General features: G+C 51.9%; 3 protein-coding genes across 6 annotated transcripts; 1 reads left to right on the top strand and 2 right to left on the bottom strand.

The window, feature by feature from the left end:
- The first annotated feature begins 36,819 nt into the window (after positions 1–36,819).
- Positions 36,820–89,607, top strand: Dennd3 (DENN domain containing 3). Of its 2 annotated transcripts, XM_006989200.4 has the most exons (23): positions 36,820–37,107; positions 45,937–46,213; positions 47,045–47,160; positions 47,747–47,880; positions 51,205–51,316; positions 52,500–52,619; positions 52,980–53,198; positions 57,152–57,267; positions 60,765–60,920; positions 62,487–62,583; positions 64,104–64,207; positions 64,704–64,903; positions 66,387–66,908; positions 74,616–74,875; positions 76,656–76,826; positions 77,805–77,934; positions 81,159–81,266; positions 82,117–82,256; positions 82,814–82,971; positions 84,913–85,046; positions 86,326–86,441; positions 86,528–86,665; positions 88,092–89,607. In XM_006989200.4, exons 1-23 carry the CDS (start codon positions 37,006–37,008, stop codon positions 88,290–88,292), a joined length of 3,831 nt encoding a protein of 1,276 aa, XP_006989262.1. In that variant the 5' UTR covers positions 36,820–37,005; the 3' UTR covers positions 88,293–89,607. The 2 variants fall into 2 exon arrangements, 1 of the variants encoding a protein (XP_006989262.1); XR_006066149.2 differs by lacking the exons at positions 86,528–86,665; positions 88,092–89,607 and adding an exon at positions 85,906–86,041 and having other exon boundaries at positions 36,869–37,107.
- A 5,951-nt stretch (positions 89,608–95,558) lies between these two features.
- Slc45a4 (solute carrier family 45 member 4) lies at positions 95,559–170,293 on the bottom strand. 2 transcript variants are annotated; one of them, XM_006989201.4, is made up of 8 exons: positions 169,684–170,293; positions 127,356–127,989; positions 110,763–110,951; positions 108,675–108,854; positions 107,152–108,221; positions 106,359–106,458; positions 105,105–105,316; positions 95,559–100,372 (listed from the first exon to the last, which is right to left on the bottom strand). In XM_006989201.4, the coding sequence occupies exons 2-8, from the start codon at positions 127,597–127,599 to the stop codon at positions 100,007–100,009; spliced, it is 2,361 nt and encodes a 786-aa protein (XP_006989263.1). In that variant the 5' UTR covers positions 127,600–127,989; positions 169,684–170,293; the 3' UTR covers positions 95,559–100,006. The 2 variants fall into 2 exon arrangements, with proteins under 2 accessions (XP_006989263.1, XP_042120854.1); XM_042264920.2 differs by lacking the exon at positions 169,684–170,293 and adding an exon at positions 140,158–141,834.
- Positions 170,294–216,669: 46,376 nt separating this feature from the next.
- Gpr20 (G protein-coupled receptor 20) lies at positions 216,670–228,687 on the bottom strand. Of its 2 annotated transcripts, none has more exons than XM_076556059.1 (2): positions 228,610–228,687; positions 216,670–219,571 (listed from the first exon to the last, which is right to left on the bottom strand). In XM_076556059.1, the coding sequence occupies exon 2, from the start codon at positions 219,542–219,544 to the stop codon at positions 218,468–218,470; it is 1,077 nt and encodes a 358-aa protein (XP_076412174.1). In that variant the 5' UTR covers positions 219,545–219,571; positions 228,610–228,687; the 3' UTR covers positions 216,670–218,467. The 2 variants fall into 2 exon arrangements, with proteins under 2 accessions (XP_076412174.1, XP_076412175.1); XM_076556060.1 differs by lacking the exon at positions 228,610–228,687 and adding an exon at positions 220,041–221,493.
- Between the last annotated feature and the right edge of the window lie 15,864 nt (positions 228,688–244,551).

Here is a 244,551-nt window from a genome sequence, read left to right on the forward strand (position 1 = left end):
TTATAAGAGCTGCTGTGGTCATGGTGTCTCTTCACAGCAACAGAAACCCTAACCAAGACACCAGCATTGGTGCAGCTCTTGGCTGTTCCCACCTGTTCCCTGAACGGGCTCCGGCTGCCATAACAATATACTTGGGCTGCATGGCTTAAATGACAAGCATTTATTCTTCACAATTCTGGAGGCTGTAAGCCTGAGGTCAAGGTCCTACTGTTTTGGTTTCTGGTGAGACCTTCTTCCTAGCTCATGGATGGTGGCCTTGTCACTGCATCCTCACATGGTGGAGAGGCTAAACTGTCTATCATCTCTCCTCGGAAGGATATTCATCCTCTGGGATCAGAGTCTCATCCTCAAGACTTCATCTAACCCAGTCACTGCCTCCTGGCTGGGACTAAGCCTGCAGTATCAATATGGTGAGGTATGGGGGTGCACAGTGTGCCTCAAAGAACTATTTTCCACCTCTCCTTTTTCCTTCATCGAGGAACCTACCCATGCATTCTATTCATACCATTAAGCACCTACTGTATGCAAGCACCAACTGGGTGGCAATACAGGCTGCCTCCACAGAGCCCCAGCTGCCTTTAAAGCCCAGGTTAGGGGCTGTGCACACACCTGGCCTGCCTTCTTTCTCCCCCAAGCCTGGGACTTAGTTCTCCAAGGTCTCAACTTCAGGAGAGCTGCTGTGCACATGCTGAAGCAGCAATCCCTTAAAGGAAAAATAGCCCCTAGGTGACACCTGAGATGACAGCCTCCCGGGACTCCCCTGTTGACTGCCTGGGCGACCCTGGGTGGCCTTTCTTTCTGGGATGCTGCCTCCTTTGTTGGCTCTCAGACCTGCCAACAACCCCTTAGCCAAAGTCCTTCCATGCCATCTGTTTCCTGCTGTGATGGTGACAGACACAATTTGGAAAGTAGCCAAGGGGAGCAAGGGCCTGGTCCCTAGGCCTCAGCTGTCCCTTCCAGTGAGTGGAGAGAATGATGAAGAGGCAGACTTAGGGCCAAGGACCAGAAAGGTCTGGGGCACGTGGGACCCGACCTTCACCCCTCACCCTGTGTCCCTGTCCTTCTCACAAAGGACTCAGGCTATCAGGGCCGGGTCAGCATCCCTGGTCCTAGCAAGGGGATGTGACCTTATCCTCACATCTGGGCATCCACTCTGTCCCTCCTCACTTTCCGGTCTGTGACCTTGGTGAGGGTCTTGCTGGATCGGGGCGGAGCCTGCTGTGGGGATGCTGCCTTCTCTCGCTAGTTGTTTGTGGCTTGATGACAAAGTGCCTTCTGCATCCTTTGTCTGGCTCCTTCCTGCCCACCCTTCCCCACACTTTTTTTTTTTCCCACCTTGAAAAGAAAATTGATTGAAGCCTTCCAACCAGCTTCCTGCAGTCACTCCCAGAAGCCTCCCACCCCAGCTGTGACTTCCCTGGCTGCTCTGCCCGATACCAGCAGCCTCCCTCGGAGCCTGCTGAACTCGGTTAGACCACCCCTCAACTGACTGCAGCCCTGTGCCCTTCTGCCAGCCAGCCTGGCAGGAAGATCACACGGTGGGTGGGCTGACAGGGGTGTGTGTGTGTGTGTGTGTGTGTGTGTGTGTGTATGCATGCATGTGCATGGTGTGTGGATTGTGTGCTGACAACTCCCTTTCCATCCCTGTGTGTGTGTTCCTGCAGCCACATGACTCATTTGGGGAGATCATAGGTGAGACAAAGCCAGGTAAGATGTGCTAGGCACATCGGGGGCCGGGTGAGAGGTTCTTTGTGTTATCTTGTAGGGTTCCACTCAGGTCTTAGGCCTAGACTCTAAAACCCAACGCTCTCCATACAGGCGAGGAAGCTGTTGACGGTCTAGGTCAGGCTGGGGCAGGGTGGCTGCCCAGGTCAGCAGGTTGTAGGACCGGGAAAGAAGTCCTCCACTCCATGCAGCCGGCTGTGGCCAGAGAGCAGTCTGAGGCCTTGCATAATTGGAGCCGTCGTCCCCTTGCCCTTCAGTGTGGGGACACCCTTGGGGAAGTGGGACTTCCTGAAAAGCAAGAAGCAGGTCCTGGAAAGGAAGTGAGTTCGCGGCATCACATCCCTTAGGAGAGGAGAGCAGGAAGGCAGGCACCCCAAGTGGGCAGCGCGGCCTGTGTGTGACCCTGGGCGATGGCTCATGGACGGTGATTCCCATCTGAGATGGTCCCCGGGGACCGTCTGCTCTGCGCGCCACAACCAACCCTGCCCAGCCCCTTCCTGGGGGCTCTGTGGGGATGGACTTGGACCTAGTTTTCCCAGGCAGCTATATGGTGCCCCCTGCTGGTCAGTGCTGTCATTGCCAGGGAGAAGGTGGAAGGTTGGAAGCCAGGGTGGGGGACCGGGGTAGGGATTCCGGCGGGGAGGGGGGGGGGTTGGGGAGGGACTGGGAGGGCTGGGGGTGGGGGGTGGAAAGCTTGTCATGTAGCCATGCCTCTTGAGTGAAAAGTAGCAGAGCCACCAGGACTTGGAGTCAGCTGCAGCTCCCCAACAGCGTGCTTGGCCGCACAGCTGGCTGGCCCCATTGTCACTGACGCGGGAGGGGTACATCCGCTCTCCTCTTCCTCCTGGAAGTCCCCCTCCAAAGCCACTAACACTTAGAGGAACCTTGGCTCACAGACCTCTGTGGAGCATGAACTCAGGCTGAGACTGGGCCAGGGCCACCAGGATCGAGGAGTGAGATAGAGATAAATAGGGTATGCTCCCCACGGGGACCGCATTCTGGTGACCAAGGAAGAGCAAAACGTTGTTCACCATACAGGTGATGAATGAACACCACGTTCGGGCTAAGAAAAAAAGCCTAAAGTTCTTCATGGAGATCACCTGGCACATTTCACTTCAGAACAGAGCACAGTGCATCTTAGCTATTTATTTATTTGTTTGTTTTTATCGTGTGTGTGTGTGTGTGTGTGTGTGTGTGTGTGTGTGTGTGTGTGTGTGTAGGCATGTGCACAGATCCCTTGGGGCTGGAGTTACAAGATACTGTGAGCTGTCAACATGGGTGCTGGGAACTGAACTTGGGTCCTCTGTAAGAGGAGTACGAACTATTCTTAACCCCTGAGCCATCTCTCCAGCCGGAAACACTCTTAATCGTGAAGCCCTCTTTCCAGCCCCTCTCTCAATTTTAATGGGACTTTTTGTTGGTGGTAAATTACGTATACAAAAGAGTGGGTTTCACAGGCTAGTTTGTGCGTGTGCACTGTCCATGTCCCCATCACCCTCCCTTGTTCCCCCTCTGTTTATTTACATTTCATTTCTCGTCCTGTAAAGCGCCTTCTACATCCATGGTGTTGTGGTTGTTTTTAACCTAGAGTCCACTATGAGGAGATGTTCAATGTCTTCTGTGTCTGGCTTAACAGTCGTCTCTGGTTCCATCCATATTCTCGCAAAAGATGGGATTTTATCTTGATGCCCAAAGACCTTATTTCCTTTCTTCATTTAAAAAAAAAATTAGCTCAGTGATGGTGGTGCACGCCTTCAATCTCAGCACTTGGGAGGCAGAGGCAGGCAGATACCTATGAGTTCAAGGCCAACCTGGTCTACACAGAGAAACCCTGTTTCAAAAAACCAATTACACACACACACACACACACACACACACACGTCTGTGTGTGTGTATATATATATTGTTTATTTTAAAGATTTATTTATTTTATGTGTATGAGCATTTGCCTGTATGTATGTATGTGCACTGCATGTGTGTCTGGTGCCCCAGGAGGTCAGAAGAGGTCACTGATCTGGAACTGGGTTTGCAGATGGTTGTGAGCCCTGATGTGGATGCTAGGAACTGAACCTGGATCCTTTGTGAGAGCAGCAAGTGCTCAGCATCTGCCACCACCACAGTGCTCTCAGAGATGTCCTTATTGAGAGCTTGGTGGCCTCTGGGGCTCAAAGATTTGTTTTTTTCTTTATGTATATTTGTGTGTGCCTGTGTGAGTTCATAGGCACCACATGCTCTAAGGAGCACTCAGAGGCCAGAAGGGGGCATTAGACCCCTTGGAGCTGACGCATAGGCAGTTATGGGCTGCCACGTTAGGTTCTGGGAATCAAACCCAGGTCCTCTGCAAGAGCAGCCAGTGGTCCTAACCACTGAGCCATCTCTCCAGCCCCATCCATGGCTCCCTTCTGAGGCTGTTTGTAGTTTCATGACTGCTGAATGAACTCTCATAGTTTCTTGGGGTGATGGCAATGGCGAAGATAGGCCTTTGGGCGGCATCAGCCTTAGTCATGACTGCAGTTCCCTGGCTTCACCACAGTACAAAAGTAGACCACCTCTCCCTCCCTCCCTCCTCCAGCCCCTCCCTCCCTTCTACCCTCTTCCTTCCATTCTTTCCCATTCTTCAGACAGGGTCTCACCATGTCGTTCTGTCCTAGAACTTGCTATGTAGACCAGGCTGGCCTTGAACTCGTAGAGATCCACCTGCCTCTGCCTCCCAGGTGCTGGGATTGAAGATACGCGCCATCATATTTGGCTTTTTGTTTTGTTTTGGACTACTAAGCCAGGGGTAGGAGGCGGGAGAACCTACTCTTTCTGTATTTGGCTTGGGGACACGTTCTCTCACAGCCTTAGCTTATTTGTGCTTGCAGAGCTGTAGGTGATGCTGGGAACCGTGACTGTCTTAGGACGCAGGACTTGTCTCTGTGACCACGGATACCTGTTTGTCCTGCGGGCTGAACTTTCCAATGCATTCCAGTTGAGGTAAAGGGTATAGAGATCAACCACTCTGGAGACAGTTTTAGGGAACAGGGTCTGCTTTACTGTGCGTGAAGAACCACTTATCGAGGAAAAGCTTATCAACGTGATTGGTTAGCACATTCCCTCTGATTGAGCAGTGGGTGCTCCGACCACCCCAGTGTCTCTTTGTGGAAGAAGCACTTTAAAGGAGACGTGGACAGCACAGCCTTGTCCGCTACTGGACAGCGACCAGCTACTCACGCTACTTCAGAATTCAGTGTTCTGACTTCCGGGGCATGGTGTGCCATACTTCTTATTTAGAAGAGCAGTGTGCCAGGTAGGCTGGCCGCCACGTCATGCCTGAATTTTCTCTTACAGTGGTGTGTGACAGGGGACTGAGTAGCTAGTTCCTGGAGCCCTGGAGGTCAGAACTCCAGCCAGAAAGCTCCTGTGTGTTGGGATTGAAGGTGTGTGCCACGCCCAATTTAGAATTCTATTCCATCCATCCATTTCTTTACCGCTCAGTCTATGCAGTAGCTTTGTAGTAATTTCTTCTTTATCACTGGGTCTCTCTCTGTGAATGTGTGTGGAGGCCGGAGGTGGGCATCAGATGTCTTGCTTTGTCATGCTCCCCTTTATTTTTGAGGTGCAATCCCTCACCGAACCTGGGACTCACTGATGGCTCTAGACTGGCTGGCCAGTGCACACCGGGGTCTGCCTGTGTCCTTCCTGCCCCAGTGTTGAGGTTACGGTTGTGTCCCACCACACTGCAGTTTCTCACACGGGTGCTGGGGAACTGAACTCACGTCCTCTTGCTGATTCAGCAGGTGGTTTTAGAGACTGAGCCATCCCCCAGCCCTGCCGTCAGTTTACAGATGAGGAAGTGTGAAATCCACAATTTTTAACATTTTTCAAAAAAAACTTTAAAAAATATTTTATATGTATGTGTATGTGTGATGTAGGTACATGCATTACCTGTGTACAGGAGCTGGCTGAGATCAGTCGGGTGTCAGATGTCAGATCCCCTGGAACTGGAGTTACAGGTGGCTGTCATGTTGGGTGCTGGGAATAGAACCCAGGTCTTCTGCAAGAGCAGTCAGTGCTCTTAACCACAGAGCCCTCTCTCCAGCCCTGAATTCCCCCAATTTCTTTTTCTTCTTCTCTTCGGGGGTTTTCTGGTTCCTATGAACTTCAGTCACTGTCAGCGTCTGCAAGAGAAGTCACCAGAATTTGGAGCGGCTTCACTGTAGCCACAGAGCAACCAAATCGCACAGCTGTGTGCTCTGCACCACACACACCATTACCAGTTCACTGGTAGCACATCGGTAGCATAGAACAGCCATTGCTTGTGTGGTGGCACACACTGTGAATGTGTGTGTGAGAGTGTGTGTGTGTAGGGGGTGCGGGGTGCGGGGGCGGGGTGTCATCTCTGATGTGCTGTTACCGTCCAGGGTTGGAGCTCTTACTTGAAGAATCAGCCGGGGCTCCTGGGTTGTTCTTTGGGTAGTCTGAGGCCTGGGAGCAACTGGCTGTTTCCCAGCAGCTCAGAGCTGGAGCCTGTACAGCAGGGAGCGGGCAGCCCTCCTTCCAGGCCGGCACTCACCTTAGGGTCAGACATGCGCGCGCGCGCGCGCGCGCACATGCGCACGCGCACACGCACACGCCATCCTCACAGGAGCACTCCTCTTTGCACGCTGCTGACCCCCGCCTAACACAGCAACTTGGCGTGGTTTGCTTCAGCTCAGAAAGGAATCGTTCCCAAGTCAGGCGCTGTGGAACAACCTGTGGAGCCTCAGCTCCTCTGCAGGCTGAGACGAAGGACTGATGGCGCCCTAAGCTTAAAGCCAGCCAAGCATGAAACAACACTGAACCCTTGCTCACCTTTGGTGACTGCCCGTGTCCACTATGTACATGGTCTTTTTTGTTTTCTTTTTGAGACACGGTCTCATACAGCCCAGGCTGCTTCCAACTCGCTATGTAACTAAGATAGATAACCTTGAACTCTGGATCCCTCTGCCTCCATCTCTCAAGTGCTGGATTCCATGCACCCATCACCATACCTGGTTTAAAAGTTATCGTTTTGTTGCTGTTTAATTTTTAATTAATAACTTTAATGTAATTAATTAATTAAAAAAAAAAAAACAGGGTCTCACTACATAGACCTGGCTGACCTGGGACTCACTATATAGACCAGGCTAGCCTCCAGCTGTCAGCGATCCACCTGCCTCTGCCTCCTGATCTGAGTTTTAAAGTCACATTTATTTGTTTGTTTATTTGGAGGGGGGACCATGCCACTGCGCTTGCATGGAGGTCAGAGAACAACTTGCAAGAATCGGCGCGCTTTTCCCGCCACATGAGTCCCGGGGACTGAACTCGGATCTTTACAACTGGCCACAAGCGCTGTTACCCCTGAGCCTTTTCTCTGGAACCTGTTGTTGTTTGGAGACAGGATCTCCCTGTGGAGCCCTGTCTAGCCTGTTAGTCACTATGTAGACCAGGCTAGCCTGGAACTTTCTTCTCTCCTGACTCCTTTGCCTCCCCAATTCTGCGGTTTGTTTTACTCAGTGGCAGCCTTCTCTCCCCCAGCTACATGACCGCACACGCGCTGTCCGGTAGCCAAGCAAGAGGCTTAGTTATCCCAGGGCCTCATGTCCTACATAATCCATGCGCGTCGTGAGCATGCAATCTATGCACATGCGTGGTGTAGCTATGTAAGCAAATATGCGCATGTGCCTATAAAAAAACGGGTTCCACATATCCCTCCTCTCTCTTCCGGCACGACCTTTCCATAGGCCTTAGCACGCCCTTCTCTTCCCTTAATAAACTCTTATAGTGGGTTTTGTTGTACCTAGTGGCTTTTCTTGCACGGTAAACAGCGCTGCTTAATGAATAACATTGCGCCACTTAATGAATAACACCCACTCTGCTGTTTCCTACATGTGTTCGCACTGCCTATGTGTGTGGTATTCCCCTGGGGGCAAAGTGCAGTGAGTGCCCAGATATCACTGCATGGCCTTCAGAGACTTCACCAGTGACGCTCCCATCAGCCCCTGGGACAACACAAACTTTTTCTTCAAGGCGAAACAAGGCAGGGGCCTAGCGCTGCCATTTCCCCGAAGTCCTCTAGGGGGCAGGATACCATCGCCTAGCCCCGCCATTTCCCTGAAGTCCTCTAGGGGGCCTGGTACCATCTCCTGTCGAAGGACAAGAGATCTCCTGGGCAAGGTGAGGGGAGCTCGGAGATTCCAGGATGCAATTGGTTTTCTCTCGGGTCTCAGCTGAGGAGACTGAGGCACGAGGAGGGAAAGGGATTTGCTGTTTGTTTTGCTGTCCTTGCTAAAGACAGGGAGCTCCTACCAGGGCATTTGTGACCCAGGCCCTGTCCCTCTTCCTCACTGTCTTGCTGTGGCCCGGCCGGCAACATCCTTGGCCTTATTCGTGACTTGTCCCAGGGCCTGCTAACGGTGGGATGTCTGTGATTCTGAGTGAATGGCTGGATGAACCAGTGAGTGTGGAAAAGGAATGACCGAAGATACCAGCACTGGTCTGTTATGTGTGGACAAAGGTTGATGGTCAAACACCAGGAAGACTCCTGGGGTGCCTGAGAGCAGGGCCTGGAGGATCAGACAGGCCTTGTCTCGTCCTGTTTTCTTGACCTGTCATAGTGAGTCTTTTTAGCTTACGTGTGTGTGTGTGTGTGTGTGTGTGTGTGTGTGTGTGTGTGTGTGTGTTATTGCTACTTGTTTTGTTTTGTTTTAAGACAGGGTCTCATGTAGCTTAGGCTGGCCTTGAACTTGCTCTTCTCGTGCCCTCATAATCTTGAGTTCTGGGATTACAGGTGCATGCCATCATGTCTGACGTCACGCTTTTATTCTTATCTCACGTCATGTCAAATCATTCGCACGGAGTCTATCTCTGCAGGTCCGTGATGACAGTTTCATTGGTTGACTGCCTGACTGAATGACACAACGCCTCATTGTTATTATTCCTGACACCCTCTTAGCCGCTGCTGGAGTCACATGACTGCGCATGCGCTGTCATCAGCCAGGCAAAATACTTAGTCACTCCAGGGCCTTATGTCCGGCGTAATCTGTGCACAGTGTGGTCACGTAATCTATACGCAGGCGTGGCGTAGCTATGTAGGCCCCTATACACAGGCTCGAGGTGACCCTTAAAAACAGACTCCACCCCTTCCCCCCGCCACTCTCTCTGGTAGGCCTACCCACGCCCATCTTTCTCCCTTCCCTGATAAACTCTCAAATGGGTTTTGTTGTGCCTCATGGTTCGTTCCTCATGCCCCATAAATGACATCAGTAAATAACTTTCATATGTCGCAGGCTGGACTTGAACTCAATATGTAGCTTAGGAAGACCTTTGACCTTTGTTCTTGAGATATGGTCTCTCTACACAGCCCTAACTGTCCTGGAACTCACTCTGTAGACCAGGCTGGCCTTGTTGTTGTTGTTTTTTTTTTTGCTTGTTGTTGTTTTTTGAGACAGGGTTTCTCTGTGTAGTTTTGGTGCCTGTCCTGGATCTCCCTCTATAGACCAGATCTGACTGGCTCTGCCTCTAGAGTGCTGGGATTAAAGGCATGCGCCACCGCTGCCCAGGAGACCAGGCTGGCCTTGAACCCACAGAGATCCACCTGCCTCTGTCTCCCGAGTGCTGTCATTAAAAGTGTATGTTACCATTGTTAATATTCTGATCTGCCCCCTTGGTGACGTCCTGCATCCTGACATAAAAGCCTCTTTTTAAGGACAAACTCTGCTTCTTCTTCTTCTTCTCTCTTCTGCTTTCCTCTCATGAGCAAATGTCTTTCCCATCTCAGAAGAACAATGGAGGAGCTGTGTAAATCTCACTCTTCCATATTGGTGTCGTTCATGACATCTTTCTAGATCCCAGGGGTCTGCTGGGGTTCTATGCTCACGAGGTATAGTGAACACCACGAGGGCCGGACACAAGCTAACGGATCACACCGCTGTCCCATCAAGACTTCGAAAACACGAGTTTAAAGAGGAAGCCATTGGTCCTGACGGCAGCAGGGGCTCTGCCCATGTGGAGTTCTCCTGTGTCGAAGATGTCTGCGCTGCATAGCCACGGAACAGGCCCCACAGGAGGGTCCAGGAGAAATACCTGTGGAAGCTGCTGAGGCACGTGAAAGGATGGGGACAGGGCACAAGTGTGGGGGTCGTGGGCATGTACATCAATGAAAGGCAGCCAGCCATGCTGTGCGGTATGGGTGGAGGAAGAAGGCACAGGACCCCCTCCCCGCCATCTTCCAGACAAGCAGGAAGGGTTTGGACTTCGAACAGAACTCTTGCCAGCTCTGCATCCAACCTCAGCTTTCACATCCACTTACTCACTGTGGTGGTTTGAATGAGAACGCCCCCACAGGCTCATAGAGTTGAATACTTGGTCTCCAGTTGGCGGAACTGTTTGGGAAGGACTAGGAGGTGTGGCCTTGTTGGAGGAGGTGTGTCACTGGGGGTGGGTTTTAAAAGCCGGTGCCATTCCCAGTCAACTATCTCTGCCTAATTCTTGTGGATATCGATGTGAGCTCGTAGCTACTGCTCCAGCACCATGCCTGTCTGCCTGCTGCCATGCTCCCTGCCGTGATGGCCATGGACTTTAGCCCTCTGGAACCACGAGCCCCAAGTTAAATGCTTTCTTTTATAAGTTGCCTTGGTTGTGATTTTCTTCTTCTTCTTCTTCATATTATTATTATTGATTATAGCAACTGAAAAGAAACTAAGACACTCACCTGCCCCTTCATTCACCTATTCACCATCCCCATCTATCCGACTGTCTATGCATATGCCACCATCCTCGTGGACCCACACAGTCATCTGAGTGTCCTCCTACCCATCTTTCTGTCTGTCCATCTGCAAGGGCTGATCTCGATTGTCAATTTGATGGGAACAGGAATCAACTAAGAAATGTACCTCTAGCCAGGCATGGTGGCACATGCCTTTAATCTCAGGGAGATACTTAGGAGACAGCGTCAGGCAGATCTCTTTGAGTTTGAGGATAGCCTGGTCTACAAAGCAAGTTCTAGGACAGCCAAGCAGACAGGGCTGTTACACAGAGAAACTCTCTCTCAAAAAAAAAAAAAAAAAAAAAAAAAAAAGAGGAAGAAGAAGAAGAAGTGTGCCTGCAGGTGAATCCAAAATGGATTCACTGAAAGGGGACAGCTCTCGTTCAGTACGGGGACATGCTCCTGTGGAGGGCCAGATAGAAAGCATCCAAAGAAAATGCAGCAGTACCCTCCTGTCTGCCCCCTCCAGTCTGCCCACCTCCTCCTGCCTGTCTGCCTCTTCCTGCCTGTCTGTCCACCTCTTTGTGCCTGTCCATCTCTTCCTTCCTGTCCACCCTCTTTTGCCTGTCCCCTTGCCGCAGTTTGAAGGGTCAATCCGCTGCCGCCGCTGCCGTCTCTGCCGCCATCCTCTGCTAACATCAGACTCCAGCCACTTCCTTTCACCTCCCAACATGGACTGGAGGCCGGCAGCTCTCCAGGAACAGTCTAGACCTTCAGTGCGAGATTGGGCCTGCGGTGGCATCTGGCTTTGTGGACTGAGTGGCTGCTGGGTCCTCATTCTCTCAGCGTGCGGTAGCAATGGTTGGGCTCCCCAGCTCCCCAACCCCTGTTGGTTCCAGTCCTTTAGGGAACCCTGCCTAAAATACCGTGCCCCACCTACCCACCTATCTAACACGGATTTCTTTTTTTTAAAGGTTCTTTAAAAAAAAAAAAAAAGATTTATTTATTATATACAGTATCCTGCCTGCATGTATCCCTGCAGGCCAGAAGAGGGCACCATATCTCATTACAGATGGTTGTGAGCCACCATGTGGTTGCTGGGAATTGAACTCAGGACCTTTGGAAGAGCAAGCAGTGCTCTTAACCTCTGAGCCATCTCTCCAGCCCTAACATGAGTTTCTTAATGTCTACCAAGAGGGAGATGCTGGTGAGCATTGGTTAATGTGGCTTCTGTCCCTGGGGTCCTCTCAATGAGATGATGATACTGTATAAAGACACTTTAGCCAGGACAGAGCTGCTGCAAGGTGCTGGTCCCAGACATACACGGGGAGCATCTCCATGTTGGCATGATGCCAATTCTCTCGCCAGGGTACCCTTTTACAACAGTGACTCAGCACCTTTGGTCTTGGATTTATTTACTCTATTCATTTTTATTTCATTTTTTTGAAAACGTTTTTCTTATCCCTCTCCATGTGTGCTGTGGTACTGGGGTGGAGGGGCAGAGGACAGCCTGAGGGATCCGGTTCTCTTGTTCTGTCCTGTAGGTTCAGGAAGTTGAACTCAGGCTATCAGGCGTGGTGGTAATTGCTCGCTCTTTCCCACGGAGCCATTACCCCAGCCTGGATTTGGCTTTAAGCGTGAACTACAGAGGCAAGGCTTTGTTTGGGGCCAGCTCGGGGTTGGTCAGGAGGGCCAAGGGAGGGGGGGGGCAGAGCCCAGGAAGGGCAGTAAGAAGGGAGGACTCCAGCAGTGAGATGCACCATGATAAAGCTGGAGACCAGGCACCTCTGCGTGAACGGCAGAGCTGTGATAGAGACCTCTGGGGACGGTCTCCCCTGGGAATAACAAGTCCTCTGAGGAACCGGGAGGGATGAGCACTCCTGTGGCCATGTCAGAGAGACGAGATGGCTGCTGCTGAGCATCAGGATTTGGATGGGGCCGGGGTGGAGGGAATACGTCCAGCGCTGGCTGGAGAGCCTTGGTTGGTCTCTTCACTTTCCCCCATGTCTCGCTGGTATCAAGGATGCAGGAGCTTCCTCGATCCAGGCACCAGCTGCTGTAGCCCGAGATCCTGCAGACAGTTACAGGATTGCTTAAGTCTTAGTTCACACTGTGAGCAGAGGGCAGGAAAAGGGGAAGGAAGTGAGGCCCCAGACAAATACTAGGGTGCTCAGCCTGTGGCTGGCACAGACTCCTCTCTGCAGCCGGAGCTTAGGTGGGGAAACTGAGGCAGGAAGTGGCAGGAATTGCTGGAACTCTGATCCCTCCGATCCCTACGTACTAATGACGATACGTGAGATCTCTCCTCGGTAGGCCCCTGCTCTTTCCTCCTTCCTGAACCAGGCGGAGGCCACATCCACACCTCAGCCAGGTGACTGCTGCCCCTGGAGGAGGCCCCGGGCTGCTTGGGACTAAAAGCCCCTTCAGGGCCTGATGGCCACACCAGTTCTCTAGTGATGAGGTTGTGAAATGACTGGTTTCCTCACATAGGAAGTGACATACAAACCTCGCCAGAGTCTTTTTCAAAGAAAAAAAAAAAAAAGAAGTCATGTGTGACTCTGCCATGGGAGTGTGCCCAGGTGAGCCACCTCCATGTCTGGATACAGTGAGCCTGGTCACGTTGCTTCCTCGTCCCCTGCCCCGCAGCCGTGAAGACTTCCAGGACCAGGGGTGGGCTGAGCTAGCCTGTCACAGGGGGTTGTCCCCCAAATGCTCCTGTTTGTCACTGCCATGACCGTGCTCCATGCTCCCTCCCACCTCAGACGAAGCCTGAGAGGGCCATGATCCAGGAACTGGGGAGACTGGGGCAAGACAGTCTGAGAGGCACGGAGCGGCAGCGGCTGCATGGGTAGCCGCAGCACCCAGATAAGACTCCTCGGGAGCCTCTGCTTCCAGTTGTGGGGCCAACCTCCCAGAAGGGGGACAACCAAGTCTCCCCAACGCTCACATGTGCACCCACACACAGAGAAGTGCTTACACAGGCACACACACGTACACACACATGTGCACAGGAACACAAAATGGTGCTGACACAGGTACACAGGCATGTAGGCACATAGCGTGTAGAGACACATATGTATGTACACACATGTGGGCACACAAAAATGCAGACAGACAGGCACACACACACATACCCATATAGTCTACACACACACAAGCACACATGTGCAAACACGCCCATTCATGCATGCATGCAGATATACACACAGAGAGGCTAGCACAGTGTATGTAACACAGATGTGTCTGTACACACACACCCCTTACCCCTTAGAAGCACATCCTCCTCTCCTGCTGAGTCCTGCCCTCTTTTTTTTTTTTCAGGGCTGAGGACGGAACCCAGGGCCTTGCGCTTGCTAGGCAAGTGCTCTACCACTGAGCTAAATCCCCAACCCTGCCCTGCCCTCTTTCTATGTGCTCCTCACTGTCATCAGACCCACACTGTGCAGATTGGTTGTGGATTCCAGGTTCGGATCTCTTGGGTTTACAGCCTGGTGTGGCAGCAGCAATATCCCTCTCTGCCTTCATCCCCCTCATCTGCAGACTGAGGCTGACACGGCACCCGTGTCTCGGTGCTTGGACAAGAGTAACTTGTGGTGAACACTCAGACAGCAGCTGGCAGCACAGCTGTTTTCGGGGCCCTGTCTCACCTGGTGTCTGACTCCAGCTGGCAAGGCGCTCTTAGCTCCACCTCAGCCGTAGCCACACCAAGGACAGCCACCGACACACGGCAGGCGCTGGACCCGGTGAGTGAGTGGCACCCGGCAGCCTCCTAGGGTTTGAATTTAGAGTATCCAAAGTAGCAGGGTATAAACCCTGGCCAAGGGAGCGGGCCAGCTCCTGGGGAGCCCATTTAGATGTTTCTCGTTGACTAGGTTTGGGGGTGGGGACAGCAGAGTGGCATGTGCTGAAGGAGTACCTCCTTTCCTCTTGAAACCCCTGAAAACAAAACCACGTGGCCCTCACCCACATGTAGCTCTTACCCTGGCTTCTAAGGTGGCTCCATGCCTCCTGGGGCTAGGTGCCCCCAGGGATTAGCCAGCGTCTTGTTTTGGCTTGCTTGTTAACCACATCCAGACCAGCCAAGAGCCAGGGTGGGGCAGCATGGCGGGCGAGGCTTCTGAGGAGGGAAGTGATGGGCTGGACTTCAGGCTCGGAGAAATGTTGGTTGAGACCCCAGCGTCTTCTGGCTCTGGCTGTTCCCCACTGGGAACCCATCCTGCTCATACTGGCCGAGATCCCAATACTGTAAATGTCTCTGTGATAAGGATGTCAAAACCAAAATTGACTGGTAGCAAATCATGAGCTGGGGAAAACACACACTTTTAGAGAAAGAAAAGGAAGAATAAAACGAGAGCATCCTTGAGGGATTAGGAGAAAAAGGACAGGGACTTAAGCAGCCAGAAGATGGAAAATCCCATTAAAAATGCATGAGAGGCCAGGCAGTGGTGGCACACGCCTTAAATCCCAGCACTTGGGAGGCAGAGGCAGGCAGATCTGTGAGTTCAAGGCCAGCCAGGTCTACAGAGCAAGTTTCAGGACAGCCAGGGCTACACAGAGAAACCCTGTCTCGAAAAAACAAAACCAAAAACAAACAAACAAAACCATGAGAGAATTTGGGCTGAAGACACCTGGACATTGATGGTACACGGCATGTCCCAGAGGACTTGGGAAATACAGTTCCTGGCCAGAGGGCCTCAGGATTCTACCAGAGGAAGACACCTTGAGGCACCCAGGAGTCACACAAGACAGTGTGAGCCATGGGGCTGAGGCTGGATGAGACTGAAGAGTCGAGTTGATGCTATACATCTGACCTAGTGCTACAGAAGGAGACAGAGGCTAGGGCTGTCATCACTAGCCATCATCCTGGGATGCCAGAGTCAATCTCATTATCAGTAGTGGTACCATGAGAGGGCACCATGGAACAGAGCTATGAGGAACTGTGGGAGCCTGGAAGTCACTACTCCCATATCCCGAGGACCAGAACACTAAGTGTGCAGGATGTTAGAAAGAGACGCCAGGTCCTGCCATGCCATTCAGAGGCTCAACTGACAACGGCCTTAGCTCCAGATGGCCTCATCGGAAGTGGCTCAGAGTTCCAAAGGAGGAGGACACCTGTAAACTTGCCGTGGCCTTAGACCTGAGCCTGATGGAGCCCCCTCGGCCTGCTGCCAGTTCACAGGCATGCAGAAGACAGAGGAGGTATCAGATCAGATTACTAATACAGATCAGTGTGCAGAAAGCAAGGCACACGGAGGGCAGAGTGGAAAGGCAGGGGTGAGCCGGCATGGTAAGGCACACCTTTAACACTCTGGAGTCAGAGGCACTAGGGTCTCTGTGAGTTCCAGGACAGCCAGGGGATAGAGAGAGATCCTGTCTCAAAAATAAAAGTAAAAGGCAGGGTGGGGGGAAAGCCCTTGGGAGGAGGATGCCTCCCCAGTAAGTCCTAAATACTTTCAGAGGACACCATTAAGCTGTACTGTCTAGGCTAATTGGGCGACAAAACTATGAAGCAAAATCTACAGTAAGATGGTTCCTGCAAAAGTTAAGACCATGGTTATCTCAGGGTGGGCAGGGGCACATTGGGAAGCTTCTGGGATAAGGGTCCCATGTTGATCTGGAATATGGTTAAAGGGTGATGGCTGTATGATAATTTACTAGCCGTGTGTGTGTGTGTGTGTGTGTGTGTGTGTGTGTGTGTGTGTGTGTGTGTGTGTGTGTGTAATTATTTTTGAGTCAGGGCTTTTCAATGGTAGTCCTGCCTAGGCAAAATAAAGGTTGTCACGCTGGCCTTAAACTTCTCATGGTCATGTGCCTCTCTGCCTCTGTAGCCGTGTTTTATTTTTTTCCCAACACAAATGAGAACACTTGAATGATTTGCAAGATGGGCTCTGTTACTTTCCTGCCTGACACAGGGTTGTTGCTGTGACTACTCCCAAGAGCATCAGAGGACCCCAACAGGGACCAGAGGGGCCATCGGTGGACGGTGAACTTGGTGCTTCCTGGAGCAGGTGGAATTATAGCAGGTTCTTCAGAGAGGCAGGGTTCGGCGTGGATCAGGGCTGACAACTGACATTTAGGACTGAGTCAGTCATTCTCCATTCTGGAGGCTGTCCTGTGTGCTTTGGGATATTCAGCACCCCACTCCACCCCCCGGCACTGGCCATAGATGCTAATGTGCCACTTGATGCTGTGGGATATTCAGCATCATCCCTGGCCCTGGCCATAGATGCTAATGTACCACCTGATGCTGTGGGATATTCAGCATCATCCCTGGCCCTGGCCATAGATGCTAATGTGCCACTTGATGCTGTGGGGTATTCAGCATCATCCCTGGCCCTGGCCATAGATGCTAATGTACCACCTGATGCTGTGGGGTATTCAGCACCATCCCTGGCCCTGGCCATAGATGCTAATGTACCACCTGATGCTGTGGGATATACAGCATCTTCCCTGGCCCTGGCCATAGATGCTAATGTACCACCTGATGCTGTGGGGTATTCAGCACTATCCCTGGCCTTGGCCATAGATGTTAATGTACCACTTGGGGCAATAACCCAAAAATGGTTCTGGTAACTACAAAATGTCCTAGGGACAACCTTCTTTGGGACAGGGAGCCCCAGGTTCAGAGAAGCACACACAGGTAGGACACAAAGAGGCAGCCTCACTCTTAGGGAGGATCTCTGCTGCAGGCACCCTTCTTGTCTTTAGGTTTCAGGCCCATGAGAAACTAGTGCAGCTGTGTGACCTCAGCTGTGACCTCAAGTTCCCACCAACTATGTTTCTGGCCCAGTATCTCCCCTGATCCTGACCTTCCCATGGGCCTGGCTGCAGTCTGGCTGAGAGCTCACCATCATGCTTGACCCAGGCTTTATCCAGAGTCCGGACATGAGACACAGACTATTTAGGGTCAGAACATGTGAGCCACCCTCTGCAAGAGGAGGTGCAGAGGCCAGGAGGGAAGTACCCTGCCCACAGACACAGCGTGGTGGAAGCTGCATCACTTGGCCACCAACCGCCGTGGGACCTGGCTTGTAGTCAGCAGCATTGGAGTTAGAGTGAGCCCAGTAGGGCCTCTCTTCCATTGTGGGAAATCTGAGACCCCAGGGACAGTCCTGGCTGGTGACAGACAAAGCCTGAGCAGGATGTCCAGACAGATGTCCATACTCCTCAGGGAGATGGCATTTTGTTCGAAGAAGTCATTATTTTATTATTATTATTATTATTATTATTATTATTACTATTACTATTATTATTTTGGTTTTTCGAGACAGGGTTTCTCTGTGTAGCTTTGGAGCCTGTCCTGGATCTTGCTCTGTAGACCAGGCTGGCCTCGAACTCACAGAGATCCACCTGCCTCTGCCTCCCAAGTGCTGGGCTTAAAGGCATTTGCCACCACTGCTGGGCTTCAGAGAAGTCATTATTAAGCACCTACTGTATCCTAAGAAGCTTCTGTTTTGTTTTCTGAGGATGGCCTTGTATGTTGTGCCGCCATGCCTGGACAGATCTTTTCTGTATGGTTTTTGAACTCCCACAGATGGAATCAAGGCAGGGCAGAGAGACGGGTGACCAGTCAGCCTATGGTCAAGGGTGCCAGGGACAGAGTACAAACCAGAGGCGAGGCATTAGGGTAGATGTAGTGCTAGACAGCTGAGGACCCTGACACTGTCACTGGGACCCGGGACCAACAGCCATTATTACAGGAGGAAGTAAGGGGATCCCACGTGGTCCAGACCAGGACAACTGTGTGCTTTGGGGCCTCGTCTTCCTCTGCAGTCTGAGGAGCTGCCACAGCAGGAGGCGGGCAGGGAAAGGCCAGGTTCCCAGGTCCACTTGGTCTTGCTGAGGCTTACTTTGAAATCGAGGGTTCCACTGTTTAGCAACAAGTTCTCAAAACCATTGGGGGGGGGGGCTCACCTGGGCTATCTGCAGGGCTTCACAGCCCTGTCCATTCACCTGCACCAAGGAGGGGCATGTAGGATGTTAAAGTAGCATGGAAGATCTTAGCGGAGCAAGGGTGATAGGTACCCTTCCCAAATGCAGCAGGCTGCTTCAGAGAACAGAGAACCCCTTTTAAAAGGCCTGCTAGGTACACATACCTCCACCTCATACTTCCAGGGCAAGCTCTTCACTGTCCTGGAGCCACAGCTGGACCAGCCTGGCATTCCCAGGGGAGGGGTGGCCCCAGCCTGCAGTTTCTGTACAAAGCAAGGAAGCGTGATCTCACCAGAGGTAAACTGAAGGACACTTCCTCTTTTACTGGCTGCGCCACCTCCAGAAGGTTCTCAAAGCTACAGAAACGAAATGCGTCCTGTCGAGCCTGGATAGGGGTGCGGGCAGCTGTTCTGGGCGTACGCCACTTGTGAGGAGGAAAGAACTGAAAACAGCGTGATGGGTGGTTCAGATTGGGAGGAGAAGGCAGGAAGATGAGGAGTTCAGGGTCATTCTGGACTATAAGCAAGTTCAAGGTCAGTCTGGGGTTAATGAGATCCCGTCTCCAAACCTCTCTAAACAACAACAAAACCAAGCAAGCAAGCAAACAAACAAACAAACAAAAAAAGAAAGGTCTGTAAATCGGGTGAACCAGGTGACAGGATGGGTCTGGAGGTCCAGAAGTGGCTGATGCCAGCCCCACTCTGCCAATGCGCAGGGGAGGGAGCTGAGTGACAGAGGGCTGAAATGACTCGGGAGCCAAAGGCTCATCGCTAACAGTGGACAGCCTGGGCTGCTCCCTGCTGAGACACTGTGTGACTCTCCAGCTAACAGACTTCCAGATAGGAGGGGGTTCTCACCTGGGGGAGTTTACATCAAAGGGGGTATTGATGGGCGCACATCCTGCTCCCCATCCCCTTCCAGGCCTCCTCCCTAGACATCAGAGGGCCTGCCTACAGATTCCTGTTGTGAAACCACTCCCCCAGCCTCAGAAAAGTATGAGCCTCCAGCGTCTGCCGCAAGAGCCCTGATTCTTTTCTTCTCCCTGCGTGCTGTCTGTCCGTGTGTCGGGGACCTGAACTCTCCTGAGTACACCTGCCATGCTGGCATCTCTATGTCTGCCTGTGGCATTCGTAACGTTTCTAGTACTAACCTGGTTATTACCCACAACAACTTGTCTTAGTGTGCCTTTTGAACAACGAGACCTTTCTCTGTCTCTTCTGTCACATGTCTGGGTGGGAAGGACAACATTTAACATCAAGAAACATCCGCCCTGGCGTGGCTATCTATAGCGCCTGATTGCAGCTTCCTTTCCGGCGAAACACACGGCACCCACCCGTGGGGATGAGGAAGCACTCCCTGGGCTTGCACTCAGCACTCAGTGCAGAACGCCTCGCCTCACCTCTGGCACCCACCTGTGCAGATGATCTCCTCCAGACACAGAAAGCAGGCTGTCCTTGTGCTTCTGAATGACTGGCTGTAAATCAGAGTTCCGACACCCTCCTCATTTCTACTAATTTGCTAATGTAGCTCATGGGACTCAGGACCCTCTGCTTACCCTTTTCTGTTCATTGCAAGGGAGACCACAGGATGCAGATTAATGCAGATGGAAGATGTTCAGGGCAGGGGGTAGAGCTCCCTCCTAAGGGAGCCATTGAAGGCTTCCCAACCTCATCCTTTTGGGGTTTTATGATGGCTCCATTACATGGATATGATTGATCACACTATTAGCAATAGGTTAACTCAATCATCCGCTCTTCTCTGATACCCTGGGGAGGGGAATCTTGGGAAGAGGGTCACCCAGCAAGACACAAATGGAGCAAGTTGCTAGAGAGGCCAGCATGGAGAAGGCATGTGGGGACAGACAGTGGGAAAAAAAAAAACTTCAGTGGCAGAGCATGGATACTTCATTTTGTCACATACCCCGGGGGAATGTCTTAGTTAGGGTTTCTATTGCTGTAATGAAACACCATGACCAAAAAGCAAGATTTGACTTATACTTCCATATCACTGTTCATCATTGAAGAAAGTCTGGACAGGAATTCAAACAGGGCAGGAACCTGGAGGCAAGAACTGATAAAGAGGCCATGGAGGGATGCTGCTTACTGGCTTGCTTCCCATGGCTTGCTCAACCTGGTTTCTTATAGAACCCAGGACCACCAGCCCATGGATGGCACCACCCACAATGGGCTAGGCCATCTCCCACCAATAACAAATTAAGAAAATGTCACTCCAGAGAGTAGCATCTAGTCTGAATCCATCTTTTGTTTAATCAATACCTCTTGTTTCTCTTGTTGCCCTGTGTGAGTCTTGTCTGAGTCTCCCAAGGATACAAAGGCCTATGCAAAACTTGGTTCAGGAAACCTGGAAAACTGTGGTACCTTTTAAATAAATCGAGGAATTTGCACTTGGCATTGTATTTTTGGGAGCTCCTTTCAGGTTGTTTTGAGCATATGGAAATCAATTTGCTAAAGTGTAAATATTGAGAAAAATAAAAATGCCCTGGGTGAAGGGAAATTGCTTCAGTCCATAGAGGCTGTACGCCACCTGCAAAAAAAAAAAAAAAAAAAAAAAGAAAAAGAAAAGAAAGAAAGAAAATGTCTTCCAGGCTTGCCTACAATTCTAAGAAGCATTTTCTCAATTGAGGCTCCTTCCTTAGAGGACTTTAGCTTGTGTCAAATTGACACAAAACCATGCAACCAGAGGTCACTGAGCCTCTGGGAGAAAGCAAATGTAGGGGCCCCCAACTCTCATAGATCACATTTTATGGAATGGAACCAGTGGGATTTCCCCAAGGGATGTGGCCCTGGGAAAGTCAGCCAGTCCTCTTGTTCTGATTGTTCTTGTCCTCTTTGCGTAGTGGCCCCTACTGAGTGTGGACCAGGACGCTCGGACGAGTGGATCAGAAGTACTCTGAGATAATAATGCCAGTCGGAGAATTCTTTACGGCTGGCTCCCACTCTGCCCATCCTCCTCCTCAGGTAGAAAGGGCGAGGAGTGGTTCTACGTTCTTCCTCATGGGAAATGATGGGGCCCTGGGGGGTGGGGTGGGGCAAGGAACAGGAGAAAGATGGGCAGTTGTCAGGCTCTTCTAACGTCCTTCAACTCAGAGTCCCAAGCATGCCCAAATATCAGGGTGTCCAGCTGTGAACCCCAATAACAGTGAAAGTACATAGATGATTCTAAGCTCAGCAAGCAGCACACCACCAACATGCCAGCATCCCTTCATGGATGACCAGCAGAAGCACTCTGCTGAATACCATGGATGCCGAATACTACAGATGCCGAAGAATCCGTGTGGTCCAGTGTGGACCACTTTCTCTTTTCTCCGTGGTGCTTTTTTTCTGATCAGAGTCGTCAAATCAGACCTTGATCAAACCTTTCAAGTACAGTTGAGGCAGAAAGTTTCCAGCAGAACTCGGAAGCAGGAGTTTCGATGTGGAAAATCTGAGTGGAAGAAAATGCCTTTGGGAAAGGCTAAGCTGGCGATCTGACTCCATCCTTTAATTGCTACCAGTGTGGTGAGTGACACAGACAGCCTTCCCGAGGAGCTTGGGGCTAGAATTCTTGTGGACTCATCAGGGCCCAAGATGATCTCGGTCTGTGCAAGGATAGATTATCTTACATAAACAGATTTGGAGAAAGACTTCACAGTAAGGGGAGGGGAAGGACAGAATGGCAGCCCGACTCAGCACTCCATTCACATTTCTTTTCTTTTCTTTTTTTGAGGCAGGGTTTCTCTGTGTAGCCCTGGCTGTCCTGGAACTCGCTCTATAGACCAGGCTGGTCTCGAACTCAGAGATCTTCCTGCCTGGCTGCCGCCGCCGCCACCACCACCACCTGTTCATTCAAAATTCTTTAGGAAGGAACCAGGGTGATGGATGCCTCAACCAGTAATTGTAGCTTGAGTTTTCCTGCCTTGCCCACAGTCAGGACAAACCTCTGTCACCCGCCAGTCCCACAGCCGCTCAGACCCAACCAAGTAAACACAGACACTTATATTGCTTTCAAACCATATGGCCGTGGCAGGCTTCTTGCTAACTGTTCCTTTATCTTAAATTAACCATTTCCTTTTATCTTAAATTAACCATTTCCATAAATCTATTCCTTAAAGTAATCCATTTCTACAAATCTATACCTCGCCACATGGCTGGTGGCTTATCAGCGTCTTCACATGCTGCTGGTCATGGCGGCGGCTGCAGCGTCTCCTTCTGCCTTTCTGTCCTTTTATTTCTCCTCTCTGTTAGTCCCGCCTATCTTTCCTGCCTAGCCACGGCCGATCAGGTTTTATTTATTAACCAATCAGAACAACTTGACATACAGACCATCCCCCAGCACAGCCAAGTGCAGACCATCTCAAACACCTGCACTCAGGCCCATGGTCCTAATCATCCTCTATGCGGACCTGCTGGGTAACACCACAAAGAACCCAAGAAGGGCTCCCACAGGACAAACAGAACATCCCACAGCAAGTAATGCTTGCTGCCAAGACTGACAACCCGAGTGTGACCCCCAGGACCTACAGGGTAGAAGGAGAGAAGCAATTTCTGCAAGATGTCCTCTGAACTGCACATGTACACTGTGGCATGTATTGGCACACACACAGACACAGAGACAAAACACCACACACACACACACACACACACACACACACACACACACACACACACACGTAATAATAATTTAAACAAACAACCCTAAACTGGGGCCTGGAGAGGTGACTCAGCAGTTAAGAGCATTTGGCTCTTGCAGAGGACTCAGGTTCTGTTCCCAGCACCCACATGGCAGCTTTTAACTGTAACAAGTTCTAGGAGCTCTGATGCCTCCTTCTGACTTCTGCTGGCCCCCCGGGTACACATGTGTTACACATACGTACATTCAGGCAAAACAGCCATACATAGCAAAGTTTAAAGATCTTTTAAACAAATTAACAGGAAGGGCCCAACAGTGATAGGCTTAAAAAAGAAAAACATAGTCAATACAAAACCACACAGGCTTTCTTCATAAATCCTTCCCCATCTATGTTTGAGGAGGTGAAATGAAATGGGGTCATGACCCGAGACACTCCTGGGAACCAGCACTGTGTAGGTGCCTCTCACAAGGCTCAGTGTTCCCATCCTGCTTGGGGACACCTTTGACTTGGAGAAGCCTAGTGGTCAAAGATGACCAGCCAGGATTCAGCCTGGAGCAGGGTCCACTCCAGATTCCAGGTCTTCGTCAGTCATGGCAGACCACATATCTTCAAGGAAAGAAAGCCAGCGCCACACTCAGGAAGGCACTGGCACACTTCAGGCAAGCAACTGGGAACTCCCAAGACCTGCATGGGGTTCTGCATTCCCTTGACCTTGAAGTATGGCCATGCGGCTGGTGTGACTCCACGGCCTAGACCCACAGCAGGTGCTCAGTGTTTGTGAGGTGAATAAGTGGATTTGTCTCTGAGATACCGTTGCCATGAAACTCATTGAAATTGGAATACTGTCCAAAAGAAAGGGGATTGAGCAAGAGGACTTTAGGAGCCATTAAAACGAGCAAAAATAAAGTGGGTTAACAGTAATCTTTTTTTTTTTTTTTTTTTTTTTTGGTTTTTCGAGACCGGGTTTCTCTGTGTAGCTTTGTGCCTTTCCTGGAGCTCACTCTGTAGCCCAGGCCAGCCTCGAACCCACAGAGATCCACCTGCCTCTGCCTCCCGAGTGCTGGGATTAAAGGCGTGCGCCACCTCCTGGCTAGACAGTAATCTTAATTGTCCATTTCATTTAGCTCATATACCAAGTAGAATATCAAGTTAATATGTGATCAATGAGACAGCCCATCTTCCTCCTCTATGACAGGTCTGTTAAATCCTGAAGCCAGCGCTCACTGATAGGCTGAGGATGATGAGTAGTGAAGGAACAGATGCACCAGGGCTGTGGGTGCCTGAGTCTCCTGTCCCTCACCGCACCTGCAGGTGGCTGGATTGAATGCTAACCTGGACCAATCCAGCACTGTGGTCCCCTTTCCAAACTCCTGTCACTCTGCCTTCCAGAGTTTGTCCTGGAAGCTGCTCCCACTGAGACTTACACTACAATAACATGGTAACAGCACATTCACTCACTCATTCAATCAACGCCTTTGAGTACAGACCATGTGCTGGGCACCCATCAGAGTTCCTGGGACCCTAAGGAAAAGTATAAAGTCAGTGCATCCACAGGGTTGTTGCTCCCGTAGAGGGCTCTGGCGGAGGAAGCTCCAATAGTCTGTACATTCCTCTTAGCTTGGCTTCTGGCTTAGCTCTCTCTCTCTGTAAATCCAACCCTGCCTTCTTCATAGGGCTTTCTCCCCCTGTATCTCCATGTGTCTCGTTCTTTTATGAGCCACTTGTAGTTGGTTGTTGGTTGTTTTTCACTCTTTGTTCTTCTGGGGGCCTGCCACCTGCCTCCCATATAAATACATAAATGCCCAGCCTTAGCTTGGCTTGTTTCTATCCAGCTTTTCTTAAGTTATCCCATCTACCTTTTGCCTCTGGGCTTTCACCTTTTTGTATTTCTGTATATCTATTCTTCCCTTCTTACTCCATGGCTGGCTGTGTTGCTATGTGGCTGCCCATACCCCGCACCCCAGCCTCCTCTCTGCCTCCTCTCCTCCTTTTCTCACTCTTTCCTCTTTTCTCTCTCTCTCTCTCTCTCTCTCTCTCTCTCTCTCTCTCTTTTAAAGATTTAGTTATTATGTATACAATGTTCTGCCTGCATGTATGCCTGCAGGCCAGAAGAGGGTACCAGATCTCATTATTGATGGTTGTGAGAAACCATGTGGTTGCTGGGAATTGAACTCAGGACCTCTGGAAGAATAGCCAGTGCTCTTAACCTCTGAGCCATCTCTCCAGCCCATTCCTCTTTTCTTTTTTCTCCTTCTATTTATTCTCTCTGCCTGGCAATCTTCACATAGCCCTCTCCTGCCTAGCTATTGGCTGTTCAGCTCTTTATTAGAGCAATCAGGTTTTTGGGGCAGACAAAGTAACAAAGCTTCTCAGAGTTAAACAAATGCAATATAAAAGAATGCAACATGTCTTTGCATCATTAAACAAATATTCCACAGCATAAACGAATGTAACACATCTTCAACTTATATTCCACAGCAGTCGCTGGACTCAGCTGCCCAACTCCCACCTCCCCACCCTCCCCACCCTCACACCCTCCCCACCCTCACTCCCCACCCCCTGACCCCATAATATAGGACGACTCATCTTAGCCAACCTCATCCACAGAAGCTTTATGCTCTAAATTCTTTTTTTTCTTTTTTCTTTCAAATTCTTTTATTACTTACAATTTATATAGTAAGCTCTGACTTAAAGATAGTCTCCCTGTGAATTTCATTTTTAAAAGGCCTATGCCTGTAGTTTCAGCACTGAAGAGGCTGTAGCAGAAGGGTCTCAAGTTCAAGGCCATCCTGGGTTATATAGCCAAACCTTGTATAAGAAGTAAAGTCAAGGCCGGGCAGTGGTAGCGCACGCCTTTAATCCCAGCACTCGGGAGGCAGAGCCAGGTGGATCTCTTTGAGTTCGAGGCTAGCCTGGGCTACCAAGTGAGCTCCAGGAAAGGCGCAAAGCTACGCAGAGAAACCCTGTCTCGAAAAAAAAAAAAAAAAAAAAAAAAAAAAAGAAGTAAAGTCAAGGCCAGGGAGACAGTTCTGTGGGTAAAGCACCTATTTTGCAAGTCTGGGGACCTGAGTTCAAATCCCCAGAACCCAGGTAAAAACCTGGGCATGAATGTACACACCTGTATCCCCAGCACTGTGCTGGGACAGAGACAGGAGCTAATTGCCTGGACTACCTAGTTCTAGGTTCGTGGAGAGACCTTGTCACAAGGGAGTAAGGCAAAGAATGAAGAGCAGGGCACCCACACCTTCCTCTGGTCGCCTCATGCATTCACAGGCGTGCTTGCTGACACAAATGTGTGCAAACACTACATACATATACAATAAAAGTAAAAAACAAGCAAATGCATAAAAACTAAATATTCTGACATAATACACTCCAAAGATCCACTAATTTGATACATGCCAAGGAGTAATAGAGAAAAGAAGAAGACAACATCACTGCCCAGGAGCAACAGAATAAAAATGAAGTTCGCATTTTCCATGATTAAAGCATTCCGTTCCTATAAGAACAGAATTACTTCAGATGTACAATTAAAAGAACCCCACAGTTAATAGCGTGCAATAGTCTTGAATCTGAGCCCAAGTGTTTCAGACAGTCTCGACAGTCATCGTTTGGAGTCACAGCACCCAAGTGTACATGTCCCATATTCAGAACCAAGGCTACAGTGACATCGAGCGATGAACCACGGGCAAGTGTTACTAGAAACATCTCAAATTCACCATGCATTTGATTTTCAAATTGATTTTTGGTCTTTGTGCATTTAGAAACTTTTTACTATTACCAAATATTTTATAGCCCCATATTCAGTTATGTGACCTCATACAGAGTCAAGAAGCTGGGGTGTGGAGTCCCAGGGGCACATTCCATAAGGCAAATAAAGATAGTCCATATTGACGCAGTACTTTTTATATTTTAAGGCCATAGCCTGCTTTGACTTTTAAAGACATCCTCAAGGGAAAGAATGATTATATCCACTTCATTGAGGACAAAACAAACCAGGAGAAATCAAAGGCCTTGTTCAAGGCCACCAAACTAGAATGAACTAGAACTGGTCTTTTTTTTTTTTTTTTTTTTTTTTACAATTTATTTATTTTTTCATCAGTAATTCATGTTGATAGCATGCTGAAATTACAATATCTTGAGTAGCTTAAATTTCACAATTGAGATGACTTTCTCCCCCCCCCCCATCGTTTTTGCTTTTTTTTTTTGGGGGGGGGGGTTGTAGTCTGATTGTTCTTTATTTTATATCTAGAATCCACTTATGAGTGAGTACATACCATGACTGTCTTACTGGGTTTGGGTTACCTCACTCAGGATGATTTTTTCTAATTCCATCCATTTGCCTGCAAATTTCATGCTTTCATTGTTTTTCTCTGCTGAGTAGTACTTCATTGTGTATATATACCACATTTTTTCCATCCATTCTTCCTTTGATATGCTCTAAATTCTGTATGAGCGTGATTCACACTCCCTCAGGCTCTGGGGTAGGGGAGGGGTGTCTCCCAGCACCTCAGCTCTGTCTCCCAGTCATCTAAGTACTTCCTTCTCCACTCTGCTCTTGCCTGCTTGCTCTGTCTTGGCGATTACTCCCCCCGAGGGCCAGCTTACACAGAGAGACCTGGAGTTGTCAGACCTGAGAGTTGGGCCTAGTCTCAGGACAGAAAGGGACAGAAAGACCCAGGTGGGTGGCCAGTGACCAGCAATATTGCCTGCAGAGCTGAGGCAGGCTGGCTAATGGACCAGGACAGGAACAGATGTTGAGTGTGGCTGGGCTGACCCAGTTGTCTTGTTCGGTCAGTTGAGGGTGGAGAGTTATTGTAACTGAAGCAGTGTCTCTGGGGGTGTTAGGAGGAGAGCATGCTGGGAAGAAGTGGGTGGAACTGGTTTTAGGATGCGGAGCCGTGGTTGGTAGGGTCTTCGAGGAGATGCCTGGTATGTCAGGAATCACTTTGGGAGGCTGGTCAGGTGGCTGACATGCCATCTGCTCTCCAGGCCAGGGCAGAGATGTGTCTCCCTGAAGTTATGCTGGGTTGAGGGAGGCATGATATGGAGATGGGTGGCCAGGGCTGGAGGTGATACTGGAGGTGATGCCAGAGGTGATGTTAGAGGTGATGCTGGAGGTGATGTTAGAGGTGATGCTGGAGGTGATGCTGGAGGTGATGCCGGAGGTGATGTTAGAGGTGATGCTGGAGGTGATGCTGGAGGTGATGCCGGAGGTGATGTTAGAGGTGATGCTGGAGGTGATGCTGCCTGGCAGGACTGAGACACAGATCCATGATGCTGAAGAACTCCCGGAGAGAGTGAGCTAGTGGAGAGGACAGGAGCAGGGAGTAAGTGAGGCCCTCACCCACAGTGCTCCCCAGGTGGGGGAAGAGGGCCCAGCCAATTCCAGCAGCCCCACAGTAGAGCTACAAAGAACTTGGTACAAGAATACTACTCCCCGGGGCCTGAGTCCCCAGAGCAGGTGGACACACTCCTGAAACAGCACAGCTGACCTGAACTCTCTCTGGGGCAGGGAGGGGCTGCGTTTCAGGTAGTCAAAATTTCTGGAACCAAACAAAGCCCTGGTGAGTTTTAAAGATACCCATCGCGGGGCCTGGGGAGATGGCTCAGCACTTAACAGGGCTGGATACTCTTCCAGAGGATCTGGGTTCGGTTTCCAAGCACCTGTGTGGCAGCTCACAACTGACTAACTCCAGTCTCGGGGGATCTGACCGAGAACTCTCTTCTGGCCTCTCTGGGCACTGTATGCAGGTGGTGTATAGATATACATGCAGGCGAAACACCCATACACATAACAAAATCATGAAACAAAATAAAAACATTAAAAAAAAAAGAAACCCACTGTGCTGGCTGGTCTATGTCAACTTGACACACAAACTAAGAGATATCTGAAAGGGGTGAACCTCAGTTGAGAAAAGGCCTTCATAAGATCCAGCTGTAAGGCATTTTCTTAATTAGTGATTGATGGGGGACAGCCCAGCCTGTTGTGGGTGGTTCTATCCCTGGGCTGGTGGTCCTAAGTTCTATAAGAAAGCAAGCTGAGTGAGCCATGGAAAGCAAACCAGTAAGCCTCACCCCTCCATGGCCTCCGCATCAGCTTCTGCCTCCAGAATCCTGCCCTGTTTGAGTTCCTGTCCTGGCTTCCTTCAATGCGGAAGTGTAAGCCTAATAAACCCTTTCCCAGCAGCTTGCTTTTGGTCATAGTGTTTCATCACAGCAATAGAAACCCTGAGACACCCACCTTTCATGACTCCTTGCCAGGCCTTTCCAGATCATTTGCTAGGACTCATCTAAGGCAGGCAGGTGTCACCATACCGACTTGTCCCATTTGGCCGAGTCGAGGCCTGGCTCCAACCTCTGCTCCTATTGGTACCTCTTTCCCCTAGTCAGGAAAGAATTCCTAGAGGTCTGGGGAAGTGGGTGTGACCCTTCGTTTCCCTTGGCTCTGCGAGAACCTCCCTGTAGCTCTTGCAAGAACTCAGGAACTATGAACGGACGTCTTAGTGGGTCAGGGGTGAGTGGGGAATTGGGACCTATGACCTGGGCCTAATCTGGGCTTGGGCACCTACAGGGCTCCCAGGCTCCCATTCCTTCACCCCTGGGTCCTGGCCTGGCTCTGGGTGAGAAGAGAAGAGGGACAGAGAGGGGATAGAGTTCATGCATGCTCTGACTTCAGGCAGGCTGACCACCTGGGAGGTTTGGCCCAGACTCCTTGGGCCAGCCTCTCAGCCTCAGTCTTGTTGGGGCCACACTCTCCTCTGCAGGGTAGTGACCGGGATCCAGCCACGGGGAATGTTTGGAGACAATATGCCCTGCCAAGCACTGACCTCCCTGCCCCAGATACTGGGCTGCAAGAGTCCTCAGAGAATAACTGTGCCTTCCTCATAGTGAAACTGTTTACACTGTTCCAGGCTGGCTCACAGTCTAGCCTCCCAGAAATGCCCCTCTAGGTCCCCCAGCTTCTTTATCTCCGCTCCTTCAAACTGGGCATTATTTTCTGCACCTAGTTGAAGGTGTGGGGAGACAGGGAGGCTCAGATCACTCTGGCATCACAACCAGGATCCACCTTGCCCGGGGCCAGCAGAGCAGGCCCACAAAAGGGTTTTACAACCCGCAGAGACGATGACTCAGAGGAAGCCTTTGGTGTTTCACTGAACCTGTTGGGGTTAGAGTTGCCTGAGTTTGGCCAGATGGTCTTACAATAATATTCCACTGAGGGAGGGATTATGACCCTAAGTCAATATTTTAAAACTGCCTGCCTAGGGGCTGACGGGGCTGAGGGAGGCAGGGCCCATTAGATAATGGGGAACACAGCAGGAATCCAATGGACGGCTCTGGCTTCGCCCGAGAAGAGGTCAAGTGTGGCCTGGGCTTTGTAGTGTACACATCTCTGTTCCTAGCACACAGTTGTTGCCCTTGGCTACATAGCTAACCTGGCTGAGCTTTGGGTGACCTGTGAAATGGGGTAGCCGCTTCTCATAGGGTAGTTGAGAGGGGGTCCATACTTATGTGAATCTATGTTTGTCTAAAGCGAGAATATTAAGCAGAGGGGCAAACTGGCGGCCACCCTCACAAATGTCATCATCACCGTGGTCAGCCCCTCACCACAGTGTGCCCTCCCCTGACCTCTCAGAATATGGAGGGAGCAACAGGCAGTTGGAGCTAAGGTGCCCGGGTTCATGGCATCTGGTCCCTGTAGCAGCCACTGGCTGGGACACTCACTAGCCACCAGCCTCTTCTGGCGGTTGTGTGGCCGCCTCCCCAATCTCGCTGCTGGCGAGATGTGTGCATGCTGGAGGGGCTGTGCTGAAACCATGACCTGGGATGGGTCAGTTATTGTGCTAGAAACCCAAGGACAGGAGCAACCCCACCAGTGGCCATAGGCATCAGCAACGTGGTGAGCACCTTGAGAGGCCATGGGGTACCCCAGCCTGGGTGGAGGAAAGAAGGGGTCAGTGCAAGAGGCCCTCCTGGAGGAGGCTGTGTCTGATCCTGTGAAAGGCTGGTCGGAGTGGCACGTGAAGGAGGAAGGGCAAGAATACAAAGTGACCTTGTATAACCCTGGGAAGGTTGGGCTTCCCTCCTGGCCAGGAGTCAGCAGGGTGGGCCCTTCCATCCCCTCCCCATGCACTACCGGCTGTCTGACCCGGGCACCCAGTCTGGGTAGGCTAAGATGGTTCTCACATCTGTGGCCTTCTTCCCTAGCCCAGCCAGACCACAACTTCCTGTCTTTCTCATTCAGAGGATGAGACGGAGTGAGGCCACCCGGCTGTGCAGACTCTGACCCTGGCTTGAAGCTTGTGCCGGGACATTGCCGGTCACAGTTGGCTGCAGCTCTTCTTGGCTTCTAGGTTTCTTTGAGCAAAAACTCTGCCTAAGGACAGTGGATTTCCGAGCAGGCCATTTACTGGGAGGGAGACAGCCCGGCATTCAGGGCCCTCCTGAGTCATCATGCTGTTAGGTCTGACCAAAGAGGGAGTGGCCGCCTTTCCCTTACCGTCCTCAGGGCCATATTTCATTAGCTGATTCCTTTCTAGGTCCTTTCTCGGGGATCAGGGTGTGGGGTAGCTGCCTGGAGGGTGAGGGGAAGCTGCATTGTTTTAAACACAATAGCAGTCCAGAAATAGCCCCAACTCCTGGCTCAGCTTTTTTTTCTGATAAAATAGTTTATATTTACAAAAAACATTTCTAAGATGATGCTGTGAATGCCGTGCCCCACCCACTGATGGGACAGAGTAAGTAGAGACTTCCTCCACCACACTCCCCAGGGCTCTGACACCCTCAACTTGGTGTGACTCCTTGGCCACTTCCTCCTTTCTTTAGCATGCCCTTTCTACTCCTGGATGTGACTAAATGCACCAGAGAGCTTTGTCGTGACTGTTCTTACCCAGGGTGAGGCTTGCGGAGTCCAGGCAGCCAGGACACAGGTGGGGTACATTCAACGGACAGTAGAATTTCACCTTTATTCTCTTATTTGTACCCTACAACGGTGCACCTGCTCTTGTATGCCATTTGGGGTTAGGTGCCACCAGGAACTGACATCGAGAGCTTGAGCCATGGATGGGTGGGTGGGGTCTCATGGCCTGTGGGCACAGTACAGTCACATTGGCACAGGTTGTTTATTTGTTTGTTTTGAGACAGGGTCTCACATAGCCCAGGCTGGGCTTGAACCCAAGCAGGTGTTCTGATTTACCTACCTCCACCTCCCACATGCTGGGATTACAGGAATGTGTCGCTGTGCCTGGCTTATACAGCACTAGGCATCAAACCCAAGGCTGATAAACTCTCTACCAGCTAAGCTACATCTTCATCCTACATCGGTACAGATACATTGTACCTCCTCCCAAGTTCAGCTGCACTACATGCCTGATCTACATTCACTATGTAGCTCTCTCTGGCTGGCCTGGAACTCACAGCAAACTGTCTACCTCTGCCTCTCAAGTACTGGGGTTAAAAGCATGAGCCACCATGCCCAGCCGGAATACATTTTTTTTTTTTTCAAAATTAAAAACAAACCCTTCTAATCAAGGAAGAAACTGTAATAAAGGTTGTATTCCTACATGCATATTGTGTATTCCTTATCCAGAATGCTTCAGTAGAGTGTGGCTCGAGGCTAGACTGTTGGTTTAGCATATGCAGAAGCCCTGGATTCTAGCCCCAGCCCCCTTCTCAAATAAAACGAAAACATTCAGCTTTCAGAGATGTATTATGTTCCCTGAAGAACAGCAGGGTAGAGCAGACTCCCTATCGGGGTCGATCTCTGATGTGTGTCTGTGTCAGAGAAATGTCTGTTTGGGCCCTTGGAATTCTTTATATGTTCTAAAAACATGTGTCCCTTCTCAGATACATGCTTAGCAGTGAGGGAAGAGAGGCACAGCTCCATACTGCTGCCCTCAACAGCCTGAGGAACGCCCCTTAAACTTTGGAGTTAGGCCAAATCAGAGTGTGTGCACTTGTTGACTTATGATGAAATAGAGTAGGGTTTTATTTTATTAAATATTTTTTTATATATTTTTCCTTCCATGTCCCTTAGTAATATTTTAATATTAGGGTTGGATAGATGGCTCAGTGGCTACAAGCATTTGCTATTCTTGCAGAGGACCCAGGTTTGGTACCAGCGCACACACACACACACACTTTAAAACCATGTGTAACTCCAGTCCCAGGGAATCTGGTGTCCTCTTCTGGCCTTCGTGGGCACTTGCACTCATGCAGGGTACCTATATACATGCAAGTAAAACACGCATGCATATAACATAAAAATAAATCTTTAAAACTATTTAAATTTAATTTTTATTATTTTTAGTTATGTGTATGTGTTGCCTGTGTCTGTGTGCAGGTATGTGCCTGTGAGTGCAGGTGCCCACAGAGACCAGAGGAATTGGATCCTCCTGGAGTGGGAGTCATAGGTGCTGTTTGATATAACTGCTGGGGATTGAACTCCTGAACTCTGGAAGAGCAGTATGTGTCCTTAACGGCTGAGCTGTCTCTCTAGCCCCCAAAGTCGTTTTTTGTTGTTTATTTGTTTGTTTGTTTGTTTTGAGATAGGGTCTCACTCTGTAGTTCTGACTGTCCTGGAACTCATGTAGACCAATCTGGCCTTGAAACTCACAGAGATCCACCTGCCTCTTGAATGCTGGGATTAAAGGTGTGCGCCATCACTGCTCGGCTAAAATAAGTAAATCTTAAACAAGGACATTTTAATATAGGCTTAAGCATGAGGGTTATGAGAGAGGAGCTCAGAAAAAAAGATACACCCAAGAGCACTGGGCATGACCTCAAAGAAAGAAGAGTGGAAAGTAAGACACCTGATGTCGATTCAGGCCCCTCAACGAGACTCAGGATTGCTGGCCCTCACTTTGCGTTGGCCACATAGACCAATTCGGTGGCTCTTCGAGTGCCGTCTCAAAAGGTTGCTAGGAGCCCCTCCCTCTCTTGTCCCTCTGTGTCTTCTGAGGACTGAGGTAAGTGGCTCTGTGGGCGCCCGGAATGGAATTACATCTGATAAGTGAAACCAGGAACCACTGGGCTTGCACAGTCTCTTGGCAGCGCTTTTCCTGTAAATTCAGTTTCTGGTGAGATTCCTAGAAAGTTTCAGACTTGCAGCCGGGGAAAGGCGAGCAGCTTTAAGTGGCTGATTGTATTGGGTTCCTGCTTCCCTGTTGGCCTGGGTTCCGGGGTGAGGGGCTCCTTCCCTTTCTCATGCCAATAATTCCTCCTGTGCTTCCATCCTGCCTCAGAATGGCTGCAGATATTTTCTCTCAGTCTAGGAGGAGCCTTTGCACTGTCTTGGTAGTAGTTTTTGACACAGAAAAACTTTCCATTCGGAAAATTGGCTAGTTTCTCTTTTCTGAGATATGTCCCTACGGCTGGCCTGGAACTCACTCCTGAGAACAGAAAGACTCAGGCTCAGAGATCTGCCTGCCTCTGCCTCCTGAGTGCTGGGTTAAAGGTGTGTGCAGGGGGAATCTGTGGTTGGTATGTAAAGTGAATAAAAAATGTCTTTATAAGAAAAAAAAAAAAGGTGTGTGCCATCATGCCTGGCTGTGCTTGGAGATTCTTTTTTGTTTTGTTTTGTTTTGTTTGTTTTTCAAGACAGGGTTTCTCTGTGCAGTCTTGGTGCTTGTCCTGGAGCTTGCTCTGTAAACAAGGTCGGTCTGGAACTCACAGAGATCTATCTGCCTGGCTTTGCCTCCTGAATGCTGGGATCAAAGGCATGCACCACCACTTCCCGGCTACTTGGAGATTCTTAATGCTACTTCTAGGCCATTTTTGAGGACTATTTGTGCACAACGTGACACCATAACCTGTGTGTTCTGAAGTGCCTGGGAACGCAAGGGGACTCTTGTTTTGTAGTGCTGGTACGTGCTAAGCAAGGGCTTTACCACCAAGCCACAAACCTTGTTTTACCACAGAGCCGCAGCTATAGCCCCATGGTAGGTTTCCTGTGGGTACTTGGAAAGTACCTGCAGCATGGGCCATGGGGATTTTTATTTATTTATTTTTTATTTAGGCAGGATCTTGCTGTGTAGCCTAAGTTGGCCTGAAATTCATTTATGATACTCTGCCTCACCTCCAGATTGTTGAGATTACAAAAGCAAACCACTGGTCCCGAGCAGCCATGGGGATTTAATAAAAAAAAAAGCACAGAGCCAGGAGCCCTGGGAGATTTATGTGGCCCGACTGTCTGGTATAGGATGAGGGAGGCCCCCAGAAGAGAAACTGTGGAGCCTAGCCCTGGCCTTTCCACCCAAGTCTGGTGTTCCCCTTCTCAAACCCTTCCAAGCCTTGGAGGAAACAGGACAGAGATCAGATTTGCTCTGCCCTGAGCCTTACAGAGTCCCTGCCAACTGAATCCAGGCCTACCCCCTGGCCAAGTACCTCAAACAGGAAGTAGGAAGCAGAGGCTCAGAGATGCTGGGTCTACCGAACACACACACACACACACACACACACACACACACACACACACACACATCACACAGTAGCAGGGCCCAGACTCCAGCCAGGGCCCTGCAAACAAACTCAAGATTTTGATTGCTTCCAGAGTGGCCCAGGCCCCTTGATGGATCCCTGTGAGGTTTGCTCCTCTCAGGGCTTGTGCCTAATGGAGGTCCTCTGAGATGAGGGCCTGATGCGAACAGTCAAATAAGGAGGAGTAAAACCTGTTCTTTTGACATCGGTGACATTAACAACTTGTTTGGGTTCCTGGACAAGGATGAGAGCCTCAGAAGTCAGGCAGCCTATAGGCTGGTTTGGCTACTTCGATGTCCCGCTGTGGTCACCAGGTCCTGCTCTGCTTGGGACCTAGAATTCCTTGTTCTGCTCCCCTACTGCCAGCCAACTGACCCAGGTTTTGCTCCCAAGACTTGCTCAGTTACTGTTCCTTCACTCAGGCTGACAATAGATTACTAGTAGCATTTCAGTGGTTCTTTTTTTTTTTTTTTTGCGTTCTTTTATAAAAGTCCTGGAAAATTCCCTTGGTCTCTTTTCCCCTTGAGTTTAAACATTCCCATGACAGGGCCCATAGAGGAAGGTCAGCTGGGAGGAAGGGCCAGGACCAAAACCCCCTCCAAAGCCAATGACCAGCACCAACCTGCCCAGGCAGAAAGGCTGTGCTTTGCTCTGAATCCAGTATGAAGCTGGAAGAGGTTCAGGGTCAACAGGGGTCAGAATTAGCCTAGAGCTAGAAGGGGGCCCAACAGGCCTCTGACTCTGCTGCCTCCAGCAGCGTCCACCTCGCCCCGTTTCCTGCTGAATTTAACCCAGGCTACTGCGGCGGCCTGCGGTTAACCGTGCAGTTATTGACCAGGAGTGGATCTTTACACTCTCTTCCCGACAGTTCTTCCAGCTGTCCACGGGGTCCACTCCGCGTCCTGGCACAGGAGAGCTTCCTGGAGGTGGCGGGAGATCAGCCCTTTGTCCCTTACTCGTTGCAGGGTGGGCCTGGATCGCTGGAGAAAAGCCTCGGGGGCTGGATGACGTGGACGGGCACCTGAGGACACCGCCCATTCCTTCCTGTGTTCCGGGGGACAGGAGGAGGGACCGAGCCGGCCCAGGGGCTGCGCACGCGCCGGACCCGCGGGTCTGCTTAGGAAATGACTGCGCCAGAAGCCCAGGCAGAGACGGACCGGCCCTAGAAGAGGCCCCACCCACCCAGGACACGCCCCCAGCGAAGTCCCGCCCCTGCCAAATCACAGGCCAGGCTCACTCCTGCTATACAGGCCCCGCCCCTCTAAGACCCCGCCCACACAGCTCCCACAGACCACGCTCCCTTTCCCCATGGGCCCGCCCCCTTCCCTCTAGGTCCCGCCCCGCTCCGCGGACGCTGCTCGCTGGCAACCAGCCTAAGGGAGGCGCGGAGGCTCGGGCGGGCTTTGGCTCGACCCGACTGCAGAGGCTCTCTGTTGGGGTCTGGGTTGCCGGCGCGGACGCCATCAGAGTCGGGGTCGGGGACGGGCAGCCAAAGGCTCGGAGCGCAGTGCGACGGGCCGGTGGCGGGGAGGTTATGGCGGAGCCCACGGCGCGACACCTGTCGCTGCCCTCGGGGCTGCTGGAGCTGTGCGCGTTGCTGGGCGCCTCTCAGGACAGCCTCCGCGGCTTGGAGCAGGTAAGGGGCGGGAGGGGAAACTGAGGCAGGGTGGAGGTCGGAGCCGCGCCGGCCGGGTGCGTGCGGGGCTGGCTTCGGTGGTGGCTGCGCACTCTTGTGGCGCCGAAGCCTTGGGGTCGAGTCCCAGCTGTAGGGGGTGAGCGCTAGCTCAGGCCGGGGGAAGAGAGGCAACTAGCTATCTTCCCCTCCCTCCGCGCCCACCCGCCTCTCGAGGCGGGGACCAGCCGGATTTGTACCTAGTGTTTGTGGTGGTGCAGACATGCTTCTGTGCACTGAAGCGTTGAAGCGTCCCTTCGCCCTCAGGATGCCACCATCTGGGGCGAGGTGCTGACCCAGAGGGGACCCGAGGAGTTCACGGTCAACTAGACAAGATCCTCTCCGAGTTTCGACTAAACGATTCCCTTCACCGCACAGAGCTTCAATGCCTCCTAAGCAGTGGATTCTGTACTCTACACTGAATAGTGAGGTTTCAGGTGTTAGACTCAACCACCAGCTTTGAATATTCCGCTTTTACTTTGGCTCGTTGCAAAGCTGTTTTCTTCACTTGCTAGGCAGCCCCTCCTCCCTTCCCTCCAGCTGCATCCAGCAGCCAAAGGTAGACTTATCTCCCTGTCTCTGGAAAGGCAGGGCCTTCTGAACACCTCGTGCTCCTTTTTTTTATGTTGTATTTTCTTAATTCTGAAAGCCAGGATGTTTTCTCCCAATCCATGGGTGCCTCTCTTTTCCCTTTGACCCAGCATGATTGTGAACTGTCATTTTCTCCAGAGATTTCCCTAGTGTCCCGTTAAGTGTCAGGATAAATCCTCTGAGTGTTTACACATGACAACATGGAAAAGCATAAAGGCATGCCTATTGATTGACAGTTGTCTATCCAGAGACAATGAATAGTGGCGGCAAAATGGATGTCACCAAGAAAAGTCAAACCTTAGTAAAAGTAGCCAAATGAAAGCCGGGCGGTGGTGGCGCACGCCTTTAATCCCAGCACTCGGGAGGCAGAGCCAGGTGGATCTCTGTGAGTTCGAGGCCAGCCTGGTCTACCAAGTGAGTTCCAGGAAAGGCGCAAAGCTACACAAAGAAACCCTGTCTCGAAAAACCAAAAAAAAAAAAAAGTAGCCAAATGAATGTTAAAGCCTAGACAGTTTCGTCCATAGGCCAGTGTGACCAGTAAGTGGCGTTAATCCACATAAGTGATTTAGAATTCTCACTCCCCCGTCCCTTCTAATGCCAGCTTGTCCTCTGTACAGCGCCATCGTCTTTCCGTCTCTTAATTGACCAGACGGAACTGCCTTCTTTTTCCTAGTACGGAAATTACCTGGTTTCACTTGAGGTCTTCTGGGCATCCTTGTCTTTGCTTCCTGGGTCTTGCAGTGTACTTCTTGCCTATGTAGTGTGAGGCATGCCTTTGAGAACTGGCTGAGTCAGCTCGGGTATTCACAAGGGTACTTTCCTGAATTAGGCAGGTGGTGGCATCCCCCAGGTTAAGTGAGAGGGGGAAGTTTCATTTTACTTTTCCTCACTCTACTGTACTCTTGCTTCTGCTAGGGATTTCAAAGAGAGGAAGACAACAAAACAAAACAAAAAACAGTCCAGGATTGGGGAGGGGGGGAAAGAGAGTTGAGAGGTAGGCTAAACTTTGGGGTAGTTTCATTTTATATCAACATCAGTGTTAACAGTTAGCCAGACAGATTTTATTAGTTTAATTTTTGCAGCAATTCTCTTTTGAATGTCCAAGGCTTTAAATAATTTTTAATTTTGCTTTTTAAGACTGGCATTTAACAGCTGGGTGGTGGGGGCACATGCCTTTAATCCCAGCACTCAGGAGGCAGGGGCAGGAGGATCTCTGAGAGTTCAAGGCCAGCCTGGTCCACAGTGTGAGTTCCAGGACAGCCAGGACTACACAGAGAGACCCTGTCTTGAAAAACAAAACAAAACAACAAAAACAAAACAAAAAAATTGGCACTTTGCTGGGTCTGGTGGCTTGCTCTTGTAATCCTAACGCTTGGGAGACAGAGACAGGAGGATTGCTGTTGAGTTCTAAGTAGTCCAGATTAAGCTATACAGTGAGATCCTGTCTTCAAAAACAAAACAAACAAACAAACAAACAAACAAAAGCCTTTAGGGCCTGCTGGCCCAGGCCTAGCACTTGGAAAGTAGAAGCAGGAGGATCAGGAAGGAGCTCAGGCTAGCCTTGGCTACATAGTAGGTTCAGAAGCTAGCCTGGGCTATGAGAGACCCTGTCTTAGAAAAATAAGTTACTATTTATCTGTAGTCTGGGTATTCGTATTTGGTGATACATGAAGACAGAAGACAAGGGGTATGAGAAATACCCAGTTTAAGGTCAAGAGACATAGTGCCCTGCTTATTTCTTTGAGGGTGCCCTAACTGTTATATTTCTTAGATGGGGGTGAGGACTAGTCATTTTGTTGGAAATCCTGCCAAATATTTCAGAGCTGACCAGTCCCCCCTGTGAATCACTGTGGTTAGTTTTGATTTCCCCCACCCCCGACTCAGGATGGAGCCCTTTATTGGTTGCTGGGATGTGAGAGGATCCTTTGTCAACTCACCCAAGGGTGCTTGATGTGCTCACACTGCCGTCTGCACCATTCCAGTGGAGTGGCTTCCTGTTCTGTGAGCAGCAGTACCGAGGAAAATTCCCGGATGATGACAGTGTCCTCCATCTGCACTGTCCAATATTATAGTCATTGGCCACATGTGGCCACCCAACCCTGGAAGTATGGCCAGTGCACTGAATTTTACATTTAATTTATTTATTTGAATTGTTAAAAAAAAACACTTAAATTTTTCCCTTTATTTCATGTGTATTGGTGTTTTGCTTGCATGTATGTATGTATGTATGTATGTGCATCATACATACATGTATATGTGTACAGTGCCTGCAGAGGCCAGAGAGAACATCAGGTCCCCTGGAACTGGAGTTACAGTTGGTTGTGAGCTGCCGTGTGGGTGCTGGGATTTGAACCTAGGTTCTCGGCAAGAGCAGCCAGTGCTCTTAACTGTGGAGGCATCTGTCCAGCCCACTTTTAACTCCTTTTGACCCCAGTGGACTCCTGCTGTGACTGTGTTGGATAGCCCAGTTCCAGAACATTAAAAAACATCTGTGAGTTTCTCAGATTTCTCTAGTGATAGCCAATCCTCCAGGGAGAAGCAGCAATACTGCTGTGTGACAGGACTTAGGAATAAATCTGTCACTCAGTGAGCAAGGTGGGTCTGGGTTTTGCCTTTTAATTAGCTTTTAAAAAAATGACCGTTGGATAGAGGTTTAATAAATGGGAATGCAGGAAATAACCATCTGTCTGGCTCACTTTGGGCTGGCAGAGGTTAGGCTCAGTTGGCATAGTCTGTGGTACCTGTCTTCTTAGCCTTGCAGCGAGGGCAGCTACAACACATTACCAAAGAGCAGACATACAGTATACGGTTAATGGTTGGGCCTTCCATTTGCAGGAATATAGTCTTGGGTTTTGTTTGTTTGTTTGTTTGTTTGTTTTTGAGACAGGATTTCTCTGTATAGCCCTGACTGTCCTGGAACTCACTCTGCAGACCAGGCTGGCCTCGAACTCAGAGATTCACCTGCCTCTGCCTCCCGAGTGCTGAGATTAAGGGCATGCGCCACTATCGCCTGGCTGTGGAACTTATTCTAACTGAGGAACCAGATGTGTGCAGCTGTTTCAATGACTCTGTCATTTGCCGTCTCCCCTACTCCCAGTACGATGGGATATTTACAATGATCCGGATGTCCTCAGAGGGGCTGGTGGATGCATCATTGGATGCTCACTTGGCTAATGCTATATAACTGTGAAGAAAGCTGACGAGCCCCACCACAAAGTTAAACATCAAGGCAACAGTTTGAATTGGGTAACTGCGTTATGAAAACATGTCCCAAGCCTATGTACGCGTCAAGAATGTAAGGAAGTACCCTAGGCGATGCAGAAAGGCCTGGAGTTACAGAAAAGGCCTTCCTCGTCTAGTGCTTCGGTTTTGAATGGTAAAATGTCTTGTTAATGGGAAAACGTCTTGTCTTTTTAATCACATCAGAAAGACAAAAGTGTTTTCCATGAATAATGACTGCTGAGACAGGATTTAAAAAAAATTTATTTTTATCTTACTTGCTTTGGTGTTTTGCCTGAATGTATATCTGTGCGAAGATGTCAGATCTTAAAGCTACAGACACTTGTGAGCTGCCATGTGGCTCCTGGGAATTGAACCCGGGTCCTTGGAAGAACAGTCAGTGCTCTTAGCCACTGAGCCATCTCTCCAGCCCCCAAGACATTAGGTTGTTTTTTGTTTGTTTGTTTTTGTTTTGTTTTGTTTGTTTTCTTTTGTTTTGAGACAGGGTCTCACCATGTAACTCTAGCTGTCCTGGAACTTGCCACGCAGACCAAGCTGGCCTCAAACTTACAGAGATCCCCCTGCCTCTGCCTCTTGGATCCTGGGATTAAAGGGGTGAGCCACTGTGTTGACTAGTTTAATGTCAACTTGGCACAATCTAAAGTGTTTGGAGAAATGGGAACCTCAATTGAAGAATGCCTCCATAAGATCTGGGTGTAAGCAAGTCTATAGGGCATTTTCTTAATTAGTGATTGATGGAGTGGTTCCAGCCCATTGTAGGTGGTGCCATCCCTGGGCTGGTGGGCCTGGGCTCTATAAGAAAGCAGGTTGAACAAGCCATGAGAGCAGCACCCTCCATAGACCTGCATCAGCTCTTGCCTCCAAGTTCCTGCCCTGTTTGATTTCCTGTCCTGACTTCCTTTGATGATGAGCTGTGATGTGGAAGCATAATCCAAATAGACCCTTTCCTTCCCTTGGACATGGTGTTTCATCACAGCAATAGCACCCCTGACTAAGACAGCAACCATGCCTGGCCGAGCACATTATTAAATGTTTTTTCAGATCTATTCATGTTTACGGGTGTCTTGCCTGCATGCGTGCGTGCGTGCGTGCGTGCGTGCGTGCGTGCGTGCGTGCGTGCGTGCGTGTGTGTGTGTGTGTGTGTGTGTGTACACATTACAGTGTTCAAGGAAGACTGAAGAGGGTGTCAGGTCCCCTGGGACTGGAGTTACAGATGGTTCCGAGCTGCCATGGGGTGCCGGGAATTGAACATGTGACTTTTGGAAGAGCAGCCAGTGTGCTTGACTGCTGAGCCGTCTCTCCCAGACCCTTGAGTACACCATTTTAAAGTGACCGAAGAGAGGTTGACACCAGGCATTGGCTTTGGTGTGAAGACCATCCAGATTGACTGGGGGTGGGGTGGGGTGGGGGAGGGGCTCAGAGTTTATCAGGTGCCGGAAATGCAAACCCAGGAACAGCATCACCACCAGAGAGCTATTTGTGCCGTTAGGAGGAGACAGAACTGTATCACATTCTCCGACTTTCCTACCCTCACAACCTCGATGATGGAGGAACAGCACTGGTGGGACGGAGAAACCCAAAACACCGAGAAGTTGAGGTCTGCAAGGAGATCCTGTGGGAGGTGGTGATCTGGAGGGGGCGGTCTAGGAGGAGAGCCTGTAGGTACTCTGGTGGTACAGGTCTGCCACAGCCCACCCTCTGGCCCCTGTCTGGTAACCGGTGAGTGTGGGGAGGGCTGAAGGTCTTTCCGGTGAGGAGGTGGAGTGGGCAGGATGTTAGAGAGTGCCAGGCCATCGAAGAGCAGCAGAGCCAGTCACAGAGGTGCCGTCCGATTCAAGATGTGAGAGGGTAAGCTGTGCATGACCTTGGGGTATGTCAGCCTGGGGCACAGGCTATCATTTTGCTCACATAATACTGTGACACATGTACACATGTGATATGCACATGGGAAGGGATAAGGATGGTGACTTCAGACACTTGAGTGTGGTTCAGGGACAGAGGTGTGTGCAGGGACTCTGCCTCCCTCCAGGAACCTGGTGTGTTTGTTAGATGGAGTAGCTAGCTCTCTTCCGAAGAGTCTGGATGCTGACACTGGTGGCAGCAGTCTCGTCCCAGGCGGGCGAGGTGTCTTCACTCTTCAGGCAGAGCTGAGAAAGGTTTGCTTGTGGGTCACATGCACCCACTTTGAGACACAGGCTGTCTGGTGCTGGTTTGCAGATGTGACGCCATGGGCGGCAGCGAGCCTTGCGCAGGCCTGTGACAAGGTGGAGTTTGCACGTGGCGAGAGGACGATGCATTATCTACAGGTTGGAGTCTTACGTCCTCAAACCCAGACTCTTCCATCCTCACTAAAGAAATCGGAGGTGGGGCTTCGGCTTTCCTAGGTCCCTCTCTCTGCTTTTCTCGGTGTGTCTTCGCTGGGTTGTTTCTTCATCCCTAATAGAAGCCGTTCTCTCCCCCCCACCCCAGACAGGGTTTCTCTGTTATAGCTTTGCTCCTTTCCTGGAACTCACTCTGTAGCCCAGGCTGGCCTTGAACTCACAAAGATCCGCCTGCCTCTGCCTCCCATGCTGGGATTAAAGGCGTGCGCCACCACCGCCCGGCTAGAAGCTGTTCTTTAACAACTGAGAGAAAAGAAAAATTTTAGGTGGAAGATAGGGGTTTTTTGGAAACCAGAAGTGTAACTTTGAACCTGAAAGGGACCCCTGATCCTCCAGTGGGTGTTCAGGGAGGCAGCTGGAGTGTCTGAGCTGGAGCAAGAGCCTGGGAGCTGTCTGCCTTTGCTGCAGATATATTGTCACATGGAGGGAGCTCCAGGAGTCAGCCTTAGGACTCCAATCTGGGAAGAGAGCCCTGGACTGGGCCAGGCAGGAGCACTGAGCAGAGGAAGGCTGGAGTCAAGGGAGTCCACGGTCTCCCGTGTTACCTGCGGCAAACTTGGTTTGCTCCTGTGACTGTGATTGACAAGGAGATGATTCTTGGTGTAGGGACGCTTCCCTCTGTCCCTGTGGTTCTAAAGGAGGCAGAGGTAGAGCGTGGTGTTTTCAGCTAACGTCAGACCTGTGGGCTCAAGCAGTAGGCTTTCTGCGTCTATGACTGGAGACATAGCTGTTGTGTTTTGGGTCCTTAATCCCACCGGAATTACTGTCACGGTGAAGAGATCCGTGACAGCACGTGACGGCAGTGAGTTCTCTTTGCTGACAGGACATGTTGCTCACGGAACAACTTTGAATGGAAGGAGCTCTCATTCCTTCCTCTGATCCCCGCAGACACACTTTAAAATTCGTGTGTGTGTGTGTGTGTGTGTGTGTGTGTGTGTGCCATGTGTGGGGACATTTTAGTGCCATACCATGTGTGTGGAAGTCAGAAGACAACTTGTAGCAACTTGCTCTCTCCTCCCACCATGTGGGTCTGGTGATGGCGGTCTCTCAGGTCCTCAGGCTTGGTAGCAAATGCCTTTACGTGCTGAGCCATCTTGCCCACCCATCCCACTTTTTTTTAGGCTCAGCTGACCTAAACTCAATATGTTGCTGAGAATGACCTTGAACTCAGGTCCTCCTTGCTTCACCTCTCAGGTTGTTGGGGTCACAGATCACCATGCTCCGGTGATCTTCTGACTTTTACTAAATATTGACTTGTGGTTGTTTTTTTTTTGCTGGTCACGATCTCATTGCTTTTGGGACAGTACCCTCCCTAAGGCATCAGTGATTTCCTGTTCCCCACCCATGCCTGACGTCCTATACCAGCTTTACAGTGCTGGATGGAACTAACTCAAGGCCTTTTGCATATTAAGCAAGTGCTTATCTGCCCAGATTGTCAGGGACTGGATATAATGTGAGCAGTGTCCCAGGGGACCCTGACAAGTATAACACAGATGCAGGTGTTGGTGCCATATGACAGAGTTGAGAACTTCTCAGTGTCTACCCGCTCGCTACTCTGGGTAGGGCACACATGAGTACTCAGGGGGCTTCCCCCTGACTGAGCACTTGACCCCTGTGCTTGCCTGAGTGCTTCCACTCAGCTGGGAGAGGAGAATGCAGATGGAGAGGCTTGCTTCCAGCAGCTCAGGGCAGAGCCAGTGTTTGAACTTGTGCCTGAGTGTCACAGCGCCTGGCTCTGAACTGTGGTGCTTCGTACCAACAGGACAAGTTGCTTCTGAATTCCCAGCCTGTGGGGCACATGTAGGGCCTGGGAAGTTCTGGAAAGAGTCATCTGCTGACCCGAACCTGAAAGGATAGGGTTCCTCTGCTGGAGCCTGTGTGCATGGAGGAGAATCAGAGATGCAAACAGGATGCGCACCTAGAACATGTGTCATGAATGTGGGTGGACACATGCAGTGAGTTTTTCTTTTTGCATTTAGCTATGCTAACATGTGTGTGTGTGTGTGAGTGTGTGTGTGTGTGTGTATGGAGGTCACAGGTTGATATTGGGTATCTTCCTTGATCACTTTTTTCCACTTTAGTTACTGAGGCATCTTGTGGGGAAATCCATGGAGTCTGTTTAAAAGGCAAGGAATTTTTTAGGGGATAAAAACAGGACAGCATGGGAGATTTATCATAGGGTCCTGGAAAGCCGAGCTACGGTCCATGCTGTTTTTCCGCCTGGTCTGTCTCAGCATCCAGAGAGCTATGCCTACATGCATCCCAGGTCTTAAGGGTCCACAAGGCCACTCCCCAGGGGCATATACTTCAAGGTCATAGGTAGATGGAGCAGTTACCTGATGCCTCTAGGGGTGATGCTTCAAGGTCATAGACAGAACAGCTACTCACTATAGAGGCAGGGTTTCTCACTGAAACTGTAGCTCGCCAGTTCATCTAATCTGGCTAGCCAGTTTGCCCTAGGAATCCCCTGTCTCTGCCTCTTGAACTCTGGGATTATGGGTGAGTGCTGGGGATCTAAACTCCCCTTGGTGCCGGCTCCCCAGCCACACATAGGGAGTGACTCTTGTCTTCCTTTTCTTAGATTCCCCAGAAACGAGGAGTGAAGAGCGTCTCTTCTCTTGCCCCTGAAGTTCTGTCTGTCTTCGTACCTCCTTTCACCACAAAAGACGATGGCCAGGTGGCCGGGGCCAGCTGTACCCTCGGCAAAGCCAGGAGGCGGTCCTTCCGGAAGAAGAGAGAAAAACCCAGGATGGAGTCCTGGAAGAGCCACCCTGGAGACTCAAAGGGGCCCAATTCTGAGGATGTCACCATCCCAGGGGATGTAGACCTCCTTGCCCTGCCCCAGCTGTGCTTCCCAGGTATGTTGCCATAGCAACCTGTGGTGTCCTTGGGCTGTATCCTCCCTGAGTGTGCTGCTCCGGAGATCTCCACGCTGGGGACAACAGTGGGTTGGAGAATGGGATTCGGTTTTGTTTTTTGTTTTTTTTTAAGTCATTGTTTTTTTTGAGACAAGATCTTGCTCTGTATTCCAGACTGGCTGAAACTCTCAATCCTCCTGCCTCAGCCTCCCAAATTCTGGGATCACAGATGTGCTCGTGGCACCTGGAAGTCCGTATTTTTGGTCTGGGGAAGTTAAAGCTTGAGAAGCCCGGAGGGTGCCTGCCCCTCCCTCTCTGTCCCCTGCTTCCTGTTTATTAAAAAAACGAGAGGAACAGGTTGCCATTCATCTCTGAGCTCACCAGTGCCAGCCGATGAGAGTGCTTTCTGTGTCTGGACTTCATGTCCCCGATGGCCTTAAGAAACATTAAATGGCTGGTGTGGCATACCCAGCCCAGGGGCTGGATCAGGTTCTGTCTCTGGTTCCCACTCAAGCCTGCTGCCCTTTCCTGGCTGCGGGAGTCATAACCGAGAAGCAGACACAGGTTAATCTACTCTGCCCAGAAGCATGGTGTCCATGCTGCTGTGCTACACTGTGTGTAGTGGAGGGACTGTGAAAAGCTGCAGGTTGGGGAAGTTTGGAAGCAGAGGGCTGGAGAGAACAGGCCTGAGAGCAGAATAGTGCTTGAGCATCAACACTCCTGGTGGTGAAGTGTGCTCTCCACATTGGCTCATGGGTTCCCTAGGCCTTTGGCTGCTGCATACAGCAGACACCTGAACTGGCTTCCCCTTTTTTTCTGATCTGCCTGCAGGGGGCGTGTGTGTGGCTTCAGAACCAAAAGAGGATTACATCCATTTCCTGGTCCTCACGGATGTCTGTGGGAACAGAACCTATGGTGTGGTCGCCCAGTACTACCGACCCCTGCATGTAGGTGGATCTGTTGCTGTCCTCTGGGTTTGGGGTGGGCCTTTTTTGTTGTTGTTGTTGTTTATTGTGGTGTAATAATACACCTGTTACTTTTTCAGCCGTTGGGTGACTCTGCAACATTGTGTTCCCAGTGCATGCAACCTTTCAGAACTTTCCATCTCCCAGCTCATGCTCACTCAGTTCTCACTGCCTGCCTCCCTCCCCCAGCCCAGCAACCACTCAGCTGCTTTCTGTCTCTGGATCTGTCTTCTGCACACTCCAGGATGTGGAACTGCCTAGTGCTGGGCCTTTTGTGACGGACTCTTGTCACCGAGAGCTGTGTTGTGTGTGCCTTTGTGTTCTAGTGGTATGCCTCTGTTCATCCCAAGGCTGGGGTTCTCTGGGGTGGCTCCTTGGTCCTTGCTCTTGAAAATCCAGTGCTGCACAGCGTGACCTTTGCAGGGCCCATCTATATGGACTGGAAGGCCGGAGCGGGTGGAGACCCTTCCTTCCATGTCATTTCGGTATGAGATGCTGACTGTTGGCTGTCTAGGCCTGTATACATGTCAGCACAGGAGGTGACATGTCCTTGCTGCCCTTTGTCCAGGATGAATATTGTTTCTACAATGGCAAGACCCACTGGGAGCCCAGCGTGAGCTCGGCGAGACGCTTTGTACCCTTTGCGGTGTGCGTGGTGTCCCGGTTCCCGTACTACAACTCCCTCAAGGACTGCCTCTCCTGGTAAGCTGGGGGTCAGTGTCGTTATTAAGAGCTAGGTCTGGTGGGCCATGGTCAGCTGGGCCCAGGAGCACTGTGGGAAGCCTGGGGTTTCCACCAACACATGTGGAATCAGGATGGCAGGAGGAAGGCTCCACTAAGGGCTTCAGTTTTATGATTATTGTTTTTTATTTTATTTTTTTTGATTTTTTTCGAGACAGGATTTCTCTGTGTAGCTTTGCGCCTTTCCTGAAACTCACTTGGTAGCCCAGGCTGGCCTTGAACTCACAGAGATCCACCTGTCTCTGCTTCCCGATTATTGTTTTTTAAAAGGGCATAGCTGGGTATGGCAGTGCATGCCTTTCTTTAATCACAGTACTTGGAAGGCTGAGGCAGGAGGATTGCCTTGAGTTTGAGGCCAATCTGCTCCACATAGTAAATTCCAGGCCACCCTGGGCTACAGAGTAGGACCCTGTTTCCACAACAGCAACAATAAAATAATAAATAAAATAAAATAAGAATAAAAAGAGAACTCCATATGAAGAGAACTCTAGACCTCATGACCTAAGAGAATCAGCAGGCTGCCATTTGCTGGATGATTTAGTGACATTCACAGATAGATCGAATCCTGGCGGCATCGATAGTCCTCTCTGCTGCCATTGAGTGGGAGTTCTGAGGACATAAGGCATTTCTGAAAGACCAGGAAGGCATTTGGTGGGACTCAGTGGATGCCTGTCATCAAAGGCTGCCATTGTGAGGTGGGATGGGGTCCCGCCCTAGGCAGGAGCCAGGTTTAGAGCCCCATGCTTTGGAGCTTCAGAAACCACGGTTCAAGGGTTAGGATGTAGCTCAGTTGGTAGATTGTTTACCTAGCATGCACAAAGACCTGGTTGCATCTACATAAACCCAGGCTGGTAGGGCATGCCTGCAGTCCCACCACTGGAGAGGCAGAGGCAGGAAAATCAAATGTAATCCTTAGCTACTTAGAGAGTCTGGGACCAGCCTGGGCCACACTTAAAAAGGTCATGGTCCTGGGATTGACGCTACTATTTGACTAAAGACAGGTGGTGGCAGGCAGCATGATCTCCTTCCCGAGACAGAAGAGCAATTCTCAGAGTCACTGAGTGGCTAAATGGCACTTGGTGTCTTTTAAGGGACACTTGTTTTAGACTCTACACTTAGGTCACAGAGTGAGACAAATGCCTGCTGGCTGAGCAGGAATCTCGGTGTGAATTCCCAGCATTCATATTTGAATTCCAGCGTTATCGTGGTTCACTTTTCAAACAGAGCTGCCTCTTGGGCGCAGTTCAGTCTGGCGTCTGCCATAGACAGTGTCTTTACAGACAGAGGACTTGGTTGGTCTTAGTGAGGGACTGAGATGAGGAAATGCATGTTTAAGGAAAGGTCTGCCAGCTCAGGGAGTGATGAGGGGCCTTAAGACTGGCCCTTCGGGCTGGAGAGATGGCTCAGTGGTTAAGAGCACTGACTGCTCTTCCAGAGGTCCTGAGTTCAATTCCCAGCAACCGCATGGTGGCTCACAACCATCTGTAATGAGACCTGGTGCCCTCTTCTGGCCTGCAGTCATACATAATAAATAAATAAATCTTAAAAAAAAAAAAAAAAGGCTGGTCCCTCTTCACCTCCTCACTGATGCTCTTTATTCTCGGAAATAGACCGCTCTGCTATCTCTCAGGCTCTGTTCTATAGAGCACGTGGTGGTTTTTACCCATTACTAACAGAAGCTCACGGCTTAGGGCAGGTGCTGCCTGGGAAGACAGCGGGAAGGCGTGCTTTCTCATTCTCCCTGGGCCAGTTCCCGGTGCCAATTCAGCGGCTGACTGATCACGTGGTGGCAGTCCCTCCTGCTGGGTGCCAGTGCAGACATGTGACATCAGAAGGTCCACTGTCCTCGTCGTGCTTTGTGAGGTCTCTCCTTCTGTGGCCTCTGCTGCGCTGTCAGAAGTGGAGAGCAGCTGGGGAGGCGCAGCGTGGGGTGTGGTGGATGTGCCCTGCGTGGGGTGTGGTGGCCCCACCCCTGCCGTCCCAGCCCTCCTGGAGGGAGGGTCAGGAGTTCGAGTCATCCTTAACTAACTGGCAAGTTTGAGGCCAGCAGGGGCTACCGGTGACCCTGCCTCAACTAACCAACCAGAGTGACATGTCTCAACAGGCATGATACATGGGACATGTCTCAACAGAACGGATACATTTGTGTTGGAGACAGTAGATTATAGGCAGTTTAACTTTAAAAATTTACCTTGATGTTATTATGTTTTTACAATAAATTCAAATATGGAATATTGGCTTTTTCTATGTCTTGACGTAAGACCTGTGAGTAGTTATTATTTGGTATTTATGTATAAGCAGAAACGCTTTGAACTGTGGTTGTGATCGGTGGGCTGTCTTTCCTGACAAGGAGGGACCCCATGGGTACTCAGCCCTATGGACTCCATATCTTAGCCCTAAGGACACCACACGTCTTCACTGAGCCGTGACCTCCAGGCTCTTGTGTAGTTCCTTAGGCAGGGTCACTTTCTCTCCGGGTCAGATTTCCCTCCTTTGGGCCAACTTGTCACTGACAGGTGACAAGTCTCCTCAGGTACCAACTACACTTTTACATGTAGTTATGACAATCAACTTTTTTGAGGTGCAGTGGGGTATTGGGAAAGTCCTGCCATTTCTTTAGAGTTTTCCCCACTTGTATCCTATGTGACTACTTCGAAGATCTCCTGCCTTTCAATCAGTTCCCATGGGACAGGTCTCTGCCCCCAGGCTGTCACTTACCTATTTTGTTATTTCTTGTTTGACTCAGTATTTGTTTTTTTGAGACAGGATCTCTCTATGTAGCCTAGGCTGGTTCTTCCTGCCCAAGTCTGAGTGCTGGGGTCACAGTCATGTGTACCACACCTGGCCACCCCTTACATTTTAAAGTTTTACTTTAAAAGTCTGATTGCACCAGGTAGGTGTGGTGGCATGCGCACGCCTTTGGTCCCAGCACCCGGGAGGCAGAGGCAGGTGGATCTCTGTGAGATCAAGCCCAGCCTGGGCTACAGAGCGAGCTCCAGGACAACCAAGGCTCTGTTACACAGAGAAACCCTGTCTTGAAAACAAAAATAAAAACAAAAAAAAATACACTTTGGAACCTCCCTCACAGAGTTCAAAGTCTCATGTTTCCAATCTTCTCCACCGAAGCATAGCGTGCATGCAGTCACACACGCACTTTCTAGCTATTATTTTTTTTTCCACAAAAATGATTAGCACCCCAAAACAAAATAGCTGAGGTTGGCAATCTTGGACAGTGACGCTCTGACGGTTGTTTTACTTTGTGACTTTTTTTTTTTTTAATTTCAGTTTATTGACTCACCTGAAGCTCTGTAAGGATTTTGAAGTTGACAATCACATAAAAGATTTTGCTGCGAGACTGTCGTTAATACCCAGCCCACCACCTGGGCCGCTCCACTTGGTAAATGAGACCTGGCACTGTGCTGAGTTTTGGTGTCTTGAAGAGCGCTGAGTCAAAACGTTTTAAGCTGTTTCCGGTGTCACCCATGTTTAACCTGCTCTCCAGACATTGCTCTCCTGGAGTCGAATGGGTTTTGCCTACTCACCTCTACAGGAAAAAAGTCAGCTATTCGGACTGGGGTTTGGCTGAGGGGCCCGTGACCGGCAGAGCTGGCCATGTGTGATGGACCAGTTTAGTATTAACTCACGAGATCATTTCTCACTCTTCAGAAACTACAGGCCCAACTTTCCGTCTAAGGAAGTCCTTTTTATTTATATGAGTTTAAAGCTTTCTTTTCATTTATTTGTCTTGGGTGTTAGGTGCAGGAGTTAACTTTTTGTCTTTTCTTTGGTACATCCCACTGATAAAAGTATCCAGCCTCCTGGCCTCTGTTCTTAGAAGAGCCATTGTACTGTTTAAACAGCAGATAGGTATTTCCCCAGCTGGGTGCCAGCCCAAGAAATTGCTAGTTTCTTGCAGGCTCTCAGGGGCCCCCGGTGAAGCTGGTTAGTATCTCTTCTCATGGCTGGGATAAAATGAAATGAAGCAGCACCACAGGAGAGGGAGGGCTCCAGGGACTGTCCCCATCCCCCCGGGGGGTTGGGAAGGCATGGTGCTTTCCTGCCAGTAAGAGCGTGTGGCAGTGGCTTCTTTCATCTCGGTAGGTCAGGAGGCAGAGGCTCGATTGGAACCAGGCCTGGGCTTTGGTGGCCAGAGGCCTGCCTGCCCATAATTCAGTCAGCCAGCTCTTCTCTCTCTCTCTCTCTCTCTCTCTCTCTCTCTCTTGCTTTCTCTTCCTTTTTCGAGACAGGGTTCCTTTGTGTAGCCTTGGCTTACTGGAACTAGCTCTATAGACTGGCCTTGAACTCACAGAGATCCGCCTGCCTCTGCCTACTGAGTACTGGGATTAAAGGCGTGCGCCACCACCTTCTGGCTTATTTTGTTTTGTTTTGTTTTTGAGACAGGGTTTCTCTTTGTAACTGTCCAGAACTTGCTCTGTAGATCAGGCTCTGCCTCCCAAGTGCTGGGATTAAAGGTGTGCACCCTGGCTCTCACAATGGTTTCTAAGGTGCCCAAATGTGGGGGATTTTGACTGCTGTTGCAGACAGCTCTCTGGATTAACAGTGGCTCTTGGTCCTCATAGATATTTAACATGAAGCCTCTGCAAGTTGTCTTTCCCTCTCGAGCGGACCCCGAGAGCCCCATCATCGACCTGGACCTTCACCTGCCCCTGCTCTGCTTCCGGCCTGAGAAGGTGTTGCAGGTGTGTGGGTGCCAGGAACACTGCTGGCTAGACAGGATTAAAACTGCACTTTCCAGTGCAGGCCATGGCTTCCGTGCAGCATCCAGGGGTGGGGCGCTTGCCTCAAGCTCTCAGTGTGAACCCCAGAACCGCCAAAAAGCATAAAACCAGGAACCCATGCGCTCAAAGTATCTGTGCCCTATGCCTAGAGCGGACACTTGCCGCAGCACACGTGTCTGTAAGCAGCCTTGGCCTTGGTTTTGGTAAACAGAGTGGGGCATGAGACTAAAAGCAACCTCTCGTGGGCGGGGAGGAGCTTCCCATGTCCAGCCCAAAGCAGCCAGAAGCAACCGGAAGCCAACACTGTTCTCGCTCCCCTAGATCCTGACCTGCATCTTGACGGAACAGCGCATCGTGTTCTTCTCCTCAGACTGGGCCCTGCTGACGCTCATCGCCGAGTGCTTCGTGGTCTACCTCCACCCCCTGCAGTGGCAGCACACCTTTGTGCCCATCCTGTCCGGTCAGATGTTGGACTTCGTCATGGCGCCCACATCTTTCCTCATGGGCTGTCACCTGGACCACTTTGAAGAAGTCAGAAAGGTGAGGGAGAGAACTGCGTCTGGGGTGCGGAATAAAGCCACGTGACTCCATGGCGCGGCAGGTGGGAAGCTGCATTTGAAAGCGCTTGCACACTGCAACCTGTGCAGTGAAAAGCCAAGGAAGAAAATGCTCGCGGTGCTGGACCACGTCATCGTTCTGTGTTCAGGGCCCCACGGGGCGCATGCGTACGCGTGCGCAGATGACACACATGTCTCATGCCCCTGGATCATGTGCGCACACCGTGCATTCTCATTTGCTCTCTCTCTTGCTCTCGGGGTGTGTTTGATATCAAGACCCCTGCAATTCAAAGACCAGAGTCTTGTGTTAGCCTCCCAGCCCACTTAGGTTCAGAGCAGGACCCGTGGCTTGCAATAGACAATCTGTGGGGACAGACATTCGGGCACTGGAAGGCTGTGACCTCAAACCTCTGCTGCCAATCAGTCCCATCCTTGGCCTTTTTCCTCATCTGTGAAGGGAGGCAGGGGCATGTCCTTGCGGGCAGGGCTCCAAGCCTGTCACACCACGGCTGGCTTGTAGATGGCCACTCTCCTGTCCCCGCAGCATGCTTTCTGCCTTGTTGTTTTAAATGCATCCACTGCACTTTGCTAACACTTGGCATGTATGTACAGAGGGCTGCTCCCAGTGTTAGCGGCATCTGTGGGTCTGGCTGATCACTCTCTGTGTGGCTTGCGCTTATTGAAATAGCTAACTTCTTCCTCTCTGAGCCATCAAAGGACAGGAAGTTTGCCAATTTTGCTGCTACAGTGAGGACCAAGTGAGACACGGAGTAGAGATGGTGTTTATTTGTTTGTGACAGAGCCTCACGCTGTTGCCCAGGTCGGCCTGGAACTCACTGTAGCTCAGGGCAGTCTTGGCATTCTTCCTGCCTCGGCCCCCCAAGTGCAGGGATGGGGGACCCCAGTGTTTGGCTATGGTACGTGTTTAGATTGTGATCTGCCATGGATCCTGGGTAGATGGACAACTGTTGACTTGGAAACGGTCGACAGATACTGGGATCACTTCCCCTTTGGTTGTGATGGCAGTGCTGCTGAGGACATGGTTGTCCAAAGGTTCTTGTGTGGACGAAGGTCTCCTTTCTCTCGGGGATACAGCCCAGAGCAGAGCCACTGAGTCAGCTCTATGGCTAACCATCTGAGACACTGGCAGCCTCTGCAAGGCAGCTGCTGGACTTGAGAACGCAGCAGGCAGTCCTATCTCCTGCCCTTGGTGACTCTTGTTCCTGTCTCTGATCCTGGTGCTCCAGCGGGTGTGTGCCTGGTAGCTCAGTGCCGCCCGATGGTCATTTATTTCCAGTTACTAATGGCATCCACGTCTTTTCATGTGTGCATTGGTAGTTCCACGGGGCAGGGAGACTAGCGTATTTGTGTGTGTGTGTGTGTGTGTGTGTGTGTGTGTGTGTGCGCGCACGCGCGCGCAGGGTCTTGTTTCTGCTTCTATGTTGTGAATCCAGTGAGCTTCTGTGTGATTCTCTTGTCTTCAGTGCCATCTCACGGTAATCCTCCTGTCTCCACCATCTCACTGTAATCCTTCTGTCTGCATCATCTCACTGGAATCCTCCTGTCTCCATCATCTCACTGTAATCCTCCTGTCTCCACCTCCATCTTACTGTAATCTTCCTGTCTCCATCATCTCACTGTAATCCTCCTGTCTCCATCTCACTATAATCCTCCTGTCTCCATCATCTCACTGTAATCCTCCTGTCTCCATCATCTCACTGTAATCCTCCTGTCTCCACCTCCATCTCACTGTAATCCTCCTGTCTCTATCATCTCACTGTAATCCTCCTGTCTCTGTCATCTCACTGTAATCTTCCTGTCTCCATCATCTCACGGTAATCCTCCTGTCTCCATCATCTCACTGTAATCCTCCTGTCTCCACCTCCATCTCACTGTAATCCTCCTGTCTCCACCTCCATCTCACTGTAATCCTCCTGTCTCCATCCCTATCTTACTGTAGAGTGCTGAGATTAAAGGTCTGCATTACCAGCCAGGCGGTGGTGGTAGCACACACCTTTAATTCCAGCACACAGGAGGCAGAGGCAGGTGGATCTCTGAGTTTGAGGCTAGCCTGGTCTACAGAGCAAGTTCCAGGACAACACAGAGAAACCCTGTCTCGAAATAACAACAACAACAAAAAAGTAAATTACCACATCTGACTTTTAATTTTAAATTGGGGGGAGGGGCTGGAGAGATAGATAGATAGGTAGATAGATAGATAGATAGATAGATAGATAGATAGATAGATAGATAGAAAGAACATCTTAGTTTGAGACACAGGCTTGCTGTATAGCTCAGGGTGGTTCAGAACTCACTGTTGAAGCCCAGGTTGTATACCATGCCCTGCATTTAACTTTTTGTTCTGAGCACTCTATGTGTGGACCGAAGCAGAGAAGGGAATACACTGGACACTGGACACCGAGTTCTTCTCACCCTCCCTGGTGGTCCGCCGTCTGCTGTTTCAGATTCCTTGTCCTCCACACCATTTCCTAGAAGTTCAAAGGAAATCCCCCACCCCCACCCCACCCAGCAGGCTGTCCCATTTCTTCTGTGGCGGACGGGTGGGCAGGCTTGTGCGTTCTTGCCAAAACCAGTGAGTCAGTGTGGAAAAATAGCTTAGGAAAAAGCCGTTCGGACCTCCTCAGGAGAGTTAGGGGCAGAAAACCTCAACCGATGTGCCTCGTGGACCAGAAAAACATTGGCATAATATGAAGTTTAAAATTGTGTTTCTTCTTATGTCACTCATGAAAGGCCATCTTGTCTGGACTCCTTCGGCAGGAAGATTATTTTTTCATACATATTTACTTAGTGATTCCGGTCAGGAATCTTGCAGGAAACTTGCTTGGTGATTTATTTGTTCTGGAAGATTCCAAGAGCAGCATTTTTGGTTTGTTTGGTGTTATGCTTCTCCTGGATGAGATCATCAGAAAAGAGCTGAGCGACCCCCATAGTCTCATAACCAGGCCACGTCTTGTGCACACTTGGCCTTGGCACAGAGGCTAATGGTGTGTGCCTAGCCAGGCACCCATGTCTGCTGAGCCAGACTTTGGTCCAAAACATTCTGTGTTTGCACATGTTTCACATGTCACCCAAGGGTGGAGGGGTCAGGGCCGAGCAGGAGTGGTATCTTCTAAGTGTCCTTGTCTCTTTCTGCAGACTTGAGAGTCTTGGGGTCCAGTGCTACTCATGCCTAGTACCCACCCTCAGAGATAAGACTTGAAGAGTTCCCTGATGTGCTTTTTTTTTTCTCAGAAATTCCATCCCCATATTGAGGTCACTAAGCCTTGTATTCTGGGTTCTGGTGGCAGACCTGACTAGACAGCTGAATGATACACTGGGCATTGAGTGTACTTGTGGAGTTCTGGAATGTTCCTTCAAGGCGCCATGAAGTACTATGTGTAGTATTTGTCCCAGGGGTGATGGAAACTTGACAACCTGTCTTGGCGACATGACTCAGAGAAGGCGTGTGGCCCACCTACATGTGAACTCCGTTTTTCACAAGGAAAGGGGTTCTGACCCCTGGTGCCACCCAGACAATCCTCCAAGGCACTGCTGAGTGACAATGCACACTGAGTGAGCCTGCTCCCATGGGGTCCTTAGAGTGGTCAAATTCATAGAGACCCAAAGCAGAGTGGAGGGTGCCACAGGCCAAAGGGACAGAGTTTCTGTTCGGGGACACGTGCAGTTCGGAGATGGGTAGCAGTGAAGGATGCTGAGTGAACAGAACTGACTCTGTAGTAAAGTACACCCAGCCACAATTAATCAGATTCACCCACCGCCGGAACTCCTGGCATCCTGCACTTCCGAGGAGGTGTTTGCATTGGGCCGGGGGATTGAACACTGGTACTGTCTCAGTGAAAGCAAATACATTTTTTTTTTAAAGGGTTTTAAAGGTGTGTGCAGACTCAGACTCTCACATTGACCTCTGCCTTCCAGGAAGCTGACGGTTTGGTCCTGATAGACATCGACCACGGAAGTATCACTAAGTCCTCTGACGAGGACATAGATATACCCGATGTCCCCCTTGTGCTGGCACAGACCTTCATTCAAAGGTAATGGGAAATGGTTTTTTTTTTTTTTGTTTTGTTTTGTTTTTTTGTTTTTTTTTTTTGAGACAGGGTTTCTCTGTGTAGCTTTGCGCCTTTCCTGGAACTTGCTTTGGAGACCAGGCTGGTGAAATGGTTTATGTTTGAGCACACATATATTCCAATTCTGTGTTTGCCATTTCTCTAGTTTGTTATTGTGATGGGTATTTTTCATACTTAGGATTTGGACATCATTTTTGAATTTTTTTTTTTTTTTGGTTTTTCGAGACAGGGTTTCTCTGTGTAGCTTTGCGCCTTTCCTGGAGCTCACTTGGTAGCCCAGGCTGGCCTCGAACTCACAGAGATCCGCCTGGCTCTGCCTCCCGAGTGCTGGGATTAAAGGCGTGCGCCACCAACGCCCGGCTCATTTTTGAATTTTTATTTGTCTGTTTGTTTATTTATTTTTGGTGTTTTGTTTTTTTTTAAAGATTTATTTATTATTTATTATGTGTACAGAAGAGGGCGCCAGATCTCATTACAGATGGTAGTGAGCCACCATGTGGTTGCTGGGAATTGAACTCAGGACCTCTGGAAGAGCAGTCAGTGCTCTTAACCTCTGAGCCATCTCTCCAGCCCTATTTTTGGTGTTTTGAGATAGTGTCTCACCATATAGCTCTGGCTGGCCTCGAATTCACAGAGATCCGTCTGCCTCTGTCTCCCGAGTGCTGGGATTCAAGTTGTGCGCCACTCTGCCCATTGTAAATATTTTTAAACAATGGTGATTTGTCTTTATTCAGATCTTGTCTAACTGTGAATCATGGCCTTATGGAGTCAGGGCACATTGGAAACCCAGGAAGGTTCCAGGAAGGTTCGTTCCCAAGGCTATGTCCTTTACCCATGGGCCCTGTGCTGTGGTTTTCTAAGCTCAATCATTCATTCATTCATGCATTCGTACATTCACTAGATGCGTGTAGGACATCGTTAAGTGCTTCCTTCCATCCAGCTAGATCGGCACTAATGACAAGACGGTGATGCTCCCTCTGCTGTGACACTCAGGGTGCTCGTCTTGAGGGTGACCTCCTCCATCAGCTCTGCTGGTGTTTTAGCTCCCCGCCCCATTTCTTGACTGTGTGCTGGTTCTTTGGAGTTGGCTCAGTGGACTTTCTCCCCAGAGGGCTAATTCACAGACATTCAGCCCTTTCAGAGCCCTGAGATCTTCTCCACAGTGCAGAGGTTCCGAACCATCCCTTGGGTGGGTGGGGATGCCCCTGCTGGTAAGTCAGGAGGTGGCTGCACTGTGGCATCTGCCTTCCCTGGCCCTGGTCTCAGACTCCAAAGTCTGAGCTGGAGAGATGGCTCAGGGGCTAAGAACACTGGTTGCTCTTCCTTCTAGAGGACCCCGTTCAATTCCCAGCACCCACATGGCAGCTCACACCTGTCTGTAACTTCAGTTCCAGGGGATCCAGCACTTTCACACAGGCATGCATTGCAGGCAAAACACCCATGTGCATAAAACACAAATAAAAACACATTAAAAAATAATGTTTAAAAAGAAAGAAAGGTTCCAAAGTCCAAGTCAGGGGGATATGGGGAGTTTGCCCTTCATGGCTGTGGGAGATAGGGCCATGGCTGTCTTCCTCCAGCCAGCTGGGGGTTTGGGTCAGGCTCCTGAGTGGGTTCTTACATTCCTCTTGATAAGCAGGGCTACTCCCCTGGAGGGGGGCAAGAGTCATTCCAAGCTGGGATTCCTGGCTGTTTGCTTTGGCTGGAGAATCTAGCAGTGTCGGTATGGCTTGCTTTTCTGAATTCAAGTGGTGTGGGGTTGGGTCCCTGCGGTGGCAGCCACCCCTCCCCCCCGAATGAGCCTGTGGGAGGGAGCATCTCACGGGGGTTCAGCACAGGCCACAGGGCAGTGGTCTTTTCTCCCAGATTCCCCTAGAGGTGGTGGGCCATATTGCTCTTGTGATGAGAAGCGTTCTTCACCTTAGGTCAGCGATAAGGGCCACTTTCTCAGTTGTGCGGTGTGTGTGTGTGTGTGAGTGTGTGTGTGTGTGTGAAGGATGAGGTTGTACAGGGAGCGGGCAGCTTCTTACACCCAGCTGTGCCCGAACGGAAGGCACAGCAGACGTCACTGCCGGCAGCACCGTGGTGCGGTCCATGCAGGGCAGTTGCTGACATTCTGTCCCTGCTGTGCCCTGCTGTCTGTTCTGCCTGGCAAAAGTTAGTTTGGTGTCCACATGCAGTTGACACGACTCTGTTAGGAGGAAAGGTCCCGTGAGGCCTCACCAGTCAGGTTAGCCAGGGCTGGGACACCCGCCCCCCCCAGGGCAGCTCCTCAGTACGTTAGGAACGAACCCAGAGCACCACCCCAACCTGCACCAGCCTCTTATGGTCCAGGTTGGGCCCTGCAAGCTTACTGTGCTCATGGAGGGTTGTGGGTACCCAAGAGCCTCTCCTCCACCTCATCCCCAGGGGCTCCCACCACCACATGTCTTTCTTCTCACAAAGCAGGGTCTTGTACAACCGTCTTGTAGGAGCACTGTCCTCGAATAGGCTGACCTTCTCACATTCATGGCTTCGCCCCATGGGATCTCTGCTGGCCCTCTGTCACCTCCTGTTCTGTAGCGGACTTCTCTGCTTTCTGTTTCCCTCTATTCTGTCACAGGCTCCACGGAGTAGGGCCTCTGTCCGGTCCACACTCGGGACTGTGCCTGGCCTCCAGTGGGTACGCGAGGAACATTTGTGGAACAAATGTGTGTTGCTTCTGTCTGTTTAAAATGGCAGGCTGGCTGGGCAGCGGTGGCACACGCCTTTAATCCCAGCACTTGGGAGGCAGAGGCAGGCAGATCTCTGTGAGTTCGAGGCCAGCCTGGTCTACAGAGCGAGATCCAGGACAGGCACCAAAACTACACAGAAAAACCCTGTCTCGAAAAACAAAAACAAACAAAGAAAGAAAGAAACAAAAATGGCAGGCTTGTTTGCTGATGCCTAGAGCCTCCTCTTGGTTAAATTTCATATCCTTGAAATGCTAAGGATGGTGCCCAGGGCTACATCCCTAAGTCCCTCTCAAAACACGGGCTTGAGCGGTGATGGGAAGGCCAGGTCCCAGGCTTGGTGGTGGCTCTGGGCGAGTCCCTTTCTGTGCTTGAGGACCCGCAGATGAGCCATTGACCAACTCCCTTCCGGGCGATGAATGGTGGCGCACTCAGGACATGGAAAGCAGGGCACACAGTGGCTTCTGATCCTACCTGGGCAGGGGATGCTGCCGGGTAGCTGTGGTTGATCCTCCTGGCAGCCCTGAGGCAGGAAGTGCCTTGTGTCCTGGAAGAAGGTCTTCTCTTTTTAGACAGTCCTGGGTCTGAAGCAAGGCCTTCATGTGGTGCTATCTGGAGGTGGATAAAGTTTTCCAGCCCCAAGTTTTGAATGCTCTTCCACGTTGTTGACTGGCATCAGAGCACCTTAAACTACCTGTCTATTTGGCTGCTGCTCACGTCACACTCAGCTTCTGCTCTGCCTTTTTCCAGAGTCCAGAGCCTCCAGCTGCACCCAGATTTGCATCTCGCCCACCTGAGCTCCAGCACAGACTTGAATGAGGGCCTCGCCCGCCGCCGAGCCTGGCAGCAGACTCTCAACTGCAAGATCCAGCATATCGCCCTCCAGCTGCTCGTCGGCATCTTCAGGTATTTTAGAGATCACCACAGCGTCTAGGATCGGCCACTGAGCTCGTTCCCCAGCCTTTCCTCACGACCAGACCAGCCAGTCTCCGCCCTGCCCAGCCCTCTCCCAGCCTTGACCACCTGTCTCTCTCAGTACTGGCCACTCGGATGGCTGTTTCCTGGAAGATGGTGCCTGGAGACCCGGTCAGCGTCTATGTGCTCTGGCTGAGGGCTCAGGGTCAGTCAAGGGAGGGTCTGTTCTAGGAGCTGTGAAGAGAGAGTTAGTTGGTCATTTCCACGGGACTCAGACACCGGATGGTGCAGCATCCAAGGCACTCAGGACAGATGAGTGTGCGGGCTTTACTGCTGGGAGGCTCTTTACCATGGCCCGCTGCCTGGTGTGTGCCGGCGCTACCTAAGCCCTGGACTGGCATCAGCTAGTAGTCAAGTTTGTGTGTGGACTGTGACACCGCACAGAAACCGATCGTCACTTAAGGAATTCTATTACCGCCTGGGGCCTTTTCTTCCTTCCAGCTCTTCTCTTTCTCCAACAGCGTCCTTCCCCCTCTGGCCGCTTGCTCCCTGCATCCGTGGCAAAGGAGGCTGTGATATAGGCTCTGGTCTGTTCTGAAGGGGCGTCTGCTCAAGAGGGGTTAGCACAGAGCTGCGCTGTTCTCAGTGCTCTGATTATTTCCAAACTGAAACTTAAACAGCCTTGTCTTTCCCATGTCTCCACTTACATAAAGCAAATTTATTAGGGAAACTAATGAGGTAGCATGTCGGAGACGGACTGCATTATTTCTTTGCTCAAAGTGTGGTCCTAGGTATATGTTTCTTTCATTCTTTGGAGACAAATCTTTTATGATTGAGGTGGTCAGTTATCTTTATTTATTTATTTTTTAGAACAACAACAAAATACTTTCTAGCCTAGCATAGTGGTGCACATCTGTGACCCCAGAATTTGGGAAGGAGGCAGAGGTAGGAAGTTCGGTACTGCAAGACTGTCCTCTGAGTTGGAGGCCAGTTTGAGCTATATGAGACTATTCCCCCCCAACCCCAAAACCAAGCAACAAGAAAATACGATTCCAGACTGTAAAACTCTGTATCCCTAGATGAATGCATTTTCACTCACAATGGAAGGACGGCACCAGACACATCCACCTCCCTCACTCTGCTGGCCATCGACTGTTTATAGAATGTCACCTTGGCTTGGGGAGATTGTAAACTGAAGTCCCATGAGCTTATCACACGAGACAGGTTATGGAGTGGAGGAGAGGCTTGTCTGGGACAGGCTGGTGGCTGAAGGGTTGGCGGCATGCAACCTCTACCCCCAAAGTGACCAGCCCGATAGCTGATTATTGAGTCTCAATTGGCATCAAGAGCTGAGGCTCCAGGAGGCGCGGCAACACTGTCTCCCAGCTTCTCCCTAGTTGTTGAAGTGATGGCGGCCACATAGTCCATCCTGATGCTGTCTTTCCGGGGATGCAGTAAGTCGTGAGGAACGTATTTCTTGGCATAACTCTGCCGCTAGACAGCGTGTTTTTGCACGTCTGTGGTGGTTCAGCCCACGGCCCACCTTCTCTTGGCTAGGGAAGTGAAGAACCACTTGAATTATGAGCACCGCGTGTTCAACAGCGAGGAGTTTCTCAAGACGCGAGCAGCAGGGGACCAGCAGTTTTATAAGCAGGTGAGTGGGCAGGGCTTGGGTGGCACCACCCGCTTCCTCCTCTTTGTTGAAACATTTCTCGAAGGTGGTTTTTGGGGATCTAGAAATGTCTTATCAATTGAATTTGCTTTTTCAGAAAGTTTGTTTTTGTCTGGCTTTCTTTCCTTGGCTGCCTCATTTTTAAATTAGCTTTGGAGCATAGCGTGTTTTAAACCAGAGACACGAGGTTTAAGCATGTGGGTTTGATGGGCGGTGGCACACGTGCGTGCTTGGGTGTGCATCAGTCCCCTTTCCCTGTCACCGCCCTCCAGCCTAGGCAGCCTCTGCTCTGTCCGTGAGGAGAGCTCGGCCCTTCCTGCCGCTGCCACGCTGCTCTGAGCGCTGCTGGCCCTTTCTGACCTTGGCCGTTCCTCAGTAGCTTCCTTGACATTATCCTAGGCTCGAGGTGGAGCCCACTGTTTCTGCCCATCCCTCAATGACTGGTTTGTCCATCATACAACGCACACAGAGCTTCGATCTGGCGGGCATCCCTGTGGAGCCCCTGGGGGGTTTGTTTTGACCCCTCTGAGGTGGGAAGAGACGCTTGTCTCCAGGGTACAGGTTAACCCATCCACGGAGTAAATGTAATGGTGTGACTTCCACGTGGATCTTGTGTGGATCTCCTTTTCTGCCCTGTGACCCTCCTGGTGTCCTCGGCTCTCTTATAGTGATCCAGGTCAGTTTGTGGTCCTGCCCATCTCGGACAAGGCTATCCATACTAGCTCTGGGTCCTCTAGCTATTCACAGAGTGCTACCTTCGATCTTTACGTGACCTATTTTTTTTCCTGCATCTTCCTTCCTACACTCTTTGCCTTTGGGTTCCTGGCGTGGATCTTTCTGGACCCCCATCCTCCCAGGTAGATCTGGGCACCTTTTACCTCCTTTTTTTTTGCCTACGTTTGGGGTCGCCTGTAGTCCGAGAGCTTCATAACCAGATGGCATACCCACATATCCCGTGGAGTCAAGACCTGGGGGCTGTCTTATTCTTGACCTGGCCAAGGAAGACTTCAAAAGCAGAGAGAGCCAGTCTGAGTGCTGTGGAATGTCCAGAGGCCCCTGGGGCCAGGGGCACACACCATTACAGGTGCCCTGGGCTTCTTAACTTTTAAGTTTTTCCATGTGCAGGTGAGGAGCCGCCTCCGAGTACGTAATAACCAGTTGCAGCCCTGGAGAGATGGCTCAGTGGTTAAGAGTGCATACTGGTCTTTGTGGCTGCAGTCCTCAGCTCCCTCCTTGGGTGACTCACACCACAGTCTCAGAGCCAGGGGGATCTGACCCCCTCTGGCTTCTGCAGGCATCTGCACTCATGTGCACACACCCACAGACACGTGGTTAAGAAAAATAAAGTGTAAAAAGAACTGATTGCGAAACTCCCTGTTTTCACGGGCTCCAGCCCAGAGCCTGTGCAGGAGAGGTCGTCCCTCAGTGGGGCTGCTGTAGGCTCTGGATGGAGGCCAGAGGACCATGAGCACAGCATGACAGACAGCTCTTCTCACATGCAGGTTTTGGATACCTACATGTTCCACTCCTTCCTGAAGGCCCGGCTCAGCGGCAGGATGGACGCCTTTGCTCGGATGGACCTCGACACCCAGTCAGAGGAGGACAGGTGCCTCACTCTGTCCCATGTCCATGGCTTTCTGGGGCCCGAGGGCTCATGGGTCACAGTTTTATTTGGACATACAAATGATCAGTTGGCAGGCTATTGAGCAATTCACCGAGAACCTTCAAATACAGAGCCTCCTCTGTGTGTCCCTGTTTCCCGGGGGCGGCTTTTGTGTGCCTGGCCCGGCATCCTGTCCCACACCCCAGTCTCTGTCCGTCTTCACTTTCTTCCCATGCTCCCCATTCAAGAAGCCTGTTTTTCCCCCTGCCCTTTCCTGGTGCTTTTCCTGATTTTGTGGGTGTATCAGCCCTGTCCGTCTCTGGAATTGTGGGCTCCCCGAGACCCCTCTGTCCTTTCCCCTAGAGCTGCTTGAGGCTGGACCTAGTGACAGGCTCTCACCCTGCACGTGGCTCCGTCACCTTGCTCATTAACCCTGGGTGCGGTGGGTAGTGGAGACTCACACTTTGTGCCCATGAAGTGAACGTTTGCTTCTCCCTAGGATAGACAGGATGCTTATAAGTCCAAGGAGACCTACTGTGGAGAAGATGGCCTCCAGGAAGGTTTCGCCCCTGCACATCACCCACAGGCGCATGGTGGTCAGCATGCCCAACCTGCAGGATATCTCCCTGCCTGAACTGCCACCCAGGAACTCGTCGCTTCGGATCATGGACACCTCCAGCAGTAAAAGCAGCAGTCCAGGCAGGTCCAGCCGCTCCCCTCCTGCGTGTGCTCTCCCAGCACTGAAGCCGACAGATCATAGCCTGGTTCAGGGGCAGGGAATGTGTTTAAGATTTTAAACTATTTTGGCCAGGTGTGGTGGCAAACGCCTGTAACATAGCATCTCGGGAGGCCGGGGCCGGATTGGTGCTTGTGGGTTTGGGGCCAGCCTCCTGGATTTCAGGGAGTGTGATCATTGTGAGACTGAAACCCTGCCTGCGTAAAAATAGAAAAAAAAAAAAAAAAAAAAAGAACTATTTTTTAAAAGATTAGTTTGTGTCCATGCCGCCACTGCCTTGTGTGTGCGTGTGCATGCATGCATGCATGTGTTATGCATATAGCGCATGTCTGTATTTGCGGATGTGTGATGGGATGCTCCTATGTAGATGCAGTCCCTTCCTAAAGGGTGCAGTTAGATTTTTATGAGTCACGTTGCATTTCTGTGTGAACTTCTTAAGGCACGCCCTGTTCTGTGTTACATCATTTACCTGTACTCTGAGCCCCACTGAGTCCTTAATGGGGGGTGGGGGGGGAGAAACCGTTGGGGGCCAGGCCCTTGATGGCTGCTGCCCCTAGCTCAGGCTGCAGGTATCTCCAGGAAGCTGTGAGTCCCCAGAGAGTTTCTGTCTGGCAGAGACAGTATGCACATGAAAATGTCCCAGCGCTCAGAGGTGTGAACCCCTTTGCAGCTGCTTCCTGGCTGTGTGACACACCCCCCCCCCCCAAGCAGACCAGTTCCCTTCCTGGCCCTGCTGTTCCTTCCCAGGCTTGGCAGGCATATGCACACTGACTCTGGGACACAGCCTACCTTTTCTGTCTTCATTTGGGACACGTACCCCCACCCCCACCCCCACCCCCTCCCACCCCTCAGCCATCGCAGGCTCCACCCTCCTCCAGCCTCCATCTGAGGCACCACCCCGGCATTGGTGTGCATGGCCTCATTACTGCCTCTGGTCCCCTGTCCCAAGGGAGCTCCCGGAAGGAAGGAGAGGAACTTCAACTCCTGATTAGTGTCTTTGGATCACACTTTGGAGGGAACTGGTTTAAATCTGCCTGTGGCACGCAGGAGCTCTGGTCCCCTCAGTCCTCACCTTCTGCATCTATGCGGCAGGAGCCCTGTGCTACCACTGCCCAGAGCCACTGTTCAGGTGACAAAGGCTTCCGAAGACTGAGCCCTGCTCGGCAGGGGTAACTTGGCTTCGGTTATTATGAGCTTAATCTGCAGAGCCCATCCCCAGCATTTTCACTTAGGATTCATAGTTTTAAAAGCATAATTGCCCCGTGGAGACTAGTTATTGTTACTCTGGGAACAGAACGGGCTCTTCTTCACCCTTGGGGTATCGGGAATGGCTTGGAAGAGGCACATGGGTTCTTGTCCAAAGCACACCGTGAGGTGATGGGTGCCTCTCCGCCTTTTCCAGGACCATGCTAATTACATGCCTTTTTCCTTTTTTTTTTTTTCCAGTTCTCAAAGTGACCCCTAAGTCAACATATACCTTCAAGATCCCCGAGATCCATTTCCCACTGATGAGCCAGTGTGTTCAGGCCTACTACACAGACCTCACCACTCTCCTGAGCAAGGCCATGGGCCTGCTGGGCCCTGGTGACTCTCTGCTCCTGGCCAGGTACATCTACCTGCGTGGCCTTATCCATGTGATGCAGGGCCAGCTGCTGAGTGCCCTCTTGGATTTCCAGAACCTGTATAAGACTGACCTGGGGATCTTCCCGGCCGATCTTGTGAAGAGCATGGTGGAATCCATGTCGGCCTCCGAGCGGACCCAGGCTGAGCGGACACCTGAGCTTAAGCGGCTCATCACAGAGGTCTTGGACAAGCCGGGCGAGGCCCCCAAAGCAGATGACGCCGTGAAGAACTTCGAACTGCCCAAGAAGCACATGCAGCTGAGTGACTTCGTGAAGCGGGTCCAGGAGTCGGGGATTGTGAAGGACACTGTCATCATCCACCGCCTGTTTGACGCACTGACCGTGGGTAAGAGGACCCCACAGCGGCCCTGGGTACTGATGTGCTCTGGGCCTGCGGGTCTATAGTTACAACTCGACCAACTAAGATTGAAAGTATAAAAAAGAAGCCGGGCGGCGGCGGCGGCGGCGGCAGCGCATGCCTTTAATCCCAGTGCTCGGGAGGCAGAGGCAGGTGGATCTCTGTGAGTTCGAGGCCAGCCTGGGCTACAGAGTGAGTTCCAGGAAAAGGCGCAAAGCTGCACAGAGAAACCCTGTCTCAAAAAAACAAAAAACAAACAAACAAACAAAAACAACAACAACAAAAAAAGAGCTGTGTCTGCACCGTACATAGACAAGCTTTTTTTTTTTTTTTCTTGTCACTGTTGCCTAAGCCAGGGCTTCTTGAACTTGCACTGGTGACCACTTTCACTCAAGAATCTTCCATGAGACCCAGGTGTTTAGGAATATGAATCAAGTGTGCAAAACAAATATTAACTGATAATCATCAAGAAATGCATTTTAATATAATTATGTTGTATACGGTAAAATATTAACACTGATTAAAAAAACAAAAGCAGGGCTGAGATGTGGCTCAGTTGGCAGAGTGCCTGGCTAGCATACTTGAAGCTTGGGATCTACCCCCAGTGCCTAGAATAAACCAGGCACGGTGGCTCATACCTGTAATCCCATGTAATCCCAGCACTAGATCGGGGAGATGGGACAATCAGAGGTTCAAAGTTATGCTTGGATACATAATGAGTTTGAGAACAGCCTGGGGTGAATGAAATCTTTATTAAAAAAAAAAAAAAAGAAAGAAAGCAAATTTCCAGAGTAATAAGATGAATGTACTTGTTAATTTTTACATAGAAAGTTTTTTTGTTTTTGTTTTTGTTTTTTTTTTGTTTGTTAGACAAGGTTTTGCTATATAGCCCTGGCTGTCCTGGAACTCATTATGTAGACCAGGCTGGCCTCGAACTCACAGAGATCCACCTGCCTCTGTCTCCTGAGTGCTGGGATTAAAGGAATGCACCACCGTGCCTGGCCAATAATTAAATCTTGAAGATGAGCATTGTGGCTGGTGCCTGCAATCTTGGCACTTGGGAAACTGAGGTAGGAGGAACTGTGAGTTCAAGGCCAGCCTAGACAACATAGTAAGTTCTAGGTCAACCTGGGCTATAGAGTGAGACCCTGTCTTAAAAGAAAAAAAATTAAATCTTATAAAATCTTAGCTGAAAATTTGATTCTGTAAGGCACAACCCATCTTTGGTGTTTCTGAAAGTTGATATTTTGATTTTGTAATCATCAATGCTTAGAATCCCACTTTGTATAAATATTTAGGAAAAAAAGGTAGACGTACTTTTAGGTTAGTTTCAGAAACTGTTTAAATTTCTGAATCCCAAGTCAAGATTCACTTAATGACTTTCTTTAAATGAAGTTCAAATCAGCAACTCAAGCTTAAAAAAGCAATTTGTAGAGTAAAATATTCTAAGACAATGCAATGCAAAGATATTCGAATTTGCTATTTACCTGCTGAGTAATGACAGTAAGAAGATACTAGAAGTCTCCGTTTCCCATAATTAAGCCAGTGCGTGTCTGTAAGAGCAGAAAACCTTGTGTGCTAAAGACATGATCACTCGGAACATCCAGCAGCTTCAAGTCCGAGTCAGTCACGGTGTTCTGGGCAGCTTTCGCTGGTGTTCTGTGGCATGACGGAATGCACAGCACCAAGTGCACACATGTTCAGACCCAGAGCTGCAGGTGACGTTGCGTGATACAGCATGGCTGAGTTCTCCATGAGGCTGGCTGGCTCTGCAGATGCATCTGACCCAATGACCGCGCATTGGCCGCACAGCTGTGGCTCAGCTGAAGAATTCACACACACACACACACACACACACACACACACACACACACACAGAAGCACAGTGCCAGGTGCCAGGGCAACCCACCTGATTAAAAAGGCCTTGGTACTCTTTTTTGTTTGTTTGTTTGTTTTTGAAGACAGGGTTTCTCTGTGTAGCTTTGCGCCTTTCCTGGATCTCTGTAGCCCAGGCTGGCCTCAAACTCACAGAGATCCGCCTGGCTCTGCCTCCCGAGTGCTGGGATTAAAGGCGTACGCCACCACTGCCCGGCCGGCCTTGGTACTCTTTACCACAGGGCCCTTGTTTCCTGGGTTTGGCTATGCTCTGTGTGTCCAGTGAGGCGCTGTTCCCAACCCCTAGGTACTGCTTTCCGTTCCGCTCAAAATCTCTGATGACGAGCTGTCTCCCGACAGCACCCAGGTGACGTTTCACACTCACGGACTGTGTCCCGCCGTCTGTGGAAGTTTGGGATCTATTTTATTTCTCCCTGATCTGTGTTACCCGGACCGACAGGTTCATCTGTTCTGCCTGTCTGCTGGCCACGTGGGAGGAAGCATTGCTCATCTGCCCCCTGGTAACTGAGAGGCGTCCTATGACTTTGCCTTTCCAGACACTGAAAGGGAGGGTCCTGACACCTGTCCCTAGAGTCTGGGTGGCTTGGTTCCTCCGCTTAGAGCCAGAAGCTTGGTTGGGCCAAGTGTCAGCACCCCAACTGTGTGCTGACCCCCCCCACCCCCCCTAGCAGTAAGCGCCTCGTCACAGCGGTCTTCTTGTCTAATGTGAGCTAGCACTGCCCAGCTGGTGTCCCCAACCATCTGTCCCCATCCTGGCTTCTCTCCGTGAGTCATAATCTCAGCCTTTGCCTGAGTTGTGTGTTGGGACAGCTCTCTCTCCGCTGTTGACTTGTGAGTGGGCTTCCTGTGCTCTGGACATCTTCTCCTTGCCAGGGCGGGCACCCCGGGTGTCCCCCGATAGAGCTCTGAGCATTGCAGAGCATGTGTGGGCTGACCGTGTACTCCTGCAGGAAGGCTTGGACCCGAGTGCGCTTCCTACCTGCCGAGACTCTTGAATTTTGCGTTCACTGGACTCTGCTGGCCAGTCAAGTCCCGTCAGCCCATCCACAGGTTCTGCCTCCACAGACTCCACCAATTGCAGATAGAAAATATTTGGAGAGAAAATATTTAGAGAGTGAGCACGGGCAGATTTTTTTTTTTTTTCTCTGAGACAGGATTTCACTGTGCAGCCATGGCTGTCCTAGAACTCACTCTGTAGCCCAGGCTGGCCTCAGACTCACAGAGATCCACCTTCCTCTGCCTCCCCAGTGCTGGGATTAAAGGCGTGTGCCACCGCCACCCAGCAGGCAGACGTTTTCATCATTTCTCAAGCAGTAAACTCGAACCTCCGTGGTGTTGGGCACGCAACCCTGAAAGGTCTTGGAGCACACGGGAGCGTGTACATGGTGCTAACACCATGTCACTTACAGAAGAGACTTGATACACACAGGCCTGAGGAATGACTGTCTGTGGGGGGAGATGGAGATGGCGGGCCACCTGTCACTAGCCAGGTGCAGCAGGGCTTCTGTGGGGGAGCCTGCACTGCCTGGGAGCTAGAGGCTGCAGATAACTGCAGGTGTGCTAGCGTGTGAAGGGAGACAAGGCATTCACGGGGAGACTCTGAGGGCTCTGTGTACTTTTCCTCTTCCCACTGTGTGACCTCATGAGGATGTGAACGCCCCGTGGGCCCCCTGTGCACTGCGGAGTCCAGTGCACAGTGGCCTGAAACGGAGTGATTCAGATCCATAGGGTTATTCTTCTCACCCGGCAGCAAGCCGGGCATGCCTGGTGGTGCCTCTGTCTCCTTCACAGCCCTGGTCTGGTCTGGTCACCTAGTTACTCAATGGCTGGTGAGGGAAGAGAGCCTGCTTTTTGTTTGTTTGTTTGTTTGTTTGTTTGTTTGTTTGTTTGTTTGTTTTGAGACAAGGTTTCTCTGTGTGAAACCCTGTCTGTCCTGACACTTACTTTGTAGACCAGACTGGCCTCGAATTCACGGAGATCCGCCTGCCTCTGCCTCCCCAGTGCTGGGATTAAAGGTGTGCGCCACCACGGCCAGGCACCTGTCTCTCTTTCTTCTTCCTCTGCAAGTGGTGGCATGTGACATCACCACCTCGCTACCAGAGAGCCTGGGAAGTGAGTAGCAGCTGAGCATCTGTTTTACCCTGGACCCGGCCAGTGAGGAGCTGTCCTGTGGCCTTTACTTATGTGGTTCCTTAGGGAGGGAAGTGTCCCAGGAGGGGGGCAGGACCCTGTTGTCACTGCGGTGACTGTATGTGTATTTCAGTCAAGTGGCTGAGCTGAAAGACAAAATTTTGGCAAAACTGTTCCCATCTTGGAGTGAACTTGTAAGATACAAGAATACACTTGAGGGCTGGGACATAGCTTGATAGAGAGTTTGTCTGGTATGAGTAAGACCCTGGATTCAAAACCCACTGACTTGCTGGGAGGTGGTGGCGCACGCCTTTAATCCCAGCACTCGGGAGGCAGAGGCAGGCGGATCTCTGTGAGTTCGAGGCCAGCCTGGTCTCCAAAGAGAGTTCCAGGAAAGGCGCAAAGCTACACAGAGAAACTCTTGTCTCGAAAAACCAAAAAACAAACAAACAAAAAACCCCACTGACTGACCCCCCCCCCCAAAAAAAAAAGACGACAGTTGAGATTGTATTTAAAATGATCATTCACATTTTCACGTTCGTTCTTGGGAAGTCCGCCGCTGGCAGGAGCACACAGTCTGCCCGGCAGCTCACGGGAGTGCCACCTCAGTGTGTCGCTTCAGCGTGGCGTGTCTGTAGCCAGCTCCGATGGGGACGCGGCCTGCGCGATGCTGGGACGAGCTGGGGCTGGGCTCTCGAGGTTGGTGGGTGACAGGATGGGGGTTCACGGTGGCGCCCTTGGGAGACATCGGAGGCAGGGAATGGGCATTCTGTGGGCATGACTGTCATGCGCCCGAAGACTATCGGGGGGTTGTGAGACAACTGAGCCTGTGGGTGTCCGTGTGTGCACACAGTGGCTGTGGGTGTGTGCACAGCGGGAGGGAGGGCACCATCGCTTGGAGTTGGGTCCTTTGCTGTAGTCCTGGCAGTGGGGTACCCATAGCTCGCTGGGGTGCTGGCTGCAGGCGCAAGAGGTCTGTTTTCCATCTAATGGGGTGTCCTTAGTCTTGCTGTTCCCACTCAGCATGTCCAGAGCATACTAGCCCCTCACCCTCAAGGACGGGCCACTTGTCTATCCGAGGACATTTTGGGGTGCTGGCTGCACGGGCCTTACTGTGTGCGGCTCTGATGACCCGCTGTGGTGTGGGTGCCCAGAGGGTCTGTCCCGAAGGATGTCCACGAAGAGTCCCTGGCTCTTTCGCTCTCTCAAGCAATGGTGTGGCTTGCTGCTCTTGCCCCTACCTCCCCTGTTCCGTTTTCTGGGCGCTTCCTTGCACTCTGTGTGACTGCCAGCCTGTCTTACATGATATCTGATGGATGATCCCAGCTCAGTCAGTCTGAACCCTAACAGGCCGCAGACCTCAGTGTTTGTAAGGTGGAGGACTCTGGGCCACAGTTTTATGGGGGAGGGGATGACTCAAGCTGTTGGTCACCTCACTGAACTCCCTGTCCGGTGCAGGAGCCTGCAGAGGCTTGTCCCGTGCGTGGGGTCACCCCTCCACGTCATACAGATGGGTACCATACCTCCGCCCCTTGTGAAATTATTTTCCACTTCAAGGCTTACATGGAGCTTGGGGTGTAGCACAGTGGAACACTTGCCTGGCATGGGCAAGGCCCTGGGTTCAATCCCAAGCTCTGCAAGAGAAGAGAAAAAAGAATTTAAAATACATGTTATTCAACTACCTTGAAAGAGAAAGCAGGAAAAAAAAATGAAAATGGCGCCACCTGGTGGAGGTCCCCATGAGACTGTCCTGTGCTACCTTACAGCTTGAGGGTAGACCTTCCTGTTGGGCCTCCTTCCTGAGGCCTCAGCTGCCCTTGTTATTTGGAAATTTCCCCTGGAACCTTTCCCATCCTTCACAGCCTGCACATAGTCATTCCCTTACACATGGCTGTGTGCTCACCCACCCCACTGTGGCAGCAAAACAGATGTACCAGACACTTGTCACCGTGACACTGTTACCACCTGGGAATGGTGAGGTGGACCCAGTGGGACTTCGTCCAGCCCAGACCCGGGCCTCTGGAGGCTGGGCACAGGGACACAAGGTTCTGCATAAGCAGGGACCAGCGGCCAGCGGCCAGGGTTCATAATCCCTACTTCAGTTTCCTAGTGTGTACACAGGCCTGGCGAGTGTGGCTGCCACAGGCTGTGGCTATGGGGTGAGCTGGAGTCTCACCTCGGTGTACCGTGGAGGGAGGGTCAGTGTTGGTCCGGGCTGCTGGGTGAATTCACTGGTGCCGAGGGAGGGATGTGCGCAGTTGGTGGGTGTGGGCCAACAGGACCTGTGTTGTTAGGGAAGGCTGTAGGGATGGCTGCATGGGGCTGTCCCCTGCATGGTCAGGGAAGGCTGCATGGGCTGTTCCTGCAGTGTTAGGGAAGGCTGCATGAGCTGTCCCCTGCATGGTCAGGGAAGGCTGCATGGGCTGTCCCCTGCATGGTCAGGGAAGGCTGCATGGGGCTGTCCCCTGCATGGTCAGGGAAGGCTGCATGGGCTGTTCCCTGCATGGTCAGGGAAGGCTGCATGGGCTGTTCCCTGCATGGTTAGGGAAGGCTGCATGAGCTGTTCCCTGCATGGTCAGGGAAGGCTGCATGGGCTGTTCCTGCAGTGTCAGGGACGTCTGCATGGGCTGTTCCCTGCATGGTCAGGGAAGGCTGCATGGGCTGTTCCTGCAGTGTCAGGGAAGGCTGCATGGGCTGTTCCTGCAGTGTCAGGGAAGGCTGCATGGGCTGTTCCTGCAGTGTCAGGGAAGGCTGCATGGGCTGTTCCTGCAGTGTTAGGGAAGGCTGCATGGGCTGTTCCTGCAGTGTTAGGGAAGGCTGCATGGGCTGTTCCTGCAGTGTTAGGGAAGGCAGGCTGCATGGGGCTGTTTTCCTGGGTGTTGAAGGAGGAGGTGGGATGTTCTGGTATGACGGTTAGGATGAGTCGATAGGGAGGCACACAACCGTGGCCTGCTTGGGGGCAGTGCTTGGTATGGCTGGAGTGTGAGCCGTGAAAGGGAAGAGAGGACAGTCTGGGGGAACTCGAGGTCTGGTACGGTTGAACAGTCCGGAGAGGTTTGAGTGAGGAGCAGGAAGGTCCACTTATGCTTGAGGAAAGCAATCGTGAGGCCCGAGAAAAGCAGCCCAGCAGCGGGGTGGTGAGAGCAACAGTGAGGAGCGTGGCCTGTGCAGGATGGAGGGCCTGGACCCATTAGAGGACACAGAGCAACAGACAGGCTCGGGACACATAAGCCAGGCAGGACCAGGCCGAGGTAGACGTGGACAGTGAGAAGCTAGACATGGACCGTGAGGAGGTAGGTCTTAGAAGCGAGTGTGAGCAAGGGCTGTATCCCAGAAGAATGCGCCTTCTATGCGCTTCTAAGTACTGGTGCTCAGTGAGTTCCAGGCCAGCCTCAGAAACATACAACTTTGTCTAAAAAAAAAAAAAAGGTCCCCTTGTGGCAGTTACTGTGACTACCTGTGGTAGGTCAGATGATCATTCCTCTGTGGGCTAGAAGGGACAGATGGCCTCTACCTAAATCTTCTGCCCCACAAGCTGGGCCAGGCAAAGGCCCTCAGCTAAACGGTCCATCCAGAGAGTCCCGGGCACTGGTGCCACCTGCTGTCTGACTTGGGTAGTGCAAGCGTGAGGCATGAGGCCAGATGAACTCTCTCTCTTGTGAAACTCAGGCCATGAGAAACAGATCGACCCCGAAACGTTCCGAGATTTCTACAACTGCTGGAAGGAGACAGAGGCAGAGGCACAGGAGGTCAGCCTGCCTGCCCTGCTGATGGACCATCTGGATAAGAATGAATGTGTGTACAAGCTGTCCAGCTCCGTGAAGACCAATCGTGGAGTTGGCAAGATTGCCATGACCCAGAAACGTCTCTTCCTGCTCCCCGAGGGGCGGCCGGGCTATGTGGAGATCGCCACCTTCAGGAACATAGAGGTGAGACTCAGAAGGCAACCGGTCCCCGAGCTGTTTACCTCAAGTGGCCTTCAGTACCTATGTGCCTCTTCCTCTACCCCAACTTGCTCAGCTCTCAAGTAGGGGTGATGTGGCGCCCCTGGGGCAGTATTCCTCACCCGATTCCACTGCGGTGACCATGTATGGAGGAACTAAGGCTGGCTATGACTTTCTCACCAGAGATGGGAAACTAGCAATGAATTCATCTCAGGGAGATGGCTACATGCTGACCACTGAGCGACTGTGTCCCACAGCAGTGTGTCCCACAGTGTCTACTTGTGTTTCTGGGCACATGCTGTTTATTATTAGTTTTCATATTATATTTTAATTTGCTTTTTTGAGACAGGGTCTTGCTATGTAGCCCAGGGTGGCTTTGAATTTGCAATCTTCCTGCCTCAGCTTCCTGAATATTGGGATTATAGGCATGTGCTACCACACACCTGGCCACTATTTATTTATTTGTTTGTTTGTTTGTTTGTTTAAATTCGAAGCTGAGGACCAAACCCAGGGCCTTGTGCTTGCTAGGCAAGCACTCTACCATTGAGCTAAATCCCCAACCCCTATTTATTTATTTTTAAGATTTATTTCTTTATTACATATACAGTGCTCTGCCTGCATGTGTGCCTGAATACCAGAAGAGGGCACCAGATCTCATTATAGATGGTTGTGAGTCATGTGATTGCCAGGAATTGAACTCAAGACCTCTGGAAGAGCAGTCAGTGCTCTTAACCTCTGAGTCATCTCTCCAGCCTGGTTGGCCAGTTTTTTGAGACAGGGTCTCTCTATGTAATCTTGGCTGTCCTGGAACTGTGCAGTGCCCACAGAGATCCACCTGATTCTGCCTTGGAGTGTTGGGATTAAAGGCGTATACTACCATGCCCAGCCACATTACGTTACTCCAAAGTGAGGAGGTCTGAATCAGGTGTATTGGTTTGTTTCATTAATACCAGCACTCAGGAGGCAGAGGCAGGAGTTCTGCAAGTCTGAGGCCAGTGTGGGCAACATAGTGAGATCCTATCTCTAAAAAAAGAAGGAGGTGGGTGGCGGCGGCAGTGCACACCTTTAATCCCAGCACTTGGGAGGTAGAGGCAGGTAGATCTCTGAGTTCGAGGCCAGCCTGGTCTACAGAGTGAGTTTCAGGACAGCCAGGGCTACACTGAGAAATCCTGCCTCAAAAAACCAAATCACCCCCCCCCCCAAAAAAAGGTCTGAATTGGGACCCTGATGATATTATTATTATTATTTAAAGATTTATTTATTATGTATACAGTGTTCTGCCTACATATATGCCTGCAGGCCAGAAGAGGGCACCAGATCTCATTACAGATGGTTGTGAGCCACCATGTAGTTGGTGGGAATTGGACTCAGGACCTCTGGAAGAGCAGCCAGTGCTCTTAACCCCTGAGCCATCCCTCCAGCCCTGATGATATTATTTTGTGCCTTATATTTACAATTACTGTCTCAAACTTGAGGCCCAGGAGAGGTGAGTTGGGGGTGTCACGGGCTCTCAACTCCTGAGAGGTCACAGCAAGAAGGACCAGGCCCAGTGGCCACTGGGGTGCTCGCAGGGCCTGCAGCTGCAGTCCCTGCCTGCTTGGCTGGGTTGCTGCAGAAGCCCTCTGGGAACAGTGAAAGGTTGTAAGGGGCACGTGTGCCCAGCGTGGCAAAACCTGCCCTCCGCCGTGCCTTCCGGCCACTCCTCCCCTTCCTGCCACCACCCCAGGCTGCTTCCCTGAGCCTTCCTCTCCTCTTCCTCCGGCAGGAAGTCAAAAACACCACAGTGGCGTTTCTCCTCCTGAAGATACCCACCTTAAAGATAAAGACGGCGGCCAAGAAAGAAGTCTTCGAGGCCAACCTGAAGTCTGAATGTGACCTCTGGCACCTGATGGTGAAGGAGATGTGGGCCGGGAAGAAGCTGGCGGACGACCACAAGGTCTGGAATGGGGGTGGTCCCGTGGGCACGGGTGGCACCGGGTCCTGAAGGGGGCACCCAGAGTTTGCAGCTCGGGCCCGGTACCGCTGGGCAGGGGAGTGTTCTACCGTGACCCCACCTCAGGCCATGCGGCCTTTGGGGTTGGTGTGAGGAGGAGCACATGCAGGCTGCGGCCCACACTGACTCAGTTTACCTTTGTGCACCCTCCGCCCTGGTGTCTTCCGAGTGAATGGTGGGTAGGGTTGGGGGACGTGTTCCTGTCATCTAAATGGCGAGGAAGCCATATGTTACGCGAGCCAGGTGTGCTAGCACGGACCCATTGTCTTAGTACTCAAGAGGCTAAGCTAGGAAGGTCAGGAGTTTAAAGCCAGCCTGGGCTATAGAGCAAGACCATGTCTCAAACCATTACATAACCAAACCAAAACAATGGACCAAGGCCACGATCAGAGGACACTCACAAAGGAACTGGTCATAAGGGTATGTAGAGACTTACCGCCTCACCAGTCGCCAGAGAAATATCTTAGAAGGAACAGGCTGGCTGGTGGCAGGGGTCGGGGGAACCGCCACCTGTGATGGGTTACTCCCTGTCGTGGATTGGGAGTGGACTCTGTCCTCTCTGAGGTTTTGTATTCCGTGGTCTCTGTCCTAGCCAGATCTGCTATGCCATGGCGAAAGGCCATGGCGGGGCTCTTCCCACACCTGTCACTGGGTACAGCCACAGCGTGGCTGTCTTAGCGTGGCTGGGCAGGGGTGAGGAGTCATGAGTCCCTGCCTGTCTCATGTAGAGAGGAAAATGTGCTGGCTCCAGGAGTCCAGAATCAGAGTGTATTGTAACTCAGAGCAAAAGACGGTGCGACCCAAACTCCAGACCCCCCAGCGTTCGCTCTTTCTTCGAGAAGTGCTGTTTTCTTCAGTGGAGCCAAATCAGGAGACGTCCAGGATTTGGGCTGGGTTGACACACATCTGCTTCCGCCCTAGGACCCGCAGTACGTCCAGCAAGCACTGACCAACGTTTTGCTGATGGATGCCGTGGTTGGCACGCTGCAGTCACATAATGCCATCGCCGCCGCCTCCAAGCTGGCTTACTTTGACAAGATGAAGAACGAGAGTGAGTTCTGAGAGGCCATTGCCTCTGTCTGCTGTAAGCCTTTGCCTCAAGCTTTTCCTCTGGTTGGCATTTATTGGTTAGAACCCACCAAACCTCTTGCTCTCCTGGGGCGGGGCGGGAGAATAGGGTCTTCCTGTGTAGCCCACTTAAACTCACGGTCCCCTTGCCTCAGTCTCCTGAACACTGGGATTACACACCCGGCTATCATTTGTTGTGTGGTTTGGTTTGGAGTTCTTTCGGTGTTTTTGTCTTTGGTTTTGTTTTTTTGTTTTTTTTGGTGTGTGTGTGTGTGTGTGTGTGTGTGTGTGTGTGTGTGTGTGTGTGTGTGTGTGATGTGTGGGCACATATGCCACATCATGTGTGTGGAGGTCAGAGGACAACTTGATGGAGTCAGCTCTCTCTTCCCTCCACAATGTGGGTCTCCGGGATTGAACTCAGATTGTCAAGCTTGGGGGCAAAGTGTCTAAACACTGAGCAGTCTCGCCCACTGGTCCTAATTTATTCTGGGCATCGCTATTGTTCTCTTGTTTGCTGTTTTGTTATTTGTTTGAGACAGGGGGTTGTTCTAGCATAGGCCACCCTGAAACTCAGTATCTCGCCCAGGCAGAACCTTTTGAGGCCACAGAGAGTGTGTGGCGTTAAAACAATAGGAAGTTCGCTTCGGAACACAGGTTGATGGAGTAGGACTGTCTGCAAACGCCATTCAGGTCCTATTGATACTGAGATGTCCCTCTCATGCTGGACCCCTTTAAGATGTGGCTAAGTTTAAGGTCTCACAGAGGGGTGCCACCCTCCCTGTGACGGCTCTGAGACACGCACACTCTGCAAGAGCAATTCTCAGACCTGCTTAGCGTCACCCCTGTGCTCCCGGTGGCCGTTGGCTCACGATCTCTGTGATCCCCTCTGTCCCGGAGCTTCCCATCCTCGGGAGCCCTCCTGACTCCGTACAGTGTTTCCTCAGTTCCTTCACGGGCCGGCTGGTGCCGCCACTTCAACTCCTTTAAGGAAACGTTACTTCGTATGGTGTGTGTGGTGTGCATATCTATTTGTGAGTGTGTGCGTGTGCGCGTGCGCGCATGTGTGTGTGTGTGTGTGTGTGTGTGTGTGTGTGTGTGTGTGTGTGTGTTACCTATTGCGTGTGTATGGAGGTCGGAGTACAGCCTCAGGTGTCCTTCCACCTTGCTTCAGGTGGGGGGCTGTCTCATTTTTGTTTGCTGCTGTGAACGTTAGGCTAGCTGTCCCCCAAGCTTCCTGGGTGGGGGTGCGTCTCCCATCTTTGCCCTCTGTCTGTCCCCAGGAATACTGGGGTTGCGGAGGCACACCCCTGCACCCAGCTTTCCACGGGTCCTCATTTTTATTCGGCAAGCCCATAACCCACTGAGCCGTCTCCCAGCCCTCCATTTCTTTGGTGGCGACAACACTGTGTCCTTGGCAGTAGTCCATTTTCTACGCCCTTCTTCTGTAGTGGACGTTTAGGTCGGATCTGCCTCCTGACTGGCGAAGGCGGTTGTGAATGCCCGTGCAGATCCGTGTAATCTCTCCTGGGTGTGTCGTCAGGTTTTAAAAACAGCTGTCCAAGAATTAGAGAACAGGCCAGGCTGTGTGCTCACTCACCTCGGCGGCATATCTTCATCTTGCCCTGTGTAACGTCTGTCACTGACTGTGTGGCCCTGACGCTTTCTGGTCATAGAACCCGCTCCTGCCCGAGCTGGGACAGCAGCCAGGAGGCTCAGGTGCCCCCACGTTGCCTGGAGACCCACGGAGCCCTCCCGGAGCTCTAGCTGACCGTCCTGGGTCTCCACAGAACTGCTCTTTTCCTCAGATGGGAGTAAAACCAAATAAACACTGCACTTGAGCTGTTTATATAACTTTAAACGGAAGGCCTTCTCATTGCCAGCAGCTTGTGGACCTGCTTTCTAGCTCCTCCGTAAACAGTTTACAGAGTTGCCACGGTAACACTCAGCACAGGCTCTGTCCTCGTCACCTTGTTCCCTGTGGCACAGGAGGCGCCATCTGAGCTCAGGTCACAGAAGGCTGAGCTCCGAACCCTGATTTAAGAAATCCAGAAATAGCCGGGCGGTGGTGGCGCACGCCTTTAATCCCAGCACTCGGGAGGCAGAGGCAGGCGGATCTTTGTGAGTTCGAGGCCAGCCTGGGCTACCAAGTGAGTTCCAGGAAAGGCGCAAATCTACACAGAGAAACCCTGTCTCGAAAAACCAAAAAAAAAAAAAAAAAGAAATCCAGAAATACCTTCTAGGGCAGGGCTGAACCAAGTGAAGACTCGAGACGGGAGATCCCAAGCTTGACTTGGAAGCGCCGAGGCCGCTTGTGATGGAAGGTCTAAAAATACACAAAATGAAAGGAGCACCCTAGGGAGCAGGGGGAGAGGCAGCGGCAGAGGGTCCCATCATGGTTTCCTGAGCAGTTGGAGCTCGGAACTCTGTTGTTCCAGTCTCTTTTGAGAAACGAGGACAATAGCAATCGTATCAGATGGGAAGCTTAATGAAAAGGGGGAGAGCCACCAGCAAGTCCCTAAGGCATAGTCTCCTCTGCAGGGCAGGTGATCCATGGGGGTGGGAGGCTAGGAGGTAGCCCAGGGGGTTAGTGGACGGATCCCTCAACCCGGCAGGTGGTCCCAGAAACCCCCAGGGAAGGTGGTTTCAGCAACTGCCTGGAATCAAGAGGTGGAGTGTGCAGAAAGAGGCAAGGGTCACCCAGCGTTTATCCTGGCACCATTTGCAGAGACTTTGTCACGGAACTAGACAGGTGAATGGGTCAAGAACTGCGGCCTAGGGCTGGGAAGATGGCTCCCCCTGCACAAAGGCACGCGTTGCCAAGTCTGATGACCTGCGCTCAACCCCTGGGGTCCACGTGGTTGGAGAGAACCTGACTCACATTCATTGTCCACTGACCTCCGCGTGTGTGCTGTGGTGTGCACATCACACACAAAATGCTAAAAAATATATATATTCAAAGAAAAGGTGACCTAGACACAGTGGCGTACTGTTCGACCAGGAAAACATACACGACAGCTGCCTTCTTAGCCCTGCTCCCCATCAGGGATGAGGCCAGAGGGCATCATGGGTGGTACTGTCCCTAACGCTGGTTTCCAAAAGCGCCCCCTTCAGGCCGCATGCGGGGCTTTTTGTTTGTTTGAAGTTGGATGCCGCGGCTGTCCTACCGTCTTTGAGTCTGGTAACCTCACTCATGTGCTTGCGTTTCAGTGCCCATGGCAGTCCCAAAGACAACCTCGGAGACCCTAAAACACAAGATTAACCCTTCGGCCGGGGAGACCGCTCCTCAAGCCGTTGATTTCCTGCTGTATACTCCGGGTAAGGTGACCTCTCACTGCCTTTGGTTGTGATGAACTTAGATTCGGGTTGGAGGTCCACCTGGCAGCGGTGAAGGGACGGCCCCACGCTATAAACAGGGAGGGTGCTTCCTGTCTGTAGGACAGAGTCCTGAGCCACAAGGGCAAAGCTGTCAGGACCACTCTGCCCACTTGGCCTTGTGCCACCCTATACTTGGGCAATAACATACTGGGTCCCCTTGTTGGGGACCCAGAATACTCATTCCCTGCCCTCTGCAGTATGTGACATTTCCGTTGCTGTGTGTCAGCTCTTGGCTTTGGTTGAAGAGGTTGCCCTTGGCCAGTGGTTGTATAGCCATGGATAGTGGGACAGCCTAGCTCCATACGGGCAGCTGGAACCCTACCCACTTCAGTCAGTCACCACACCGGTTCCAAGTGGACTGGGTTCTAGAAGAACCTAAATAAATAAATTGATACCACCCACTAAATGGGGGTGACAACCTGAAGCGAAGTGACCCCGCTCCATAAGCTTCGGGTTAGGTGTGGAAGTTGGGTATGCCATAGTTGGGTTTCCCTGGTTGACCCTCTTCCTCTGATGCCGAGTACTCACCAGCTGACCTCATACTGCTGCTTCCTATCTGTGGATCCTGGTGCAGTCCCGGTGGATCCCCACAGTTCTGTCTGCCCCTTCTAGCTCACAAGAGCCTAGACTCCAGGGAGGGTGGCATTCTGACATCTCCACTCCCCCGGCACTTCGCCCTGCCCTGGTGTTCGGTGGGTACCTGGAAGAGAGCTGAGTGGTAGGAGGCGGCCCTTCCCACCATCACCGATCTGCCAGACTTTAAAAGCCTTGGGGCTCCTTTCCTCTTCAGGGCGCCTGGACCCTGCAGAGAAAGTTGAAGACGCACACCCCAAGCTGTGGTGCGCCCTGAATGAAGGCAAAGTGGTCGTGTTCGATGCCTCCTCTTGGACCATCCACCAGCACCGCTTTAAACTGGGCGCCTCCAAAGTGGTGAGTGCAGCGCTTTGAACCCAGCGTGCTGTTCAAAGAGGTTCAACGGGCAGCCCGTCCCCTAGCATCACCGAGTATTGACTTTGAGACGCCAGAGCCCCTAAGAACACGCTGTTCTGCAGAGGCCCCGACGGCTTGATTGGCCGTTCCTACCATTCATCTTCATTACCGGCAAATCCAGCTACCTGCTGACACGTGTCTTGACCCCCGAGTCAATGCTCACGGTGCCTCCGTTGTGATCCAGACAGTGGGAGTGTCAGGGCCAGTGTGTGTGTTCCTGCTGAGGCAGGGCAACCATGCTGCCACTTGCAGCTCACACTGTGGACCACCATCCTTCCCCCGACTGCATTTTATGCCATGGTTTATACTTCTGTGTACTCCACAAGGCATCCTTAAATGGGAACCCGCGCGCCTTCAACGAGGTTCTGACTGGGCCTTTACCAGACCCTGAGCGGGATCAGTGCTTGTATTTGCAGACTGGGGGCTGGTGGTAGCTGCGCGGACGGTGAACCTGGTCTGCGCGTCTCACCGCACCCTCCCGTCGTGGCTCCCTTTAGAACTGCATGGTGATGGCAGAGCACAGCCAGGTGTGGGTGGGCTCGGAGGACTCCGTCATCTACATCATCAACGTCCACAGCATGTCGTGCAACAAGCAGCTCACGGATCACCGAGCTGCCGTCACTGGCCTGGTGGTGCAGAATGGAAAGAAGCCCAGGTACCAGGGCCCGATGGGGTAGGGCAGGGAGAAGCCTGGCCCCCCCCCAGGGGTGTGGAAGGTAAGGGGTCCTGGGCCTCCTGGGCCTGGCCAGGCAAGAAGTGTCTGGGAGGGGAGTCGACAGAAGACATGGGTGGTCTGGTTCTGCTTGGGGGTAAAGAGAAAGGAGCCTCTCGAGACGACAGAAGCAGCATGGGGACCATTGGCGCTTGGCCTTACAGCCAAGACTTCTTAGACCAGCCCGTGCTTTTGGCAGAAACTGGAAAGGGGTGGCACCCTCCAAGCCAGTGCTGGTAATGGCCGGCTTTCTCGTTTTTCCAGACATCCGAAATCTGGCCTTGTATGAGAGAGCACCTAAGTTCTTGGTGTTGGCTATCTCTAAAATGACATTGTGGGACATCCCTCCCCCAAGCCCCGAATGTCACCAGAAGGCCAGCTGTCTGCAGGCTGATGGGGGGGGGGGGGCGGACTTTCCCCTGCTGAATCTCTAAGCTGGTGTTGTGAGTGTTCCGGGGTGGGTTTGGAGACCCGGTTGCCTTCATTTTCAAACCCATCCAGCTTCCTTTAGGGGGCTCTACCCTCCCTGTCAAAGGCATGCGTGGCAGGCAGCTCTGGGCTGGCTTCACCGGAGGGTAGATAGGCAAGAGTTCTCCTGTCACATGCCAATCTCATTTCACCCATGTGCTCCTGCCTCTATGACCCCCCAGTTCTAAGGCCAAGCCATCATGGGAGAGATTTGACCCATAAAACTCTCAAATTATCCTGGCCAGTGTGAGGGTACAGGGGGCTGCCCAGGACACATGGGAGCTGGGGTGTGGCCCTCAGGCTGGGGCTTCCCCCATCTACTCACCCGGCAGGGGAGCCAGCATCCAGAGGCAGGTTTGGAAAAGCCATGGAGGTCACCCACCTCAAGGCCACCTGCTTCCTGGCTCATTTGTCCTGAGGGACAGCCTCCCCCGTGTATCGGTCTCCCCAAAACCACCTGGATGGAAAGTCACGGCAGTGGGGTGGGGAGCTCCACCCGGCCCCCCCAGATATGCTGGTTGCCTTGGTGTCTCCTGGCTTGTAGGTACATTATTCCACCCTCATCTCACCACAGCCTCCCACAGTGTGTGGCCATCCCCGGGCTCAAGTTTCCCTCTTGTAAAGACATCAATACTATCGGGCCAGGGCCTACTGTAATGATGGTATGTCAACCTGGCCACATCTGCAGAGATCCTGTTTCCAAATGGGGTGCTGGGTTCAAGGATCCCACTGTGTCATTTCTCAGGGACACAGTGCAACCCAGGATACCAGCCTGTGTCACGCTGTCTTTACTTACTCTAAGAATGCCAACTTCCAAGTGAGCTGTTTTATCCACTGTGCCCTGCAGCGAGGTCAGGCCTGACAGAGCAACCCCCAAGGAAGGCTCACGAGCAAGGCCGGGTCCCCCAGCTGTGTGGGGAGCCCCAGTTCTGGCAATGTCTGCCTAGCCTGTCTCCCATGCCGCCCCCTGTCCCTGTTCCCTAAAATGGTGCCAGAGGGGCCTCTCTTCCCCCAGGCCCAGGTCAAGTTGGACATTTTAGTGCTTACCTGAGAATGGCAGGAGCCAGGAAAGTGCAGGAGTCGTAGGCAGCCCTGGCCACTGCCCACCCCAACCTGCTACTGTGGATGACCTCCCCTGGGTGCTGGCGAGCCTGTCCTCCTGGGCCCTCTGAGCTGGACAGCCCTGCTTAGGACTTGGTGCCGTGAACGGTGACCCTGGGGGTTCTGATCTCTGACACCCCATCAAGCTCACAGGGGCTGGAATGGGGAACCGGCCTCCAAGCCCCTATCCTCTTCCTGGTATATCACATTTACTTATCATTGTCCCCATCGTGGACGGTGGCATTGTTACCACCGTTTGGATGCCCGGTGCCACGTGGCCTCTTAAGTGCCTACACATATTTTTTGATCCCTCAGCGAGGTCTACTCCTGTAGCCTGGATGGGACGGTCCTGGCGTGGAATGTCAGCACCTTGCGGGTGACCGGCCGGTTCCAGTTGCAGTGTGGGAACCTCACGTCCATCAGCCTGCACAGTGGCCGCCTGTACTGTTGTAAGTTTTCAGGCCGTCAGCCAGTGAGCATGGCGCCCTTATCCTGCTCTGGGTCAAGCTCCTTTCCCTGCCTTCCTGTGTGTGTTTCCAGCTTTGATTTTTAAATGGTCCCTCCTCTCCCAGCAACCGCGCATGCTGCCCTAGTCGCTTGGCTTGGCACCCTCCAGGCTTCCTCTCCATCCCCTGACAGGCTGGTGGATGGCTACCATCCCGCATGTGCCTGCCGCTCCCCGGCTCCCTTTTGGTAATCTGCTTGGGTGGGGGTGGGGGGTAAGCCTGGCCCGGTGACCCTGGGTTGCCCTCTGCAACCTCTTTTCAGCCCTCTGAGGGTAAGCCTGTCCAGGCTGAGCTGCTGTCGCTGGCGTGTGCCATTCCTGGTCCATCCCGGGAACCCCAGTGTCTAGAGCCAAGTCAGACGGTCTGCCAAGGGGTGACGGGAGGGGCAGGTTCGAGGCTGGCGGCTCTGTTCCCGGGTGTTTCGGCACATCCTGGGGTACAGGAGTTGCCTGCAGTGTGAGGCCTCCCTGCAAGCAGATGTGAGGGCTCTTGAATGCTGCCAGCAACCGGCTTGGGCCTAAGCGCGCCATTTCCGCATGCTCTTCCTTCTTCTCTGTCTCTCCCTCTTCCTCCTCTGTTTCCGTCTCTGTCTGTTTTCCCCAGGTCCCACGGTGACCACCCTGGGCTCATAGGCACTAGGTAGCTGTGGCTCCTCCTCAACTTGTCACCTCCAGTGCTGGATCACAGGGCTTGTCACCACACCCGGACTGCTGGCCTGCTCGCTTGTCCCCCGCCTTGCCTGCCTGCTGCTGTCCTTACTGAGTATCTTAATTCAGCTCCGTCTTCTCCGCTCTCTTTCCAGCCTCCCTTTCTGCTTCCCTTTCGCGTGGGTGCTCTTAAGGGTGGTACTGCGCGGCCTCACCTCACTGGGCAGCCAGCAGCAGTCCGTCAAAGAAATTAAGAAAACTTGCTTTGCCAGGATTGTGTTATCATTCCTGGTGAGTCCTACCACCCAGGTTTCTCCTTGCTTGCTATGCTTTTAAGAGCATCTCCCAGGACTGGGCTTGGGCTCCTGATCACCGGGAAGTGACAGTCGGGGAATGGGGAGTACCCTGTCTGTGTTGGGAGCATCTCATGGGAACTGGGAGACGAGCTTCACGGCGGTCCCCGGGAGAGACCCCGGCTGGGCAGCCAGGACCTTTCTAGGGAGTCCCAGGCAGCAGGGCATCTCCCTGCATCTCCCGGGTGCTCTGCCCATCTCTCTCGGTTCTTCCTCCCCCAGGTACAGGCCACAGCGTCGTGGTGGTGACAACACAAGGCTTTCATCGTCGAGAGCTGAGCATCAACAACTCGAACAGGGCACCTACCCCCTTGCTGGCCTTCCAGCTTCTGCCTGAGGTACTCCAGGCCTGTGTGCTGAAGTCCAGGCTTGGGCTGTCTCGGTCACAGTGCCATTGTCCCACGGTGGGTGCTTTCTATCCCAGAAGGAGCAGCTGTGGGCGGCCTCTGCGGAATGCAGTGAGCTGTATGTCTGGAACCTGAAGGACCTGGACCGGCCTCCTCAGAAGACACACTTGCAAGACTGCACCGAGCTTAGCTGCATGATCCGCGTGAAGAGGCAGGTGAGACGGAGGTGTCCAGCCACCTGGGAACATCCCCTTCGGGTTCCTCTGGCCTCGTCCCCGCGGCTCTGCCTCCTCTTCCAAGGTCCCTTCCCTCCTTAATGGGAAGGGGTAGAATATGAGGCTGGCTGGGGTGCAGATTGGCACGGGCCTCGGGTGTCCTAGCGCCTTACTTCCCACCAGAGCTGGGGGCCCAGTCAGTGCCAATCCCAGGAGTTGGCCGGGTGGCTCCTTCTCAGTGGAGACCGGCCTTTCCACACAGCTTCTGGGGCTGAGGCCACGCCTGACCGTCCTGGTCGTGGATACGCCTCTCTCATCTGGCTTAGTCCTCATGCGGCACCTCTGTGTCTCCTGTGTCCACTGAAGCCTGGCCACATGTCACCTAGGACTCTATTTCCAAGCCACTCCCCATTCTGAAAGGATGATGGGAGTTTCTGGGAGACACTACTCAACCGTTTACAGCTTTCCCACACACAAAGTACAGCCACACCATCCCAGACCCCCAGAGTTCCAGGCCACGCCGTCACTGACTCAAAAGGGTCCAGGCCCTACCTGAGGAGAGCCGATGGACTCGGGTCCTAGTCAGTCTTGTACCTGCAGCCAAGAGCTTGAGAAGGTTTCTGGGGCTGTCCTGGAGTTTGTAGTTCATGGCCATCAGACCCACGGCTTTGGGGCTTATGGTGAGGAGCACTGTGGGTGAGTGCCTGTGGGAGAAAACTGCTCAGGTCCTGGCCAGGAAGCAAACAGCAGGAAGGAACTGGAATCTTCTCTAGGGCACCTTCAACTGACCTCAAAATGACCTCAAACCTCCCACAAAGCCCCACCTCCTACAGGGTTTAGCATGCCCCAGGAGAGCCAAGCTGGGGTCTTGGAGAACACTCATTCCAACTGTAGCAATAAGGCTGTGCACGTGGTCCGTCCTGGGACACCCCCCCCCCTGCCCCCGTGAAATACAGTAAAAGTATTATTGCCAAGAGTAGACAGTCCTGTCCACAAAGGGAGAAATTGGAATGAAAAAAAGAGGTGACAGGTCCCAGCCCTGCCTAACACGTGACGAGGAAGTTCCATAGTGGTGTGGCTCCTGTTTTATGGACCCTTCACTGGTGAGTCAATGTTCTCCAGTGTGTGACCTCGATGGTGTGAGACATTCAGCACACTCAGCACTCACGCTCCGGCAGCAGCCCCCTCTTACACTCAGAATTGAGGTTGGTCTCAGCAGATCTCGAGTTCAGGAGACAGTGTTAGCTATGACCACATTGTCCCCTGGGCTTTCGAGCCTGACACTAGACCTCCGTGACCTGAAGGTCTGTCCTAGGCCCACCAGGCAGCCCAGCCTCTTGGCCAGTGGGAAGGACATGAATTTGGGGGGGGTGCGTTTGTCACAGAGCACCCTGCTTCAGGGAGCGTCTCTGTTTCTTCCCTACAGATCTGGGTGGGTGGCAGGGGGCTGTCGCAGGGGAAACCCAGAGGGAAAATCTTCGTGATGGACGTGGAGAAGATGGCAGTGGAGAAGGAGCTGGTGGCCCACTCTGACACCGTGATGACCCTGTGCTCTGCCGAGGACCGCTATGTGCTGAGCGGAGCCGGCCGCGAGGAAGGCAAGATCGCCATCTGGAAAGTCGAGTGAAAGCTGTGTGCTGGACCACGCACGCTGCCTTGTGAGAGGACGCCCCCCACCATCACCTCGGTGGCCAGTGGGGGCCTGTCGTCCGCTCCCAAGGGTGCCTTCACCTCCCACTGCTCCCTTGGGTGAGCAGTGACATCTTACTGCTGATAACCTCCACTGTGAAGTTACCTCATTAGTACCTAGAAACTTCCAGAATCTACAACTGGGAGCCAACGCCACAGCTGCCGGTTTATCTGTATCGCACGTGACCTGTAGTCCTCACGCCTCTCCTCCTCATTCACTCTTCATTTGTGTACTCTGCAAACCTTTAGGCTTCAGCCGGACGGTAATGGCTGGTATGTGGCAGTCAGCCACAGAGCCTTGCAGGTTTCCCTTGACTTCCGGCTTCCAGAGAGGCTTCTGAATATTTGAGGGTAAACACGGACAGAACCGGCTTGCACTGGCCAGGCTGTCCTCCTTCGGAGCAGGTGACCGAGGCCTGCCCCAGGGAGGGGACAGTACTGCTCAGGTTTCTCTGTGTAGAAACTGGGCCGCTGGGCGGCGCTGTCTTTGCATTAGAGTTTTTAATGGTGAAGAAACAAATGACTGCAGGCAGGCAGCTTGTCCCAGAAGCACACGCATGCGTAACTGCCTCACTGGCTCACAGTGCACCTGCACTTCGTGTGTCTCCTGCATGTGCGCACACAGCTTCTCCACTGAACTGTAGGTTAGCTGTCTGCCCAGAGGCCTCTGCGTGTGTTCACCACACTGCTCCAGTTGCAGTCGGGAAGTGTTCTGTGAGGTGGGTTTCAGTGCGGATGCTGGGCCCAGACAGGATAAGGCCTGTCCCCTGTGTATCCTCCTGTGAGCTCTGCACGGAGCCCTCTGGATCCCCCGCCTCGGGTTTTCAGGACTCCATGCGCACCTTGGCAGAGGCAGTCACTAAGGGGTTGCCAATGGTCTGTGTTGGTCTCTGAGACCCAGGTCGGGGTCCAGAGGTACTTGAGCTGATGCCAGCAAAGATGTGGGTCCAGGCTTGGAGGTTCTGTGCCCCTGACTATTGGTTCCCTTGAGGTGTGGCTCCCACGGACACGGTGCAGAGGAGCCCTCCCAGCCACACCCCTCCCTAGAGTCTGTGCTCCCTGAGGGGTGTTTCACATGTCCACAGAGACAATGTGGCCAGCGTCAAGGGCACAGGCTCAACCTGTCTTTGTAAATACGAGAAGCCTGCTGTAAAAGTCAATCATCAATGGATTCTAAGTTATTTAATGCCAGTCCATGTGGGACCAGGCCTTTACACTGTGTGGATTAATATAATAAATCCTTTTTGTTAAGACATGCTGCTCGCTTTATTTGGCGGCTGTGAACTGGTAGAGAGGTCTTGAGACTGGAAGTCTGTTTTTCTCTTTTCTTTGCAGTGTTTGAGATAGAACCGGGGTCTCTTCCTACCAAACAAGGGTTCTAGCACCGAGCCACACCCTTTCAGCTTGGGAGATGCCTTGAAGGTGATCATTTTCACTTTTGAGACAAGGTCTAACTGTGTAGCCCAGGACGGCCTCAACCTTTAGCTCCAGCCTCAGTCACCTCGGTGCTGGGGTGACAGGTATACCAACCATACCTGGCAGGCATGGTAGACTTCAGTTTCTCTGTCCATTCTAAGCACCAAACTATTCCAACTCAGAATTCATCTATCTCATTTGTGACTTATTATTTCTAAGGCCTCGCACGGGACAACCCACTGGGACCGAGAGCCAGCGTCACTTACATCAGGAAGAGAAGCAGTGAACAGTGGCGGGGACTGGGGTGAGCACACGGCTCTGTATTTGTCTAAGAGCCTTGTGAGGGATGGCTGAGATGAAAAAGTGTGCTTTGGTGCCTTTGGTTTCTTCTGTACCTTGGACACAACTGGGTCTTCCGACCATGCGGCAACTTCATGCTGTGTTGCGTCCCAGGCACGCGTCAGGCTGAGGAAGCCCTGGGTTTGTGTGTTATGAAGAGGGGCAGCGTGGATCATGGGCATGGCTGATGAACCAGGCTGACTCGGGCTTGCTAGGGACCTGGCCAAGAGACCGGAACCTCGTGCAGCCGTACTGGCTCCTTTATGTAGGGCTGGTCATGTTGAAGACACAGGACATGGCTGGGCACCAAGGAACTGCTCAGCAGGTATGTCCATGTCCCCCGCCCCCCCCCCCCCCCCCGGGCTCTCAAGAACATCAAGAAAGAGCAAGTGAAGCTGTGCAAGCTACCTTAGAGGGCTGAATGGTGGCCCTCAAATAGTTCTGTCCATGCCCTAAGCCCTTGGATCCATGCACATGACCCTATATGGAAAGTCTTTGTAGATGTGCTGTTGGGAGTTCTTGAGGTGTGGTCCTTGGCGATGTCCTGAGGCAGGGACGCCTGCACAGGAGTCATGTGAAGATGGAGCAAAGATAGGAAGGTCAGCTGCAGGCCAGGAGATGCTTGGAGCCACCAGAAGTGGCAAGAGGCAGGAAGGTGTCTTCACCAGAGCTGTAGAGGGACCTGCGGCCATGCCGCACCTTAATTCCACACTTATGCAGAGCTACGGGCAAGCAGCTTCTGTTGCCTCAGCCCCTCTGGCTGTGGCCATTTGTGTTACAGTGGCCATGGACACTCACATGGCTGCTGCTTACTGGGCATGCTCTGGCTGATGCTTGTAAGCTGTAGGCACACTCTCGTGTCTGGTCATAACACTTGTGAGACCAGAAGCGCAGCCAAGTGTCCCCCCTTATCCCCAAGATGCAGGGTGTCCTGGCTGCAGTGCTGAACACAGGGAAGGTGACATCCATGATGTGAATGCTCTCCATTTCCAAGAAGTCAGGCAGTTGTCCCAGAGGGGCCCTCAAGGGCTAGCCTTGCTCTTCAGGAGCTGGTTTCTAGGTTTTAACAAGGTGCTGTGAAGGCTGGAGGCTAGCTTGGGCTAAGACATGTGACAGCCAGTGCACTACAGTAAGGGAAGGGTGAACTCATCTTGATGGTGAAGAGCATGTCTCCCTGGCCCTAGATCTTTCCTTGAAGGGAAGATGTGTCCCGGCCGGGCGGTGGTGGCGCATGCCTTTAATCCCAGCCCTCGGGAGGCAGAGGCAGGTGTTCGAGGGATGTTACATCTGCATCTCAAAAGGAATGTGCCTGCTATGGCTCTGAAGGGTGGTCAACCAGAGGCTGGGCAGTTGCCGGCCAGCCAAAAGGAGGTGAGCAGGACAGTGATGTAGTCAACTGAGCATTACTGACATCTCCATGTGGATAGCTACAAAACAAAATGCTTACAAAATGACCTACCAGGCCGGGCAGTGGTGGCGCATGCCTTTAATTCCAGCACTTGGGAGGCAGAGGCAGGCGGATCTTTGTGGGTCTGGGGCCAGCCTGGTCTACAGAGCCAGTTCCAAGACAGCCAGGGATATACAGAGAAACTCTGTTTTGGGGGAGAAAAAAAATCTACCAGGCACAGTGGTGCTTGCTTGTAACACTAAAACTAGAAGCTGAGGCTGGCAGATCGTAAGTTCAAGGGTAGCCTGGGTTCAAAGCCAACCTGACCACTCAGTAGGGGAGCAGGGTGGAGAGGGGATGGGGGTGCAGCTCAGTGATGATACTAGTACTAGTTATGTTTCTTGTTGCTGTGACAAATACCTGCCCCAAACAACTTAAGGACAGGTTCATTTTAGTACAGTTTTGAGGGGACGGTCCATCCAAGTAGGGAAGGTATGGTGGCAGGAGAGGGAGCGAAGTGGTCACATTACAGCCGCAGGCGGGAGCAGAGACCGGCGAATGCTGGTGCTCAGCTGGGGCCCCAACCCATGGGATGGTACCCCTTGAATCACACTAAGCGTACATGGACTATATTCTCTGATTAAAAGGAAGAGACTCCCTGACTGCGTAAGAATGATCCAACCGGGCTGGTGAGATGGATGGTCCAGCCTTGGCTGCCATGCCTGACGACCTGAGTTCACTTCCTGGGGGCCCACCCGGTGGAAGGCGACGATGACTCCTTCCTGAATGTCATCATGGGTTGTCTACCAGAGATGTGGTTTGTAAACACATGGCTGAGGCAAAAGGGCAAAGAATGGTATGAGATAACCCACACACAATGCTCATGAGGCTGTGCTCCTCAGACACGACCAACTTCAGGAAGCAGTGGGCAACTGCTAACTTAGAAACTGAAACTGACTTCCCAGGACTCAGGAAGTGGAGGCAGGGAGCAGGGACTCAAGGTTATCCACAGCCTCAATAAAATAAAATAAAAAATAAAGGGACATAAGTCTTGTGTTTAGTAAGATTAGAGACGCTAATAGAGTAACAAATGGACAAACCCCAGACTGCGGATGGAGACTACAGAATCTTTCTTTCAATGATTAGTGGAGCCCCTGAGGTTACAGAAGATCCAGCAGCAGCAGCAGTGTTGAGGGAAACAGGGAGCTGCAGCAGATGCTGGGCGATAGAGTCAGGAAAGGTCCAAATCCCATAGAACATGCTCTCTGACCACAAAGAGTTAAGCAAGGTTCGAATCCATAGGACGTACTCTCTGACCGCAGAACTGAATTAGAAGCCACTACACCTGGTTTATGTGGTGCCAGAGGTGGAGCCCAGGGCTTCGTCCATGGCAGAAAAGCCCTACAGCAACTGAGCTACACCTCCTCAGCCCTGGTCATGGTGTTCTAAAGTGTGTGCAAGCTTACAGAGGAGGGGCACTTCCTCAGACAGGCAGAGCACCTACTGGGTGCACATAGGAGGAATAATAGTGAAGATGCACTGTCTTCCTCAAGATGAGGGACAGGCAGGACATTTGCTCTCCTCTCCTAGGCAACACTTCATGGAGGCTCAGCTATTGCACTGGGCGAGAACAGAAAGCATACAAAGACTGGACTAGGCGCTGGAGAGATGGCTCAGGGGTTAAGAGCACTGGCTGCTCTTCCAGAGGTCCCGAGTTCAATTCCCAGCAACCACATAGTGGCTCACAACCATCCGTAATGAGATCTGGTGCCCTCTTCTGGCCTGCAGGCATACATGCAGGCAGAACACTGTATGCATAATAAATCTTAAAAAAAAAAAAAAAAAAAAAAAAAGACTAGACTGGTTAGCCGTAGTGGCTCATGCTTATAATCCTAGCATTTGGGAAGCTGAGGCAAGATTGCCAGGAGCTTGAGACCAGCCTGAAGCTATGAGAATCTGCCCCTGCCGCCACCCCCCCCCCAAAAAAAAAGAAAAAGAAAAAAATGGCTGGAGAGATGGCTCAATGGTTAAAAGCACTGGCTGCTCTTCCAGAGGACCTAAGTTCAGTTCCCAGTACCCAGGTGGCAGCTCACAGCCGCTGTAACTCGTTCCAGGGATTTGGTGCCTTCTTCTGGCCTCTTTGAGCACCATGCAGGCATGTGGTGCTCACAGATCCAAGCAGGCAAAACACCCATCCACATAAAATAATAAAAATGATAAACCGCCAATGTCCAAGAAAGACTAGCCTGCAAGAAGCACGGCTGTCTACCTGCAGATATCACTGTCCATGTACACCCGAGGAACATAAACTCAACACAGGAGATGGGTGTGAGATAGGACACAACACTGCAACAGACAACTGCGGACATGTAGGCAGTGTCGAGCAGCATTGGGTGGAAGGGCAACCGATGGAAGAGGCAGAGGGCATCCCCGAGATCTCAGATACACACAAGGTCAGGAGACCAGTGCCCTTGAAAACTCAAGACAGAAGGAAGGTTAAAAGTCTCGAAAGACACATTGTGCTCATGAACCCCAAAGCTAACTTTGGAAAGATGTTCTCTCCTAAGTGACTGTGACTCATGAATTCCCATCCAGCTGGGGATTATACCACAAGAAGAGATGCCAAGAAAAATGTTTCAAAAGTTGAGAGATACAAGGACCACAGGACCTGGTTTTTAAGCATCCCTACAAACGGCAGTGGTTAAGAAAACAAGGATGAGCCAGGCGGCGGTGGTGGCGCACGCCTTTAATCCCAGCACTCGGGAGGCAGAGCCAGGCGGATCTCTGTGAGTTCGAGGCCAGCCTGGGCTACCAAGTGAGTTCCAGGAAAGGCGCAAAGCTACACAGAGAAACCCTGTCTGGAAAAACCAAAAAAAAAAAAAGGAAAAGAAAAAAAAAAAAAAAGAGATGCTTAACATGGTTAGTTTTCAGCCAACTACATCTTAAATCACGCTGAAATGTCATCTGATGACCGAGTATGTGGCTTAGCAGTGAGGCCCCGAGTCCCATCATTCACACAGAAAAACAAAATACCCGAATTCCTTCCTCATCCAGGAGTACTTGTGACACAGGATGTGAAGCCTTATGGGAGTGACAGGAGACTTGGGGCTCTTGTTCCTCGGGAGTCGCTGCACTCACATGGCTTTAGAGATTGTCCGTTAGGGGGCTAGGAGAGGGTCCCAGGTGGTGAGTGTCGGTCACATGTCCTTCACTGTGCCACAGCTGCCGAAGGGGCCTGGGGGGTGCCGATCCTGGCCCCTTTGCAGAAATTCTTTCCCAGTCGCCACCTTGGGACACCCCGAGATTTCAGGTATACAGGGCTAGTGGACAGTAGGGGTGCCTCACCTGGCTTTCTCCAGTGTGTGTGTGGGTCCATCTTGAGTGTGTAAGGAGGTGGGAGCTCAGGGCCCTGGGGGCACTACCAGCAGCACTTCCCGTGAGCCAGAAACCACTGTTCTCCATCCCAGCTGCAGTCTGTGACTGCCTCAAGGGTCCTTTAGGGCCCCGCAGTAGGAGTTTGCAGCTAATAGCAGCAGCGACTGACAGCTGTCCATGGGTGTGTGGACGACTCCAGCTCCATGTTCAGGGAGTGACCCCGGTTGGGAACCCTATCAAGCGTTGTGAATGGCATCGAATTTAGGTCACCAGGAGACTCAGATAACATGTTCTGTCCCAGGAAGGCCTGGGGCACCCACCTCCAGCACCCAAGGCTGTGTGTGTACACATACACAAGTATCAAAAGCTACTCACTGCCTAGGCTGGCCAGCTCCCATCAGGCCCCACTCTCTTGTTGCTTGCTAGGAGACCCACCAGTTTTCCTGCAGCGGGGAGGTCCCCATCCCACCACCAGGAACAGGCCCAACCTCCTCACCTCTGGGCAGGAGTGACTCTGGGTGGCGGGGGACCTGAGCTGCAGGGGCCCATCTTGTGGGCCCTGGGGGAGCTCTGAGGAACTGGGCCATGCTTGCAGGCACTGGCCAGAGCCAGGGGGAGCATTCTGTCTCCTCCTGGACACAACAGGCTCCGGGGGAGCACCCACTGTAAAATGACAGGTCCACACTATCACCTGCAATGATAATGTTTATTGAGTCATAGAGGCAGGGGAGGCACTAGCCTGGCAGGAAGAAGTCAGGCCATACACATTGAACTGTATACAGGGACCAGTGGTCCAGCATGTGACGAAAAAACCAGACAAAGCCCCAGGGCTCTGGACAGAAGCAGACATAAACATCCACCCAATAAAAAACGAAATCATGTGTGATAGTAGTACTCTTATAATCTGTTTCCTCATAAAATATAACGTCATGTGTTTAACACACACTTAACCATTGCTAAAATCAGCAAGAGCTATTACAGTGCTCCAACTTAATTAAGTTGATAACAGTTGTCCTGTTTCCAGTTCACAAAGGAACTAAATAGCTTTGTTCCACGGTGCCTGGGGAGTGCCCCGGTGCCCAGGCCTTTCCAACAACTGTGCGTCCTGTTACTCATCCCAGCACAGGACCTGTGGCAGGCACTGGGGAGGAGGGGGGCGCACAGCTGGGGCTCCCAGAGGATGCTAAGCTCTCCTGGAGGCCCAAGGGTTGCCCTCCAAGGGGCCAGCTCAGGCTTCAGCCATGATAGCGATGCTGGCTTTTCATGAGGTGGCGACAGGGGCTACTGGGTGCATAGCCCCAGCTTGCCGCATGGAAGAGTCAGTTCAACCTGGAGCAAACCCGATGGCATGGCTGCTGTGCAGGGCGGTCTCCGGGCACTCTCGGAAGCACTGCCTTCTAGCTCACACGCACAGGGGGGGTGAGTGAGCCCATCTCTGGTGCTAGCCGTGGGAGGAGCCACCTGTGGTTCCACCTGCACACTCCAGGCGTGGGCTGGTGGCTGAAGACAGAGGCTCAGGTGAAAGCAGAACAGCTGGGGAGTCATGACATCGGGTGCCTGTGAGGTTGAGGAGTGTCCAGTCTCAGGAGATGGCGTTTCACAACACTGACTTGCGGCAAATGTGGCCATGGCTGCTGCACACCGACCACTGGCCGCAGACAAAGGGAACCATCCATTCCACGGGTTGCACAAGCCAGCAGCACCAGGGAGATAAGACAATGGGCACCCTGGCTGCTGCTGCTGCGGCTGCGGCTGCTGCTGCAGCTGCTGGAGGGGCCACAGCACCTTCTATGACATCTTGACCACTCCAGGAAGCTACCAACCAGGTCCTGCCCTCTCCCTCCCAACTTTTCCCAAACCAGCCCTCACGGGGCCCTGAGGATCTCAAGGGTGGGAGTCTGAGGGCTGTAGACCTATCAGTGGGACTAGATGTTCCAGCTATGACCTTAGGCTTAGAACAAACAATGTCCTGTAGTCAGCCTTCCAGATACCAGGGAGTGCCATCATGCCACTCTGTCCCCAGCCAGAAGGCGGCCGTGGACCCCTTCCTACCAGCTCATACTCTTGCACAGGCAAACTTAGGCCACACATCTCTACAGGCATCTCTCAAACAACTGTTGCAGCTGACTTTCACAGGCGACAAAAGCAGGGTTCAGACCATCATCACTCTCTGTTAGTAACCTGCAAGCATGCTTGTGGCCCTGGACCAGTGAAGTCCCACCGATACCCTACAGGGTGTTTGTACAAAATCCAGGCCTCAAGGTGCTACAAAGCTAACTCCATGTTGCATCCTCAGCATCGCTCACAAGTAGGCTCTGCTCGACCCTGCCATTCCCCTAGGTCCCGATGACCAAAGCACCTTTCCTATCACAGAAGAGCTACTCAGGTGTACTCTCGGGGATCTCACTACCCATAGGTGCTAGGTTGACAGCCCAGGTCAGAAAATAGAAATAGCTGGGGTGGGCAACACAGGCTTCGGTGTCACCCGCTTTAACACCAGCCCCCTCCCTTGGCTTCTCTAACACACGGGCAGTGGCCCTGACAGTTGCCCACTGGTGCCATCTCAGATGGGCAGAAGGGTCTGGCTATTGGTCTACCCCAGATGAGACACATCCACCTTGAGGCCCATGGCTCACTCTATCTGCAAGGAAGCCCAGAAACCAACCCTGCTGCTACCCTTGGGTCTCAGCCCAAGGCCCCTCACCCTGACCAGATCCACAACCAGCCTGCTTTTGATGCAAACGTTTAACAGGCTCAGGTCTTTAAAACGACCAGCTATGCAGCCTGATCTGACAGCCACAGCCATGCCTCTGGCTGACTGTTCTTCCAGGGTGTCACTATTTTACCAGCTGCTCTGCCAAGGCCTGTGCCATGACCATGAAGTGTCCTTGTGTTAACTTCAGATCATGGGAAGCGGAGGCTAGCATCTCAAGAGCCGGCACACTGCACATGGTGACTCCGCATCTCTTCCTCCTGTGGGTCTGGTCTCTGCTAGCCCCTGAACCTCCTGACATCCAGCTTCAGTAAGCATGGTCTGCATCCTGAGCCTCTGGGTGGGTGGGGGGAGGTACTGTGAGCATCGTGCGACCTCCTAAGACCCACACTGGGTATGAGGATTCCAGATTCTGGGTTGGGCCATGTTTTGCCTACTTAGTGTTCTCTGCACTCCCTGTCTCCCTCTGTCCTCCTATGGCAAGGTGGGAAGGCAGGATACATGAAAACAGAGACTATGGTTCTTATCCCAGACCAGAAGTCTCAGGAGGGAGGGATACCTTCTTAAAACCACTGAAGGAAGCTAAGTAGCACAGGAGCGACCTGCCAAGGACGCTGACTGAAGAGAGGTGCCCAGAGGGACCGAGCACCCAGCTGATGGGTCTCGGCTGGCTGGAGGGCTCAGTGTGGGGACTGCGCTTGGTAGTCCAGCTGTTCCCATCCAAGCAGGAGATGTGCAATTCTGTTCTCAACTGGCACCACAGGAAGCACTGGAAGGTGCAGCTGCTCCTCTGCAGGCCTCGGCTTGAGGGACGACCCAGGCAGGTGGAAGGTACCCTGAGCACACACCTCTGCTCCCCGACACAAAACACACTACAAACTACAAAGCGCCACCAGTGTGGGAATGTGGCAAGACAGAAGCCTGCCAAGAACGTTTAACACAGCATTCTTTTGAGTACACAGAAAATTCAAGTAATTTATTTAAAAACGGCTTACTTTCATCTTGAAATATATATGTATATATATTTGCTTTAGAATGCTCATATTGCAGCATGATTCTCATGCACTTTAAAGTACTTTATGTAAAAACACCAACCGAGGCAGCAAGAACACGGGTTTGACTTCATCTGGGTACCATCCAGGGAGGACCTCCCCTCTCCTGAGTGCAGACTGACTGTCTCACAAGCCAAGAGACAGGACCGTGGAGTTTTTAACAGAGATCCGTGGTTTGGAAAGGCTTTTCCCACAGCTGCAGCATTTGAGGAGCTTGCTTCCCTGAGGCCCGAGTGTTGCTCATGTGCAGAAATTGGAAACTGCACCGGGTTCTTGGGTCACCAGCCCTCCTGCCCAGGCAGATACTTGCTTCTTTTTGCCTTCATCCCCATTCCAGTGACCATCAGCAGGAGCAGGTGATGAAGTCACAAGATTTCAGTTAGGTTCCAGCGAGGACCAATGTCACCAATGCGGCACGGAGGTAGGCCTCGGCACCCTCCCATGCCCTGTTCCCCACACTCTCGAGGTAGCCTTGCAGCAGGACTCGGGAGCCAGTGCTCACCTGGAGCTCTGTGCCTGGATTCCCAGCCAAAGGTGTAGAGAGAAACCGAAAGGTCACACAGAGCCAACAGCTGCCCTATGGCCACTTCTGGGGAGGACCACGTGGGTAGGGACTGGACAGAGACAAACTCACACACAAGCACGCAGGAGGCACACTGAGAGTTCACATTCAGCACTCCTGATCGGTGCCGTCCCTGGGCAGGATGTCTGGAGGCTGCCCTGGGGAATGGCTGCCGTCTGCTCAAACAGCTCTGGGCGCCTTCCTCAGCTTTGGTGTGTGGTCTCAGGCACTGACAGCTATGCACAGAACGGCAGGCCCGATTTGCTAGAGACGCTGTTCTAAGAAAACCACAGTTGTGAAAAAGAAAATACCGTTTCTGAAATAAACAGAGAAAGCTGCTCTGAGGCACTGCAACGCCAGCCTATGTTGAGGAGCCCTCACGGACACCTGCTGGCCAATCCGGGCACCGCACCGCTGCCTGCTGCCTTCAGATGACCCCTGCCGAGGGGTCGGACTTTCTGCACTTTCGATTACTGTTTCAGAAATGCAGACCCTTACGTTTTCTAAATTGCTTATTGACTATGCTGTGAATGTTTCACAATTTAAAACATGCAGAATGGTATACCTGCAGAATAAAAGACAGCTGAAATTAAGTTTTTTTTCAATAAAAAAAGATTTCAAATGATGTTTTTTTAATTGTGGGAAAGGTAATTAGTGTGATATTTTTGCCTAATAGCTCAAACCTACCCTACACCTAACACCTACTGAACTTGAACTGCGCCCTGGGAAGGAACTCCAGCTCGCACCGTGTCGGCAAGCACAGCCCCCGTCCACCCTGCCCTTCGGTGTGCAATGTGCCAGCTGGGGCTCACACCATGGACTCCGCCTCCACCGGCCCCCGCAGGCCCCCCTTCCGAGACAGCTTCAGCACAGTGGGCTTCTCACTGGCTGCTTCACCCTCGCCTTCACCAGCGGGCCCTGAGGACAGGCCTTTCTGCTCCTCCTTGGCCTCCTCTGACACCTCAGGGTAGATCACCAGGAATGTGGCTGTCAGAAAGCCCAGGAAAGAGCCCACGGAAGCCACCATAGGGATGACACGGACCGTCTGTACAGCGTCGACCACGCTCCCAAGGGCAGATGCAACCAGGATCTGGGAGATGTAGACCTGGCAGGAGAGGATGGCGCAGTCAATGCCAAATCCACGCTTGGAGTTCCCTGGACTGTGGTGGACGTACTGCAAGAGAAGGAACGGAGGTATGAGAGGCGTGGAGAAGGCAGTCTGCGCCTGCTCCTCAGGGCTACAGACACTGACCAACCTGCCTGAGCTTCTAGGCAGCCGCCCAGCTGGGTTCTCCAGAGCCCCAGGTCCTACCTAGCACAGGGCAGGCAGGAGAGGGAGAGGATTCTGGCTCACGGGGAGGAACACAGAAGCAACCTAATCAGGATTCTGATCCCCCAGAACACTGCCTCCAACCCCAAGGAAGAGAAGCAGGGCAGGTACAGGAGTGCCCACCACACCCTCACGATCTCCTTGGAGGGCAGGGAGCTCAAGTCACTCAGGTGCATGTGGGCTCAGGTGACAGAGCAGGGAACACTGGGCAGTTTTGTTTGCTCGTGTTTCTGGAACATGATATCAAGTATGCTGTGCAATGAATGGCTGTGCTCACCCCAAGCCTCCAAAGGAGACGCTGTCTGTGAAGTGTGGAGGCCAATCTACCCAGAAGATAAAAACCACATTCACAGTTTAGACTTGAGGACACTATAGTCAGGGAGATCTTAAACACACCTCCCAGAAACCAGAAAGAGAACAGAAGAGCTCAACGATGAACAAACCCCACCTTACCCAATGGACACAGAGAGGCCACAAGGGCAGAACACGAATTTCACTGTATATAGGACATGCTGGACCACCATGATTTAAGGGCTGAAATCATACCCGTGTGTTCTCTGATTCTGATTATTAGAAACTAGTCTACCATGACCAAGGGCAAAAGTCATAGGGCCAGCACAGCTGTTTGACAAAGATCCAGCAGAGCTGAGCCACATGGTGGCTGCCATGCCACCTTTGGTTTTCATCTCCACCTGTTGCACACTTGGGGCACTTTTAATATTTGTACAATTTGGGGATACTGGATTGATGGGACATTTCATATAAATCATTTATGCCTTCTCCCAGGAATGCTGCTTCTAAGCTTCCCCAGGACAGTCCTGAACATACTTCCCCTTCCACTTTTAGGGAGATGTCCTTATCTACTTGAAGGTATTCCTTATACTTTAGAGGTTGTGACACATAAAGAAGCCAGATGCCAGAGGTCTCTTTACGAGGCTGTGCGAGATTTTTGAAATGTCTGTCTCTGTACTTACTCAGGAACAAGATATTCAAAACAAAGTAAACTTCAAAAGGTCAACAAGATTCAGTGGGCTAGAGGAGTTGTCCACAGATCAGACTGCAAGCCTCTTCCCACTATACACTCAGGCAGCTATGTGGCATATACAGCAACACAGTTAATCAGCTAAAGTTACCTCTGCCCTATACAGAGACTTATACTGTTGGACAAAGAATGATGTAAAAAGATGAAATAAGAATGAGACATCAGGACCTCCCTTACTTAGAAAAGTTAGCACATGCAGAACCACTGTGATGTCATATGACCAAGGAACAGCAGAATGCCAGGATTAGACACATAGACAAATTTTATAAAGATATAAAATATAAACATTGTATTATGCCAGAATTTAAATAGTAACTGCAGCAGCTTTGGCTTGAGGATTTTTCTTGGGCACTCTGACCATTAAGAGTTAATAATACACTGCTTGGGACATGGCAATCTGCCTGGGCTGGCTTGAAGATTTTATTTTGGTCTAGCATCCTTGAAGCCACAAAAGATACTAGCCTGAGAACAGGTTGTCATATGCCTCTAGATTCTTTAAAAAACTGGCTTATGGGGTTAATGAGTAAAAATGGTTATAAAAGATAACTGTTTATCAATGATGATTAAACTTGAGGGGAAATAATTGTGAAAGATAACTATATTCCGTCATGGTTTATCAATGATGACTAAAAGATACACAAAAGGAAGTGAACCCATGTCCAAAACCAAAAATGATATGATCTACGCTTTGGAACAACATGAATGTATCCCTGCTGTCTGAATTCCATACAAATAAAGAAACATTCTGGCTGCTAGTCAGTCAGGCTGCAGAATTCTCCCAACCATCATGCCTGGCTCATCCTTCCCTCACTGGCTCCTTACATCCTCTCTGGGCCTGTCAACTGCTGGGGCTGGTGAACTTTTTGATATTTGGGACATACTTCTGAATAATTCATGGTTTTAAAATAGAAATCAAGACAAAACCATAAAAATCTCTGTGTGAGCCGGGCGGTGGCGACTCATGCCTTTAATTTTAGTACTCAAGAGACAGAGGCAGAGGCAGGTGGATATCTGAGTTCGAGGCCAACCTGGTCTGCAGAGTGAGTTCCAGGACAGCCAGGGATACACAGAAAAACCTTGTCTTGAAAAATCAAAAAGAAAGAGGAAAGAAAGAAAGAAAGAAAGAAAGAAAGAAAGAAAGAAAGAAAGAAAGAAAGAGAGAGAGAGAGAGAGAGAGAGAGGGAGGGAGGGAGGGAGGGAGGGAGGGAGGGAGGGAGGAAGGAAGGAAAGAGAGAAAGAGAGAGAGAGAGAGAGGGAGGGAGGGAGGAAGGAAGGAAGGAAGGAAAGAAGGAAGGAGGAAAGAAAGAAAGAAAGAAAGAAAGAAAGAAAGAAAGAAAGAAAAAGAAAGAAAGAAAGAAAGAAAGAAAGAAAGAAAGAAAGAAAGAAAGAAAGAAAGAAAGAAAGCGCACATACACACACACACACACACACACACACACACACACACACACACACACACACACACACACACACACCCGATGGAGACAGAGGTCACCATCAGGTGTTGTCTTCTGTCACTCTCCACCTCCTTCTCTGAGACAGGGTCTCTCACTCAATGGCTGTCTAGGCTGCAAGCCCCAGGGACCTTCTCTCTGCCCACTTGGCACTGGGTTCTCACTAAAGGTTCATGTTATCACACCCAGGGCCTTACACAGGTCCTGGGGATCTGAATTCTGGTCATTATACTTGGACACCAACTTTATCCACTAAGCTATGTCCCCGGGACCTTAGAAACATCTTTGAAATGACTGGAGGGAGGGAAGGAAAGAGGGAGGGAGGGAAGGAAAGAGGGAGGGAGGGAAGGAAAGAGGGAGGGAGGGAGAGAGGAGGAGCAGGAGGAGGAGGAGGGAGAGGAGGAGGAGGGAGGAGGAGGGAGAGGAGGAGGGGGGGGAGGAGGTGGAGGAGGAGGAGGAGGAGGAGGAGGAGGAGGAGGAGGAGAAGAAGAAGAAGAAGAAGAAGAAGAAGAAGAAGAAGAAGAAGAAGAAGAAGAAGAAGAAGAAGAAGAAGAAGAAGAAGAAAGGGACAGGAGGAGGAAGGGAGGAGAGAGAGAAAAGAGACATTAGCTAGGTGTGGTTATACACATCTTTGATCCCTTTGATCAAGGGGTGGAGGCAGGTGGATCTCTGTGAGTTCCAGGCCAGTCAGGGATACTAGTAAGACCCTGCCTCAAAAACAAGTAGTAGCTTGTTTTTCCAGATATATGTGACAGCTCATGTCTGTAATCATAGCACTCACTAGGGGGAGACAATAGGATTTCTGTGAGTTGGAAGCCAGGCTGGGCTCCATAGCAAATTCTAGACCAGCCTAGGCTACAATGGGACAGCTGGAGTGACCCTGAATGACAGGCTGAGGAGCTCACACTACCTGACATCAAGACTTACTGCAGACCTACTTTAAAGAAGAATGCATAACATCTGTCCAAGGATGCAGAGATCTGGCCAGAAGCACAGCACATGCACCTATGTGGCTACTCAGTGACGATGAAGATAGATAGGATGAGAGGCCCTGGGTTCCAACAACATCCACTTGGGGGAAGAATGTGAGAGTCTAACTCAATGACCTCAAGCCAAACTAGAACCTGCTGAGCAGACAGCATGAGGTGGCACAGAGGCCTGGGACCAGCGGTAAGCCCAGCATGCTACCCAAGCCACACAGAATGAGGTGGAACAGAAAATGCCAGTCTAGCTATAGGAAGGTCAGACACAGGTACAAGTGAGGTCGGGGCAGCAGGAGGAGAAGGGGCTTCTAGACTCTGGTCACCATCTTCCTTGGTCTGGGCGATTCTGTATGACCCACTTCTGAAATGCCAGCAACTAGCCCAGCCTCAACAGTTATGAAGTCTGCAGAGTTCATCTACAAGACACCACCACCATTAGGTTTGATTAGGAGTGGCTGTGGTATATACCTACTGAGCAAACTGATTTTGCTTTAAAGATTCATGGAATTAAAGGTGTGTGCCACTATGTACAGCTACTTGTATTTTTTTGTTGTTGTTGTTTTATTTTTTTAAACCAGGGTCTTAAGTAGCCCAGGCTAGCCCTGAACTTGCGGAGGAGGATCTTGAAGTTCTGACCCTCTGGCCTTCATCTCCTTAGTGCTGGATATGTAACTGTGCTCCACTACGCCTGGTCCCATCTCTCTACACAGAGGCACCAGCAGTGATACCTCAGAGGCAGTGGCTAACAGAGCAGCTCTTCAAATGCTGCAGGAGAGAAGGCTTGCAAGAGCTGGGCCCAACCACACAGTGGACTACTAGTGGGGGACGTGATGGTAAAGGATGTGGGCAGGGCAGCCTCTTGTTCCCAGCTGGGACAAGGTCCAGAACCTGGATGGCCAGAGAAGACCCTGTAGTCAAGGAATAGCTAAGAGTGGAAGCTGTTGCCTTCATCAGAAGGGAAGACAGAGGGACAGCAGGACACTGAGCACAGGCTGTGGACCCCATGGTCTAACGACCAACCTAACGACCTAAGGCCAAGCAGGGTTCCGAGGTGGCCCCAACACCACCTCCACTCAGCACCCTCAGGCTGGCTGTACCTCCTTGATGTCATGGTAGTGCCCTAGGAGGGCATAGGGGCAGTAGGAGATGCTCATAGAGACGATGCCCATGGTGCTGATGGTGACCATGGCCACATAGACGTTGGGAAACATGGCCATCACAGCAGTGCCCACGGAGAAGCCCAGCGTCCCCAACACATAGATGATCCTGATGCTCAGGTCGTAGTTGTCCAGGTACTTCTGTAGCAGGGCTGCAGAGAGGGCCACAAGGATCATGACTTAGCTACTGCCTCCCCACCCCCCTACCCCATCACTGCCTCCCCACCCCCCTACCCCATCACTGCCTCCCCACCCCCCTACCCCATCACTGCCTCCCCACACCCCTACCCCATCACTGCCTCCCCACACCCCTACCCCATCACTGCCTCCCCACCCCCCTACCCCATCACTGCCTCCCCACACCCCTTACCCCATCACTGCCTCCCCACACCCCTACCCCATCACTGCCTCCTCACACCCCTACCCCATCACTGCCTCCACACACCCCTACCCCATCACTGCCTCCCCACACCCCTACCCCATCACTGCCTCCCCACATCCCTACCCCATCACTGCCTCCCCACACCCCTACCCCATCACTGCCTCCACACACCCCTACCCCATCACTGCCTCCACATACCCCTACCCCATCACTGCCTCCCTCTGGTTGAACCTAGGCCTTCAGGCATAAAGACCACACAGCCCCATGTCCGCCTGGGTTCTCCTTGGGGGAAATGCCTGGCCAGCACTCTAGGCCAGCCTCGGGATCCTGCCTTCTGATTGAATCCTCCTAGGCACCACCTCCTCCAGGAGGAATCTCTGTCACCCTGACACTTGGCTGACCTGCCCCTTGCCCTACACTCTTCACCTACAGATCAGACAAAGTCGACTTCCGTTCCAGGTTCAGACTGAGTGTGGGCAGCAAAGGGAGGGGACTCCAATCCTAACTCTTTCAAGTTTAAGGAGGGAGCAAGGCATGCTTCCTTAGGATGACAACCCATCACCCCACCCATCAGGGCTCCTGTCCTTGGCAATATGGACCTGCTCCACCGCCCCTCCGACTGCTGGGCCCCGGGTGGGGTTGGCATGGCAGCGACAACATGCTAACACACAGGTGCTATCCATGTTGGCCGGTGTCATGGAACGGCACATAGGATGGCCTCCAAGCCTCAGAAACACCTGACCCTGGGCCACAGCAGCTGACTTGAACGGCTTTTCCTCTACTTAGGCAGAAGTCAGGGTCCCGACTCTCACCTGAGCAGATAGCACCAGTAGCAGCGTAGATGACCAGGCCCCAGCAGCCCATCTTCACGCCGGCGTTGTAGGCTTGCCAATCAGTGGAGTTGGAGGGGGCCTGTCGCAGAGAGAGAAGGTTGAGGGCATTTGCCACCCTCAGGGCAGAGGAGATTACTCTGCACTCCCATGCAGGTAGATTGAGAGGTGACAGACACTCTAGTGAGGAGGAGGAGGAGGAGGAGAATCAACCCAAGTCCAGGTCAGTATCTGGGAAACCGTTTCCAGGCCCTCCCACTCCACATGCGACTCTGTTTCCCACAATGAGAAGTGGAATCCTGCCTGGGGCCCTGAAATAAGGCTGGTCTGGACCGGCAGAAATGAGTCTGCCTTCTCTGAGATGCCATGCTTGCCCCTAAAAAAGGTGTAACAGACCACTGTGACCACCTACACGGCCATGGGGTAAGCCTAGAACCATTAGCAGGGCCTGGCAAGAATAAAAATAGGCTGCTACTTTGGCAGCTGAATCAACACTCCATTCACGATTTTCAAAGAGGTTCTGGTCCTGTGTGTGAAAGCACCTGGTGTTCACAAATGCTCACCATAGACCCCACTGTCACAACTTGGTCTCAGCTTGCACAACTGACCATGCATTGAGGTGTGCACCGGTCAGCTGCCTGCTGGGCATCCTCCCTAACCCGCATGGGCATGTGGGTGCAAGGGTGGGTGGTGCATGCAGGCTCCCAAGAAGCCCCAGCCTCGGAGACTGCCTGGTTCTGCTGTGCAGTGGAGCTGCTAGCCACAGAGTGCTCACCTGGGGGTCCCCTTTGAAGATAACTCGGCCCATGAAGTCAGTGTAGAAGACAGCCTCTGCGATGACGGAGAACCAAGTGAGGAGGTGGCAGAGGCAGAGCCGGATCAGCTCCTTGGGCATCTTCAGCATGGACAGCCAGAGCAGGCGCACCGTGGTCTCTGCCTCGCCCTCCTCGCTCTCTGTGTCCCCACTGGAGGCAGTGGCTCCACTCTGGTTGCGGTGCCGGGATCGCTGCCGCTGCTGCAGGTCATACAGGTCACTCATGCTCCGAGATGGCTTGATCAGGACCACTGCGTTGGCCCGGCGGTAGCGGTAGCAGTGGGACCCAATCTTGCCATAGTAGGAGAAGGTGCTAGAAGCCTGCCTGTGGAACATGTGCCTACGGCGCCTCATGGAACTAGATGTGGCCGAGGGCTTCAAGTCCACTTTAGAGCGGTGGCTGAGCGAATCCACCGGTGGGGATCCCCTCCCATTTGGGACTTTAGCTTCATTCAAGTGATTATCAAGCAAGGTGTCGTCCTCCTTGGTGGACTCCCTGAGGAACGTAGACAGGCGGGGCAGCTTGGCCCTCAGGAGCTCCTGGCTGGTACTCCGGGGGGTGCTGGGGTAGGAAGCATCATGGAAGATGGAGGGCTCTATGTCATGCAGGAAGAGCAGCTCAGGCTCCATGTCCAGGGTGGCATCAGGCATGTGCAGCACCGAGTCACTCTTGCTGCGCACGATGTCCACATTGAGGTAGTCCAAGGACAGCTCGTGCTCCGACTGCACCTCATCTGGGAAGGGGGTGCCGCCGTCCTGCACACCCCCACCAAGGGAGCTGAGGCGGGTGACGGGGGCTGGAGCGCTAGGCTGGACACTGGTGCCGGGCAGGGCAGCATCCTCAGGACTGCGGTCCTGCTGTGGGCTGTACTGTTCCTCCTCGATGCTGAAGAGATGCAGGGCCACCGACACCGAGAAGATGATGGCAGCGAAGAAGAACAGCACCTGGTTCTGGGTCCGGAACCAGTCACCCAGGAAGGTCTGTGTCCAGTCCAGCCCACCCAGCACGTAGCCGATAGCCCCACCAAGGCCTGGAGGTGGAGAAGTGACAGTGAGCCCCAGGCCCGGCACAGGGCTCTCCCTAACACAGGGGCCTGGGTTATGTGGCAAATGAGTGCAACGGAGAATGAAAGGACAGCTGAGACACGCAACAAAACAACTCATGACGGCACAGATCCAAGACTGGCCTAACATCACTCCCAGTCCGCAATAAAGACAAAAGGAGTCCCAGGCCTGGAAACACCCCCAGCCCACTGTGTGTTCCCCAGGCAGCAGCAGTGTGGGGCCCTCACCACGTCCACCTGGCAGGCATGTCATCCAGGCAGGGCCTTACCCTCTCCTAGCCCTGCTCCTCAGTCCCTTAATGGTGCTGGGTTCATGGGTCAGGAGTGAGGCACCGTGCTTCCCAAGGCCCCATCACTGGTCACTGCCACCAAGGAGCACAGACTCCTCCCTCCCACCTGGGGCCTGGCATGGAGCTTTACCAGCAGAGAAGGCATGTATGTTGAGGGCCATATCTTGCTCCTCGCTGTCTACCACATCCAGTAGGTAGGCACGGATGGGCCCCTCAGTTGCATCGGCACTGAAATCCAGGACCACCACTCCCAGCACCGTGAGGACAATGCCAATGGGTTGTCGGTTGGGAACATCGCCGAGCGCCAGACCTGGACAGAGCATGGGGAAGCAGTCAGACTCTAATGCCAGCTGTCAGGCTCCTGAGGTGAATGCTTTCAGGACAGCAGTAAGCTTCACCCTATTTCTGTGGTTGGTGGGTGTCCCTCTCTGTCCAGCCCCCAGGAGCTCCCTCCTTTAAAAAATATTTATTGTAGCCGGGCGTGGTGGCGCACGCCTTTAATCCCAGCACTCGGGAGGCAGAGCCAGGTGGATCTTTGTGAGTTCGAGGCCAGCCTGGGCTACCAAGTGAGCTCCAGGAAAGGCGCAAAGCTACACAGAGAAACCCTGTCTCGAAAAAACCAAAAAAAAAAAAAAAAAAAAAAAAAAAATATTTATTGTATTATGAGTGTTTTGCCTGCATGTATGGATGTGCACCTTGTGCATGTTTGATGCCTGCAGGGGTCAGAAGAGGGCATCAGATCTTTTGGAACTGGAGTTGCAGATGGCTGTGAGCTACCATGTGGATGCTGGGAATTGAACTTGGGTCTTCTCTAAGAGCAGCAGCGCTTCCCACTAAGCTCTCTCTCCTTCCCGCATAGTTTTTCAAGCAAGAAGGGGAACAGGTTCCTCCTCCTCCTCTGTCCATCAGCAGCAGTGGCCACCAGCTGGTAAGACGCCTGGCATCAACTACAGTGGCTACGCAAGGGCCACCACCACCTCCACCTTTCTGAGGACGCCATCTCTTCCTCTTCCCACCAACCCAAACGCCCCGTGCTGCCTCCTGAGCCGGTCGGCTCGGCCCCAGCATCCAAGCCAGACAACAGGCTTTGAGTGTATAAGGACCTAATTATGAAGGCGTGCAGCTTCGGCAGGCAGTGTGAGCCTCTGAGGAGGCTGCCCTCACACACCAAGCCTCACCTGACTGGGGAGCCTGCCCGGACCCAGAGATCAATCCCTAGTCCTGAGCCTCGGGCTGCTCCCACTGGGGCCAACCTTCAGGACTGGAGGTGGGGCAAAGACAGGTCTGGTCCTCTCACTGCACCTTGACATGCTGGCCCGTGGGTTGCCCAGGAGGCCCCACTGGCAAGAGGAGAGCTTGGGCCGAGGGCTGGTGTCTGCAGGCTGGCTGCATGTGGATCACCCCAGGGATGCTCTCCATACATGCCAGGGCATATGGGGAAGTCAAGGAATGCTCGCAGGTGACATTGATAGGCCCAGGGCCAGAAGGCAAACCCCAGACTTCTAGATGGGAGCCGTTCCTAGCGGAGGAGACTGACTTGTACAGATAGGAATCAGCAAGGAGACACTCCGGCCGGGAGGGGAAGGAAGCAAAGCCGCCACAGACTGTCCCTATCCTGGCTCTGAAGAGCTGTGCCTCCCCACGGAGGCAGTGGTCTTCTGGGGCCTCGCTGCCCACAGCCCTGCCGCCACTGGAGCTCGGGCAGACCTGTGCTTGAGAACCCACACTGCACTCCTCTACCCGCGGAGCCAAAAACACAAGGCTTTGTTTCCATCAGTTCTGAAGAGTGCCCGCAAGGCAGAAAATATTTTCCCACACAGAGTGGCTTTAATTAAAAACAAAACAACACAGAGAGGCAAAACAACACACGAGGCATGAACCAAGAAAACAAACAGCGAACCGGGCTCTGGACATTTTCACCACCACGTCTAAGAAAAGGAGAACAAAAAAAGAAAAGATAATTTCTGAAATCGCTCTGGAAACAGGACGTGGTGTCAGATACGCATTAAAAACAAGCCATCACAACAGGAAGCGTTTCCCTGTGAACAGGTTCCTCCAGCTTTCCCATGTGGGGCCAGCTCCACCACCAGGCTCCCCGCTGCCGTCTCCACCAGGCGGCCCCCAGCAGCCCCAACTGGTCCCTGCACACAGAGGCCCGGTGAAGTCACCAGAGAAGGCCCCCAAAGCGTGCGCTGGTGTGCGGTCAGCAAACACTCACCGATGGCAGAGCCGTTGAGGAAAAGAGCAACACCGATGAGGACCCCCACACACAGCACAAGGATGAAGGGCCGCCGGCGGCCCCAGCTCAGGGTACAGCGGTCGCTTGCAGAGCCAATAAGCGGTGTGAAGATGAGGCCGAGGACGGGGCTCAGGAACCAGGTGAGGCTGTAGTACTGCTCAGGGAGGCCTGCAGGGACACACGGCCTGTCACTCACCACTCATGCACACCCCACATAAACACATACTCTTGCCCCCTCCAGTCTCCTCAGGATAGACCTTTTCCCTGAGGGTCTTCTGGCTCTGAGGATGCTAGACAAAGAGGGGACTCCAGACCTTGGAGCCAGTACTCTGTCTGCAGGGCCACCAAGCTGGACAAGGCTGAGGTGCTGCAAAGTCGTGCAGGGTACCAGGCAGGGGCCCCTCTCTCCATACCATCCTCTGCAAGTGGTGCAGTGGCTACAACTGCAGGAGTAATAAGTCATTTAGTTCTGGACCTCACTGGGGAAAAACTATCACAGAGAGTCTTGCCAAGGCCCTCCCTACACAGCCGCCAAGGCCCTCAGTTAGCGTGGCAGTGGGTGCCCCAAGCACTGGGGTGGCATGAGTCCACATGTATCCAGCTGGAGTATGGTGGCTTGGGATGGAACCTGGGCAGCCTAACATCAGAGTTTATGCCACATCTCTGTCATATAAATTCAAATGTGGTGTTAACAGAGCAGATAAAGGATGATGGCCATGGGCACAGGCCAGAGCACTCCACGGCAACTAGAATGTACTTGCACAGCAACCAGCAGCTCCGATGAGCCTCTCTCTATACCACAGAGATCCTTGCTGATGAGCACATCCCACACCACTCCCTTGAGTGACGTCCCAAGTCTCATAAAGAAATCTGCTACTACAGGTCAGAGTGCTGGTTGTCCTTACAAGGGCAGTGACTGGCTGCTGGGTGAGCAATGGCATACCATAGAATATGTCCTGGATGTGGTTGGGAGGCTCTGAGGATCAGCACAAGATCAGCACAACTCTCCCCATTTCACAACAACCCGTAGTTTGCTTAAAATCTACAGGGCCTGGCACATCACCGCTTCATCAGACAAGCATTTCACACTCTAAGGACACTGAGGAAACAGACTCATGTTGAGCTGGCAAGAAAAATAAACGTTGTGTGGGAGTAGAGCACACTTAAGGGAGGAAGCACCTTGCAGAACCCTTTGCTGTCACACCATTAGGTACCAGGGCACTCAGCCAGGGTCTAAGGTATGTGTTCTGACCTCGGCAGCCACGCCTGGCCACAGGAAGGCTAGATCTGTTCCCATCCCAAGTCAGCAGGACAGACAAACATCAGGGAACTGTGTCTGCCCAGGGAGTTCCACCAGACAAGCCAGGTGGGGCTCTGACAGTATGAGCTCAAACTTCAGCCTTACGAGGCAAGGCACTCAGGGGGCCATGGCTGTTCCCGGCCAGACTACCCTTGCCTGCCTTCAGTAATGCCCGTGTCACGTGCCCTGTGTCTCCGTACAACCCCCCAATCAAAATGACCCAGAACACACAAGGCAGTCTGGGGTTCAGGGGAAGAAGCCACCACCTAAGTAAATACGGACCCAGCTCACTCTTGTGTGCATGGGACATCTTCACGGGTCCTGGCAGCTCCTCAGCAGGCTTGCCCTCTCCTCCTGCCTGGAACAACCATCTTGCTGTCACTGTGCCAACACCTGGGGAATGGGGGAGGGCTATCCACTCAGGAGTTACCACCACCTTCTGCTGCCCACAGTGCCTACCCACCCTGAATACAGGGTTCCATGCTACACAGACCCAGGGGCCCTGGGTTTGTCCCAGTCAGGCTATGACTCCCTGGAAGCATTGAGTCCAACAAGTCCCCTTGTCCCTTTCCAGTCAACAGCCAGACAGGACATACAGAGGCTTGCTGAATCGATCAAGCTGTGAGACAAGGCCCATACAGGCCAGGCCCTCTCTCCACCCCACAGTCCCTCTTTAGAACTGATACTGTGCTGCTGTACAGGCCAACCACCTGTAGCCAGCCTGTCTCTTAGCAAAGACCTTTAACCCAGGTGCTCTCACTGGCCAAAACTCTCCCAGTGAAGTGACAGTAGCAACATCAACGGAGTCTGTGGCCCCACCACACCACATCAGCAGGCCCGGGCATCAGCCCTTAGGAACACAGACCTCAGCAAAGTCACCTTGGTAGGTAGACAGGACTCACAGATGACTGACAGGCACACAGTCTGCAGCATCTAGCAAAGGGGCAGGAAGTACCCCAGACAGTGGGAAAGACAGGCACGGGTCTTCATCTGAGCACACAGATGGGAGAATAGTGTGCTTCCCATCTCTACAGTAGACTACAGATGAGTGGTCTGCTACAGCACTCTACAGACTAGAGGAGAACAAGAGAAGCTCTCACAGAAGATGGATGGACACAGTGCAGGCTCTAGAGCAAGGTGTCCAACTTGCTGACACCCCGACATGACACTGCCATCTATAATATGCTGGGCTACATTCATAGCTATCCTGTGATGCATCCATCTGTGGGCCACAGGATGAACATACATCGGGTAGAACAGGCCTGCTGCACCCAAAGTGGCCTTCGAAGCAGCCAAGAGCTGGCTACTGAGTGAAGTCGTGCACGAACACTTACTTACCGGGGCGGCAAATGAGAGTCGGTGAAAAGTACTGACTCCTCCAGGTGGGCATGGCTAGCAGGAGGCTGCCCAGGAACAGGGACAGAAGCATCCCAAGGAGACCCTGGACCAACTGTCACTACCTCTGCAGGAACTGACAGCTGTAGCCATCACAGGCCAACAGCTATGGCTCCAGAATGGGTGAGCAAACTCTGCGGCCCAAGATCATGTGGCCTTCCGCATACATCTTACAAAAGATGGCTGTAATACTTACTGACATTAAAAAAAAAAAAAAAAACTTATGAAGGGGCTGGAGGGATGGTGCAGTGGTTAAGAGCACTGGATGCTCTTCCAGAGGACCTGGAACCTGTGACAGTTATAACCATCTGTAACTCCAGTCCCAGGGGATCTGACACCTTCTTCTGGCCTCCATGAGCACCCACAATACATGTGGTACAAAGACATATTTGCAGACAAAATACCCATACACGTAAAAATAAATTAACTTAAAAAAAAGGTTATGAAATTCAAGCTTCAGTGTCCATCAGTAAAGTCTTATGCATAGGTAGTCTATCTGCTAGGATCTGGGACTGCTCATTCACTGGCTCCAGGGGCTGTCCATCTCAACTCTAGACCTGTGTCTTCTATTACTCTGGTTACTATCATGATCAAAAACCGATGCAGAAGCCACGGAGGAACGCTGCTTACTGGCTTGCTCAGCCTGCTTTTTTATAGGACTTAGGAGCACCTACCAAGGGGTGACACTACCCACAATGCCTGGGTCATGTCAATCATGAAGCAGGCTACAGGTCAGCCTGATTGAGGCATTTTCTCAATTGAGGTTCCTCTTCCCAGGCGACTCTAGCTTGTGTCAAGCTGACACAAAGATCAACTAGGCCACCCTTGAACAAGTTGAATGGCTGTGCCTCTCAGTACTGTTGGGTCTGTATTCTCTGTTCTCAGTCAACCACCCCAGCCCTGCTGAGGTGGGAATGTTGACTACGATGTTAAGTTCCACATTTTGACCTCTAGTCCTACCAGCTTCTGCTGTGTCCATTAGGAATGTCATGGCTGGCCACTCAGCTGACACTGTCGTGTTCTGCGGTACCTGTGACAGGAGAATGACCATACCAGCACCCCACCCCAAGTTCCTTCCTAGAAGAGGCATGGACCTCAGTGAGACCTCCACATGATGTTAACAGCCACCGGGTGGTGACTGCTGGCTAGTGAGTCTGGTGACAAACCAGGTACTGCACTGTGTGCCGGAGGAACCCAGAATCCTACGGAGTAGGAAACATGGCTAGGCAGTCACGTGCTCAGCTGTGGAAGGCGGAGGGGTGGCAACATTGGCTGTAGACATCAGAGCTATGCAAACCAAAGAGGGGGCCAAGGACACAGACAGCACCAGTGGTGGCATTACAGCTGTTTGGGTTTTGTTGTTGTGTCAATCTACCCAGAAGTCTATTTCAGACTCCAGACCCTGGCTCCACGGAAACTAAACACCTGTCTCAGCTACCTGTATGAAGTCTACCGAGTCATAGTTAGAGCTCCCCACTCCCCACCCAGCACTGGCTCTATCCAGATGACACTGTTCCTTCACACAGGCAAGACAACACCTCCCACCCCATCTCCAGGGCTGCCCAGGATGAGCAAGGGGTGCTGCCACCCCCAACACTCCGCTGCCAGCACCACATCCCTGGGATGCCTCAGCCAGGCGATTCCCAGCAAAGCCCTAAACAAACACAACGCCCGTTCCTAGTAAATAATTTTTGGTTTTTTCCAGGCAAAGGTTGAACAACAATGGTGGGACCCGGAAGGTTCCCTGTTCACAGGAAATACTCACTGTGTCACTATGTGTACATGGGACAGCCCACTGCAACGCTTGGGTCACATGCAGAGGTTTCTATTCACAAGGACATTTTTGATAAACTGGTGTTTTGTGGGGGAGGGAGGCTGGGAAAGTGGCCTATAAATATTTAACAAAACAAAAGGTCCAGGATGGGAATAGGAACTCATTCTTTCTCTCAATGGACAAGCCTGCCAGGCCAGATAGGTTTGTACTCCTGGACAAAACCCCATGATAACATTTGCTGGTGAGAAGAAGTTCTTCGTGGGAAAACTTCAGCATCCTTGAGTGACCTCAGGAATCTCAAACAGCAAGCTCACTGTGAGCCCACTTCAGGGCAGCCTTGCTAAGGCTACAGCGTGGGGAGAATGGGCCCAGGTCATGGGCCAGGTCATGGTCACCTGCTACCATGCCAGAACCAGAGCAAGGTGTGCTGAGACCCTGGGGCCTCCCTGGGCAGGGAAGGAGGGCAGGCAGACACTGGGGGGGGGGGGAGATGCACATCTCCAGCTAAAGGCAGGGCCACAGAGCTTCCAGGACCATTCTAAAGTCCTCAGTGGGAAGACAAGGAAAAAGTGAAACCAGAAGCTGCTCAGGTGGTCTTTCTGAGCTGTTTCACAGGACGGCCACTGAACATGTCACCTCGATGTTTCCGCTACCCACAGCCCACAGAGTGATTCACAGCTCAGTTACACAGCTGGAAGAAAGTGTTCGGAGAAGAAGGCATATGCCTATCATCCTAGTTCTTAGAAGGTGAGTTAAGAGAATCAGGAGTTCTTGGCCATCCTTGGCTACACAGCCAGTTCAAGGCTAGCCTGGGCCACATGAGATCCTGTCTTAAGAGACCTCCTCCTCTAAGTCCCTCTCCAAAGAGAAAGAAAGCAGGGGCTCAGGGAGTCCACTTGCTCTGGGTGAACAGATGCCCAGGAATGCCAACACTGTACTGCAGACACAGCTGTCTGAAGACAATGCACGGGTCCGGTCCCCAGGTCACAGATTCAGACCAGGATGCAGGCTAGGAAAGCTCTGAAGCTCAAGTCACTTAATGGACACATACCCATCACCAAGGCCACTGCCAAGTGCAGAGCGCTCTTCCATGTGGAGTGAGATGCATGGAGGAAACCAATCACCTTCCAGGGTCCACACCAAGGCCAGGTGGTTTCGGAACCAATATGAGCTAAGGGGTCCTTGCACCACCACCCTCACGGCTGTATGAAGGCTGGAAACCCCAGTGCACCTGGCTCCTAAAAGAAAGGGGTCCTGAGCACCTGTAGGAAAAGGCCCTGTGGGTGGGGTCCAGGGGCTGTGGACGGGGCTGTCTGGTGCCCTCCTTCCACTTCAGCCTCAGCAGAGTGCTAAGAATACTGGACCAGGGGACATCAGAGAGCCCTATGTGGGTAACAACGGACAACTTCCTATGAAATCCTGTCTCACATACGCCCAGGTAATTCAATACATCTTCTCCACTTCCTGGAAAAAGCTGACAGGACAGCAATGCATGGAAGAATGTCATACACATAGTGACATCTCCCCAGATAAAACTCAATATGCCCGACAACAGCACCGGGCATGAACAAGCCTCTTCCATGCTGGGGACCTGAAAATGGGTGCTGGAGAGGTCTCCTTGGCCTTGGTAGTAGTGCTGACACCCAACGAGGTGCTCCCGCTGCCTCACCCTCCACTCTGTTTGGAAGATGGGACGAGGTATGCACCTCTGAGGATCTAGGGACACGAGTGGCACAGAGAACTGCCCCCTACGCACACCCATCACCAGCATGAACCACTCCACCCAGCAGGCGCACACTGCCAAGCCTGGCACTGGGACAGCAGAGACAAAGCAGCTCCAGACAGGAGTCCACCTAGGAGCAGGAAGAATGCATTACCAGATGTCAGGGGTAGTAGCACTGAGGACCACGGGGTAGCACTGAGCTGGTCTGAGTCCAAGGAAAAGGTAGACAGTGGAAGTGAGTTGCTCAAGACAAGCTTCCAGAGAGGGAAGAGTCTCAGAGTCTTTAAAGGTATGCTAGTACCCGGGACCTGAGGCAGGAAGTGCAGGTGGCAGGCAGCTGACCCCAAGAAGGAAGCACAGGTGGCAGTGGGGGAGGGGAGGCAGGTCCTCTGGTACCTTTTGGAACACAGTCTGGTTCTGCTGGTGTGTGAGTGTTACTAGGCCGCCCACTCTACACGGGTAGTGTGGTGCAGGGCACATGCCAGACTCAGTGGCATCCTCTGAAGCTGGCAGCTTGTGAGGACTGTCAGGAGGGCAAAGGAAACGCTAGGGCAACACTTCCTTTCACCTAGGTCTGAGCAAAGTCGCCTAGCCTTTGCCTCCATTCCCAGATAACCTTTTCTGCCCTCCGAAGGGACAGCCTTTCCTTCTCCACGTGTACAGCTGAAAGTGCCCAGAGAGGAGAGACTTGACAGGCAGGCCCAGGAGAGTGAGGCAAAGGGCAGAAGCAGCCATGCCCGGAGAGAAGGAATGTTGGAGGGGAGGAGCCATGGAAACCTGCAGGCCAGTCAGGCAGGCAAGGCTCAGGTGCCAGGAGAGCCTCAAAGACTTCTGGTGGGGAGATGTGTGGCACCAGAAGGGTAGGCAAGCTGACTTATGGGGCTCAGAAACACTTGTGTCAAAGGAGCCATCAAGTCCCCCAGGTGATCACAAGGCCATAGAACAAATGAAGCATACCCTGAGTCACTCACTGGGAAGCCTCCGCCCGGCCTGGTGGCCCTGTTGAAGATGAGCTGATTGGAAGGATGCCACCAAGCAGGTGAGCAGCACCACTACCTCAGCACAGGCAAACTGAGGTAGGACTCAAGCTTCCCATGCTGGCATGACCAACCCTCACCGGGTAACCATGTTCCTCTCGTTTGCCCTTCTTGAGCATCAGGTGCATCGGGCACGCCTGGAGATACTCTCAAATTGAGTATCTGCAGCCGGGCGGTGGTGGCACACGCCTTTAATACCAGCACTTGGGAGGCAGAGGCAGGTGGACCTGTGAGTTCGAGGCTAGCCTGGTCTACAGGTGAGTTCCAGAACAGCCAGGGCTACACAGAGAAACTCCGTCTCAAAAAAGAAAAAAAAAGAAAAAAAAAAGCTCGCAAAGTGAAACAGACTCTTCGATGCTAAGCTTGTCACTGCCTCATTTCCCATGCAGGTCAAACACCCTCGCCCAGGGATACAGATGCCTGACACGCAGAAGCCACACTGGGCCTTGTCAGTCAAGTGCTGAGAGGCTTTGGCCTCGTTGCACTGTGGAACGGGTGATGACAAACATCACTGCTCCCGGGACTTCTGCATTCAGGACGAGGTGCACACAGCCCTGTTCACTAGTCACAATTCCTGTTACTGAAGTACACTTCTGACCCAGAACGCTGTGCTGGTATCACCGCTGACCAGGCTCAGCTGTCACAAGGACACAAGTAAGGAAGTCAGGGCGCACCATGTTCTGGACAAAAGGGACAGTAAAGGACAATGAACCCAAAATGGTTCCCTAGGAGCTGCCAGGCCATATGAGGAAGGCCTAACTAAGCTGCTGACAGGGAGGCCAGCCAAGCTGGGCACATAATGGAGAAGTATTACCGGGCTCAGGGTCCTACAAGAGGAAGAGGCAGTGCAACTCCCAACTGCTGCTGGGTCAGAAAAAATTAACTCCTATCCACAGCATTCGCCTTAGTCATACCTTCAGAGGAAAACCCAAACTACAGCTGTGTGGACAGCAAGAGAGTCTTTAAAGTACAGACGATGACTGTTCCTCCAGTCGCCTGCATTTGCCCCCGCCAGCACGCCTGCAGTCTCAGGTATGAGACCCTGGCCCAGGTTCCTCTTCTGCACCCAACTTGGCTTGGCCAGGTGTCGGGGAAAGTCCTACTTGTCCATCCCCTGCCGTCAGTTTCCTCTAGGCTTCTCCTTTTGTGATCTGTCTGCAATGAAACCTGCAGACATGGAGGGTGATGGACAGTCCTTTACTGTGATGTGCCCACGAGATACAAACTGTTAACACCCATCCAGGTCCTCATTTCACTGGGGACGTGGCTCAGTGGCAGGATGCTTGCCTAGCATGTGCAAAGCCCTGGTTCTCCTCTACAGCACTACAAAGTAAAATAAAAAATAAAAAGGGGGAGTAGACAACCCATTTTGCACCAAAGACAAGTCCTATTTGTAACTGTTTAAACAAGCTACATGTGTACACATTCTGTGTAGCTTCCATTTAAAGAGTTGCCTTTTCTACATTAGGGGTGGAATCCAGGGTCTTGCACAAGCCAGGCAGGTGGTGCAGTGGGCACCTTCTATCCTGACTGCTTTTAAGAGTAAAGACAGCATTGGTTTTTAAGATTTCCCAGGAGGCAGGGAGTGGAGGCACACGCCTGTACTTCCAGCACTAGGGAGGTGAAGGCCTGAGGGTCAGGAATTCAGTCATCCACTGCCACAGTCTGAGGCCACCCTGGACTCTGTCTCTCAGAAAGTCCACTTCTCTCATGACATGGGCATGGCCTTCCTAACAGTCACACTCCCTACCTGTACTGTACTAATGTCTGGCACCCAGAGTACCTCTGGGCCTTTTTGGGATCTCTGGGTTGCCGGTATCTTCATCTATCTTTTCAACACATATTTGTGGTATTTTGTTAAAATTTACCTTATTTTTGGCTTTCACCTTGAAGTTTTAATGACCATTTCCTGCAGGAACTGGTAGCTTTTTGCCTTCATTAACCCAGTATGTATGCTCCATGTCCTGTCATCCTGTTCTGAAACACACAGGGACCCTCAAACCATCCCTGCATCAGCACCAGCCTCATACCCACACCAGTCCAGGCGTCTGGAGCAAATCCCTCCCGCGGCACGCAGACTGAATGGTAGCGTCCTCAAGCACTGCTGTCACACGAATTGGAGTGGCCACATGGTGCAGCCTTCACCTTCACTTCCCATCACTCAGCACTCAGAGTGATGCTCAGAGAAACAGCCCTACTCACGGGCTCTCCTCCTGCACTTAGCGAGGGCACCCCCACCTTCTCGCCATCAGCAAATCCCTAATGTTCCCAATTCTGTCTTTGGGAGACAAGAGGGAAGACTCCAGCCAGAGGGGATCCAGGGCAAACCCACAGCCTCTGCTTCAACCTGACTGTGCAGCCACGTTCACTTACAGCTTTTCTTCTCTGCAAAGTAGCAGTTCAGGTGACATGTCCAGGTGTCCAGGCAAGGCCCAGGCTTTGGGCTGCCATGCCACTTCCATGCCAGGCACACTGCCCAGCACCACCAGGCAGGCACTTAGTAAGAGTCTGACAAAAGAATAACAGCGTATGGAATTCCTTGGGAAAAATGACTGCAGTGACTATTTCATTGTTTGTTAAACACAATGATCTGAAAAGCAAGGAAATCTCGACTTCCCTCCCAAACACAGTCCTGAGCACAGGCTGCTTCCCAGTCACCGGGACCACAATTACTTACCCCATTCTCCACATGCATACCATGCGCACGCGCACACATGAAAGTTCCACTTTAACCAATCAGCACTTCCAAGGCGCCCCCATTAAACACTCTCCTCCCTCTCCCTAGCGCCCACTACTCTGCCTTCTGTCTATGCAGTGTGTGTGTCCTTTTGCACCCGGCTTACATCACTGAGTAGAAAGCCCTCAAGGGTCACCCCTCACTGGTCATTTGCCTCCTCAGTACCACCTTCAGCCCACACTGCTGCAGCCTCACCACGGGGCACACAGCACTCTATGGGGAAGGGCCAAGAGACAACACGTAAGGAGCCTCCGAATGTATGTGCTGCTTTCCTTAGGGTTCCCGGGGTGGTGATACAGTACTGCAAACACGCAAGGGATCCCAGGCCACTGGCTGAGGTGTGCTGGCCAGGGAGCCTGGGGAAGTGACCACTGCACCTGTGGCCAAGCGTCCTCACTCCTGCAACACCCATTCTGGCCCACCTGTGCCAGTCAGCACATGCTGCTGTGACAGCAACACCAGGTAGCTAGCTACCCTTGTAAGTGGGACAGGGTGTCCTCAGTTCTTCCTGCCATCAAGAGTGAAAGCTCCAGGACTCTGCTTTTTCTCTGAGATGAACTTCTGTTGAGCTGGGGGGAAGTGGGGGATGGCGGACAACATATGGTACAAGATGGTAAAGTCCTTACCCAACATACTCTAGGTCCTGGCGTCTACCCCATGGCTATACCTTTCAAGATCGGGTGAGATAGGGGGATGAGTCTATTTGCTAGGATGGTTAAAATTCATAGCTCAAATGATCCTTCTACCCAGCTGGTGCCTTTTTTTGGGGAGTGGGGTGGTGGTGGTGGTGGTGGTGGTGGTGGTGGTGGTGGTGGTGGTGGCGGCGGCGGTGGCGGTGTTAAGGGTTCTGACGCTGAACTCAGCACTCAAGCACACTATACCTGTATACTGACACTGGGCTACATCCACAGCCCTGAGTGTGTTCAAGGGGTAACAAGGCAAAGGTGTGCTACCTGCACACGCTCTTGGATGCCAAGGGTCACAACAAGAACTCCTTGAGAGGAATCAGGTGCACCCGAGTGGCAGGAGGGTACCTCTGACAAGGCTCTGGCGCAGACCCTGTAAGGCAGGAACACAGCTGAAGCAAGTGTGAGAAGTCGCAGGACACCTGAAGTGTCTACACAGTGCACGTTTGCAGGCACGTTCTTGTTGAGAGATGCGCTGCACTCAGATGCCTCCTGTGGAATGTGCCTCTCAGTTCTCACCAAAGGCTTGCCATGTTTGAGCACTTCAACATGAAAGTGGCAGCCAGAGACACAGGAAGGCAGCCAGCTTTGGAGGCAGTGTGCTGGGGTCCTTAGAAGGGCTGGGCTCAGGCCACAGCCAGGAAAATGACCACCCTGCTGACAACTCTGTGCCAGGCTGCTGTGATGGGCATATTGGCATCTTGCTCATGCTCACAGCCTCCATGGCTATGCCCTACACAGCCCCTTGTTGGGGAGTGAAGGGCACAGAGGCTGTTTTCATCTTCCAGTGTCTCTGTGTAGATGACTATTAAAGGGCAGGCTTTTCCCACAGAGAGGAGGTGGGCTCAAGCTTCCGCCAACTGAATCCTAGAAACACACCCGTTCCCCGGGAGCTTCCATGGAGTGTACTCACAAAGTGGTGAGCAGCCCTACTCCTGCACGTGGGAGACAGTAAACCAGCTTCCCCCATACATAAACTGCAGACTTCGGTGTCTGTTCTTGGGTGCTGCTCTTCTGAACCTTCACCAGAGTGGAGCAGGTAGACTCTCACGCTAGCCCAGCCGTCATTCATGAGTCAAGTCCATAGACCACAACAAAAGGCACCCTTTTCTCTGTTATCTGATTTTCCTTTTCCCCTGAGTATACTTCCTGAGCCAAGAGGGAAACAATAAACAGTAGCAGGAGACTGGACTCCTTCTCAGGGAAGAATGTAACATGGGAACACAACACAGGAGGACACCCAACAAGGCTAGGCTGGCTCTCTAGAAGTTTCCCATAGACTTCTGAGCAGTGTGCTTCCAACTCTGCCTTTCAAAAGCAGCTGTATGCTCACATCTGGTCCTGAGTTTGAGATATCAGAGTCATGTGACCTATGAATGGCAGGGTACACCACCAGCCATAGTAGGCAGGCAGGGCAGGTGTGTGTGTGCTCTGTAGATCTTTCAGGCCCTGCCTCTGCTCAATCTCTTGGGACTGGCAGCCTGGTAGTCAGCTGGCTTCCCATCACACAGAGGGAGGAGGCTAGGGATGATGGCACATACTTGTAATCCCTGCACTTGAAGGCAGAAGCAGAAGACTACTACAAGTCCAGGACAGATGTAAGTCTTGGCTCCTGGTCCCAATCTGAGAACCAGAGACAGAATTTCCCTGTTAGGTTTACTGGCAGTGGGGACCGCACTACAGGAGGTGGTCGCACTCAGGGAGCTCAGGCTGGGTAGGAAAAGCTCATCTTCTGCTCCAGGACAAGAAAAGGGCAGAGGTGCACCATGTCTGTTGGCCAGGCCTATAATCCCTGTTAGAAGCAGAAAGATCACCAACTCAAGACCTGCCTGGGGTATAGAGGGTGTTCAAGGGCAGCCTGGGAGACTCAGATCTGTCTTAAAACAATCAGGCAAACAAAACAAGAACAAACAAATGACTAGCCAGGTTTGGTGGCACACTTTTAATCCCAGCAGCTGGGAGGCAGAAGCAGGCAGAACTCTGTGAGTTCAAAACCAGTCTGGTCTATATAGCAAGTTCCAGGACAGCTAAAGGTACATAGAGAGACCCTGTCTCAAAAAACAAAAACAAAAGTAAAAAGTGAAAATTGAGCCAAGGCTGTGGCGTGGTAGCACAGCACATGCCAAGCATGCAGCAGGCCCTGGGCTCAATCCCTAACTCCACATACAAAGAAACTGTACTAAGAAGTGGGTGTGGTGCTACGTAGCTGTAATCCCAGCACTTGGGAAGCTTCATGGGGAGGACTGAGAGTTGCAGGCCAGTCTAGTGTGGAGAAGGAAAGCCTGTCTTGAAATGAAAGGTTCTACTGTCAGCTGGGCGGCAGCCCCACACGCCTGCAATCCCAGCACTCGGGAGGCAGAGGCAGGCCGATCTCTGAGTTTGAGGCCAGCCTGGGCTACAGAGCGAGTTCCAGGATAGCCAGGGCTATTACACAGAGAAACCCTATCTTGACTCTCTCCCACCTCCCCCAAAAAAGATTCTAGTATCAACAGTAAGAAGAATGAAGCCCTCCGAACATTCCTGCATGGTGGGAAACTGAGGACACGGGCTGGGATCTCCTGAGGAGAAGCCTGTCATGTCTCAAGCTGTGCAGCATGATGACACCGACCCTGGAGTCCGGTGAGCTCAGTTAACAGCCCTTGTCCTTACTCATTCTATGGGGAGGAGACTTCCAGATGCTCTGCCCCAGGGTTTCACTTTCCTGACAGCTGTGCAAAGCAAAGGTGCCCAAGGCTCTGTGGGAGCCCAGGTGAAGGAGCAGTAGCACTTGGGTCTCACAGTGTGCCAGGCTCATATAAGCATGTCAGACATGTAAACTCAGTGACTGTTTTCAAAAGAGATGTTGGTACAGAAGTAAACGCACAAACACTGGATGAGGGAGAGCCAAGGCTTCCCCAAGGAGTCAGCTTTGGCTGTGGGACACGGTGCCTTCGCACACCACCACCTTACAGGCACAGAAACCACCTACTCCACTTGACCAAACGATGGAAATAACAGAGAACCCAGAAGGGGCCACGCTGCTATCATAAAGGAAAGCACTGATTTATCACAGGGCAGCTGGCTGGCCACACCACTTTCTGTTCAATCCAAGCTTCTGGAGTCTCCCCTATTCCTACCCTCCCCTGGGGGCCAGCATGGACGAAACCCCAATGTGGTCAGGCTCAGAATGACCAAACACTACCATTATCAAGGGCAGAGGACACCGCGGGCAACACCCCAGAGGACACTGGCCTCTCCATGCTAGACAGGGCTTGAGGGTCCCTCCATCAGTCCCAGTCCTGTGTTAACAGTACAAGGAGCTGTACCGTGGTTAAAAGGCACAGGAACGCAGGCTGCAAAACTTGTTGGGACACCAGCAAGACTAGGGAGGCAGCCTGCCACATGGCTGGTGACAACCAGAAGTTGGGAAGAAGCAAGCAGAACCGACTTCCTCTCCATGGGACAGTCAACAGCCTTTCTGCACCCCACACGGGAGCTCACTGATGAGCTTTACAGGAACATTTTAACAGAGACAACTTACTGACTGAGAGGAGTGCACTCACAGGACCACACAGGGCACTGCCTTTGGGATCCGCCAAAAGTCAGCCTTGCACATGCTCGCTTGATTGGCTACTGCTGAACTGAACCCATCTGGTCCACTGACTTCGAAGGGCAGACTCTGAGCTAGCGCTCGGCTCACTAGCTTCTGCTTGCCGCCTTCCAGACAGGAAGTTTTCTAGGGGAAACTGAACATTCGAAAAAAAGAAAGGACAAACTTCCTACCACTAATTGCACAGTTTTTATGAAGGGATATTTGTCAATAAAAACATCTTTCCTTTGAAATCACTTTGAGGGCCAGTGAGATGGCTCAGAAGGTAAAGACAATTGCTGCCAAGCCTGAAGACCTGAGTTCAAGTTCATTCCCAGGCCCCACATGGTGGGAGAGCACTGATTCCTGAAATTTGTTCTCTGAGCAAATGTAAACCCACAAGCCTCAATCAATCAGTCAATCAATCAATGTAACTGAAAAGAATTTAAAGCAGTTTGATACCCTCTTTTAGAAAGATGAATTCATGGGTAATGGGGAAAATACTATGTTCGAAATCACAAAGGGTTTAGAAATAGTGTCACCATAAAGCTTCAAACAGAACACCCAGAGCCCATACATCAGCTACCAACTGCTCTGCGACAAGGCACACATGGAGAACGGCTTACAGCGTTTGTCAGTTCTCGGGGTCAGGGACCTGATGCTCAGCTCAGGAGTACAGCTCAAGGTCTCTCTCTCGGCAGCTGCATTCCAGGTCTTGACCAGGCTGTGGTCACTGCAAAGCTCAGCTGGGGAAAATTCTGTCACTATGCATTGACAAGATTTGGTTTCTCACAAACTCCCAACTCCTAACCTTGGGTCTTGCCTGGCTCTTGGTTGGAGCCTTTCCTGTCATGCAGATCTCTCCAAGAAGCCACAGAGATCTGGTAAAATGGAGTCATTGACGGACTGGTGGTGGTTCAGGCCCATAATCCCAGCTACTTGGGAGGTGTGTACGGTAAAATAATTAATTAATTAAAATGTTAATAGACAACAAACCTCATACAATAAATACTCAAAATAAAAAAATGAAAAGTGTTGAAGGTAACGTGGAATCAGTACAACCCATGAAGTGTGAGGATTCCAGGCAGCTGTGGATCCTGGGTCTCAGCAGCTTGGGAATGTGGATCACATCTCTGTTGCTACAGTGTAAGCAGCAGGCCAACATGGAAGTCCATGCTGGCTCCAGATCTGCTACCAGACCTGGGTGGAAGCCAGTTCTCAGAAGGCAGTTCTCTCTCGAGAGAACAAAACATACACCAAGTAAGCCTGATGCCTCCTTCCCAACTTCTCACTGGACTACGCTGTCTTTGGTGAGCATGGCCTATGTGCCCCAGTGCCTTCATGTGACAGGCCCCCAAGGATGACAAGCAGCATAATGATAGACCAAGAGAACAACCATGTGTGGTCAAGCTACCCTGCTAACCCTCCAGGAGAGTCCCCAGTCCATCTGTTATCTGTGCTATAGGCCGTGTGGCCAACTCCTATGCCTTCTGAGAACTGGCTTCGGAAGAGAATGGAGGAGATTAAGGTCTGATTCCCAAAGAAAAGCACACCAAGATCCAGAGTGGAACTCAAAATGAGACCTATCCCAGGGGTTTACTAACGGGGCCACAGAGCAGGTGTGCATGAGGTCGTGAGCACTGCCAGTATCAGGAAGCCTGCGCCACACAGACCTGCGTGCTCTGAGGCCCAAGCCACATCCCACTGTGATGGAAGAAGTGGTGATGATTTCACAGGGATGACAAATCCACATGTTGAGCTGACTGACCCAGCATAGCAGGGTTAGCTCTTGCCATGCAAGGATGTGGTCATGTTGTGGCAAGAAGTACTGCTAAAAACAACCAAAGCAGACCGGGTTTTAAAATACTAATCCTAATTACATGAAAATCTAGAACAAAACTGATGCCTCCAGATTGCTTCGCCTTTGTCTAGTTCTCTTATGAAACTTCAGAGCTCAAGAATTAAGTTTTTAAAACTGCCCGAGTCTACAGAGAAAACTAAAGATTATGACAAAATTTGGGGGGAAACCCATTCTAGCGGCACCCTGGAAGGGTTGCAGTCACCTTTGGGGTGGGATTGCACTCACCCCCATTCCATAGGCAAGAAACTCGGGAATGACACCAGGATCCCTGTTTTGCAGTGGTGGTACAGCCAGTGGTGGCTTCCACAGCTGGTATGCCCAGCATAGCCATGGCCAGTTATTTTCAAGTGCCCTGCTACAAGGACATGCAATGCCATGTCCAGAGCAGAGGAACCACCCCTGAACCTGGTTCGCAGAGGTCAAGGATCCATGGCAGGGGTCCCCAGGACCGTCACACTCGGCGGCAGCCAGGCCTGCTGCACTGTACTTACCTATCTGTAACAGTATGGGTGTAACCAGTGCTGTCTCCATGGCGTAACAGAATTCCCTGCCAAACATCACTGCCCCGTGCATGACCCATAGGCGTGTGGGGATTCTGTCTATGGACCCCTCACTGATGGTCTCCTCTTGGGTCTCAGCCTCTGTGTCTCTGCGTTTCTGAGGGTCTGGCAGCGGCACAGGCAGCTCTTGTACTTGCATAGATTCCGAGTCGGCATTCTGCGGAGCCATTTTCATTACCACCAAAATATATATATATATATATTTATTCTACCTATATAAATAATACTATCATCTCTCTCCAATGATAAATTAAGACGTCTTCTCGCTCTGCTGCAAGTGTATTCCTCGGCAAGTAACTCTTGTATTCCACTCTGTACCAACAGGCGTCTCAACTTCTCACACGAGCCGTGCAGCAACACAGAAGGGTTTTTGGTCGGACTGTAAACATATGGCTTGCTGGCTCACTGTGAGTTAGAGTTAAAAATCCATAAGGGCCACTCAGTTAATACCAGTTTCATCATCATGACTGTGAAGGCGCTGCAGTCACTTCTCTTGCTACAGAGAGGTAGGGAGCTGACACACACAGGCGGTCTTCTGTGACTCCCCATCGAGCGGCTAGAGGATCTGCAAGAGAGCAGAGACAAGCTCAAGTCAGAGGTGGCCTCTACCCACACCTGCCACCACGGACAACACTCAACATGAGCTCAGGAGGACTCTTCTGGGGCAGCTGAAGAAAGTGGACTCAGGAGAGAAGTGGACAGGGAAAAAAGTGCTCGCTCTTCAGCCAACACTAACACTGTGTCTGTGTCAGGTTTTCCTGTTGCTGGAGTCACCGGTGGCATCCTTCCTGGCCCTCTAGCATCAGGAAAAGAGGGCAGAAAGGAGAGGGCAGCTGGGAGGAGCAGCTGACAGAACCACAGAGGGATTCATGAGACACTCCCTGCAAATGTGCAATGAAAGGCGGAAGAGGCAGGCTAGACAGCCAGGGACACCAGGCCCACTACCTAACAGGCAAATTCAAATCTATCCTGAGGCTGGGTCCTCAGCAGCAGCTTGGGAAGTAGTCCTCGACCTGTCCAGGTTGGAAAACTCAGTGATAATCAAATGACAGTTAAAAGGCCTTTCCACACATGCCAAACCCTGTAACTTCAAGCAGTTCTCAGACACCCTGCCTATGTGTGGCATTACCAGGGGGCTTTGCAACACAAGAGCTTCGTCTTGAAGTCTGCTCCACTCCAGTCTGTGACCAGCTTGTGACTTATCTCTACTTAGACACGCACCACAGTAATATATTGATTCTTGGAGATAACTAGACATGTCCCTTTAGAAAGGATCCCGACATCAGTGCGGTGGTACATAGGTGTGAGCCCAGCAGCAGGAGGCAGAGGTAGGAAGATCTTGAGTTCTAGGCCAGTCTGGACTACACAGCAAGAGCCTGACTCAAACAAATATGTGCATGCACACATGCATGCACATGCCAGCTGCCCCAACAGGAAGAAAGGTGGGGGTGCACAATACCCTGACCTCTTTGGGAGGTAGACCTCTAGACACTAGGTTCCGTCTGAAGGGCTACAAAAAAGGGTCCCTGCATCATGCAGGGGCGCATTCTCATTGGATCTGAAGTTGGGTCTGTAGGCAGATAGCTTACCAAACATTTCTCAATGGTTGCTTTGGATAAAATATTTCTAGTACTCTGTGAGTTCGAGGCCTGAAGAGATGAACGATTGGTTACATCTACAGAGGCCAGCCTGGTCTACAGAGTGAGATCTAAGACAGGCACCAAAACTATACAGAGAAACCCTGTCTCGAAAAACAAACAAACAAAATATATATATATACATATACACATTTTTTTCTAGTAATATCTACTTAGTAAAGATGAGTCCTAAGCCAGGCATAGTGGCACACACCTTTAATCCCAAGACTCAGGAGGCAGAGGCAGGTGAGTTTGAGGCCAGCCTGATCTACATAGTAAGTTCTGGGACAGCCAGTGCTACACAGTGAGATAAACAAACAAACAAACAAACAAACAAACAAACAAACAGATGAGTCCTAACTAGCCCTTCTTCCCCTTCTAGGGTAGGTAGAAAACTTGGGGTGAGCACCGCCTAGTCCCTCCCTCCTCGGTCCTCTCAGGCAGGGCCAAGACAGCCCAAATGGGAAGGTTTCCCAGTGCACTGGCTTTCAGCTCTTCCCACCCACCCCCCACTCACCTTGTTCTTTGGCTACAACTATAATCCACCCCTCAAGCCCACCCTCCCCCGACCCCCGCCATCAGAGATTGGGCAGTCTCAGCTACACACCGGCTCCTCTGTCCCCGTTCTACTGCAACTCCACACTGCAGCCCTCATCTGAAATCTCACCTTCACCTACCTACTCTGCCATATAAACCCCAGTCAAGGGAATGGAGAGAAGGTGGGAGAGACAGCTAAGTGGGTAAGAGCCCTTCCTACTCTTCCAAAGGACCCAAGTTCTGTCCCCAGCACCCATGGTAGGCAACTTACAACTACATGGAACTTCAGGGGATTCAACACCTCTTCTCTCTGAGATTCTGGCAAGCAGGTGCACATCACCCTTTACAGGCACTCAATATACATATGAAAAAGAAACAACAACAAAAATCTAGTTGCCTACTTATACTCCTCTTTCTTATCAGGATCCACTTCTCACACATGGTATAAGCAGTGGGGAAACTGATCCTACCCTCAGCTCCGCTACTCTTGACCTCCACCTTCGCCCAGGGACTGCTGAGAGGAACCACCATGATCTTTATGTCAACCCGCCAGTCTTTTGTCAGACCAGGGCCCATGGTTTAACCTGTTGGCCTGTCCCTGACAAGGACATACTGGGGACATGTACCAATGCAGTTTGTGGAGCTGAAACACATCAGCCGGGTGTTGGGCGGGACAACAGCGATTATTTTGCAAGCGGTCCTAAAAAAAAAACAAACGTGATTACAAACACCAAACCCTTCGGCGCTGCTCGGTGGCCTTTGGCCCACTTCTGCTCTATCCTCAGAGACTTGTGTGCCTGAGATGCAGGGCTAAGGCTTGGCTCCAGAGTCACTGCAGCAACAGCAGAGATGAGGCAGTAACCCTCGACACCAGGCGCGGTGGTGCATGCCTGTGCTCTCAGCTCTTGCAGGGTGGAGGCAGGAAGAAAGGAGTTCAAGGCTGTCCTTGGTTACAGAGCAAGCTTGGGCTCCATAAGACCTTGCCTCAAAAACCAAAACGGAAACGGAAAATGAGACAAAAAATAAATAAATAAACCTCCAATACATGGCGTGCAAATCAGTCTAGGCAGTCCATGCCAGTTAACAGGGTAGCTACTGGCCAGGGACACTCTCAGCACCCTGTTACATTCTGTAGCACCCAACCATCAGCCCCGAGGCTGAGTAAGGCTGACCTAAGGGTTTCTATAAGGTGTCCAAAGCCTGGGCCAGCAAGATGACTCAAAGAGTACAGACTGACATCCTTGGGACCCATAAGGTGTTAGTAGAAAAATAATTTTTCAAGCTGTCCTCTGATTTCTACTCACACCATGACACATGGTGAACACATATGCACTCATACAAAATAAAAAAAAAATTTTTTTAATTTAAGTGTCTGAGCCCTTGATGATCACATCTGAATCAATTCCAGCCCATGTGGCCAGCTTTCTTTCAAAGCCACATAAAGCTTCTGTTGTATATTCTATTTAGTTTTCTTTCTTTCTTTCTTTTTTAAACAACCCCTTAAATGCAAAACCAGCTGACCAGCTCAACAGAACCAGGCCTCCAGGCTGGATCTCACTACCAAGTTGCAGGGTGCTGACCTATGCCCTGGAGACAGGTCAACCATTCTCAGGAATCTCTCAATCGAGTAGGTTCCTTTGTTGCCCCCTCCAAACAGCTTCTGGGTTGTCAGCTCCCACTCGATCTGAGCACAGCACCACTGCCAATATGTTATCCCAGGTTGCACAAACAGAGCTAGGAACCTTATGCCATCGAGTCACATGCTGGCCCTGAAGATGTGGTGTCCTCAGCTAAAGCTAGGCCTCCACAGCAACATTACCCTTCTCAGGCGGTGGGGGTTCGCAGCAGCTTAAGGGGAAGAGAAGTCCAAGTAAGAAGTCCAGCAAACCATAGTGTAGTACAGTGTGCAGCTTCTGGTCACAGCTGGCACCAGGCTCCCTTTAACCTGGGCAGAGCAATGTATGGTGGCACAAGCACCAAGTGAGTGCCAGAAGACACAGACATCAGACTGGGGGGTGGAGTGGAACTCTGGGATGTTTGGGGTCTCCCTACTCAAAGACTCGGAACTGGTGCAAGATCAGGACTCAGTTAGCATAGTGCTCAGGTGTGCACACAGGTGCCAGGCAGCCTCAGCACCATAGTCTCTGAAGAAGCAGGCTGGAGAGCCTGGCACCCAGCTGTAGGGTCTCCCTGGGATGCTGCTGTCATCTTTGAGGGGATGCAGTCCAGTCCAGCTCTGGGAAGAGGGATGCCTACTGTAGCAGCTTGTGCTCCCCGGGGCTCACACCATCCAGTCCTGCTCTGCTTCCTGCCTCTCTGCACCAGCTGAAGACACACCAACCTTTCCAGACTCCTCCCCACTTAGGACAGTGAGCTCTGGTCCTGCCAAGACCATTTCAGCTGCTGGGCTGAATGACATACCATGGCAGCAGTTGATCAGCCCCTCATGATACACCAACATCCTCACCTCCCTAACGTGGGTCCTGCTGTTGCTCACACCAGAACTAGCCACACACCAGGAGTCCAGTGTGGTTCAATGAAAGATGATGTACTACCTGAAAACAGTGACAGGGAGGGCACCTAGTGCCTCCCCTGGCCACACCCACATTCCAGAGTTCTAGAGCAGCCACACCTGGTGAGCCATGAGCAGTAATTAGTCCCCTCATCCTAGGTCGGACCTCTCTGGAATTCTTGTGGATAATGTGTGTGCTAGGTTGGGTACCTGCTGCTCAAGTAGTCTAGGTGAACAGAGAGTGTATTTCACACAGGCAAATGCCACAAGCATCTTCCAGGCAGCCTTAAGGAGCAGTTACTAAGTGCAAGGCCTACTGAACATGCCCCAGTCTGTAAACTCCCAGACACTGCCAACCCATGGCACTCACAACCCTCCAAGAGCCAGGGCAGCTTTCCAAACTGGGATTTTAATAAAGTCACGATAACAGCTAGAATAAAACAGACTCAAGTTGTCATTTCTTGACCAACACACAGGGATTTGACCACCACTGTGGAAAACAATCTGCTCCCCATCAGGGTACCACCTGGCACAGCCAGTAGGCCCAACCTCTTCTTCAAAACTCTAGGAAGTGGTGGTTAGATGAAGGGCCCCACAGAGTAAAGCAGTTTTGAAATCACACTCAGGAGAAAGGGACCCCAGCTGATGGAGGGATACATATAGGTACATAGGAGCTATAGGGTGCGGGGAAGGAAGGACGGACAAAGGATACCATGTCCCAGCAGGGCATCCCTGCTCTGCAAAGGGGGAAGTATTAAGGATGGTGTCCGAGCAGCACAGGAGCATCTCTGCTCCAGAACCACTGTCTAAGGCCAGGGGCCAGGCCTCTAATGGCAGCAGCCTCTCTGAGAGTCAGTTCCTACTCTGTGTTTCCCAGCATTCTCCAAATTACTCCTCCATCCTCATTTCCAAGAACTTTATGAGCATATGGACTTCAAAAGCCGCGTGATAGGATCTGGGGGAAAGTCCTCCTTTTGGAATCTGGACTGGACTCAACTTGTCTTTTGGAGAGCCGCTGTGCTCCACGGCCTTATTTCTGGTTTTCTTTCAAGCCCTACTCTGCACCCTTGAGGAAAGCCCGCGGGGGCTCTTGCACAGCTCTGCACACTTCTCAGGCTCACCCCTAACTCCACCTCTTTGCCTCTGTTGCCAGGATTCGTTCTTCCTTGGTCAGTGGCCATTTGGAGGCTAATAATGTTGCTTGCTCACCCAGACTCATGTCCCCTCCATCTCACTGAGGCTATTGACTTTTTGTATTTTAACTTGTTGTTTAATGCTTTTGTCTGAGAACAGACAAAGAGAAGAGAAGAGCCAAGTTAACAATCTGCTCATCATTCCCAGACTTGAACGACAGCACTTCTGAATCTCAGAGGCACCTGATTGGCTCCCTCATCCATTTCCCCAGAGACAAGGCAGCCCTGGATATCACCTAGTCCTCTCCATCTGAACTTAACCAAGCATAGCTCTTGTTTGGGAATTCAGGTCTTTGCTGTGCCTTTCCTGGGCACAAAGACCCTACAGGGTGGAAAGCCCTTCTTTGTGGGCTCCCCACACCCCATCTCTGGTACTCTCTATCAGAGCCCAAAAAGAAATGGAAAGAAGCTTGAAGGAAGTAGGGTGGAGCTATGACTCCTGACCAGAGGTCAAGTACCCAGCATTTGATCAGCACATTTCAGGAGAGAACCATCAAGTGTCATAAAAGCAAGGTCATTATCCATAAGGCAATGCCCATGAAGTCATTTCCTAGTGCAGAACCATCAAGTACCATAAAAGCAGGTTCATTATCCATAAGGCAATGCCCATGAAGTCATTTCCTAGTGCAGGACAACTGTTCCTTGGAAGGAAGCTGGTCCCATGCCATCACAGGAGTGCACACTATGTAACCACATGCAAAAGCTTCCTCTGAGAAACACAGTGTAAAATGCCCAGGCTAAAAGCATGATGACATACAGAGGCTAGAGCCGGAAGGACCAGCTGCCTCTTCATAACACAGACAGTTCTGCACTTCTGAGAACAAGACCAAAAGTGGGCTATGGCTTCTTCTGGCCTCTTCTATTAAGTGACCTGCGACACAGCCAGGACTGTTTTTCCCAGTACAGCAAAGAATGCTTCCCTTGAAGCCTGCTCCAGAAAGCTGCACACTTGGTGACAATTTTGTTACAGTCTGCAGATGTACTCAGACAAATGCAACGACAATTGTTCCAACCAACAACTTCCTCTATTGTCCTGTTTCTAATGTGAGAGTGACTGATGCCAAAACATGTGACTTCCTTCAGGCTGTTGTGGAAAAGTGTCTGGATAGCAGCTCTGATCAGTACCCCAGCTTGGCTCAAGGTTTTGGGGCGCATCTTTTAGGTGTGTGTATATGTGTGTGGTAGAGGTGTGTGTGTGTGTGTACATGCATGTGTTACATACACATGTGGAGGCCAGTGACTGACACTGGGTTTGGGTTTCTTCCTCAATCTCTCTCCATTGTATATACTGAGATAGGGTTGCTCATTTGAACCCAGAGCTTGCCAATTTTGTCTAGTCTGGCTAGATTGCTTGTATCAGGGGTTCCTTCCAAAAGCTGAGATGACAAATGGGCTACCATGATCACCTGGCAATTAGTGGGTGCTGAAGATACAAACCTGATAGGAGGCAAGCACTTCACTTTCTGAGCCACTTCCCCAGCTCCATGGCTGGGGTGTTTTAAGGGTTGAAACGGTCACAACATCCACCAGCAGAGTCAAAGTCAATGAGGCACTCAGCATGGGCACAGCCCAGGAGTGCTGGTGGTGCATGCTGCACTTACAGATGCCCCTACCATGGTCCATACATATTCTCACACACATGTAGACTGTGTGCTTTAACTACATGCAGCCAACAAGTGCTCGGTGGTGACTGGCTTGCCACAGCACCCACATTCACACATATGAACAGACACAAATTAAGGCACCACACCCTCAGGACACCATGAGTACAGGAGGTGGTCTTCAACTTAAACGCATAGTTGAAATAACTTAAATACGTGGTGACTCCATCCACCCTATGACACAGCCTCCTGTATCAGCTGCTCCCCAGAGCACATGGCTGCCTGGGAGCTTCAAGAGGCAGAGAAAAAGCACCTTACCAAATTGCTACCCTGTAGTGGAGGATCCAAATTCAAAGTCCAAAGGACAGAATGGGGAGAAGGTAGCTACCTGCCTCTTTCACACCAGCATAATGCAAGACGGTTGCTGGGGCAACCTGACAGGATCACAGTGTATGGTCCATCGATGTCTGGACCAAGAGTATAAGTCCAGTTGAATCCACCTAATCCAATGTATCCATGGTATGAGCGAAACACAGCACAGAGCAAGCCTGTCTTTTACTGGAAAGCATGTAAGCAATGAGTTGATGTTGTGTCAAGAGAGCAGGAGGGTAAGCTACAGACCAGGGGAAAGGACTTGCAAAGGACATAGCTGACAGAAGACTGCTATCCAAAATACACGCTCAACTCTTATGGTCAGAAAGCAGTCTGATTAAAGACAGGTCGAGGACCAGGCATGGTTGAAAATGCCAGTAACTACATCATGTGCACTGCAAAAGCAGGAGGGTCAAGAGTAGTTCAGGGTTGGTCTAAGCTGTGTATTGAGTTCAAAGCCAGACTGGGCTACATGAGACCCTGACTCAAAAACTTAAAAAAAAAAAAAATTGGTCAAGGATCCTACAAGGGAGGTCATGAAGACACACATGTATGAAAGGACACTAAGTCATGAAAAGATATTTCCCTTCACGTGTCACCCTGGTGCCAGGCTGCTACACACCTGCCAGAGCTGCCCAAATTCAAACACCAAGTACTAGTGAGGATGTGGTACAGCCTTGTTCAGCCACTGCTGGTGGGGATGCAAAGGGTGCAGCTATACAGCTCTGGGACCCAGGATGAAGTAAGCATATTACCATGCAATCCAAGAGTAACTGACAGGTTGTACACTCATGACCCCACAAACCCTGCACACAGAAGTACCTGGAAGCAATCAAGATGTCTTTTGGTAGGAAAACTAATGAACTATGGAGGAAGCCAGACATGGCACACATGCTTATAATCTCAGCACTCAAAAGCAAGACCAAAACAAGAGCATCATGACAAGCTGGAGGCCAGCCCAGGCTATATGATGGGTTCTGGGTTAGCCAGGGACATATGTCAAGACAGACAGAACTGTTAAATTCAAACTGCTAAGTGGCAGGAAAGGAACCTGAAAAGGGAAACAACCATGACATGAGTCCTCGATGGGGTGAAATCATGGAGATCTCAGAGGGCAAGAGCTGAGCCTGTCTTTCTACCTCCTCAGCAGGCTGAGGCAGGAGGATTGCTTATGTAAGGCCTGCCTGAACAAAGTAAATCAGATGCCAGGCTAGGCAACTTACCAGGACCCTGCCTCAAAATAAGAAGTAACAGCATTTGGGAGACTGAGCAGGAAAATCAGGAATTCAAGGCCAGCTTCAGGTACATGAAACTCTGTCTTAAAACAACAAGAGCAGCCTGGCAGTGGTGGCTCAGGCCTTTAATCCCAGAACTCTGGAGGCAGAGCCAGGCGGATCTCTAGGAGTTTGAGGCCAGCATGGTCTACAAAGGCAGTTCCAGGACAGCCACAGCTGTTATACAGAGAAACCCTGTTTCGGAAAAACCAAAAGAAAAACAGTAGCAACAACAAGAACAATAAAGTAAAAATAAAGTAAGTAAAAAGAGGGCTGGAGAGCTGGCTCAATGGTAAAGTATATGCTGGGCATGCATGAGACCCTATATTCAATTCCCAGCACTGAGGAGGGAGGAAATGAATGCTCAGAAATTTGAAATCCCTCTCTCTAGCCAGGGGTGATGGTGTACATCTATATTTCAGCACTTGGGAAGCTGAGTCAGAAGAACTTCTACAAGTTTAAGGCCAGCCTGGGCTACAGGGTCTCCCATTTAGTGAGAAGAAAATAATCACAGAACCCAAAGACCCACTTCTCACTAGACAACTAGTGTGTCAATACCAGTGACTAAGATGACTTGAAAACTTTTTATTTTTAAGAAACTGTGTAGTGGGTAGCTGTTCCAGCTTTGACCTGGAAGTACTACCCCCACTGAGTAACTGTCACACCAAGGCCAAGACAGGAGCCCTTAAGACCTGAGATCCGAATGTGCCTGCTCTCTTGGTTCCTGGATCCTGGACCCTGGATGTAGACCGAGCAGAGTTCTCCAGAGAACATCGCTAGACTGCACTACACCTTTCCCGGACCCTGTAACCTATCCCTTCACTTGAGAGTTACCCCACAGAATAAACCTCCCTTTTAACTACATGGAGTTGCCTTGATACTTCCACCAATAAAACTGCACACTGCAATGAGAGTCAACTTCAAGACAAACCAATACTAGAATTCTTTAAGCCACCCAGAGAAGCTGTCACACCCTCCACATACACTGTATATGCAGACGGGGAGTGGTGGCTGCATACCTGGAATCCCAGCCCCCTTCCCCCGCAGGTGTGACAGCCTCAGTGAGCCAGAGCAGCAGAGTACAGCACAGGGAGAGCCAGCACCCAGATCCTCTTGTCCCTCTGTCCAGTCTGGAAGCAAAGGTCCTTCCTCTAGTACCGCCCCCACCCCAAACTCCACTACAAGTGAATCCCTCAGTGTCTCACAACCTGTTAAACTGTTGCTCCTGCCTTCCTGTGTAATCAACTAGTGGGCATACATCCATGATGTAAGACCATGACTCCAGCAGTTGACAGAGATCATGACTGTTACAAAGACCCAAGGACCTAAAACTAAGCCAATGAAGCTGTTTCAGCACCCAGGGCAAACCCCAGAGGAGCCCTAGAAGGGCCCAGCCAACGTGGACTGGACTCCACTCACACATCACAGGAGGAAATCTACCAGTCCCTAGGCACCACTGGATACTGCAAGGCCTCTAGGCCTGCTTGCAGACCACGAATGCTGTCAACCCACAGGTGCCTGTGTTGACGTGGCTGGCACACCATTTCTGGAAGCAACTTTTCCATCTGCAAAGGAAAACATCAGAATTGCCAAGAGAGCTGTGGGAACCTACTGAGAATCCCCAGGGCCTGTGGGGCATGGAGTACAGCACAGCCTGGCCCAGACATCTAATAGCTTAGTAAAGCAGTCTGCAGCTAGACCACTAGCACTAGCCCTTGCATCAGCTTAGAGAGCCAAACGGATGCAAGAAGCTCAGCCCCTCCCCACAAGCACTGTCCTGTCCTGTCTGTCCCTCGAGCAGCAGGCCAGGGAACCAGCTCAGTTCTGAGGTGGTTGTGCAGGTGTGCAAGAGTCCACAACTCACCAACACACACAAGAGGTACAAGCACACGTAAATGGGCGAGAATGCTACCTTTGTCTCTCTCTGTCACACACACACACACACACACACACACACACACACACACACACACCCTGCACGGGGAGTTAGGCTGGAAGAACTGCTAGCCTCTTAAACTTTAATTTCTCACGGATTTTCCTGGCATTTAAATCACACAAAGACAAGTATGGTGATCATGAAATCTGCTGGTACCACCAAGACAAAGCCAATATACACTAAGGCCAAAATCTTGAGTGGAGTTACCCATTTAAGATTTGTGATATGCCCATCAGATTACTCAGGGCCAAGAACTGGGGCTCTGCTGGACTCTGCTTTTCAACTCACTCAGAATCCTGTAACACCTACCACCTCTGCTCTTCTATCTAATACCTGAGCCACCAGGAAGCTCCTAACTTGGCTAGTGACTTACCCTCAACCTTGTAGACCCATTCTCAATATCGTAATCGAAATGATCCCTTACAATACACTGCTCCCTGCTCCTGCCTCTCCCCTTATGTCTGGATTGGCTTCCAAAGGCCCTTCAAAGAGCCCTTCCAGCTCTAGGGCTGTGGGCTTTAAGCTAGCCACACCACAAGGTCCACCTCAGGTCATGCATCTGCTGAGGTCGCTGTCAGCAGCCCCTTCTCATTGGGGCTACCCAGACCACCTGGGCACAGCCTACCTGCCAGAGCTGCCTGCCACACCAGACACAAACAAGCTGCCAACTTAAAAGTGAATGCCATTGGGTCTCTGAAAGAAACAGGCAAACCCCAGTGGTGATCAACGTGACAGTGAATATGTATTATTATTACTAACGGGGTCTAACTGTTTAGCCCTGGCTGGCCTAGAACCTATAATATAGACCAGGCAGACCTTGAACTCAGAGATCTGCCTACCTCTGCCTCCTGAGCTCTGGGATCACAGGTATGTGGCCCATCATGTCCTGCCAGAAAACATTTTTAATATGGAGTCGAATCAAAGTACCTACTGCTTTATTTTTCACAATGTCAAGGGCACACTGGACACAGCAGTGCATATCAACAACATGGAAGATTGAGGTGGGATCACTTGACCCACAGCCTGAGGCCAGCCTGGATAACACCGTCCACTGAAAGTAACAACAAAAGGGAGAGCTGGGCGTGATGGCTTGTGCCTGCCATCAGCACTGAGGCAGGAGCACAGCCATGATCTCCAGGCCAATCTGGACTACACAGCAAGATTCTGTCTCAAAGAAACAAAACAGAATTAGGGGAAGGCACTGGGATTTTAAATGAAATACCTTCTTACTGTTTTGGTATTCAGTCTGGCCAGCCCCGCACTGGTTCTCTAGCCTCACTCTCCCAAGGGTGGGAAACATCTTTTTGTTGTTGTTGGGCTTTTGAGTGTTGTGGTTTTCAGTTTTTGGGTTTTTTTGTTTTTTTTTTAAGCAGGGTCTCACAGGGACTTCGGTGGCCTCGAATTCTCTAAGTAGCTAAAGGTGACTTTGAACTCTTGATCTTCCTGCCTCCACCTCCCTGAGTACTGGGATTAGAAATCTGTGCCAGTGGAAAACACTATGTAGCCAGACTCCCTGTACATTTTTTACTAAAATAAACTGCTGCCCAAATGTCAAGGACCAAGCCAGCATCCAGCACTTAGAAAGCTCGTCACAAAAGCCCACTTGAGTGCAGTCACCCTGAAAACAAGGCAGCCCCAAAGAGAGTGTGCTCTGCAGGTTGGCTTCCTTACCTGGTTCTGTGTGTTTCTTCAGTCTGCGCTCTCAGCTGAGCAGGAGGTGTCTGTTTTTTAATTAAGCGGCAATGAGCTGTTTCTCCTCCTTTTTTTCTAAAGGTTCCTAGCACTGGGAGATTTGCTGGCTTAGGCCACTGGAGTCAGAATGAGGCTCTGGCTACCATGGAAACTGCAGCAAGCTTCTAAACCGAGAAGCTCCTGGAATCCAAGCTGGCTGAAGGAAGTTGTTACAGCTTTAATATAAAACCCACAAGGGTGGCCTCAGACACAAGCTCCAAGATAAGCACTGATCAGATTCTCAGAGTGCTTCACCAGATGAGTGCAAATCAGATGCCAACAGACTCAGATTCTGTTGCCCACCATGCCCTCCAGGGGTCAGGGTAGGCAAGAGAGGAAGAGAAGGAAGGAGCTACACGGCATGAAAAATGCAAGAAAAGTCCTTCACATTACATACATATCAAGAACAGACCTCAAAGACAGGATTACAGTTAAGTAATGCCACTATAAAGACTCCTTTGACATTGGTGCACGTGAAGTCCAAACAGAGGCTTCCAGACCCCAGTCGTGTGCCGAGGCAAAAGGGGATGTGAGGCTCATCTGTAAGTGGAGCGAGTTTCCTGAAATGACAGTCCATGTGATCAAATACATGCTGACATTCTTGAAAGGGTAGGCATGCAGTATAAGAGTCCCCTCCGCCTTCCAGGGACGCCTCCCAAGCACCCCACTGGTCCTGGGTGCACATTTCACCTACACCATCCAGGGCTGCAGCTTCTGTGCTGTGCTGTGTGAGAGCATGGGAGCAGGACTGCACGGATCTTAGCAAGTCCAGCCTAACTCTTCTTGGTAATAGCTCTCCTCTGTTGACTGAGTAAGTGGGAGATACGCTGGGAACTCTGGACAGAGAGACTCAACCCTGAAGTGGGCATGAGGGGATAGCAGAGACTTCACCATATTACTCAATTTTCTTTTTAATACTTTCAGACCTTGGTTGATGGCAGATGGCAGACACCAACAAGTGGAACTGGGAATGGGAGTGGGGGAATAAGAAAGAACTACTGCCAGGCAGTGCTGGAGCACACCTTTAATCCTAGCACCGGAGAGACAGAGGAAGGCAGATCTCTGTGGATTCAAAGTCAGCCTGATCGACAGAGTGAGTTCCAGGGCAGCCAGGGCTATTTCACAGGGAAACCTCGTCTCAAGAAAAACAAAAACAAAACAGGGGGGTAAAAAAAAGAAAGAAAAGGTTTACTGCTGTATTTGGGAAAACGTGATCCGTAGTTTTCAAAAGCCCAAGTCTCAGTGGATAAAGAAAGTACAAATGGCTGTAGCCTGGGCCTTTGTGGCCAGCTAACCTAACAGCAAGATTAGCACCGGTCTCCCAGCAAGTCCTCACCTGGAATCTGCACAGGCCTGTGAGTCACGGCACTGTTTACAGCATAGCTCTGTGTCTAGCCTCCAAACTCAGCTGGCTGGCTGCGAGGGTGACCTCTGAGGAAACTTAGCACCCCGAGGAGTGCTTCTAGGCCCTGGCAAACCCATTTCCACACAGACCCCGCCCCCCATGCTGCTCACTGAAAGAGAGGATCTAGTCAGTCACTTCCTCTTTCTTTTCTCCTCTCTGTTCCACTCTGCTGGAACCTTGTGACAACTCGCATGGCAGCAAAGGGCAATGTCCCCGAAATGCACATACACCCAAACCTTCCACCTCCACGCAGAAGCTCTTTCCCCGGGGGCCCCATTTTCTGTGCTGAGGAAATGCTGTTTGGCACCACCTTGGCTCTGGTGAAAAGCTGGTACATCAGGACCTAGCGTTTTCTTTGCACTGGGGACAGTGACTTGCTGTTCCTTGAACTAACTCCCGCTGCTCTGGAGCCTCTCTCTGTGTAGCTGCTAAGACGGCAAGCCTGGCCAGGACACAGCCACAGCATCACAGTGCAGGGCTGTTCCTCAGTGCCCATCACAGGCAAAGGAAGAAAGCCACTGGGTTTTACTCTAAGAAACGTGCAGCATCCAGAGACACTACTACAAAGAAGCACATCCACACACAAACCCATGCTGTGCGCTGCTGTCTTCTGACAGGAAGCATTCCTTCTAGACATTAAGTCTTTAAGGTATGTGTGCAGAGCCAAAGGCATTATTTCCGGCTGGGATACAGCTCAGGGAGAGAGCACTTGCCAACATGCACAAGGCATCTCGTTGGCTCCCTGGCACCACACACAAAGAAAAACAGCGCTGCTTCTGTGGGTCACAGCCAGGTTCTTTAAGCTGCTCTAGGAACTAACTTCTGCTAAAAACAAAACTAACTTATTTTTGAAGACAGATTTTCTGCTTGTCTACACAAACATGCTCCAGGGCCCAGATACACAACATGCTGCTCAGCAGTTCCTTCAGCTGGGGGAGGGGTGGCTCTGAAAGCGCCCGTGGAATGGGGTGGTGGCAGGTCCACTTAGCTGGTGAAATTTGAAGCTGATTACCAAAACATTCCAAGGAAGCCATCCCCAGCCCATCACCATTAAGACCAAAGTTCTAAAGCCCTGCCCCAAAATATAGCAGCTCGTGCACAGTGTCTGGGGGAGGACACGCACCGGGGCTCTCCTCCACAAGGCTGAGCATCAAGAATCTACGGGTCTTGCTCTCTATCTGCCCCCATCAGACTGAGCACATGCAAGCAGCCTGCTCCATCACTGCTAGCTGAACACAATCTCCCACAACACCCTACACTCATGAAGAGTCCATACTCAGCCTATCCACAGGACTCCAAGCCCACCAGAGAGAAGAATTGCCCTACTCCTCTCTCCAGGCTAGAGGAGACAAGAGATAAGAACCCTGAGCCTGTGTCTCCTGGGTACTGCACTGGTCTGTATGGGTCAAGAAGCTCTACACAAGCCAGGCTTGGAGGGCATATGGCAACCCCAGGACTCACGGAGGAGAGGCAAGAGGATCTTACGTTTGAGGGCGGCCTGGACCTCATCACAAGATTCTAAGATGAAGGAAGCAGCTTTACTTCCACAGTCCTCCTCCAGGCCAAACAAAAGGCCCAACTGGGTTTTACATATACAGGCCCCCTTTCCACTCAGTCATTGGTAGGTACCATTGGCCAAGGCCCATGCAGCACCAGGTTCTGATCTGGAAGTCAGCAGGATAATGCTGTCTTGAGTAAGACTAGAACACAGCCCCTTGCAATGCAGGTGCGTGCAGGTGCTAAGGCAGAATGGCTCGGGCATAGGGCAGAGGTCACCTGTAGCCTTCCACAGAATAGCATGCCACATCTGGAATGCAGGACTGAGCTTGCAGATGCACACAAAACGTTTCTTCATCCACTCTGGGAGACTAGCAGTCATCTCTAAGACTGATGCAGAATCCTTCACATCAGATGCTTTGTGTAGATTTGAGTCAAAGACAGGAGCCAGCATGCTGGAGAATCCCTGTAATCCGCACTTGGAAACACAAGAGGATTGGAACACAGCTACAGTCAGGGAGCTGCAAACAAAGCCCCCTGCAAAGACGCTTAAGGGATGCTTGTCCCATAACAAACAATTCTTGCCACTCTGTCCTGGACATGAAGCTCAAGTACAAACCTTTTTGCCAAGAGAAGCAGGCAGACGACACTACGCTGGGCATGGTTTCTTATACTTGTATGCACTATATGTGCTTCCTGGAAATGCCTAGTGCAAGGCCACATGTAAATCTACAATAGGTACCAATCAATAGATTCTATAGGTTACCATGCCAGAATGAACACATGTAAAGTGTTCTGCATTTTGTCTCCACTGCAAACGAACAGAAACAGGACTTGAAAGTCCCTGTGTTTAGAAAGGGAACTTCCGTGCCTAATCAGCCAGTTCTATAATGTCCTTTGACACACCTTTACAGCTCACTCAATGCTGCCATCCTGGGCAACAGGTGCTATGCCAAACAGCTGGGTAGAGTTGCAACATCTAGATAGCAAGGGGGTAGTCATGCTAGTGAGAGGGCAGTCCTCTCCATTTACTGGACTCCACATAATTCAACCCAACAGTTCTACACATGGGCTGATGCCCAAGGCACAGACAGTGGCCAGCTGTGGGTACTGCCTCCAGTTATAGAAAAGCAGCTCCGAGGACTGGCCACAGCCCAGGAGAAAGGAGAGGAACTACAGGCTTACAAGAAAATGGACTCAGCTGAACAAAGAGGAAGTCCTAGGGCCTTAACCAGGTCTTAATGGGCTAGGGACCCACCCACAAAGGCCAAGAGAGTCCACTGACAGAACTCAGCCTAGAACCTGGCACACCCCAATGCCAAGCATTAGAGAGACTGAGAGGGATGTGGGGGAGAGGCTCCAGCCTCCAGGACAGGCACCCTGGCCTCTGGGCCTCACTGTAGACTTCCTTACTCCAGCTCTCAGTTCCCCGTGTACTATCACTGGCACCCCCTCCTTGCTCTTGGGAATGGACCCCATCTCTCAGACCACATCAGCCCCCGGGGTGTGGGACACTGGGACCCCATCCCCATCCCAACTCATTCTCCTGTTCTGAATAGGCCTAGAGAAAGTAGGAGCCGCCGAAGGTGGAAGTCCGGCAGATGCCAAGCCCCTGGCTCCTCCTGCTTCACCAGGAGCATTTCCTGGCCTCACATCCACCCACTTGGAAAGTCAAGGGCACTGCCATGTGAAGGGCAGGCTCTAGAGGAAATCCAGCTGTGGCTAGCTTTACTGCAAAATAACATCACAGAGTTTCATTTTTAAGGAGTTCAAGACCAACACCCATCCTTCAGAGCTACACGGTCACCTACACCACACTCACAGTGGGAGGGTCCTCCCAGGTTTTAAAGTGACAGCTCATATAGAGTTGCAGGTATAAAAGCCTGAATTTCTGAAACGTCTGTCAATTATAAAGAAGCATGCCTGGGGGCTGAAGAGACAGCTCAGTAGTTAAGAGCACTGGCTGCTCTTCCAAAGGACCTGGGTTCAATTCCCAGCATCCACATGGCAGCTCACAACTGTCTGTAACTCCAGTTCCAGGGGATCCGACACCTTCACACAGACATACATACAGGCAAAACACCAATGCACATAAAAAATAAATCATTTTTTTAAAGAGAGAGACAGAGAATATGCCTGGATGTGTGCAAAAGCACCCATTGCACCAGGTCTAAGTCCAGTACTGGGTCCTGAGCATACAGCCAAAGTTTGCCTACAACAGACAATAACTCACATGAAAAAGAAGCCTTTACAAGAAAGACCAAAACAATTTCATCTGTTAACAAAACTGTTGAATCAAAAGTTGAATTAAGCACAATCGCCTCAGTTTCTCAAGGCAGTAACTCCCTTTCAACGATTAATAAAATCCTCCATAAAATGCTCCCCACGCCAGCATTTTTAAGATTTTTTTGCAGGATAAATATTAGCTTGTGCCCTGCCCACACAAGAAGTGAAAGCTGACAAAGAAGCAGTTTTACAAAAAAAAAAAAAGGCAAGAAGAAGAAGTCCCAGTAGTTGCAGGGCATTGGGTGCCTGGCTGGGCTCTGCTTCTGATCTCTCTGTTCGGGCTCCAGACTCTCGCTGTTAATCCTCAGCACACTGCAGGTGGCAGGTCCGGTCCTGGGGGCTCATCACCTATGGGTGCACTGCACTGTCTCCAGGGCAAGCTCAGTAGTCAACAATAAAACAAACAGAGTAAAAAACAAGCTAATAAAGGGAGAGGTTTTAAGATACTTTGGGGGATAAAAGGGGAACAGCCAGGTCTTGAGTTGGACTTCAGTTTAGTTTCTTGAAAGGTGTTTAAGTGGTCTCATGACCAGCGGCAGCAGCAACTGGAGTATGCCAGCCCTGCCCTGTGCATAGCTCTGGAGACCCCAGATGCCATGCTGCCAGAAGGTGGGAGATGAACCCCACAGCATATTTTTGCCACCAATGCTCAAACTGACTCCAGCTCTCCGTTTCCATTTCACCTGTGTGGTCTCTCTGAGGTTAATGCACAGCTAGCAGGTCAGCTGAGAGAAGCAAACAGCCAGACCCGAGGCAAAGTGAGCTAGTCCATGTGCTGGGAGAGGCTCTCCTGACCCACCGAGTCGGGCCTCACCTCCCTACCCCCAACTCCTGCAGAGACAAGGCAGGCTCCTGGGCATCTAAGCTGCTCCTCAGTCAGTGTGGAACACACATGCATGAGAGGCGCAGGGTCCCAAACACATCCCCAGGACACTGTGGCTCAGGCAGATGGGGACCTCAGTCTCCATAGCCCTTAAGTGGGAACCCTCCTATGCTGTGCAAAGTGACCGACCCCGTGGCCACCATCCCAGTGCCAGTCATGTGGGCTATTGGCAGGCTTGCTGTGACAGCTCAACACCCACAGCAAGTGTAGCCAACTCGCCCGACTCTTGACCTAAACTCCGCTGACTTGTGAAATGGCAGCTGACGAGTCCTTCCTACCACACACAGTGTGCATCTGTAGACACAGCCCCGAGGAAAACAGAGGGGCTCCAAGCCCATCTGATGGCTCCGGAGAATCTGGTTAGTCTAATAACACGCATCTCTCTCTCCTTTTTTTCTGGATGTGGTCTTGCTGTGTAGCCCCAGGCCGGCCTCACATTTGGTGATCTTTCTGCCCCTACCTCAAACACAGAAATTACAGACACATGCCACCACATCTGGCAATACATTGGCTTCACAAGGATAATTACCCAGAGCTATTACTAAAGGGCTAAGTTTCTGATTTGGAAACACAAAGCTTTAGATGACTGTTTCTGATCTAAAGCTAAGTTAAGAAACCCCACTTCTGCCAGGCGGTGGTGGCGCACGCCTTTAATCCCAGCACTCGGGAGGCAGAGCCAGGCGGATCTCCGTGAGTTCGAGGCCAGCCTGGTCTACCAAGTGAGTTCCAGGAAAGGCGCAAAGCTACACAGAGAAACCCTGTCTCGAAAAAAAAAAAAAAAAAAAAAAGAAACCCCACTTCTGCCCATTGTGTACAGACTTTCCCTAGGCCCTAGTGCTGTTCACAACCCTGCCACCCAGTGCCATGGACGACAGGAGAGGAAACCAGGATGTGTGTGACACCGCACTCTTGGGGGTCCAGCTTCTCCAGAGATCCCAGGAGTCCACATCAGGGACACTGAGGGCTTCATCTGCAGGGACAGCTGGCAGCCTGGTGGCACAGAAAAGAGCTGGAAATGGAAGGACAGGCCATGCCATCTTTCACAGGAGTTCTAGGGCAGATCAAACAATCTGAACATGTTCCTGTGTAGATGCTGCTGAAAGGTTCAGCAGGTCAGAGCCAGGACACTTTCACACAGACCTTCTCCAGAGCAAACCACTTCAACAGGGCCCCAAACGACGGCCTGTCTACTGGCTTTAGAGGGCACATTCAGCACCATGCTTCTCTCTAACCACAACATTCTCGCTAACGAACCGCAGGAAAGCCAGGAGAACGAAGAGTCCCAAGGCCTGCCCCATGGCACAGGGCCCAGGCAGAACACACGAGAGGCAGGCGAGGGTTCTGGGGGCAAGGACGGCCCTGGCCTCCTCGAGGCACACTGCAGTTCTCTACGGATGGAAAGTTGGCCACAGCTGGCAAAGCTGCCTGGTGTCTATAAAAGTGTTCTTCCCAGGAGACGGCTGGAAACAGACACTCAGATACTTTCATTCTTTTCCTTATTTGCCGTTCTGAAAAATAAGCTGTTCTTCCTACTCTGCAATGGAATAGGGTCAAAATCTTCCACAGTCAACAGCAACCCAAAGAAAAAGAGCACCAGATCCAAGATATTTCCAGTTTGGCAAGTGGCCCAAGGTAACTCTATGCTGTTTACTTGGTGCGAGCAGAATTCGCCTGGGGATAAAAAACTAATCCCATAACCAGTCAGCCAGTGTCCCTGAGTCGTGGAGGCAGAGGCTAAGGCAGAGGCAGCTTCTCACAGCCTCCCCATCCCAATGTTCCTGTCTCCAGAGTTCTGTAAAGCCTACCACCTAGCAATGTCCACTCAAGGTCCACTGTGATGTACAAAGCCTGCATGTTCCCAGGGCTGGCCACGGCCACCCAACTAAGTGACCTACTGATCTATGCAGAGGCAGGGTTAGCAAGGGCCTGTGCAGAACGGCCTCTGGGGCTGACACAGCAGAGCTCAGGGTCCCCCTGCTCCAAAGGGGACAGCAGCCATCCAAGGACAGGGCCCTCCTGGGCCTCCCCTGACCTTTCAAGGATGCTCCAATTTCTGATGTGATAGAACTCCGCCCTCCTTTTCTATGGGGCTATCACTGTGAACTCTCTTTACCAGCAGCCAAGGGAATCATGCATGAGAACAAAAAAGGCCACTCACTCCAAGGGCCCATATGTGGATCAGGTGCCCAACAGCAGAGATGAGCCTTGACCTAAAGCCAAAGTGTATCACACATGTCCAGAGGTCTGCAGGGCACTCCTGGGTACACACTCACTACATGTGTGTGAGCTTTAGGCCTGTGCTAAAACCTGTGTGATAAAAGTGTGGTAAAGCCTGTGTGGCCTACATACGAGAGGCATAACCCACTGCCTCCACTACACAGTGCTTCTCCAGGACACACACCTACTACATAAGCAGTGCTCAGGAGGACAGGCCAACAAAAGATACAAAGAAAAATGCAACGCATATAGCATGGGAATCCTGAGGCAGGGAACCCAGCTAAACAGGCCAGGGAGAAAGAACACTCTCTGCAGTTACCCCCTAGGGTCTGCTTGCCTCAGCCAGGACATTTAAAGCTTTAAATTTCAATCTTTTCTCAGGGAAAACCCTCAAGAGACTAAATGATGAGCGTCACCAATGATTCACGATGCGCCTCCACATTCCCAAGGCCAGGGAGAGGGCTCCCAACCCATGGTTTCTATTCCAGACACTAGCTCCAGGAACTGGGACAGATCAACAGCAGAGGCAGGAGTGAGGGACAGGCACAGGGCATCCAGTGGCTCTTCTCTAGCTGAGCACACAGCTGGCTTGAGTTAGCCACTACTGACTGGGGAGGTCCCTTCAGTTTCAACCTGAGATCTATCTAGCTGTGGACGGTACCGAGAGTCACCAAGACATGAAAGGAGATTCCTAGCTCCAGCCAAGAGCCCACGGTAACTCCACTGCGCCAGGTCCCCACATCTCTGCTACCACCTACAGACAGCCTCTAGGAAAGCGGATCAGAGCTCACAGCTTCTCTCCCCCATTATCTGCTGGAACTAAGGACAGAGATCAATAAACAGTGGGGTTTGTTGAGTGTCCTGAAAAGTCTTCACTCTCAGCATCAGAGGCCAGCATCCTGCACAGGGACCTCTAACAGGGCTCCAAACCTGTCCTTAGTCACTGAGAAGTGGCCTCAAGCGCAGTGATTAAAGCAGATCAAGGCAGGAAGTGGTCAGCATATAAGCCTACATGCTACTGAAACCTTTAAAAGATTGTTCTGTGGGCCGTGGCAGCACACATAGTTCCAGCACTTGGATCACAACAGGTTCTAGAACAACATGGACTACGGTGAGTTCCAAGACCACCTAGGTTAGAGTAAGACCCTGTCTCAAAATACCAACACACAGACCTAGATGAAGGCTCAGCAGTTAAAAGCAGTTGCTGCTCTTACAGCAGACCCAGGTTTGGTTCTCAGCACCCACATCAGCCAACATACAACCACTTGTAAATCTAGCTCAAGGGGATCTGATGCCCTATCCTGGCCTCCACAGGCACAGCATTCACATGGATATCACCATGCTTAGACACTCATATATACACATAATTAAAAAATTAAACTAAAATCTTAAACAACACACACTCCCCTCTTTTAAACACACCCTCTACTGAAACTACTCTCTTTTTTGAGACAGGGTCTTGCTAAGTAGCCTGGGCTGACCTAGAATTCAGGATCCTCCAGTCTTAGCTTCCCAAGTACTGACAATACAGGTATGTGCTCTCACGCCCAGCTTATTCAAACTACTTTCAATCCAGAAAATGAAAGTGCTAGCAAAGTAACCCTTATTTTTCAAAAGCCACCGAAACAGCCAGGACCTGTACTGGCTCCTGGTCCTTGCAAAAGGCCAGAATCCATGGGGAAGGGATGGCTGGAGTCAGCTGCCTGTCACCGGTTGTGGTCCTCCCTAACATCAACTTCTACCATCCTCTGCAAGCCCACTTACACCTCAATGGAAGCCACCAAATAAATTATCAGTGCAGTGTCAACCGGGAACATCCCAGATCTCCATGGTTTGCCCTGCCCCAATCAGATTCCATCACTGACTATTGAGAAATGTAGCAACAACTTGAGCAGAACAGGAGCCCCAGGCCAGCACAGTCTCCAGCATGTCATACAACCTCCTCAGACAGCAGGACATTGTGCCAGAAAAGAGCAAGAGCCACTCACTGAGGCAAGGCCCTGGAGAAGGGCCCTCACTGTAAACTCAGCACACCTCACTCTTTCCTCAAAAGACTAATTTAGGGAGAACACATGACCGCAACTCCCCAGACCCTCTCTGGGGATGCTGATTCACGGCCCAACACTCTGCTGCCCTGCCTGCTGACAGGTGAGTTCACATGGGCCTGAAAGTCACCAGCTAAAGCAGATCAGATCTCACTCTACCCCGCCCCCTCAAGTCAGCTGAGCCCCAGGCACCAACCCTTCAGAGGACTCCTAGAGGGAATTCCCAGAGCTGGGCACCAGGCTACTGACCCAGTAAGCTGAGCTGCCAGTATGGATAGTCAGCTACAACATATACGGAAATTATTTGGGTGTTTGTAAAAAAAAAAAAAAGACTATATTCTCTCAGGTAGCTAATAAATCTAAAAATAAATAAATGGAAGAAGCAGGTGTCTTGGCCAATGCTGTGATTCTGACACTTAGGCTGAGGCAGGAGGAATGCACTGAAAGGAAGTCAGATTGGGCTATTGAATAGTGACATCCTGGGCTACAGCACAAGACTACCTCAAAGCGGAAGGGGGGGGGGGCGGAAGGCCCAGGACAGGGACGGACCGCGGTCTGGAGAGGTAGCTCAGTGGTTAAGAGCACTGGCTGTACTTGTGCAAGCGCACACACACACACACACACACACACGCACACACGCACGCACGCACGCACGCGCGCACATACACACACACACAAATAAACAAATAACATTTTTCTTTAAAAGAGGCTATAAAGGCTATAAAAATTAATGTAAGCTGGGCTTGCTAATCCCAGCACTGGAGAGATGAAGGAGGATCGAGTGGAAGGTCAGTCCACTCACCCATATATGGGGCTCCTGTAGGCCTTGCTATTTCAATCACCTTCCAGGCAAGCTGCTCCCTCCACTGGGAGCCCCCTACCAGCATCTTGACACCTGGATTGAGCTCCACACAGGAGGGACCCTGTGCCCTAACATGAGCCACAGATACCCAGTGCTCACTCTACCTCCCAGTCATCCATCTAGCCCTGTCCAGCCCAAAGGAGCCTGACCTGTTCCTCCTCCTGTAAGAGGTGGCTGGGATCCTCACAGGTCACAATACTCAGCTCTGCCCTGCCCCATATCAACAACTCCACAGAAGCAAAAAGCCCTTCTATGCCCAGGACTCATACTTGTCCTCGTGGGAACTGCAGAGCCTGTGTGTTTGGGTTCATCTTTGGATCCCCGCAGACGCTGCCTACTCAACTGCTTCATGTGGGTGTGCAGCAAGCGTAGCTGAAACTCACAAGGTACTTCCTATGAGCCAATTTCTAAAACTCCCTCTATACTAGCTACTAACCTCATAGCAATCCCATGCGGGGAACTCTAGCATTAGTCTCATTTTACAGAGAAGAAACTGAAGCAGGAAAGACAAGAGCAGAAACCTACAGCCTGGCGTCAGAGCCCTTCCCCCGCCCCCCTCGACTTCTGTCCTGTCTGCAGCATCTCCAGAGACCCCAACTTCCCTAGAGAAAGGAGGGCAGGCTGAGGTGTTCACTGATTGGTGCCTAGTGTGCATCACAACCAGTCTAGGGCCTAGGGAGGAAAACCTTCAAGGCCTCAGGCACCCAGAAGAGGGAAGAGGGAATGGATAGTGAGGTCTGGTTGACGAGGTCTGACGGGCTGCATTCTCCAGGAGCAAGGCCAGAATGGTTCTCCCCTCTTCCTGTTGTCAGTTGGACAATGTGTGAGAAGGGAAGGGTGACGTGAGATGGGAAGTGTGGGAAGATACCCAAATACACCCAAGCATTCATAGGGAGTCAAGACAGACCGAGAACCTGACTCAGGGAAGGTGACCTACACAGCTGGGTAGCCACCTGCACCATGTACGCTCTCTTCCCAACACAGAGATTTAGGGCAAACCAAGGAATCTATTAAAGTACTCCCCAAGCAGGAGGGAGTGGGTACAATCTCAAAGCAGAGAAAGCTCTTCAGTCTGCACATGAAACTTCCAAAATACAGAGGAAAAAAGAAAGATGAACTAGCCCATGTGAAAACCAAACCTGGGAATAGAGGATACCAGCACTCTGAGCTACGGCAAGTCCAAAGACAAACTGGGATGGCCCTGTCAATACAAAAATGGACTGTCACTAGCAACAGCAGCTTCTCCTGAGAGGTTCACTTTTAGGGGGTGCAATAGAGCTATGAGGGGAGCCCTTATCCACCCTACTCACCCATCAGGTGGCCCAGCAGGTCCATATACAGCTCTCTCTCTCCTACAGAGTCTACACACAGTGCTGCTTCGGGTCCAAAGCTGATACCCAGCCCCAGTCCTCTACCTGTTGTTTTGGGGACATGGCAGGGGCTGGACAGTTTGTTCTGCTCTTAAGGCACCCATCCAGCTACTATGGTACCACTGCTAGGTGGCGGGGCAGTGTTCTGTGGTATGCTCTCCCATGTAAAGCCAATAGGGAGCTGGACCAGACAGATAATAATACTGTTATTATTATCTAACTTGTTGATACTAAGTTGATGTGTACGCTGCAACGAGATCTGACTGGTAAGCCATAGGCGCTAGTCCTTGTCCATGCAGAGAGAGGGTTAGAAATGCCCCATCATCCCAGGAGGAAAGACAGAAAGTGTGGGCATGTGGTCCAAAGGAACAGGGTACAAGCTTAGCAAACTGTGGCTCAGAGCCACAGATAAACCCCCAAGAAAATGGCTCCAGGGAGCCTTCAGCACAGAGGCCAGAGCAATGATGGTTGGAGGAGATGAGGGAGGAAGGGCAAGCCCCATACACTTCTGAGAAAAAAGGGCAGAGGGCTGCTGGCAGGCACTAGGTGGTCAAAAGTGCTAGACTTTCATCCTGTCACAGAAGAAAGGATGGCCAGGCATTGTAACACATCCATAATCCCAGCACCCAGGAGGCTGAGGCAGGATTATGAGTTCAAGATTAGCCTAGGCTACATAGCAAGAGACTATCTTGAAAAGAAGAAAACTGTAGGATGACCAAAAGCCCCTAAGCCACAAGTAAGAAGTGATACTATCTAAATCATGTTTCTTCATGGAAACAAGAGCTGAATGCTACAGCTTGTCAGGGACAGAGTGATGGCAGAGGTGACCTTTATAAATGGGGTGAGCGGAGTTCTCCTGGGCCCACCTGCCAGGAAGCCAAATGCTACATCTGTAGAAGCCACACTGAACGGGAGTAGGTTTCCTATCATAAGAGGAACTAAGTGGCCACATGCCAGAGACTCTGGAGGTCCCTATGGCTGCAGCCTCTGCAAAGGGGTTCTCAAGGGAAGCCAGTGAGCAATGCTGGAGAGAGCGGACAACTCCAGTCCTCCAGTCCAGTCAGAGATATGCACAAGGCAAAGCAGCAGCATCTCGTCCCTGCCACCCCTGTGGTCAAAAGCCAAATATCACCTTAGATAGCAGGCTAGGACTCAGGGGCTCCTGATAGGACAGGCTCAGACCCCACAATGGTCCTCCAGCATCTGCAGCTCTTACTGAAACAAAAAAAAAAAAAAAAAAAAAAAAATGAGCTACTGCAGAACTGGAACCCTGACAGCTGGGTGTCCCCAAGAGTTTAAAAAGAGAAAGTAAAAGTGTATTACACAAATATACCACCTAATATGATATACCTACTTCAATATACAACACATAGTACATGCAATTTATACATTTGCACTCTAACAGTAATAGATCAGAACACATCAATGCGATATATAAACTACCTTCTACAATACGATATCAGGCCAGATACAAAGGAATACATTTATTTGTCATATAGATACATTCATCCACACAGTCCTTATCTCTGCTGTCCATATATCCCTGACTTCTACATCTGCAGACCTAACCAACTGTAGGTACAAAACACTCACACAATTTCATGTGGGCGGAGAACAGACCTTTTTCTTGCCACAACTCCCGAACGACACACTACAGTGGCCATTTACACAGACAGTGCTTACACTACAGTGGGGTTGAAGGTATCTAGAGATGACGTGACGGGTAAAGGACAACCATGCAGACTACAGCCGAACACTATGCCACTTGCCCTTAGGGACTTGGGGATCAAGGGCTGGCTACACTTTTGCTGCCTATCTGGCTGTGGGGTTAGGCAGGCACGAAGATGCAGGTCTACCAGGGCTCCTCTCCAGGACTTTGTGGTCCTGGCAATAAGGTCCCACGGGGTCCCACAAGCTGCAAGTTTCTGGCCATTCTCCTACCTTCTCTGCCCAGAGTTCAAATTTCCACTTTCCAAGGGCTAGAGGGATGTCTCAGCAGTTAAGAGCACTGCTCTTCCAGAGGACTCGAGTTCAATTCCCAGCACCCACATGGTGGCTCACAACCATCTGTAATGGGATCTGGTGCCCTCTTCTAGTTTATATGAAAACAGAGCACTCACATTCGTTAAACAAACAAACAAACAAATAAGTAAGTAAATCTTCCAACAAAAGAAAGAAAGAAAGAAAGAAAGAAAGAAAGAAAGAAAGAAAGAAAGAAAGAAAGAAAGAAAGAAAGAAAGAAAGAAAGAACTCCACTTTCCACTCCTTCACGGCCAAGTCTTATCTCAGGCACATTTTCCAATGTGACATTGTTGGTTCTTTTAGGTAGCCTTGACTTTCTGTGGTGCTCATGCTAATTTTAACTCCCCTAAATATTCCCACAAAGAGGCTGTCACAACAGCAGCCAACAGTCACTTTGCATAGCGTCCAATTCCACAGGTTTGCGGATAGGTGAGTACCTGGCATGGACAGAGTTCCAAGGCCACAGTCATTAATTCTGTCAATGTGATGATGACAGACACAAAAGCTGTAAGGGCCACCCTCCCGGGCTTGATCTCTAATGGAGACAGAGCAGAGGAATACTAGCACACGGGCAGCCACCCAGTTCACAAGTTCCTCTAGCTCTGATGACCAGACCTCCATTCCCAGAGCCCAGAGACTGCCTAGCAGTCTACTCTATCCAGAGACAGGGCAAACTGGGGCCTCCCAAGGTGGGCATTAGGAAACACATGAGCACCCACTAGAATGTACACCAAACCGTGTCAATTTGTGTTGTAAGAAAGAGGCACAGCTCTCACTAGATCCCAAAAGAAATACTCGTGACAGGGAAAGAAAGATGCCCCCAGGCGGGAGACAGGGTGCTGAGGACAAGCCACATGGCCTCAAAACTGGTTAAAGGACTTTCTGCTGGGCTGTGGTTATGACATCATCCTTTTGGACTTTTTAAAATCTATCCTCCCTCTGTTATTGCCTTTAGTAGTATTTAGTTGAGCAATTTAGGTTTGTACGGAAAAGAAAGGAAAACAGAGGAGCTGGAGAAACAACTCAAAGGCAGAGCTCTTGCCTGGTACATATGAGGCCTTGGAGTCTGTCTCTAGCACAAACCAAAAGGAACACAGAGAAGCAGGTGCAGTGGCCCACGCCTGTGGCCCCAGCCTCTCCCCAGGCTGAGGTGGGAGGGTGCCTGAATACAGTTAAGAACAGCCAGGGAAAAGGACAACACAGCCCGGCCGTGGTGGTGCACACCTTTAATTCCATCACTCAGGAGGCAGAGGGAGGCAGACGCTGAATTCAAGGCCAGCATGGCATAAACAGTGAGTTCCAGGACAGCCACGGTTACACAGTGAGAGCCTGTCTCAAAAAAAGGAGGAAGGGAGGCGGGAAGAAGCAATATATTAAGACCTGCCCTGCCCTCCTCCTCCTCCAGGAACAAAGATAGCTTTTAAGTTTCAGGAACTCTAAGAAGCAGGCCAGGTCACCAGGCTGAGACCCTTGCAGAGCTCAGCAAATACACTTGATGGTATACGAGAACATGGGTCAAACTGTGTTTTCTAGAAGCAATCCTGAGGGCCAGACACAAGTATAAACACCTTGAAGTAAAGCTGTCACTCTGTCCAGTCAAACCAAGCGAGGGAGGCACAGAGGCGCTAGTGTCTGCAGACAGGCTGAGTGTTCTGCCTAGTGAGAGAAGGTGAGCCTGCTTGTTTGGGGCCTTCTGGGCATGGCCTTAGCTCCCCGTTTTGAGAAGCAACCCAGGCCTGGCCCTCTGGAGGAAAGGCAGAGCTAGCAACAGACTCAGCAAAACCCTGGTTTCACATTTCATAATCAACACATTCCCATACCCAGATAAACCGTCCAGTCCCCTCCCCCTTCAGCTTAAGCAAGCTGCCTAGCACACCCCCTTCCTGCTGGTTCCAGAAACTAAGCTTACAATCTATGCCATGCTTGGCTCCTGGAGCCCCTGCACCTGCCTGCTAGGTATGCAGGGAGCTGTGAGGCCACCCTAGCATGCAGCTGGCAGAAACCGGGGTCGACAATGCTCATACTATCCCTGGGATGGCTCGCACAGCACACTCATAGAAAACATCCCCAGGGAGGTCACAGCTGCAACTAGACCCACCACACCCCTCTGAGTCCTGCCTTCTCAGCTACACTGGCCAAGTCAGATCCCTCCCCCTGCTTCTCCCCAAGACCCTAAGCACTCATGAACTCACAGCCAGGGACTCTCACCACACAAGGGCCATGTCAAGCAACTCCAAGGGAGAATGGCCAAGCACTCTTTCAGATCAGTGAGGGTCACCATCAGTTGGCTGCACCCCTCTGCTGAAGGTCCAACCCTTGCCAGTCCCCCGCCCCCATGGTTCTGATTCTGTTCTTTCATCCTATGCTCCAAGGCCGAGGGTAGAAGCTCCCCTGCAGGCTGCTCTCTCACCCTGTACTCTTTGCAGACAGAGTCTTACAATTAACTCAACTCTTTCCCTCCCTCTACTCACAAAGGTCCCACACTCCCTGACAACACCAGGATCTGCCTTTCAACAGTCCCCTTGCATGTACAAAGCCTCATGTGCCTGTGCACACAACTAAGTCTCCATAGAGCCCCAGAGCCATTATCAATTAAAAAACAAAAACAAAACAAACAAAAAAAACTGTGCAGGAGGCTCACAGCTGTATTGCCAGCACACAGAAGGCAGAAGCAGGAGTTCGAGGTCAAGCTAGAGGCAGGCTTAGTGTTTGTTAGTGCTAGAACTTGTCTTGCACCCAGTCTCAAACCCAGTACTACTGAGAGATAAAAATAAAGAAAAAAAGTTATTCCTGAAAACAGGAGCTTGAGGTCAGCCTAGGCTATATAGTCTAGACAAGGCTGTGTTATAGAGCCCCCCCCCCAAAAAAAAATCCAATGAAAACAAAAACAAAATCCCAAAGAGCAGCAAAGCTTAGCAGTCTGTTCTACTTTGGCAAACAAGGCACTGGATAGTCTGGAGAGGGCAAAAAGAACATGGGCAACAGGGGGCACAAAGGCTGGGGTGCAAAAGGCTGGGGTGTGGGGGACTGCAGAAGGCAAGCAGGATTGTAGAGTAGGAAGGTTCACCCTGCGTGGCTGAGGGACACCTGGGTTTCCCCAGCTTTATCATGCCTGTTTTACAGGTGCAAGCCCCCAGACCAGAGCCCCACAGCTTGGGAGGAAGGCATCAAGTCCTGCTGCTACAGACCTCCAGCCCCAGGCACAGACCAGAATATCCAGGATCACCGCTCTCCCTTTAGGTGACCAAGGCAGAACCTGGTCCACCAGGGAGGAGGAGGAAGAATTGTTTTAGACGTGGACACCGTTCCTCACAGCTTCCTTTACACTGAGATAGTGCCACAAAACTTCAAGTGCTTGGCAGGTGATCCAAAGACACCCTATCCATAGTCCTTACACCCTGCTACCATGTGGCAGGGCCCAAGACACAATGAAGCTGCACCATGGCACCCAGAGGTATCCAGAAAGGTTCACCTGTCTCCTGAGCTGCCTGGTAGGCACTGGTGGTCAGGCAAGCTGCCCAGAGGCTGCAAGTCCCAGGGGAGGTGACCCCAGACACACCACCACTGTTTCCAATGGGTTGTTTCTAAGATGAGGTGGATAAAAACAAACCCATGGGTGACAAAAACAAACTCTCAGTGCTAAATGCCACAGAAGATGGCTTTCCAAGGTCAAGGACCCTACACTCCTGCCTGGGATCCAGGCTGGTCTCCTGGTTATGAGGCAGGGGGAGATGCCCCTTTCGGCAGGACTGACTAGGTCACCGCCCAGGCCTGCCCACCCCCTTCCCAGAAAGCTGAGGACCAGGCCCTGCCTTTCCCATTGCCTATGAAAACAACTGGAAGCAAGCAGAGGTCCTGCCAGCCCCACCTTCTGAAACAGCAACTGCCGCTCAGATGCAGCCCAGCGGTGGCCTGGCCCCCAGAACAGATAACACAGCACCCCTGGCTCCAGAACCCTGAGTTCTTACTCTGTATATCCTACAAGGCCAAGGTCACTTCTCAGTTCATCTCACACTGTGCTCAGCACACTCTAGTACAGACAGTCAGGAGCTAGATGCCCAGGTAAGAACTATCACAGCCTCCATGCAACATGGGTGATTCAAAGCACATGTAGCACTTCAGGCAGTCAGTACACACAGGCAGGCCAGCTGGAACTGGATCCAACAGCAAGACAGGGGCCATTTCAAGGCATGCTAACTATGTGCTGTGCCGGCCAGGTTCTATGGTGATTAAGGTCACCCACAACTAACCAAAGGAGAGTGCTATGGCTAGAAAGCATGTACCCTCCAATCACATGCAGGAACCCTCTAAGGTAGTGGGGATTGAGTGGTGATGAGGTCATCAGAGTAGAGACCTGAGTGAAATTCTCATCTTCATGGAAAAGTTAGGTTAAGGCCTTGTCCCATTTTTACCATGACGCTACAGCCACAAGGCATTTCTTTCAAGTACCAACTGTCCCTTCCCTCAGCAGACAGTCTGAGAGCATCCTGCTCTTGAATCTCCAACCTCCAAGCCCATGGGAAGTAAGTTGCTGTTTTTAAGGCCCCAGCCTACAGTATTGCTAAGATCCTGGCGTCTCACTGAATTCAGCATACCGAACACATTCAGTCCCCAAGGGGGGAACTCGGGACCGGGACTCTTCAGTGTTGTACAAGTATTAGCATCACAACTGCCTTCCCTGGAGCCACTAAGATCCAATGCACTAGGACACCAGGCAAATAGGGCCACAGACAGGAGGAGGAACTCCCTGCCTGCTCCCAGCAAAGCTCTGTAGGAAGACAAGCCTAAGACTCCTAAAGCAGAACTGTGTGGGCACCAACAAATCCCTGGGTGGGCCAGGACCTGGGCAGAGCATGGGGAAGCCCATGGTCTCTGTTTATGATTGTTTTCAAGTGCCATTCTATAGGGAGAAGCCATGGTCTGTACTGATGTCTTCCAGTCTCCCACAGACCCACGTAAAAACCCTATCTGGGCCTGACACCACAAACTAGCATCACTCCCAGCAGACTTATCAGGGCACAGCTTCCCTGGCCGCAGAGATGGCACAAACTGTCAGTGTGCACTGATAACGGGTGACAATGCCACTGTCTGCACCCACAGCTGCTCCTACCCTGGAGACCTGCAGACAGAGCTTGTTTCTCCTCTACATCTCCCGCAATTATTGGTGACATGGCCACCTTCAAAAACCTGTTCTGATTTCATTCTGCACTCAACTGGTTTAAGCATCGCCTCCCTCCAGTATCTTTCACACACATAGAGTATCAGGAGGAAATGACACTCCAAACTGGAAAAACAAGCCAGGTATGGTGGCCATATGCCTATAATCTCAGTGATTGGGAAGTAGAGGCAGGAGGATCAGGAGTTCAAAGGTCAGTCTCAGATGCACAGGAAGTTGACTGTCAGCCTCAGCTACATGTGGCCCAGTCTCAGAACAAAAACAATTTTTTTTTTCTTTTTGGTTTTTGAGACAGGGTTTCTCTGTGTAGCTTTGGTGCCTGTCCTGGATCTCGCTCTGTAGACCAGGCTGACCTCGAACTCACAGAGATCTGCCTGCCTCTGCCTCCCAAGTGCCACCATTGCCCGGCCAAAAACAAAAAATTTTTAATTAGAAGGACAGGGCTGGCAAGTTGCTCAGTGGTTGGGTGTTCACCTAGAACGTGAGGTCCTAGGTTCCGTCTCAAGAACCAAAACTGCCAAACCTTTTAGGGCATGATGACACATGGCTGAATCCCAACAATCCCAGAGTTTAGGAGACTGAGGCAGAAAGAGGATGAGTTCCAGGCCAACCTCGGCTACATAACAAGACATGTCGAGATAAGACAAAACAAAACAATAACAACGACAAAAACAAAACAGTTCAGACTAGAAACATGTAGACAGCTGTAGTGTGGGTAACAAGCCGAGACGACTATCTCACTGTGTTATTCACTTTTCTAGGTGATTTAATTTCCAACAACAAATTTCAAAAACAATCTTCTGATCAGATCAGCAACTACCTGGCTGGACATCTTCCAAAATTGGCCCTGGTCAGAGGTCAAAGTCGCTCAATGTTCCCATGTCTGTCTGCTCACCATGCCCAGAAGTCTGGCCACATAGAAGGATCATCAGAGTGGAAGAGATCTCGGAACCAGCCCTGGCCTAGCTCACAGGCTAGCTGGCAGGATGGGAATGATGAGACAGGGACAGAATTGAGCACCAGGGCGCGCTCACCAATGCCACTGGCCATGTACTAGGGAATTACAGCAGGGGGTGGCTGCATGTCCTCACAGCCTTAGGGAACCAGGTGAGACAACACAAGGCCGGAGCCAAAGAGTACCCTCCCCGCCCCCAGGGATCCTTCCTGCCACACTCCTAATAGAGGAGCCTAGGACCAGCAGCTGAGCAGCCAGCAGCCAAGATGAGCCTCCTCCAGCAGCAGGCACTCTCTTGGCATGGGTAGCACAGCAGAAGGGCCTTGAGCTGGAACACAAGGAAGAATGGCACTTCCACATTTCCCTGGGCAGAAAACAAACAGCATTTTAAGTTAGTGATCGACCTGAGACCATGAGCCGTGCAGCCTGCTTGGCCGCCCGCTCTGGGGCTCTGGGCAAGCCATTTAACTTTCACATTCTATCAGAGGGCTCAGTGCTCTTTGTGTTAGCGGCTGTCACTCCTACTCTTCAAGTGCCTACTCCACAGGAACAAATACCCCTTGGGCTCACAGTTATCACACAGAGGCTAAGACTGTGAGCAGTGGTGGTTTCTGGGCCAAGGCCACAAAGCCAACGCTGGCCACTCCCTATTCCCTCCCAGGACAAGCTGGGCTCTGCCAAGCTCCCACTAAAGAGTAAAAGGTGCAGGCCCCTCCCCACTCTCTTCAGAATTAAGATCACTTTAGCTATATATGACTCATTCAACAAGAGTGGAAATGTTTTCAATAGCTTTGCAATTCCCTGCACTCTGCCTTAAGGACACAACTGCTGGGCCCCATCCCACACGTCCTCCCCAACACATACACACCCCTGCCAATTACAGGCTCCACAGACTGTATGGTGGAAACAGGACAGTTTGACCTACAACCTGACCTCTCTGTTCAAGCTCTCCTCCAAGTCAGAACTGCCTTCAAATGGTGCTGAGCAGTGGCAGAACAGGCTGGCCCACTCCTTGACCTGACTCCATCCAGCAGAGGGGAGCACTGCACAGAGGTATACAGAGCCTCAGCAGGGGAGGGCTTCCCTATTCCAAGCTTGAATGCAAACAGTTTTACATAAGCGATATGAAAAACCACTAATGGTCATTCCAGTATTCCTATCACTTGCCTGACTGGGAGGAGATTTGCATGCTGGAGGGAAGCCCAGGAGAGTGCAGTTATTTCTAAGGCAAGAGAGCCTCTATGCCTTCCTGTACCTGTTTTTCTTCGGCACACATAGATTCTCCAAGTCAGGAGACCCTGCCCTCCATTCTGATGCCAGAAATATCAAGGAAACTGAAAAACAGCCGCTGTGCTGGAGACAGACCAATGAGACTGCATATTCTGGGGTCTCTCACCATCTCTGCCAACCTCATTCTTTGATTTCCGGTGTCTCCTCCTTCCCTAGGAACACAGGGGACAGGGTCGCATCCCTATGCTGTCATGACCTTGCTCAAGCACTCTCCGCTGACACTTTGGCTTTCCTGGGTTTTAAGTCTTGCTCTGTAGCTCAGGCTGATCTCAGACTCCCAATGGTAGAATTACAGATGTGAGCCTCCACACCCAGCTCTCATGTGCTCTTACCCACACCAGCAGTGAGGCCAGAGATAGGTGGAAAGCCAGGCTGGGCCATGCTATGGATCTCTACAGCAGCAAAATACCCTGCCCACTGCCAGGCACACAGGGCCCTCTGGTCACAAAACTATCCCGTATGTATGATTTTACTGCTCTCCAGCCATTGCTCTGTTCTGAGCATGAGGTTAGAGCATTTGTTGAATTACTAAACATCCCAACAACCCAGCACATTTACATGCCTTAGCAGCATCTGGGGACAGTCAAGTGCTCCACACCAGCCCATTCCTTAGGGTTCTTAGGAAGAGGCCCAATTTTCCAACACACTAGTCTCCTAGTTCAGGTCCTCTTCATCATCGTCCCTAGCCCACCAATGGACCAGCAGGAACCCTCAAGCCTAGAGCACAGAAGGAGGAAGAGCAAATGGGAACACTGGATTACCAAGCAAGAGTCCAAGGAGCCCCAGGCTCAACCACCTTGGTCTTCCTACTGCTGCCTTTTTCTGGCAAATTAAATTTTAACTCAAGGCATAATGTCACAGGCTTACATTTTAACCAAACCAAATAAAAATGCAAACCCCTAAGTGAACCACGAACGGCCTATGAAATTCTCCATCTTTCCACCATTTAACACCGAGCACTCAGAAAGCATGCAACACAATACGGAGGTGCAAGACAGACTATCTCTAGTGACAGGCTCGACGAAACAAGGCCTTTGTTCCTCAGATACGCAGTACTGTGCATCTACAAAGGAGGCATGTCAAAGTGTGGGGTACCCGGCAAGAATATCCTCAGGGTCCCCGGGGACAGTCTCCACAAATCATCTCCTAAAACTAACTGCCTGAGAAGTCCCTGGCAGGCCATCCCTAGACACAAGGTCACCTTCATGTTCCTTCCACACCTAGACAAAAAGGCGGCTGTCAGACAGTGTGATGGCTCATGCTTATAATACCAGCACTTGGAGGCTAGGCAAGAGGATTGCTGCAAGTTCCAAGTTCCAGGCCAGCTTGATGTAATGTACCTGTGTGTTTAAAAAAAAAAAAAAAAAAACAGGAGGAGGAGGAGGAGAAGACGACGATGGCGATGACTGTTCTCACAGAATGTTCCAGCAGCAGAGGTCCCAAAGACAGTTCAGGAAGTCCTTTCCCTGAGACAGGCACCTTAAAGGTCCACCACTAAGCCACTCCACTCTGAGACCTACTTCCATGGCTTTCCGAGACATTCCATAACCTCTCCCTAGGCCTGAGGAGGAGCTGTGGTTCCTGACCAAGTCTGCAGACAATCATTACAAAGTCAAACAACTTTTCTGGACACAGCTTAAAGATCACAGAAATGTTCTGGATTGTAACTTCCATGTACTTCTGTCAAGGAAAGAACCAAAGTAACTACCAATAAAAAGACTTTGCAATATAAAGGTAAGTTACATTCCAACACAATTTCACACGGGGAAATGGATCACCGCCATCAGTGGGGGTGTGACTTTCACACTATTAAGAACAATTTGTTCTTGTTCTTTTTAAGGGACACTGATGGTAGGAATGATATCACCAAAGTGTATGACATTGGATTTTACTTTCAAATGCCTGCAATACACTGCAAAGGACATCTTTTAAAGCTATTCAAAATTGGAGCTGGACAGTGGTGGTGCACTCCTTGAATCCCAGCACTCAGGAGGATCTCTGTGGGTTCCAGGTCAGCCTGGTCTACCGAGTTGAGCTCCAGGACAACCAGGGCTATACACAGAGAAACCCTGTCTTGAAAAAAATAAAACAAACAACAACAAAAAAATTGGGACAAAAAGGTTTAGATGTGTCCAAACTTTTGAATGTGCCCAGAGTTTTTCAAAGCTACAGTATGGGAGCACTTGGGCAAAAATATGGGAAAACATCTCTCTTAAGGAAATTTAACTCACTACTTCAGATAAGAGTTTCTTCTGGTATTCAATCAGTCTTTCCTATGCCCAGCTTTGACCCTCCTGCCTCAGCATCCTGAGTGCTAGGATTACAGGTATGTACCACCATGCCTGGCTTTATACTTTTTTTCCCCCTGATGTTTTGAGAAAGGGTTGGTCTTTACCCGACCGAGGCTAACCTAGAATTCATTATGTGGCCCAGGCTGACCTCAAATTCTGGGCCATTCTCTGCCTCAGCTTCTTGAGCACTGGGATTACAAGTGTGGGTTAACCTGCTGACAAGTGATTTTACTTCCAGTAGAGATGCCAAACCCTGCCCTCAAAAATAAATGAATGAATGAATTAATTAATTAATAGATGGAGAGCCAATGAGATAGCTCAGCAGATATCGAACAGTACTTGTCATGTGAGCCTGGCAAGCTACAGAAAGTAGAAGAGAACCAACACCAAAGTCGGCCTCTGACCCCCACCTTTACACAGTTGCATGGTGGCACATACCTTTTACCCGTGCACTGGGGTGGGGAGGCAGAGGCAAGAGGATACCTGGAATTCACTGGCCAGCCCCCAGGTTCAGTAAGAGACCTTGATTCAAAATTAAGGTAGAGATCGGTAGAGGAAGATACCCAGTGTCAGTTTCTGGCTTTTGCACGCGCGCACATGCGCATGCATACACATACACACACACGAACACGTGTGTGTATATATACACCACATACAAACAGCTGACGGACAGCTGCAGGTGTCGTACAGTGGTGGAGTGTGAGTGAGTACTACACTGGAGGCCCAGAATTCAATCCTGGTTCTCAAAAAATTGATGGAAAAATACTCTCTCCTTACTCCAAACCAAAAATCATACTCTGTAGACTGGTTGCACTTCCCTCAAATGATGACTAAGTTGTTGGCAACAGAGAGCTATTTATTATACTTTGGCTTACAACATCTAAGTGACTGCTTAAAATTATGCAGTAAGACTTGTACACAAAGTACAGTGCCCACTACACAGAACCAAATGCTTGCCCACCTCAATGTCTCAACGCTTCTTCATCTTCTAGTTCAAAGTGTGGCTTTTCTTACTCAAGATTTTCCCTTGTTTGAAATGGGGGATGTGGTGGCTAACCAAATCATGTGGCTGAGAGTTCAAGAGACACAAACCACAAAAACTCAAGCCAGGGGTTGGCCATGTAGGATCCACTGGCCATACAGGATCCCGGTGTAGAAGGCACCTTGCTAGCGCCCTGCCCAACCCAACCACCCGGCTGGGCAAATCCTTCCACAGATGTGGGGTTCAGCTAAAGACAGGGAAGCCTAGTCTGCACAATGTCTCCCAGGCCTGAAGAGGCAAGGAAGCCAAGCTTAAGGATCAAACAGGTAAAGCAGCCGAGACCTAGGGAGGCAGAGGCAGGGGGATCTCTGTGAGTTCGAGGCCAGCCTGGTCTACATAGTGAGTTCCAAGACAGCCAGGGCTACATAGAGAAACCCTGTCTCAAAAAACCAAAAACCAAAACAAAACAAAAAGTAAAGCACATCCCAGGAAACATGAGGGTTCTGGGTTCTACTTGTGGGCAGCCTGGCACCCTCAGACCCCTGTACTTGGAGGCCACACTTAGCACAAAATAATGAAAGTGTTAGTCCCTTTAAAAAAAAAAAAAACAAAAAAACCCGAGCCAGGTGTGGCAGCTCATGCTGGGAATCCCGACAGTTGTAGGGTAGAGGAAGGAGGATCAAAGTTCAAGGTTATCCTGGGCTACACAGTGAATTCAAGACAAGCAAAAGCTATCTGAGATGCTGTCTCAAAACAACAACAACAACAAAATAGGCCGGAGAGCTGACTCAGTGGTTAGAGCACTTGTTGCTCTTGCAGAGGACCTGGGTTCAATTCCCAGCACTCACATGGTGACTCAGAGCCCCCAGTAACTCCAGCCCCAGGAGATCCTCTTCTGTGTAACACCAGGCACACATGCAGTACACATACATACATGCAGACAAAACATCCATACACATAAAAAATTATAAACAAAAACAAATAACAACCACACCCAAGCAGTAGCTGAGCTACAGGCAACTTGGGACTGTCCTCTCTCCACACTCAGGTTTTGTGTCCTTCCCCACAGCTCTCAACAGCCCAGCAAGACACACTGGGCCATCTCACAATGTCCGCCTGACATCCTGAGGCACTAGCACCCACACCCTCCAAAGGCAGGCAGGCACAAGGCTGGCCACTGCTCTCAAGAAGCCACCTGGGAACAGAAGTGGCCCCTTGAAAAGGAGCAAGAGGAAAGCTAACAGACACATACACACAGACACAGACATACAAACACACGAGCGTGCTATGCCTGCTGAGTCTCCCAGTTCATTTTTTTTTTTTTTTTTTTTTTTTTTAAAATAGGGCCTTGCCGGGCGGTGGTGGCACACGCCTTTAATCCCAGCACTCAGGAGGCAGAGCCAGGCGGATCTCTGCGAGTTCGAGGCCAGCCTGGGCTACCAAGTGAGCTCCAGGAAAGGCGCAAAGCTACACAGAGAAACCCTGTCTCGGAAAAAAAAAATATAGGGCCTCGGTCTAGAAAGGGGACTCCGTGGTTAAGACCATGTATTGCTCTTCCAGAGGACCCAAGCTTGGTTCTCAGCATCCTTGTCAGCCGGTTTACAACTACCTGAAACTCCAGCTCCAGGGGGAAGGGGGGCTAACACCTCTGGCCTCTGCAGGCAGCTTGCACTCTCATGTACACACCCACACAAACACACAAACACACACACACACACACACACACACACACACATAAAATAAAAAATAAATTTCAAAAATTGAAAAGAGTGGTCTCCCTATGTATGCCAGACTAGCCTTGAATTTTCAATCCTGCTGCATCGATCTTCCTAATACTCCAGTGTTTTGCTCTTAAAACTACCTCACAGAGCCAGGCATGGCGGTACACAACCGTAATTCCAGCACCTGTCAGGAGGAGGCACCTGGGAGGTAGAGGCAGGAGTATCAGGAGTCCAAGGCTAGAAGTCTCAGCTAGGAGACCCCCAGTCTTTAAAAAAAAAAAAAAAAAAAATTCCCAAATATACACAAACAATAACAAACCCCAGGCACACTCCAGCCTTCACATAAAAGGTGCCTGTCGTGAGCCTGACCAGGTTCCTCAGGCTGGGAACAGGGCTGTCCTTTCCACCAGCATGGAAGAGGCCTCAAGTTTCTCTGAAAGGAGTATCACAGGGCTCAGAACTTGATAGTGAAGGGGGGGGGCACGGCACGCACCCGAGGCACATTTTGAAAGTTCCCATTTAAAAAGATCCTTGTTCATTGACTTTGGTGGAGCAGTTACGCTAATGCAAACAAGAGGAGCTTGTCTGGGCGCTGGTGGGGGAGGTGCTTCAGCTGAGCCCTCTGTAGACTGTGGCTTATGGGGTCTTCCACCCCCACGATGGCTCTTCATGCACGGGGTTGTCCCCACGACTGAACCTTCACTGGACACCAATGAACATTCACGTCGCCTGGCCTGCAGTCGAGTCTCCTTAATGGCACATCACTAAGTGCACCATTGTCAACATAATTACATTATGATTTAAAAAAAAAAAAAAGAAAAAGAAAAATCTGGGGAACCACAGGAGGCGAGCATAGAGCAGCATCTTCACCCACCCTTAACAAGAACACAGCTTCTAGCACATTCTGGTTCCACAAATTACAGGCACGGTTCTGCCAGGGGTGTTCCCCAGGAGGGCACTAGCAATTTGGGGTTGTCTGCCACCTACAATGATCACCAGTCGCTCTTATTCAATGCCAGGCCACAAAGCTGTCACTCACAAACCACCCCTTGCTGGCCACCCAAGGCTGGGGCACCAGGGTCCTCGGGACAGTGAGGAGGCAGAGAACTGGGTGACCGAGGTATCCTAAACCCTACCGCCACCCTCGCTCAGCCCTATCTGCCGTCTGGGTAACACAGATGAAATCAATTCAGCACCCCGAAACACCAGCTCAAATACCTTCTGACGCTCCTTTCCTGCACAGGAGACCGGGAGCTGCAGCATCACAGCCCCCTCCTCCCCTGCAGTTCTGCAGGGCAGACGGAGAAGGGCAAGCCCGGTTTATAGCTCCCTCAGCCCTTCCCCCTCTCCCTGCTCTCCAATAAGCAAAGTTGGAGGGTGTTAAAAGCGAGCTACCTTGGAGATCACCCAGTCCAATCTCTGATCCGCTTTCACGATGCGAGAGGGGCAAAGCCGCAGCACACAGCATCTCTCTCTCTGCAAGGGAAGCCAGTGAATCCTCCACAGCACTGGCTGCTCGCCCTGGGTGCTCGCCCTGGGCAGCCTCCCTCCACAGGCCCAGAGGTTGAGGCAGGGACGTCTCCCAAATAAATCACCCCCATGTATACCTAACATGCATTTCAAACCTTTCAAAGGAACAACTTCTTCTCAGCAGCAGTCACAAAAAACAATCGGCGTGCACGTTACCAGAGTGGAGGATTTTCAGATGACCTACTTCCCCCAATCTCTCCCCCAAAGCACTTGATTTCTTCATTATGTCGGGGTCTCTTCCCACCTGGAGCCCACACGGCTGCAGGCCACGGTCACTGCCTCTCCCCCCTTCTCAGCAGCTTGTGCAAAATATCTCTGCAAAGCCTTAATCAACTTGCTCTTCTCATGCAGACTTCAGATCGAAGCAGCAAATCGAGGGTGTTGTTCCCATTTGTTCCCAGTTCCAGTGACCAGCCATTTGTCACCCTTAATCAGTAAGGCACCCCTCCAGCTTTTTACTTATGCTTTCTTACTACGAGGGAAAATAACAGGAAAAAGACAAGACTTCCACCACACCCTACCTGTCGGCAGACAGTGGAGCCAGCTGCAGGGAATGTGCTTAGAACACACTTCACCGTGCAGGAGGGCGACCCAGGTGTACTGTGGCCCACCCTCTGAGTTTCTGGGCCTACACGGACCACTAGAAACGACTGCTTCAATGGCTTATCTTGCAAATTCTCTTTGCCAGGCACTCGTTTTTGAACACCCTAGTAACTGCAAGGAGCTGCAAACCCCGGTGTGTGGTCAGCTAGGGTACCAGAAGGGGAGACTGAGGCAGAAGTTGAAGCCACACTCCATCAGTATCCTACAGGGCAGGCAAAAACCCCAGGCTCCCCAGGAGACCTAGCGCCTCTTCCCACCCATGGTTGGCCCCACCTTTTAGAATTATTACAAATAACTAACCAGCAGGCTGTGCTCCCCAACTTGCACATACCTCCCCTGGAAAAGCCCTCCGCAGGAGTGTGCTCTCCGGGCGCCCATCTAGCGCAGCACACCTTGGAGAGGAATGGGTTAAGCTCAAGGGACTTGAGGAAGATGGGTCTCGGGGAGTGGGACGGGGGCTTCTCCAAATCCGAGGCTCTGCACCTGGAGTGTAGTGCTCCCGTCTTCTCCAGGGACGAGGTGGGCTTCGGGAAATAAAGGTGGCCGCAAAGGGTCAGGCCACCAGCTAGCAGCGCTGCAAGCAATGTATGTTGGGGGACAAGGATAGAGAGCGGTGGCCCAGGAACATTTCAAGGTGGTGGGCCCAGAGCCGGATCAACTCCCAGAAGTTAGCAAGGGTCGGGCAGAGGAGGGTGCGCACCCAGCGCCAGAGGCGAGAGGTGAGCGCTGGGGTGGCCCCGGGCCGGTGCGCTAGGAGGCATACACCGCGGCCGCGGGGCCGAAGATGCGGACGAGCAAGGGCAGGTGCGGGCTGCAGCGCGGCGGCCGGGTGGGGGCAGGGGAAGACGCGGGGTCGGTCGGACCGCCGGTTCGAGGCCCGGGCCGCGCGGAGGGGGCGGGGCGGCAGGTGCGGCCGCTCACCTGTCTCCTCCAGCCGGGGCCGCGGGGCTGGCGGGGCTGGCGGGGCTGGCTGGCGGCTGGGGTGCGGGGCCCCGGGCGCACCGGGGCGGCGGCGGGGCGTCCGGGCGGCGGCTGCGCCCTCGGCGGCGGCCGGCCGGGCGGGTCCGTCAGTCAGCGACTCGGGCACTGAGGGAGCGCTGCGAGGCTGTGGCCAGCGCGCGGGGACAACGCCGCTTTATCAGGTCGGAAACAGCCGCTGCGCGCCGCTTCCGCTGACGCAGCGCCGGCCTGCGCCTCATGACTATGCAGCAGAGTCGGGGGGCGGGGCCTGGGAGGCGCGCGTCCATTGGTCGGCAGCGGCCTGCGGCCCCGCCCCTTGAGGAGGCCCCGCCCCCTCCCCGCGCCCCGCCCAGGGCCTGGTGGTGGGCTCTGGAGGCCGCTGTGTGTTGCGCCGCCCTCGCCCGCCTTTCCTGCCAGACACCCTCAGGCTCTCCAGGCCACAGCTGTGTAGCTGCGATCTGGGCTCACCTTCCGCCAACAGAGTTGCACCCCTCCTGAGAGCAAACTGGTTGCTTGTAACTTCCCCATCCTTACTCCTTCTCAACCATCGCCCTCTCTGGGCACCTCTCCCTTCTGAAGCACTTGGAACGTCCGTCCGCTTAAGCCTGTGAGCCCTCTGGAGGGTCGGGTAGGATGTGAGCCATGCATACCCAGGGCACCCAAACCTGGGCCACAGAGCCAATCTCTCCCCAGTGCTCTCGAGAAGCCAAACAAGGCCAGGTCCGGAAGGGGGCTGGACAGATACAAGAAGTGATGGGTGATGTCAGACAGCCTTGCTGGCATCCCAGCCCTGAGTCCATGCCAAGGTTTAAGTGGCTTTGGACGAATTACTGCACCTCTCCGGGCCGTGATGTCCTCAACAGTAAACCAGAAATCCTAAGATCTGTCTGAGAAACTTGGAAGGAATTTAGAAAGTGTCCTGCTCACTCTCCAGAACAGCTAAAATGGGAAAATCTGACAATGCCAAGTGTTGGCAAGAAAGGGAGCAACTGGAAGGCTTGTCCGCTGCTATGGTGGAGATGTAAGACTCACCACCACCGGGATATCTGCTTTTTTATTTGTTTTTGGTTTGGTTGGTTGTTTTTGAGACAGGATTTCACTATGTAGCCCTGACTGGCGTTGAAGTAGACCAGGTTAGCCTCAAACTCAGAGAGATCTGCCTGCCTCTGCCTCCCAAGAGCTGGGATTAAAGGCATGTGGCACCACCGCCTGTCGCCACACCATGCCCACCCTGGGAATCTAAAGGACTCAATGCCTAGTACTTTCATTGTTCTTGGCAGTGATGTTTAGAGTGCCCTCAAACTGGAAACTGTCCCGTGATAATGTGTCCATCATTAAAGGGTTATATAAATTGTGACATATCCATTCACTGGATTGACAGTGAATAATTTACAACTATAGGTGCTGGAGAGATGACTCAGCGGTTAAGAGCACTGACTGCCGGGCGGTGGTGGCGCACGCCTTTAATCCCAGCACTCGGGAGGCAGAGGCAGGCGGATCTTTGTGAGTTCGAGGCCAGCCTGGGTTACCAAGTGAGTTCCAGGAAAGGCGCAAAGCTACACAGAGAAACCCTGTCTCAAAAAAAAAAAAAAAAAAAGAGCACTGACTACTCTTCCAGAGGTCCTGAGTTCAATTCCTAGCACCCACATGGAAGCTACAACTATCTGTAACTCCAAGATCTGACATCCTCACACAAATATACATGCAGGCAAAACACCGATACAAACAAAATAAAAATAAATAAATTTTAAAAATTACAACTACATACAATGAATATGTGTGACTTTTTTTTCCCCCAAGATAGGATTTCTCTGTGTAACAGCTCTGGCTGTCCCAGAACTTGCTTTGTAGACGAAGCTGGCCTTGAACTCACAGAGATCCACCTGCCTCTGCCTCCCAAGAGCTGGGATTAAAGGCATGTGGCACCACCACCGCCTGGCAAATATGGGTGACTCTTACAAACGACTTGGAGCAGAAAAGATATCAGACCAGAGCTAGGCACTCATCAGTGGGGAAACTGAGTCAGCGTTCCCAGAAGCTCAAAGCCAGGTTGGGCTATTTAGTGAATACCAGACTACTTTGTGGGCTCCTTGCCTTGCAAAACACAAAAACAAATGGGGTACAATGCTCCACTTCTGTTTTCCCAGCAATTGAAAGGTCTGTGTGGCATTGAGAGTTCCAGGCTAGCTGTGACTACATGAGAATCTGTCGGGGCGGGGGGAAGTTAGCTGTTATAAGATCTATGTCTTAGCTGCAGCAGTGGTGGTACATGCCTTTAATCCCAGCACTTGGGAGGCAGAGACAGGTAGATCTCTATGAGTTTGAGGCCAGCCTGGTCTGCAGAATGAGTTCCAGGACATCCAGGGCTACCCAGAGAAACCCTATCTCAAAAAAAAAAAAAAAAAAATCTATGTCTCATGCTCATAGAGTTGTAGATGTGTGTAGCTGGATGATGTAGGTGTCAGGACAGTGGCTAAGCTTGAGGGAGGGTGCTGGAACCAGGAAGTGAGTATGGTGGGTGAGTCTGGAGCCTGGTGGTGCTTCTGGTTCCTGGTTTGGGTGCTTGTTATACAGTGTCTTCAGTCTGTGACAGTTTCTCCAGCTGTGCACTCCCGTGTGTGACTCATGAGTGATCATCAATGAGGGCTCCCCCCCCCCCCCCCGTCTCCCCGCCCCCGCCCCCGTTGACATTTTGTTGTTATTGCTGTTCCTTGGTTGGTTGGCTGTTTTTTGAGGATTTCTTTTAAATGTGTATGTGTGTGCGTGGGTGTGGGTGTGTGCATGTGTGTGGGTGTGTGCATGTGTGTGCGGGTGCCCACAGAGGCTACAAGAGCTGGAGCTGCAGTTGTGGGGGGTTGTAAGCCACTGACATGGGTTGCTACATCCTCTACAAGAACAGAATGTGTCTTTTGCCAAAGAACCATCTTTCTAGTCCTTTGAGGGTCTCAGAGGACGAACTCAGGCTGTCAGGCTGAGCAGCAAGTCTCTCTACCCACTGAGTCATCTCACCTGCCCGTCCCTGGTGGATTTTTGACTTGCAGTTCCATCTGAGCTCATCGGGGGAATGAGCATGCCCATAGGACGTAGTTCGTGGTTATGCACACTGCTCTTGCAGGGAACGTGAGTTTGGTTCCCAGCAACCCCATCAGCGGATCACAACTATCTGTAGCTACAATCCCAAGAAGATCCAACTTTGGCCTTCCCAGGCACCTGTACTAGACTATACAGACATACACATAATTTAAAATAATAAATCTTTTCTTTGAAATATGGTTCTCTGTTGTCATTGAGGATTACATAAAAAAAAAGAACCTTTATTTGTTTGAAACAGAGGGTCATATAGAGCAGGCTAGCCTGCAATTCACTGTGTAGCTAAGAGTAACCTTGAACTCCTGATCCTCCTGATCCTTCTGCCTCCACCTCCCAGATTATGGGATTGCAAGCAGACACTGCTACACCAGCTTTTTTAAAAGGTATCTTTCATTTTTTGTTGTTGTTTAAAGCAAGGTCTCATTAGCCCAGGCTGGCCTCAGACCCCCCTCTGTTTCCAAGGATGATTTCATTCTTTTGGTATGTACCACCACATCCAGCTTTAAAAAAATAAATAAATAAATAAAAAATAAATGCCTTTGAAAAAGACAGTACAGGACGAATTACCAAGGACTAGCTTAGGAACTTGTTTAATTATTCACTAACTGATGATATTTATTGATCTTTTTTCACCTTCATTCATCAGCAAGCAGATAAAGAGTGCAATAGGGAGTGTGCATGGGAGCCGTGTCCTCGAGCCACACTGGACTCCCGCTACTTGGAGCTGGGAACTCCTCTCCCTAAGGATGCCACAGTGGTAAGATGAGTGAGCATTAGTAACCACTGCTGTGAAGCCAGCAGAAGAGTTGCGCTGCTGTAGGCACTCAGGAAATATTTCTCTACTGGCTGAGCTTTCTTGCCAACCCTCAGCAAACATCTCTCAAAGAATAAATGACCACACACACTAAAGTACATGTTTAAGCTGGGTGTGGCGGTGCATGCCTACAATCCTAGCACTTGGGGCGCAGAGGCAGGAGTATTGCCACAAGTCATCCTGGGCTCTGCGGCAACACTCTGAAGAAAGCTACAAAGAGGAAATCGGTGCCTGGTTAAATGGAATTTGGAAGGTAGCTCCTAAAGCCTGAGGTGTGGAAATAGCTCTGGAGTTCAGTTCTATAGTCTGGAACTAGATGGAGATATCACATAAAAGGCTGGAGAGGGACTAGGGAGATGGCTCCGCTGATAAGAGTGTTTGTACGGCAAGCATGAGGACCTGAGTCTGAATCCCTTGAACCTACATTTAAAAAAGCCTGACACATGGGACGGGAGAGATGGCTCAGAGGTTAAGGTCTCTGGCGGCTCCTCCAGAGGACTTGGGTGTGGGAGCCCCCTGAGGTTTCCTAGTGAGATCTGAGCTTGCTTTACCCAGCAGGGCTGTGTAAAGGGATGGATTGACCACGTGCGTGGTTACCAGGTGATTGGAAGAGTCTGCACTTGGCTGTGCTAGGGGGAGATCTTTTGTTCCACTCCTTGGCATTCCTCTAAAAAGCCTTTTAGACAAGACCGAAGGGGCTGGTAGATTAGGATCCAGACCCTCCTGAGGCTATCCTGTGTTTCTATCTGTCTCTCTCCCCTCTATATTTCCATCTAAATCTCTTATCCCTCATTCCTTAAGAGTACCCTGGGGGAAACAGTGGGGGTGGGTCCCCCACACTTGGGTTCAGTTTAAAAAAAAAACATATATATATATATATATCATTTAAATATACAGATATATTTTAAAAGTCTGACACAGCTACACGTGCTGTAACCCCAGCACTGGAGAGCAGAGACAAGGTCATCTCCAGAGCTCCCCCCAGTCTGCCAGGCTAGCTGAAAGGACAAGCTTCCGATTCTGCCAGAGTTACAAGTGATTTATGAGTCACCCACCTAACGGAGGTGCTGGGAATTGAACTCCGGTCCTCTGGAAGAGCAATAGTACAGGCTCTTAACCACGGAGCCCCAGATGTTCAGCAGTTTTGTTTTGTTTTAAAACAAGGGTACCACAAACTATATAGCAAATCCCAAGTCCTCTTTCGTAAAGCACACTGACCTCCCAGCTGCCTAGGAGCCTGGCATGCCACAAGGGCTTCACTGTTGTCTGAATGTCACCCCATCTCACCTGTGGAGGCCTGCTGCATTCCTTTCATGTTTGGCCCTGTGTGTGTATGCTCCCCTGAGACAAGAAAATTGGGGCACAAGACATTGTACCTGCCTCTGTGCAGCAGTAGATGACATGGCCGAGACTCACCCCTGGGGCACATCTGGTTAGGCGGTCGGGGAAGCCGCATGGTAGATGAAGGAAGGGAGGATTCTGCTTCTCGTTGTTCAGAATCTTTCCTTCCCTGCCCCGACACTGTACCTTACACGTGAAGAAATGATGGCCCTTTCACGGGGGACGTCTGTACCCCACTCTGCATCAGTGCCTGGTAGGCTGCCCCAAGACAGCTACAAACTGGTGGGCTTCCCTAACTGCTCTTCGATCTGTGCTGAGAAAAGCGAGGCTCTCCCTTCTGGAATGCATAGCAAACCCGGAGGGCCAGACAGTGCTCAATGCAGCCCAAGAAGTATGCAGCAGAAAAGAAGATGGACTCCACCCACTCATATCTGTCCACACCCTGCCCTTAATCCTCCGTACTTCGCGCACTGGTGTGATCCCATTTCACAGACAAAGAAACTAAAGTGTGGAGGGAACATGTCTAAGCTGAGCATCCCCTCTGCTTGCAGGAAGAGCTGAGGGCTGAGGGGAGGAAGGTGGCCCCAAGGGAAAAGGATGGAGGGCTGTTTGCATCTAAGACACAGGTCTGTTTCATCTCTCCTTCTCTGGACCTTCCGTTGACTCTTCAGATGCCTGACTGTCCTCCTACCCTCTGAACCCACCTTTGAACTCTTCTGGGAGTGTTCTTGCCTCTCTGCAGCCATGGAAATGTCAGATTGATCTGTGATAACCTTGGACTTGTGGGTTCCCGGGAAGGGAGGGAGGCGATGTGCATTGAAGCCTTGTATAAATTAGAATGGCTCAGATTGTACTGTGATTAAAATTCAGCGCAGAGCTGGGCGTGGAGGTACACGCCTGTAATCCTGGCACCTGGAGGCTTGAGGCTGAGGCCACAGGATCAAGAGTAGGAGGCCAGTCTGGACCACATAGTGAGACTCTGTCACGAAACAGACAACTAAACAAAACAACAACAATAACAACAACAACAGTAGCAACAAGCACACCCAGTTATTAATTGGGGCCCTTTCCTACCTTGTCAGATCCCTTCAGTCTCAAGGCAAGTTCACTCTGGGGACTGCAGGCTGAATGTTGGGCATGGGACAGGTAACTCTAAAGAGGAAGACATAGGCTAGGTCCCAACTGGACAGTCCCTAGGTAATCACCTTTGCTGGTACAATTGTTTTGCTTTTGTTTGTTTTAAGACAGGGCTTCGCCGGGCGGTGGTGGCGCACGCCTTTAATCCCAGCACTCGGGAGGCAGAGCCAGGCGGATCTCTGTGAGTTCGAGGCCAGCCTGGACTACCAAGTAAGTTCCAGGGAAGGCGCAAAGCTACACAGAGAAACCCTGTCTCGAAAAACCAAAAAAAAAAAAAAAAAAAAGACAGGGCTTCTTGTAACCCAGAGTGGCCTCAAGCTCTCTGCGTAACCCAGGATAGCATTGAGTTCCTGATACTCCAGCCCCTGCTTCCAGAGTGCCAAGATCATAGCAGACATGCACCGCCATGCCCAGTCTACATTAAACAATAACAACAGCAATAAACACTTTTAAAAATCCGTCTTTTCCAGTTCCTCATTTTCTCGATTAGCATACTTCGGGAAGTGCCAAAGATTCGGAGCAACTGCTTTGAGCCACACCCCTTTCTCTGCTCTGAGGCTGTCCAGCTGTGTCTAGAGTGCCCTGAACCCTTCTCCCTAGTTAGCTGTGTTTAAGTGCCCTGGGGAAGTCCCCCTCTGCTGTAAGCCCCACCAGGAATGAAGTGGCTGGGAGCCCCACAGAGTAGGGAAACTCCCTAGGATGAGAATGAGTGAACCTATACTCTCCGGCCCAGATCTCCCTCCGGCAAGTCAATGACCTCTAGCCTCCCACAGTAGGACCTGAAATCTTGCAGATCATCAGTCCACGGGTCTCCTCGGCAGTGAGGAGCCTTGATTAAAAAGTCTCAGGCTTGGGCACAGATCCACATCAGAATTTAGGTTCCAGCATTGGCCACAGAACAGAGACTGCTGGAGTCCATAAATCCTTCCAAGGTCATGTTTGTTGGTTTGTTTGTTTTTCAAGACAGGGTTTCTCTGTGTAGCTTTTGGAGCCTATCCTGGAACTTGCTCTGTAGACCAGGCCTGCCTCTGCCTCCCAAGTACTGGGATTAAAGGCCTGTGCCACCACTGCCCGGCTAGTCACACAATTTCTAGGGGGACCCAGGTCATATGGACACTTGAGGGTCACATGGCTTCCCGTGTAAGTATGTCTCCCTGGAAGTTCTAAGTCCTTTGGCTGTCTCTGCATAACAGGTAAGGCCTTCCCCAAGCCTCTTTCCTCATCTGTGAAGTAAGTCTGTCCCCATAGCTCCAGCTCTGTGGTGAGGTCACTGGGAAATGATTGTGAAGGGCCCACTGAGGCACAGGGCAGTTCAGGCCAGCATCAACATTGGAAGGTCCCTAGGATAAACAGAACATGATAGCAGGTATCTGTTGTCCTAATACTTGAAAGGGAGGCTGAGACAAGAGGGTCCATGCAGGTTTGAGGCTAGCTTGGGCTACACAGTGAAAAAACAAATGTCAGCAACAACAAAAAGATCGGCATAGTGGTGTGTAAGTGTGTCCTGTCCCAGCCCTGTCGAGGTAGAAGCAGGAGGACTAGGAGTTTAGGGTCATCAGGGCAGTGGTGGCACATGCCTTTAATCCCAGGCAGAAGCAGACGGATCTCTGTGAGTTTAAGGTCAGCCTGGTCTACAGAGCAAGTTCCCAGATAGCTAGGGCTACACAGAGAAACCAAAAATCAAGAACCAAACAAACAATTCAGGCTCTGTGTGATCAAAGCCGCCTCCCAAGCCGGGCATGGTGGCAAAGGCCTGTCATCCTAGCACTCAGAGGCAGGGACAGGAGCAGGAGGATCCTGAATTGGAGGCTAAGACGCTGTCTCAAAACAAAACGGAACATGCTGCCTCATGCGCGTGGCAATCCTGTGCTCAGTGCAGTCAGCATCTCCTCCGTAGAAGAGGAAACAGAGACAGCTGAGGTATCAGGTCTGGGATCAGACAGTGAGCAAGTGACTGAGCAGGGACCTGAACCCATGAAGGCTGTCTGTCTCTTGCAAACAGCCTCTGGGCCTGTGGGGGAAAGGGCCACAGCACCACATATCTAGGCCACTTGTCTAGATGAGCAGGGGCAAGGAAAGAGTCCCTGCAGTTCAGCTGAACCACAGCTGTGAACCAAATGACCAGGGTGACCTGGAGAGGAGGCAGGGAGCCAGCCAGCCACCTACGGCAGGTGGCAGGGTGAGGCATCTGGCACAGCTCTAAGAATGAAGGGTGAAGGCAGGTTATGTATGGGACCGCCCCGCTGGCTGGCATCAACAAGAGGCTGCAGTCCCCAGAGTGCTCCTCCCTTCTGGGCCACGGTGCTCAGCCAGGCATCCACCTCTTAGGAGCAGCCCCCTCATCCCTGGGAGCTGGCTCTCCTCCCTCCCACCCGTCACTCTCCAAATCCTCTGGCCCGTGCTCTCCTTGGTTCAGCGTGCTCTGTGTGTCTTCCAGGCGGCCTTCTCAGGCCACTGGAGCTGAGAGTATGTCCTGCCTCCCTTACTTAGCTTTCTGGCTGCTGAATGCTTTATTTCAAAAAGTTCTTCAGGAGCAGGGCATGCAATAATCCTCATACTTGGGAGGGAAAGTCAGGAGGGTCAGGAGTTCAAGGTTATCCTCAGCAACATAGTAAGTTTTGAATGGAAAAAATGAAGCTATGACTGCTTCAAGGTATGGTTGAGGAGAGGTTTATTGTAGATATGAGGGAGAGAACAGCCAGAGGCATCTGAAAGGGTCCAGACTGAACTGGACCATGACAGGAGAGAAGCCGTTGGGGGTGAGAACAAAAGAGGAAGAGAAGAGAAGACAGGAGAGGAGAGAAGAGACAGAGCAGAGCTGAGGATCGAGAGACCAGGAGCAAGGCAAGAGGACACGTGATCAAAACGACTGAGCCATAGAGGGAAGAGAAGCTGGGGGAGGGAAGCTAAGCCCAGGGGCTGGAGAGGTTTAGGATAGGGAGTGTGTATGCCAGCCTGGATGACTCTGTAGCAGGTATCGGCAAGGCTGAGAATCTGGCAGCCAGCTTCCACTTTGATATGTTAAATAGGCACCCCAGTTAGTCATTTGTCCCGAGTCTGAGACCTAACAAGTTTGAAGCTAGCCTGGGCTACATGAGATTCTGTCTCAAAAATTAAAAGCAAAGCCTGGAGATATAGGTTAGTTGACAGAGCGTTTGCCCAGCCTTCATGAGGTTCCAGGTTCAGTTCCCAGGGTCACATAAATCAGGTGTCACCTTGGTGACATATTTGTCACCATGGGTGATGTAAGCCCAGAAGTAGAGGCAGAAAGATCAGAAATTGAAGACCACCCTTGGCTACATAGTAAGTTTGAGGCCAGCTACAAATACCTGAGATCCTGTCTCGAGGAAAATAATTATCTTATTCAGTGTTCCATCTCTGTGAAGAGACAGCGTGATCACAGCAACTCTGATAAAGGAAAGCATTTAACTGGAGCTGGCTTGAGCATTTGAAACACAAAGCCCACCTCCAGTGACACACTTCCTCCAACAAGGCCACGCCTCCTAATCCAGTGGTTCTCAACCCGTGGGTCGTTTGGGGTCAAAGGACCCTTGCACAGGGATCACCTAAGACCATCAGAAAACACAGATATTTACATTACAATTAATAACAGCAGCAAAATTACAGTTGTGAAGTAGCAATGAAAATAATTTTACGGTTGAGGGTCCCCACAACATAAGGGGCTATATTAAAGGAATGTCACAGCATTAGGAAGGTTGAGAACCACTGTCCTAATCCCTGTGAAGTAGTGCCACTCCCTAATGACCAAGCATTCAAATATATGAGCCTATGGGGGCAATTACTATTCAAATCACCACAACAATAAGTTAAATTAAAATATAGGGACTGGAAAAAAATATAGGGACTGGGTAGAGGGCTCAACAGCTAAAAGTATTTACTGCTCTTGCAGAGGACCTGGGTTTGCTCCTCAGCACCCACATCAGGCAGCTCACAACCACCTCCAACAGTTCCAGGGGATCTGACGCCCTCTCCTGGCTGCCACAGACAACTGCACACATATGATGCACATAAATCCACACAGACACACACACACACACACACACACACACACTTACATTTAAAATAAATCTTTAATTATAATATAAAATGAAGATTGGTAAAATATTTAAAAACGAAACAAATAAACAAACAGTCCTTCAGGCTGGGCCCTGGAGAACTCCTGGAGGGCAGAGATGCTGAGGCTAGTGAAGTGAGCAGCGGCTATGGTCTCAGTAAGCTGTTATGAGCCTACTGCAGACTCAGCTTCCTCATCATGGCAAGTGTGGGATGAAGCATGCCTCCTCTGATGCTGGGCACTGGTAGGATGTGTGGGCCATGGTACCCCACAAGAACACAGAAAATGGTTTCTTTTTTCTAAAAATGGATTTGGGAGCTGGCAAGATGGCCCAGTGGGTAAAGCACTTGCCACCAAGACCAACAAGCCGAGTTCCATCTCTGGGCCCCACATGGAAGGAGAGAAGTGACTCCTGTAAGTGGTCCTCCATTTCCACACACACTGCGGCACGCACATGCACAAACTAAATAAGAGGTAATAAAGAAGGATGTAGGGAACTAGGTGTGGTGGTGCATAGCTATAATCCCAGTTCTGGGGAGGCCAGGTGTTAGGATTTATTACGTGGGGGACCCTAAGGGTATCCCGCAGTGCAGGGAAACATGCTGGGCAGATACAGCAGCTGGCTGGCGGGACTCACTCCATGCGGGCATGGCGGTAGGGCGAGGAGTAGACATTCACAACCCAGATGCTACATCCACGCGGAAATGGTTTATTATAATAGAGAGACAAAGAGAAGATAGGAAAGAGAAAGAGAAGTGAGAAAGAGAGAGAGGGGTGTCTAGGGGTGCACACCTCCTGGGAGGAAAAGCGGAAGGGGAGAGCGAGAAGGGGGCGGAGTTTCTTCTTAAGAGGACGTTTCTAGGTCAGGATGCAAGGTGGCTCCAAGGGGCGGGTCAGAATATTAACACTGAGTCAGGAGGATTGCTGAGTTCAAAGCCAGCTGAGGTTACAGAGAGAATTTCCAGCTAGCCTGGTTATAAAGTGAGACACTTTCTCAAAACAATCAAATAAAATAGAGAAAGGGAGGGGAGAAGGCCAGGCTAAAGAGACTGGACGGGACCAGCTGTCCTGCATCCAGGGAGGTAGCTCTGGTAGGTGGTTGCCTGTGGCAAGGTCGGTACTGTCTGACCCCAAGGCTGGGGAGCCAGAGAAGTTGTCAGGAGTGCCTGAAGCCTAGGGCCAAGAATGGTCGTTATAGAAGGGCTGCCCTGTCCAGGCTGGCTGCGACGGTCCTGTTTTCCATGGTGTCTATGGAGCTACTTCAGCTCCTAGGAGCTTTGCGTGTTTGGGTCCGTTCCCAGGGACACCCCTTGGATACCATGCTGGAGGTGGAAAGGAGGCCTCCTGGGCTGCAGGCTGCCAGTGAGTGGGATGGCTTAGCCCTCCCTCATCTGCAGTCTGGGAAACAACTCCCAAGCACCTCTGGTTTGGGCAGGGCAGAAGCTTGGGGCAGAGCTGAGCAGTCTTGCCTTCCTCCAGGCTGCCTGGAAAGGGAGTGCAGGGCAGTCAGCAAAGCAACCTGGCAAACAGGGTCAGGCTCCGCAGGGGGAAAACCAGGCCAGCGCTCAGTCAAGCCAGAGCCAGCACGGACCCAGCAAAGTAGCAGGGTTGGAGGTATAGCCAGGTTTGGGGTGAACGTCTGATGGGGTGAACATCTGAGGATAGCTCTCAGAATGTGAGGAAGGAGGGCTCAGAGCAGATCAGGGTCAGGGCTCAATATATGAGCGTGACCAGGATCAGGGCTTAGCATGTGACCAGGGTCAGGGCTCAGTATAGAAGTGGGCACAGTGATGCAATGCCAGCATTTGGGAGGGAGAGGCAGGAGGATCAGGAATTCAAGATCGTCCTTGGCTATGTAACAAGTTTGAGGCCAAATTGAGCGACTAGAGACCCATCTCAAACTCCCACCAAATCAAAACCACCACCACCAAAAAAAAAAAAAAAAAAATTCCCATAGGGGCTGAAGAGATGGCTCAGAGGTTAAGAACATTTGCTGCTCTTGAAGAGGAGCTGGGTTCAATTTCCAGGACCCGTTTGGCAGCTTACAACTGCCTACAACTTCAGTTCCAGCGGATCCAGCACCTTCTTCCGGCCTCCTCAGTCACCAGACACACATATAAAGGAGAGGGAGAGAGGAGAGAGAGAGAGAGAGAGAGAGAGAGAGAGAGAGAGAGAGAGAGAGAGAGAGAGAATACAAAACAAAGCTCATCGTAGGGCAGTACAGGCTCAGTGTGTGACCAGGTACAGGCTGTGACCAGCACTCAAAGTCCCATGTAGGTTAGAGCTCACTCTGTTCCTGGGCTTATGACTAGTTTGTGAGTGGGATCACGGCTTAGTCTGTGACTAGCCATAGGGCTCAACATGGAGCTGATGTTACAGGTAAACCCTAGGGTGGCCTCAGGATAGCGTGGCCTCCTTTATTTGAACAGATGGATTTCATTTTGCCTTACCCTACCTGCCCGTCCCTGAGACATGGTTTTTCTATAGAGCCCAGGCTAGCCTCAAAATCCCCCCAAGTGCTAGGGTTATCTCCTATGCACCAGCCCACACAGCCTCCATTTTTCTTTCTTTTTCACTTGAGAATCATCTGCTCTGCCAATCTCTATTCTGGGTGCTCAAGACTCAAATGCCATACAGCTCAGACTGAGGTGGCCTCTTAGCTGCAAGTGGGGGAGGTCCCCGCTGTGAACCCCACAGAGACAACTAACTGAGGAGCTCAAGGGGGCCTGGAAAGAACTTCCTCCTAGGAACCAGGGAGGGTCTGCAGGAGGCTCTGTGGGTTCCCTAAATACCAGGTGGGTGAGAGGGCATTTGGTAGGGGATACTACTCCAACAATGGCACAGAGGCTGGAGCAGTGGAGCAGTTTGGTGGTGGTGGTGGTGTGGTAGTGGGGGGGTGGGGGGGTGGGGGGTGGGGGTTCAGTAGGAGGGTGGGGTGGTGGTGATGGTGGTGTGGTGGTGGGGTGGGGTGGGGTGGCGTGGGGGCAGGTGTTGGGAGTCATGGTGGTCGTGGTTGTGGTGGTTTATGATGATGCTCAGTCCTCAGTGGGGTTCCTGCTAGCTTCATTGGCATGAGCACCCTGCCTGCGTTCCTCAGCCAGGTCGTCCCAGTTGACAGTGATCCCTCTAGCAGCTGGTGGGCACTCCCTGCCCCAGAGGCTGCCCACTGTGGGTGAGACAGAAGCAGTAGACAGCAGGAGGGAAAGAGAGTGGTGGAAGCTGGTAGCGGGCGGGGTCAGAGCAGGGAGGGGTGGGTGGAGGTGAGAGCATCCCTCACACAAGTGAGGCAGAAAAAATTGGGAGGACAAGGGAGACCGAGGGGGGCACCTTGAGAAGATACTGCGTGAGGGTCGAGGGTTGCTCCCAGGGGGCCACTGTCCTTGAGGACTTGACTGTGCCCCTAGAGCCCTGCACTCCTATCTCCACATTTCTAATGTGAAGGCTTCATCTGGGAACCTTGCTGGCCTTTGGTCCTCTGCAGGTGCAGGGTATACACGTCCAGGGACTGGATGGGTGGGCACCCCAAAGGACATCGTGGTAGGACCTTGGCCTATGTCATTGCCATCTAGCCTGGCCACCTCCAGGCCTGCCTTTGCAGAACTTTTAGAAGGATTGTTTGTTTGTTTGTTTTGAGGCAGGGTCTTCTGTAACCCAGACTGTCCTGGAACTCAGCATATAACTGAGGCCGGCCTTAAATTTCTGATCCTTCTTCTGCCTTTGCCTTCCAAGTGCTGGGATTATAGATAGGCATGTGTCACCATGCCAGGCTGGAATCATCTTTTTCAAATACAGAGGACAAGGTCCTGACCCTGCTGGAAGACTTCCTCCTGATCCTGGGTCATGGACTTCTTGGCCAGTTCCCTTGTGATATTCCACACACTTCCTGTGAAGGATTGGCCCATCCTAAGATCCCTGCTGGCCACCCATGAAGGCATACAAAACCGTGGATGGTCTCTCTGTTCATTGCCCTAGGCTGCCCTCAAGGCCAGGAATAAGGTCACCCTCATCCTACAGGGTGGGGTGCAGAGACAGAAGGAGGCCCACCTAGTTCTCACCCAACCTGCTGGGTTGGTTCAGCACCCTGCACCTGAGGAGCCCGCAGCTACACCCTCCTCACCACTCTCTCTAAGAGCAAAAACTTTGGCTGCTGGGCTAGCAGCCCCACCATAGGGGATCAGGCCCTTAGGACACCCTCCTGAACCTCTGGAGAGCACCAGGATGGAAGAGGAAGGCCTTCCTCTCTCCTGACAAAGCCTCGGGGCTCCAAAGTGTGAGAACAAGTGTGCACCAGGCACCGTTGGCTTTGAGGCAGGTGTGCCACAGAGAGGGGGGATTTCCAGTTGGGTTAGGGCAAATCACATGAAGCCAGGACCCTGGGTTCCACACCTACAGCATCAGGCAACACACATCCCTCGCAAAAGCCAAGAGGGATTCTGGATTCTTTCCTGAGTGCAGGTCCAGTATCTCCCTGACATGACAGCTCACACCCAGGCCCACCTTAAGGCTGCATCCAAGCTACCCCTTACTTCAATACCGGATGGAATCAAAGAGCCTAGGGTGCAGCCAGTCACTTTCCTTATCTGAGCTGTGAGGTCAGACAAACCGCTGCCTTACCCCCTGCCTCAGTTTCCCCATGACTATGGCTACCGCCTTGACATAAACGACTGTAACGTTTGATTCTCTGATGTCGAGGAGAGACTTGCAGCTTACGAAGTGAGGGACCCCTGGGGTATCAGACTGGGATTTGCAAACCCATCCGTACCGGCACTGCCCTTAGACCCACGGGTGCGCATGCGCACACACTTCCGTACGCCCCGCTCTGCTCACTCGGTAGGAGGCTCTGGGATTTCCCCACGCAGTGCTTGGGCTGCTCTGAGAGCTGGCACAGGCATTCTTCTGTGCTCTTTCCGCGCCCTGTTCTCGGATGCACCTTTTGTTGCTCAAGTCTTCCTGAGAAGTCACCCTGAACCTCAGAGTGTCACGGGAGCTGCCAGCCTCAGGACCTGGGTCCCCTCCTTCCACCTGCTTAGGTCCCCGTGGGGGTCCTCAAGAGCGGAGGTTATCTTTTTTTTTTTTAATTTATTTTTATTACATGCATTGGTGTTTGGTCTGCATGTATGTCTGTGTGAGGGAGTCAGATCCCCTGGAACTTGAGTTACAGACGTTTTTCAGCTGCCGGTGTGGGTGCTGGGAATTGAACCCAGGTCCTCTGGAAGAGCAGCCAATGCTCTTAGCCCCTGAGCCATCTCTCCAGCCCCCAGCCCCATGTTATCGTCTATGAACGCCTTCTCCCCTGGTAACTCTGCAGAGCACTGTCAGTCTCTTGGCCTTCAGGCTTAGCTGCCCTAAGGTGAGGAGCCTTCTTGTCCCTCATTCAGGGATCCCAAAACATGTGTCTGACTCCGGAGCTGGTGACAGTGCTGGAGCTATCTGATGAGGCTTCTGCCGGCTGACGACGTTACTCACGGTCCCTGTGACTCTTGGAACTCTGTCCACAGGGGACAGAGGAACGGTGACTACACATCCATCCTGGCTATGAGTCTTCACCTGCCCCAGCCTCAGCTTCCTCACCTGTAAAGTGGGACAACATTCCCATTGAGGGGCCTATGGGGAGGAGGTGAGGAGCTTACTTCCCTGGACCTCCCTTGTAAAGAGAAGCAGTTGAAAGAGAGAGCAGGATTGGGATACAAACTGTTTAATCCCAAAGGCCTGAGTCCTTTCGGAGGCTTCTCACTCTGTGAGGCAGATGGGGAAATTGAGTGTTATGCCCTGGCCAGCCAGTGGGATGCCTTCAGTGACCACCAGGAAACAATGGGACACAGCCACACACCTGGCTCTGACTCCTATGGCACAATTTGGAGGCGCGCGGCGTGTGTGTGTGTGTGTGTGTGTGTGTGTGTGTGTGTGTGTGTGTGACTGGAAAGGTCCCACAATGGAGAAGCTTCCACTCCTGCGGGCTCCACAAACCCTGCAATAATCCCAGAGTAAGGGGAGCAGGCAGGATTTGCCCAGTGTGTGGATGAAGAGGCAGGGGTCCAGGGAGTGGAAGAATGCACAGGGCTCCTCTCAGCTGGGGCTCTTGGCTGCTAAGAGTGACGTGCACCCTGTGCCTGGGCTTCCTTATCTGAGACATGAGGCAGACTGCCAAAAGATCACACATGCAGCTGCCCGGGAAATGGATTTCAGGAGGCCCGATGGGGTTCCCCATTCCTCCTGCCCATGCTCTCTGCTCCCTCCAGCCTCCCTCATTTCTAAAGGCTTTTGCTGCCACTCCCGTGATTTCAGGACAGGAGAGAAGCCACGCTTGCACAGGGCCTTGCTGGCGACACTTCCCTGGGTGATGTGACTCTAGAGCTAGGACTTAGAAGGGAGGCCACGGAAGATGTGGCTAAACTTGGGTCAGGCCAGCTCTGCCTGGCCCTGCCCTCTCTGAGCCTACTGGGTCTCGATAGTAGCGTGGACCCTGCAGAATGTTTCTAAGCGTTAGGGAGGCTCTTTCTAAAATGGTCTGCTCCTGCGAAGCCCAGCAGAGCTGTGCTGTCAAGGGATGAGAGAGTGTTTCACAGGAGTCTCCCTCTGGGCTCAGGGCCTCTTCTTCCTCCTTCCGGGGTCCCTGCTGAGATGAGAAGGCACTGGGGTAAACCAAACTTGCCCCCAGGTTGGGCAGCTTAGCTGGAAGATGCCAGGGCTGCTGCAGGGCAAGGTGGGGCCAGGAGAAGAAACATCGATACACCCGTGGGTGTCTACAGCCAATGGCTGGGGGAGGAGGAAGAAGACCAGGATGCTGTCGCAAGGGCCCGGGTTTTGAAATTGGGCTCTGACAAGCACCCTTGTGAACTTAATTCACCCCACCAGGCTGGGCTCCACTTCCTTCGGAACTACAGTCTTCCCCAGAAAATGCAGCCCCTCGACGTCCTGGTGGGGACTTGGCCTTCTCACAGATTTGCTAGGCCACCCCATCGGGAGGTTAGGTGCAGACATGGTGTGGTGGATGGAATTGTGACCCAGTGGGCATATGTGGGAACTCTAACCCCTAGGGCCAGAAGACGATCTGGATTAAGACAAAGTCAAGTGACTTGAGTTTGTTAAGCTGAGACCTGATCCCAGTGTTAATACTCTGACCTGCCCCTTGAAATCCTGCCCCTTCGGGATTAAGTCCTGACGTAAAAGCCTCATTTTAAGGAAAAACTCCTCCCCTTCCTCTCTCTCTCTTTCTCTCTTTCTCTCTCTCTCTCTCCCCCACTCCCACAAAGTGTGCACTCATCGACCCACCTCCTCTCGTTCTCTCTCTCTCTCCTCCACAAGGTGTTCACTCCTCAACCCCCCCCCCTTTCTTATCTTCTCTCTGTCTCTCTATTATAACAAACCATTGCCATGCTGATGCAGCATCTGGGTTTCGAACGTCCACGTGCCACCGCCGCATCCGCTGCAGCATGCCAGCATGTTTCCCTGCACACTCGGGACACCCTCGGGGTCCCCTGTGCATAGTTCGTAACATCCAGTGGGCTGGGTTCTCATAGAAAGGGGAAGTCTGCCTGGGCATTGGTGGTGCACGCCTTTAATCCCAGCATTTGAAAGGCAGAGGTAGGAGGATCTTTGTGAGTTCAAGGCTACCCTGGTTCTAGGACAGCCAGGGCTACACAGTGAAACCCTATCTCAAAAAAAAAAAAAAACAAAAAAACAAAAAAGGGGGTGGGGACGGAGAGAGGGGTGGTCTGAAGCTGGAGAGATGACTCAGCAGTTAAAGAGGACTGGCTGCTCTTCCAAATGACCTGGGTTCAATTCCCAGCACCCATAAGGCAGCTCACAACTGTCTGTAACTCCAGTTAGAGGGGATCCGGGATCCTTACACAGACATGCATGCAGGCAAAACACACAATGCACATAAAACAAAATCAAGTGAATCATTCTTTCAAAATGGGGGGAAGTCTGGTGGGGTGAATGGTGCATGCCTGAAATCGCAGCACTTAGGCGCTTGAGGCAGGAGGATTGCCACAAGTTTGAGGCCATCCTGGGCTACATAGAGAGTTCCAGACCAGCCTAGCTGCAGAATTTTGGAGATGAGCACGATGGTACCTACAGTTTAGTGGTGCAATGTCCAGGGCTCCAGGTGACTTTTTAAAATTCTCTGTGCCTCAGTTTCCCACCCATGAGTATCAGCTCTTCAGCAACCTGGAAAGATCACCTAAGGCCAGGACTGGCAAACTTCTAGAAAGAGCCAGTGAGTGTTTTCTTGGTGTGGTTCAGGAGCTCTGTGCTACAGGCCTTGTCTCTGCAGGTACAGCCCTAGACTATGGAACCCAGTGGTCAGAGTCTTCACAGGGTGTGGGGGGTACGCCTGTATGCTAGCCTTTAGAAAGCAGAGGCAGGAGAACAGCCAAAATCAGAGGCAAGCCTGGGCTATACAGGGAGATCTTTTCTCAAAAAGAAAGGTTGGGGCGGGGGGGGGGGGCATGAGTGTTAGACTCCTGGGAAGAATGAAGATATTCTAAAGAGACACTTGTGCCCTCCCTATGGCTATTGAAACAATGTACCCAAGAAACTGGAATTTCCCTGGGTATCTTTGCTGAAGAAGGAAAAGCCTGGAGCCTGATGCTAGCCAGAGGGGGGGCGGGCGGGCGGCGGGGTGTTTCCTGGAATGAGATTCATAGCTTATCAGACCAGGTTGCTGGGAAAGGATGAAGCCCAGGCAAGGATGATGAGCAGGACTACACTTCCACCAGGCTTCTAAACTGCACACCTCTCGCCTCTGTCTAAACCTAATCTCATGACCACACCCCGAAGACGAATTTGGGGGCGCAGTGGAACTGGACTTCTTCTCATCTCAGTGCAGCTACACTGAATAAATCTCCTTTGCTTTTTACTTAAAAAAATTTTTTTAAAAAGTGTGTGAGTGTGTGCATGTGGGGGGAGGGGTGGGAGGGGAGATATGCTTGTGTACGTGCAGGTATTTTGGAGTCCAGATGAGGTTATTGGATCCCTGGAGCTGAGTTCTACTCAGGTGATTGTGAAGTGCCCCGACTGTGTAAGAGCATACACACTCTTAACTCTCTTGCCCCCCCCCTCCCCCCCGCTTTCCGCTTTTAACTGGTCTGTTAAGCCTGGCTTCTTAGGGTTGCCAGGGCCCAGGCTCTGACCCTAATAACCCTCATCACTGTTGTGTTCTAATAAAGCTTTATTTGTGGACACTGAAGGTTGAATTTCAGATGATTTTCACTGGCCCTGAAATAGTCCTCTCCTTTGAATCCCTTAGCCACTTAAAATGTAAAAGCCATTCTTGGTGTGTGTGTGGTGTGTGTACATATTTGTATATGAGTACGGGCACCCATGTGCCTTGTGTGTATGGATCAGGTGACAACCTTGGGTTTTGGTCCTTGCTCTCTACCTTGAGACAGGGTTTCTTGTTGTTTGCACATACCAGGTCTATCTGGCCTTTGGCCTAGGGAGTCTCCGTGCTCCACCTTCCACTTCGCAGTGGGAGGACTGGGATTATAGATGCGTGCCACTGTGCCAGGCTTTATATGATGCTGGGGATTCAAACTCAGGTCCTCACACTTGTGCAAAGAAATGTTGTACCCACTGAGCCAGCTCCCTGGGCCCCCGTTTTTCCCTCTTAACTCAGTCTGACTGTAAGTAGATACTGGCCAGGTTGGGCCCATGGCTGGGGTTTGCCGGCCCTGTCTGATGAGAAGGGATCTCTCGGCACCAGGGGTGGGCAACAACAGGAACTGCTCCATCCTCTTTGGACTCCGCTCTAGAAACTACTGGAATTCACCAGCTCCCATCAGCTGATTTGGTGGACTTCTTCCCACGTACCCCTCCAGCCAAAAGTTCCCCTTATCTACTGTGCACCCTGGCTTAGGATCATGACAGACACTGTTGAAAGAGCAGCATTTGAAGTAGGCCCTGTTAGCATCTCTCCCATTTTACAGATTAGTCAACAGAAGCCCACATTCGAATTATTCAACCCTTGAACTCATTATGTAGCCGAGTCTGGGCCTTGAACTCTTCCTGATTCTCATACCTGCCTCTACCTGGGTGCTGGGATTGCCCTTTCACACCATTATGCCTGCCTAATTATTAAACATTTTCTAGTATTCATGTTAAAAGAATAAGGAGGAGGAGGAGGAGGAGGAGGAGGAGGAGGAGGAGGAGGAAGAGGAGAAATGGGTGCTAGAATCCCAACACTTAGGAAGCTGAGGTAGGAGGATTGCTATGAATTAAGGCCAGCCTGGGCTACATGGTGTCCTGGTTTGGGTATATTGCTGTGATAAATACCATGACTTACCTAAAGCAAACTTGAGGAGGGAAAGATTTGTCTCATCTTATTCTTGCAGGTCTCAGTTCATCATCCGGGGAAGTCAGGGTAGGCGCTCAAGGCGGGTGCTCAAAGCAGAAACCATGGAGGACCGCAGCCCTTCAGATCTGGCCCAGGTGAGATATGCAGGCACGATCCACAGGAGGGACACAGGATAACCCTTCCCATCTTGCATAAGAAGTGAGAACTGAGTCTGGCTGCTCTGTTTCTGGTGGGCACATATGGAGTGTCAGGATCCCATGTGGTCAGCCCAATGACTATCTCCTGCCACCCCGCTGGACCTGCTTTTGTTTTAATTTTTTAATGTTTTATAGTGTGTGTGTGTGTGTGTGTGTGTGTGTGTGTATGATATGTTTGTGTGTGTGTGTTGTATATGTGATATGTGAGGTGTGTGTGTGTGGTGTGTGTATGTGTGTGTGGAATATGTGTGTTTGGGTGTGTACACACGGACCACAGGGCATGTGGAGGTCACAGGACAACTTTGGGAGTTGTTTCCCTCCACTGTGTGAGATTTGGAGATGGAACTCAGGTTGTGAGGCTTGGAGGAGCCATGTGCCTTAGACCAGCTCCCAGCTCCCTCCCAGCCCCCAATCTAGACTAATGGGCTTCCTGTCCCATCTGGAGGGTGACCTGAGGCCTGACCCTGGAGGCCCAGGCGGATCAGCCGGAAGGAAGGCCTCCCCAACACACTTCACTCTGCAGCAGGCGTCTGCCAGGGGTTTCCCCCAGGGACTCCCTCGGGAAGCACTTCACACTCTGGTGGGCAGCCAGCCAGCATGGCCCCCAGCAGCTGCAGGAGGCCAGAGCCTCTGGGGCATGGAGGACCAGAGCTCTGTGTCCAGGGCCCTGGAGGTACCCTCCAAACATCTGGGCTTGGGCAATGCCAGGGTGCCCCCAACACGGCAGAGTTCTCAAACACAGAGGCCAGCTCCCTGTTTCTCATCCAAGTTCTGCAGCATTGAAGGGTGGTCTGGGTGGGAACTTCCACTCCCCAACCCCTAAACTCCACCCCTGTAAAATGAGGCCCTAGATACTTCCCTTGCGGACCTGTATGAGAATGCAATGAACAGATGTGTGCACTTGGGCCAGAACAGAGCATGGCCTCCGGGAGGGAAGCTGTAGGCCTTGCCTGCCTCTGGGCATATGCTTGCTCTCCTTGGAGCTGCATTCTGCTCTTAGGTCACAATCCCAGCTGGGTATTTTGTTCACTTCCCTTCACTGGGTATTTTGTTCACTTCCCTTCAGAGCGAGTACCCAGGATCCTCCAACTTGCTCACATTGCCTGGTACTGAGGTGAATTCCCTCTCTTTCCATTTTCTGTCATACTTTTTTTATTGGGTGCTTACTATGTATCAGACCCTGTGCTAGGCACTGGAGTGCATCTGGGAGTGAGCGGCCAGTTTTGCCCTCTTGAGGCTGATGGACAGGCTCCAGGAGATAAGGTAGCACCGGCTTCAGCCACATAGGCCTGTGACCACTGAAATGCTAAATGTGGACAGGATCCCAAGGAGTAGGAAAGAGTAGCGAGTGACTAATGTCCTGTGGCCAGGCTCTGCTTCAGGGCAGTTGTAAAAGGACCCACGAGAGCAGGCCTCCCAGGGCAGCTGAGGGCTTAGGCTTCTCAATGAAGTGCCGTGGGAACTGGAGAAAAGGAGCAGAATAACCACCTAGAGACAACTGGAGTCTTTAAAAGTGGAGGTGCAGCAGAGCAGAGGTAAGGGTGGGAGATGGATGGACCAGAGATGATTAAGCGGTAGGAAATGCCTGCCTTCGGCAGGTTGGGAATGCACTGTGTGGAGGTAAAAACTCAGGTGCCGTTGCTTACTTGCATGTATTGGAGTCTCCTCACACACAGAACACAGGCAGAGCCAGTGTACCTGGGTTGCTCTCTAGTTCCCCCTGTTCTTCCTCTTGCCCCTGGTTGCTTTAGACCCAATTCTAGAGAGGACCAAGAAGGCTCCAATGTAGGTCACACCTGACCACCCCTCCAGTGTCTGCTGATCCAGGAACAAGGATGGTTGTCTTAGTTACTTTTCTATTGCTATAAGACTCAATGACCAAAGCAGCTTATAGAAGAAAGTGTTTGTTTGGGGCTTACAGTTTCAGAGTGTTAGAGTCCATGACCATGGCAGGGAGCAGGGCAGCAGGAAGGCAGGCATGGCACTGGAACAGTAGTTGAGAGCATACATCCTGATCCACAAAGCATGAGGCAGAGAGAGTTAACTGGGAATGGTGTGGGCTTTTGAAATCTCAAATCCCACCCTTAGTGATACACCTCCTCCAACAAGGACACACCTCCTAATCCTTCCCAAACAGTTCCACCAACTGGGAACCCAGCATTAACCTATGTAAGCCTATGGGGATCATTTTCATTCAAACCATCATAGTGGCTTTGGGGTAGTAAGGTGTCTTTGAATCTGCAGGTGAGACTGTGTATGTGGGACCTATGGGGATAGCTGCAGAATCCACTGGCAGCCTAGGGAGAGCACAGGGGAAGACCTGTGACTCCCCTAACCGGAGATGGACAAGCACCCAGCCTGGTTACCTGCTGGGACTTCGACAGAGCCAGACTGGCCCCCCCCCCCCAGTCCCTGGGTAGGCAGGATACATTGTGGAGAAGTAAGGATGGTTTGGGAAGCAGGGAGAAAGTAGAAGTGGGTGCTAGGGGCCTGGAGAGATGGCTCAGCGGTTAAAAGCACTAACTGCTCTTCCAGAGGACCTGGGTTTAATTCCTAGCACCCACATGGCTGCTCACCACTGTCTGTAACTCCAGTTCCAGGGCATCTGGCATCCTCACACATACACGCAGGCAAAATATCAGTGCACATCAAATAAAAATAAAGTTTAAAAAAAAGGGGGGGGTGCTAGTTTGGCCCTATTTTTCGGTACAGAGGTTGTTTGTGTGTGTGTGTGTGTGTGTGTGTGTGTGTGTGTGTGTGTGTGTGTGCGCGCGCGTGCGCGCGCGCACGCGCGCACGTAGGATCGTAGTGAGGTGATATGTGAGGATGCTCATAGCTGATGTCTGGGTACAAACAAACATAGGGACTGTCAGTTGCTGGGCCAGGTTTGGGTAGAAGTGTGTGTGTGTGTGTAGCTCAGCCTGCCCTGGATCTTAAGGTAATCCTCCTGCCTCAGCTTCCCAAGTATTGAGATTGCAAGTGTGCCCCACCATGCCTGACTCATCAGGAGTTAATGAAAGCTCCTTGTGACTCCCTGAGTGGAAGAAAGTGCTGATCCTACTAACACTCAGTGGCCAATCTCCCCTGGGGGCTGGAAGGGGGTCATAATCCCTTTAGTCAGCTTCCTGGTGATCTTTAGGGACAACCCCTCCCAACTAAGATGGACCATCCCCTTGCTCTACATTCAGTCACAGTACTCCGAGTCTGTCGCCCTGGGGTTTTCTATTGTTGAGCCTGTGCTTGTGGCCGGCAGTGGACACTGGGCAGCTGGCTGTCCGAGTGCTTTGGTTTTTGCTATCTTGTCACGTGGGAAGCAAATCCTCTTAGCAGCTGAGTCACAGACAAGGAAGTGAGATCAGCTCACCTATCTCCAAGTGTATGTGATTAGATCGGGCATGCCCTGAGCTAGGGGGAGGCAACCAGACCCCGTTGACAGGCTGAGCAGGACAGCAAGGGACAGACCGTGAAGCCGGAGGGCACAGGACTTGAGCTCTGATCTGCCTTGGATGAGCTGTGCACCCTTGAGCGACTTACTTCCTGATCCAAGCTCCTCTCACCAGCTGGGACACTGAACGTAATTTAAAGATGTATCATGCCTCTGTTGCTGCCTTTCCCTGATTTTGGAGCTGGTTTGTCTAGGGGATAAGATAGAGACGGAGGCATGGGCTGCTGAGTCACGTGAGATGGAACTTTCAGGTCCCTCAGTCATCTATAACTGTACATGTGTCATCTGGGCCCCCAAGAATCTGAAGATAGTGGGGTCAGGGTTCAAGAAGAAATCAGCCTAGGGCGATTGCGCCAGCTGTACCGTCTAGGGTGCCTCTCTGAGCTTTAAGGACGAGGACCGGGATTGTGGTACACCGCTGAGCTTCCAGGGCAGTGAGATGCAGAAGCTGGCCTGGCCCTTTCTCGGCTCCCCAGCTGCTTCCTGTACCCCTCCAAGCCAGCCCCATGCCCCGAGTCTCTGGGGAGGACATACGTCTGTTCATGCTTCCTGTGCTGTCTCCCCCAAATGCTTCCAAGATGCTGTACCCTCAACCTGCCCCCTTCCCCGCCTTGAACTTGACCTTCTGTATGGTGACACTCCATTTGTCTTTTCCTTGAGTGTGCCCTTCTCCTCCATGGGGCGAGCAGGGAGGGATGACAGGCCCTGAGCCCAGTGTACCTTCTGCTGGCTGGGACACAGCACTCACCAGATAATACCGGTCCACTCACTGACTCACTTGGCCCATTATACATTGGAGCCATCGCTGCTGCCCTGAGACTCAGTGTCACTTTTTTTTTTTTCATTAGCATGATGGTTGCCTGTCCTGGGCCAACAGGTTCAAGGTTATGAGAGCGACTCTAGGTTGGAAAAAAATGGCCAGGCATGACCTACAGAAGGCAGGAAGAGACCAGGCCCAGGAGAAGATGGAAAGTCTCTAGAAGGGGTGAGGCAGGGTCCAGGCTGGGAGCTAGGAAGGAGCCCAGGACAGTTAGAGGGCTGGAAGCTGGAGACTGGGGGTAGGGATAGAAGAGGAGAGGAAGGGAGAACATGGTGGGTGGGGTGGGGCCAGAACACCGGGCATGGCGCCTCAGCTGTGGAGACCTGTTTGTCAGTCTGGGCAACTGAGCTAACTCTGCAAAGATGAGCTGTGACAGACAGCATGTGGAAATGAGAGAAAGGACACTCCGCTGAGGCCCTGGCCCTCGGGGGGACACGGGGAGAGGCCTGGAGGGGAGCTGACGGGAATAGGAGTCAGGGAGCCAGCCCCTGTCCTTACACTCCAGACAGACAGGGAGGCTGGGATTGGAAAGGAGGTCAGGGAGCAAGAAAAGGAGGGCCAGAGGAAAGTCTGTGTCGGTGTGAGTGGGTCTGGAGACCACCCAGGCAGTGTTCCCAGAGACTGGGAGAACCCACTCTTCCTCAGGAGGCAGCTTAAGGTTAGGGACATCTTCCCTAGAACCTTCCCAGACAGAGAACCATGGGAAACCAGAAGAGTTACGGGAACTTGTAATATAACGCAGAGGTCAGGGAGAGGGCTGTGTGTGTACCTTGAAGGCAAGGCAGGCAAACTGGGGGGAAAAAAGCCAAGAGCTGGTGGCCTGGAGTGTGTCTCCCAAAGCTTTCATCTAGGTAGACGTAAAAGCTGCCTGTCTGCCCAGGATGATGAGAACCTTGGGCACAAAAAACCATGCTCCACCTCTGCTAGCCAAAGGGTAGAGAAACGACTAACCTCCTTCCAGCCCTGTTAGCCAGTTAGCTAAAACCTCGTCTGTGTGGTTCCCTAAGCTCGGGATGGTGCTTGAGACAGGAGACAGCTGACTGAAGTTCTGTGAGTTTACTTTTCGCTCTTGTTAGCTTTGGGTCAGAAAGGCCCATCTAATGGTATCTATGGCCCTCAGTTTACCCTTTAGCTTTGTGGTCAATTTAGGGCCTCCAAGAAGCTCTTCTGTTTGGTTTGGTTTGTTTTTTAAAAACAGGTTCTCTTGTATCTGTGGTAATCCACCACCTGTCCCACAAGTGCCCGTGCCAAGGTCAGGCCTGGCTGCAGTGAGGGCTTGGCAGATGTGTGCAGAACACTGGACTTTGAAGAAATGGGGAGCCTATGGGTGCAGGAGCAGGTGGGAGAGGGAGAGGCAAAGGCCTGAAGAAGGCCCTGGCAGGGGGAGAGCAGGGAGGGCAGAGGAGAGCGTCAGCAGGGAAGCCTCTCCTCTAGGGGTAGGTGGTGCAAATGCAGAGTGTGTTCATGCCTTGGTGTATATGGTATGTGCTCAGCATGCACACTGGAGGGCCCCATGTTACATTATTTTTCTGGCCTCTTGAGCTCAGGCCCTTTTTCCAGCCCTGCCCAGATCCAGGGCTCACAATTAGCTTACTATGTTCCGTTCCTGGCTTGCTGCTCTCCCGGACCTGGCTTCATACCCTTTATGTGCTGATGGGCCAGCCTCCAAGGGACCATAGGGTCTCAGCCATCACCATGTCAGGTCCAGAGGAAACTCCATTTTCCCTAATTCCAAAAGGCAGAAGGGAGGGATGGCTATCTGTGGTGTCTATTAGCATACCACAGCACATGCTGCCCTCCGGGGGCTCTCTCAGTATCACAAGTACCTGTTACATGTTTCAAAGTCCATGCTAGCCTCCTAGTCCTTCTCATCTCCTAGCGACTCATTCTCCTTATAACCACCGCTCCCTATTTTGGCTATTCTCTTCTCTCTCTCTCTCTCTCTCTCTCTCTCTCTCTCTCTCTCTCTCTCTCTCTCACCCACTATGTTCTGTTCCTGCTTCTCTCATGGCCACATCCAGTCTGTCTGCTGTCCATGTTCAGTCTACTGTTTTTTCTCTTTGCTCTGGACTTTTCAAGATGCCTCTGGTTGTTCTCTCTCTGTCTCTCTCTGTCTCTGTCTCTGTCTCTGTCTCTCTCTCTCTCTCTCTCTCTCTCTCTCTCTCTCTCTCTCATATTTACAATACAAACCTTTCCTTAACCATACCATGGATGGTCAAGTCATCAGTTTATATGGCCAGCATGATTGTCCTTTCTACCTGGCTGACACCACGGTCACCTTGAGGCATACCCAGCTGGTCCCTGATCCAGGCACTCCAAGCTGCAGGGCCAGGCTGGCTCTCTATGCCACCTCTCCCTCAGGCTGGGCACCCTTTCATGTAGGGGGTCTATGGGACGGGCATAGGGACCGGACTGAGGCACAGAGGTAGCTCACACACTCTTGCACGTTATCCTTTGGCCGCCTTTGTCAGGCTCTGTCTGGAATACACGTCACGCCCATGTGAACCTGAACTTCTGCCGAGCCCTGTGAACTCTCTCTGATCTGCAGGCTCAGGCCCCAGGGCTGTGACAGCTCCCTGAAGGGTCTCAGTGCAGGCATGCGCGAAGGTAGGAGTTGGGTCAGGAGGTCACAGAGATGGAACCCTGGCTCAGAGGCGGCTTGACGCTGGAACTCCTAGGCCCTATGGATGAAGTCAGGGTTCAGCTTGTGATCAGGAAGCAATGCAAAGTGTGTGACCCCAAACTGTTCAGTCTATAACCAGAATGAAAGCTGGGAGTACAGTCAGGGTCAACTCTTAGATTGTGAGAAGGGCTAATGAGTGAAAAGGAGGACATGACTGCTCCTAGGTATGGTTGAGGGTTTTTTGGTTGTTTTTTTATTTTGTTTTTTGTTTTTTTCTGTTTTGTTTTTTGGTGTTTTGTATGTTTGTTTTGTTTTTTGGGTTTTTTTTTGGTTGTTTGTTTTTGTTTTGTTTTGTTTTTTTCAAGACAGGTTTTTTTTTTTTTTTTTTTTTTTTGTCTAATCCTGTCTATCTTGGAACTAGCTCTGTAGACCAGGCTGGCCCCAAATTTACAGCGATTCACCTGTCTCTGCTTCTGGAGTGCTGGGATTAAAGGTGTGCGTCACCACCACCCAGTTTAGAAGGTTTCTATTGTAGATACGAGGGAGAGAACAGCCAGAGGCATCCGGAAGAGTCCAGACTGAACACAGCCAGCAGAATAGAGCAAGTCATTAGACGAGGGGGCAGAGGGAAGCCACCAAGAGAGCCAAGGGCAGAGTCAAGAGCCAAGAGAGCTCCAGGCTGAAATGCCTGAGTTATACAACGAATCAAGGTGGGAAAGGGAAGATAGACCCAGGCCCCTGGGGTGACAGGTAAGGGCAGGGGGCAGGGTGAAAAGTGCTGGGAGGAGCCACAGGTACTGAGTCAGACTTGCCCCAAGTTTCTTTAGAACCTGACAGTCAGGGGTCCAGGGTGTTACTAGGGCAAGATCCAGGCATGTGAATAGGATTAGCATTCAGGGTGTGACCAGCATAGGGTTCCATGTGTGACCAGAATCAAGGCTTAGTCTGATGAGGATCAGCACTCAGTGAGATTGGGATAAAGGCTCAGTATGTGATGAGGATCAAGAGATTCAGGTCACAGGTACGCATACGTATGTATGCCGGGTTCCCATGGTCGTTTCTGGGCAAGGAGACCAGAGTTTGCAAACAGGAGGAGATAGCCCTTGGCCATGATGTGAGCTTGGTACTGCAGTGGAGTTGGGGTCAGAAGATCTGCGGAGCGTCCTGAAGTTCACAGAGGGCCTGAGTTTCTGATGCCCGGGATCCCTTGGGCATCTCTGAGCTCCGGTTTCCCCAACCTGTATCTCTTCTCAGGGATCTCGTGTGCATGGCTGAGGTCAGCGGGAATGGTGCTCTCTTGGGGCACACCCTGACCTCATGACCCTGCCTGCCTCACTTCCCACCACCACCCATGCTTCTGACTGCCACAATGGGTCAGTAAAGCCTTCCCAGAATCGCTCCGTGGGGCTGGACCAGGTGGAAGAGAAGAACAAAGGAGACATAAAGCACATTTCCTGGTACGATGAGAAAGAATGGGAGTGATAGCCACCCAGCAGAGACATGTTATGATGGCACTAAGAACAGGGGACCACAGCAGTGCAGGGCTCTGGGGAAGCCCAGATTTAGGAGATAGCTTTAGGCCAGGCAGCCTTTAATCCCAGCACTCGGGAGGCGGAGCCAGGTGGATCTCTGTGAGCCACACCACAGTGGGGTAGCAGGCACAAAGACCCTGGGCCGCTAAAAGGGACGTGCCTGGTGTAACTTGAGAGTAAGGATTAGGGACATAAGCACTAGCCAGGTAGCCTCTGGCCCTCTTAGGCTGAATCTAGAGAAGACAGCTAGCTCACCGTAAGTCACACAGCAGAGGGACCCCCATGCTGTGGACCAAAGCCACATTTTATATCTAGCTCAGCAGTTTTGGCTGCTGGGAAATTCAACTTGGGCACATTTTTGTTCCCAGCCTTGGGCTTCCCAGACCTCCTCGTGATATTACTAGGGGCTTTTAGAGGTCATCCGTGATACTCCAAGGAACAATTCTATTTTATAAAAGGAGGCTGTTGCTTATGCTCCGAGTAGGCATGCTCCAGATGAGACATCCCACCTGCTCCTTGGCTTGGCCGAGCTGTTTACATGCTCGGATGCAGGGCCCCCAGCCCTTCCCAGCAGGCTTGCCTGGGCAGGGCCGAGGGAGCAGAAATTAGAGATAAAGAGCACCCTCAGAGCGGCAAACAATGGCCAGGTGTGTAATTAACATTTCAACGCTGATAGTATCGCCTCCATGTGGACTCTCCCTCTCCTAGTTAGGTTGCCTTAGTCATACCCCCATTGAGAGGTGACATCTCTGCCTTCTTTGGTCTGTGTCCCACCTCTTCTCCTGGCTTTGAACTCTTGGTCCATCTACCCCTACCTCCCAAGCACTAGGGTCACCGGCTTGGATAATTGCCCTTCTTCTTCTTCTTCTTCTTCTTCTTCTTCTTCTTCTTCTTCTTCTTCTTCTTCTTCTTCTTCTTCTTCTTCTTCTTCTTCTTCTCCTCCTCCTCCTCCTCCTCCTCCTCCTCCTCCTCCTCCTCCTCCTCCTCCTCCTCCTCCTCCTCCTCCTCTTCCTTCTTCCTCTTCTTCTTCTTTTTGAAAAAAGGGTCTCTTGTAGACTGGCCTCACACTTGCTGTGTTGCTGAGGTTGGTCTTGAATTCCTGATCAATCTGACTCTACTTCTCAAATTCTGGGATTACAGGCATGGGCTAAGATGCTCGAGCTACATATGTATGTATTTGTTTTTGAGGGTCTCATTATGTAGCCAAACTGGCCTTGAACTCAGGATTACTGACATATGCTACCAGGCCTGGCTCATTCAAGAGCTTGCTTTTTTTTTTTTTTTTCTTTTTGGTTTTTTGAGACAGGGTTTCTCTGTGTAGCCCTGGCTATCCTGGAACTCACTCTGTAGACCAGGCTGGCCTCCAACTCAGAGATCTGCCTGCCTCTGCCTCCTGAGTGCTGGGATTAAAGGTGTGTACCACAATGCCTGGCCTCATTCGAGAGCTTTTAATTCAAAAGACTATACAAAATGTTTGCTGAACGGGGTACAACGGCTCACGCCTATAATCTGGAAGATTACTGAGCATTTGAAATCAGTCTAAACTCAAGGGCAACCTGGGCTACAGAGTGAATGAGTTCCTGGTTCCACCCCAGGTTACAGCACTAGAAAAATGAAAATAAAATAAAAGAGGGCATGATTGCTCCCAAGGGGTTAAGGTTTTTATTATAGATAAACGGAAGAAAATAAGCTGAGGCAGAGACATCTGGGAGAGTCCAGAGTAAACATGGCCAGACTGAGTAGCACCATGTGAGGAGGCGGGTAGGGGGAGCAAGAGAGGAGCCACCAACCAAGAGGGGCAGCTGGGTCAAGAGATTTAGTCAAGAGGCCAAAAGGTAAATGGGCTGGCATAGCCAAAATGTCTGGATTATACAGGGAAGGGCAGCCTAGCCCCTGGGCTGGAGAAGTTTAGGGTAGGGGGCGGGGCATACCAACCAGGAAGACCCTGTAACAGGAAGGGACTGAGGGATGCTGGGAGAACCTGGCGGCCAGTGTCAGCTTTGATATGTTAATAGACATCTCAGTCTTTTGTCCCAGGTTTGGGGTTTGAGACCTAATGCGGAGTGAGTGAGACCCTCTCTCGACAAAACAAAACAACCAACCAAACAAATCCTTCCACTTTTCATTCTGCAAAATGTTCTGGAAGACCCAGAGTCGGCTGGCTCCTAGGTCTCACTATGTAGCCCAGGCTGGCCGCTGTGGCCTAGGTACTGAGTCCTTCCTTCTATCCCTGTCTCAGAGAGATTCCACCTCCAAACTGAGTGAGGGAGCCGGCTGTGGAGGGTGTCCAGCCTGGGGGAGTCCTGTATAGAGGCCAGGAGTCCTTCATTCCTTGGTTTCACAGAGGACGCTGATGACAGCGGAAGCTACAGGCGATGTGGGAGCTGCGGGCTGGCTGCCTCTGTCCAGCTCCTACTTGGAGGGTCAAGCCCAGCTCTGAGCCCTTCTTTGCCGCCTGGGTCCTTGCTGTGGACACCTAGGACCTTCCTTCCACCCACAGGGTCCATGAGGAGGGAGAGGAAGTGGCGAAGGGGTCCGGGGCTGGGAGAGTTTTGGTCCTATCACTCTCCTCTGCCTTGGCAGGCTTTTCCCCCTGGTCAAGCAGGATGGCTCAGAGGGTAGTTTCTTTCTGCAGTCCCCGGGAACCACAAAGTAGAAGGAGTGAACTGACTTTTGCAAATTGTCCCCTGACTTTCCAGTGGTGTGCACCGCCATATATGCACCCCCACGCATGCATGCACATGCACAAACACACAGAACAAATAAACAAAATGTTATTTAAAGAAAGAAAGACATTACATGTTTGGGGCTGGAGGGACAGGGTAGGGGGAGGCTGCAAAGGCCTTGCTCTCCTTAGGGTGCTCCAGATAAGGGGGTCTTCTGGTTCTTGGGGTCCCCTAGGCCCAGAAGTCTAAACGGAAGCCTCCCTACAAGCTCTCTGTGGAATGGGGTAGAGGACATCCTGGATAGCAGTGTGCGGCCAGGACCTGTCTGCCAGGAAGCATCTTACAGGGAGCATCTACATTCCAGCTCCTTCAGCACCAGAGCCTTTCCTCTCTCCAGCCTCAGTTTCCCCACCTACTGTAATTAAGACAGGTATCCCTGTCTCCTCGTAGGGTCTAAACAAGATCACAGACTGCACAGTGCTGGGGACCCCAACTCTACAGAAAGAGTACCAACATAGGAACCCCCAGACTTGGCACAGATGATTGGGGCTAGGAAGAGCACTAAGGGCTTGTGACCCTGTCCTGGCTGGGCTGGGAACAGGCCTGTTTTCTGGTGGCCAGGCCTGGTAACCATTGGCAGAGCTGAGGTTCTCAAGTGAGTCAGCAGGGATGGGAACATTAATTCATTTGAGTGGCTGGCTCTGCTGAGGCTGGGCCAAAGGTGCCAACGTGGGGACAGAGCTGGTACCCAGGGGCACGCCTTCAAGGGTACCTGGGTGACTTCTCTGGGTGTCGGGCCTGTACCTAGCGTTAGGCTCTGGAGAAGTTAGGCTTCATGAGCCGCCCCCAAGGAGTGCCCATCTGAGGAGGGAGGAGGGTGGGGAAGTGCCACACCTTGTGAGCCCTTGGGTAGAACATGATTGGCAGAGGGGAATCAGTTCGTGAAGGGACCGAGGCAAAGGGGTCTCGAGGAGCAGGAGGTAAGAGTTACTGAGTGACCCACGATTCTCCAAGGGGCTTGACTGTCCTGTGGCTTGGTGGGGAAACTATATTGGGCAGAGAAGTAGGGTCTCGGTGTAGAAGGGAAGCCCTGAGCTATAGGAGACCTCCGGGAGTTGATTGGACGTGTCTGGGTCAGGGGCTCCAGGGTGGGATTAGTCCACCCACCCAGAGTGGGAATGGGTGAGAGAAGGTGGCCACCAGGTGGCCCCAGAAGCCTGCCTCTTCCTTGCATGCTCACAGCTGCGACAGACCGTCCATGTGTTCTCCACGTCTGACTTCGGACCATTCCCCTGCCAGCTCTGCCAATGTGAGATCAAGGTAGGCGTGCCCAAGACCGGTGTGGGAGCTCCACGCTGGGGGCCACCCAGGCTGGTGGGCAGAGCCGGGTGCCAACGCCAACACCCTCTAACCTGTAGGAACCTAGTGCAGGCTGCCTGGAAGATGAGGGAGTCAGTTCACTTCCCAGGCTTCCAGAAGGAAGCAGCCCTACCTGTGTCTTGACCTTGAGTATGACCTCTGGAGTGGTAAGAGGACCACTGGATTTGTCACTCCTGGTGACAGGAGAGGAAAACACATGGGCAGCTCTGGGGCCAGTGGCCAGCTGGCCCCAAGGGCCTTGCTGTCCAGCAGCCGTGGGCTGGAGAGGGCCAAGCCAATTCTAGAGCAGGGAACCTGCTTCTAGACTAGGGGCCAGTTATGAGGACAGGGCTGGTCCTGCCTCTAGGCATAGACCACTGACTAGGCTGGCACAGGATGGGTAAGTGATAAACAGGACACTCTGTGGCACCCAGACTCACACATACACTCGCAGGGGTGGGGTGGCAGAAATGTCACACATACAGTGCGGGTGGGGGGTGGGGGTGGGGGGTAGGGGGTGGGGGATGGACCTGGTCTGTGTCTAACACAGCTTTAGGTGCCACTAGAGGAGTCAGGGTGGGCAGTCTGTGGGTTACTTTCTTTTCTTCCTTTGTTCCTTCCTTTTTTATTTGTTTGAGAGGGTCTCATGTGGCTCAAGAACTCACTATGGAACCTGTGATGAACCTTGAACTTCTGATGCTCCTGTCTTTACCCGCTAAATGCTAGAATTACAGACACGTGCTTCCACGCCCAGTGTACAAGGTGCTAAAGTTAAACTCAGGGCTCTGAGCATGTTAGTTAAACACTCCTCCAAATGAAGAGCATCCCCAGCCTCTGGGTCTCTGTTTTGTTGACATAGGTTCTTGCTATGTATGCCAGGCTAGCCTGGAACTCACCCTGTCACCTAGGCTGGCCTCAAACTCGCAGTAATCCTCTGTCTCAGCCTCCTGAGTTCTGGGATTACCGGTGTGTGCCACCATTTTCAGACTACTTTCCTGTGAGGACGCCTGTCCCCCACACTTGGCTTGGCCTCTGACGGATCACTGGGCTGGGCCCGGAGCATCCCGAGTCCACTACAAGCACAAACAGCACCTGTGATCTGTCCTCACACCTCGTCAGGGCGTTGCTCCACTTGCTGACAGATAAGGCTACTTCGAAATAGCTTTCCATCCAGAGCACCGGAGTTGACCTTTTTGTGGCATTCAGTGGATGGACATGGTTGTGCAAACATCATCATTATGCAGTGTAGAACATCTCCCATGAAAAAAGCCAGGACCCCTGAGGCAACGGCTTGCAACACTCCCCCAGCTCTAGCTACCAGCTTCCTGTTCTGTTCTGGGGCTTGGCCTTCCAGACCCCTACAAATCAGCAGAGCAGCCCTTGTTCACTTAGCCAGATGCTTCCTTTCTTTTTTTTTTTTTCTCTTAAAAAATGTATCTAATTATTTATTTATTTTAACACGTGTGGGTGTTTTGCATATATATACACACACACACACACACACAGAAACACACACACACACACACACACACACACACACACACACACATATATATATATATATATATATATATATATATATATATATATATATATATATATGCATCACTTGTGTGCCTGGTGTCCTCACAGGTCCCCCAAAACTGGAGTGACAGATGGTTGTGAACCACTCTGTAGGTTCTAGAATCAGAACCTGGGTCCTCTGGAAGAAACCAGTGCTCTTAACTGCTGAGCCATGTCTCAGGTCTCATCTACACTGTAACCCATGTCAGAGTGCTCCCTTTCTGTGGCCAAGGGACAGCCATTTAGAATGTCTATCTGATGACCCTTTGACACATACTTGGTTTGTTTCTGCCTTTTGACTGTGGCTGTGGTCCAGGAATCGGGGAAGGGCATTGATCAGGACAGCTCTTTGCCCTGGGGCTGGGGCTGGGGTCATGGTTACATCCTTACACTCCTTACCTTCTAGGCTCTCGTTCCTTCAGCCTACCCGAGGAGAGCAGCTTCCTGAGAATAGGACTGGCCTGGAAGGAGGCCGGCCTCCTGGAGGAGGTGGTTGGTGTAGCCTGGGTCTTCCAAGAGCTGGGGTCTGGAAAGAGGTGTTGAAGGATACACGGTAGATTGTTGGATAGCAGGTCCAACAATCTGGAAGCTGGAGGTGGCTCAGGTGAGTGTACCAGCTGGGTGCTGGGAATGGGCCAGTTACAGTTGCTGCCCCTCTGGGTATCTTTGATGTACCCATAGGTCCCTAGCCCTCAGGTCAGAGGGTCACATTCCTGTATCCAAGGAGACTGGGAGGGTGGGGATCACAGAATTAGATGGAATGTGGAAGTGGTTTTTTGTTTGTTTGGTTTGGTTTGGTTTTTTGTTTTGTTTTGTTTTATTTTGTTTTGTTCTTTTGGTTTCTCGAGACAGGGTTTCCCTGCATAGTTTTGGTGCCTGTGCTGGATCTCGCTCTATAGACCAGGCTGGCCCTGTACTCACAGGCATCTGCCTGGCTCTGCCTTCCAAGTGCTGGGATTAAAGGCGTGCACCACCACTGCCCTGCTTTGTGCAGAGGTTTTTACATGCTGGTTGTTCCTTTCCGATGTGTCCCCTTCCCTATGACAGGCTTCAGCCTCAGTCTACTCCCTGGCACCCCGTGATTGGATAGCGACACCTATGGCTCAGGCCAGCCTTGCTGTGAAGTAAGTATGCTTCCCCTGAGCTGTCTCTGGCTGTTCTTGGTCCTTTGGGCCTTTGGTACCGTGCCTTGCCCAAGGATGATGTCTTTCCTCCCCCTAGGCCTGCAGCTCCAGGGGCCACTTTCCCTCCCTGCCGGCAATGCTGTGTCTCACCACACAGAGATGGAGCCTGTTGTGCCTGCCAGCAAGGGCTAGTCCTCCTAACAGGGGTTTGGGGTTGAGGAGAGAGAGTAGGGGCCAGGGGCTTTGCAGAAGAGTGAGAGAAGCTTCCTGGGGTGTCTGGGCTTCTCAGCCGGAGGCAGGGAGCTGACTGGAAGGCAGTGGCTCATTGCCCCCTCCCTGGCTGTTCACCCAGTGGTGGTGGTGGTGGGGTTACAGGAAAGATAACTCAGTTTATAGAAAAGCCAGAGTCTGCCCCTCCCCCATTTTCTTCCAAGACTCAATACCTCTGGGCCAATACTCTGGACAGGAAAGTAAGTGGGAAGGTTGCTGGGCAACCAGGAGGGGCCTCTGTCAGGCAGGCAATAGGCAGTTTTTCAGCTGATGGTAACGGGAGAGCACATTGCCGTGCTGGGGAAGGTGTCTGACCTCCTTCCCCGGCAGGCCCGGGCCTTGGTCCCACCTCACCTGTAAAAGGAGGCTTTCCAGGCCCCCTTGAGCACCAAGGTGTAGGCTAGCCTGGTGTATACAGGAATTCTAGGCTAGCCTGGTGTATAAAGGAGTTCTAGGCTAGCCTGGTATGTATAGGAGTTCTAGGCCAGCCTGGTGTGTATAGGAGTTCTAGGCCAGCCTGGTGTGTATAGGAGTTCTAGGCCAGCCAGGGCAATAGAGTGAGGCTGCTTAAAAAAATAATAATAATAATTAGGCTGGGCAGTGGTAGGGCACACCTTTAATTCCAGCACTCGGGAAGCTGAGCCAGATGGATCTCTGTGAGTTTGAGGCCAGCCTGAGCTACAGAGTGAGTTCCACGACAGGCACAAAAACTACATGGAGAGACTCTGTCTCGAAAACAAAACAAAACAACAACAACAACAACAATAAAAACCAAAACCAAACCAAAACAAAATAGATAACTAAATAACTCTGAGCTAGAGCCAGGATAGCACTGGCTTCTCTTTCAGAAGACCTGGGTCCAATTCTCAGCACCAACATGACAGCGCCCAACTGTCTGTAACTACAGTTTCAGGGGATCTAATGTTCTCTTGTGGCTTCTGTGAATACCAGGAACGCACACGGCACACGGCACATGGCACACGGCACACAAAGACGTACATACAAGCAAAACACCCATACACATAAAATAAAATCTAACTAACTAATTAACTAACTAACCAGGCTTGGACCAGTTGGTCTGCCCCCGAATGTTCTCAGACTGGTTCCCAGAGGAGCCTTGAAGCTCCTAAGGTGGCCGTTCAGTCCCTCTCTCCTCTGCTCCACATGACTGAGTTCCTGCTCAACTTACCTCCCTCCCACCATAGCCTGGGAGTGGGCAGGGTGGCTGTGGCAGCCCAGCTCTGTCCTCTGTGGGAAAGGACAGGCTCTGGACCCACAAATAGTCGAGTGTGGACAAAAATAGCCCTGACTTTCACAACACACATGGGAAGTTAAATTGGAAGTCTGAGCACAGGCCCAGTCGGGAGCTTTACTGGGAGATGGACTTTTCTATTCTCATGTATGGACAAGGCACCTGAGGCCCAGAGGTGGGAGTAACCTGCCTGAGATGATTTTACCAGCTTGTCACCTGTGTGTCCCATGACATGGCTTCCAGTCCTACATCTACCTCCAGAGTGCTTGCGGCTTGAGATGTCTCCATTAATGTCTCCCACAGAAAAACTCCTACACATCCTGCAAAGCCCAACTGAGCCAGGTACAGAAATCAAATCCCAGCACTTGGGAGGCCTGAGGCAGGAGGACTGCCAAGAATGAGTTTGAGGCAAGCGTGGTGTGGTCTACAGCATGTGACCCTGTCTCAAGAAAATGGGGGGCAAAAAAGGAAGAAAGAAAGAAGGAAGGAAAGAAAAAAAAGCCAAGTCTGCTTGAATGTCACGTCTCTGGAGAGGCTTCCTCAGCAGCTTTCTAGACCGCAGATGAGCCAGCTGGGGTTCGGATGAGCCAGCTGGGGTTCTGTCGGTATCTCACCATGCTGGATTGGGGCTGGGGGGCTCCCCGAGAACAGGGAGTGTGCCTTGTTCACTGCCGGCCCCCCCCCCCCCGCTCCCCCCATGGTGTCACATCAAAGCTGACAGCAGGTGATCACGAGTGCGTGTGGAGTGGCCGGCTGTGTATAGCAAACTATGCCTTGCTCCCTCCCTGAATTTTTAGCATAGTAACCCGAGGAATGGGGGTCATCGTGACCATTTTAGCAATTAGGAAACAGCGGCTCAGAGAGGCAAAAACCACATGCCAAGAGGTCACACGAGCCAGGGGCTGGACCTTGCCTCATCCCGGTCCTACAGCCGACTGGGCTTCTTGGGGAGCCCATCTTGAAGCCAGAGCTGGGATTAGGTGAGACCCGAAGTTTCCATTCCTCCGTTTCCCTCCACAGCTTTCATTTTGGCGTCCTCATATACCACCCTGCTCCCCCGCCCCCGCTGTGCGCAGGCTCCTACAAGGTTCCTACAAAAACTTGGTGAGAGGCACAGGCTAGGGGTGGGGAGCAGAGCCGATCTCAGCAGGGATCCTGGTAGCCGCCATCTAAAGCTGCCCCGCGGGAGCAGGAGTGGGAAGAGCTTGATACTCAGTTGCAGTCAGAGCCGACCTGCACGACGGACTGACCAGGACTGACCAACCGTCTAGTTTGGGAATGACTTGTAACCACACTGCTTCCCTCGGGCCATCCCCATGTCTCATACCCTTTAATGGGTCATGGAAAGCACAATGACCCAAAGGTTCCCACCCAAGGGACTTGGGTGGGCGTGGCCAGAAGCCACAGTCAGGGGTAGAAGGAGGTGTGTGGAAGTCTCTGGAGCTGAAGAGGAGATTTCAGATTTCATTTGTGAAGAGTCAAAGCTTGGAGGGCTGCCTCTCTATCTCCATTGCTACAGCAAAGAGCCCCTGGCAGAGGGGCAGGGGATGGGTATGCTCTGTGAATGGTGACGGGCTGTGGGCATTAGAAGAAAAGGTGGTAGACATCTTTCCTGGCACTAGCTCCCCAGATGGTCCTGAGCCCCAGAAGCCCTACAGCAGGTCAGAAACCCTGATGGAGCCAGCCAGTTAACTTACAGTGCTCAGTCTTTGTATGCGACCCTCCACAGACAAACAGGTTACGCCAGAGTCACAGACATGGCTGTTGGGACAGGGCCGACTGGTCCCTAAGGCCTGTATCCTCTTGGCTTAATGGCAGAGGCTTGGAACTGCTGCTTTCTCCTTGGCGTCTTTCCATCACTCGGCCTGCTTCGGCTTTCCTGCCAGCACTCTGTGGTTGGGTGTACAAGGTACTGTTTGTTGGTACACCCGCATCATCCTCAGACCTGTTTCTCCTGCACACACAGTGGGCTCAGCTGCCAGCCAGATTCTATGACTCAGAGAAGGCACTTCTTGTTTGTTTTTTTCCGAGACAGGGTTTTTCTGTGTAGTTTTGGTGCCTGTCCTGGATCTCGCTCTGTAGACCAGGCTGGCCTCGAACTCACAGAGATCCACCTGGCTCTGCCTCCTGAGTGCTGGGGATTAAAGGGAGAAGGTACTTCTGTAGAGGGCTCTCAAAGAGCAGATAAGGTGAATGTTTATTTGTTTGTTTGTGTTTTTTTTGAGAGAGAGAGAGAAAAAAAAATCTTTATGTAGCCCAGGATAGCCCAGAGCTTTAAATCTTCTTGCCTCAGCCTCCAGACTGCTAGAAGATGGGCATGTAAAAATCATGTGTGGCTTGTGAATAAAATTATTTTTCCCCTACGATTCACTTATTTTGACTTTCTGTGTATGAGTATTTGTTTGCATGCATATATGTGCACCACCTGTGTGCCTGGTGCCCACGGAGGTCAGAAGAGGGTGATGGATTCCCCAGGAACTGGAGTTACGAATGATATGAGATGCCACGTGGGTGCCGGGTACTGAACCCGAGTCCTTTGCAAGAGCAGCCAGTGCTCTTAACCATTGGCCCATCTCTTCAGCTCTGAATAAAATACTTAAGCTGGTGACCATGGATGACCTTGGGGTCCTCTTTTCTCCCACAAATCACCTGCAATGGCAGTTTGGCACCTGGGAGGAGGGTGGTAACTCTGTCCACTGAGCCCACCAGCCTGTGGCTGTTGAGGCAGGAGGCCTGGAGGCACAGCCCAAGGGAGGGAAGAGAGTTGTTTCCTGTCCAGTCCACCGCTGCTTCTTGGTGACTCCCAGCCAAGTGATTTGCTGTCCTTTCCTCTTTCTCTCCTCATTGTCCTATAGGGAAGACTCTCCTTGCTCGGCAGGGTGGCTGGGAGAGGGTGGCTCTGCCCTGTGCTAGCTTTACTCTGGGCAGAGTAGGACTCTCCTCCAGGAGTCGGACACAGTGTGCATACTATGGAGTTGGCCCTTGAGGCTCTGAGGCCGGAGTCAGCTGATCTCTTTGGTTCCTGACTGGCGCCAGGGTTTAAGTGCTTACAGGCAACTGGTTTCTTGGCTGACATTGTACACAGTTTACAGGCAGGGACGTCTCTGAGCCTGGAGCATGGTTTCCCAGTGAACTGTATCAGAAGAAACAAGGTCAAGGTTGCAGACCTGCCCAGCCACAGAGCCTGGCCACTGATGGCTTCCCTGACAATAGGAAAGGTCTGCTCCCCTCCCAGGCATTGCATGCTGACATGCCAGTCAACAGGCTGGCGTGAGCATCAGGAGGAGAGAAACCCAGGCCAGGGGCAGAGGTCAAGCTCATTGTTACTGGGTCAGAGAGCCCCTATCCTGCTCAGTCCTCACTTTACACCCCAGGGCAGCTCCCAGCCCTTCATCAAAAGCTAAACCGTGCCCTCTGCCTGCTGCGTAGGTTCCCTTGCTCTTCAAGGGGAGCCTTTAGATGTTCCTCCAAGGGAACCTCGGTGACTGCCTCCTGCTAGAAGCCCTCTTGGATGCACATTTGGAACCGCCTTCTACTTGTACTGAGCTCAGAGATGAGCACAGATGAGGACATGACATGGGTGCTCAGGACCCAGGCTGTGTGGTGAGGGTATGTGACCACTGTGTTGCCCTCCGTGGGGCCCTCCAAGAGGACAGGCATGCAGTGTGGATGTCCTCCCTCAACCCCGGAAAAAAAAACTGGGGAAGGGCCTGCTCTGCAGTTGGCTGAATGATAGGGCCTCTGTCGCCTTGACCTGGTGCTCCTGGTCACTCAGGTGTTGGGAGGCCACGACTTCTCCAAATGACTGTTTGGACTCCTGACACCTCTTCCCAGCCAGCAAGCGCCACCTGGTGGCCTTAGGTACCGTACACCCCTGTGTAAATGACATCACCAAGCCTTACTCAAGATCTATTTCAAGTCAGGATGAAAATGCAGCAATCTTGCATCCAGCTTTGGACCCAGGAAGTGCTCTCTCTCTTTTTTTTTTTCTTCTTCGAGACAGGGTTTCACTGTGTAGTTCTGGCTGTCCTGGATCTTGCTCTGTAGACCAGGCTGGCCTCGAACTCACAGAGCTCCGCCTGTCTCTGTCTCTGGAGTGCTAGGATTAAAGGCGTGCGCTCCGCGTGTGCACACGCCCCCCCCCCCCAGTCCTCAGACCTCTTTATATCTGGGCCACCTGTGGGAAAGTGCCAGCCACTCTGAGGGTGGGCCTCCCTCCTCAATTAAACCTCTTTGGAAATGGTATCTCCCAGGTGGCCCCATATCTTTTCAGGTTGACAGCCACATTGCCATCATATGCACATACATACACATGGACACATATGCACAGACTCACATCCCTGCACACACAGGCTTATACATACACATATATACATGCATACACATATATCTAGACTTAAACCTGTGTATATGCAGACTCACACGTGTTCATACATACATTCACATGCAGACACATACATAGATTAACATCCATGCATACATACATACACTTATACACACACAGACTCACATATTATACATATATACTTGCATATACAGGCATATGCATTAGACTCACATCCATGTGTATATAAACACAGACTCACAATACACTCTCACATGTATATATACATATATGCCCAGCTTCACGCACACACACGCACACACACACACACACACGCACACGCACACGCACACACACACACACACAAACATTCAAATGCCCAGAAGCATGTGTCTACGTACATATACACACATGTACCTACCCATACATAGACCCTCACTTTTTTGTTTGTCTTCTGAGGCAGGGTCTTATTGTGTAGCCTACAGTGGCCTTGAACTTGAGGTAATCCTCCTGCCCTGAGTACACACTCTTACTCCATGTACCCTTCCTTGCCTTAAGGTGGAGTGAGTCCAGTAAAGATCAGAAAAAGAAATGGAGGCGTAAGAGACCAGGAATAATTGGCAGGAGGGTGGACACCCTGTCCCCTGGTTTGGGCCTTCCCTGGATGCCTGTCCTCACGGGGCTGTGACCTCTTGAGCAGGGTTCTGAAAGCTTCCCTGATATAACCCCGTGGCTTTGCTCTATGAAGAAGGATGAGGTGTGAAACTCTAAGCCCTGGGGCTCCCCACCAGGGAGTCACTGGGTCAGTGAGGTGGGGAGACTCTTCACACCCCCTCATGGTTTGGATGACTTTGCTATGCAGAAGTGGGAGGTCTAGCCAGGAAGGGAAGCCCATCGGGACTTGGCCCCTGCTCCCCGGCCTGAGGTGCCTCCTTTGCTGAGTAAAGCAACAGGAATTTGAAGCTGTCAGGCCCATGGTCTTAGGTGGCTGGGTACTGCCTCCAAGAAAGGATGGGCAGCAGCTGAGGAGCAGGAAAGTGGCATCCCTGGTCCCAGTTCTTCAGAGCCCCAGGCAGGCTCTGGTAGCCTGTGCCCGTCCCACTGTGTCCCTGTGGATTGGTGATCTGTGGACTGAGTCCGTATAAAATACAAAGACTGCCCCAAACCCAGAAGTACTGACATGACCTCAAAGTAATGAGCCCACTATGGCCAAGAGACAGATGGGTCAGTACAGGGCATATGGTAGGGCTTCTACCCACCCCTGCCCAGACTCTATGTGCCTGATGACCTCCTCAGGTTCTGACAGAATAGACTTGTACCTAGGTTAAGGTCTCCTTTGGCCTACAACCCCACCAACCGAAGCCTCAGGAGGTCAAGGGCTAACAGAGGAGGGGACCAGAGGCTTGAACAGAGCGTTTACCGAGCATTTCCCATTTAATTCTCAGATGAGGTCTGATGCCAGGTGATGGGCAGAGGGGAATCAGGCTTGGTGATCTGGAGGCTCCCCCACACGCTGGGTGGGGCTGGGAGCCAGTGAACTTGAGTTCTGATGGTAGACGAGGAAACTGACTGGGAGGCAGAGGTCCCCTTCTTTGTCATGAAGTCTTCCTATGAGCAGGGTCAGGTCACTCACGGCTGTCACGGGCTGATCCGAGCCTGATGCCAGATGCCAGTCCCAGGGTACAAGAAGAGGTCACAGCGAGGGACAATGAGCTCATCTGGAGAATCAGTCTTAGGGTGGTGGCGTTGGTCAGTGACAGATACATGTAAAGTTGCTGGGGTGAGAATAAGGGAGGGTGCAGTCTGGGGGTGCTGAGAAGTATGCCTTATCTTGCAGTATAGGTTGGGGAGGAGCCAGTCTTGGCACAAGTGGCCTCAAGGAGCAAGGCAGAGGAGGGAGGTGGTGGCATGGGTGGGCAGGTGGTGGGGTAGGTGCTGGAAATATTGGGTAGAACCGTCCTGAGATGGGGGAAGAAGCAGAGGAGGGCCACAGGCAGGAGGGTGCTGTGAGCTGAAGAGTCTGGGGGTCTTCCTGGGGCCATGAGGTCTTGGGGACACAGGAGTGGGGAAGATGTGACTAAGGGAGTGTGATTTGCTGTTGTGTGTGTGTGTGTGTGTGTGTGTGTGTGTGTGTGTGTGTGAGTGTGTGTGTGTGTGTGAGTGTGTGTGTGTGTGTGTGTGTGTTACTTTCTACCTATTCTGCTCTGGCCCCATACCCGGCCTCTGCTCTGAGGCCATGTGACCCTTGCTGGCACTCAGGTGGCTGTTCTCCGCCTCCTCAGCCAGGTTCACATTTTCTGTGGCTCCCGTGTATGTGGATGGGAAGAGGTCTGTGTGGGGCGTTCCAGTCCTGTCTTTGGGTGACACTGGAGGGCACTGCTTTGTCATCTTGTTTTTCCAGCCTCACTTTTTCCCTCTGAGAACTGGGAGCCCAGCCCAGAGGGTATGTGTGGTGGGAGCTACAATCAGCCATGTGGTCTCTCCTTCCCTGGTATTTGCACCCCGGCCTCCGGGGTCCCCCTAGGAGGTGAAAGTGGGGTTCAGGGAGCTGTGGCAGGCAGAGCCTTCCCGCACCAGAAGGTGGTCTTGAGCTTGGGCGAATGGGTGTGAAGAGCTGGAATTCACGCAAAAAGCAATTCTCTGCTGGCCATCAGTTTGAACCAGACTAGCCCCGCCTCAGGCCTACAGGAAGCCAGGGCAGGCACCCAAGGTGACATTTCCTGCTATTAATGGAGGTTAATCTAAACAGTCCCTAATATTTACCTCTAGACGCCTCCGGCTGCACAGCGGTGCCAGACACAAAGAATGATGAGTCTCCTACAGCCAGCGTCCCTCCCTGCGTCCCTGTCTCCTCTGAGCCTCCCTGGGCCAAGGCCAGACAGGCCGTTTGAGAGACAAAAGTTGGGTACCAAGCAGAACTTCCCCAAGCTAACCCCGGCAGACACTGCCCCCATCAACGAAGTAAGGTGGGTACTCTCACCTCTCAGGCCAGAGAGAGAATGGCTTCTAGGCACTTAGTAGGCCCACAGATGGGCCAATGGTCCCCTGCCTCCAGGTCACACCTTGAGGCTCTGATGAGACGCTTGGGTATCTAGCTGCTCCCCTACCTCTTTATTCCCTCCTTGGCTGTTCCACAGGACAGTGAGAAGAGAGAGAGAGAGGATCAACACAGGTCCCTTTAGTCTGGGCGCCCCCACCAGCCCCCACCTGCCAGCTGGGAGCCGAGCTGGGCACAGGGAAAATAAACAGTGTTGATTCAGGGCGAGGACTTCTAGTGAAGGATGCTGTTTACAGCGGATATAAATACACTTTTCACGTCACTTGGGAGTTTTGAAAATCTGGGAGGGAAGACAGACTGGACACAGAAACCTCATAGTCTGGGCACCATGGGCCTGAGCAGAGCCCTCCTGGACAGATCCTTAGCAGCCATATCTCTGAAGTGGGGTTATAGTCTGGCTTCCTAGGACCAGGGAGACCTGTCAGTTTCCTGGCCCCGCCCCCTGGATCCCCGGAGGTCAAGATGCCCCCGGATTCCACTTTCCAACTTCAAGGAGAGGAAAAAGGAGTGGGGTGTGGGGAAACTGGGGTTCCAAAGCTCTTCAAGAGAGGTAGTCAGAGTTCTCGGAGGCAGAAGAGTGGTCCCAAGCCTTGCTCTTGACCCCGCAGAAGGCAGCCAGTCCTCGTGGCTTGCATGGTGACAAGCTCCTGCCTAGGCCCTCAAAATCCTCCACTAAAAGGCTCTTACAGCCTGAGAAGCTTCCAAGGCCCCGAGGAACCCGGGTTGATGTTGTTATTTTAGACCTGGGTATGACTCTTCACCCACTTCTGAGACCCCTTTCTTCTAGAGAGGACTGTCCTGGTTTAATTGCAATGTCTTTATGACCAAGCCCACTTATTCCCTCTTCTTTAGTGTGAATTAGTCAACAATGGGGGACCAGGATGGGGGAGCTTTGGTAGGGATGAAGAGGGGCAAAGGTAACAGACAGGCTGGTGTGGCCGGATCAGTGGGGTTGGGGTGAGAGACAGGGGCTTGTGCTAGAAAAGGTTAGAGTGATGTTCACGTGAGGCTAAAGAGGCTGGTGTAGCTCCCGGACCATCACTGACTCCCAGAGGGGCAGGCCTGAACTCATCTTTAAGTAGGCCGTTGCTCTGTCTCAGCTCCTCTTTCCATTGCCTACAGTCCCTGCCTCTGTGGATCTCATAGCATAGAAGGAGTCAAAGTTATACAGAGATAGACTTGGGCCGTGGGGGAGGGATGTGAGTAGCCTATAGGAACTTGAAAGATCCCTTGGGATGGAGTCTGGAGTCTCTGGCTCTGTATGACCTTGTGTTTGGGGAGGGGCCTCAGTATGAGGCCCAAAGGAGGACTCTAGTGAGGGTCAGGGACATGGCGGTTAGAAGAACAAAAGAGTGCCATGGCCAGGCGATGGTGAAGCATGCCTTTAATCTCAGAACTCAGGAGGCAGGGGCAGGCAAATCTCTGAGTTCGAGGCCAGCCTGGTGTACAGAGTGAGTTCCAGGATAGCCAGTGCTACACAGAGAAATCCTGTCTCAGAAAACCAAAAAGAAAAAAAAAAGTGCCATGATATTGCCCCCTGCTTCTCAGGTCTACAGACAGGAAGTAGCCCCAAGCAGGGCCATGCCCCACTGTCTTTCCTGGTATATCTTTGATGTCTGGACTTTAGGTCATGTCGGCCAAGAAATACAATCCATTGTCATCTCACCCCAGTGGTCTCACGATGTCCTAGACACCTAATTGGGATTAGTGGGGACAAGACTGACCTCTGATTATTCAAGGGTTCTGCTCTCCCCACGGCCCCCACAACACCTTTACTCCAAACCTCAGGTTCTTGTCCGTTTTTTGCTCTGTTGTGCTGTACTGGGAGTTGAGTCCAGGGCACCCCATGCATGTTGAGCTAGCAATTTAGCTCTCAGCTCTATCCCAAGCCTAGACTCCTTGCTGGAAAGTGGGGCCCTGACTGGCTTTCTCGCTCTCACACAGTCTCCCCGAGCTTGGGTGGGGTACTCTGTCTGGAGCCAGTTAGAGACCCTTTGTACCCTACCCCTGCCCCACCTGCCTCCCGTGCCCAGCCACTCAGGTCCCAGGTCCCTGGAACATAGGAGACTTCTCATTAGACCAGGGTACAATCTGGGCCCAGATCCTACCTCACCTGCTTCGGGGATTATGACTCAGAGCCTGCTCCTACACCACAGACCCCTCCCCCAAACACCAGGAGCCCAGAATTTGAGACAGACAAGCATGAGACCCCCTTGGAGTCCCGCTCAGAGACGGTGATCAGAGTCCATCTCCAGGGGAGCTCTGGCTGGCAGAGGAGAGAGCCTAGGAGCGCAGAGGCCCTAGGTTGGAGGCCCAGAGTTTGAGTTACTTTGTATCTTTATTCCTAGGTCTTCACCCGCTGGACAGGGCTGGGGCCTCACAGAGTCTGGGGCATCAGGCAGTGGATTCAGGAGCGTTCCTGGGGAGGGTCTTCCGGATCTGGGAGGTAGCCATGGAAGCAGGAGCTGGGATGCTGGAGGCTGTGGGAGTGGGTCTTAGATTTGACCCTACCGTTGACCAGGGGTGGTGTCTGTGTCACCTCCCCCTCTGCATGGAAAAAAAAAGTTTAAAACTAAAAGTAGCTTCTTTGGGGGGTTGTGGCCGTTCAAGTGTCAGCCAGATACCTAAATCCTGGCACACAGTGGGTCAACTTGTATTGCTCTGCTGGCCGGTGGTGTAGTTGAGAGGCCAGGGGCACTCGAGGGGGTGTCTCCACTCCCTGGAGATAACAGTCCTGAACCCCAAACGTGGACCTTCTGTTCTTATTTCTCCATCTGCCGGTGATGGAGACTGCTGGTTGTGTTTAACTCTCCTGGGAGTCCTCAGAACATTCACCTCTGTGCTTTCTCTGGAGGAACTCCTTCCGAGAACAAAATAACGGAGCCTAGAAGCAGCTCCTGGTTACCTTTCTGAGTGTTCACTGGACACCACACAGCCATAGGAAAGGCAGGCCTCCAGCATTCACACCATTATCCCCTAGCTGAGCTCCTGGCAGACATTGCTAATCAATCACCGCACAGTGGCCTCAGTTTGTCAATGCAACACACCGGGTAGCCATGTCCAGTGGATCAATAGGATGTCAACTTGTTGGCCAGGCCCAGGTTGTGTGTCTGGCGGGTGACCTTTCAGAGCCTTGACCTCAGGCCCTGGGCAGGGCACTGCTGCCTATGGCTCAGGCCCATTGGTCAGAGGCTGGGTGAGGGTGTGGGAGCCAGTGCTGAGGATTTGATGGGGGCCTCGACCTTTGGTACTCTTGTGCATGCTGACCACATCCATACTGCTGGGTTTGGATTCTTCTCCACGCTGGTGGAAGAGGCCACGGACAGTGGCCTGGAAGCCACTGGTGATGAAGCAGTAGACGATGGGGTCCATGCAGCTGTTGAGGCTGCTGAGGGTCACGGCCACGTGGTAAGCCACGAGGGTTGTGTGGCGTGGCATATTGGGCCATATCGCCACAGCTGCCTGGCGGGCATGGAAGGGCGTGAAGCAGACCAGGAAGATGACAAGCACGGTGAGCAGCAGCTGCATGGCCCGCATGCGGCGTTGGCGGCCCTGGCGTAGCAGGCCGGGCCGCGACAGTGCGCACATGATGCGGCCCGTGAACACGCTGATGACCAGCAGCGGCAGCAGGAACTCCAGAACGGTCAGAGCAAAGACACGGCAGCACGATCGTCCGCCAGCCTTCACGCCCAGCACGGACAGGGTCACGACGCCTGCTGCCAGCCACACGAAGATGCACACAGCCTTGGCGCAGGCCGGCTGGCGCCAGCGGCGGGAACCCTCGGGTTGCACAATGGCCAGGTAGCGGTCCACACAGATGCAGGTGAGGAAGAGGATGGAACAATGCATGTTGAGGAAGTAGCCCAGGACGTGGGGGAAGGCACAGCGCAGGCAGCCATGGGCACCGTAGAAGACAGCAAAGCGCGTGGGCAGGGACAGGCCCACCAGCAGGTCAGTCACCACCAGGTTGATGGTATAGATGACCGAAGGTGTCTTGGCCCGTGTGCGGCAGCAGAAGACGTACAATGCTAGTCCATTGAGCACCAGCCCGGCCAGGAAGATGGTGCCATGCACGACCATTAGTGCCAACCACAGGTTGGGGAAGTCTCTGTGCAGCTCCTCATCCAGCTGGGCAAACAGGTGGAACAGGGGCCTCTCTGACACACTTCCATTGGCCCATGCTGCTGCAGTGGCATTGGGGAGCTCGGCATCCCAGGGCCTCGTGGGGGATGCAGAGGGCATGGCAGTGGTCAGTGCACCCCCAGGAGCCTGGAAGCAAGCAGACTGAGTTATCCCAGGTACCTGGCATTCCCCAACCCATGCTTTTGTTTGTCTCTCCATTCCACCCAGACGCTATACTGAGTGCACGGAGCAAGATGTTGAGGTTCCTGAGACTGTCCTTGCTGGACAGACAAACATTTGCCTGGAGGACTGTCCTCAGACTTCACGAGACTCCAGAGAAAAGAGCCCTGTGTGAGTTCAGGGCTGGCTAGCTCTTACGTGTCCTAGCTGTACTTCCGTAGGCAAGTCCTTTGCTACGGTGATTTCTCTTCTTCTCTACGCCACTGGAATCCCATTGCCTCTGGGAGCATTGCACACATAGCTGGTGGATGATGAACCAGTTCTGCTGGGACAAAGACGAGCTGGCCCACGTGGGGGATTAGAAGCTACTTGCCCTGCCTGTGCCCCACACCCAGTGTCAAGGCCCCAGCCCCTGGGCTCTCGTCTATTTTCTTACCTCTTCTCAGACCAGCTCCAGATCACCACTCTGGACCTTCCCTGGAGAATGGGTGCTCAAGTAGGCTATATGGATGCTGAGAGCTGGAGCCAGGAGGCAGGTCCCAGCCGAAGCTAGCTGCCTAGCTGCCTGGCCTCCGGTGTGAGTCAAATAAACGCTGGACTCTGTGCAGAGTGGTGTGGGGCGGGCAGGGGGTTGGGCCGAAGCTACCCGCTGTTTATGTTTCTGCCATCATGTTTAACTCTGCTCTGATTTATCCCTTTATTTAAAGAGGAAGAGTTAATAGGATCCCAGAGGCCCCCCCCCCCCCAGCTGGCTGACCCTCCTAATATGGACATTTTTGGGGTTTTTCAGGAGAAAGGAGTCTCTGGGAAGAGGGCGGCACATGCAGCATTGCTGGTGCCCACTGCCCTACCCCCTTGCAGGGCACAGGGAAACCTTCCTCATCCGTAGGCTGGCTCCCTGCATCCCCCTTGTGAGCTGGCTGCTATAAACAGCCCAGGCACTGTCCACTTCCAGGGCCTGGCCACATGGCCTCAGGCAGCAGGTGCCCTCTGGCCACCCCAACCTAGAACTAGCCACAGATTCTTGCCTCCCAGTAGATGGGGAATGGGGGTCCAATGTCTATCCCAGCAAAGTAGATTCAGCCTTGACTTTGAAGGGTGGGGTCTGGCAGGACTGGGGGCTACACCTCTAGCTGTAGGCTCAGAGAAGTCAGTGACTGCTGAGGTCATCCAGCATACCTTCTGTCCCAGAGACCTGTACCCCGGACATCTACCACACCGAGGCTTCTAGGAGGAGCTCTGTGCTGCCCAGGACACAGGGTCCTTACCCTTGGCCCCTCCAGGCAGAAGTGTTTTCTGAGTCAATGGTATGGCCTTCCTGTGGCTTCCTGTGGTTCCAAGGCACCAGGTAGGGAGCAGGAAAGGTATTCTATGGACACAAGGGAGCGTGAGGCCAGGACTTGGCACCTTGGGACTATGGGTTGTACCTTAGGATCAAGGACGCAGAAGGTCACCAGGGAGGAGACAGTAACACTTGATGGGTCCTTGCTTTAAGACAAAGAATGTGCTGGAAGAAAAGACCCCAGAGCTAACAAAGACAGATTATTCTCTGTAGATTCTCCCCAGGCTCTGTCTGCTCTGGCCTTGGGTGAATGTCACAATCAAAGACTCACAATAAACATTACAGCGCTTCCTCTGGGAATCAGTCCCAGGGTGACGCCAGCCCTCAGGGTCCTGCCTCCCCAGAAACTCTCAGGGGCCATCTGTAATCACAAGACATGCTATTGAGGTGCTAAGGACACAATAACCCAGCGGGGCTCTGGGGTATCCTGAGCCTTGAGAAAGCCGGGAGCCATCATGTTCAGAATACCCCAGAGTCTCCTCAGGTGAGGAGGGATGGAGGCCCGCACACACCGATGCTCCCTTCCAAGAATCGGAGCCCTCACTTTGGATAAAGCCGTGCCCAGATCGTCGTCGTGTGACGGTAAATTCTAAAACTTGTTTACTGAGTCATCATCTCAGTATGTCAGTGAGTCTTGGTTCCTGCCGCGCTCTGAGACTGGGGCCTGTTCACACACTGAGCTCTCATCCTTGTCAGATACTGAGCCCTGATCTCAGTAACCTAAGAAGCCTCCATTCACGTCACACCCTGAGCCTAACCTTAGTCAAACAATGAGCTCTATTGGGTGTGGTGGTTTACGCCTTTATTCCAGCACTCTGGAGGTAAAGGCAGGCAGATCGCTGTGAGATAGAGGCTAGCCTGATCTACAGAGTTCCAGGACAGCCGGAGCTATATAAAGGACAGTTTTTGTTTTGTTTTGTTGTTTGTTTGTTTGTTTTTAAGAGCTCTGATCCCTTTCTGAGCCTGGATCCTGATTACACACTGAGCCTTGATTCCAGAGATACAGTGAACCCTGATCCTAATTATAGACTGTGTAAACGGAGGTTTTCAGCACCAGATGTATAAAGTGAGGGCATGACCGCTCCACGGTATGGTGGAGGGGAAGGTTTTTATGGTAGATGTGAGGGAGATACAGCCAGGGACATCTGGAAGAATCCAGAGCAGACAGAGGAAGTAGTAAGCTGAACATGGCCAGCAGACTGGGCTGGGCCATGAAAGGAGAGAACAGGAGAGCGAGAGATGACGACAAAGAGAGGTTGGGCAAAGACAGAAAGACAAAGGAAATAGTTGAAATAGCAGAGTTAGCCAGGCAGTGGTGGCGCACGCCTTTAATCCCAGCACTTGGGAGGCAGAGCCAGGCTGATCTCTGTGAGTTTGAGGCCAGCCTGGGCTACCAAGTGAGTTCCGGGAAAGGCGCAAAACTATACAGAGAAACCCTGTCTTGAAAAACCAAAAAAAAAAAAAAAAAAAAAAAAAAAAAAAAAAAAAAAAAAAAGAAAGAAAAAGAAATAGGGTTATAAGGAAATGAGAACCTAGGAGAGGGAAGCCCACGAGCTGGAGAAGTTTAGGGTAGGGTTGGGGTGAGAAAAGCCAGGATGGACCCTGGAACAGGTACTTGTGATTCTGAGACATCCCGGAGGCCAGCAGGAGCTTTGGTACACTAGTAGGTACCCCAGATATTCATCTGTCTGGAGTTTCTTTTGGACTTGACATACACAGATCTCCAAGCCCCTAAACACCATAAGGCCAATCTCTGTCACATCCTGACCTGGTTACGTCTCGAACCCCGATCTTTCATGTGTGGTGCCTTCCTCCTAGACACACATATCTGTTGTACCCGGAGCCACAGACAGAACTCTGATCCCCACCACGTCCTGTTTCTCCATCCGAGCAACACAAGTCTTCATCCTGTCCGATTGATTCTGAACCTTGACCCAGGTCACTTGGACCCTGGTCTAGGATAGCGTTACATCCTGGTCCCTGATCCCTGATCCCAGTTACTTAGTGATCGTGTCTGCCTCTAAGACCTGGTCCTGTTTGTGTTCATGGAGTTCTGGATTTGTCCACAGTTGGGGCCTCATACTGGCAGGCTTTCCCAACCTTCTTTTTCTCTCTGTTGAGTCATCCGCCTCTGTCTCCATTATGACTTCCACCCCTGATACTCCCTCAAGGACTCCCCAAGTTCCAACCTCTCCTCCCAATGAAGTCCTTGCTGCATCATTAAGTGACCACTCCCAGACCCCCCAATCCCAATGGAGAGGACTTTTGGTGGGTATGTATCCTGGGGAAGTCTGGGAGGAAGGAGAGGCATAGACAGACCTGGCCCTTTGAAGATGAGGAAAGCTGCAAGCCAGCAGGTCACAGAGACTTGTCTGAGTCTGACAGCCACACCTGTCCCGAGAAAGGAGAAGGCTTCTATTGGGACCACTACGCCTCTTTACCTCCACCCTGGCCTGCACTGCCTTGGGCCAGAAAAGCCTTCTGCGGGCCTCAGCAAAGAGTGAGCCCATGTGGTGGAGGCTGCTTGGCGCTGCCAACTTCTCTTCTTCCCTCCAGGTGGCCAGAGTCAGAACTCCCATGTTATAGCCCAGTTGAGGCATGGCTGGGGACAGGTTGTGATGGGTCAGGTCCCCCAGGTCACATGCAAACAGACTTCAGAGGGGCTGTGCAACCCATTTCCCCAAGGAGCCTGAGGCTGGGGTGTCCCTTGTGTTAGGATTCTGCCACTCCAGTTATATGACCCCACACGCGCAGTTCAGTAGCCGAGCAAGGGGTCTCTCGTCTTGTTATTAGTGTGCTGCGTGATTGCACAAATGCATACAGCACAGTCATGCAATCAGCGCATTTGTGGTGTAGCTCCATGAGCCCACCTGCGCATGTGCAGGGGAATCCTTAAAAAATTGGACACAGACTCCCTCTCTCTCTCTCTCTCTCTCTCTCTCTCTCTCTCTCTCTCTCTCTCTCCTCCGCAGGTGTCCCCGCCCTAGGCCTGGCCACACTCTCTTCTGTCCCCTCCTTCCTCCTAATCAAGCTCTGATACTGGGTTTTGTTGTGGCTCCTGACCTTTCTCGACCAGCACCGCTTATTATTTAAAACCAACACCTTTAATGCCAGGACTCTTGCCTGCTAGAGGGAAACCTCTCTCCTGCAGGCGTGATCCCTGCCTAGTTTCTGAGCATCCCCTCAACTCGGCCTTCTGCTCTTCCCTTGGTGACTTGGCTACCCCTATAAAGCTGCATGCTGTGCCTTCCCACCAATCTGGGCATTTAGGGGCTGCGGGCTGTCGGAGCCCAGCACAGAACCTCCATCCTGCCAAAGCCTGTGGGGTGAATAAGGCTGGCTTCTTGCTTTGGCAATCATGGTCTTGTCCACTGCTCACTTGGGCAGACTCCTCGTTCTTGCACTGAGGGTGGAGCTGGAGGCCTGCTACTGGTCTTTGCTTCCATCTGTACCCTCTGTGTCCACCAGCTGAGCAAGGCTGACACCTCTGCCAGGAAGGCCTTTGCTTTCACTCAGATTGCTGGGTTTGTCCCCATCCCACTACATCATGACACCTTAATTGTCTGCTTTAAACGTGCTCTGCCTCCACCCAAACCCTTCCGGGTCACTCCACCTTGCAGAGTCAAGACTCTGGGGACCTAGATAAATGAAGGAGATCCAGCAGAGAGGCCTGGAGGTGTGGTGTGGCCTGGAGGTGGTGTGTGGCTTGGTGAGAAATGCCCACAATGCCCACAAGAGAGCCGTACAGCTACAGTGAGCATGCCGCAGGATCCTGAGTGGCCATGTCGGCCTTCCCAGGATTTCTCAGAGCTTTCAGGAAGCTTCCAGGGACAGAGTGAACGTCTCCTCAAGTCACCTGACTCTGTTCCCTCCCTTGAGGCCATGCTGATATACCATGCCCAGAACATTGGTGTGGGTGGCTACCTCTGTCCTTCCTAGCTCTGAGTACATGGCCATGGAATGCTCTAGCCATGGATTCCATGTTGGGTACCGGAGGCCACGGCTACTTCTCTCCTCAACCTGTGAGTGGTGAGTGGCTCGTCTTGGCTTTTCCTTAGGCTCTGCCCAAACCCACCCAGATGTTTGCACGTGGCCCAACAGTTGCTCTCCTGCAGGCTGGCTGTCCTGCCTGGTTCTATATGGGGACCAGGAAGCTGATGGGTGGCTCTGGATCCTGCTCCACCTGACTTCACTGTGCCAGACTTGGGAGGGGCAGGCATTAAGGTGTTCTAGGCATTGGCTGGGAATGAGTATGAGTACTCCATAGCTACAAGGCAGGAACAGCTTTTATAGGAGAGGCAAGCCATCTGTCCAGGGACACACAGAATGGAAACCATGGTCCTGAGGACCCCATCTGTGTTGGGTAGGACCAAGAGCCATGCAGAGAACAGGGGAGCTAGTTGCAGCAGCTGGGTGGTTCTTGGGGATCTGAGGCTACGGGTGTATGTACAAGTCTGTGAGGGCTCAGCCTGCAACCCTGATAAAGACTCACGTGGTCTTCTAAGGTCAAGAGAGCCATGGCTGGGGAAGTACCTGCCTGCTTACTTTTGAGGCATGATTTGAGACAGAGTCACCCTCTAGTCCAGCTTGAACTGGAACCTACCATATAAGCATAGGCTGGCCTTGAACTCACAGCAACTCTTCTGCCTTAGCTATCCAAGTGCTGAGATTTCAAGTGTGAACTACTGTGTCAGGCTTGGTAGCATCCTCTTTAGATCAAGCATCAACTGTGCTCTGTTGGCCTGAGCTGCCCCTTGGTTCCTCCTCATTCAGTCCTGCATAAGGACCAGACTTGCCTTGGGTCGTCTGGCAGCGCCCTGAAACACTGTTAGGACATTAAGACTCCCTAACCCAGCTTCTCTGGGAGCAGACTGAGCACTGTTGAGAATAGGAGCTGGGTTGTATCTTGCTGACTTCCCCAAAGTCATCATCTGAGAACATTTAGCTGAGTCCTTGTTCCTAATGGGGATGCCACATGTTTCTGGGGGACCACTGGCCACACTTGGAGGTCCTGATGTTCCCAGGCGTGTCTCCCTGCCATCCTGGTTCCTTGCTTACCTCTAGCCTGGACAACTACAGCTTCACCAGCCTCCAACACCCCGTTTTGCCAATTCAGCCTTTCTAGGGGCTGCTGGGATGGGCCAAAGAGGTAGCTGCTTAATTCTTCGAGGTACAGACCTTTAGCCTGGTGGGCATGGTTTCTGTACGCACTGTTCTCCACCCCAGGCATGCTGTTCTTTGTGCCTGGGTCACCTGGTGTAGCCTCTTGGTACTCACAGCCACTTGGTACTCCACATAACTCTGCCTGAGCTTCCTTAAATCCCTGGTACCTTGGACACCCCTCCCTGGGGAGAGAGCTATATAGTCTCAGGATTCTTTGAGGATACTCTCAAGGATCTCACTACCCCCTCCCAAGGGAACTCCAAGTCGGTGCTGCTGATCCTATTTTGGTTATGAAGGGATTGGGGCCTGGAGAAGCTTATTCCGATGTTCAGCATCACACAATAGGGGTGGAAGTGCTAGGTTCGAATTCTGCACTCTCCAATCCCCAGGTCCAGGCTCTGTTTGGGCTGGGTGCACAGGAGGCCAGGCCTGCTGCCTGCCCTGTGCTGGTCCTCCCCCAACAGAAGGACTGGCTCAGCCACCTATCGTCCCCTGTAGACTGCAGGTACGGCTGGGAGCTTTGCAGGCCTTGGATCCCACTGGACTCCAGAACCGGGGCCTTCATAAAGGATTTAGACCGAGGTGGCCTCTCCTCAGACTGCTCACAGCTGGTGTAGAAGCAGGGCCAGGAGACTCATCTAAGGGAATAGTGTAGGGGAAGGCTGGGCAGATACATTCAAAATCCTATGAGAAGCCAGGGCATGCTAAGTACATGCTAAGTACATGGTGGCCTTGGTCTTGACTAGACCTATGAAAGGAGTCTTACTCAGACATCTTGGGGCTTACTTCACCTCCTCATGGGGCTCTGCTGGAGCACCCCACTTCCCTTGCTCATTCTCTTTGTTCACCTGCCTCTCTGTTTTTATTTGTGTGGTATCTGGCTGGACTGGGACTAGTAAGGGCGTGGCCTAGGTGGCCTGTGTCAGGACAGCTGTGGAGAATGCCAGTGAGTGCTTCTGAAAGACCCGTCTGGAGTTGGGCGTAGGGGCACATACCTGCAATCACAGAATTTGGGAGGTGGGGGCAGGGGGATCACTGTGAGTGTGAAGTCTGAGCGATGCAGTGAGCCTTTGAGCTCACGGGAGCTACATGAGACTCTGCCTCGAAAACTAAAACCAACTAATCAACCAACCAACCGAATGAACAAACAACCAAACCAAGAACTGTAACACAAAACAAACCAACACATCCCTTTCCACCCCACAAACAAAAACCTGCTGGAATTGGAGCTGATGCACACATCTCTCAAGTTAGCTGGAACTGGGTCTGATGCAATGCACACATCGGTAAAGGTGCACTGGAAGCTGAGACAGGGGGATTGTGGCAGCCTTGAAGTCAACCTAAGCTATGTAAAGAGTTTCAGGGCAGCCTGGGATATAGAATGAGGCCTTGTCTCAAAACAACAAACAAGAAAGACACCCCCTGCCGCCTCCCCCCCCCCCCCCCCCGCGCCCTCGCATCTCTGAGTCTTTGTTCCCCCTCTGACCCTCTGGGGTTCCTGATAGCCACCCCCATTTCACACTAGCTTGTGTAGGATGGAAGAGGTCCCCTGAAGGCTCCCAGCAGAAAGCACAGCTTCCTTCACTCTGTGCTGGCAGAGTGACCTGCTTATAGACACACAGGCGGGCAGCCCCTGTGGGGCACCGAGGACCCTGGTGGCTTGCTGCTGAGGCCAGCAGGTGAAGGTGGGCAGTGGCAGGTAACCCTGCGGGCTGTGCCGTCCCTCCACCAGCCTGTCTCAGCCCTGCCTGAGGCTACCCAGCTGCTCCATGTCCGTCCCTCCAGGCACTCTGGCCACCAGCCAGTTCCCAGCCAGCCAGCCCCCTCGGGACCCTGCTCTACGGCCTTCTCACAGGGCAGCCACACCAGGGCAAGCCCGGCTGGGAAGCATCAACTTTGAGGCCGTGTTGTGGACTGAGCAGAAGAATCCAGCAACTGGCCTCAGTTTCCCCACTCCTAAAAGGGCGGAGGAAGGACCTAGGCTAGAGCAGAGGCCTTGGGCCAGGACAGAAGTGGTTTCCTGTAGAACAGATGCTGCTTCAAGCCTTGCCCCTTCCTGGTGCTAGTGGCTAGGGACCCAGAGCTCATCAAGTGCCTTGTGGGTCTCCTCACTTCCTAACCTGGTTTGAGGGACCACGCCGCTGCCTTGACAGAGGAGGAAACCCAGTCTTGGCTTTGGACTAGGCAGCAGATGAGAAGCAAGTGTTGACCGAATGAGTAATCAATTTCATGAATGGAATCCGAAGAGGGTAATGTGGGCGAGGGTCACCGATGGGGCAGGGAGGGTGCCACTTCTGCCCCTCCCCCTCTGGGACTCACTCGGTCTGTCTAGGCGATTGTCTCTGTGGCAGAGAGGGCTGTGAAGTGGACTCGCTTCCTGGGACTGTTTCTCTTCCTTTCCCTTCTCTTCTCCCTAAGTCACCTGACTGGGTCATGAGGGGGCCCTGATCTCTGCTGCCTGCCTGGGGGTCCCGGAGTCAGCAATGCCTGGGGAACTCACCGGCTCTGGCCGTGCCTTCCTCTGCTCTCAGCCTGGGCTCTGAAGCTCCAGGTCTGTGACCAACGGACAGTGCCTTCCCAGGGCCTGACGTCAGGCTAGCCAGCTGCTTTTGGACACAGGCAGAGGGGTGGGTGGGGTGGGGGCGGAGCGGTCTCCCTCCCCACCCCTGCTGGCTGTCTAGAGGAGCTGGGGCCAGAGGGAGCCTAGGGGCTCAGAAATCCCGCACCTCCCCTAGACAGAGGGGTGAGCCACAGCTGTTCAGACCAGGAAGAATGGAGGGGGGCAGGGTTGGCTTCTGGCCCAAGGCTGTGGGTTGTCTTAGAACAGCTAGGCCAGTTTCTGAGAGAGGAGGGATCTGAAAGGTGGGTCCTGCCCCGGCAGGTGGGGGATGAGGGCATCCAGGCAGGTGCAGCCACAGACTGCTGGCAGAGGATGGTCTCTGGGCAGGACAAGGGCTGAACCTTGCTGGGACTAAGGCTGTGGAGGGCTGTTTGCTCTGCTAGGAGTTCTCTCTAGTCCTCTGCTCCTCATTTCTATCATTCATTTCTTTTTTTTTCCTTTTTCCTTTTTCTTTCTTCTTATTTTTAAATTTTTTTTTTTTTTTTTTTTTTTGAGACAGGGTTTCTCTGTGTAACAGCTCCTGGCTGTCCTGGAACTCACTCTGTAGACCAGGCTGGCCTCGAACTCACAGAGATCCGCCTGCCTCTGCCTCCCGAGTGCTGGGATTAAAGGCGTGCGCCGCCGCCGCCCGGCTCTACCATTCATTTCAATCACACCACCGTGCTTCCCCGAGCACCCACTTGGCAGCCATTCTGGTGTCGCAGACCCAGGAGGCCCTGGGCCCCCAGAGCTTACACTGGGTGTGATAAAGACTGTAGGAAGGAAGTGGGTGCCCACTGGCAGATCCAGCCAGACCGGGAGAGCGATGAGGGCGGGGCTCTGGAGCGGGTAGGGGGAGGAACAACAGGAGGGGGCTGCTTGAATGGGCAGAGGGAAGGGAGGCCATCCAGGAAGGGGCAGCCGCACAGTCAAGGTCTGCAGAGCAGAGACCTGGAGAGTGTGATGGAGCCGGGAGGGAGGCCGACACTTTCACACCGAGCCTCAGCAGCCCTTGAAGGCACCCGTGGTGGCTTTGATCCTCTGGAAAATGAAGGTTATGGAAGAGGGGTGTAATCCCCCAGCCTCAGTCCACACTCACCATCGTATTCTCAGAATCCCGCTGTGTCTGTCCCATACGGGCAAACGGAGACTCAGAGAAGCGTAGGAGCCCGTGGCTCTCCAGACTGCCTCCCTTAGGCCAGCACTGGCTTCTGGTTTTGGAGGCAGGCCTTCAGGCTTCTTTCTGTTAGTCGGCAGGGCTGAGGACTAGGGACTCCATGTCACTTCTGCGGGCAGGGCCTGATTGGCAGGCAAGAACAGGGCGCCGAGGCTGGAGGAGCTCACATTTCACCAGCTGGCCAGCGGTGATCCCAGAAAGCCTGGCTCCTTTCCTAGAGGTCAGTGCCCACCTGTCCCTTCCACACTTGGGTATCCTGGCCGGTGGCTGGGACTTTCTGTGCCTGGGATGCCCGGTTCCAGCCTGCCTCCGCTGTTCCTACCCCTGTCAGGTCTCCACATTGGAACAACACAGGAAGAGGTGTGCTGTCCTGCCCTCCTCAATGTCCTCCACCTCCAGGAAGCACCTGGGTGGGTCCCTGTCCTATCACTTGGCAGGCTGTACAGACCCGAGAAAAAAGGGTGACGCTGAGGCTGCAGAGGCCAGGGCAGCCTCACCGGAGCTCGCGGCTGCCGCCTTGCTTCCTGAACTTTGTCTGAGGGGGTGACGTGGGTGCATGGGTGCATGGGTCATAGGTGACAGGCCAGGTGCATGGGTGGGTGCAGTGAGAGGCTGGAGCAAGCAGACGGTTCTCTGAAGTGCGATGGCATCGTAGGGCACAACTGGGTTATCTGGGGGCAACGTGACAATTACAGGGGGTGGGGAGTGGGGGGAGGAGACTTAGTTATCCTTGGTCCCTGGGGGCTGACTGGGCCTCTAAAGGGCTGAAGAGGCTTCATGGGGTCCCAAAGTGATCAGGTACTGAGCAAAGTGATCTGAGATACAGCAACTCAAGCTCTGCCTCTGCCTGTACTGAGGCACTGTGGCACCAACAGGGGCAGTTGGGAGACTCTTCTCAAGTGACCCACTGCTGGGGTGTGACTTTACCATCTAGGGTCCATCGTTCAGCAAGAAATACAGAATGAAACTGGGTGGAGGTGGCGCACGCCTTTAATCCCGGCACTCGGGAGGCAGAGGCAGGCAGATCTCTGTGAGTTCAGGATCAGCCTGGTCTATACAGCGAGTTCCAAGACAGCCAGGGATACACAGAGAAACCCTGTCTCGAAAAACGAAACAAAGGAAGAAATGCAAAGCGAGGCACCCACAGTGGTATCAGGTGCTGGCTCTTAACTGACTTCAAGCCTTCTGAAGGGCTGCTGGGTTCCATTCTCAGGAAGGACAAATCAGAGAAGCCAAGTCACCTGCCCAAGGGTGCATAGGTAGACGGAGGGGAGCCAGGCCTGGAGTCTGTCCCCTCTCTCAAGGTCACACATGGAGCCAAAGCCCTGCATGCTTTCTCCATGGACGCTTCAGGAACAGCTCCAGACCTAGTACCTGGGCAACGCGTGGGCTTCTCTCTCTTCCAGCAGACTGGTTCTGGGGCCCATGGACCACCCTGAGTTGGCTGGGCTGCAGCTCCCTTGGCAGAACCAGACCAGGGTCAAGAGTTGGCCAGATCCCCCGCAGGGCCTGGATTTGCTTTCTGTTTCAGACCTGTCTGGCCTCTGACGGCCCCAGGGGACTAGGACAGCTGCGTCTGTGTGGGACTGCACAGTGGGCCCCCGGGGCACAGCTGGAGCGGCTCTCTGGACCTCGCTGCCTCGCTGTATGTTCAGAGCAGGGATGCTGCACATTGCCCTGGCACCAGCCTTGAGGGGCACTGGGGGCGGTGGTGGGAATGGGAAGAGGGATGCTCTTGGTCAGGATGGTCACTTTCTGGAAGGCTGGTGACAAATCCCTGGGATGGACTGGTAGGTAAGACGCTGGAGTTGAATGACTGGGAGGGGCCACCTCCCAGTTGATGAGGTGACAGGGTGAGCCTGGTAGGGGTTGCACAGACTCCATGTGCCCGCTGTGTCCCTGTGTCCCCTGTCCCGGACCCTGAATCCAAACTGCAGTGGAGTAGAGAACCATTGAAGCTGGGTTGACCCCTTGCCCAGCATCTAACCCGCCAGAGCTGAGGGCGCTCAGAGTCACTGCCTCATTTTGTGTTATGGCCACAGCTTGCAGAGGACCATGGTGGATGTGACAAAGGGCTCCCCAGACCTTGTAGAACCCTACAACGGGCACTGTGTACATCTTCCTGTCTGTCTAGACTCTACACCAGACTCTGAGGTGCACAGAGCCTCAATGTTCCTAGAATTGTCTGGGGATTTGATTGTTTCTCAGGTTTTAAGGATTTATTTTATTTTATTATTATTATTTTTATTTTTTGGTTTTTTTCGAGACAGGGTTTCTCTGTGTAGCTTTGCGCCTTTCCTGGAGCTCACTCTGTAGCCCAGGCTGGCCTCGAACTCATAGAGATCCGCCTGGCTCTGCCTCCCAAGTGCCGGGATTAAAGGTGTGCGCTACCACCGCCCGACTGATTTATTTTATTTTTAAACTGTGTGTGTGTGTATGTGTGTCTATCTATCTCTCTGTCTGTCTGTCTGTCTCTCCATGGGGGAGGTATGTGCACATAAGTACAGGTGTCCTCAGAGGCCAGAGGAAGGTATTGGATGCCCTGGAGCTGGAGTTACATGTGGTCGTGAACCATCTCTCCAGCTCCGTTGTTCACATTTTACGGATGAATATAACAAGTCCTGGAGAAGAGGCCTCTCCAGAGGAACCCATCCGTCTTCTTTCACCAGACCGGGACATGAAGCCTTGCTCACAGGGAGGGCTATGGGTTGTCCCACAATAGGGCCTGTTCCATCCCAAGGGGGCCCAGAGCCACTTATCTCTCTGGATGTCCCTTGGGTGTTTGGCTCTATCAGCAGCCCTGGCTCTGTCTAATTCCCACAGCTACCAGCCGTGGACCTTTTCTATCCCTAGCTTCATGGGCAGTAGCCCCAGGAGGACCAGCCTGTGTGTCATCAGGGGGTCCTAATTCTCTTTCCAGATGAGACAGCCTCTTTTCCTTGCCCCTCCGTTCCCCTTCCCTTTCCTCTCCTCCCCCCTCCCCTCCCCTTCCCTTCCTCCCCTTCTCTTCCATGAGACTCTGATGGAAGGGCTTCTAGACCAGGGCCCAATTTCCAGCTGTAGCATCTCAATTGGCTCAGTGGAAAAGAGAATACCACCCACCCCCACCCCCACCCCGCCCCTGCCACTCTGTCTTGGTGATCTCCAGGGACAGTGCAGAGAGTCATAGGTCAACCTGTGACAGGTGTTCATTGCATGACCAGGGTCAAGACTCATGCTGGGACAGGGGATCAAGGCTCAGTGTACAATCAGAGATGCATGTTTGAACAGAGAGTCAAAACTCAGAGCATAATCAAGATCAGGGCCCAGAATATTATCCAGACAGGAGCTTGGTGTGTGACCAGGACCAAGGCTCAGTGTATGAGCATGACCAAGGCTCAGTGTACAAATGAGAGCAAAGCTCGGTATGTGTCAAGGCTGAGGACTCAGGGCATAATCAAGATCAGCGCTCGGAGTATGACCAGGATCAGAGCTCAGTATGTGGCAATGGTTAGATCTTAGCCTGCGGCCAGGAGCGCGACTCATAGTTTAGCTGGTTAAGGTATTAGTTCATCTGCCATCCTAGGGCTTGGGAGGCTGAGGCTGTTGCAAGTTCAAGGCCAGCCTGGTGTACACAGAGTTCCAGGCCAGCCAGGATGACACAGCAAGACCTTGTCTCAAAAAGGGGCTGGGGGGACATAGAAATGGCTTAATAGGTAAGGGTGCTTGCCACCAAGCCTGACTACCTGAGTTCAAGTCCTGGACCCCACATGATGGAAGGACAGTCAATTCTTGTAAGTTATCCTCTGACTTCTACACACACACACACACACACACACACACACACACACACACACACATACACACACGCACACACACACTATTAAAATGTAATTCAAAAGGTTTTTTTTGTTGTTGTTGTTTGTTTTTTAAAGAAAAAAACAAACAGTATGACCTGTGACAACAGACAGGCCATTGTCATCTAACCTCGAGACCTCTTAAGAAAGGCATTTGCACACCACCTGTGGCCCTCCATGGGGCAATTCCTGGGCCTTCTGCGCCCTGCCCTGTTTTATACATCTGAGGAAGGGAGAGGTCCTGGAATTTCCCCCCCTGCCTCCAACAGAGCTGGCGTGTCACCAGGGGGTCCTGATCACCAGGTCTGTATCTCCCAGGCCTGCTTGTCCAGGGCCCATCCAGCACTTCCTGCTTGCCAGCCATGTCAGGAGGACAGAGACCAGGCCTAGAAGGTGTTTGGACGGTGGTGGCTGGGAAGGAATGAGGAGGCAGGGAGGCGTGTTTCCAGGCTGCCAGATAACCTCCCGTGGTTAAAGTGTGTTCTAATGGCCAGCAGGTAACCTGTGTCTCCAACCAGCTCCTGGCTCCCCAGGTGACTTCAGGAAAGCAGTGGCCCTGAGCCTCTGTTTGTGGGGAGGGTCACACTGAATGGTCTGCTGTCCCTTGAGGATGGCTTTGCATGGGCCCTTCCTCTAACTGCTTTTGGGGAAAAGCCTCATGTCCACACTGAGCACTCATCCTGAACCCTGTGGTTCAGGCCTCTTTCTACGGGGTATTCAAGCTGGTTTGTGGTGGGAAGTGGCCAGCAGACCACAAATCCAGGAGGACACCACACTGATGTCAGCCACAGTAGTGTGGCTTTCTCAAAGACCCCACAGGGGTTAGGAATACATTTACTACAGTAAGAGACACCCTGATCCAAGATGAATTGAAACAAGTTGGGGATGTGAAGGGTTCAGGGGCAGGCCTGGGGTGAACTTAACCCACCAAGCATCCAGCCTGCCATTGTGTGAAACCAACAACTAGCCTTAAGAGACCTGACTTCCCACCCACGCGTCCTCGCCCTGACTGTGTAGCCTGGGGACTCTGGTCTGATGGAGGAGACAGTGCCTGGGTTACAGGATATGTGGGGGATGACAGAAGCAAGTCACTCAGCCTCAGTTTCCCCTGCACAATGAAGTCAGCAGCATTTGAGGCTTGTGAGGAGGATCTGAGGTGACAACTGGTCTTTGCTGGGTCCCTCATGCTGTGTCGCTGAGCTGGAGGGATATCACATTCCCTCAGGCACCTTGGTCCAGCACAGGACCCAATGGAGAAAATGCTGGATGCCAGCACTTCCACAGAAGCTCCAGAGTGACCCTGATGTGCAGACAGAGGTTGGGGAAGGGTGGTCTCTGAGCCATACCCAGAGATGCTGACCAGAGAGGACCCTGGGATAACTGCCGTTACCTCTCAGTAACCGTGAGCACCCTCCGGGTACACACCATCGGTCTCATCCACTCACTTCCTCATTCATCAACAAACATCTTTACAGTTCCCCAATCCTTGTAGATAATTCTTTTTCCCACTGTAAACTTTGCAGGGATTCAACCTTGTCCAGATAGCCTGCCTGTGCCTCATCTCCGGAGCAGGTTTGTTTACGGTCTGCTGAGAACTCTTCTCCTGCTTCCTTTGGTGTTTACATGGGCACTGTGCTCTGTCATAGCAAATCCAAGGGCAGGAAGGAGGTGGACAGGGCAGGCACACCTCCCCCCCACCCCCCCCACATGAGAATCTTGGGGCTTGTCCAGTCCTGTCTCTGGTTCACAGAGACGGCCTGGGGTAGGGGGCACTGAAGGACAGGAGCAGAATTGAGATGTGGCTCTAATCTCTTTAGGTCCCTGTCTGTTAAGAGGAGAGAGCCCAGGCAGGCTTCTTGGAGGAGGGGGCATGGGATTGGTTGTCTTATGAAGATGGAGGTATGAGCCAGTGGGCACGGGGCATCAGGCCGCTTCCCGGCTCTGGACAGAAAACAGACATGCAGTGACGTGGCTTTAGTGGGTGAGTGTGGCCTGAGTGTAGGATGCACGGGTGTGTGCAGTTCCCACCTCCAGGCTGTGTGACCTCGGGCACCTTACCTAACTCCCCTGCTCCCTCATCTCTCCAGGAGCAGCTGTGATGTGTTGAGCCCACAGGGCTGGGCTGCAGGAGAAAGTCTGTTAAAACAGGGGATGCATGCGAGACCTCCTCAGCCAGTCCAGCCACCAGGGACCAATAATCCAATAGAAGAATTCTGTCCACAGCAGGCTGGGGGCTAGAGGAGGGCATCCCAAGTCAAACTGGGTCCCGGTTGTACCTCCAACCGGCTTAGAGGAACACTGTCCCCCAAGACTTTTGATGCTGTAATCTCCAGGAGGGCAAGGAAATCGGGCTTCCAGCAGGGAAAGCTCTGGTTTGGGCCACTGGGTCTCTCTGGAGGGGCTTGGTGACTTCTCAGGGCAGGGTGCTCACGACTCATTCGGTGCCATTCTGGAATCTGATTTCATCTGCTTCCCCTGAGTCTGAGAAGACAGCGGCCTAGCCTGGGCTCCCTGGGCCCTGGCCTCTGCTCTGCCCTAGCCCTTCTCACAGTGTCATCCAGGGCAGATGGTAGGATTGGGGAGCCCAGACATCGGTTTTGCATAGAGGCTTCCTGCTCTGTCTGGAGAGAGCAAAGATGAGGCAGGACATGTGTCTGGCCCTGAGCCTGGCCACATGATGAACACTCAGCAGGTGCCGGCTGTTAACTCCAGGTCCATGACTAACACACCTTTCCCCTGCTCCTGAAGGTCTCCCCACTCTTAGGGGAAAGTCAAGCAAGGCATCAGATGGCACATGAAGCCCCATGCCATCTAGGTATCTTGCTAGGGTGCCAACTGTGTGGTGCCACCCCACTCTGTCATGCCCAGCTGCCAGCACACCCCCTTCATGCTTCTGTACCTTACGGGCACTGTTCCGGTGGCAGCCCTTCCCACCTCCAGTGGCCTGAAGCCTCCTGTGAGTCCCAGGCTAGTGTCACCCAGACCTGTGAGTCTGTCACTCTTGGGGACATAGTCCATGGCCTGTTAACTCTTGAGAATCATCTTTAGATGATACTGAATGATCCGGGGTGCTCATGCCCCAGCTTTGATGGTGACCCCTTCTCTAAACCAATGACTGCATGGGTATTTTTGGTGAACAGTGTTTTATGGTTCAGACTTGTAAGCTAGCAGATCAAGGAGGAGGTCAGTTTGAACCCTCTGATTGACAGCACAGGGCAACCCTAGTTATCAAGAGGCTAAGACAGGAAGAGAAGGAGTTTGAGGCTGTGAAATTCTGTTTCACAAACTAACCAACCACTGGGCAGTGGTGGCACACGCCTTTAATCCCAGCACTTGGGGGCAGAGGCAGGTGGATCTCTATGAGTTCGAGGCTAGCCTGGTCTACAGAGTGAGTTCCAGGACAGCTAGGACTACACAGAGAATCCCTGTCTTGAAAAAAATCAAACAACAAACCAACCGTGAAACCAACAGACCGAAACGCCAGGGTCCTCTCATGACAGAGATTGCTACTCTCTGGGCCATGTATCCTGGAAACAAGGGCTCAGGATCCCCCAGAGAGGCTGCTCTGTTGGGGACAGTGGTGTGACATCAGAGGGGGCCCGCCTGACTCCAGAGCTCTGGAGAGCCATGCTGCCCTCTGGTGGCCAGTGCTTACAGGTGCAGCAGGCTCACGGCTTGAGTCTCCACGGTGCACATCTGGCCTCCCTCAGCTCCTGTCCCTGAGTGCCCACTGCTGGTGACTCAGGAGATGGGAACAAGGAGTAGATCCCATGCTTGGGCATGGGGAGAGAGAAGCATCTTCAGGCTCCAGAGAGGCCAGAGGTTGAGTTTAGTCCTCTACTGGATTCCTATGGCCCTGTTCCAGGGATGGGGCTTCTGCTGTCCTTAGCTTGGACTTCCATGTCCTCGGCATCAGCAGGGCTGAGGTCCCTCTGATCTCCCTGTGGGGATCACTGTTCCCTGAGGCCAACAACTGTTTTCCTCAAGGGCTCTTCCAGGGGGTGCCCACACCCAGCAGGCACAGCCTGATAGGCTCCTTTGTTGGTAGTACAGGTCTCCCTAATCCTGTGTCTAGGGGCTTCTGGCCACCTGTCCCTCTGTCTTCTGTGGGGTCTGCTGTGTATGTCCGAGGCATTCTGTGCTACCTTAATCCCCAGAGCTTCTTGCTCTGCCCCCCAGTCTGTCTGAATGTTGCCCAGCAGTCCTATTAGCTTCTTCCATCTCTTCTACTCGCTGAGGGACAGGAGGGGACATAGGCCCAGTCACCAGTCCCTCCACCGTTGCCTCTCCCCCGCATCTTGCTCCTCCTGGCCATTTCAGAGACCTTACTCTAACTTGGTGCGAACAAAAGAATAACCTAGGCTGGGCATGGTGGCGCATGCCTTTAATCCCAGCACTCAGGAGGCAGGGGCAGGTGGATCTCTGTGAGTTCGAGGCCAGCCTGGTCTACAGAGTGAGTTCCAGGACAGACACCAAAGCGACACAGAGAAACCCTGTCTCGAAAAACAAGACAAAACAAACAAAACAAAACAAAACAAAACAAAACAAAACAAACAAACAGAATAACTTAACGACAAATTCTGTTTTCCGTTTTCACCATATCACAAATTCCCTGTTATTCATGGTGGAGGACTGGAAATTCCAAGGCAGAAGCAGGGCTGTTCTCCCAGTTCGGAGTAGAGAGGTCTTGGCCCTGCAGCCAGGTTGTGATCTGAAAGGCCCGTATTGACACCTCCGTCCTACCACATGCTGGGGCCAAGCCGGAGGGGTGGTTAAAGGTGCAGGATCTTCCCTAGCCACGTGGAACCGCTGTGGGCTGATGGCAGACCAGCTTCAGGTCAACTTCCACTCACCACCAAGCAAGGAAAAGTCTATGACATTTCCCGGGGCCCATAGGCTCAGCCCAGGGCTGGCTATGCCTGAGGGTGGGGCACACTAGGGACCCCGGAAGTGGCTCTGTGAAGTTACAGGGACCATTTTGTTGTAGATGGTTTTCATTTTTGAATAATTTTTCCCTCCAGTTTTTATCAGTGGTTATTAATTCTCAGAGTAGTGTGTTTCCTTATGTCATTTGCATACACGCATCTAAGCCGCTTTGATTGTATCTTGTCTTCCTATCACCCACATTTGCCCCGCCCCATGGGTCCCTTCCTATTCTCTAATAGGCCGGTTTCTACTTTCATCACCCCCCTCCTCCCGTCCCCCCAGCCTGGTTTATTTCACTTAACAAGATGATCTTCACTTTCCTGCAAAGGGCATATTTGTTCCTTTTCATGGCTGAATACAACTCGGCTGTGTATAAATGCCACACTTCTTTATCCATTCAGCTGTGGCTCCGTTATTACAGCTGATGGACAGTAAACACGGACGAGCAGGTGCTTCTGTGATGTGCTGACTTAGATTCCTTGGCGTATACACCCAAGACATGACATTTATAGAAGAGAAAAACATAGCTCAGGGAGGCAGGTGGCCCGTCCAAAGTCCCATGGCTGGGGCCGAGCCCATGAGGAATTTCCATGTATGCACTGACATGTAGTGGCGTGCTCTGAAGGGTTGAATGGTATGGGGCAGAGCCTTCTGGACCAAGGTGGAGAGGTGAGTGGGGCTAGGTGGAAGACCAGGTGTCCCTATCTCAGTCACTGGTCCCTGAGTCTTTAAGGTCCCCCTCTGCAGACCCATTGGAGAACCCTACTGTGGGACACTCTGACCCTCTCAATCAGCCGGTGAGGCAGACTGAGCCATCTTGCACCCATCCTGGACAGACCTGATCCCATTCGCTCTTAGAGCCCAGTGAATTTGTCGATTTCCTGTGAGCACCTCCCTCCCCAGAGTTGCCCCCCAACATGAGGGCTCAATGTCCCTACCAAGGCCCACCTGCGGACAGCATGGGGGGGCTGACTCTGGCCTGGTAAGTTCTGCACTGGGGAGGGGATTCTGGGAAGGAAAAGCACATTATTTCATTAAATGAAAAATTACCCTGCTCATCTCTTTAGCATTACTTAAAGTGAACCTGCCTTCTTAGGGCACTGCTTGGACAGGTGGTGGGCATCACTTGAGAGCAGGCTGTGCCTGTGACATGTAGAATGTGAAAGAACGGTGTCTCTGGCCGACATCTGCCACTTAGGAGCTCCGAATGGGGAAGATCTCCCAGGGGTCTGGTCCCTGTGGGTAGCAGTGCAGGGGTGTGGCTGGACAGCTCCCTCATACTTGCCAGCAGCTCATACTACCCTGGGGGAGATCTCAGAGATAAGAGAAAATGGCAGGGGGGGGGGCTCTGAGGACTTTTAGTCTGTTTCATAAAATAATGTAAGAAAAATTCAAAGGAAGCTTGAGGACAATTTTATAATGTTAAAACAAAAAACCAGAGCAGGCACGCTGTGAGTCTTAGCAGCTGCTCAGAGCAGGGACTTAGAGGAAAAAGCCGGGCAGTTAGAGCCCCATCGGGTCAGCAGCTACAAGGAGGGAGGGGACGCTTTAGAGCAAGGAAGACAGCCCAAGATGTTGGGGAAGCTCAGAGTGTCTGGAGAGCGTGCTTAGAAAGGGGGTAGGAAAGGAGAAACTGGGAAAAGTGGGCAGACTTACAAAGCTGCATGGTTGTGGCCTGGTAAGTTCTGCACTGGGGAAGGGATTCTGGGAAGAAAAAGTACAGCATCTCATTAAATGAAAAATTATCCTGCTCATCTCTTTAGCATTATTTAAAGTGAACCTGCCTTCCTAGGGGTAGTCCTTGGCCAGGTTATTGTGTTGATCTGGCCCAACTGAAATGGGTGTGTGTGTGTGTGTGTGTGTGTGTGTGTGTGTGTGTGTGTGTGTGTGTCTCCACCCAGGCCAGAGATTCTACTTTCTTGACCATGAGGTTTATGATATTGGGCTTTTCTTTCTTCCTTCTTTTCTTTCCTTCCTTCCTTCCTTCCTTCCTCCCTCCCTCCCTCCCTCCCTCCCTCCCTCCCTCCCTTCCTTCCTTCCTTCCTTCCAGACAGGGTTTCTGTGGGTAGCCCAGGCTGTCCTGGAACTTACACTGTAGACCAGGCTGGTCTCGAACTCACAGAGATCCGCCTGCCTCTGCCTCCCAAGTGCTGGGATTAAAGGCGTGCGCCGCCGCTGCCGCCGCCGCCGCCGCCGCCGCCGCCGCCGCCGCCGCCACCACCACCACCACCTGGCAAGATATTGGGCTTTTATTGCTCTTCTAACACTGGACTCCTAAGACCTTACTGGGCTCCGTCTCTGTCTCTATCGTCTTCTCCAGGCTGGACCCTGGACTTCAGAGAACTCTATGGTGCCTGGGGAGCTCACAGGAGCAGTAGAGACTCACTGACATTTCAGGGTCTTCTTTTGGCCATGTAGTACTCATGGTTCTTGGTTAAGTCTCTCACTGCTCAGCCTTAGAGGACTGGGCAAAGACTAGCCTGGGGTCTGGGGTTAATGGGCTGGGTCTCCGTGGGTACTTGGAGTGGTGGGGTTAATGGGCTGGGTCTCCGTGGGTACTTGGAGTGGTGGCATGCCCTGTGGCCAAAGTGGTCTGTGGCTGTACCTCCCTGCACCCTGGCTTCCTGTCCTGACTAAGTGATAGTAGGGAACTTGTACTATCATATTGTCTATCATTGTCCTCAAATTCCAGCCCAGGAGGCAGGCTGAAAATGGCCCTGAGTCAAGTCCCTCTACATCCTTTCAGGGATCTTGAAGCCATAAGATTCTGGGTCAGAATCACACAACTGCTCGCTCTTCGGGGATTGAAGAGCGAGCTTTAGTAAAGCCAGTATTTGGATGGCCCACATGATCAACCCTTTGACCATAACCACCACAAGGGGGCGCTGACGCACCATGTCTGACACTCGAACCCTGCAAGAAGGTATTGTAATGGGCAGCTTGGTTTCTGGGCATCTTCACCAGCAGGAGCTCTCCTCAAGGGGGTCTTCCAGGTGCTGGAGTCACCAAAGACAGTGGGAGGTGCCAGATAAGGCCAAGGGACCAGGAGGGTTGGATGTGGGGACACACCTGCCTCTTCTCCTCAAGGAGGCTCTCTTGTTCCCAGAAGATACGCCACTTCTTTTCTGTGTGCTCTGACCACGGGGGACTCTCTGGGCACTCCATGCTCACTGCCTGTTGAGTGTCAGCCTCCTTCCTGGGAGGCTGGCCTTGACCTTTGGGCATCCTTTCTCGCTTATCTGTTGTGTCTGCTGGTTGGCAGGCTCTGATCTAGACCAGACACCTGGAACGGTCCACTCTGAGGCCTAGGCCCATATGCCCCCCTCGATGCTCCTGATTGCTGCATCTGGGCTCTCTGAGCGGGTTCCCTGGCTCCCTTCTATATCCTGAACTGGGCAACGCTCAACAAATGTGTTGTTGGGAGCCAGAAGGTCCTAAGCTTGCAAAGGGAGTTAGTTGCAAGCTTTGACGTCCCCTACCCCTTACCATCTCCTCTGGGAGTCTCAGGAGCTCCACTTGGACACCAGTCACCTTCCATGCCATCTTGGGGGAGGAAAGCATCTTGGTCCCACACAGGAATGAGCCATGTTGCTGCAGTCCGTGCTCAGTCTCAGCCTGCACGGGCTCCATGCTTCCTTTCCATGCCAGTGTGACCGACAGAAGACACTGAGTTTCTTGATGCTAGATGATGTGTGGGCATCTCAGCTTCTTGCCTCATCTTCCCCTTGACTTATAAAATACACTGGTCCCTGAGTGGTAAGGACGGCCATGTATCCCTAGAGGGAATATCCCAAGGGGCTCTGAGATTACATCTTAGAGGCTGATTCCTAGTCCAGGCAGCCACAGATGATCCACTGAACCCCTGGCTGGCTATCATGGGACCCCAGGACAGAACTGGTCTGTTTGGCTGCAGACCTTCAGCTTACAACAATTTGGCGATTTCTGACTACTTGGATGCTATTCATTTGCCGTCGTGAATAGTCACCGCACAACGAAGTCACAGATAACCGTGCCCCTTCACGGCGGTGGCACAGCTAGACAACAGGAGACCCAGGAGTGGGCCAGACAAGCACCATCTCCATAATTCTTTCATGCTGCCCCAAGGCCTAGCTTCTCTCCAGCTGTCTCTGCTTCTTGTCAGGGACACTGCGGCTCGCATCCGTCCCCTTCACAGCAGAGCCTGGGATGGAGTTGCCTTCAGATGAGTCATCTGGGGGGCTCTGGAGTGAGGGAGCTAACACACTGGTGTGCTTCTGAAGGTCCACTGGTTATAAAACATCAGAGCACATGGTCTAGATACCCCAGGGCAGCAGGACAAGGTGCTGGAGTGTGTTTCTACGGGCTTCCTTGCTGGTGGGGGCTGGCCTGTGGTCACTCCTCTGTCATTCAGGGCTCGATGCCATCAGAGGTGGGTGAACAGGCTCTGTCAGTGAGGGAAGAGGGCTGTGCTTTCCCAGAATGGCCACAGCCACCGAGGCTAATCAAGATGTGAGGTGGTCCAGAGCCTGGCCTGATGGTGGCTTTTCATTCTGTTCAGATGATCTCCGCATCCCCCTTTTTACCACAAGATCTTTGTCTTTTTGCTCATGACTGTCCTCAGGAAGGATCCTTATAATGGATTTACATTGAAAAAGTATGTCTTGGGCAGGCAAAACCAAGTAAGTATGGCCAAAGCTCTCTTGCTCCGACTTCTCCGTGACCCTCGGATTATAACTGTTCCTACTACTCTATGAATGGGGAAAATGAGCCAAGTCAGAGGTTATATCATGCAGCCCAGGGAGGGGGCTCAGAAGTCACTTCCGTCACATCGGCCTACCTCCACATCCTATGGCTAGCTCAGCGTTTCCCCAGCCAGGGCCCCTCCTTTATAGCCCTGTTGACCTGGGGCCAGGCCTGGTGGCTGGAGGTGGCTTCCAGGAAATCCACTTAGCATTGACCTCATCCCTGTCCTCTGAACTAATCCGCTGAGCCTGTTGCCCCTGACAGCAGGCCGCTCCGGATCCTCTTGACCAGAGAGGTCTAAGGCAGAGGGGCAGGATGCTTTGGGGGGCGGGGGGCTATGTCTACATCTGCAGCCCCTGCATGAACTGCTCTGAGCCTGGAATGTGGATAGCATCTGACTTAGCCTCTACCTTCCCCTTGCCCAACCCTCATCTCATCTTTCCCTGTATAGAATAAGACAGCTTGAGGCCGGGCAGTGGTGGGGCATGCCTTTGGTACTAGCACTCGAGAGGCAGGGGCAGCAGGCTGATCTCCGTGAGTTCAAGGCCAATCTGGTCTACAGAGCGAGTTCCAAGACAGGCTCCAAAGCTACACAGAGAAACCCTGCCTCGGAAAATAAAAACAAACAAACAAACAAACAAACAAACAAAAAACCTGAGATCCCCTTTCCCACAAGAAACCTCAGGATTGGCCGGGCGGTGGTGGCGCACGCCTTTAATCCCAGCACTTGGGAGGCAGAGCCAGGCGGATCTCTGTGAGTTCGAGGCCAGCCTGGGCTACAGAGTGAGTTCCAGGAAAGGCGCAAAGCTACACAGAGAAACCCTGTCTCGAAAAACCAAAAAAAAAAAAAAAAAAAAAAAAAAAAAAAAAAAAAAAAAAAGAAACCTCAGGATTCTATCCACCCCATCCCATGCCCCAGCACCTCCCAGTCCACTAGTAGCAGGTGGCAGATACTGGCTAGCTAGGCCCGGGTTTGACTCTCCACTCTGTATCCCCCGAGCTTCTGCCAGGAAATCTATAAACCAGGGCAGCCGAGCTCCCTCGAGGTGAACTTTGGGAACTCTGGCTTTGAATATGTGGTCTGGCATCTGCAAGTGTCTGAAGCATGGGCTGGAATCCACCAGGTTGGTGTATCCTTCCTGGCCACTAGCTGCCAGGGCCTGGGTGAGATGGGAACTCTAG

This window comes from Peromyscus maniculatus, chromosome 20 (genome assembly GCF_049852395.1).
Source record: "Peromyscus maniculatus bairdii isolate BWxNUB_F1_BW_parent chromosome 20, HU_Pman_BW_mat_3.1, whole genome shotgun sequence".
Lineage (NCBI taxonomy): Eukaryota > Metazoa > Chordata > Mammalia > Rodentia > Cricetidae > Peromyscus > Peromyscus maniculatus.

Coding starts and splice junctions, on each gene's coding strand:
- Gpr20 (XM_076556059.1), bottom strand. CDS start 219,544: ATGCCCTCTGCATCCCCCACGAGGCCCTGGGATGCCGAGCTCCCCAAT.
- Slc45a4 (XM_006989201.4), bottom strand. CDS start 127,599: ATGAAAATGGCTCCGCAGAATGCCGACTCGGAATCTATGCAAGTACAA. Junction 106,459..107,151: donor TCTTCAAAGGGGACCCCCAG/GTGAGCACTCTG, acceptor TCTCTGCGACAG/GCCCCCTCCAACTCCACTGA. Junction 105,317..106,358: donor TACTGGTGCTATCTGCTCAG/GTGAGAGTCGGG, acceptor CCCTCTCTGCAG/CCCTGCTACAGAAGTACCTG.
- Dennd3 (XM_006989200.4), top strand. CDS start 37,006: ATGGCGGAGCCCACGGCGCGACACCTGTCGCTGCCCTCGGGGCTGCTG. Junction 66,909..74,615: donor GTTTGACGCACTGACCGTGG/GTAAGAGGACCC, acceptor TGTGAAACTCAG/GCCATGAGAAACAGATCGAC. Junction 86,666..88,091: donor TGATCCGCGTGAAGAGGCAG/GTGAGACGGAGG, acceptor TCTTCCCTACAG/ATCTGGGTGGGTGGCAGGGG.